General features: G+C 39.7%; 1 protein-coding gene and 3 long non-coding RNA genes across 9 annotated transcripts in view; 3 read left to right on the top strand and 1 right to left on the bottom strand.

Moving 5' to 3' along the window:
* NYAP2 (neuronal tyrosine-phosphorylated phosphoinositide-3-kinase adaptor 2) overlaps positions 1 to 111,974 on the top strand; it is a 140,004-nt gene extending 28,030 nt beyond the window's left edge. For all 3 annotated transcript variants that reach the window (XM_061453004.1, XM_061453003.1, XM_061453005.1), the window contains 5 exons: positions 36,184 to 36,482; positions 57,579 to 58,673; positions 76,002 to 76,214; positions 84,866 to 84,969; positions 111,701 to 111,974. In XM_061453004.1, the coding sequence (XP_061308988.1) occupies positions 36,184 to 36,482; positions 57,579 to 58,673; positions 76,002 to 76,214; positions 84,866 to 84,969; positions 111,701 to 111,928 (1,939 nt within the window). In that variant the 3' untranslated portion in view covers positions 111,929 to 111,974. The remainder of the gene's footprint in view (positions 1 to 36,183; positions 36,483 to 57,578; positions 58,674 to 76,001; positions 76,215 to 84,865; positions 84,970 to 111,700) is intronic.
* A 29,269-nt stretch (positions 111,975 to 141,243) lies between these two features.
* Positions 141,244 to 215,324, top strand: LOC133269024 (uncharacterized). Of its 4 annotated transcripts, none has more exons than XR_009743273.1 (3): positions 141,244 to 141,325; positions 141,501 to 141,590; positions 215,197 to 215,324. It is a non-coding gene; the product is annotated as an uncharacterized LOC133269024 (long non-coding RNA). The 4 variants fall into 4 exon arrangements; XR_009743272.1 differs by lacking the exon at positions 215,197 to 215,324 and adding an exon at positions 142,612 to 143,014; XR_009743271.1 differs by having other exon boundaries at positions 141,296 to 141,387.
* An 8,206-nt stretch (positions 215,325 to 223,530) lies between these two features.
* Positions 223,531 to 244,984, top strand: LOC133269022 (uncharacterized). The gene is made up of 4 exons (XR_009743269.1): positions 223,531 to 223,861; positions 231,365 to 231,435; positions 242,645 to 242,777; positions 243,973 to 244,984. It is a non-coding gene; the product is annotated as an uncharacterized LOC133269022 (long non-coding RNA).
* LOC133269021 (uncharacterized) lies at positions 241,684 to 269,675 on the bottom strand. Its single transcript, XR_009743268.1, has 3 exons — positions 269,582 to 269,675; positions 246,108 to 246,288; positions 241,684 to 241,811 (listed from the first exon to the last, which is right to left on the bottom strand). It is a non-coding gene; the product is annotated as an uncharacterized LOC133269021 (long non-coding RNA).
* Positions 269,676 to 288,358: the final 18,683 nt, after the last annotated feature.

Genomic DNA, 288,358 nt, shown 5'->3' with positions numbered 1-288,358 from the left:
CAGGGTGGTCAGATATAAATGTGCTGTTGGTGTTTTGCAGCCCCACAACCCACCCTTTCCGTTTCCTGGTTTGGGAATTGGAAGTCCTTTCTCCCATACTCTGTAGCATATGGAAACCTTCTGTCAGCTTTCAGCAAAGATGAGAAGTTGAGGACTCTACAAAATGACCACAGAGAGGTTACATGTAAAGATTAATTTAGGTGTATTCTTCAATGTAATCTTTCTCTAGCAAATTACAGTACTAGCCTGTGCATTGAAGAGGGCCTTTCAATTTCATCTGGAGAACATATTGAACTTTGTTTCACTTGAAACATTTACTTTTCAGTGGTTTGCCTTTTTTCCTCACTGAAGACCAAGACTGGTAATATTATGGTTGTTATTTGCATACTTGGCCGTTTATTTTTCACATTTTTTTGGTCATGTAGATCAAACCAAGAGAGCAGATGTACCACACAAAGAAAATTGAGGTGCTTGTTTGCTAATCGTAGCCATGTATAAGGTTTTTCAGTACACAGGAGTCACTTTTTGGTTTGTGAAGTTGGCTGTCTCTTGGCTTTGCAAGACACAGCTGTGCTCATGAGCAGACAGTCCTTGGATTCAGCCATTTTCAGGCTTAATTTTGCACTATATCCCAATGTAAATGCCTCCACCTATATGACCCAGGTGTTTAAAGTTGTAGCAGAAGGTGTCTGGATGAGCAGAATTGCATGAATGTTTACTGTATGGCTGTAACATACTGTTGGAATTTGCAAGTGGATGCTAGTCTCAGTGCAGTGCAGGCTTGCAGGAGCCTTTGGTTTAAAAGGTTGCAGTAGCTTTATGATAGCTAAGGTGAGCAGAACTTGTTCAGAAGGGTGAGCACGAAATGACAGCTTGAGAAAGAAATATACTGCCTGCTATTTTTCTTTCTGTCTCCATGAAGTCAAAAACATTAATCATCAGTTTGAACTAGAACAAATTTTAGGTCGTTTGCCTCCTCCGTGTTGTCTTCAATATGCAAGAATTTTCAGTTTCTTCATCGTGGTTAGGAGACCACAGGATATAAAGATACCTAATCTTGCCATTTTACCAGTGTGTTTTTTTAAACCTTGGGATATTTATCAGAACCAGTCAAGGACCTGTAGAAGCAATTTGATGAATAATTTGTTTGACAAGCAGTGGCAGAGTTCATTCAATGATTCATAGTCTCAGACTGCCTCACCTAAAGCTTTGAAGTTTCTTTGCTTTTACTGCTATGTCCTCATTTGTCTCTCTGCAATAGTTTCTCCTGAAAATGATGCTAATCACTTTTTTTCCACTCACTCTTTCTCTGCTGCATGGGAAACAGTGAAACATATTCTAATCGGAGCATTTTTGAGGCTGTGGTGGCTAAGGGTTTTAGGATAGGCACTCAGACTCCACTCTCAGCCCACTCATTGAACACAGAGGGGGAACACGAGATCAGTTGTGCATTCTTTCAAGAAAATGACTCTTGTAATCTGATGAAGCATTCAGGAGCAGATTGACATTGACCTTAAAAGTAGCCAGTTTTCTCCCACTGGAGTTTTAGAACCTCACTGTATAGATGATTAAAAATTTAGTTTTCACTTAAAGCAAATAGGTTTCTGGAGTAGAGATCTCTAGTTTCTGGCATATCTTTTTTTATGTGTGTGTGTTTTTCTGGTGCCTTAAAGCAAAGGAAGGAAAGTTGTCTACTCAACGAGGTATGATCTGTGACCATTTTTCATATGATGGAGTTTCCACTTCTTGTAACAGCTGTGTTGCTATTTATTTAGGTCCTTTATGCCTACTCATGGAGGAAACAGTTAAGACAGTTTAGTCCTTATTCTCTTCCTTGCAGACTGATGCTTTTGATATACTTTTTGTGGCTTTTTAATGTGAATGTGTGATGGCTCTGTGGTCAGGTAATACAATACCCACACTGGAAAAAAACCCTGGGTGGTCAAAAACCCTCACAACTTTGTAATTATAATGAAAGCTTATATGTCTGTTCTCCTAATAGCCTCAAGTGAACCATTTCCTGAACATGCTAATAATACATCCTATTACAATAACCGTGTTTTAACCATGTTAGAATATTTGTTGACTTAGGGTGGTAGTTGTAAACAAAGAGAATAAAGCACCTCTGCAGAATATGTTAGATTTGCTTCCACTTTGAGTTCATTATATTTGTCCAGATAAGAAGCCAGAAATCAATTCCAATTGTTTCCAAAAATCTTTAATTGATACCTTCTCCAACTTTTCCCAAACCCATAATTTGTCTTGAAGCAGTAAGGGCTAATGTCAAATGTAATACAGCTGCCTTTATTGACTGGACTAGCATTTGGGATTAACTCATTCCTGAACTTCATTTGAAATAAATCACTGGGGAAATGCTATTTTTTTTCACCTCTGTGTGGTTTATTTGTAAGCCTGGTGCATTTTGGTGCTATCAGAGTAAGAATGCTGATGTAGGGGTCCTGATTCAGCTCCTATTCATTATTCATTTGTACTTCAAATAAATAGTTCAGTACTTGCTGCTTACTATGAGCCATCAGGCTGCTGAAACTGTCAGAGACTGCAGTAAGCAAAACAAAAGGTCACGAGCACTCCAGGTCTTTTAGTAATACTGCAGCAATCCTTCCTTACAATTGCATAAGCAAGAAACAAACACAGTATAATCAAGTTGTCTATCTCATCTTAGCAGTGCGTGATCATTAGTGGTTTTCCACTCCATGTGGAGTTGTTCCACCCCAAGGGAGATGAAATCCCACCTGAGAAGTTGTTTCTTCTTAAACTGATGCATATGCCAGCTGTTTCATGTCTCCTTTCTTTGATGGCGTGACAGACTGTGAAGGAACAACCGAGGTGGCTGCTGGCATTGTGTGCAATGGCTAGCAGGCTCTCTGCATCCTAGTGTTCACTCAGCATATCCAGAGCATTAAATTAAGGCTGTAGGCCCTGCATACAATTTGACAGTAATGGTGTGTTAAACCCGCTGCTGTCTGTACATTAGAGGGTTTGCTCATAAGATCACAATGCTTTTTGAAAGGATGTTCCCTGATTCACCCTCAGCCAAGCTTTTCCTGGCTCTGTGGGGATGCTTGGGAAGAGAGAACACAGAGGAGTCTCATTCTGCCTCATGACTGCTATGAAAGGGCCAGAGATAAGCAGCACCTGAGATCTGGAGGGATTTAGTGATAGCACCTTCCATGTGCCTCTGACACCCAGGAGGAGTTGGGTCAAGAGGAGCAGCTTCCTCTTCTAATGTTCATGAACGTGATGGAGATCTTGCTTCTTATAGCAGGAGTTTTACAGCTTTGTGTGAACCTTGGGTGCCATCAAAGAGAACAGGCTAGCTGGACTTTGGGTCCAGCCCAGTGAGACAGTTTCTGTGTACCAGTGGTACCTACTATGTGGAAGTCTTTTGTATTTTGTAAAATCACTTTCAGATTCCTTGGTTACACTGGCTGTAGAGCTAAATATTCAGGAAATGTGGCTATTTTGTAAACAGTCAACTTTGAGTTAATTTCCAAAGCATTTAAAAATACTTCAGAATTAAATGTTTTAAATTTCTGGTCATGTTAATTCACTTGCTGTGGTGGTTTTGGTTATTCTTTCTCTCCCAGGCTTGCAGAAAACTCACTCAAAAATAATGACTTCTTTTAAAGGCACTGTGATTGACAGGAGTATTCCTAGTTGATAAAGTATCATGTGATAGGTAATTTCCACCCATATTCTCTTTGCAGACTTGGGATTGATAGGGTAGGTGCCAAACTGTCATGTTATAGCCTTTAGTAATTAAAATATAGGATGGCATTAGTATTGGTTCTGGATAATTACTTGGGTTTTGAGCAAAGTTTTGACAGACAATATTATGGAAGATCTCCAGGAATTTTGTTTAAAAAGCTCTTCTGCCACAGAAAGCGGAGATTATATTTTGCAGGTAGAGCTACTTGGAAACCAGTTGGTACCATTTAATGTAAGAGATGGTTGAGTGATTTGTGGAAAATAAGGTTATCTGACAAATTCAGCCCATATTTCAGTTCATAAATCATTCATAAGCTGATCGTGACTTCCACAATGCATTCATTATTCATAAGTGCTCACTGAATAATTTGTGCAAACAAATTTCAGCCTATAGAGTACCCATGAGTTGTTTTGTTTTTCTTGGTGTGTGATAATGGTGTTTGGTTTTCTTTTCTTCCTGTACAAACTTTTAAGTCAGAGGCTAGTAGATAACATTCCCAAAGCAAATGGAATACCTTTTCTGTATGAAACAAATGATATTTATGTTATGCTTTGCCATTGCTGCTTTGAACACACAAGCATTGGTGGGTCTGTAACTGCTTATATTGTCAAGCAGAAGCCCACAAAATCATGGTTCAGTTGTGTCTATTCTGCTGAAGAATTGGAAGTCCAAACTCCTAGTGTCACCCAATTCTGCACAGATTTTTCTCAGGAAATGTTTTTATGGCAAACTGGCCCTCTCCTGCTCCACCACCATCTCTCAACAGAATTTTTCTGCAGGGAAGTAGGGTACTGGGGAAGGGAGAAGAGATGAGAAGTAGGAGATAGTAACAGGGAGATAAATAATAATAAAAAAGATCTTCTGGAAATTATTATAGAATCATAGAGTGGCTTAGGGTGGAAGAGACCTTAAAAATCATCTAGTTGCAACCCCCCTGGGGCAGGGACACTTTCCACTAGACCAGGCTGCTCAAAGCCCCAACAGACCTCTCCAGGAAGAGGGCTTGAGCTGATGTAAAGGAATCCTCAGCTTCTTTTAAATAAGACAAGAGGTTAAAGTGGGGGGGATTATCCTGTTGGAGAGACTCTTGTTTGATCTCGTCTGCTGTAAGCAGCATTCTGTCAGGCAAAGCAGGGCTTTGAAAAGAAGGGTTTTCTTCTGTCTCTGCCACTGTTAAGAAATACAACCTTAAAAAAGTCATTAAACCTGTTTTCCTTTATTTCTTCCTCCTTTGCTTACTTCCCATATTCAGATTATGCACTGTTTACAGAAGGGACTAATGTCTAATTGTGGCCATGCTGTACATATCTTGGGGCCACGGTGGCATGTGAGGGATTCTGGAGTCAACAGCATTGGAATGCCCTGCCTATTTTCAGATCCTTTCAACATCTTCAGCAGTGGTGTGGTGTGTCCTCTGTACCTCCTGAGTAATGCTTCTTTAGGCTTTTTGCTTCATCTTAAACTAAAAGCTGCTGGCTCAGAGGCCATTGATCATTTTAGGAGTCTCTGTTTTCTTCCCTTTATGTCTTGCCATGCTTGTTTTTAATAATGGAAAACCTCAAAATAAAATGGAGATACCATTCCTTAATTGAGGAATCTGAGACAGACTGAAGTTCAGAAGCATTTTAATTCCATTAGCCTGTAGGAAAAAAACTGGAAAGAAGTTTTCAATTTTTCATTAGAGAAAGTATAAGACTTATAAAAAGGATTTCACAAAGTACTCCTTAAGCAGCTGTTGAGATGCAAGTTTTGCGGCAACAGACCTTTTTATCAGTAGTTTGGGTTAACAGTCTGGTATGTTTCAAAGTGAGCTGTTTTAGCTGTTTTATTGACAGAGGAAGTACAATGTGGTATAAAACTGCTAGTTACACCTGTGTGTTTAATGTGCCAGGTTTTTTGTTATTGTAGGCATTAGATGTCTTGTGCAATGTTAAGTGATAAACAAACTCCATCTTTTTTGTATATATGCATAGGTACACGTGGTAGAGTCCAGGTGTTTCTAATATACATCCTCTTTATTGAAAAAGTCACACACATCCTAATTATTCCTGTTTGGAAAGCTGTAAGGATTAATGTTGTCTGATATTTGTACAACTGCACCATCCAGAAAGGCTAAGGAAGATTAAAAACAGCCTCATACATCATACTAAAATGGCATTTCTGAAGGCCTGGACACTGAGTACAGCTTGTGAGAAAATCTGAGGTGCTGACTATTTGGGATTGTATTTGAACACTAGAATTAAATCGGAGAGAAAGGATACAGCCCAGAATTCCCATGAGATGTGTGATGTTGTTCACGTTGCATTCCTCAGCCAGTGTCTCTGCTTCTATGTAGTATTTGTAATGTTGAGAGGAGAGTCTGGGTAACTAGTTCAGGGTTATCTGACCTATGGATGCCTCTGACCTATTAGGATGGAATTTGGAGACTTTCAGCTACCCTGTGAAGGTGTAATTTTGTGATGGTAATGCCTACTTGGTGTCAAACACAGCATATTGACCTGTTATCATTGCATCAGACAGCAAGTTTTGCAGGTTTGTTTAGAAATAGTTTCCTTATTTACATGGCTCTTCACTGGGACGGAGAGTGGAAATGAGCATCCCCGTTGTCATAATTGGACATTAGCCCAGTTTCCAAATTAAAAACTTAATCCAGTATGTGAGTTTAGTCACTAAATCCTGGTGTTTGGCCTTTATTCATAATTCCCTGGATCCAGGCAGCTCTCAAAATTTGGGAAAATTTAACTGAAGATCTAGTTCTGGATTCAGATTTCACTGCCTATTAGGTGCTAGTCTCTGAACCACAGAAACAAAGCTGTTTTCCAAATATGATGCAACCAGTTGTTCTGCTGGAGTAGGGTCAGATAGTTACAAGCAAAATTTGCTCTCATCTAAAATTAAGCCTTCCAAGGTAGGAACAGAGCATGCTTGGAACAGTATGTTTACTGAGAAGAAATTTGTGTCATGCTTACAAATGAAAGAGTTGTGTTTAACCCAAACTAAATTAGCATGGCTGAAGGACTTCTGAGTTGTGAAAGAAAAGGGGAGGCAGAACTTCTTAGGCCAGATTTGCTGCACCCTCACTGTAAGATGATGAATAAGGTACTTCTGTAGTACTCATGTGTTTGAAAAAAACAAAAAAAACCCCAAACCAAGCATCTGTATTAAAAGGCTTATCGTTTACAAGCCCTTAATTCACTTTCAATACTTTAATATGTACCACTAATAGTGATTCCAGTTGAAGAGATACAATTATGCCATATGCCCTTTTATTGGTATCTAGGGAGCATTTGCAAGTACACAGAGATAAATGTAAGTTATTGCTGTTATAATCAAACCATGTGTGTCATATGGCACATAGAAATGATATACTATTTAATAAAAACTCTTGGTTTCTTTAATTAAGCAACATTTCATTTAAAAGCATGTATAGGCATTTATTTTGTATATAAAATTAAATAAATATTTAAGATATAAATGTATAGGAAGGGAGAAAAATTCTGTAAGCAGTAGCTAAAAATTACTTGATCAGATCTGGAGACCTCAAGAAAAGGTATCACTTTTTATGTCCTGTCACATATTGTGCTTTAATGATCATCTTTCCCTTCTCCCTCTGCTTTGCTGGGTACTAATCAGCTGTGTAATTTGACTGGTAACACTTTCATTGCTTTTACTCAATTTAGCCATCCTTATGTCCAAAAAATATATGAGTTTTAGAATTGAGAAATTCATAGCTGGAGATTTTTCATCCCTAATAAATAACAGAGACAATGGAATTAACTTCTTCATGTTGTTGCACTAGATTTTCTTTCTTTTCTAAAAGTTTGCTTTAAAGTTTGTAGCTTGTTTTAATGTTTTTGTTTGCCTATTCAGAATACACATTTCTACAGGATTTAATGCCATCAGTGGACTTTGCTTTCCCTGTTCAAGAAGTTATCCTTCTAAAATGTGTCCTTTTTTGTTTTGCCAGATTTGATCAGTTCGAGACACTTGCAGAATTTTCCTCCCCCCAACTACTAAGTATTTCCATAGCTGAAAAGATAATCATTCTGTAGCTAGCAGAAGGGTGTACCTACCTACCTATCCCAGGCCAGAATATCCTTTGTAAAACAAGAAATCCCTTGGGTCCTAATCCTGGAGATGGAAGAAGGAATCACCATGTGGCTAAATAGCAGATTCTAATTGTGCATAAGCTGAATAAAGTAAGAATTTGTTAATTGACACTAGAGGAAAGAATTGCAGAAAACAACCCAGGGCTAGCTCCTGCTTCATCCAGTTGACGGAAGGATTCTCACCTGCTCAGAAATAGCATCAAGCTCCAACTAACTCTAGCATTTTAGCTGCTGTTTGTTTGGGGGTTTGTGATCTTCTTTTCTTTTCTCTACTCCTGACAACCTAGCTGTCAAGAGACTAACCTGCTATTTAATCTAATGATGTGTTTACATTTATTAATCAATTTGAATATATATCCTCCTCAATGTGACATTCTTCCCCATTGTCTCCTCCCCCAGATGTAAGCTGGCAGCATTCAAAGTGATGAGTATCTTTCTTCCTTTTTCACTTGAGAAAGTGGCACAGAAGTTAAAGCACTTCAAAGAGATTGTTATCTCTCCATAGCTGTTGTATAATTAAACAACGACCTTGCCATACTGATGTACATTCTTCTTGATCTTTAAGTAGGAAAACAAAAAGAAAAGGCATCTCTTATGTTTGTCGCATCTAACAGATGAGCATTAGCTTTCCGCCTTTCTTCTGTAAACGGCCTTGGCTTTGCTGGAAAGAAACTGAATTAGGGCAAGAAGATTTTTTGCATGCTGCTGTAGGAAGCTACTAAATATAATCTCTCTACCAATTGATTAAATTGTGCAGATGTGTGATTAATGATAGCCTGGTCAAATGTGACCTTTTAAATATAGGACAGGTTGCGTGCAATGACTTGCAAGATTTAATGTGGAGTTTTAAGCTACAGACAAGGGGGATGCTTTGCTTGTCCCTTTTGCTCAGCATGTCTCAAACAGGTTTTAGCTGTAGCAAATTAGGTAGAGCTAGATGAAATGAGAGCCACCTCCAGCTGAATTATCCAACTTAAAACAGCTTTAGCATGCTATTTTTAGATTTAAATATTCCTGCTTCATGGTGGGAGATGCCAAAGTTAATCTGCTTATGAAGATTCAGACTTATAATGTTTCCACATGGGGTCTGTTCAAGAAGAAAATAGATTTTCTGTTTTACTGTTTTAAACACGTTTAACTTTGGATTTTTAATTTAGCTGGAGGAAGCAAATTGCTATCTAGGACCACATTTTGGTATGGTAGATAAATCTTTACTGAGCCAAATTTTCAAGCATGCAAACTTGCATAGTGCCACACACTTTGAAGCTACAGGATTTCTGCCATCCGCAGAGGAATTTGCTTCTCTGGAATCAGTTAGTGCGAATGGTAGGAGAGTGGACAAGATGACATTGCATCAGATACTCCTTATTTTCAGCTGTTTCTATAAAGAAAGCCTGATCAAAGGTGTTTAAAAATACCTTTCCTATTGCTGCAAATGACGGTAGACTGACAGTATAGAACTATAAAAGGCAACTCAAATGAGACAGGTTGACAGCGTTTTACTTGGTTTCAGACTCACTGCAGTATTGTTTAATGAAAGCATCTTGTAAAAGCTAGTTTATGTTTGAGCTCTAATTTATTTTTATATATAACATAATGATAACTATTAGTGTTGCTGATCTACGGTAGAGGACTGAATGTGCAAATAGCTTTTCTTCTAGTCTGGAGCTAAATGTTACTGGCCTGGCTGCAATCCCAGCTGGCTGGTTAAAGAAATGTGTCGAGGGATCACAGAAATATAGACATCAGTGGTGCATTTGGAGTTAAAACTTGCCCGCTTGATACCTTTGCTCTCCTTAAAGATTTTCAACACTGTGTAATCTGGATAACTTTTTAGCACAAAGAACCTGTCCAAGCAAGTGTCTGAAGCATGATTTTAGAGCATGAGTTTTCTCTAAGGAAAATATTTGTCTTTAAATGTTTTCAGGTCTAGTTAAAACAACGTACCTATGTTTCATGTCTGTGTGAAATGTAATTGCTCACGTTTGCAAATGAGGAGCTGCCATGGCTGCTTTTGTAAAATTGCAAGCAAGCAGAATCTGGAGGTCAGGCCCGGTCAGTTTTAATGACTGACTGAGTGGTTCTTGGGAAAAAGGATGAAGCTCTGCTGCATTTGGAGCCTGCTTCAAATAAATATGTCTTCTCTTCAGAACTGGGGCTTGCAAGCTCTACTTCCCTTCAGGGATTAGACTGCTTTGGGGCAACACTGCCAGGGGAGAAGGCTGCTGTAGGGCAGGAGAAGCTTGGGGAAAGGCTGTGCTTGAGGGAGGAACTACAGCCACAGGACAGAGGTGCCTTTCCTTCACTCCCAGCCCATGATATAGTTATCAAAAGCACAAGGCCGGGCTAGCAACTTAGGATAACAGCTACAGAAATAAGGAAGGAAGGGAAGGAGGAAAAGTAGTTGTAGCTGGCTGGGTAGTGGAGAACCAGTTCATTTCTTGGCTCCAGTCCTGCTGTGTCCCAGCCGTTCCCATTCTGCTGTTGTGCAGCAGGTAGGTGTGGGTGTGATAGAGTTGTCTTATCCCCCCTTTCCTTCTTCCCTTGAGGCAGTAGGATCTTCTTGCTAATATGCCTGTGGCAGGAAGGATGGATCTTAGCTCATTATCCTGTGGATCCAAGCACAAAGGAGAATGCTTCATTTCTTCTATTTGTGGGTTTGCTTGTTCTGGATGAATGGACTGAAATGATTCTTTCCATGGAGAATGGGTATATGGGAGGTATGTGTTTCTGTCTCCTAGCTGCCTTGCTTCTGGAGTTGTTCTTTTGGGCTGATATTTCGCCTTGTCCAGCGTAAATCAGGGCATAGTTTCAGAGATTGAATTATACTACTGAAATATTACTGATGTGTTAAACTGGTGTGAAATCAGTCTCACTACTCATATCAGCTCCCTGGGAATAAGGAAGGTGCTGAATGCTTCCATCCAACAGTATCTGTCACTGCCTGCAAATCCAGTGCTTTGAGGCTTCAGCAAGGACTTTGCTGTTCTCAGGTGGGGTACAGGGTGAGGTACATGAATCTCTGCTAGTGAGCCAAAACCACAAGTCTCTTGCATCAGGTTTTATTTACCAAGTTAAAATGGAGTTTGTTCTCTGGGGTTATTACTGTCACTCATTATTAAAGGTCTAATTAATGGTGTTGATTCTTTATTATTGATTTAGAATTAATTTCTTATTTCCCACTTCATGAATGCTAGCTATGTAAAAATAAAGGTTTTAATTAATTGACTGAGTTAACTTTTCCAATACACATCAGTCCCACTCCTTCCCACACATGTATCTGGAAGGGCAGAATAAAAGTGACATATGGTAAAAGGAAGCAGAATATCTAAGCTCAGGTCATCAAAGTGGTAATAATAAAGGCTTCACCAAATGGAAAATGCCACAAGTCTACTCCAGACTGTCTTCAGCACTCAGTTAATTTTTATGATTTATAAATAAATAATCAACACTCAATTCATTTTTATTATTTATAGCATTAATTATTTTGGGAAAAAAATCTGTATAAATCGAATTCATGGCATGGTTGATAAAGTGTAAATAACTGAAACTGCTGAAGCTTTTCCTCTAATAAAATTATAATTAGCCTTTTACAGTAACTACACTAATAAATTTTCCTTCTCCCTCCTCCTCATACTTAACAAAGCAGAGCTACTTAGTTGCCATAAGTCAGAGTCATTCATTTAGTCTTGTGAAGTTTTGCTACCTGACTCTAGCTGAGAATCTGGCTCAAAGCAAGGCTGAGCCAAGGGAAGAGAAACATTGTCTACAAGGTATGTGTATAGGATTGTCACAGGCTGAAATCAATGCTTTGTCTCTTACAGAGGAGCAAAATAGGGCATTAAAATTATTTATACTCATTGAGATGTTTTATACACAGTGATAGAAATTTGGAGTAAAAGATATGGTTCTGTTTTGCAGTTGCTGCTAGTTACATATTAAACTGATTTTTATTAACATACTGAATTCATGACAAATGTAATGCACCACTTCCCCTCAGTATGTCTTAAGTACCTGTCTGTTGCTTGTTGCTGTAACATCTCTGCACCTTCCGATCCACAGTGTAGCTGATATCAACAGCGTGGTTGTAAAATGGGGCTAAAACCTAGATTTATCCCGTTTTAGTCCCATCGCTTGAATCACCAGAGCTACGTGTTTGAACTGCCTGGGCACTTGCTGTGGGATAACAAGAGGCTCCAAAGGGAGAAGACTTTTGTAGATGATAATATAAATGATAGAGCCAGGCTGTTCAGGCATTGTGTGATGAAGCACACAGATGAATGGAGGTTTTCCAAATTTTGAATGGCCTATGACTTCATGAGCGAACTCTTCTTCGCAGCCACCTTAGACTGGATGTTCTGTTCTTATTCTTTATGCATTTCTGATAGCCTTTGTACCTATGGATCATTTCTTTCTTAAAATCACCTTGGATAAAGTAATTGTTTTGTGCACAAGACTCATAAAAGTGCTTCAGGTTTCTCTGCTTACTAATGTCAATATATTTCTGGGTTTTGGATGTGAAGCCTCTCTCTCTTGGTTAATGTATTTCCAGGTCACTTCATCTACGGATTCTGCATTAAATATTGAGGCTTGTGTGTGCAATCTTTTCAGTTTTGCATGTGTACAGATTTTATACATGACAATGCATATTTTCAAGTGCAGTGGTCCCATTTTCTTGGGTTAGTACCTGCAGATTTGGTGTATGTTTGCATTCATGCAGCAGGTATGTGATATTCTGATAGCTTTTTACCCTGCACAGGAGCGTGGCAGGAACCCTGGAGTGGAGCGCAGTCCTGGGACTTGGCTCTGGTTTTGGATGCTGGATTTTGCAATCACATAGCCGTGCACCTCCACAGGATATAGGGAAGGGCTCTCCCTCTTGCTGACAACAGCCACTCAGCCTCTGTAGTCCCTTTAAAGTCTAGAGAAAGGAAGCCACACAAGATATCACTTAATGATGCTCTTGTAGCTGCAGTCTCCCAGGTGTACACGGAGAGTCACCCCTCTTCTTACCATTGTGGGAAGGTGTAGGCACATCAGAAATTGGCCCTTCCATGTCCGATTGCAAGAAACCTGCTCTGGTGACTAATCACCCTGAGCCTGCAGGGTGGCTTGCTGATTCCCTGTAAATAGCACTTAGTCCAGTCTCAACCTGCTAAAACTTATGAAGATTAACTTTTTTTCCCCCAAGTATTTCTTTTGACAGCACTATAAACAAAAGGACTTCTCTGTATCTTTCTTTGCTGAATTATTTATTTGAATGTAGGTATGAATCATTCTTTATTGTGGAATACAGTACAGTCAGGTCCTAGTACTAAAACATCAGTGCTAATTAGTTGGAAATAAAATTGTCAAAAATCCTTGATTCTAATTAGGGTCTTCTTAATGTTTATACACTGTGGATTTGATCTTCCTCCCAGTGACTGTGTAAATCTGGGATGCTTTCATTGACTCTAGTACAGTATTCAAGCAAATAAGATGATAACTTTATGGCTTGTTCTTAATGGTTATTATATGCTATTAGCTAAATAAGAAAGCTGTTCAAACTTTAAACTGTTTGATTAAGTAAAAACAGTCCACATGTTTCCTACTGCATATCTAGAGCATAGAAATTTAGCAGCTATGGAATTCAAGAAGTATAGGTCTGAAAAATAACTACATACGCTTATCTATTTTACATACGAATGTGTAGATAATTGACTGTTTCCTCTTCATATTGGCTGGAATTGTTCAATTCATATGGCTAAAGCATTAGAGCTGATCTGCACAATGAGTGATACTGAATTGTGCCTGTTAAAAGTTATTCAGATCCTCTGAGGTTTCCCCACATAGTTCATTTTACCATCCTTTTTCCCTTTGAAATCAATTATCTGTCTGTCATTTTAAGTGAAGCTCAGCTACTTCTCTATGTAATTCCTCAGCTGTTCCCCATCCATTTTCCCAATCTCCATGTTCATCAAAACACTCAATCCTGTAATATTGCATCAGCTTTGTACTTCTGTCCCAAGAGTTTTGATGGTTAGGCCCAAATTCTACATTTAACCAGATGTGAAATGGGTTTAGATTTATTGTTTTACTCTGTGTCTTCACAACTGAGATGAAGTTTAGATTTGTATCCAATCCCCATTGAACTTTGAAATAGATCACATTTAGTGAACTTGGAGGATGACATCCTCTATAAGAAGGAACTTTTGAATCCTGAGTTGTCTCTTACTGGCTTCTGGCGATCTGACTGGGACCTCCAGAGGCACTTGTGCAATTCCCTCAGTCCAGATTTATATGCTGTAGGCTGTTCTCTCTGAGGTCCATGATCTGTGCTTTGTGAACAGAAAGACAAAAGAAGTATATATTCTTCATTTTTCTGAAATGTGTACTTCAAAAATCATAACTGCTTTTTGATAAGAGTTAAATTCAAATGGAGTTATGTCAAAACAACATGGTTGCAAGCTGTTTATTTTTGCAGCTACTCAAGAAAAAGCTAGAGTAGAAGACATTTTTACAGCAAATAATTGACTTGTTATTTTTCTCCTTTATAAATTGCTTAAGGGAGCTTATGATTTCATTCATATTTTATAAATTTGTTATAACTGGATAATTCTGTAGCTAATTCTTGAGCTGTTAAATAGTTCATAAACAATTTACTTTGAGGATTTTTTTTATGCAGATTTTGGGGTGATCAGTAGCTACTTTCCTTGGTTCATTACTAGCTCTGGGTTCTCACGTTTTCATGGTCTATAGGATGAGTGTTGGATCCCCATTTTGGGACCTTTAAAGAACAATTGCAGTGTAACAGAAATAATAGTGAGTTTAACTGGGCTGATTTAGCACTGTAGCATATTAGGTTTCTGGTATGAGCATGCCGCTTAGTATCTTGCTGTCTGGGAGTATTCTCTAATGTTTAGCTCTAAATTGGGCTGGGTCTGAACTGATCCCAAACCAGGGTGAACTACCTCAGACATTTACATAGGGATTTGCTTGCCCCAGGATCTCTTAGGTCAGGTAAGAATAGAAACTGCTTTGCTGTTTAGCTGAAGATTAAATTAGAAAGGTCTTCTGCAGAAATGGATAATTTCTTTTCCATGTAAGTCGTGAATAAATACCTAGATTAAACTGTTTTCCTGTGACGCCAGCCTCCCTTGCTGTCCTGAGGCAGCTTTATGGGGACTTAAGCCTGGTTCTGTCCTGCTGCAGCCCCATTAGCGCAATATGGAGAGGCTATCTAGGAAGTGCATAGCTGTATAGTGACACATGCATTCGTGCTTGATGAAATATGATCCAATAAATGGAGAGATTGCACTTATCACTTGTCTGAGGAGGTGGGTAGGAAACAGGGGAGATGCCTAGGAAAGGGCTGTTCAGTGTGGTTTAGGTTGTACCTTATCTTATTCCAGAAACTCCAACTCGCTCAATTCTGCTGCATTTAAGATGACCGTAATGAGGAATGTAATGTCTCTGTGAATTACCTGAAAATCTTTTAAAGACTCTCTCACTGTTCTTTCCCTTGAAATTAAAGACTAATCTGGGGTATTTGCCATCTAGGATTCTACCTAATTACCTTAGGTTACTTGCCGGTCAGTAAGAGATACTTTATGAAGGACAGGGGAATTGTTCTAGTGTTTGAAAAGTCAGTAATTAGGCACATCATTCCCCACGAGACTGGTTTGAGGAGAAGTCCTGATCTCCTAGCTGGAAACTCCTATTTCATGAGATGAGCCATCCCTTAAAGTGAGTCATCTCTCCACCCCTGGGACTTTCCCACAAAGCAGCTAGGCTGCCTGAGGATTTTAGACTGGGAGGAAGACGAGTTCAAAGCACGTATTGCTGTATCCAAGAAAAATGGTGGCTGTTCATAGATCTAAAGGTACAATACAGACTTGGGAAAGAACAGTAATCTTAATTCCTTCACACATGATATAAATTTAAATTGGATCTCTATGTGTAGTTCAGTTATAAACATGTAATAAACTACCGAACTTTTCAAAAGTCTTTTCCTGTAAGGTTATAAAATATGGAAAGTGTTTCTTCACAGTAATTTTTATCGAGTAGATCATACATTTTTAGTGAGTATTGTAAATCCTTCATTAGTGAAGAGTTATTTTGCTCCAGCAGTTAAATCAATATTTAGTCAGGTTTAAGCTACTTACAGTTTTTCCAATGCACTGGAATGGCTTTTTGTGCTTTAATCTATCAAAAAAAAAAACCCAAAAAAACACATCTAGAAAGTATCTTTAAGTACATTGAAGAAATATCATGACACTTTTTTGACAAGGTAACCAGCTAAACAACAGCATGAGGAAAAACTGAAAAGATGAGGATTACCTGACTTAGAAAAAAGAGTGAAGAACATTCTTCTAACGTATTTCCACAACTCTTCTCTGAGATGAACTGATGAATGAAAGGTTATAAGGGCTGTCGATTTTGATACTTTTTACACCATATCCTAGGACCATCAGTTCTACCAATGCCCCACGTTAATACTAAGTGCTTCTTTTTATGTTTCGTGCACAGAAGTATTTTATAAAAGGTTGGGAAAATAGACAGTTGCTGGATGGTTTCTGCTAAGTAATATTTTATATCATGCTTCTAGAAAGCAGTTTTCTCTTTAGAAGTTACTAAAACACAGCTTATCAAGCCTTAGTTCTATTTTTAAGCTATAGAAAGCTATGTTTAAAGCATGGTTGTTATCCAAAAAACTTTCCCTCTCAACATGGCAAGTATGTATAGCAAAAATGAATTGCTTTTAATACTGAATTTCCTGAGCCATCTTTCACACATTATATGAGGCACAAACACATACTAGTAGAAGCGTTGGCTTTGCAAATAATCTGTTTATACATATAGGAATCTAGAGGGTAAGATTCTTCTTTTATTACATAAGATGACCAACACAGAATTAGAGGAATTTCTTTATAGTGATTAAGCAAATTACCTGGGAGAGAATGTAGATGTTAATTTTAACATTTTGTTTAATATTTCCCTGAGCTTTCTCTATTTAAGTAAACTGGAACTTGGATTTTTGCTTGTATCACTGAAATACTCCTACTTTATATTTATTCTCAGTAGTAGTATCACACTCCTGGCCCATGTTTTTAGGGTGAAATAGAACATCCATTTCAATGATTAGACTTTTATTCCTACCACAGAAAATAATGATTTGTTTGACTTTAACCACCTTGTAAACATCCTAGTGCACAGGAATCAAGTAGACAAATGCCAAAGACATCTTTATTGATTTATACACACAATGACATTTACAGTGTGTGGTTGCCCAAAGTAGCAACATACAATTTCATCTAAGCATGGATGCAAGTTCTCAGGCTCAGCCTCAAAAACAAACAAAATGGCAAAATGGAAATTCAAGGAAATGATCATAGACTGAATCTTCTGAAGTACTTTCAACTCATTTTGCATGTTGTTCTACTTAAATAATCAGATCATCTTTCTGTGTTAGAGTGGCAGTTTTTGCTTTGGAAAGCTCCTTGCTGTAGATGAGAGTTTTTTGAGGGAATGAAAGTCACCACAAGTCATCAGTTGCATGATAAGGTATTTAATACACTGCATGATTTCCCTACTCCAAACAAAGGGAAATTTTGATATATACCATTGCTGTGCCAGCAATGCGAGCCACATTAGCAGATCTAGATCCAAACTTTGGGTCTGTTTGTGAACTCAATACTTTGATCAAGTTATGTGCAAAGGTGGGCCTGTATCAAAATGCAGTAGGTAATTATACTTGATGCTGGTGTAAATAAAATGTGTTGCATGCTCCTGTACTATCATTGGGCTTTACAAAATTCTTGTATCTGAGTTGGACCTGAGCATTATGACATCTACCCATACAGCGTCATTGGAATTTTGTTGTACTTACGTCATTTTCGTAATGCTGGAGATACACAGAAGGCAAATGCGACTTTACGCCTTTATTCAGAAGTGAAGAGTAGAAGTAGTTGCTGTCTTCAACAGATGGGTTTTATATCCAGTCCAGAGAGAGAACAAATATCCTCCTATATGGAATATTGCCAGTTTGAATCCTGATGAAAGCATTAGTGCCTTTGGATCTGGGCCCTGGAAATGGCTAATTTAATACTATATCTTTAACCATTTATCTTGGCAGCTGATGTTTTACCAGTGGCACCATGTGTTAATATACAGGGTTATCCAAAGAAAAGAGTAAATGGAATGAGAGGATGCCCATGACTTGTATAGGTCATGTTATTGTAGTAATGTATTCCCAGTGCCAAACTGGACTGCTACTTCCCCTAAAACCTGTCTGCCATCAGCTTTTATTTCTATTTCCCTGCAGTGTATTTGGACTGTGTTTTAGGCTACATATTTTGTAAGTAGTGATTGGTAATTTCAAAACCTTTTACTGTCTCCATTTCACCACGCTTTAATTCCAAGGCTGGTGTGTTATGAGAGCTGAAAGCCATATCCAGTAGCACTTCTATGGACAACGTCTTCCTCAGAGAACGTGTTGCCTTTTAAAAGACCACTTGGTTGACCTCTTAAGATTGTTATTTGTGAAAGACAGAAGAGAACTGAATATGACTGTCACGTCTCGTGGTCTGACTTTCGACAGCTCTGCTTATCTTTTCCAACCAAGGAATTACTGTTGTTTGTTTCTTTCTCAAAGAGATTCAAGTGGGCTGGAAACAGGCTGAGGATGGACATTGTATGGCTTTTCTTCACTGGCCATTATGAGGTTAAAGGTGCTCTTGTTACCTGTCTTGCTATCTCTATGTTTTAAGTCCTCCATGAATGGCACCTATAACATGTTAGGCTGCTGGGAAAATATTTCAACCAAAGTACAGTCCGAAGAGCTCCCTCTGAGTTTACCAGATAAACCATGCTAAATTTAATGAGCAACTGAAATCTTACTCATGGCTTTCACTGTAGCATATTTTCAGTTAAAGGGATCCCATTGCTGGATAGGTGTCACAGCAATACATAGGTTTTGCATCACTTTATTAGAAAGCATTGGACTGGCCCCATTTAAATATACTGTACTAAGGATGTTATTGTTAACTGTGCATTGACACAGTGTATTGTGTGAGCGATCCAAGTTTAATGGCTTTATACTCTCCATCAACATGATGTATCATAATTGCTTTTTTGGACCAGTTACAAGCTGAGCGTAAATATTTAGTATTAATGAATTCAGGTTCATTTTGTGTAAGTGTATCTGCAGTGCAGCAAATATGCATCCATTCATGAAGCATCTTAACATCCTCAGGGCAGGACTCCCCCCCCCTTTTTTATGTCTTCCTCTTTTTTTTGTGCTTATCTGCCTTCTGAAAGGCAAAATAACTTGCCTCTATTTTTCTCCAGTAGTTACTGGTCCTCTCAGCCTTGGCCCTTCACAATGTTTAGTGGACCCACTCTGGCATTTCTGCCTGTCATTTCTTTTGTTATGAGCAAATTGCTCAAATAGTCAAATCCATCCACAGGTTGCTGGCCAAGGGCTGTATCATATTGACAACATGAGGTATTCTATTCTATCCTTTTTGTATATATCTTGTATTTTACGTATCATCAGACTTTTGTTTCTCCTGCCAGTGTGCTGGAGAGCTTTGGAAACCAAGGTGGGAAAGAATGAGATGACAGCTGTAGATGAGGTAAAAGCACATTCTGTCTCTGCTTCCCAAGTCTGAAGCCACACTGGAAAGCCCTTTTTGTGCTCTCAGGCCAAGGGCTTGGCCTTCTTCTGAGAGAATGCCATTGTGGACTGTGTCAGAAGAGAGTGAGTTGGGGGATCTTTGTAGTACCAAAAGCTTCTTCTTGACCTAGTGATCCATGATGGCTTGTGATGCATTCCTCTCTGAAGGCTCTGGAGATGCCTTATGGCATACTGCACTACATTCAGACCAGTATTTGTGTGTAATTCAGAGGTGAAGTTCTAACCACATAGAGAAAAACAGAAATGTGACCCAGGGGTGGTTCTGGGTTTGAGATTGCAGCATGGGAATTATGGGACATGGATTCGTGTTTTGCTCAGCTGTATGTTCTGCATCATCTGCCAACCTTTGAAATGGAGCAGTAGCTGTTATCTCACAGAGATAGATAAATGATCACTGTAAGCCTATGAGACTATATAAAAGACAGCTATACAGACTGGACCCCACTTTCTCAGTGGATCTTCTGAAGTCCTTGCCATCCTCCTGCCATGCAGCTCGATCTATAGGCCTAGCACCATTTTGTCAAACTAAACTGATTATAGGTGCTTAGAATCAAGGATGGCCCCTGCTTTCCTCAGTGCCCCTCATGCTCTCCTTTCCTCTTGTTCCTAGATTAGATCAACTGTTGTAAAATGTCAGAACAGGCATACAGTTGTGGTGCTGCTGGACATTGGCACAGAAGTTCCCTCAGTATATAACATAGAGTGCACAGGGTGATTGATGGTCCTGCAGTACAGGGGGCATACGGAAAGGAGGAGAAAGGGCTGAAAAGATGAGGCTAAAATCAAAGGCTGAAGGAAATGAGAAAGAGAGCAGTGGATGTTTCTCTCCAGGAAGTCCTCATGAATCTTTAGGTTTCCTGCTGCCTTCCCACATTTTATAAATGGACTGAACAGACAACAGTTTATATTCCTAAACCTAACAAGATGCTGTTAGTCTTCTGTGAAACTGGTTTAATACCTAGTGATAAGCAAATGCTTAGTAGCAGTTTTCTCTCTCAAGACAGTATGAGTCCTAAATACCTGGTTTTATTTGGTGCTTTCTGTAATAAGGCAGATGATCTTCTCATTAAGGCATGACTAGGGTGGAGCCAAGCTCCCTCTGTACAGCCTTGGTGGTCTGACAAGATGCTTCTGAGCTGTTATGGCTTTTGAGGAGACAAGAACCTCCTGGGGGCCAAGGCTGACTGTGGTGGTACTGCCTGGTGGACGCCAACTCACTATTTCTGCCTCAGGAGACAGTGTAGGCAGAATAAATGCAGGAGAAGGAGGGAGTTGAGGTCACCTTGCTATGGTGGGGATAGATGGCCAGCACCTTAGTCTGCTTCTCTAAATCCTAAGACGCTGTTGGCCTGTGGCTTTAAAGTTTGGTACCCAAAGAGAACACATGGCTCTGCAACAGTGTTAATTGCTCTGTGTCTGAGATGACGTGTCCTGTGGTTAATAATATGCACATATTTCACAGAGCTGCCCAGAAAGTGGTAGGCATTTTTGAAGATCAGGATAACTACAGCTCTAATGCCAGCAATAAAATTGCCATTTATATTAAAAGCCCCAGAGTGCTTAAAATTTAATTGGAAGTCGTAGATGAGACATTGCTTAATTTTCTGCTGTTTTTAATAATAAATTGGGGAAAACATGCATGCTGTAAACCTTTTAGCTAGGATTATCTAAACTCTGAGGTTTGTTTCTTTATTATTTTTCTTTTTTTTTTTTCTCTTAAGTGTTAGTAAATAACTTTAATATGACTTTTAAAGAAAGTGGAGACAAGTAATAAGGCCTGTTTTGGATAGCTTGGAGGCCCAGCTGTTGACTGATGAAAGGCCTTACTCATGTAATCTCTTATAATTTACTTAACATTGCTATCTTATAGTAACTGCAATGGATAAGAACTCTACAATCATTCTGCAGGGAGCTCAGCCCTCAAATTGCACATAAAAACTCTTGTGTTGCTGGAGCTTGCTGTAGGTTTAACTCACTGAGCTACTCAGTAGATTTTACTAGCAATATTAACTAAGAGCACATGTAAGCCTACCCTTGGAAAATTTTAACGATGCTTTGGAGAATTCTGAAGTGGGTTTCCATTGCAAAAGAGTCGTCAGAACAAGCTTGTATTGCTAGTTGCCATATATCCCTGCTGTATGACTACAAAAGAAACTCTCTGAATTGTTTTGCCTATTGATCTGCTAGTCACTTCAAACCCCAGTGGAGACAAGCTTCTTTGAGGATCTGGAATTGCTTATTTTTTGTTCAGCTTTCCAAGTATAAAGTTGAAACTGTATAGATGAATTTCCCTTTGCCTTAATAGAACAAGATTCAGAGTCTATTGAGCACATCACTGCAAGCTCATCTTAATAATAATCTGAGTTTATAGACTCACTCAGCCTGAAAATAAATTGAAAGGTACTAGAATTAGTTTCTTGCAGAAATATTTTCTGCCACAAAAGTTCTAATGAGCAGGTAATGGACACACTTGGCAAAGAGCAGAATACTAATAAAACACATCAGAAATGGAAGCTAACAAAAAAGAAAAAAAGAAAAAAAAGAGAAAATGCAGCCAAACAAGAAGGCTCAATAGTGTAGTGGTCATTATTCCTAAAGAATACCAATGGAATTATTAAATTACATATTGGAGCGTTGTCATTGGAAAGCAGCACTCGCTAAGACTAAAGCTTTCTGCATAAGGTGCAAATTGTATGTATGGGAGGTATAAGAGTGTGTACAACTCTGTCTCTAAATAAAATTTTGGGGAGCTTGAACTTTGTTTTGTGGATGATTTAGTCCCAGTTTCATCTTGCACTTTGCAGTTAAAAGGCAGGACAGAGGAGCAGCCCTGAGGTGACCAAGTGACTGGGGAGACTGGTCTGACTCGCACTCTTCTGTTGAGCCACAACAAGCACAAGGTGCCACAGAGCCTGGACTGCTCCTCTCCAGAGATAACCTTAGCCATTTGTCCAGCCATTCGTATGCACTGTAATCACACTGAGCAACTTGGCTTGTAGGAACAAAAGTTGACATTTGTCAATTTCCATAGAAAACTGAACTATTTGTTGATACCCAGCTCTAACCCTGTAGTCCTGATAAAGCCTATAAAGGATTAGTGGGAAGGATCCAAGCCTGACTTTGACAAAGAGTGTGATGAGACTGTCTGTGATAATGGTACAGAGGGCACTGGGGAGTGTAGTCCTGCTCAGGTTTCTCAGTTTTGCAGTGGTTTTTCAAACTTGAGACATTATATTGAATTTGACCTTCTTGTTTCAAAAGCAAGATGCCACGGATTTGATCAGCTTGGATGTTTTCTTCTTCCAAGCCGGCTTTTTTGATAGCTTCATGATTTACAATCAGACTCTTCCCAGCTGAAATAGGTAATTGGTTCATATCCTGACAACCAATGTAAACCTTTTGTGAAGGTAATATTGATGTCTTTAAAATGGGATCTTTAACTGCTCTCAATGTACATCACTATTAATACAGGAATTCAGTCTTTCATTTCCTGGCTGTATTCCTATTTTGTTTAAGAAAAAATCATAGACTTTCTTTTTTCTTTTCAGTTCATCAGCCAAATTTAATGTATATGTTATACGAGTGACAAATAGAGGGAAGCAGTTGATTTCTAACTGTCATTCCTGTATTACTTGTGTGTGTGCAAGTAGAACTGTCTAGTAACAGACTTAGGGATAAGTCTGGCTCTGCTTTTTCTGGTATGCACTACTCAATTTGCTCAAAGTGAGGAGTAAAATTAGTGCTGTTCATTTTCCTATAATTTGAAGCAATCCTTTTTTCTCTTAGTCTGAAATTCAGGTTGTTTCCCAGTCCCATTGTGTTCACAATGTGAAGGAAATGTTCATCTGTTCAGTCCTAAAAAAGGAAAATTCAAATGCGGCTTTAACATGTCTCTTTGCTGATGTGGGCTTTCTCTGACGTGCACTGATTGCCTGTCATACTCTGTAAATCAAAGTTATATATCTACATGCCTCATGTTACAACTACTAAAAGGATCTAGTTGTTTATTTAGCTTGGAGGGTGATAAACACAGATTAATGAGCATATGCAGAAATAACTCATATGTATTATGAAGATTATAATTTGTATTTATTTTTATCTGCATTTCAAGAATTATGGATGCTATTGTTTATTAGACAACCCAGTTTCGTCACTTTTGTGGTAGGGACTCTCTCCCTGGTAGATATTTAATTTTGCTTGACACCATTCTTTTGTGAGCCCTCTTGAAGTGGATCTGGGTCTTGAATTAAAGCTATCCTAAAGATTTTAGTGAATATTCCTGTGAAGCATAAACTCCCTTTTAATATCTGAGGGTGGATTAAAAACTTCACCTTGGATCGCTCAGAAACATGTGCAAAACTCCACAATTTTGATTCCCCAAGTTTTTTCTCTAGTGTCTCACAATCAGTCAGCAGGATTAGAGAAGCGCCTTTCCTCTCATTTTAAGAGTGTGCTGTTACTCATGGGTATAAAGCAGAACTTGAAAGTGGGATGACAGGTAGCCATATAACTCAAAACCCTCAATGGAGAATATGCTGGTTTTACCCTTTACCTTCACATTTCTAGCAGGCACTTGTTAGAGCTGCAATAAAGTAATTGGGCTGCTTTTATCTTTTCTTACCTCTAATAATCATTTTGTTGTAAAGCAATGCATTCACTGGCTAAATAACTAGGTGCTGATAGGCTTTATTTAACAATTATTATTTTTTACTTCTTACTGAGTAAAAAATAAGATACAAGGAGATTCTAGAGACCAGAATAATGAATTAGTCATCACCAGAAATGTTAACATTTCTGCATGCTATTCTAGGGAGCCTAGAAAACCGTTTCCCAAGCGAATTCAGAGATGTGTGCGTGTGTGAAGTCCAGGATGGTTCATCCTTCACAGAACTCCATAGCCCTTTACTGCATCTAGTAAGTGAGTGACAGTGCCTATTTAAAGATAATGTTGCTGTGAGTTCTCTGTAGTACTTGAAAGCCTGCCTGATCCAGTACTATACATAATGGCCTCAAATGTTTGAGTCAAGGCTGCTCTGGTTTAAGGTTTCTATCATGAGACTATCTTGAAGGAATTTTTATTTTGGTTTAGCATTACAAAACTTGAAAGCTTGGCATAACCACTCCAAGGAGCACACAGCAGCAGGCTTCTGTGTCCTGTGTGGGCACTAGGCAGCAGGGCAGGGAAAGGAGTATTGTGTATTCTGGAGCAGAAAAAACAGTATATTAAATTTTAAAATAAAACAAACCCAAAGTTGAATAGCCCTTACTAAAGACACACAGGTATCCCTTCGTGCTGCTGAGTTTGCAAAACAGCTGATTGGGGCTGAAATCCTTGGTGCATACATGCATGCATACATACATGCAAGGTGTCTCTACTGGCTTAAGTTGTTTTAAAGTAGACTGCTGCCTGCAATGTAGCACTGGGAGATGGAAAACCAGTTCATATTATGTTAGGATTATGGTTTCTAGATAGAAGACTTTTCAAAGGGGCTTTTCCCTCTCATGGAGGGAACTGAACCAGTATGCTCCCCACTTAATTTACCTTCATACCATTGAATGCAGGTTACAGGGGTCTTTGCTCTTTGTTTCAATGTTTTGAGTCCCTAAAATAATCCTCACACAGATTTTCGCAGCTTGAAATACATACTGCTGCTTTAGCAAAATTTCATTTCTCTGCAGCTTCATAGCCTAGTAGTGATAATCCTTTGGGCAGCGTAAGTGTATGTCACTAAAGAAGCATTTAAGTACTACCTTCCTTCAGTATCAGAGCTTGTTGGATTTATTTTTCGTTCAACTATTTGGCAAAAAGCTACCCCTGCAAGAAAAATAAAAAAGAAAAATCTCAGCAGAGCAGTGATCAGTAAATAGTAATTAACTGCACATCCCCATTTTTGCAAAAGTAATTCTGAGAGTGATGAAAATCAGCATGTGCTGATTTTAGGCAGCTTTGGCAGTTTATTGGCAGCTGTTATTGCAGCCGGTTGTCTCTGATGTTAAATTTCCATATATAGAGAGAGACCTTTTAGTGGGCTGCAAGAGTTAGTGTATCTATCTGGTCCATTAGCTCTGTGCATGGGTAAGCAGGAGAAAAGAAATTCTGTGCTTTGCATTCAGACAATTCACCTCAATTTCTAAATAGAACACTTAGACGTGCACTGAATATATTGGAAGACCCTAAGGATGGAATTGATTCAGAGGCACTCTGGGTACATGCATGCATGGGGCAAGCTATATGTTTGCAGGTAGCTTCTTTTAGTGTCCTGACTGAAATCAGTAAGTCTTAACCACCTATATGCCCGTTACACTTGCTTTTCACACACTCTGACATGCAACATTAAATCAACTGTGTTTCTGAAAATATAATGTCTTTTTTTATTTATTTCTCTGAACAAATAAGAAGCTTCTGACAGCCCTGGCAAAGAAACTGACATCCATCAAGACAGGAAAGAGTTGGTTTTTATCATTATTTCTAAATTTAGGTGTGAAGCTCATTAATATTCTGATGTGGCGATAATGGTCACTTTGCTATGGATAAAAAAGTGATATAAGCAGAGATTTTCCAGGCGACTTTGTATAGATTCATAGAATGGTTAGGATTGGAAAGGACCTTTAGATCATCTAGTTCCAGCCCCCCTGCCATGGGCAGGGACACCTCACACTAAACCATCTCACCCTAGGCTTCGTCCAACCTGGTTGTGAAATACGAACTCACTCCTCTAAACAAAATAGCAAGGTTTTATTGAGGGACAAAGTCAATAAAGCAAAAGCAACAGCGCTGGGCGCATGACCGTAGCCAGAGGCGCAAGTGGTTAGCATTTGTTACAGGTTTATATATTTTCACTATTACATTAGTTACATACATATTCATAATTCCCGCATATAGGTGGGGGATAATATAAGTAGCTTCAAGAATTTATTATCATAAGTCTCCTCCTCTTGGCATCTGCACACTGCTCTGTGTTGATTGTGGGCAGGGGTCTTGAGGATGAAGTAAACAATCTTCCTCTTGTGAGTAGGGGTCTTCAAGATGAAGTAAGCAGTCTTCCTCACAGTGTACTTTTCACCTTTGGCACAGTTGGATGTCCCAATAACCACACAACCAGCTATATCTGTAATTATTCTGATAAATAGGAAAGATTTAAAACAGTGTGACCTTCCTGCAAAATTTATTGCAGGACTGGCAGACAAGGAGTATCCCAAGCTAGCAGATGTTTGAGAGGCTCTGTCTCTAAATTAACTGATGAGTAGAAGGATGGTGTGAAATAACTCATTCATGTTTAGTGGGGCCACTAAATCCTGTTATCTCACCACAGACTTAAAACACAAACATTGCTCTTTAAAACTACTTTAGAAGACTAGTGTGAAACAATTAACTCATGTTTAGTGGGGCCACTACATTCCACAGACTTACAACATAAATATTGTTCTCTTTCTACAACCTAAGTTAAGCTAAAAAGTACTTTATGTTTTCTAGACACTAGCTTTCCTTATATCAAGCTTCACCCCCCCCTTCTTTTACCTTTACAAATTCTTTTGCTGTGTGACTCCATTTTGATCAAGAGATCTGAACCTTTTTAACTTGTTGTCTAGTCTTGTGTCTTTAGTGAGCTTTGTTTCTGTTACTGTAAACTTGTACAGTTATATCCACATAACCACACCTATGATTTGCGAAAGCCAGTACATTTATGTGTTTATCACATGGTCTTGAACACTGCCAGGGATGGAGCATTCACAACCTCCCTGGGCAACCCATTCCAGTGTCTCACCACCCTAAAAGGAAAGAATTTCCTCCTTATATCCAGTCTTAGTGAACAAGCCTTTCCAGGCTTTGATGCTGAGAACTGTCGATACTGATGTACAGGATTTCATGTAGTTTTATTTACCAGATTGAGACTGTTGAGAGAAGAAGGAAAGAGAGAGACCATTGCATACATCTGTATGGAGTGATTCTCTTTCCTGTTTCTGGGTTAATCACACCTGTGAAAAATGTTTCACTTAGTTTTTTGAGTCTTTGTTCATGTTGCAAGGCACAGGCAGATATTCATGCTTTCCAGTTAAATCACCAAGCGGTGATCGATAAATGAGCTGAAACTTTCCCTTCAGAAATCGAAAAACCAGAGGTGGTAACATGGATACTTACTAGCAGAAGGCTGGTAATGCTAGCTGTAAAGTTGAGGCAATGGACTCAACCAGGGCTCTTCCAGTGCAAAAAAGGGATCCTTTCATGAAGCTTTCTATGGGTTTCAACACCTGTAACAGCAAGGTGATGTGTCCAGCAGAGTATTTATGTAGTTAGGGTGGGTAAGCTGCACTAAGTTAAACGTTTTTGTTTCCTGTGCAAAGACCAATTCAGCACACAGAGACATGGTAAATGGGGGAAAATACCCAGTTTAGCCTTGTGCTCTTCTTTAGGAAATTGTGCTTCCTGCAACTAGATGACCTTTGAAGATTCCTTCCAACACAAACTATTCTGTGACTGTGTGAGTGATTCTGTGAGTTTTGCTTTGTGCTGAGATGTCTGGAAGCAAAATTGCCCTGTATGAACATAGCAGATCTGGATGTTGAGCTGCCAAAAGACAAATCTTTGCACAACATTGTCCTGTCAGTGGAGCCTGTGTCCATATCGCATACCTACTGTGGCTGTGGTACGAAGACCTCCTCGCAGGCTCTTTACACCAGGTAGCGCCTCTCCCTTTCTTACCAACTCACATAACATTTAGAAAAGAAAACAGAGAGCCAAGCCAGGCTAGGGCCTATATTTTGAATGGAAAGTTATGAATAACAGAAGTATCCAAAGAATTATGTCAATGTCTGAAGTTTCAGGGCTAATTAAACAAAAGAAATCTGTATGTTTTGCCATGCCAAAGTGAAATTTGTAAGGAGTTTTCCTCCCAAACAAAATATTGTTCTTCCTGTTCACTGCCAGGTCAGGATCAAACTCCTTTCTAGCACTGGAGACCATAGGAAGCATTTATTTAAAACCTTAATTTCCTTATATTTGAGCTTGGATTTTAAATGAAAACTAGAGTCATGTTTGCTCAAGGGATTCAGAGGAGCATCTGTACAATCACTGTTTGAAGTAAGCCTGAATCTGGAAAGGTTAGACACTGTAATATCTCGGCAGGCTCAGTGCACTTGGTTTACAAATCACTGTTCTTAGAGTGTTGGCACATTTCATTAATTTGTCCAAGTTTAAACTTTTCCCAGCATCTGATCCACAGAAAGTTTTTTTTACTTTTTGCGTATTTTTCTTCCATTACAACTCGACTCAAAGCCAAAGAAACATTTTCTTACAAAAACCGACCAAACTGATTTTGAATGTTAATTTATTCCCATACCTCATTGAAATATTTACTTAGCCACAGTTGCTCAGGCAGAGTGGAGTCTGCGCCATGTGGCTTTCTGCTGAATGTGACAAAAACACAGCCTTGTTCTGGCTCCTCCCGTTTTTGACAGGATGCAAACCCCCACTCCATTAACACGAACATGCGTTTGCACTCAGTTTAAACTTTGCATATGGTTGATATCTAATTCTAGGTGACTCTGAACATATGAGCTTTCATCTACTGGCTTTTAGCTGTGCATCTCCCATGCAAAATTAAAAATATCTGTAGTCATATAAAACCAGGGCACTTTTCACCCCTGCCTGTTAAGCATCTTCTGTATTCACAACTCACAAACCTGTCCGTATGCATCAGTTAGCCACCAGTCATACACAGGGCTGGAGCACTGGAGACCCGCTGCCCCATATACAGTAGCAATGGCTGGTCCTCTGAGGAAAGCAACATCAGGCCATTGTGGCTGTTCAGCCCAACATGCCCATTCTTAGTCCCTGGTTAAGGAGGCAGCCTACTGAAGACAGGAGGAATGACACTGGGGATAAGAACCAGTACCATCACTTCTGTTCAGACTCATGAAATACAGCTTCGTTCAGCTCTCAGTGGATCAGAAGGTCCTTACTCCTCCATTACTCCATTACAGTTATAAAAAGAGCATACATAGTTTTTATTTATTAGTGTTTCTTATAAAGTTTCAGGTTTGGTTTGGTTTGATTTTGATATTTTCCGCCCCAAGCCTCAGCTACTGGTAGCATTTTCAATGTTTTGCATTATGAAAATTGTTTGCTGTGGAGCATCACAGATCATAATTTGAGATTAGGCTATCTGGCATCTTATGGAAAACCTGCTGAGGACAGTCTTGGTTAGTTTTGCTTTTATCATGCATTGTGTACTGCATAGGAATTACAGCTGTGTTTTTGGTTGCTCACCAGGGACTCAGTCTTACAGTGCAGCCACAGCATGTGGTGGTTCAGTTTGATCTGGAAAATCATCTGCATGCAAGATTCAATCCTTTTGTGGATGGCAGGAGCCAGACTCTTGACAGCAGCACAGTGCTGTTAGAGGTCTGTTCCACATACAGGTTGGCTCGAAGAAACGATTTCCTAGAAATAATCTAGTGTCAGACTATGTGGGCACACCCCATCAAGTGGCATTGCTTAGAAGAGAGGCACAACTGACAACCAATTTCTGCAAGGCTTCCTAGTTACTCCAGTACAACAATGCAGGTACACAAAGAGGGGGTGTCAGCTCATTGCGTGTTTGCAGGACCAAACCCTGGGCCTGCGGGTTTGACAGGGGTAGTAAAAGAATAAATATTATTTTATAGCACTGATGTTATTCTGTGTCCTGAGAGGCCTGGGCGACTTAAGCAGCACCTGATCTCCTATGTCAAAAGCAGAGGCATATTACAGACGTAAGATGTTTGATGTGCACAGGCATGTCAGTTGCTCACTTTAGATAGTCCTCCAGGTGCACAAAATAGCTATAAACTTAACCTTTGTCATGATTCATTTACAGTTGAGCCTGTAACTAAAAGGATGGTAGTATGATCCTCTGGATCTTGACGTAAGATTGTGAGACATCTGGAGTCTGTGAGAATAAGGAGAGGGACCTCTGGAGTGTAATTGAAAAAAAAGAAAAAGAAAAGGAAAAGAAAGTAATTTGGTTTTATGTTTAATTTCTATAATGAAAATGGCGTGGATTTGTGTAAAACCATACTTACAGTGCAGTTTCTGAATCCATGATTGTGATCCTGCCCTTCTTTATTCAGTATTACATTTCATGGTCTGCTGAAATCATGTTTAGGGGGATAAAAATAGTGTATCTTCTGTTTTTTGGCATCCAACCTCTAATTTACAAATATAATTTATGCTAATCTTGAAAGTGCTTCTCAAATACAAAGTAAAATGTGTCATCCTTAGTATATGTGTGTATAATTTATTCTGATGGGGAATAGACATTTCAAAGCCATTTCAGGCCTTTATACTCAGAACATTTGATATGAGCGGAAGAATGAGGTGTTCATTGCTGTATGAGTAAGGAAGTGATTAAAATATCAGTAGCTATTCTTGTAACCCAAAAAAGGTAGATGCACCAAGGGATGCACTGCTGTTTGCTCTATCAAGCCAGCTCATAGACAATCCCTGAGTGAAGTATTTTTATTCTTTTTGTATTTTTGCAGATGGTTAGTCATTTTTATGATGGACTTATAAAAATCTTCCTACAGCATCACAGTTAATTTTTTGTGACTTATCTTTGGTCTCTGACTCAGACAGCTTCCCTGATGGATTAGACGTGTGTCATGGTAGGGTAGCACTGGCTTGCAGCTCCCCAGAGGGAAGAGGCCTGGCCATCCGTGTGCATTGTTTCCCTTGTAACTCAGTTCTCCCCTGTTCTGCAGAGTAGCTTGCAGAGACTCTCAGCTCAGTTTCTGCCAGCTAACAAATCAGTATCTGACTGAGTCTTCCTCACAAGAAGAGTGAGCATCTGCTATTGAAATGGCTTCTCTTGGCTGTCTGGAGTGTCACCCCTGAGAGTACATTTGTCACCAACAGAGTATGTCCGCTTTTCTCCTGCTTAGGAGATCAAGTCTTATAATCAGGTGTAGTTCCCCTTTTGAACTTGTGGATAAAAAGTCAAAAAATCTCATGTAAAGGAAAACTGGAAGAAAAATAGAAACTACACAAAGATGAGGAGAGCTAACAAGTGGTTCTTGGTGCCTGAGGCATGAAACTAATCCGTTTTAAGTCTGAACTGATAAGAGAATATCTGGATGAATACCAAGAACCAAGGGTGGATAGATAGCTGGGAAGAAAATGTAGCTCTAGGGTATTCTGACTTTATGGGGCTTAGATATTCCTAAGAATTCTCCTACTCCTTAGAAGTACAATGAGGGATTTAATATGCCACATTGTTTGCAGTTAAAGCAGTAACACCAAGTAAAACAAAAGTTTTTACACAACTATGATTTTCTTTTTTTTCCCAGAAATTACTTCAATTTCTCCTTGGTCCAAGTAATGAAACTTCACAGAAAAAGTAAAACTGTTACTTGCAGTGCAAAGTAGTAACAGAGCAAACTAAAAAGACCACACTGATTGAGGCAGGCAGTCTCTAGATACCTTTTCTTTGCCATGTGTTCTTCAGCAGTGTGATGAGAACTTCTTGTTCTTAGTTTTCCAGCTTGACAACTCGAAAATATATTTCCAGTCAATAGGGACATTATGAGTCATGGCAAAGCAAGGTGAAAATGACCTGGCCTGTGCTTTGTCCATTTACGGTATTTTCTGAGTTCATTTCTAATGGTCCGTCTTCTCCTGGAACTTCCTTTCTTGTGGTGAGTAATAAAATGAATAATACAAAAGTTATAGTTATTGCCCTCTGTAGTTCTTCAAACACATAAACATTTCAGTTATTCCATGTTGTAGTTTGGTCAGTGCTCCAGTATCTACTTGCTAGAACAGAGCAGGCAGAGCACAATAAACTGAGCTGTAATGTGTCCAGGACCACGATGATCACAGCTTATTTGCAGGTAGTCTGATTCCACAGTATGGAACAGCAAGGTTGGAATGGTTTAGTTAGCTGAATTCTGACCTCAGAAATCTCAGCTGACAGATAATACCTATATAGGAGGTATAACAAGACTTGTCAGGTCCATCATTTGGAGCTATTCTACCTATTTTAGTAATGAAAGCTGAAATCTTCTATTACCGTTTTGAGGCAGATCCAACTGCTTTGGTATTTGCTATAATGATTCAGTTCCAGTACTGTGTGGAGGAGGGAGAGGGATGAGAACAGTGCACCCGAGAAGGGATAATGTAATCTGGCAGCACTCGATGGTCTCCATTGGACTTGTTAAGTAGGCATTGGAGAAGTCCCATAACTTGTTCTTGAAAGAAGAGCTGCTTCAGAACACTCTTCTTAAGTGTGTCTGGAGCTAGCCTTACTGCACTGCCCTTTCTGCCACCCACTGCAGCATCAGTCACTAGACCTAGGCAAATGCCAAAGTGCATTTTCAGCACAAAGTCAGGTTTGCTGTGTGTAGCGCAAGTGATTGTATGATTAATTTTGTTATTATATAATTCAAGACTCTTGTTGCAGACAAATGACTTGCCTTTTTAATGGTTATTTGAATGCTGTATATAATTCTTTGTCAGAGAAGCAGTTGAACCTGGCCAAGTTCAGATTGAAACTTCCCAGAGGAATAATCCAAATCTGAATTTCCATATATATTAATAAACTGTGTAATACTTGCAGCAACTCACATAATACAGTTTTGAAATGAGATAGAACTCATTATCAGTACAATGAGGAGCACAGGCTCTTTCCTGTCAGAAATAACGGAGTGAGAGCTACACAATTATATTCCTTCGCTGCTTCTGGAGTCATTTATGCAGCAAGGTGTGTGTAAATCTTTCTCTGCCTGTTGTAGTGTAGTGGGACATATACCAGCCCCAGACAACTCCTGTAGTTGCAAGCAGGAAGAGTTTATAAACAAATCGTTTCTGTCTAGTTTCATGGTGTAACACCAGCAGTACTGTGCATTGCAAAGTTGTGTTCCACGGGTCTCAATGGAGCATTGGCATGCTGCTGCCTGAGGGTAGGAGATGCCATGTTTGAAATCTGCCATCCAGCTTTTGTATTTGTTCTCTGGGTATGAGTCTGGAATGACTCCTTTCTCTGTGCGCCACGGTGGATTTCAGTCTCTATTACCAAGATGTGAACTTGGCACTCCACCTGATGTTATGCTTGCACTTGCTAGTCAAGCTCTGCTGGGAAACACCCGCTGCCCGACACTCAGGAATCCCTACCAGCATAAGTCCCAAACATAAGCTTTTTTGTGATCCTGACTGATGACCTCGGCCCAGTACCAAGAACGAGAGGTTAGGCTTCTTCGTCTTGGGGTTTACAGTGCTTAACTATCAGCTGAAGGTTGGCTCCTACACTCAAAGAGAAATGGACGGTCTTACACATGGCTGAAAAGAGGGAAATGGTGCCCTGCTGATTTTGTCTAGTAGCTGAGCAGAGAATATAGAAAAGCAAGACCAGATCTACTTCAGCACAAAGCAGAATAACAAGTTCTGTTCTCATGTGTACCTGCAACCTCTCTTTGACCTGGCTATAGGCTCTTTATTCTGGAGTATGCATAGGAAGCAGGTGAGATAGGTTTTCATCTGTGATGTTGAAAGGAATTCAGTAAAGAATGAAAAAAAATATGGAAAGGAAGGAAAAAGGACACAGTTCAGTTGTTTAATGAGATATGTGTGTTTAGACACTGAACTTACGTTTTGAAAGTTCTTATTTCTGGAGTACAGGATGCAGCAGTTCAGCAAAAACCCACACTTCATATAAATGCAGTTCTGTGTATTCTTAGGAAATGGGTGAAACCTATCATCTCAGTGGATTTTGTGCAAGTCCATCCATAATGGAATCTACCTTACAGTGTGTAGTTTCAACACCTTCATGCAGTAGTGAAGTAAATGCACTAATTAAATAGTATAAGTTGATGAGAACTTTCATGTCAGAGACATGGCAAACTGAAATTCTGCTTGCGAAATCTGACTTGTCCAATGGACTTAAGGAAGGAAGCAGACCCCCGCCTGCATTCTTCAGCATGTTTGGATAGTAATCTTCTCTAAATAACATGACAGGCCCTTTTTGTAGTCCAACACCAGAGGATTATATTATTTTCAGAACAATTTATGCAAGATTAGTGGAGACATAGTTAATCATTTAAATTAGCTACAGGTTTTTTATTAATCTTCAAAATAATGAGCTCTACCTTTTGATCTTTGTGTCTGAAAATCCCTCTGGAATTGATGCCAATTAGGATTCAGTAATAACTTGGTTATGAACATGGATCAGTATATGCATATGTGTGGCATGTGTGTGGGCAGGTGCGTGGTGTGTACATGTGCAGGTGGAGAGCGGCACATATTCAGTTAGACCTGTTCACTTGTTTCTGATTTGGAAAGGGGATCTCTCCAGTCATGGAAAATAAATAAAAATGCAAGGACAGTAGTAAGCAAAAAAAAGATTCTGCTTTATTCTGCAGTCGTGCGTTGCATGGTGCCAATCCGATGCTTTTAAGACAATTAGATACAGCTTGTGTATTACCTACAGTGAAGATAGGGGACAGTATCAGGGAATGAAGTGACCTTAATTTTCACATGAACCATTGAGAAATGTTCTTGTCTTTTAAAGAAGGAAATGTGTTCCAGAAGCAAATAAACTGCATGAGCCCAAGGCAACACTGAATAGGAAACTTACAGATGAGCAGACTGACCCTGCTTAGAGCTTCACTCTATGTGAAGGAGAAACAGGAGGTAATTAGGGCTTTCCAGGACTTTGCAGTTCTCATACTGACATTTCTACATGCTCACAGTGGCACATACCATTTCAAACCTCCATGCAAACAGGCCTGTGTTGACCTGTGTGTGTTGTGTAGGTTTTTCGTGTATTCAGTGAATTGCATTAATTGAACTGTGTTATGGGTTTGCAGTAAAAGCATCAGTAAAAGCTATGATTCAGAACTGATAAGCATACATGACTATAGCAGGGATAATACCTTATTCTCAGTCCTGCCATCCATGGTACAACGTAGTACTTGGTATGATAGCACTTTTTCAGCTGAGCTTTCCTTCTTCTCTGTGTTCCTGAATGATTGGAGGTTATTTTCTTCCTGGTATCCCACAGCCCATTGCCTTTGCATCTCCTCTACTTGCATCTTACTAGTCTCATACTGCTCATGTTGCAGCTTCAAGTGGATTTGATGAGACGTAAATACTCAGTTTCCTATATACAGATAATTTTTTGAGCATTTCTTTCTCTTATTCTTTAATCTGCAGGGAAATGATTGACTGGGCCCCAAGAGCCTTGTTTCCAAGGTACATGGATGTCTGTAGTTAAAGATGAGTGCAAGGGAGTGTGGATCAATACAGGATATTGCATTTCTAAAGCAGTATTATTCTTTGCCCTACTTGTGGTCTCTTGTCTTCCTGAAAACTGAGTTCTGACTTCTAATGTTTGAATTTTTTTTCTGTAGACAATTTCTAGTCATAATGCTATGAAACCTGAACAAAAGCTTTTCTCTATTTTTTCTTGTAAAACTCTGAGTGAGTGCATAGCGGTGTATGTACCTTTGAATTCTTGGCAACCTACGCTGAGTGCTTTATTCTAGTAGTCATCTTCTTCCAAGAAAAGAAAAGAGCATTGCTGGTTTCCAAATTAAAAAGTACAATCTGCTCCTCAGAAGCAGAACTGAGACTGTGATTCCAGGTACAGTTCAGGCAAAGGTGGATCATTTACTTATGTGTGTATTTTCTCTTACAGCATAGGTGGAGAAGTAGCGAGAGGAAATGAAGGAAGCTACGTGGGGAAACATTTCCGCATGGGATTTATGACAATGCCTGCTCCTCAGGACAGACTGCCACATCCTTGCTCCAGTGGCTTTACAGTGAGATCCCAGTCTCTTCATTCTGTTGGAGGAACTGACGATGAAAGTAGCAGCTCTCGTAAGCAGCCACCTCCAAAACCTAAACGAGACCCCAACACCAAACTGAGCACCTCATCTGAAACAGTCAACACTGGAACAACAAATAAAAGTGGGAAACTACCAGACAGGACCGAAGGTAAATGCTATAATTCTTTGGAAAAAAGGTTTATGGTGACACTGTTAAGATTATCCAGTTGATAATCTTGTATTTAAGGATTAACTGTAGTTTCCCTCTCTGTGTAACAATTCCAGCACAGATATCCCAGATCATTGTGCTCTACATTTTGGACCCCTGGGTAATTGCCAACCATTGACATTTCTAACAGAACAGTACCACTTTTATTTCCTGGTTATATACTGGAGAATGAGTTGAATTATTCAAAATGAAAGGCAAAAGAAATTGCTATCAGGTAGCAATGTTACCTGCACACCAGCTAAGGACCACTCACTATATCACTAGCACTGTGCAAACCACAGTCCTGGACAGGATCCTCCTCAACAAAGAAGTGAAGGACAGAAATGATAAAATACTGAAAGCTGCATGGCCCTGAATCTCTACAGCAAGGAGATATTATCCAACAGTAAAAATTATACCTGAGATGATATAATGTATTGCCTAAGCTTCTGTTTCATGTAGGTCTACATTTTCTCTTCACAGCTACATTGCAGCCCAGTTACATTCTCATTTCTCCTAGTTCCATTGCAGCCAATGCAATATTCAGAAGAAAATAAACAAAAGTGTTGAATAAGGTTAGAACTTCCTTACTCTGAACTACTAAAGAAGAACTAACACTGTAGGGATCTTCTTCTTCCTTTCTTCCATGCTGGAAGTCCATTTTGTGAAGCAGTAGGACCAGCTGTACTCCCTGCTAGGAGAGATCAGGATGACTGTGATTCACAGTGTGAACTGTAAGAAGGAACCCTTATGGACAAATGGTTTTGATCAGCGCTGGTCTTTCCTACTGCTGTGTTACATATCAGTTTTGACATCCCATGCATTATGTTGTGCTCTTAGTGTGTGTCCCTTTTGCTTCTTGTTGTGGCCAGAAATACTTGTTAGCTGCATTCATGTTACAACCCCTTTTAAGCAAATCTGATTTTGAAAAGTCATCGGTGATAATAAAGATGCAAAGCAATGTGTAATTCAACTGATGACACATATGTCTATGACTGCAAGGTCGAGCACAAACGCTGAACAAACTGTAGATATATTTGTGCTGTTGGTGGTGGTTATTTTGCATATGACATTTAGCATTACTTCCGTAGCTTGTCCTCCACCGTGACCATTACATCAACTCCATTGAACAGATTCACATGACAAATCCAAGAATTGAGTAACTGCCCTTAATAAAAGCAGTTTAGCACAATTTTACTGGACCAAAGGCTACACAGTGACCACTCAGATTTGTGCCACAGACAGATTTAAAATCTCATATCAGAAAGTTTCAAGTCCTCCATTTAATCTAGAAGGAGAATTACATGGCACAAACGTTTTGGTCTGATGTGCTCTGAGGTGAAAGATAGAAGCTTTTAAGTTTCTCAAAAGTTCTTTTGAAAAATATTATATTTCAAAATGTTTTTATAATTCTTTAATATATTAGCACTCTTTCTTCCTGAGTCTGCTCAACCAGAATTACAAAGGCTAAATGAAGTTTATCTTGCAGACAGGGCAGTAAAATAGGCTCTAACATTTTCTGACTTGTTTAATGAATATTCCTGCAAGTGTGCATTGAGTCTCAGAGTATATTTTGCTCTTTGGTATAGCCGACCTTCACATTATCTCTAGGATAATTAGGAATAAGGTCTGTTTTATATCCATCCCCCTAGCCCTTTTCCTCATTTACTGAGAAGCAAGAGTCTCTGAAAGCCTTAAAGTAGCAATAATAATAATGATAGTGATAATTGAAATACATTCAAGTATTCCACAGATCTCGCAGAAATTATGGCAGACTCCTTAAGTAGTCATGTAGTTAGGTAGAGCCATGTCCTTATGAAACTGGATTTTCTTCAGCACTATTATTATGGAAGATTGTGAAGATTTTGCTTCCTTTCCCTCATCTTCTCCTGCCATCTGAAATTTGACACTGAGGACGTAGTATGTAGTCATGTCCCTTCTGACAGACTCCAAAATTTGTAATTTATTGACATTTCTGTTTCCAAGGCCTGCTTTCTGTTTGCCTGCTTCCACTCTGTACAGGTTGAGCTCGATCTATTGCATCACAAGATGGTTACGAGTGGCATGCATGGTGCTGTAGCAGGTTCACTTTGTATAATTTCTATGACAACAGCATTACTACACCAAAGTACTAAGTATTGCAGAGCACCTCATCTTTGTTACTGTAATCAATGTCTGAATATTCATAGCAAGATCTCTGGAAAGAACTGGTTAATGGTTAATACTCCATCACTAGCATAAAAGGTAGTACCTAAGTGTTGCCTTTGAGTGTGACTAAATGCCTTCATGGAATATTGAGAATCTCTATGATACTTAATATATGCCATGTATTACATTCATTCTGCAGGTTTACATGTAGTACTGCAATGGGTACTTTTAAGCTATCATGAAAAAGTTCCTGGAGATTTTGAAGTGACATAACCCATTAACTGTTTTCATGTGTTCAGAATGCCTGCCCTGTTTGTATGTGTTTGGTTTTATATATGCCAGACTTACAGGAGTTTCACCAGAGTCTGATACACAGAAAGTAAAATCAGATTGTAGGGGGGTTAACTAAGCAGTCACATTTTAAAGTCTGAGGTATACTCAAGGTGGTGTTTGGATGAACAAACTAAAATGCTTTGCTGTCACCAGGAAAGGCTTTGTTATTGCTTTTCCCCTCCGAGGTAAGAAGTTTGTTGTGATGAAAGAGTTTTCAGCCATCATCTGGCTAGCATAGGAAAGTTTGTATAAAACCTGTGGTCATACATTGATGAGGGAATCTAAAGATGAGCAGAATCAGATGAAAGTTAATTATCTGCAGTATTTATCTGATACAAATATTAAACCAGCTTTGTCCCAGAATAGGAAATTATTACTGTTGCTTTACAGTTAATCCCAGCAAATAAAGTATCTGAAATTGTGTGTAGCTCAAAGAAACCTGTGAAGGTCTGATTCTGCAAATCTTTTTTTTTATCTGTGCAAGTGGTGAAGTTTTCCCATGTCTAGTAGTTCTCATTCTAGTAGCAGTCTTTGAATTCAAGAGGCTGTAAACCTGTATCTTGCCAATTTCAGGTAAGATAGTCCATAGGATACAATACTCATGTTCTCCTAGGAAGGTCTTTGGAATGTCAACTCCGAGAACACAGAGGCTTAACTTGGTCTTTATTGTTGATATTGTACCCAAATATTTGTATATGCATGCCTCTCATACATTTGTATGTATTTGTGGTATTTGCAGGCTGAATGGCTACTGCTTTTTCCAGGAGCTATTGGAAACAATGATAAAAACCCCTATTGTTTCTCCACCAACTATTGTGGAATCTTTACAAAGGAGTTGTCACAAAATTATTCCCAGCTCATTTTTTTTTTATGGCAATGCAGAATAATTCAGACTATGATTTCTATTGTCTGACCCTGTGGCTACTTTGAAAAGGAATTTGCTGCATTTCCTAGGCAACCAGGGACAGCCTCACCGCTCATTTTTATTAAACATGTTTACTTTTTGCTTTTTGGTAACTATCCACTTTATACAAACAAAACCAATTACTGGTGGTAATTTTCATTCTTTTTCTGATCATGGTGAAGTCCAAATATTGAATCCATCTCATCTTAGTAACCACCATTAACATTAGATTATGCTTTGAATGAAAGCCTGACTTTACTGCAGAAGTAAGTGGTGGAAGAAATTTGGTCATGAGCTTGAAAGACCTTTTCCTCCCTAAGCACAAATAGCATCAGTAGCAGCCACGGTGGTTCTTTCCCTGTACAGTCTACTTGCTTCCAAATTTGTGGGAGTGTGAGAATCTTCTTTCAAGTCACAATGACATGCATTAACCCTGTCACATTGTGCAGCAGTGTGGTAACACTTCGGTTAGTGTATTCCACGTCAGTCTACCTTGGCTTTGCCTGAAAGAGCACTCTACAGCCTGGAGAAGCTCTCCTTGAGTTTAATTTCATTGCTGTGTTTTCACACTTTCATGTGCCTTCTTAAGCTTCAGTATTCCTTTTGACTCTTCTGGCTACCTCTCATATGCACCCACTGAACACCTTCCCCCCAGTGCATTTCTCCCCAGTGACAGATTTCTAGAAAGTTGTTTTTAAAAGTGTGGTTTGTCTTTTCTGCAGAGTTTTCAAACTCTGATAGGAACAGCAAACAAATGGAGCTGTGCCCCATATCACACACTGGAAGTGAGAAGTGAACTGAAAGGGTCATTTTAAATAACATTTCAGCATGGAAGGCCTGTCTAATCTTGATCCCAAAAGGGGTCTTATTGAGAAAATGCAGGAGTTTAATCTATGTGCTTTCAGTGCCCAATCTTACAGAAAAAAGAATTACCAAAACAGTGTAACTGGTGAATGTAACCAGCCTCAAGCAGTGGGTTTTATGTGAACCCTGCTTATCCACCAGAAAGGTTTACAGATCCACTGCAGTGCAATCATAAATGAAGAGGTATCAGTGAATTGCATTGTGAAAGTTAACTTTTTGTTAAAATTCTCCTTAGTAAAATGGGTAATGACTGCATTATACAAGCATATAATACATATAGATAATGAAAATGCAAGTTTTATGTGCACGCAGGTACACGCAAATATGTGCATACAAATGCAAATTACGACTCAGAGTAGCATTTTCAAGATGTTGCACGGGGTTGTTCTGCTTCTGCTAGAGCTTACAGAAAGTTTAGGTCTAAGACATGAAAATGCTCGCAGGGATCCCCATGCCTTGAAACCCACTCAGTTTGTTCAGTGCTTTTCTTCCAAGTGCCATGTGTGGAAGAAGCTACCCTTCTTGTCTCTTTCTAAGCCCATGCAGTGGAAGCCTTTCTCTCTTGCTTAGCAGTCTCTAAAGGTGGTAAACTTGTAAGGAAAATATTCCTCTAGAGAAGAGCAATTACAGTAAGTGTAACTGGGGTTGCAGTCCAGCTGGTGTCATAAATCTATTTTTCTGTCAGCTAAACTGGAGACTCTGCATTGTAAACTTGAACTTCGATACTGTCATTGAACAGAACTTGCTGGTTTTGCATGATGCTGGTTTCCTTTTATTTTCTGCCTTACTGAATAGTGTATTTAACCTGAACTTTAAAATAGTTTCCTCTGCAGTAACTATGTCATGTCCTTCCTTGTAGCCAGATCTGATTCTCGCATCTTTTCATCCATGCCTGCTAAAGGAAGAAATATCACTAATGAGACCTATTCAGACCTTAGAAGTGTAAAGCAACAGAAAGATGAGTTATGGTGGGTATAGCTATGGGCAGTTTTAGATGCTACTGCTTCTGGGCTATCTGCTTGGCCTCCTGCCAGGCATGACAACCCAGTGCTGACGTAGAAGAATACAGTATTTTAGGAATGTCTCTTTGAGACATGGATGCTCCTGCACAACCCTACTGCTAGGCAGGAGCTGGGGCATGGGAGTGGGGCAGGGAGGTCTGGTAAGAAGTATCTTTCAGTAGATTTATTCAGAGCCCTGCACAGCAAGCACGAGACTTGGGCAGATGCTCTTGGAACATGCTCCCTCTTGGTGAGGGTCAGTCATCACTGTGGCTTGTGATGCTGTTGCAGTGCCAGGATATGGGTCTGAGGACAGGGAAGGGCAGGCTGCATGGCAGAACAGAATGTCCCCTGTATGTCACTGTGCTTGAGAGGCCTGAGTGCTTGTGTATTGTGCTCTGTATGGTTTTTAGCTCATTTTCCCTCTTTCCTGCAGTCTGCTCTGTATTTTAAACAAAACATTTTGACCCGTGAAAAGCTGCAGCTAGTGTTCATGTTAACTATGTAGGTATAATGCAAGCTGGTATTCAGCAATGCATGAAGCAGTGTCTGTTTTCATTCATATACCTTAATATGATTTATCCATTAGTTTTTGTACACTGTAATGTAACTCTTTCAGACTGCAATGCTTGAGAGGGCTTAACTTGAAACTGTGCACACTGGTAGAAGGCAGCTGGCAATGATGGAGGGAAAATTCAAAGCCAACATCAGAAAACACAGTACCCTGTTGTCAGCAGAGTGAGGTGGAATTGGCTCTTAACTACTCTTCAAAGGACCGCCCTGTGTGGCCAGGTGTCAGAGATGGATATATATGATGCTTCAGCAGCACTAGAGCACTGCAGTCTTTATTAGACACCTAGCACTTCCCTTTGTTCAGCCCTGCATCTCAGCAGTCTCCTTGCTGATAAAGTGGTTAAAAGACTGGAGGGCAGTGCTGGCCTGACTTTGCTGTGGGACTGTGCCCAGCAATGCCTCTGCTCTGTGTTTGGCCCATTTGGTTGCTGAAGCAGCTTATTTCCACTGACCTGCAGTCTAGCAGGAAGGGTATGACAAAGATTTCAATGTATTCTCTAGTATTTAGTAGCTTAGAGATTTTTCAAAGGCGCTGCTTTTTGGAGGGAAGGGGAAGTAGTTTTTCAGTGTTTTGGGGTTTTGTTTTCTTTGCTTTTGCTGAAATTTCAGTTTGCCCCTCCCTGCAGCAAGTCAATTTTCAGTTTGCAGGTCCCAGAGCTGGTTACTTTCATGTGCATATCACCTCCTTCATCTTTTCAGGTCTGTTTTCTGGTCCTTCAGATAAGGCAGGACAAGGGGGAAGGAATGAGTGAAAGGAGCAGTTCTTATAGCTGTTATAATAGCTTTCTGTGCAGAGCAATGAGCACAATGTGATTTTTGGAGGGATTTATAAACAAGTTTTGAAGTCACACAGGGAATATGCTCTTACCCTCAAGGCACATATGCATACTCATTAACGTTAATGGAAGCTGCAAGCACTGAACAGAAAATAGACCATGCAGCAGTAAAAGACATGAAGATCTAGTTACCCACATGGGAATTGTGTTGTGCCCAAGACTTGGCAGTTGGTACTTTAGCTATGTTGTGCTAGTTTATCCTGTGTACTTAGTGTCTTTTTTTCTTTCTTTTTAATTTAACAAATTTTCTTTATATATTCCTCATCTCTCTTTTCACATTACGATGTTGCTCATTTGCTGAGAGATGCTGCACCTATGTAAAAAAGCACAAAATTAAATGTGCAGCCCCCCTGCAGTACAGATACCTCTCTGCTCTCAAGGTGGTGGAATCTGGGATGTTCTTGATAATGGAAAAGCCTTAATAATGTGAGTTCAGGGACTGTTGTGCTGATTTACCAGATTGACTGCAAATACATCCAGTCCAGGAGGAGGCTGCCTGCCCTAAACTAAGGCTAGTAAACCCTGCTAAACACTTGATTCCTGCTGAGTGTGTGGGCTTTTCTGCACTGTATACCTTGGTGTTCTAGGGCTCAGGAAAATTTATAAGCGTGGTTGCAACCACAGGCCCAGACTGTGCTTGTGAATTCACACCATTCTGCCCTGGAATTAGCAAACCACCTAGGAGGTCAAAACAGTGTTGGATATAACGCAGACATGCTGAGTGGGAGGCTTTCTCCAGGCTGTTGCCACCCTGAGGTCTGCTGACTGTACAGAGTCACTGTAATCTCTGGAAACACCTACAAGGCAAGGAAATGTGAGCCACTTACTCATGCAGTGAACTGGGATCTAGGACAGAGTATTAGCACAGGTTTCACATTGTATGAAAATCATGAGGATGCTTTTATAACCAACCCAGTACTTCAGCTGTGCTCCTGAGGTGCCTGAATCCATAATCTTTACCAGAATGACCACAATGAACAGTGAGTTTCTGAAGAAAGCTATCACGAGGGTGCTTTTTGTCCACTGCATGGTTAATTTGCAGCCTAAGTAGACAACCCCTTTGTAACTGGAAGGTTATAGTGTCAATAAATCCACCCATTATCATCAAGTCACTCTATGTTAAGCCTGGAATACTGTGAGAAAAAGACTGTAAGTCATCGTATTTGTGACTATTTCATTTTTTTATTTTATTTATACCTCAGGGAATCATAATGCTCAGCCTTCTCAGCATTTCCACCTGTGAGCTGAAATACTATGAAACACTAGGTTCTTGCATTATTTTGCATCACTGAATGGCTCGGAAATCAGGGCCAGGAGAGGAGGAGAGAGAAATCTGGGCAATTCACTTGCCTCATTTTGACAGCCCTTCAGACCCTGTTAAGTAAAAGAAATGCCCATGAAACTACAAAAATATCAGTTTTAGAATACTTGTACTACACTTCTATTTTCCATACTGTCTTTGTCATTGTCTGTTGAAGACATTGCGGACAAATGAGTAAGGCCTTGAGGGATCAGACTGAAATCCTAAAGTCTCTGTTTATTCTCAGAGTTAGTATGTGATAATAGAGATGTCTGGCAAAACTAATTGGGAATTAAAGATAAAAAAAAACAAAACAAAACAGCTGCACTTTTAATTCTACAACGAATACATTGGATTTCCACCTCTTTATCTTACCTTATTTTTAACTCATGTCCTAATTCTGTTCTCACTTAAACAGCCAAATGAGCCAAATTCTCAAGGAGGGTAGCGCAACTGAGCTCTCCATGCATTTCCTGCCAAGAGGTTGATGCTGAGAGGGTGGGAGGGCAATCACCCTGCATTCACACTGGCTTTACTGGGAATGCACGGTGCTTAGCAGAATCATGTCCCAGGAGATTTAAGTCTAGCTCCAGGTGAGATGCTGTCATGGCTATCCTCTGTTTCATTGGTAATTTCTTTCTGATGACTGTTTGAATATAGTGGTCTTGGTTGGTGCACTGGTTTGCTGCTTTCATCTCTTCCACTTGGCTTAATGCTGGATGACATCAAGCAACATATGCCTGACATGCTGCAATTGTGTTTGGCACTTCACGCTTTCCAGTCCGTACGTGTTCAAACAGTGCTGTGTTGGGATAATGTGCACAGCAGTGACAGCTCAACAGAGCACAACTTCCTGCAACACTGTCAACTTGCCTGGAGGTCACAGTGTATCAGCCTGGGCTCTTCGCAGATGCACAAGGAAAAAGAAAAACCAAGCACATGCAATTTTTTGTGCTAATTTTAGTGACCATAACTTTGAACTGCTGGCATGTCAAACAAGAAGTGCAACCCCCATAGTCCAGAGTGGTTTGCAGCTGGCTGCTGGTTCAGGGGGAGGCTTTGTGGTGGGAAGTAAAAAGCTGAAGCATGGTGTACTTGACATCATCAAGAGGCACAGCTTACTATCCATTTCCAGTGCAGTAGTATAATATTTGCCAGGGGTTCTATTATTTCTCCAAGATAAAAATGAATACTCTGCCTTCAAATTCACAACCAGCTTGTATGTAACAGTTGAATAACTCTAGCTTCTCTTATGCTTAGTAGTAAAAAAGAAAAGTGGTAGTGCAAGTACAGCCCTCTCTGAGTGTAGAGGGAACAGTATAACCTTTGGGTTGGTGGCACTTCCTGGGACGGAGAAGATTCCTGGCATTTTCCTCTCCATGCATGATTGCAAGGGGAGCTGTCTCCCCTTTCCTTTTGGTAGAATACCAATGGGTGGCTATAAATCTTGCCTTAGGATCAGTGTGGGGGTGCCAAAATGTCTCCTCAATTGGGAAAGTTTTAAGGGGGGGTGTGTTTCTGCTTATGACAATGGAGATCTCTTACTACTTGGACTTTGCTGAAAGAGACAGTAAGTAGCTGTTTGATTAAACAAACAAACACAACAAGCACAAAGAAAGCAAACCTACGAATGTGCACCAAGCACAAATTTGAAGTTATGCCACCACCGTGGATTAAAAATCTTGATAATGTGTCTAGCGTGTTTTTTTTTTTACGTCTGAGATTTTGCAAACAAAAGCATGGAAGCTCCAGGTATTCTGTGGTTCTGCATTATTTGTTATTTTCTGTTAAGGATGAGGTAATTTTTACAGCTGTTGTGGATAAGTATGTGTAGAGACTGTATGTCCTAAGGTCCACATCCTGCGAGTATGTGCTTGCATGTCAGTAAATGTTATGCCAAATGGAGACTTGTGTGGTATAAATGGAGAAACAGGGCTCTTCACAGCTCTGCCACTGGCTTGAATAGCCTTGAGTATTTCACCTGGTTCTTGGAGTCCCAGATTCCTCCTCTGTAAAATAGAGATAGTGACAAAGGCTTTGTTTCGTGACACAGTTTGCAGCCAACTTGTGATCAGAGTATTTCTGCTCACAGTGAAAACTTGGGCTGATGGGACACGTGTGAGCACTTTCGTGAGCAGTGCTGTAGAAAGAGGCTTTTGAGCAGAGAAGGGAATACGTGAAAGACTGTCCCTGCTTAATGTGAAATTCCACACATCTGGCAGTGTTTCATTTGTGAGCTCAGAGCAGTCACTGTGAAAATGAGAACTTCGAACATCTTATTAACATAGGAACTGGTCAATTTCCTTTTCTCAACCTCCTGTTGGTGTCACTGATGCTGCAGTACGCAAATAAGGGTGGCAGAATCTAGACTATGGTTACGGTCCAGCTCTATGAAATGCTGAATGCCATCGGTTTACAGCACAGACTGTCCCAGGAGGTGGTAGGTAACAACCACCCATCAGAGCTTAGTCTGTTCTGTGATGCCTTCTACCAGAGGCTATGCTTCAGTATTATGGATGAATTCCTGCAAAGAGCTTTGCTTCTGAGCAACAGCAGAATGAAGCAGGCTATAAACACTGGGTTATAGCAATAGCTTCTGGTTTCGTATGGTCGTGCAACTGCTCAAAGCATGAGTGCATCCATATGCCCTAGTGACAGTAGGAGTAGATGCTAGTTCGGTCATTATGGGAAACTTCAACAGCTGCAAGATGGGATAAAAAGGAACAGTTCTTGCAGTGAAAAGTTGCTTGGCAAAGGAATTGATAAGATATGTTAGCTGAGAAAGCTGACTGGGATAACATTTTCAGCAGTCACTGTCTTTTCAGTGGCAAAACCAGCACTGGCTGCTCCCTACACCCATGCCATTCCGTTCTGCACTTAGCTGAACCATTAAGGCTGGTTTAGGAGCTGTGCTGTAAGGTTGGATGGGTCCAAATTATAAGTAAATGGGAAGGAGAAGGGAAAAATGGAAGGGAAGGAGGGGGAAGGGGAGTGCTGTGTGTGTGCTCACTGCAAACACAGTGGGGGAGACACAGGGAGAAATAATAACAAAGTTCACGCATGTAAAGAGCTTTTGGAAGGAAATGGTGGTCTTGTCTCTTTCTCCACTCATACTCAGGTGGTTGATGCCTGCTTCTTCCATTAGGTATTCGCTAAAATCTTTTAGCCTGTGATACTGTTTTTGCTTTAATTGCCTTTCATTTACCTCAGCTTTCCAAACATTTTTGCTAGAGAGCTCCACATCTTGTCATTGCTCCATCTTCTGTCTTCTGCTTCCTAGTCTTCTTTTTCCCTTTTTTTTACAGGGTGCTAATTTTTGATCAGTTCTCTTTATTGTTCCCACTAGTTCTACCTGTAGAGTTGAACTGAACAGGTTCTGCAGTCATGGGTGAGGTAGAAACATCTTCTGGCAGCAATGTCTCTGTTCATTTCTGTGCCCTATCTTTGTCTTTTCGTTCTCCATCTCATCTCCCAGTTGACTCAATAAGGTTAAGCCTGGAATTTGAAACAGGAGAGGGCTCTCCTGAAGCTTTTCTGGACCTGCATACAGCACTTTCAAAGTGGTACTGTACACTGCAGCTGTGCCAGGTGAACTTATGGTGATTAGGCACAGCTGCAGGGCTCTTATAGATCAACACCATTACAGGCTCTACTAGTTTCACTAGACCACTCTGCAAACAAATGCAAGATGCAATAATAGATGCTAGGCGCACAGAAAAGCTCTGAGTGGGAGGCAGCTGATGATGCGTGGCTTGTCTGTAATTTTGTCAACATTTTATTTAGAGTTGAGTTACAGAGAGGAGTGACCCCTATAGAGATGGTAGTAAAATGATTAGCTGTGAGGCTCTCTTCTTAAAGCCAGTTGCACCGAGTGTTTTGGCAAAGCTCAGCCTCTGACCACAGAGCTGTTACATCTCCCAGCACTGCTGCCTGTGTGTGAGCTGCTATGACAATGCTCTGTCTACTTTAGCTATCATCATAATCGCCCAAAAGCTCAGTGACAACTGTCAGGAGCTGCTTCTGCCAGGGTCACCTTCTGTCCTTACTGTAGAGGCAAGACTACCCCTTTAGATGAACTCTTGTTCATTGGGCTCATTTGCTTTCTCGATGCTCCTGCTGTGGTGACTCATTTGACCCCTTCCATCAAGCTTGTGCTTTGTTTTGAAATGTGAGCTCCATGGTGAAAGGACCATGGCAGCAAGAGGCTTTTTATACAACAGCTTCAAGGAAAAGGATTGCACAAAGCCCACAGAACTGCTGGGGGAGAGGATGTTAGTGAGATCTGTTGGTTCCTTGTCACTAGTGGGAGATGCTGAGGAAGTGCAGCAGCAGTTGTGGGGCTGCTGTGCTGGTGGGATACTTGGACACTACATTTCGTGTTGGAGTCACCAGGCGGTCAATATTCTGCACAATACCTCCTCAGTAGGTCTGCCGGCTTGATTTAATGGGCTGCAATTATTTTAGAAGCTTGCCAAACAAGTAGCTATTTATGTAGGCAAAGAATGGATTTGACCTACTTTTTGTAAGCAGATGATAGGCATTACTCTGGATCTGAAAAATGAAGAGTCTCATATCTTTGGACAAATTATTCAAGTCTTTGCATATAGTCATTCCTAGTGTTTTGGACAAGATATTCATGAACCAAAGCAACAATTAAATCAAGTGAGCAAATACAGACTATTTTTCTAGGCAAGTGAAGTAGGTGAGCTAAAGTTACGATTTCATTAAGCATTTGTTCTTTGTGTAGCTTCGTTTCCTTTGTTTCCATTTTCCCTGTAAATCATTTCAGACTCCACAGTCTGGGTGCAGATACTGGACTTAGAAATCACCCAGAGTCAGGAACTCTTGTAGAGATCAGCTTCATTCACTGTCTCTATGAGCACTGGGTCAGGAAGCCTCTGTACCATACCTTCTCCAGGAAGTTTATGAAAATCCAGTGCATGATTTCCCACATCATCTCCCTCAGCCACGATAGCTAGTAATCAGTTGTAGTGTTGTTCCTGCAAAGACAGGAATTGCATTCAGACTGGAGTATGCATTTGTGTATGTGAGTATTGCCAAAGGATACTACAGAGGTCGTCAGTGTCCTTTGGGCAGCAGATAATACATGAATAAGCAGCTCAGCCCTTAAAGACTCGTTGATATCACAGTGGTGTCCACTACATACCAAGCTCATATGATGTAGACGTCTAAGGTGTGTGTCAGTGGGACTTAGCTCTTCACACATGCCTAGAAGCATCTCTTCCTGAGCAGAAGAAAGATCATTTATTTCTGCAGGTCAACAAAAATGCTGCTGCACTTGCAATCATCATGTGGCACAGCCTGTAGAAACTGTAAGACAAAATGCAGAGCCTCACCATCTTCTGCATGATGTTTGGGTAGCCACGGAGAGGGGGCAGATAGCATAGGATGACTGCTATGGGAGAGCTGAGCTATAGTAGCTGTACCACAGGCAAGATGGGGGGTGTCGGGGGCTGATATTGTCCATTGTTCTCAGTGTGAAATGCAGTCAGTTGGTGGGCAGCTGAAAGAATAGAGCAGGAACAGTTAATTTACAGTAAAACCTGGTAAAAAGCTGGTCAGGTTTCATCTCCAGGGTGACAAACAAGATGCCATAAATGTTGCTTTAAAACTGAAGAGTTTTACTCACGTTGCTGATTTGTGGCTGTTTTTCTGTACTCTGTTGTGCCCACTTTTAACTCTTCAGTGCTTCGATTCTCTACAGGTTCTCCACTAGAGCCACCAACAAACAAGCACATATGTTTTGCAAGTTAATTTCTCTACAATCATGATTCAGTAGTTCTATTTGCACACTCTTCTTGTAATTCATCTAATGATGCTTGCAGTTGATGAATTCCTGTGCCAATTGCCTTTCTATTTCTAGAATTCCTTCAGATTCGCTATAGTTACAGAAATTTTTATTGCTGCTATTTCACTGGCTGCAAAATCTGTTGCATGTATGCAGACTGCAGGCCATCTGAAACAGAACAAACCAGTACTTCAGCAATATTGGTTGCATGTGTGGGCAGTGTGAGGATCCTTTACTCAGATTCCCACTTTCCCAGTCATCCTCCCACTTCTGCCTCCTCAGAGCCTGCCTCCACTGGATCTGCTGCAACTTACACCCATGTAATACCATAGAGCCTGGCCCCTTGGGCATATTAGTTCAAAGATTTTTTTCAAAATGGATAGTCAGAAACCATTGAAACCTAAAAGAAGTTACTGTGAGGTTTTTTGTCTGCCTCCATTTGCACCTGGTTCATCAGTTTTCCAGTAAAAGGAGGATGATTCAAATTGATTTTTCTTTTGTTACTTATCCAAAATGTTGCTTTTTCTGCCTTTCCAGGGCTCTGCCAATTGCCAATTGACAATAACTTTTAGCTTCAGTGAATAGTACAGAAAGGCTTGATTGCAAATAATTTGTAATTATTTCTCAAACAGTCTTTTTCTTGCCTATTCAATTTTATCTGGAAAAATCAGGGACATCAATTACTCATTCTTCAAAAGAACTAGGATGTGACATTCAAGCTACATGAAAGCATGAAGCTGGGCATTTGGAAGGACACTCGGTCACTTTGTAATTTTCTGGAAGCTTCTGGAGACCTTTTCACTGTGGGAGAGGATAATAAGCAGAGCTCAGTGTGTCAGGTGGATGCACAGAGAAGTGGAGGGCTGTGGAAGAGAAAACCTGGAAGTCAGTCTGCTCTGGAGTGTGGAAGTTTGGGGAGGGACTCTCTCCAGCATGCTGATACTTCAGTGTTTGAAATGCCCTGGAATCTCTGGGTCTGCCCTCATCTTGCTAATGCAAGTAAAAGGACCTGCATCCCTTGCCATGCTGGAGAGAGGCTCTGGCAGCAGGGCAGTCAGTGCAGTAAGCTGGCTTTTGTGAGGCTCAGGCAGGTATGGCTTCCTTGACATATGCATCGTGTAAGGAGCCGTGGTGTTGTGCCTGGGAATTCGGTGTTGTGGCCTATATACACAGCTCTACACAGAACTGAACTGCAGGGCCCAATTCTACTCTCTGTTATGCTGGTGTTTAAATCTGGAATATCACTACTGAAACCACTAGGTTTCCACCACTTTGAATTAAATCAGAAATCAATCATTTTAAAAGCTGAAAGAAGTTGTAAGCCAAAATAAAGGGACCTGAATACTTTTGAAGTCTCCTTAATCATAGCCTTGAGACATTCAAGTAACACAGCAGTATTATTTTATGACACTGTCTTTTAGTCCTTTCATTTTCAGTATAGTTTTGTCCTCTTTAAATGTCTAAATAATTTCCAGTAAAAGCTGATAAATCCAGGAGGGGGGAGAAATATGTACTGCATGAAATCATTGTGCTGAAACCACCTATTGCTTGCAGAGCTGTTTGAATGAATCAGATGGCTCTTTTATACCTTCCATGTTCATTCCGTCTTTGTTTTTTTTTCCTACTAGCATCTTTCAGAAAAGGAAGAGGTAGCTTGCGTCTGTGAGGACAGTGCTATTTTGGAACCCACCTTTTTTCTGTGGCAGAGATGTAACATCAGAGTTCTCTGATGTCACTTCAACATAGTAGTGATATTTCTGTAGTCATTTGCTAAGATGTATCTTTGTGTGTGTCTGTGAATTTTGTGGCTGTTCTCAGAGTAGGAACATTTGCCTTCAAAAAAATTCCTTAGGGGAGAAGCGATGCACGTTCAACATTGCATGTCTCCAAAAGATACATTTAAATTTGTTTTTTCTACTGTTGCTTTCCAGGGATGGGAGCCACTGTGTACAGATTGATAGAAACAAATAAATTAAAATAAAGTCTTGCATAAAATACATTAGAGCCTAAAATGACAAAAGGTAGATGGTGAAAAGTGGTATTAAGGGGTAAAATGACAGGTGAGGCCCTGTGGCCTGTGACAAAGATGAATTAAACTCAGGTCTCCTGAGTGATGATCTTTTGCGCCGTTCAGAGGACTGTGCCTTTTAAAATTCAGTTTCAGTAGGAATTTGCAAACTTCATCCGCAGAGATAATGAAATCCAACCCAGTATTAGCACTAGTGCACAAATGCACTTAAGATCATGTGTAACTTGGAACAAGCGGTTAATTTCATTAAAGCTAGTGGGATTACTCATAGTCTTGAATTTACACATACATATATAGGTTCTGTGCTACCCTACAGCTGGATTTTCTCTGTTGAATTATGTGATGTAAATCAGAATCTGTGCGTATCTGATTCAGTATCCAGCATGTTCAGGGTTTAATTAAAGAAATTCTATTTCCTTTCACTCCTGGAGGCTCTTTTTGATAGAGGTATCCCTCAAAATCCAGCAAGATTAATTCCTTCTGCATTTAAAGTAGAATTTCAAAAACTTTTAGGCCCCAAATCAGTTCACCATTTAGAGAGAAATGGTGTGCTATAGACTCTTGTAGAAATTGAAAGGGAGGAATTTTCCTGTTACATGTGCTTTTATTCTGTTTGTTACGGTGAACAGCACAAGAAATAGGCTTGGTCTCTGAGCTGCAAAAGCTGGTAAACACCCAGAGGACAATAGAAAATGATGAAATTAATTTTAGGATTTAGACATTTTCACTCATTCCTTATAGAGTGAGCAAATAATAAAAACCAATCTGATAACACATTTCCATATTTCAGTCTCTCCTCAAAGAGCAAGAAAATACTTCAAAAGCATAAGATGACCAGAAGCATTCTGTATTTCCAAAATTAACTACAAAAGGCGGATTATCTGGGCATGTCTGAAAGCTATGCATAACCTTTGCGCTACAAATATCTCATTTCAAAAATGTCATCTTCTGCTTATTCAGTAAGGCTTTCATAAGGCTATTTTAAGCACTGTGCTTCTTGCTTCTAGATGAGAACTGAAGTTATTGCAGCCTTCATGTTTTGTTTCACTTGCAGTTTATTAGAGCTAGGTAATTGCTTGGTAGTAAGATGCTATTAAACATGGAGAGTTCCTGCCCAAGCAGCGTAAACTCCATGAAGTTCAGTTGTGTTTGCAAGGATCATTATGCCTCCAGTTTATCAGCTGTAGTTGTTTGGGAGGTTCTTATGCAAAAAAGGAGCTACTAGCATAACACCCCAAGCTCTGGCAGCCCCTGCGAGTGCAGGCGCATATGTAGCAGTTGCTGAGCTGTCTTCCTCTGGTCACTCTGCTCAAGCTCCTCAGAGACCTGGCAGTCACTTGCATTTGTGTGTGTCTGTAATAGAAGCCCTCACAAAGCTTTGTGGTGCATTTTGACATGGCTGCTAAAGGGAACTTCCATCTGGCAGGGAGAGAAATAGTTCTCACTTTGATTTCTTCAATTTAGCTTTGGATGAGGCCCCATGTGCTCTGATGTAAGAGAGGCAGAGTCTTAGGGCAAGTTACCGGCGACAGTTGCACCAAGGACATAGTAATCCATGATGAAAAGTGCTTAATTACTCCATGTTTAGGGCAGACAGTACGGCAGTATGTGTATCACCAATATGTCAACATGGTTTGCTTTTCATAGAAGTTTATGTTCCCAGCAGGCACCAATTGCTTTTTCTGCCTTATAAATGTCAAGTACTTAAAGCAATCTTGCCTGTTCCTCTCTGGAGATTGCCAAATAATCTCCTTTCATTGGCTATGGGATCTTGCCAGAGCTTCTGCATTCATGAACATTTCTTCCTGCCAAATGTTGGTAACACAGGAACTGTACAAATACTCCCTGCTCCTTTCATTAGCTTTGCACAGCTCTGTCTGTTTGCAGGATTCCTGGGATTTTTTTTCTCTTTATTCAGGGCTGAAGCAGTAGCTCATGGTCCATATTCCATTATCAGGTGTGCCATAGAGTTCAGCCCTTGCTATGGAGCTGTGTTACAGAGTAGAAATCTGTGTTAAATAAACATGATCATATCATCATAGCCTTCTTAAAGCCAATTCAGTTTACCTCCTCAATGCCCCAGTGCAGCTGAGTGCATGTCCCAGTAGGTGTTGAGCAATTCCTCTGTTCCCAGTCACCATAAAAAGATCCCTTTGTTATTTACCTTATCTATTTACCTGTGTATTTTCTCTAGGAAGTCTTATAGGACCAAATTTTCTTGCTCTGTGTAGCATATAAAGGTACCTCTATACCTTTTAAAGGTTTTTTAAATATTTAAAGCATTTACTTTTTAATTTTAGTCTCAATAGTCTGGTTTGTCAAGGGCGAAGAAAGATCTCAGTAATGTACCACCGCCTGGAAATAAATGCTTTAATAAAATAAACTTTGGCAGAGGAAAAAATGCTCTTAATAGAAAATGGAAAGTAAATCTTTCACCTTGTCATGTTTTACCTATGTATCACACAGCTAGACTGGGTCATTTGACCTTTTTGTTGATAATGTCACCAGATATTTTAGGCTAATGCTACATATCATGCAGTAGCAGATGAGAATGCTTTCACCGTGGTACTCAATTTCAACCCATGCAAAATACTGTACAAAACTAGATGACAGAATGTCAATCATTTTTCCATTACATTTCTCATTTCCTTTTCTGTATGTAGTAACTTGTGAATGCTGTGTATGCAAACCCCAAGGGCGGCATCCGTCCACCTAAGGATGGATCTAGATCATGTGGCAGAACCTCATTAGTTGGATAAAAACTGTGAAAATGGAAGGAGGGGAGAAGAATATATGACAAATTTTAGGTATTTGTTTGAAAACACAATGCTGTTAACCACTTCTACCTATTTTTAGATAAAAAATATCAGTTAACACTAGCCTTGACTGACCTCCAGCACAAGAGCATCTTTTGATTTACTTTGTCCGTCACTAACATCTCTCCGGATGTAAGAAGGGGGATATGGCTGTGAGACAGAGCATATTTTCAATATGACATATGTAGCACAGAGATGTAGAAGACAGTGTATGAAACAGGCTTCTGAGGATGGCTGAGGAGCAGGAAACATTTGTATCTCAGGTAACCATTAATGTGCACAGGGAACTGAAGACTGAGAAGCAACTGCGTACAAAATACACAATTTTGAAATGCAGCAGAGTCTGTAATCCTTTAACCAGTGTAGAGTCCAGGTCCTGAGAAACATGTTCAGAAATGATCAAGCAGTTTGTGACAGTCTCATTGTCTCTTCATTTTAATGACACCAAGAAGATTGGTTTTGCCAGGGTTGTAAATCAGATTAACAGAGGTGTGGAGAGAGGATTGAGATCAAGTTTATGTCAGTAGAACATATATGAACATAATAAATGAATAACAGACTAAACAGAAAGAAAATAGTGATTTAGCTGGAAGCATGGCAAGAAAAGTCTGCTAGTATTTTGAAATACATCAGGAGTAATATTTTTTGCAAAGCCCAAATGATTCTGGTAGCCTACATCTCATTCCCAAAAGTCTATTCTAATACATTCAAGAAAATTAATTTGGGTTAATTAAAGGGACAAATTTAAAGTGCATTAGGATATATCCACATAGAGAAAAACTATCAAGCTACCAAACACTCTTATCTGTGGTAACTTTTGCATGTCCCTAGCCTGCTGCGAAGTGGAACACATTAATTGGAACCATTGTGAAAGCCTAATATCATTTTTTGAGGCTGGGTTTTGTTTCAAAATCTGACAAGATTTCTTTTTCGTTTTGCTTTGTTGTACCTTAGTTATATGTTAAGCTTAAACAAATGCTGTTGACAAAGAATGGTCTCATTACTTCATGTATGTGCATACATTCACAGCGCCTTATTCCTAAACAAAACTGGAATCCTGTTTAACATCTTCCTTTACTGCTATTCCTTGTAAGAAATGAAGAAAGGTTGTTTAGCAAATCAAAGCACAAGTATGACAAAGTGATAACACTAGGATTGAATCCTCCTCTGATACTGACCAAATCACATTAGTAAGATGCTGTAATGCAGGCATCTTGCAGCCCTCAGCCAGCGTCCTTGCAGACTGTCAAAAAGAGTGTCTTTCAGCTGGCAGAGCTGCTGGCTTTAGTAATATGTTTGAGCCTGTCTCTAAAAGAGAGGTTTTAACTCCATGAACACTGCCTGCTTGGTTTAACATTAGAAATCTGCTGCTGTTTTCTGATGGGTCAGCAGAAGGTGTCTGGAAATTTCTCTGAGCCCTGAGTTTGCAGTGACAGATCTGTAGCAGTGAGTTGCAAGGAGCAGCAATGTTTTGAAAGACAGGAAAGCTGACATTCTAGTTATGGATTATTTTTTTAAATTGGAAAACTTACCAATGAGGTATCAGGGGTTTCATCGCAAGGACTATTTACCCTATAGGAATATAAATTATGTTTAGTGTCTGTGGTAAATTTTGTTTCTAAGTCTGTTGAGTCTGCTTAGGATAAAAACTGACTTCACCTGAACATTTAATGAGGCATTTTCCATTAGGGCATAATTTCTAAGAAACCTTTGACCTCTCATTTCAAATGAATATCATCACAGTGTTTTGATTTATAATTTCAAAGACAAAATGGTCTGTTGTTTCTGGAAGTAACCTGCTTGGGAAGGATCTGAATCTGTGAGATACTATGTTCCCCTTTGACTTCACTGAAGTCTCATTATTTTGTAGGATAGTGTCCAGATAAATGAGTAGAATTACCCCAGCAGCAAATTCTGCAATATTTGTATGTGTGTTCCTTCTCAGCCAGTGCTGAGAGAATTGTGCTTTATGCTAGAAGTTACTATAAATAAAAAAGTCTTGATTCATCACTGTGACTCCAGCATGAATGTCCAGGATCTTAACTGTTCCCTTGCAGCCATAAGGAGTTCATTTAAATACTTAGTTTTATGTCTTTGGCAACTCTATGGGACTTCAAAATCCCACAGTGATATTTGAAAAGCCTAATATTTAAACATGGAAAGTCCCTTGTTCAAAGAGTTTGGAAGAGAACAGATGTCTCTGAAGAAGGGAAATGCTCACTAGCTACTTACTACTGGAGCATCAGAGCACTCTGGAGGAAGATGAGGAGTGTTTTGAATAGGGTGTTATTTTTATAGTGTTCTGTTGATATCATACCAGAGGAAACCGGCAACAGGCTGGTCCCATGAATCTGCTGTAGAATTATGACACTGTAATAAAGATCCTGTGGTTGACAAAGCGTGTTACATACTTCTGAAAAATTTGTATTGTGCTCTGTTTTCAGTGTCAGCCAAACCAAGACCTCACAGTGATGAATACACAAAGAAGATTCCACCTCCTAAGCCGAAACGAAATCCAAATACTCAGTTAAGCACATCTTTTGATGAAACGTATATCAAAAAGCATGGCCCTATGAAGACACTTACTAGGGATGCCTCTTTGTCGCAGGTCAGCAGTCCTGCCCCAGACACTGAGGAAGAAGAGCCTGTTTATATTGAAATGGTTGGGAATATTCTCAGAGACTTCAAAAAAGACGAGGATGACCAAAGTGAAGCAGTCTATGAGGAGATGAAATACCCTATATTTGATGATGTAGGCCAAGACTCAAAATGTCAATGTGAATATGATCATCACACTTGTTCTTCTCAGTGTGCTACTCCCACAGTGCCTGACCTAGATTTCACCAAGTCTTCAGTGCCATCCACTCCCAAGGGCTTGCTTTGTGATATACCCCCACCATTTCCAAATCTGCTTTCTCACAGACCTCCACTGCTGGTGTTCCCACCAGCACCAGTGCAGTGTTCCCCAAATTCTGACGAGTCTCCTCTAACTCCACTAGAGGTCACAAAACTTCCTGTTTTAGAAAATGTGTCTTACATCAAACAACAAGCTGGAGCTTCTCCATCTTCACTGCCATCTCATACACCGGGCCATCAAAAACTGGAGAAAGACCAGACAGTATCTCATGGAACTAGCACCCCTGGGCACACCTCCTCACCTCCTCATCCTTCTACCTTATACAGAACACAGTCACCACATGGTTATCCTAAAAGTCACTCTGCCTCACCTTCTCCTGTCAGTATGGGTAGATCTCTTACCCCCTTAAGCCTCAAAAGACCTCCACCTTATGACTCTGTACATTCAGGAAGTCTCTCAAGAAGCTCTCCATCAGTGCCTCATTCTACAGCCAGAAACACATTGCAAGAAGGAGGAAAGATGGTAAATGCCTCGGTCAGTACCTACGGGTCATCATCTCAGAGTGGTTCCCGTTCTCGGACACCCACCAGTCCTCTGGAGGAACTAACTAGCCTCTTTACCTCAGGACGAAGTCTCCTGAGGAAATCCTCCAGTGGCAGAAGATCTAAGGAACCTGCAGAAAGTAAGTTCTTGATGTAATTTTTCCTTTTTCTTCCTTGTATAATACCTTTCACTATATTTTACTAAATCAAACTCTTGCAAAAATGAAATACCTTGGAAGTCTGAATTCCTTGTATAAATTTCTTGTAACAGGAAGAAAAGTGATTATTGATAAAATTGTTTTAGTTTTATATCATTATATTTTTAAGATTTTTGAGTGTGCATACTGCACTACAGAAGTATAATTCATGGCTTCGTCTTACACAAAGAGTTAGTTTTCATTACCTTTTCCACGGTTTTAAGGGTCCTGTGTGAGTTGGGATCTTCCAACCATGTCACAGGTCCTTCCTTTCCAGATGGATGCTAAGACACAGTAATTGTCCAAGCAGCTTATAGCAAAATAACCAAACAGGAGCTGTTTTCTGGCAAAAATCCATTGATTGCCCTTAACTTGGCCACTGATCACAGTGTGTATGATGGCAACTAGAGGTACCAGCTTAAACCATTTCTCTCTTTCCCACTGCCTCCTTCCATACTGTGTCACAGAGTATTGCTTTCAGCTGTGACAGAGTAACTCCTTGGAAGGGCCATATTCTGAATTGATCTGAAAAGCAACATGACCTATAACACATTACATACACTCGGAGAAAAGCACGGCAGGAAGTTGTGCAGGAAATCCGTAAGCCAATATTGACTTTTCATATGCTGTCTCATAAAACCATTGTCCCACATGCATTCAGGTTTACACAACGTGCACCTATTTCTGAGCTAGTGAACTGTGGAAATCCCTAATGAAATCGGCAGGAGTCACAGGTGTGAGTGAAAGCAGAACCTGGCACCAGTATTTCTGTTGCAAAAACCTTCCCATTCGGTGGTGCCAAAGACAAGTCTTGCAGTGGAAGCCAGCTGTAACATCTTTTGTTAGAGCACAAAGTGGGCTCAGGACACTTTGTCTCTTACTTCAGTAAAGTAGTTTATGACTTTGAATTCTTGACACCTGCTTAGTGGAAAAGCTCTCTTTGGAGAACAGCTGAACTTACATTAGTGTAAGTGCTATATTATACCTATTTGGCAGCTGTAACATATTAAATATGAGGTGATAAACTACTGGTTTATACCTGATAAAGGAAGGAGTTCTGGCTTCCAGGCTACTGTATTGCTACAGCATGGAAGTGAATTCTGCACTGCCTTTCTGGTTGTGTTTGTTTTGCTCTATACATTGCTCATTGCAGTGTGGTCACATCACTTTGGGGCACACTTGTGGGGGCTTTTACAATAATACATATGCAATAATGCCAGATTTGTGTGCTGGATGGAATCAAGTTTATACCTAAAAGGCAAGATGATTCTTATAATTGGGAACAGTTATGAGGGATATATTGTGACATTTATAAATAATTGCAGTGAAGTGGTAGGGGGAGATTTCAGCAAAGTGCAAACATATTGAACATTATTAAACATACTTCTTATAAGTGAGCAGAGCTCTCTTGTAAACCCCACGTTACACCAGATCTACCTGGTGAGCTTCATAAATGGGACTGTTTTATGCTCACCAGTGTAGGCAGAAGTACTAAGTTTGGAATTTACAGAAATTCCTGAAGCGAATGTGGCAAATCCTGGGAAATTTCATCAAATTCGCAGCTGTCTCATACCTACCTCCGGAAAGATATTCTCTCTATTCCACTTGACTAAAATTGAATGCAGACCTTCCAAGGGACTTTTCACTGATAAATTTAAAATAAATCTTGCCCTGCAGATCTGTACCAAGAACAGCTTTCTGCTTGGCCTCTCGAGGAGCATTCTGCTGGCTCCTTAGGAGTTAGAAATGTGCTCCTCATGGGTCACAAATGATAAAATAAGAGATATGAAATAGAAACTGCGTTCATTTACTTTAAGGACAAAACATTCACGTTATAAATAGACACCAGTGGTGAAAAGACTCTGGAGTGCAGCTGTGTTGTGTAAATGAACAGACTGCCCATCTAATCCGATTGTAATTTGTCTGGTATTTACAGTATGACTTAATCCTGTGGGATTACTGCACAGAGCAAGGACCAGGTTTGTGTTCAGATATTACAGGGGAAGAAGACACTCTAAGATTACAGAAAACACAGGTCCAGCTTTTTATGTCTTGCAATTCTACGTTAAAATGATCCACCATAAAGCATCTGAATTGTGGGATTTGAATGTAGAATCTGACCAGACTGTCAGATTTACATGCTCTGATAATACACAGTGGTAGATAGTGTAGACCAGACATAATCGTACAATCTGTTAAAGAAATCTTCCTCCTGCAAATCGTGCAGGAAGCCTAAGGCACTCAAACAGTTCTTGATTATTTTTTTTTAAGCTATGGGAGAGCAAATGTTTAGCATAGGAGCAACTGGGACTGCCATGGTTTTATAGTTGTCACTTCAGGGTAATTTGCTCTCAGCATACAGAAAGATTTCCAGAATCTAGAGGATAATAACCATAAAAGAAAAAAGAAGTTATATGACTCCTACAAAATCATGCTCGGAAATTAAGAATATTGGCTTCTAGAATATAAAATCATTCTGAACACATCTCAAGCAACTTTCTCATTGAATCCTCCAAGCTGTGACTTGTCTGAAGCTCTCACTGCCATATGCTAGTAAAAAAAAAAATAGCACAATACTGCATTTTATATTCAGCTGAGTGTATTTAGAAAACATTGCAGCAGTTACAGAAAAATTTCTCTCTTGTCTTTATTGTTATTACTGCAACAGACTTTGTGAAAATTTGGCATCTGAGTCCATACTCAGAATGTATTTGCTGTCTTCTAATTTGTGGCATATTTGAATAGGTTTCTTTTTGAGTAGGGGGACTGCACAAACCTGATTTCCAGTCAACAAGCAAAGCCATACTTTGTAGCCCGCCTTTATTATTTTCTTAATTCTTGTGCCTTTTTTTTTAAAAAAAAGCAAAAAAACCTCCTCCATTTTATTCCTATAGAGTTCACTGGAATTGCATGAGTGGGAAATTAGGATATATCAGTGATACTAAGGAGACTGTCACCTCAGGGCCACGTTTTCTGAGGATATGAGTTCTGTTGAAGCCCCAGACATGTTGCTGAATGCACTCAGCATCCAGTGGCTGCAGCTGTGATGTGCATATCTGGATTTTATAAACATCTCACTTACTGTGCTGGATTCTTCTAAAAATCCTCTTGTGTGCTGTTAGCATCTTAAATATGGATTATAGCACAATTATGAAGGTGGGGAGAAAAGAACAAAGAAAACTAAATTGTAAGGCCAAGCCGGAAATTAAAATAATGGTGGAAAATGAGCACAAAGAAACAGAGAAAGATGGGGAAACTTAAGGAAAACTGAAAAAAGATGTAGAGCATGAAAAATGTGAAAGAACAGAAAAGATAGATGTTATTAATTGTCATTGCCTGTTCTTTAACACTTCCTGCTTTTGTGTGGGATAACATGGTAGTGTGCCCTAACAGTTGGCAGGCTCCTGTGAAATGCAACATCAGTCTTCAGAGGGCAGAGGAAAACTGTGTAAAGGTACCAACACAATCTGGTGTCCTTGGGCTGCTGCAGTGTGTCCTTTTCTTATACAGTTGAAAGGTGTTTAAGGATGGCCACTCAATCCAGCTGTGCTGAATGACACATTCCCTTTGCTTTTAGCATATGCACTGAGTGTCTGTGTTACCCATATCCTCCAGTAAAGAGGGAATTATGGAGGGAGAAAGAGAGGAAATGGTCTTCAGATTTTCTGGAGCTGTATTTGTTCCCTGTCTTTTCTGCACCATAGAAACGTGTTGTACTCTGTGAAAATATAGAACTGTAGTCATGTGCCAGTGGGCATACCCACATCCTAAAAAGCAAAACAGAAGCTGCTGGTGTGCATCTGAACCGCACTGACTTGAAGGCAGTACATTTTTAATGAGTGAAATGGTCCTGCAAACACTTGCCAGGACCAGCCCTTTCTGTTTGTGTGTTGGTTATTTCCATTTGTTAAGGCTTCAGTTTCTCTATAATTTCCTGGGAATTTCATGCCTGTTCTGAGCGACTACTGCAAATAGGAATCCTAATGAACTCCACATATAGTAGTTGCCCTTGCTGTGTGCTCTAGCTCTGTGCATGAGGTGTGAGATCAGGACACACCATGCACAGCAGCTCATTGCTCTTTTCCTTGGCTGCTCTGCAGGGCTTCATAGGTGCTTTGGCTTTTGCCAAAGAGAGTTTCACTCTTCCCCTTCTAGTCACATGTAGGGAGGAAATTTGTGAACGTGCTACTGTGAAAATTCACTTAAAGTGATTGGAAATTGGGATAATTATTGACATTTCCTGTTCCTGCCTGGTACCCACTGCATTAGGAATTTAAAATATGTTATTATAAGCTGTCATGTAGTGTTGGGAGGAGTGCATAAGTGGCTCGACTTGTTAAAAAGGAGCTCTTGCTGATTTCAGGCAGCTGAGACCCTCCCATGAAGAAATTGTGGAGTTAAGAATAGAATTTCTTACCTTTATTTGTAATTCTGTTGCTTTCCAGGGAGCTAGAAAGCAGCTTTTCATACCCTGTTAGATAGGACTGTATGTTGGAAAAGAGAGTTTGAGAAACAAGTCAAATGCAAGTTCACCCCACATAGGTCTGTTCAGTTGTTTAACCTCCACCTCTGTGCATTAAATGCAGAATGAGAGACACAGGGCAGGATTTCAGCTTATGTATTTCTCATGGAGCTAGAATGAAACATGCTGGCCGAAGGAAGGTGGGCTTGGTATGCCATTGAACTGTGCATACCTCCTCATTTGGATACCTGCTCAGGCTTTGGTATTCTGAAGAGAAAGGGCTTCTTGGCAAGACTACGCCAGCCATAAAAAGTATTGTGGCTACTGTCTACATACCATTGCTCAACTACTGCGTATCTGAGAGTCAGTATCAGAGACTGAAATTTGAAAGCCTATGTAATTTCTAACATCTAGGTTAGTATATTTTCTGTATTTTTATATGAAGCAATGCCAGCTTCTACTTTTCCACACCTTTTCTGCGTTGTAGCAATTGTGTGCAGTATCGCTGCTATGTTCAGTCTAATGAGACAGTTACAGTGTTACAGAAACAATACTCCATTACTGAAGTTACTCCTGAACCTTTGAGCCAGAGGTATATTGGCTTCTCTGCCACAGGTGAAGCAGCTGTTTCACTAGAAGTTAGCTTTTCTAGTCTGATGACTCATGATATGTATGAGATTAGACGAGGCGATCACAGCAGTCACATCTTGTTTGACAGACCTAAAAGTAGATCTGAAAGAAAAGACTTAGAGGAGGGAGCAGGGGGAAGTGCCAGAGGAAAAGGCATAGAATCATGGAATCATAGAGGGTAAGAGAACACCAGCTTTGAAAATAATTACACTTGTTCATTACTGGAAGGATATGGTCTTACCACAGTTAATTGCATTTTGTTAAAGCCCGAAGACTCTGCCCTTGCCTGTCAATTGCTATCCATAAAGATAGAAGCAAGCTGAGGAGTTGCAGCATCAGAAGCGCTTTCTTCAAGTGTTCCCTTCTGAGTGCATATTCAGGGCAAGAGCTGTGTACACCTGCATGCACAAAGGTCATGAGCTGTCTGGTCTGCTGGTGTCAGTTAGGGCTCTCTGCCCTTCACTAAGGGATGTGGCTGTTGGGGTGAGTGTGTGATGTTGAGAGACAGAACTGAAAATGACTGAAGTGTAAACATGGGGATGACCAGATGTGGTCAGCATCCTTAAGGAACCAAGCTTTTGGGGGAAAACAAGATTCATTTTGCAGTTGAGTGATCTTGAGAGCTGTTTCAGCCATACCTGTTGTCCTTCACCAGTAATCCTTAGATCCCCTGGTGAAAAGAGGTGGGCACTGGACTAAATATTTTGATCCAGAGCAGCTAGTCTGGCCAGATGGAGCCTCTTTCTTAAGATGACATGTGCTCCACAGTTAACTATCACAGCAAATAACTGGAAAGAAAAGTCATAACGTGGCAGTAAGGTCATACAGCTAAGCACGCGAAAGGCAGGAAACCAACATTTCACCTCCAAGTGGGAAGGGATGAGCTGAGAAGCAAAGATACAAAGAAGAAATGTGTGAAAGCACGCACAGCATCTCAGTGGCAGCTTGCACATCCCTGAGTGCTAATCCCCTGCTGTAGCTAAGCCATTGCTGCCCCATTTTGCATTGCGTGCCAGTAATAGTTCTTTCTCAGCACCAGAAATAATGCCAGGTTTGAGAACTTGTTTCAAATGGGTAAATCAGTAGGTACCTGTTCCTTATTGAAACACACACGATGTCGTTTGTTGTCTTGCTGCTTTCACACAAAAGCAAATATGTCTATTTTAAGGGCATTTAGTTGTTCAAGTTACTAATGGGTGGGATGTCCCCTCCATTTTTAAGATGAAGAAATGTCTTTGTTACATTTCTATTAAAATAGAAAACACGTGTATTGAGATGATTTGCAGTGGTTTTGCTAATTGGTACCATGACATTGTCTCCTCTTCTAATTTGGCAATTTAAGCTCATCAGAAAATCAGGTCCTCCTGGGACTGTGACTGTATACAGAAGCATTGAAGAAGACATAATTTCATAAATAATTGCTCAGGTTTTTCTGGAAACAGCTGCTGTTTCAGATTGATGTATATGGATTTATTTATTCCTTCTGTTTATATTACTTGACTGCTTGATAGAATTTCTGGTTAGTAATTTAATAAATATTTCTTTTTTTAAAGAAGAAACAAACATAATGGGTAAAAAAGAGAAATTAATAGAAAAAAAGTATTTGCTTTTTGTTAGATTTCAAGTATAAGACTGTTTCAGGTAAAGGATTGAAAAAAACGTTTTTCTCTTTAGGTTTAATGTACAGGAAGATGTGAGTTGTCTGAAAGTTGTTAAAACTAATAGGAAAAAAATGCCTTAGATTGATTTACCTATTTCAGTGTGTTGTGAATATGTAACACGTGCTGCACTTAAGGACGTGGATAATGATAATAGGTTCTAAGTGGCATTGATTTTTTTTTTCTCCCCCCAAAAGAGCTTTCTAAGCCAGAGAAATATCTTGACCTTTAGGCCAAATCCTCAGTACTTATAAATCACTGCTTTTTATTTGAAATCAGGAGAGCTACTCCAGTTTACACCATCTGTGTCTCTGGCTTCAAGAAAATAAATGTGTCCTTTGTGGCTAAAACAGCTTGTATTCAAAATGGTGTAGTCATACAGCAGGGTGGTAAATCAGAGACTTTATTGTCTTTTTGTTTCAAACGGGACCACACAATCTATGACCAATTTATGGGTGCTCAGTAATAATGGCAAGAAATGCTTAATGTGGTGACGTTTTCCATAAGCATATATTACCTTCCATGAAACTGGTAAATACAATGTCTAACAATTTCTCACTGTTTTTTAGGGAAGGTGATATCAGTGTAGGGCATCAGAGTCCTCCTTTCGTGAAAGAACTAAGGAAAAAAAAAAGATAGAGGAAAGGAATCAAACTACTTTGACTTAAAGGAATGGTGCAGTTTTATTTATGTAGCCTCTATTCAGGAAGCTGGTGCATTATTTTCATTATTTCAATAATGATTTCATAATTTTCATTATTTGGAAATTATATAGGGCCTCTTCCTTGAAGAAATGTGAGGCATCATCTTTGGTTTGTAGGACTTTTGTAGAGTATCTTTCTGAAATTGGAGAATCAGCAGTTTTAAGCAGGAATTGCATTTCAGATATGAAAGATACCCATGCATGTTAGCTTTATGAAAGGAAGTTCAGATCAAACCCGTGGCTGGGGTGCATCTTTTAGTGGGTCCCATTGGCTAGCTGCCTGAAGCAATGACTTTCAGTGTGGGACCAGGTCGTTCTCCTGCCTTTGGCTTTGGCAGTACAGGGCTCCTTTTTCAAGGCAGCCGTTAGATCTTTCTGAACTTGTTTTGATAACCAAGCACTGGACCCTGAATTGCGTTTTTTCAAAGTTAAGAATTCAGATTTCCTTTGCATTAGGATTCAAATGCATTTTTGTTAAATCCTAAAAGTAAAACTAGAGACCATTAGTGGCAATGCCTACATGTATTGTTTGTTTTTAAGGAGCACGATGTTCATAAAGCACTTTGAACCAGATTTGATATGTTCCACAGGTAGGAATATACTTAAGTCTATTTGCTTAAACTAAATCACAGGGAAGGAGGTCACAGTGTTGCTTAGGAAGAGTAACCAAAGTCCCTGAGGCCGCACCACCACAACCAAGACAAGGACTGTGCACTTTAGGAAGGTAAAATACTGTGCATGTTTCAAAGACAGCAGAACATAACAGTTTGCCCAAAATTTATGATGAGTGAAAAAGGTTTTGCAAACAAAAAATCTATTTTTTTCCCCAGAAACTGGAATATCTACATCACAGCCAGAGGAGCTGCTCAAGTCTTTTGCATGCCAGCTTATGATCTGAAACCTGGTTTTATGATCGTTTGAGTTGCTGTCATTGCATCTTTACAGAAGATGGAGTTTAATTAAATACCTTATCTGTACTTACAGTGACACAGCTCTAGCTGTAGAAGCTGTGTGATTTTAAGAGAAGATGGTGGCAATATTGCGGGAAATAAAGGAAAGAACAAGGTTTTTTCCTTCAGTTCTAAAATCCTGCAATATTTCAAACTTCTATTTCTCCTCTTAATATTTCTTAAAATGCCTTTACCTTGCTGATCTGTGTAAAAATGACTGACAATTTCTTGGGCTGAGTGGTTTATATATCCATTTTTAAGAAATATATGGTTTTTGGCATGTCTGACTTGATTCCTTGCAGAGTGAACTCAATTCTTAAACCCTGTTGTTAAAGGCCCAATCCAAAGGTCCTTGAAGTATAAGATAAGATATAGTTCAGAGGATTGAATTATAAATGATGGCAAGAGGGGTCTTCTTGTCTTAGGTTGCTGTTCCTTGCAAAACAACTCTGCAAACCAAGGCACTTAGGTATCCAGAATGTCGCTGTGAATAATATGAAGACTAAGAAAAAGTAATGGATGGATGTATAATATACTACACACTTTTGTCATTGTGTTATCTAACCTATCCGTTATACACTGACAACAAGTTTTGGATTCTTAACTCAGAAAAGGTAGATATGCTAGTCCTTAAGTTTTCTCTGGACCTTTCAGAAGTCTATCAGTAACAAGAGAAATCAAAGAAATAGCTGTATTTGTGTTATATATATAATATTGTTTCAAATATTGAACCATCAAATTGTAGGGGTGTACAAACATCCAGGTATAGGTAAGGTGAGAAGTACAGAAACATTGAAGAAATAATTGTCAGGATAATAATGCCTATTAAAAAATCAGGTTCATTTACATTCAATTTGAGGGGAAGGTTCAGGTTACTTTTACTCCTCTGAGCAGAATTATCCGTCCCTAATAATTTTTTTTTTGTTAAAACAGTAACATGCAATTAGTACTTTATCTGGCATTTAAGAATGAGTAAGGGGAACTATTGTTCTTCTAACTACTCATCTGAAAAAGAGAAGCTGCGTGTTTAATTTTGCTGGAGATGGAAATTACAGTATTTTTGTGTGTGACTTCAATTCATAACTCAAAAAGTGCCCTCTTCCAGGAAATATATAGCTATTTTACTGCTTGGGCAGTGTTTGAGTAATATATGTTCAATTTATATGTGCTGTAATGCATACAGAGACACTTGTGCCAGCCATGCTAGCTGCTCTGCATGCTTGTGAAAGCAGACTGATGTCTTACAGGCACGGGCCTCGGTCAGAGCTGTATGAGGCCATCTGCAATTCTGCTTATTTCCTCTGGATCTGAAGTCTGTGCTGTCATGGCTTAACAGTTGCTTAGCTAGCACAAGGAAAACCAGTTCACAAAATGAAACCTGTAATAAGAGAGTAGGGAAGGCCTAAAATGATTGACTCTGTTAAAAGGCATAGGAAGACAGTATGACAAACAGGTTTCATTCTGTAATCGGGAGAAACCTTTAGCATTAACTTGTCCCAGCTTGGCACAGAGTCTGCATAGAAAGGTCTGTAGGCTTGTGCCTCACTTTGTAACACTGAGAACAAAATTGAGGTAGGGCCAATGTTAAGACAATTTCAGGATTCCCTTTTACTGGTAAGGTATTGTGACAGAAGGACAGCTGTACAGATGGAACACTTGTTCTAATAATGAAAGGCACATTTTCTCATTTATTAATGGAGTCAATAAAGAGGAAAGCATTATTTAAAATGTTTTTCATAAAGGTAGTTAAAGTAGTAAAAAATTTAATTTCACGCCAACTTTGTAATGGATTTTTTAATATGAAAATAGGAAAGTGAGGGTTTCTCTCCCCAGTTTTCACAACCGGTGTCCCTTATATCTCTGCATTTTTCTGAGTAACCACATATTCTCACCTACTACTGAATCTGGATGAAGGCACACACTTAAGAAGAAATGAAAGTAGTAAAACAACGGAAAACCCCTGCATTCAAACTGCTGATATAGTTAAAAGGCTGGGTTGTTTTTTTTGACCAAAAAAAATGTTGACAAGTTTAATGTAGTCAGCCCTTCTATGAAAGATTGGTATTTTTGTAGTGAAGCTTTGAAACTTAAGGTCATGAACTTTCTACAAAAACATTTTTCTGAAAGTGTCTGTATATTTTAGCTTTTTTGCCTCACCCTTGCCTTCTGATTTCTTGCCATACTGTGCTAGGACAAGCACAATGCCCCTTAAACCATCGTTTCCTCATGCAAACATGAAGGCTGTATATTTAAGAGCCCAAATAACAGAATAATCGTGCAGTGAAATGAACAGGGTTAGGAAAGAAAGCAGTAAAGTAAGAGTGGGTACCATCATCTCTTCAAATCAGTAGTGCACAGAGGGAACACAGAGGGCTTCTACTGAAGTTTTCCTAAGTGCAAATCACCAATTTGCAACATTGCTAGCTCTGAAAGGAAAAGAAAAACATGCAGTGAATATCGGAGAATAAAGTGTTCTGCTTAATTATGTAATTGTGACTGGTCAGAGGTAAATAGCAAACCTATTAATAGAGTGCCAAAAGAACATCCCTTCCAAGAATGCTGTTTGATTTGATCATGAGAGTCCCAGGACATTGCTTTTTATTTGCTTTGGTAATACATCTGTACAATGTGTATCTTCCAGATGTGGCCTTTTCAGTCAAAGGATCAGGCTGTGAAGTGATCTGCAGCAGAATAGGCATGCTTGAAAGATCAAGCACAGGACTGGAAAAAAATCATTAAGAAGTAATGATGGCCCTGTTGGAAACAGGATGTATTATATTGTCATAACTTCTATAATATATGCCAAAATATAATTTTCTTGTATCAAATGGATCTCCTTATGTAAGACTAAAACTAGGTTTTCCTTTATGTCAATGTACAAGAGAATTTTTCCTCTTACTCTAGGTCATCAAACAATGTTAACTATGTCTTCCCATGCACAGTTTTTAAAACTTCATCTTTTAAGTGACTGATAATGTCAGCTGAAGTTTATTGAAACTTAAAGAAGTCTCCTTTAGTCTAGACTAGTCTTTTTTTCTTCCAATCAGATTATAGCACTCATAATTTTAACTGAATATCTTTATTCTAAAGCTCTGGATGATCTTTTGGTAAAAAATCTATTCCTTCTTTTGTTAGTCTTCAATTGATTGCATTGTGAACTTTTTCTTTTCCTATCTTGTTTTCCTAATCAGGATTGCTGCCTTAGCAGCTTTGAGATAGCCACAGGAAAACAACCAAATGCATTCCTTCAGCAGTCCCTCTTTTCCCTCCCTTTGCTGTCTGTAGCAGGCAATGCGATCTCCACTGAATTCCACCATATAAAGCAAAACAAACCCGACACTGCGCACCGAAACATGTGCTCAGTGAACACTGAGAAGCATTTCAGCCATGTCTCCTTAAATGTTAGATGGTTTGTGAGATTCTTTCAGGTTTTCTATTGATTTTGCATGGAACTAGGTCAGAGCTGCTCTTAATTGAACAAGCTGGCTGCTGCAACTCTCACTTAACTGTAAAAAAGGGGTATTAAAAATTGATATGCAAAGCAAACTTCTGCTTAATTAGCAAGCAGATGAACTCAGAATAGACAAACCACCATAGTTAATAAAGACGAGGAAACCGCTTTCACCAGCAGTATAATAAACTCCTATTTTCTGGGAAAAATGGGTTAAGTACTGAGCATTATCCATGTTTCTTGCATGTAGTATTAATAGACTATTAGTTTTGTTTGGGAGAGGTTGGGATAAATTTACAGCTGTGCTGATCAGACAAACCACCATACAACAAGAAAACCATTAAAAGGCAGCTCTGATTTTTGAATGTGTAATAAAGGCAAATAAAAAGCCCAGGTGTGCAGAAAGAAGAAACTGTGGGATTCCCTCAAGAGTTTTGTGTTGCTATACGTCCAATGTTCATGGAAGTGGTCAGTCTGCAACAGATGGGCGCATGCTGCTCTCACGCTGGCAGTATTATAGGGAAAACTGATGGAGCTGTGCCTGGCCCACGGTTAGACCAGGGTTTGACCCAGGTTGACCCAACCCTGGGCAGCGCTGCTGCCAGCCCCGCAGTCTGCCCCATGTAAGAGGGTAGGAGGTGAAGGCTGCCTCTGATAGCTCTGATCTTCACACACACACATGCTGGCTGCAATCTGATCCCATGTGTCCACCCTTCCTGATGGCCAAGTGTGCCATTGGGGATGCTCTATGCTCCTGCTTCTTCAGCCAGGTCCGTGGCCCTTTGCAGCCATACAAGGTGAGGTCTGACATGTCAGGACTGGAGGAGATCAGGAGTCCTGATTCACATCTATACCCCATCTCAAGTGAATTACTTTGCTTTACACCTGTATGCAGATGCTGAATTTTAGACCCTGTGAGTAGTACCGTTTAATTCTCACAGTATGCAAGTTCTGCTGAGAGTGATGTATTATTTATTTAGGTTTATTACAAACACACAGAAAAAAAGAGTAAATGAATAATGCATGGATGATTAGGTTATACATTTCAGCTCATAGCTGAGAGAGATGGCAGAGAGCGACCCTCATTTTAAGTTCCTTAAGACAATTGTTTTCCTTTCTGCCCCCAAAAACCTCAAGCTGTGTTTATCACTTTAGCATTACACTAAGAAGCCACCAGAACCTGAAATTCGTTTGTGCTTAAGAACAGAGTGGCAGACCATAGCTTTTTAGGTACAATGTTTTCCATAGCTGTATTTTTCAGTCTGCTTTTGTCCAAGTTACAGCTGCAGACTCAGTCTGCTTCCCACTTTCTTTAATATGTATGATTTTTCCCCTACCACAGTTCACGTGCCAGCCTTGCCCAGTGTGCAGCTATTAGGGGAACCTTCCATAGAGGGGAAATTGTACATGTCGATTATTTGTAAAATATGTTCAGTCTAAGAGAATTTAACCACCACCTTATTCTTGAAATGGAAAACCTGAGGTTCAGGTGAAATAAATAAGAAAAATGCATGTCTTTGAATATTGAAATACAATGACACCTGGAAGTGCTTGAAACATTTGAACGCTTTTATGGCAGTTCAATCAACTGTATCCATAAATATTTAAAGCAGTGAATTATTTCTTGAAATTTACATTTTTATGTACTGTTTTGGCTTACGAATTATTGAACAATAAAGATGTTTTCCATAATAATTTCAGCTTTCAAAATACAGCACTTGACTGTGAAAAGATTTGCCTGTGGCCATCATATGATTGAGGCTGCTCCCAGCATAACACTGAGCTTCAGTATCTCCTAACTCCAAATTAAGATTTTGAACAGCATGAGGTAACTTAGATGCCATCTGTGTTTCCACACTTCTCAAATAAAAAATAAATAAAAAAGCTGTGCAGCAGCTACTGCTACCTTTCAGCAGAATAAATATATGGCTGGTTAGAGTGCATGGATCAGTATGGGATCAGTGCGGGTAAAGCGGCCATTTAAATCCTCCTGTAGCTTTTAGAAAAGGTTACCCTGTTTAAAATATAGTGGTTTGATTTTCAGTCAATGAGGTGGTCACCACTCCATAGGTAACCATAGCTGGCAGGTACAGGGAGCATGTTCTGCTTTCTGCCAATGCCTCGTGCCTGACTGCAGGAGGAGAAATCTGGAGCAATGAACGTGCTTTGATGAGACACAATAATTGGTGCCACTGAGCTTGTTCCTTGGAGCTGCGTTTGCTGCAGGAAGTAGTTGACAGTATGAAAATATGCAAGCGACTGGGATGGTCAGCAAAAGGTCCCAGTAATGTGCTGTGACCTGGGAAAGGAGCATTCTGAATTTCTGGAGCTGTCATGGACACATTAGAACTGAGCTACTTTTTCAGTCAAGCAACAACTAGCACAGTGGTTTATTAATTAAATTCAAGTACGATTCCCATTGTCATTTATTAAGGAAACTGAAATTATTCTAAAGTCCTCCCCAAAATATTGGAGCGAAAGTGAGGCTTTTTTGTTTTTCATTTTTTATGTATTCACAATTGACCATGAAAGTAATATCACAGAAAACTATCCAGAACAGTGACATGTTGTTTTTCTGACTGTGTATCAATGTTGCTGATACTGATCACCAAATAATAATGATTCAGGCTCTGTGATGGGTTGCATGACATTGTAATCTGATCCAATCTGCTTTTCATTTTTAAGATATATTACTTTTCAGATAAACTGAGAACTGAAAATCCCCCAAGAAAGGATAGTGGAATGTAAATTTACGAAGTCTCGACGTCCAGCTGAAAACTGATTTTCTACACTTTATAAAGAAGTAGACTATAAGCCAAATCTTTATTTAGTCTGAATATTTCCATAGTTTCCAGCTGGTTGCAGAGAACTGCTGTACTTTGATTCAGCTGATAATAGAACTAAGGATGCACAAATCATTTTTATCAGCCAACAAGTACAAATGCTTCTCTGTTAAGTAAACTGAAGTGGATAAATCTTTAACTCCGTACTCAAGCAGAGCGTTTCCACTGCAGCAAAGGGCTGACTGCACGAGTGTGTGAAATTTCAACGGGTGGTGTTCAAGTAGTATCAATGAGGCACACACAGAGAAGGGTTTCACTGAGGTAATCACAGCATTTCCAGTAGCAGCTGAATGACATAGTAAATTAAATCTATTGAATGATGCATTAAGTTGGTGGGTCACTTACAGGGCCCGATTCTGACTGTTTTAAAGCATGTTCTGTGATTTTGGCTTGCTCTTGTTTTGCCAGAGAGAGAAAGCTGTGATCTAGACAGCATCCTGTATTGCTGGGAAAGAGGATTGTGTGCATTTCCAAAGAATTTTGAAACTTTGTTCATATCTTTCCCTTTCCCAGAGAAGTAGTATCTTAAAGAAGTGAATGTTACTGGTGTAAAGAAAAAAAAACAGATATATTTGTATGTAGCTGATATGGGGAAAAGTACATTATTATTTTTGATAGATCAGTGCTAAGAAAAAACATAAGGGATTTTTTGTTGATGACTAAAACAGTTCAAATGTGGTTATAATTTGGGCTCTACATCTCTATACATGTGTTATATGGGTACAAACTGTTAACTCAACCTTGGACCCTGCTGGGGTTACCAACTAGAAAAGACAGTTTGGATTTTCATTACAGTGTCTTTTTGCACACATTACAGTAGGTAAGTAACCTAGAAGTTGAAGGAAGAGGTTTGATTTTTGAAGGCCTGTGTCACATAAAATGTCACTGAATCCTGTTTACGAGATGTGCTAAACTGGGGTTGTTTCACTGTTTTCTGTGGAGTGATACTACTGTGTCTATTAAAAAAAAAAAAAATCCTGACAGGTATGATATTCTCAACATTATTTTTTACTATTAGTTGGTAGCAGTTCATGAAATACACTAATGGTTACATATTGCACTGCATATCCAGTTGGATATTTTTACATGTTTCCTGTATGATCTTTCATAAAGGAAACTTCAAGCTGCCTGTGCTGTTGCTCATGAAGTTCATCTGCAGACTGGAATGTCAAAGAACTCAACATGAGATTTTGTTACAGTTGTGCACAGGTGGGGTCTCTACCATACCATGTAGATAGATACCTAATATGGTGTCTTCCTCTGTTTGCTGTAGCAAGGGTGAACAGTGTATGGGGTTTTGAGCCACAGACAAATTAAAGTGGTTTTTATGGGACTGTATCATCTGAGGAGCAACCAATAGTCCCAGTTCCTGGCCATGGGGATAACTGGGAAAGGAAGTGGCTGCTGGAGCAAATTTTGTATTGCATCTCCAGCAGCACTTGACATCTCCTGCCTGCAAATGGTTTCCGGTGATTTTCCTTTGCTTGGCTCTCTCAAATCTTGTAGTGGCCCCTGTAGCCACAAAAAGATAGGTCCCAAGGGAAGATTGTCCATCTCTATCAAATGTGAATTCCAAGACTTTAGAGACATACAGAAATTATGTACACCAGGGGGTTAATTTATAAACCTGAATGGAAGGAACTGAGAGTATTACCTAAGGGTGTCTTTGAGCTTAAATAGGAGGCCTAAAATTCCAAACTCAGAGGGACTTTTGGGGCTTTTTTTTGCTAAAAGGAGGCAAACAGTTTAACAAGCTTTGAATAACTGACTAGCACAGTAATTAGCTGTTACAACTGAAAACAATCTAATGTTTCTTCTGTATCTACTTTTTCATGTGAATTTTTAAGAGCTACAGAAGGAAAAGATCAGGGATGAATTGTTTTTCCATGCATTGCTCAACCTGCAAGAAGAGAAGCTCAGGTCTCAAGAAAAGAACAGAAGATCACCAGCCATGAAGAAAGCAGACATCACTACTTCACTTGAAAAATCAGTCGATTGTGTTTTCAATTTCTCCTTCTTATATTGGCTCATGGTGTTGCAAGCAGAAAGTCATTTTATGACTCCAAGGATTTTCCAACCAAATGAAATTTTATTCTGCAGGTTATGGTGCTGGGCACAGCCAAAATACTGGACAGTTCTGTGGATCGTGTGCTTCTTATTAGAGCTTATGAGGAGTACAGCTATGTTGCTTGCACTGTACTGCTTTAGGAGAGAGCTTCCTTAAAAAGCGCCTGAAGAAGAACTTGTTCTGAACTGAAAAGAATTCAGTTGTTTCCATAAATTGTTAATATAAGCATAATTTGGTAGGATACCATTTTTTAAAGTGCTTTCCTGACATATAGAAGCTGTAACAGAAAAACAACATTTTATCCATTTGCTGCTTTATTTTTTTGATAACTAAAAAGTATCTTAAAACCTACATAAACTATAAGGTTTACACCTAGACAGTGAAATCGTGTTATATATTGCCTTTAAAAGATTTATAATTGGTATGTATGGAATTTTGAGCAAAAGATTGTTACATGGTGTAATTAAGACTCTCTATAACCAAATGTGCACTTGTGTATTTTGTAGAACCCCTAGATGAGCTGAAGATCAGAAGTCACAGCACTGAACCACTACCAAAGCTGGAAAACAAAGAGAGGGGAGGCCATCACGGGACAGCTTCCTCTAGGGAGCCAGGGAAAGCTCAGGAATGGGATGGAACGCCAGGCCCGCCTGTAGTGTCCAGCAGGCTTGGGAGATCCTCTGTCAGCCCAACTATGCTGGCTGGAAGCAACAGCTCAGGTAGGTCAAGTGGCAGAGCAGGGAAGATCTCATGAATCTCCTTGTGAGCTGAAGAATCTCTAGATATATACTGAAGTAGGTAAGTGTGCAAATTCCTTAGACTTCCAAGAATATCCCAGAATCTGCCCTGCCCATTGTCTGCTGCACTAATAAGTATTGTGCTGTTTGCTTGTGCTCTGACTGGAACAAGATTGGGATGGTGGCAGGTAATAAAGCTTGTTAACTTGCCGCTCATCATTTTAAAAGAAGTACGGAATTCCACTTGACGTTGAAAAGGGACTCTGTGGCAAAGACACCCACAGGATGACATCTCAGAGGGAAGTTCATAAATTCAGATATCACATACAGCAAGAAAACCGCACTGCAGAAACAAGGCTGTCTTACTGATATGCACAGTGAGAGGATACAGGCAACCTTTCATTTATGTTAGTAAACAATTTCTAGAAAAGTGACTATGGATTTCAGAAGTCTCAAATTCATACCTTCAGAAATCATATGGATTCATCCACTTTATTAATCAAATTTTATATATATAAAATAGTGAATTGCTGTATACCTGGAAAAATAATGCAGCCTTGTTTATAAATTGACTAAGACAAGCACGGACATGAATGATACAGATCAGATATGCATAGCTCTAGCATAAGTATTGTATTTTTTTTTTTGAGGTTTGACTGTTCTCTTGAAGAAGTAACTTCATTGTTTATTGTTCAGATTCTGAAAAATAGCCATTTTAGAAACAGTTGGCATACGTCGTACTGAAGCCTTATTATGGTCAATGTTCAGTAAGCGTAAGACCATGAATAAGCCTCTCAAACAAGAAATTATTCCTGCACGAGAGATCCACTGGGCAGTCAGTGGCAGAGATGAGTCTTCATAGTGCTGAGCTAGCAGACATGCTAGCTCCTCATGCAGGGGAACGCTTTCCTGTATGACAATGGGACTCATATTTTCTCTTCATTGCTGGGAATGACACCTGAAACTCAGTATATAACTTGAACAGGCTTTGCTGGTGTGATGTATCATTTGCAGTAATTGGATGGTTCAGCTTTTCTTGCTCCAAATCCCCCAGACAGTTCCTCCTGGGGCAGCAGAAGTTACTTTTCTGCAGATCTCATGACTCTAGCACAAATTATTTGGGTATTACTGCCTTTCACTTGCTTCTCTGTTCTCACAAAGTGTCCTGGTAGGTAGGAATTTTCCAGATTAGCTGATAGGTTTGTTAAAAAAAATCTGTTCCCAGTGTATTAGAGCGTCATCTGTGCTAATGCAGGTAAAAGGGTGGGTTTAAAGGTACCACATCAAAGTACGAGGATGTCTGATAATTAGACCAAAGGTGTGTACCAGTGTTTTCAGTTCTGCAAAATGTCAGTAGGGAACAGAGTAGAAGAGAATGAAAATTAAAGAGTAAGCTCTTAGCAAAATGTAGTACTTCTGTCCAACCTTCTTGCATCAGTTTTATTTCAAAGAGTTGGTTGATCTCCAAAAGCAGACAAAGCATGTTGGCCTCAATCTTCATTTGGCATCAGCAAACTGTAATAGTTGTTGAAGCATGCCTTGATTTAGTTAACTGTGACTTTGTCTTACATAGCTAGGACTGTCAAAGAAAAATCATGGAAATATTTTTTTGGCTGAATTTTGACTCCTTTTTATGATTAAAATCTGAAAGCTGATTTTGATTTCTCTTTCCCCACGGTTTTTATGACATTTCATTTGATGAATATTGCCTCTCATCTGCCATGAATATTTGTCCCCCTATGTCTCTAGCTGTTGCCTGAGCGACATGTTTTACCTTTAATCAGTGGGATGCTGCATTCAAAATTCTGTACACAGTTCCTCTCAATGAACTTGTACATGAACTTCAACAGTTCATTCTTCTCAATTAAATTAGAACTGTAACAGAATGCAAGAAGAGAAATTTAATACATCTGTATGGATACAAATGCTTTCTCGAGTCAAGGGGATGGAGTAATTCTGTGCTAGGAATTCGAACTTAGGTTTACTACAGGACTAAATAAAATCAGGGCAATCCCCAGTACAGTTGTCATTGCTGTTGCTCTCTTTCTAAAATCATCAATAAGAGGAAAAAAAAAGCCACTTTTCATGCGTGGTCCTGCCTTGAAACAGCAGTTTGCTGCCTACCTCCTAGTTCACACTGGTACAGGCATTTATTAGGGCACTGTTGGAATAATTTAAAGAAAATAGGGTTAAATTTCTGTGCTGTAAAATTGAAAGGATGTGGAATGACTTCTCATGCGTGCACAAGAGGCAGCTCTGCTGCAGCACAGATTAACTAGTAAGTGGAATGGTCTGAATGAATACCTGACTGATTTTTTGTGGGTTCTGCACCTGCTGTTAAGATCAGATGGGAAATGAGCCATCTCCAAACAGAATCTTGAGCTCTCTGGTTATTTTGTTCATATGAGCCTGGCCTGTCAGGTGCACATGGGTATCACTAATGCCTGATTGTTCTTTCATCTGTCATATGATTTGTCAAGGTCACTTTCTGTTTCCTGGCATCCTGTCATTTCTTATGGAAAGCAGTGTAAGTGGTTTGAGGGCATTCTGGCATTTAGGAAAGTCAGTGCAAGTGCAGAAAACAGGCAGACGAGATCTGTGAAACAGAAGGCTGCGATAACTTCGCTCCAGGAGCTTCGAAGAGTATTTTCTGGAATGTTGCTGTTTTCTTTCCTAGCTGCAGCCTTGAAGCATTTTGCATTGCCACCTGCTGCTAGAGACGGGCACTGCGCTGCCTTTTAAATCTTACTCTGCTCTTGTTGTGTCCTGTTTTTGAATCACCATCAGCTTGTCACTCAGCCAGCCCATTAGTATTCTAGCTGAAAACATTGTAGATAATCAGGAAGGGAGTAAATGCTCACCCTACACTGGAATTACTGGCTGGCATTATAGATTTGCAAAAGTAATGGATAGTTAAATTAAAGCTCTTTGGGGACGAAGCAATGCAAAGCCCAAGGTGCAAGAGGCATACATTGGTACAAAAAGGGAGTAGCATTTAAGTACCTGCTCTTGCTAGCTAGGGCTGCTTCACTTGAAGAAGACTGAGTACTCCTATGAACCCCTAAGTTTTCTCCTCACAGGCAATATCAGAGCATCACTGTGCTACTGAATCTTCAAGGATTCTCCAAGTGAAGGCGACTTAATGCTTGGAGATACATGTTCCTGGGCAGCCTGCCCAACAAGGTCCAGCCCAGGATGCAGTGCTTCCAGACCTTGCCTGTGTTGGTCACTCATGTTCTCTGCACACAAGCAGCTCCTGTCACCTAACATAAAATGAGTAGTACTGGTACTAGTAGTACACTAAGGGCATCAAGCCAGTGCAGTATTAGCCAAGCGTATGATCTCCAGGGTGTAGGATCACACAGTCACAGAGCCTGACTGTAGAAGTGCACACTGCTCCCTGCAGCAGTGGTGTTACAGCTAGTTGGAATAATACACAATTGTCCTATTGATCCAGAGCCCCGAGACTGACAGTAGTCCATGCCAGAACCATCAGAGAAAAACAGCAATAAATTTTAAGGAAAAAACACTGCCAGTAGGACATTGTTATTCCTTACCTCATTGCCTCAGTCATTGACATAGACCTGAGATATGACAGTTCACAACAAATCTTAATTTAAAACATACCCCAGCTAATACGGAAGTGGGTTTTTTATCACTAACTGACTTGGCTTTGAGACCTGCTAGCTTTTGACCTATGAATATCTATCAATATTGAGTTCTACAGGTTCAGTACTCCCTTTGTGGTAACAGTTCTGTTTGACATGCTCCTGTGCTATGTCATGCTCCATGGCTTCTGCAGGTGAAGTCCTAAATACTTTTAAGAGACAGACTACTATGTAGTTTATTCCACCTTAAGGTTTCAGAATTCCAAGTTACATTTCAGCTTACTCATCTCTTTTTAGGAAACCAACATGGCCAGGCCAGCATGCTGATAATAAGTGTGATTATTTTTTTCCAGTATGCATGTTTTCTTTTTCTTCTTTTTGTTTTTCCTTTCTTTTTGCATGTGATTACTCTCAGCCTGTCACATTGCCTTGTTTAATTCAAAATGTGCTTCTTGGCAGCTGTAGCAAATAAGCAATATTTCTCTTTTCATGTGCAAAGAAGAGACTGTGACAGGATAAGAAGCTTCTCCAATGTAAGTGACAGCCAGAGTATTTTTTTGAATTAAGATTAGGATAGGCAGAATGAAGGCTTCCTTGGATGAATAAAAGAACTCTTCCTGTTAAGATCCAAAAATAAAAATCATGCAGAGCTGTTGTATTTATGGAGAATATAGAAACCCCTAACACATTGATATAAAACTGATCAGAAATATTTCCATAAAATCTTGTTGCATTTCAGCACTGTGCTTTATTGAGGAAAATCCAACAACACCCCTGCCCCAAACACAACCAGCCAAGCCTGTACATCCTTAGTTACAATGACAGCTCTTGCACTTTTAGAAGACAGGGTCATTTATGTGAGTTCTTAAATACGTAATTAAGTACACAATTTTAAGGCAATCCTGTGATTGGAAAGCCTGTATTTCTGTGTTTGATAGTCTTTCCTAAAATTCTCATCCTAGTGCTTTCCTTCAGGGCTGTTTGCTTGCTTATGTCCATGTGTAATCCTGCTGGCATTGTCAGGACTCAGCTTGAACCTGGGAGTCCAGTATAGCTGGTCCCATTGCAGGTGACCACATGTGTGGGTTTACTTCATACTGAGCTGGCTGTGGCCCCAAGCACTAGCATCGTTGGGAGTGTTGTGGCTGCTGTGAGTGATATAACTGCTATCCCCTACTAATATTACACTGCGTCTGCACCTCGCTCCTGTAGGTGGTTTGGGCACTTGGTAAGGGATGAGTCATTTCAAGCTGTGCAAAGTAATAACCCCAAAGTTTCATTAGTTAGATATAGCTGTTGAATCTTATGAACATTTTTGTGCAGAACAGAACTAAATATGTTATGCAGCTTTCTAGCTACCCTGAACAGTCTGCTGTCCTAAACTACCTAAGCTACCCTAAACCTCATGCTGTCCGTTGATTGCAACAGGCATCTCTAATGGCTACTCAAGTGCACTGCATCCTCTGGCGCCAGTCCAGTAAAGCACTTAGATGTATGCCTATGAGTTCCCTTGCTTGGCAGCAGGCTGTTAGCCCTTGTCAGCATTTGAGTGGCTTATAGCAGTGTCAAAAGGCCCCTAGCTGTGGATGCAGGCAGGGCCTGTGTTTGGAGTGAAGTCTCTGGAACCCTCTTTATGCAGGTTTGATTTAGAACCAGAGGATCCACCTGCACAGTGAAGTGATGGGTTGCTGCTGTGCTGTCAGTGTGCAGCTAGATGTGTTTTAGCTTGTGTTGTCATGGGCTCTGAGCTGGTGTGTCCTCCTCAGAAGACAGATTCTACAGAGCCTCTCCTATGTGCTTGTGAGGTTGGCTGATAAAACTCAGCTCCACACCATGTATTACTGTCAGAAATGGGACTTAGCAAGAAGTCTCAAGACTGCTCATTTCAGATGTTAAGACTGAGCTGTCTCAATATCATCCACATGAGATAAACTTGAATTAAACACTAGAAACCATCCCTGAGATTTGCTGGCAGTTGTTGTTCCTCCTTCAAGATTCTCAGTGGTAAACAGGAAAACCCATTTTCATTCCAGAACCAGACCTGACATCAATATGCAGGCCTTGCAGATAAGCTGAAATGACCATTTAAAGCATGAAAATCCAGAGGTAAAGATACTGAAAATGACTGAATGGTGGACACAAAAGACCTCTTACTACTTTTTAGATAGCCCAAAGCAGAAGTTATTATTTGCAGTGATCGTTATTATTTGCAGTAATCATTATTATTTTGAAGTGATCAAAATCCAGTTAGCCTCAGTACAGTGAATACGATGTCCACAGCTGAAAAATAACATGCTGCAGAATGCACAGCAGAAAGCTGGGCATCACTTATGCAGCAGACTATTTGTGGGTATTTTTTTCCCCACAGTAGTATGCGGCATGAAGGTGTTACTGAAAGCATTAATTACAGTAGAATAGAGTATTTATTTGGTCTAAAAATATTCCCACTGAGATTAGTGGAATGGCTATTAAAAAAACAAACCAAACCAAAAAGAAAAAAACTATCTCCCTTTCACTGCATAACCCACCTTAACTTGAAAAAAGCTACATGGAGCTGTCTCTGGAGCCTCTTTTGGTGAGGATCACCATGGAAATCACAATAGTTTGCTTAATACTGTAACATAGATTACAGGGGGTTAAAGGAACTAATACTTCTTCTATGTGTGATAGGCTCTATTTCTTTGATGCCTGATGAAAGGAGTCTCTTTGGCAAGAAAATGGTAATCTCTTGTTGTTGCACATATATCCAAATTGGAAATTATGACACTTCTCTCTGTTTTCCCAAAGCAAAGAAAACAATTCAGAAGCAATGGCAAACACTGTCTTGGAGTATTTTACATGCTTGGTGTCATATTTTGCTTGTCACAGCAAAAACAGAGTCTCTATTTAGCAGTAGGGAAAAACAACCAAAAATACCCCAAATTCTTATCCTCTCTACAACCCCAACAAAATTCCAGGAAGGAACAGACATGAGGTCCAGTATTATATTACTGAAAGAAACATTCAGAGATCTGGCACACAGACAGTGTAAAATCAGAACAAAAACAGGTCTAATCAAACCTTCAGAATAACTGCCCAAGTCCAAAAAAAAAAAAAAGCAAAGCAACAGCTTATGTACAAAATGCAAGGTTATGGGGGAGATCAGTCTGCTCCTTTTTGCCTGCTTATTGCCATGTTGACTCATGGTGTGTTTACAGACTGACTAGGAATGAGTGAATTGAATAATGCATTCGTCAAACAGCATAAATATTTTTGCTGCTCAGCCAGCTGGATGTTAACCAAGCTATTAATATTTAGTTGATGAACATTCACCCATACAGATGCTTTCATTGGTCTAAGCCCTCCAGCTTAAGTGGATAGCTCTTCTCCATATCCTATTGAATTCTGAAACATCCTGGGAAAATAAACATTTAAGGTGACAATGGAAAAGGATCAGTGAGATTGGAAGAATACATTTCAGCATGTTGCTGGTAGGTGGCGTAACGTGCCAGCTGCCCTCAAGTTTCCAAGATGTGCCAAATGACCTTAAGTACGTGTTAGTGATGGACATCTTATTCCTGTCAAACAATGGCCCATGCAGTGGCTAGTGATGATACTAGAGAGCCACGTAGGAAACACAGATATTAGTATAAAACAAACACAGACTAAGTAGCAGTGTAAATGGGGCATGCAAAAACGCATTTTGGAGACACAAGCAAAAGTTACGTGAGAAAACGTGCTTCAAAAGCAAACTTACTGAATCAGGATTGCACAAGGCATAGGTCATTCCTCGCATCTTGGAAACATAAGATTGCACAGGAGGAATTCTTTAAACGCACTGCAAGGCAGCATGGTATTACTATATTTACTTGTTATTCATGGTAAAGCAGTACTACCAGTGCTAAAATTGAGAGCCTATTATTATACAAAGTATGTCGGCTGAGTGCAAACGTCCTTGCTGTCAGTGTTTGCCCACTAAATACAAAAGATTGTCAGGGTTGGGAGGCTTATAAAACATGTGGAGAATGAACACATCCACCTGAGCCAGAAGTCATGGGTTGAGACATATTCCCTTGGCCACTAACAGGAAATGTTGGGACAAATATTTTTCTTGAGCAGGAACAGGCAAACCCATTTCTCACGAAAAAGCAGTTTCTTCTAGACTAGATGTGGAGTGTTGAACAGTGGAGTAGCACACTGGTGTCAGCATGAGTCAGATACAAAAAACTTCATCCAGGACTCCTGAGCTGTATGGTCACCTTCATGTTGGTACATTAACAGCAGAAACCTGCCCTGAAGGCCTTCTGAGAAATGGGTCCATGTACAGTAGCAGAAGGAAAATGAAGTAACTGTGTAATTTCTCTCTGGAATGGATCTTTCTCTCAAGACAACCTCCACTTTTGTAATCACCTTGATTCTGAGGAACTGACTTCAGAATTTGTCGCTGTTGATGTTCTGATTTCTCTTCTTTCTCCCTACTTTATGTCTTTCAATTCACTGCCATTACCATTAGATTTCCAAGTATTTTTGAGTCTTTCCAAACCCCCAAGTGCAACGGTATCCTCACCACTTTTATACATTCCCTCCTTCATCTTCTGGCATTTCATGCTTTCCCTCAGCATAATCAGTTTTCAGGCTACCATCTCCCTCAGCTCTGTGATGGAGAGGTGAGACCAGAAGTTGCTGTAATTCCTTTAATCACTGCTTTATTTTATGAGGACTAGAAAAAGGAGGAGTGGGGGGAAAACAACAAGAAGACTTCCTTTTTATGCTTCTTCTCTGTCTGGTGCTTTATGCTTTATATTTAAGCTTCAGAGACGGTAGAAGAGAGAAAAGAGTCCAGGACATAGAATGGGTTTTGTTTTAACCCTCTTCTTTCTGATCTCAACAACTGTTCATGATTCAGCCAAATAACCAAGACTTTAACTAGGAACCAAGCCTGGAGTATCTGTTCCAAGGGGAGCCTTGGTCCACCCTGTTTCAGTTTACTGCAGCAGTAACCCACCTCCTGTTCACTGGTGTATTTTCTTTTCTCTTCCTTCGCAGAGCCGAAAGCAAGTTGCAGATTAGGTCGATCTGCATCCACATCAGGTGTACCTCCTCCATCCGTTACTCCGCTCAGGCAAGCCAGTGATCTTCAGCAGAGCCAGGTACCATCGTTAGCCAATCGTGAATGACTTCATGTGCTGCAACATGCCAAATGTTTCTCACCTCTGTGTCTGTCATTTGTTACACTAAATGATTTTTTTGGGTCTTGTCTTTGTTTTCTGTGCGTGTGCGTGCATCTGTGTGTGCGCATCTCTCACTGGCAATGAAATTCCACTGGCTGCAGCCAGTTGAAGTTTCTTTGCTCTTAATTCTCTGTATCCTTTTCTGTCTTCATTCTGTAATATAATTGTAGTAGAACTGTACTGTATGAACTGGCTGGGGTTTTAATTTTTTCATGTTTACTGTACTTTTTTACTGTCTTTAAAATTTATCAAGCTTTGATAAATTTAATCTGTTTTTATGTAAATTTCTTTTAAATGTCTAAAGCACTTGCACCATTGTTTGTCAATGACTTGTACATACCTGACTTCTGCCCAGTTGTACTTTAATATTTGTGCCAGTCTCACATTTGTTTTGAGCTTAATGCATGATTGTATTACACTGTGATTTATCACTGTCCTGAAAACTGCTCTTACAGCAAGTTATTTTGTTTAGTTAAGGCAGCTAGACTCCCTCCATCTATAGGCCATGTAATGCTTTTATAGGACTATTAAATAGTCCACTGTAGTTATATTTATTGTGTATTGTTAGGAATCAAAAACCAAATCAAAGGAGTAATGTCTCCTTGTATCTTAAACAGAGGTACTTTTTTTTCCCTCATCAAAACCAAAAATGCCACATAGACCCTTGGGAAAGAAATGAAAGTGTTTGGATTTGGCAAATTTCTCCAGTAGTAAGAAAATGGAAAAGAAATAAAGACATGGGAAACCTATACTTACCTTTATTTTATATGCTAATACTGACATTGTATCATTTTGCTGCGCAGACCTGTATTATTAGTTTGACAGAACTAACTGCTGAGAGTAGCAATTGAGAGAAGAGGTTTCACTTAAACATAATGTGAATGCCTTCTGTCAAGCTCAAAGCACTCCAGTATTGTGTCACTTCTGTGTACATGTACAAGGACGGGCCTACACATCACTGTGTATGTGTATGCACAGAGACAGATATATATGTATATATGTATGCATACATATATGTATGCATACACACAAACACCCTTATTTAGGTGGAAAATTTTCGATTGGCTTTCAGGGAATTAGATCCTAAAATCCTATTGAATTTCAGTGAGATTTGAGTGTAAAACTCCTTGAGGCTTGCTTTGCAATATTCACATACTTAAGTTGTTTGTAGCTTGGTGAGTTGCTTCTAAGAGGTCTTGACCAAAGTAGAGACCAGAAGAGTAAGGTTGATTTACTCAACCCAGACAGCCAACTGCTGTTAGGAAGGTTGTATTCGGGTAGCCTAGTCCATGCAGGTTAAAATTCTTTCACCTGCAAAACTAATGCTATTGTATTACTTCTGAGCCCTGCTGGACACAATGCCTAACAGAACAGCATATTTTACAGAAGAAAATCAAACCCATAATGGAGATTCAAAATGACAGCCTATTTAAACACCATGTCAGGTGTTCCTTTAAAGGAAGAAAGTAGGGCAATTGTACTTGGCAAAAGTTTTGAGTATCCCAATGTTCATGTGGTATATGACGCTTTGCTGGTTACTTAGTGGCAAAGGCACATAGTGTGTTTTGAAGGGATTTCAGTCTCTCAGTTCATATTAAGAACTAAACAATAAGCCTTGAAAGCAGAAGCTGATGTGATAGAAGAGATAATGAGGCTTTTAGAAGCTGCAGCCAGGGTTCACTGAAACTGTGGAGGAAAAATCCACCTCACTTCATACAGAAGAAAGGAACAAAGATAAGAGGAATTTTCAAGTGACTGTAGAGGGTGATCTTGTTAATTGAATAATGTATGGTATGGACATGGCTTCATGAAAAACAAGAAAAACTGGTAAAAGCTTTTTCTTCCTGTAAGTCTTCCCTTCAAGCTGTCAATCTCTTACTGTCCATCTATTAAGTTGTCATTTATTATGATGGCATAATTTTTTAAAGGTGTGGATTTGACCCTGATTCCAGTGAAATGACAAAAATCTTCTTATCTCCATGGCAGATACAAACATTACTTTGATTATGTTCTTTATACACCTCTTCTATCCTAATGTGCAAATAATCTATGACAGGTGAAATGTGTTTGGAAATGGCTGGGTTGCTAGCCAGTCTGAATCTGGCATACAGGGTATTTATTTCCATGTGCTGTGGCTATTGATTGTATTGATACTGGTTTCCTTAACCACATCATAATCAGCAGTTAGACTTTGCAAAATATTGAGAGGACATATCCTGTTGTCTTCCTGTTTGATGATGAGCTGGGCACAGCTAACATTCGTACAGGGGTACAAGAGCTGGGAAAAGGCAGATTACTATTAATCAGTTTCTCAAATCCTCATAGATCCCAAACTGATGTTTTCCAAAATATTTAACTTGTGGAAAAGAAATCATATTTACAACTGAGCTCTCAAGGCGCATCATTTTTTGGTACAGAATCATTCAAGGAAGTGGTGAGGATGCTTGGCATTTAAAAATAGGTCTGATCTAAGGAAATATGTATTGTAATTCCAATCAAATATCAGCTAAGTATGTATCTATTGACATTTAACTCCCCTATGCCTTATTTTCTTGTTTGTTTATTGGTGTAGGAATTGTGAGGATTAACGAGTTAATACTCACAGAACATATTAGTGGCGTGTTGGTGGTAAGCATTATAATGGTCACCTATAAATAAAAAGAAAGAGCTTACAAACAGAGGTTAATTATGTGGCTGGTCTCTAATAGAGAGCACTTTGAAGTTCTGAAGTGTAGCAGCAGCCAGCAGTTACCAACAGGCTGAGCCAGACAGAGAGCGTGCCAATTTGTGCTTAGTTCTGGTAAATGGTGAGAGCATTTTGAAAGAGCTGGTTGCAGGAAGTAACCTTGGATAAAGCTGTGAATTGACTCAATTTAAACTGAAAGGTAAACAGAAGTTTATCTTGGACCTGAAGTTATTGATTGTGTAAGTACAAAGTTTAAGAAATGAAGAAAGTAGCAGAGGAAGTCAAGTGTGGAGCTTGGAAATGTAATATAGCAGATGCATAGGATATATTTGAGCTACAGAAGTGTCATATAGCTGTATTCCCTAAATACATATCTTAATACAGATGTCCTAAAGAGAGGCGTGTAAGTAGCAGAGAAGTTTTTTAGGTATCACAGAACGTAATGCCTTGTAAAGACAGGAAGGAAGAAGGAAAGAAGGAAACTTTAAAAGGGAAGGAGCAGGCTGTCCCCATGTGCCAAAAGATGAGCAAGCAGGGAAGAAGACAGGCCTGGCTAAACAGAGACAGCTTTGGCTGGAACTCAGGGGAAAAAAGGAGAGTTTATGACCTTTGGAAGAATGGGCAGGCAGCTCAGGAGGACTACAACGATGTCATGAGCTTATGCAGGGAGAAAATTAGGACTAAAGCCCAATTAGAAGGTAATCCAGCTACTGCTGTAAAGGAGAATAAAAAATGTTTCTATAAATACATTAGCAACTAAAGGGGAGGGTTAAGGAGACTCTTCGTCCTGTATTGCATAAGGGGGGAAACACAGTGACAATGGATGAGGAAAAAGTTGATACTTACTGCCTTCTTTACTTCAGTCTTTAATGGTAAGAGCAGTTATTCTCTGGGTACCCAACCCGCTGAGCTGGATGATGGAGGCAGATTGAAGCACCCGTAATCCGAAGGGAAATGGTCAGTGGCCTGCTACACCACTACACCAGTCTATGGGGCTGGATGAGATCCACCCAAAGGTACTGAGGGAGCTGGTGGAAGGGCTCACTGAGCCACTTTCCATCATTCATTGGCAGTCCTGGCTAACCGGAGAGATCCCAGTTGACTGGAAGTTAGGAAATGTGATACCCGTCTACAGGAAGGGCCAGCAGGAGGATCTGGGAAGCTACAGATGTTAGTGCTGGGGAATGTTCTGAAGCAGATCACCTTGAGTGCTGTCATGTGTCACATACAGGACAACCAGGTGATCAGGCCCAGTCAGCATGGGTTTATGAAAGGCAGGCCCTGCTTGGCTAACCAGATATCCTTCTATGACAAGGAGACCTGCTTAGTGGCTGAGGGGAAGGCTGTGGATGTTGTCTACCTGGATTTAGTGAAGCCTTTTGCATGTTTCCCACAGCATTTTCCTGGAGAAACTGGCTTGGATGGGAATACACTGGGTAAAAAAACTGGCTGGATGGCTGAGCCCAGAGAGTGATGAGGAATGCAGTTAATTCCAGTTGGTGGCCAGTCACAAGTGGTGTTCCCCTGTCACTGTGGTGCTTGACATAGTTTGGTAGTGGAGTTGGCAGTGCTAGGTTGGACTTGATGATCTTAAGGGTCTTTTCCAATCTAAATGAGTCTATGGTTCTGTGATTCTGTAAACATTCTCCAGTATTAGCAGAGAGCTTGCAGGGAATGGAAAAATGTTCTAGAAAGTCAGAGATAAGAAATGTGTGAACAACATTAGAAATAGTGAAAGTACGGTCTGAATTTGGCCTTTATATGGAAATAGAAACAAGTACCAGTCATTTGTAGCCATCCAGGTGGACAGAGAACAGAAGAAATTAACCACCATAGGAAGTTTATAAAGTAGACTAAACATGGTCCAAGGATTGGCCCAATAAATATCTCATCACCCATGCTGCTGGAGCCTCTGTGCTGGCACCTGAGATTTCTGCAGCAGGCATTGTCAGGTGTTTCACCCTGCAGTAGTCAAGCCTCAGTCATAACAGGCGACAGGGAACAAAATTGTTCACTTACGTAAAGCAAGCAAGATTTGGAGTCACACGTATGACTGTGATCCAGTGATCTTTACTTGCATCCTGGCATTCTCCACATCTTCACCTCAGGGTAACAAAGGATTATGCTCTATCAATGGACTCAAAACCCCCTGTCGCATAAAGGGTATATGGGCACTGAGCATATCTGTCACAAAAGAAGAAAACTTATCAAGCAGCCTGCACGGTGGAAGTCCCACTGCTGGAGAGCAGAACATCTCACATCTGTGGTTTGAATGTACATAACATCACCCCTAGGTCACTGCCAGGTTTCTCCGAAACAGTCTTCAGCACACCAAAACCCCACTGGTTCTCATTTTAACATAAAGGAGCCAATATAACTACAGATTTTTTGCTGCAAATGAATTTTGCAAAGTTAACTTTGTTTTCATGAAGATGCAGGTAGCTGCTGGAAAAACACGTGTATTAAGCTGCATAGCAGCACAGCAGTGCATGTTCATAATGAAGATCCACGATCTGACAGGAAATACATGCTTTGGAAACAAAACTCCTGATAGTTACAGTGTGATATTTGAGCTTTTCTGCAAAGCAGAGACTATTTTCAATCAGATTTCTGCAAAACTGAGTACTTTATCTGCAAATGTACAGCCTCTCTTCATGCTGCCTGTTAATTACTGGCTTTTCAGTGGGAAGACAGCACTGTCCTTCACTGTTGCCTCCGTAAGGTATGCTATCTTAATTCCGAAGGTTGCATGCCTCTTAAGGTCTGGTGTCTTCTTGTGGGGAGGACCAGGCAGGAATATCTAGCTCCAATTTTAGTAATGAAAGAAGGTTTCAACTTTACAGTGATGATCAAAGTGAAATCCAGAAGCCATGCTGAGATTAGAAGGAATAACTCAGAGAAGGCAATGAAGATACACGGACGCCTATGAAATAAGGATTTTCAGCTTGCACTGAAGGAATGAAGAAGAAGCTAGAAAATACATCAGAATCGGCACTGATTGGTTTTGTGGCTTAGTTTTTTAGTTCATTACGTGCCTGGTGAGACCCCAGCAAGCTGAGATGGCATTTTAATTCTCCCATCCAACACCATCAGTGAACATGACACAGAAGGCCCAACTGTGGATGAACTATTACCTTCCAAAACTGACGATAGCTTTCATTTATTTTATGATTTATCTGAATATAAGATAGCAAAGGGGAAAGACCTCCCATTCAAGAATGGATTTGACCATGTACTTGTTTTCTTGTACCAAATGAAGCGAATGCATTTGAATGCATTTGAGTATGTACTTTGATAGGCAAGAATTTTAGATACAAGTTGGCTCTTTAAGTTTGTGTTTAGGTAGCGAAATAATGAAATGGAGTCATAGAAGGAGCAACTGTATTTTTCAGCAGAGATCTATCCTACCTACCTCTGAGATGTCTAAATCAGGGGTATAATACAGGTTCCCTGTGGGTTGTATGAAGAGAGGCGCTTGCGGAGGGGATTCACTGAGCTGAGCCCTCAGTGTCCACATACAGCTGCTGCATGTCTGTTACCTCAGATAACCCGGTAATTTATCCTCCTAATTTAACCAGCTCTGTCAGCTGTGGGAAGCTAGCAGGGGTCATTCCTGCTCTGTGCCTGCTAGAGGCTCCTGGACATTTAGCACTGAACAGATAACAGTCGTTAAAATTTCTATTGCTAGGGATAGGCATTTATAGCTTTTCAGACTTAATCCACGAGCGCTGTTAGGAAGCGGCTGTACTGATGGCATGGCTGGGTCCTCCTGACAGTTAATCTTTGAAATGACTTGCTTTTGGCATCTTGATGCCAGGCTTTGTAGTCTGACTTGTGAGCAGTGCCCAGGAGACAGCAGGCACCTGAAGTGGTGCTCAGGTGGGTGGGCTGTGCTTGTGTTTGGTGTTTGACCGCAGTAAGGGAGCTGGTTTAAGGGAATGGAAATCCAGGCTTTGCAGAGTCATAGAATCATAGAATCATCAACTGTTTTGGGTTGGAAGGGACCTTAAGGGTCATCTGGTTCCACCTCCCTTCCGCAGGTGGGAACACCTTCCACTAGACCAGGTTGCAGTCCTAAAAGCAGGAGACCAGGATTTTTCCAGCATAGTTTTCTAATGTATTAACATAGGTAAAGAAGTAGAAGACACACTTTCTACTTCAAGTATGCAGCTGGAAGGGGTTTTGTCACTGTCCAGTTGGTCTGAGATAGGTGTAATGTGCACTGGTTTGTGTTCTGCAGAAACATGAGAAAACGCCCTCTTCATTGTTTGGGTTTGTGCCGGAGAAGCCCTGGACAAAAGTGCACTTTAACAGCTGCTCACACTGAACAGTTTGGAAAGTCCGAAGCACTGGGGAAAGCTTTATTTGCCTCAGCGCTGGGAACTCGAGGCAGGGTGCCCACCCGGGGCAGCGGAGGTGGGGAAGCGGTGGGACGCTTCGGGCAGCTCGGTTCTGTGCGCGGTCTACCCCACCTCGCTGCTCCGGGCGGGCGGCTGCAGCCCTGTGTTGGGGGGATCCCGCTCCGCCCCACTCCGCTCCGTTCTGCGAGCCCGTGGCGCCGCCTGGCGGCCTCATCCCGCACTGCGCCACCCGCCGAGCCGAGCGGGAGGGCTTCCCCCGAGGAAATCCCTCGAGAAGGCAGAGAGGGCGCTGCCTCCCTGCCCGGCTTACGGGGCTCCTGCTTCGCACAGGCAGTGCCAAAGGGAAGGGCTAAGCCCCTTCAGACCCTGTAGGAACTGCACCCGATTTTTCTAGAAGGTTATTTATTTATTTATTTGTATGTATTTATTTATTTGTTTGTTTATTTATTTATTTAAGAATCACATACTCATAGAATGGTTCAGAAAGGACCTTAAAATCATCTATTTCCGACCCCCCTGCCTGTGCCGTTTGTTTTTTTTTCTTTCACTGCTGGCTGGAATCTTAAGTGTTGCATCAAATAATGGCAGGAATCGTTGTGCAGGAATCGTTGGAAGCTGGTACTCTCATGCTGCCACTCCAGCCCCACACACAGTACAGCCTGGCACCTGGCATCAGGAGGGAGGGAAGGAGGAGGCCCGCACCAGCCCTACCTGCTAAATCCCAAATCCTTCCACAGAACAGCTTAGAGAATGTTTTGTTTTAAGACTCGATATTTAGGTGCTAACTGATATTCAGTTAAAACACACATTTTATCATGGGGGAAAAAAATACCTAGAATTAAAACTGATGTGAGACCTTATTTTCAGGGCAGCTATTATTTAATTTTGTGCTCCAGCTGAAAAATCCTGAACACATTCCAATTGTCCTGTTTCGAAACGAAAGATGGAAGGGAAATACAACAAAGAAAAAGCTGAGCTATATTTAGCTGCTCTCCACGTGCATTCCTAGGGCAATGCCCTGTAGTTTATGTGCAGTGGGGAACTTATAAAACTTCAGAGGAATAATTTAGACTTGAATTTTGACTAGTACTGAGTACTCTGCAGCAATGCAGCTGAGTATTTGTCTCATTCTAAGTTCACAAATAACTCTGTTCTGGGTCAACTAAATATCCTAAGTCCAGCTCTTGGTGCCTCTAGCCTTACGTGTGTATACGAAGAATATTATAGTCCTTGTAAGATTGTGTTTGCTCTGTAATTACTGAATGCAAGAAGCGTACATTGTTACTATTGTGGCTATAATTATTTTTGAAGGCACATAGACAAAGTACTTCCCCAATGAATTAGCATCTTCATGCTTTAACTGGCAAATGTGCATCCAAAAGCATATCAGCACTATGCTACTCTGTGAGCATAAACAAAGCATTTGTGCTCTTCTGTTCTTTTCAGCTTAAAGTTGCCGTTTTCCCCAGCAATAGTGTACCAGAGTTCAAAGCAGCCAGTAAACACCCTGCAGTTGTTGGGCATCATAGCAGGGCTGGACTCCGGGTGGCTGCGTTTAATGTTCCATACCTGATCACAGCAGTCTTTTTCAAATATCCATTATATGGAAGAAACACAGCCATTGCAGGTAGATGGAGAATTCTGTAGACTGATGTACTCTTTCATCCTGTTTGAACACTAGGGAAATGGTAACAACGACAAAAAAAAGGGTGCTACTAAGAGAATCCGTATCTGCTACATGGAATAAACCTGTGTCATCGCTCAGTACTATAAATCTTTGCTAGATGCTCTGCTTAACAAATCACAACTGGAAACTAGCATCAGACTCCAGTGACTGTGCTTTTGTGGTTCCAGTAATGCAGAAGGATTTGCAATGAAAATTGCAAAATGTGCTGCTGGTTAAAAACCTCAGGGGGGATGTAGTTCCAAATTCCTATTCAAGAGGCATAGCTAATGACACTCTGGTATGACTTTCTCTGTCCCTCTTTTTTCCTCGAAAAAGTTTTGAAAGTCTATTGTGTATTTTGGATGTAGAATAGCAAAACATATGAAACAATTCATGGCTTGGTGGCAGTCGTTTTCTTCTCTCTGTGTGTAAATGTCAAGTGTTCTCCTTCAGCTGCAACGCCTCTGAGATCTCTGTGCTCCTGGAGCCAAGATTATGGTTGTTCCTTTTTGATACTTGATGTTTTTCTTCATTCAAAGTGTATGTCCACAGTGCGGGAACAGTGCCATGCTACCCCCTCTTAGTAGCTTCTAGTTCTGCCGGTAAAGCTATTCACTTACAGGGACTTAATTACTCCTTATGTTTAACCATCACCTTTAATAAGGCTTGGGATGGTCACTGGATCCGAAACCTGCTTGATGTTGGCCACTAGGATCTACTGCAATAATGTTTGTGATGGAGTCTAAGAGTTGGAGTCATGAGTAAGGTCCTGTGTTGGTAGACAATGTGTCGAAAGACTATCCTTACACCAAGGATTTGTAAGCTCAGTGTAATAGACGAGAAAGTAAGCAGTCACAGATAGTAGATTGGTAAGTATGTGACTGTCAGATATTGCTTAGGCTTTGGTTTGTGTGAAATTAGAAAGTGCAGAAACTATTTGGGGTGCAATCTACTGTATCTTTGACAGGGATTTTAGTCAGGTTTATATGCCACTACTACAGTGAAATGTATTTGAATGTCTAAAACAGGAAAGCCAGGGAAATTTTACTAGGAGCATTTTACAAATGATGTCTCTCCCAGATGGCTCTCGCGTGGAGAAGCCTTTAGTGTCTGTGTAGATGAAAACAAGTAAATGCAGACATAGACTGGATTTTGTGGTTTTGCAAATAAGCTGGGAGGAGGAAACTCCTCTGGGTCCTACCTGGGAGGAAAGGCTACGGGGTACAGAGAGAAACCCCCAGCACAATCACTTCAGTGATGAGACATGGGCCAGCATTCACCTTGAGATGATGTCTGGATTTGATGAGCATGTGGCCTGAGTGCATTTGAAAACCCATAGGATTTTGCCTTCTTGTTCAGACTGAATGCTCACGACAGTCACGGGTGAGTCATCGCACTGACCGCCACCACCGAGAAAGAGGTGCCGGGTGCGACCTGCGCCCTGAGGTGCCGCACAGCCTCCTGGGGAGTTTGCACTGCTGAAGATCTAAAATGGATTTCAAAGTACGCTTTTGTGCCTTTATGAAGTGCAGCAGAGCCCCATGCCCACGAGAGGGAGTGGTTGGATTGCTTTACACAGGGTTGTTTTTACGCAGCAAGGACAAATCTCTTGCACACGCGAAGGCAAAATTCTGCTGTCGTCAGCCCAGCTAAATATGCTGTCAACAATTTGGATGAGAGCAGCAACAAGAATTTTAATGCGTTAGGAAAGGCTCCACATTGCACTGTGTTGAGTTTCAGCTTGTATCTGGTCTTACGTAATCAGTGCATGGGTCCAGAGCAGTGCAAATTGTTGCTAAATATACAAACTGCAAATAGAGATTGCTCCTTAAAAAAGAAAGGAAGAAAAGGAAATGCAAACCTTGAAGTGGATGGAATTGCTACATCCATCATCCCTCACCTCAAAGGCACGCCTGACTGATCGGCATGAAAAGCAAATGTGTCAAAGCTGTCTTCTGTTGGCAGGCAGCCCTTCTGTTGCTGTCCCAACATCTTTTCTTCATCGTTCAGCTGGGCTGGTCATGCAGCAGAAGCAGGTCACTGCATTGCTGAGTCCTACACTGCCAGCACTCTGATTTAAGAGCATGAGAGAGTGCATGCTTGGCAGCCCTCACACCCCCAAAGTGGTCTCTGATCCATCACATGCAGAGGCGGATCTGAGCATGCACTGCTATTGTGGAAGGTCCCAAGGCCCAAGCATGGCTTTGGTGACTCTCTTTCTCCGTACTGCTCAATAGCATGGGGTTTAGGTACAAAAAAGACGTGTCAGGGAGAAGAAGTGATGGGTGAAAGCAGGTGAGCCGTAGGAAAAATAATGCTACAGAGAGGGTATCAGACATGGGAACAGAGTGACCTGTCTCTGAACACTAGATCTAGAGTCTGTCCTCATACCTTTCCTCACCCTCAAGTGCTGGGCTGGCTGCCACTATTTCAGCTGCAATGGAACAGAGTGGGAGTAAGAATATTCCATTACCTTACTCTGATCTCTTCTTGTTCTTGCACGGGTTTTGTAAGCTTGCCAGCAGAGTACAGAAAGAGACCAGTTTCCTCACAGAAGATGTTGAAACCTTTCAAATGCAGCAATATTCTGATAAAGACTGAAGTACAGCATTTATGAGGGGTTTTACTTGCCACTCAACATTTTTTTACTGTCTTTACCTAGTTGTTTCTCAGATTGTGAGTGACAATTTCTTTAGTAGGCATAGGACAAGCATGAGAAGATCTCATCTGCAGGGTCTGCGGTTGCAGCGTGTTGTTATGTTGTACCTGGTTTTGATAGCGTTGGGACAAAGTACTGAAAAAGCAGTCTTACCTCAAAAGAGAAGTTTATGGGAAAGATGCCACAGTTGATGCAGCACAATGCAGGTGGTTGCTCCCTGGAAGGTGAGGTGCCCCCACAGCCCTGGAAGTTGTTCAGAAATCGGTGGGAACTGTGTGCCTCTGGAGCCTGAGGGTTCAGATATGCGGCAACAACCAAGCTTGTCCTTTGACCCAGAACATTCTTTTGAGAGTCACGCACAGGTATGTAGGATGTAACATGGCATACACTGAAAAAAATAACTAGTATTTCCAGTGAAAAAGTTTTGCAAGTTGGTGAGCTGGGAAGGTACGTGCCTTGGAAGTCTTACGGCATCACTGAACAAGTGTTCCTAAGCTGTAATGAGCTCTTGCAGCTCATTAAACACCGAATGAGTGAGATCACTGTTCTGTCCTGTCCTACCTACAACAAGAAACTAAAAATGATATGGATGTTCTTCAACTCATTATTAGCTGCTCTTACAGCATTGACCATGTTTATACTAAAAGTCAGTAACAACTTGCAGTAATAATAAACAAACATGTAGTGTAATTTATGTGAGAAGGTTTCATTCCAAGCATCCATAAGTTTTCAGCAGAGGAATTTGATTTGGTAGCATTCCTTCCTCTTCAGGGAATCTCTCTTTAAGGTGTTTGTCATAAATTTACTTATTCTCTTCTAAAACTTGTAAATTCACTTCAAAACTTGTTCTGAGACTTTTGTGTGCAAACAGTTAGCTTAGTCACGTTAAGAAGGATGCAGTACCAGAACAATAGCGATTGCTAAGTTTATTTCAAATGGTCTTGTAACCACTATTGAAGACATTGTGCCTTGGTTAAAAAATCCTAAAAAAACCGCAACCCACAAGCATGCAATTTCCTTCCTTCCCCCCCCCCTTTTCTGTGTGTATTTGTGTTTAACTCAGGGCAAGAATTTTATAATATTTAAAGGAAAAAATAGAAATAAAAATGGCATGAATTCATGGAAGCATGGGTTTATATATAGGCATTCTCTGGAAGTAAACCAAACATTCTGTACTCTAGGTAGAACAACCTTTCTAGTCTGCTCATATGCATTTCTGTCCCCTCCATGTGCCCCCACTGTCTTACCTCTTTTGTATATGAACTGAATGTATTGTACCAGGTTTCTGTTGGAACTGTGGGTGCCTGATGCATAAAACATGGCACGGAACAGCAAGGTTTACCCCACCATCTGCATTACATTACAAACCATTCAAGCTTTGTTCTCATGGTTGTCACCATTCCACCAGACTCTTTTGGTGTTTGTATAGCCTTATACAGTATATTGCACTTACTGTACCTGTATAGTATCTCGTCTGTATACTGTATGCACATAAATATGTATATTCACCCATGTATGTATGTATAGTATGTTTATATATCTCTGTATATGTGTGTTTGTTCATAGTCTCTCACTAGAAATGTGTGGCTATTCATAAACATTATGTGTATGCCAATTATAAAAAGGTATGAATGCCAGCACCCACTTTTGATAACCTACTTTTTTTTTCCCATTTTGTCTTGTTAAACAATGAAAATAAAAATGTCATGTATTTTAAATGAGAACTTTAAAAGATTATTATTTTTACTAATGTTAAGGTTTCCAGTTCTTCAGAATGATGATTTGAACAGATCCAAAATTGCAAAGATACTTATGTTTCTCATGGCAGTTTTCTGTGTTTGAAAGGTTGAAAAATGTTTGGGAACAGTCCTCACTGTATAGTTTTGGTTCTATGTGCCTTATGCTGTTCAAGCTCCTAGGTGTAGAAATGCCCTTAACCAGATAGACTCCCATGCTGCAAATCCTGACTGTTCACATGTGGGACTTGCAATAAGTCAAGGGTGATATACATCTGTAATGTCTTGCATGTATAAATACTGGTATTAGAAGGGCCTTAGGCTGGAAAGAAAAGTTTCTCCCGTGCAGGTGAGCCTTAGGAAAGGCTGGAAATACCTTATTTATAAGTCAATTTTATGGGAACACTGTGGCCACTATTTGTCAGAACTCTTATGCTTTGCGTTCCACAGGAACATATAATTGCCAATTGATTAGGCATTTATTAAAACAGTCATTTACTAGTTCTCTGTAAAATTATTCTTAATCAGCACACAACTTGTACGTAGGCCTCGAGGCAGCAAAGCACTGGCTTATCTTAAATAGCAAAATATCCCTGTAAATCAAGGGGATGACAGATACATATTTTTCAGTTGAGCACATGTTTGTTATTCAGTGAATTGGAGCTTCAATGATAATCATGTGTGTTTCTCTATGAGACCTGTGAGTGATAAATTTGCTTCCTTTACAGTTAGTATTATCATTGTGCTAACTTGTCCAGCTGGATCGGTGTCAGTGTGTAGTAAGTTACTGCAGCAGAGTGGCAGCAGCTACTCAGGAAAATCTCAGAAGACAGATCTTCATGCAGGAAATACTAAGGAACTTGTAGGATGACAGAGGCACTGCTAGGAAGAGCCTTCACCCCAGCTAAGATCACATAATAGAAAATCCTCTTCAATGTTTAATTTAAAGATACAGGGTTAAATTCTGACCTCATGCATGTCAATGGCAAATTCCCAGTTCACTCATAAGCTATAATTGGAACGTCCAAGGAATGCTTTTCCTCAACAAAATATAGGATGGGGAAAGGACACATTCCACTAATGGGTCTTGGTGTTTATGGGCCTGATCTCAACCCTTTGCAAGTCAGTGGCAATGAGTGGACACTTGGGTTTTGTTTGCCCATCTCTTTTTCTAAAGTCTGCAAAAGCACATGTACTATCTGGGGTTTATAATCACAATTGTATAATTCACAATGGGAAAGAATAAAAATGAGAAAAGACACAGCAATATGCATTTTTTTAATTTAATATTGGTCAGATCATGGCTCTTGCCTGATTTTTGTGCCAAATGCTAAAACACAAACATAATCAAACAGTGCTCTTTTGCTGGTTGACAGTTTGTTTGCTTACATTAAGATGATGTGTGTATATAGGTTAACACAGAGCTTAACACTTTGTTCACTATGTATTGTCATTAGTTGTTCCTTTTAAGATAGGTAGTTAAATTTCCTCCTTGCTCTAGAGATCTAAGTCGAGTTTGCCCACTCACTCCCTGTGGGGGAGGCTGCAAGCAAAGCCCTGTTTCAGCAGACCTGTACTTGTGGTTTAGTGTGTTGCAGTCTTCTCAATGGGTTAATGCCAATTCAGTGTCACAGACTGTATCAGCCAATGCCATCCTTTTGGAGTTGCCTTCTAAACAGAACAGCAGGAACAAGGTGCAGGGAACCACTGCACCCAGTGAATGCCATTTTCTCAAACATGTGGATGCCAGTGTTAGTTTCTTTCCTGTATCCCAGCTATTCAGCATATCAGGAAATTCAGCGTGTCTGTATTAGATTTGGGTACTATATTGTCTAGCAATTTCTGATATAAATGAAATTGCATGATGTTGCTGTGAGGGTAGAGCAGATGTGGTATCTCATACTAAGGCAGGCTCTTACATGTTTGGATTACTTAAAAACTCTCAGTACAGTTTCTACCTCTAATAACTGTTAATTAAGATGCATTTTAATTTGGAGTTAGAAATTAATCATAAATGGAGTTCTCTGTCAATCGTGGGTTTATGCATCCTTAAAAAGAAAGTTGTGACCACCTACAATAATATGTTCATCTCTGTACATTCAGTGTTGTTTTCAGTCATGTTTTGCTAAATGTCCCCCCACATAATTAGTACAATAATTAATTAAATCTAAGAAAGTTCTCATTGAATGAATTTTACCATCAGAAAAGGAGAAATGTAAGAATATATTTCAAAATTTCTCAAAGCAACTTCATAGTCTGTACCAGAGATATTTATGTGTTTAGATCACCTAGTACAAAACAAGTGGAAACGAAGGCATTGGTCGTTTCAGTGATGAAATTGATAATTTTATCTTTTTTAATTTTAAAATTATTTTTGTGACCATTTAATTGAAAATGCTAGAGAAATATAGACTCAGGGGCTTTGCTGGCAAACTAGTGTGGTGACGTTCTTCAGCCATCCCAGCAATAAAGGTTAGTTAAATCTTGAATTCTAATACTAACTTCAATAGAAAGGGTGCTGAAGCTCATGTGTGTGTTTTTAGCTTGGGAAAAATGAGGTCCAATAAAATTGAAAAACTAAAGGAATTTGTGGTGTCCCCATATCACATTTTTGTGATTTTAGGGTTGGCCTCAATGTCCACTTTCTCACAGTTCTTAGTTCTTCCAAAGTCTTGGTTCCACTTGTTTTCATTCTTGCATATTCAGTTTCTGGGTCCTTCCTGGCCTCTGATGGGTGACCACAAACAGTATCGAGACGATGCATCCTGCTGCCCTCAGCTGCCTTGTACATGTGAGCTTTTGCAGTCTGCAGGGGCTGGATTCAGAGGAGGAAAGGATCTTGCCCACCGGCAGCTCTTAGCATTCCATGCACCTCTTAACTTAAAGGGGGACAGGCTGTTCATCTCAGTATAGGATTTCAGATCTGGCAGGTTTTCAAACCTACCATGATTTGGAGTAAAAAGCACTAATCACAGGTGTGTTGTACTGTGGATGTGGTTACTCTGTCATAGGCAGGGCCAGCTGCAGTGGTCATTGAGGTCACTGCCACAAACTATCCTGCTTTTTTAAGCCTGGTTCGTGAGCAATTAAGGCGCACAAGCAACAGAGCAAAGCCTCCAGCAAGCAGAAGAGGTGGAGAGAAAGGATTAGTAACTTCTCAAGGAAATCTAGGACATTAGAGCATTGTTCTGCAGGTGCTGTACTGCAAAATACAGTTTGCAGGAGATCTCTGCATCACTGAACTCCAGCAGAGTATTCTGTCCTTTGTCCCTCCTGTGATTGACCTAATATAATATTGAATTTTCCATTCTATTTTACAGTAAATGACAGGATGTATCATGGTGGGTTGCCTGAGTTCTGCATTTATTGCTTAACAAAGGCATAGATTAAGCTTTGATTTTTCATGAGTGATCTCACTAGGAATGCACTTTGTGATGATCCACTGTGTAAATGAGATGCATGAGACAACTTTACACCATGTCCCTAATATGAGTTACTTTACAGGCTCTTATTTCAAGTGTGCTAGCACTTACAGGACGTGTTAACTAACAGTAGGTCAAGCAAGACATTTCAGACAAGTTTGTGTTAAAAAAAGAAAAGCTTAGATGAGAAAAATACATGTTTCCAAATAAGATAATAATGCAAGGACAGGAAGATCTATAGCTAGACTGATTGCCAGTATGAAAGTGGAAATTGGGATGGTGAATTTATCATTTAAAGTTTGCATTATTGATAGCGTCAGCAATAGTCCAGGGGTTACTGGAAAACTCAGGCATAGGAGAACCAACAGGGTTGGTTCTGTATAAAGTAACTGTGACATTTAGTAATTGGAAGCAATGAATCATGAAACTACAGGTCTGGAATCAGAGGTGCTGAGGGTTTACTAACAATTTGCTAATATAATTTTAGGAGAAGTGTTAATTGCTCATAATCTTGAATCTTCGAGAATTCCTGGATTGCAAAGATTCTTGTCAGTTGTTTGTAATTGGTGGATTAGTCAGGCCACAGAGCACAAGACAATGTAGTAAGTCCTCTAGTGAGGCCTGTGTTTGAAAAAGGTGCCCAGAGTTTTCTTACAATACTGCATCATGTTATTATGTGAAGTGGTAGAGCAGCTTTTACAGGGACTCTTTTTCATTTTCCTATAGTATGTAAGAAAACATATTTCCAGAAGTTTAGAAATTTAGAATAATGTAAATCAAAACATTAAACACAGCAATTCAAATGTTACAATAGCCCTAAAATGCAACACATATACAGGTTCAGAAGCTGGAATAGCAAGTGTCAGTGAATTTTTTTAATGTTAAACATACAGGGTAAGATTACAAATTGCTCCTTCCCACTCAACTGTTTTGTCAAAATTAAGAACAACGTGCTGGAGGAATTCTTTCCTGAGTGCTTAAAGGGAAAACAAGATGTTACTCTTGTCCTTTGCAGTGAAGAATTTGTGAAAGGCCAGAAAGGGTAGTTTGTGAGCACTTAGCACCTTGCGTGTGCTTGTGATGCAAGTAAGTGAATGCACAAGATCATTCTAATGCGGTTGCTGGCACCATGGGACACCTTCTAGAGAGCACCTCAGGCACTTCTAGGGAATAATTTGCAGTTGCGTTATCCAGTTTCCCCAGGGAGCATTACCATGCACTGTGAATTGCACGGATGGTGTCTGCTTTCACAGCTCACGTTGCACATCCTGCGTGTTCCTGAACATACAGTTCCTGTTAATCACTTTTGTATTAATAATCAATTGTTGTTTTGAATTTACCAGTAACAGGAGAACGGGTTAGCAGTACAAAGCTACATGAATGACTGTCACATTTGTCGTGAGCCAAATTACGCTCCTTCATGTCAATATTATTCCAGAGTACTTCTGTCATAGAGCAAGAAACGACTGCAGATTTAGCCTGTAGTACTGCCCTCACCGACTATTGCAGCCATTGAAGGTAACAACATTCAACTGCAGTGCAATGGTTATAGCTGACGGTTAGCAAAAGAAATGTTGTCCAGCATAATTTTCCAAGTGCTCTTCTGAAGGTTTTTTAATTCGCTTGAGATTTTTTTTTTTACTGTTTGTTTGAACAAACTGTAGTCAAATTCCTGGACCCGTGAAGTCAGCCAGTGCGTTCCTGTTGGCTTCAAATGGGTGAGGATCTCACTGCTCAGATTTTGTGAAACCTCATTCTGGCTCAACTCCAGCCTTGGACAACTCCCATTTTGGGAACGTGTGCTAAAGAGGACCTCCACGTCAAGCTAAGAGTATCAGATAGCAGATCGTGAAGTAACTGTTGCTACTTAACATAGCCCTCCACTACTTGCACCCCGGCACATGACCGCCTTCTAGGAGTGGGATTTCCCACCCTCCTGAGTGGAATTACCCAGCCAGATGGCTGGGACCAATCTGCACCAGAAAAAGTGCCGTCACAAGTTTCAGTGGGAAAAAGAGTTTGGAAACTTCTGTCTGAGGCAAGAGGGAGGGAGTACCTTTTCCTCCCAGAGGATGGTAAGTGGCTTTCAGAAAGCCTTTCTTCTTCACTCGCTGTAGCCTGCCAAAACAAACCAGCATGCTTGGCTCTGCTGAATGATGTGTAGCACTGCACACAGGTTGCACTGTTTGAGATCACTTTACAGATCCAGGAGACATTTCTAATTATTTCCTCCAAATGTTGCTGATATTTTTTATTTCATTATATTCTGCGTTGATTTCAGATCACTTTGTTATAGCCTCACATCAGCTGTTAGGCTTTCAGTCTATCTGATATGCGGCTATCACAAAGAAAAGGGTATTTGTAGATAACAACCTGATCACATATGTGTGGTGTGATTTTCCCTGTCCTTCCTGTAAATGAAGAGTTAGACCCTCTGCCCATCCAGCAGAAGAGGGAGATGCTCGCAAGGGCCAGAGGAGATCATCCTCTCCCTCAGCCCATAACCTCTGCAATTTCAGCACAGTAAGCGGGAGTCTATAGTACTAGGAAAATATTATTAGGAAGCAGCACTGAATTGTGGGGCTCTCTTACAGCCCAGAGCTTCCGATTTCACCTCAAACAAATCAGCAGCCTGAAAATAGGCAAACCAAGAACTTACCAGCCGAGATGTCATGAGGAGAAAGATGTGAATGGGATATGGTGTTATTGTCTGAAGCCCTTATGTAAATCTTAGTGGAAATATTTTTTATGTCATTAAGAGTTTATACAACACAAACAACCCTCCCTCACAGAATTGTCCAGAGAATGAAACACCACGTGGTCAATTTAAATGTTAGAAAAGCTTCTTCAAAAATTAATGAAAATGAGCAGCATTTTTTAGCTTTGTGACTAATAATAGAACTACCTACAATATTTCAAATATTTCTCCTTTACAGCATTTTTATCGCCACGTATTTTCACATGCACTCGTGAAAAATTACAGTGCACCTTTCAATGTTTGGCTTCCTGTAATGCCCCTCAGCACTGGGAATTAGCATGACTTTGCCCTACCTAGGCTTCACCTGTGTGGCCTGACTTTGGAGGAACAGAATCACTCCTAGCATTTATGTTTCTCTCATCCCAGCACAGGCAGGAGCTCAGGGCACCTGCCTGCCCACTGCATGGGGTTCATGATTGAGGTTTCGCAGGGCTCAGTTTGAGACCAGGGGATATGAGTGAGACTTATGTAGCACATATATCTGACCTCATGTCCTGTCCTTTAAGAACAATTGAACTGTAGATGTTCTGCCTGTCAAACCTCTGCTCCAAGAGAGTTATGTGATCTAGGTTAGAGCATTATCTATCTGTGTATTTATGTAGATATTTATGTCACACATGAACAGGTAAAACTTATTACACCTTAAGAAAGAGGGTCCCAGGACAGCACTGAGGATTCTTCGCTCTATATTTGCAGTCCAGTCCCCAGATTTTTCTTTTCACACCCCTCATGTTTTTCATTTGAAAAGACTGTGCTATGTGGGATCATTTGGTTTGTATATAACTTACAGGTATTGCCATATGTTTTTCAGTAGCATACATGTGTTCAGTGTACAGACCTGCTTATGCACTCTAGTGATGCACTTTGCCTGGTGCTGCTATCATGAAAGTCCATTTTCTGAAGGGCCAGGAAGTTTGCCTCATATTGTGAATGTTCACCACCAAAAAGATTGTTTCCTACCCCTGGTGACCACAGCTAGCAGGTGTACAGTAGCTGTATCTGTCAGTAGCTGCTTAATGGTATTACTGGAGAGTATTTTTGTGTCTCTTTTTCCATCTGTAACTATTACTCTCTTTGCCAGACCAAACTATCTTGCTTAGTGAAGAACAGGGAAAGAACTATGTTCATTTACATTCCTTTTGCTTCCTTTAAACACCCATATTTTGAGCACTTTTGTGAATTAGCTGGTGCAGGCTGCCATGACTCCAGCGCGGATTGGAGCTGCACCAGCATTGTTCCACGGGCAGCACTGGGTGTGCCCAGGGCCAAGGCAGAGCCTGTAGAGAAGACAAAAATAATGTGCTTTGACACCAGGGGGTTTCTGGCAGCATGAGTCATTGACTGTTCCCCAAAGCCTGTTTTGAGTTTTCCTTGGGATTCTGAGTTTTTTTTCCAGTAAATTCAGATGGGTACAGTGTGTACTGACCTCTGGATCCATGTCCTGACCTCTAAAAACAGTTGAACTCTCTGTCAAACCTCTGCTCCAAGAGAATTCTGTGATCTGGCTTAGAGACATCATCTACCTGTTATCTATTTGTAAACCATCAGGATTGCTGCTTATCTTTCTGGAATAAGTCAAGTCCTGTTAGGTAAGAAGAAATTAAGGCAGGCCCACAGCTACTGGAGTCACCTACACAGAAAAATATACTGGTTGCACTTTCCAGAGAAGGGAGGTAGTTTGTCTAGTTTGTTGCTCAGATCTTCACAAAGCATTAAAGCACTCACCAGAAGTGATCTTTCTTTACTTAGAAAGGTTTTCTTAGACAAAACATTTTCCACTGTTTTTTTTCCTAGTTCTAAGATGGTTTTGTAATATTACTTCTTGTTCCACAGCACTGCAAACACAGAACCTTAGAGTATGTAACAGATCTTAAGAAAATTCACTTTTGATGTTTTCGGAATAAAAATACTAGAAAAATAAGGGCAGATAATAAAAATAAGGTAGCATTTTTGGTTTCTTCTAAGGCCTTCAAGAAAGCTGGTGATTAAAACTGTATAGGGGAATTCAGTTTAGCATAGTAGAAGAAGTTTCTTACCTCCTAAGTTTGGGTCAAGCATTTGCTTTAAAGATTAAAAAAAAAACCAAACAAGAAGTCCTACAGCGTAATGAGTAATCAAAGGGTTTATGTGTTTACCAGGACCTTGTGAGACATCCTCATTTACATTTGTGCTGAGTATCGTTCAGGTGAGAGAACTTCCAACCACTTTACGTTCCTGTACTGTTTCTACGCACCAAGTTATCACAGAGCTTTTGCTGCCTGCTTAGGAGCAAGGGTTTGAGTTTACCTCCAGCACCTCCTAGTGAATGTCCAAACTTCTGGGCCTTTGTCTGGTGTTTTCCTTCACTTTCTTGCTCTGCCTGATTTTGAAGAAAAAACAAAATTTTCCTCATGCCCCATATAATTTAATGAGTAAAAATTCCATCAAAACAAAAATTGATGTACAATCAGCAAATTTTATAATTCAGAGGAGATTATGTGACACAGTACCTGATACACATCCTGGAATCTCCAGGCGATCCCTCCATACCATCCTAATGTTAGCTGCTGGCTCTTTCTTCCCTTTCCAGAAAGAACAGGCTTTGAGCCAAGGCTCTTTGGTGAAAACCAGCTTTGCTTCTCCTGCCCTGTGTCTCCTCAGCTATTGCCTCCAGTGCTGGTGCATTTTGTGCCTGTCTGCCTACCATCCACATCTGCAGCCAAGCTCTAAAATGCTGCAGTACTGTTCCACATGTTCTGTGGGAATTTCTTTCAGGAACAGAAGAGCTATATAGCTGTATAATGTTATGAATGCTCTACTTTGTTTCCGTAAATTAAGTCATCATTTTTTGTGCCTCTCACACTGAACAAATCCCTTGTTATGATATAGCAGGGATATTAACAACCTTGTGCATGACCAGAGGAACAGGCTGAAGCCAGAAAGGAGAGAGAATATGAAAAAAAGCAATGAAACCAAGTGTGAGCACCATCAGTTTAGTCACAAGAAGGATTAGGCCTAAATCCACAGTGTTAAACACATTAGCTTTAAACACCTCGGTAGCTCTACTAATGAAGTCATTGAGGGTTACTGATGTGATTAAACAGCTGGTTGACTGCTGCCTCATGAGCCTTAGCACCTGTAATTTCTCTAGGACACACCGACAATTTAGTTAACACTTTTTTGGGATTTTGTGTTAGCAACATGGTTATTGTCATCTCTGTAGTTCATTCATCTACAAGCTGGTGATTTCCTCTTACTTATGTCTTGCACCCTCAAGAGGCGCTCACCCCCTTTCAGTGTATTTTTATGTTGTTGCACATTAACACTGGAACTGGGCAAAACCATCCATTAAAATCCTTCAACATTTGTTCTCACTTTTCAGCAAATTTTCCCCACAATCATGTGTGTTCAGTTAGTCTATTTTAGCAAATTACTTCGCACATACCAGTTCTGCACGCTCATGCTGCACCTACCATTACCTGAATGCAGTTACAGCAGAGTAGTGTACCATGTGGACAGTACACCTAAGAAGATGCTGATGTGAAAGACTTAACCAAAACCAAAAATAACAAGTGGTCTTGAAAATCATTGTCTGGGAAAGTGGAAACCCTCAAACTTTCCATAATACTTGAATCACTAGCTGCAACACAATGTGGTGGCCAGTATAAGAAAAGGCTTCTGGAGCTGCCTACACTTGGATTTATTTTAGGGGCTGTTTTACAAGGGATGGTGGAGTGTCTGTGTAACTGATACATTCTGCAACACTATTTCTATCTTTGGGACGTTGCAACTGGTATTTTGGAGTTTAGCATGTCAAAAAACCATGAGGAGATTAGCTACCAGAAGACACTGTGTTGGCAATGGCACCGAGCGTAGTACAGCGGCAAGAGTGGGGTGATGTGGACGTAACACCCTCAGGGTAACTGTCGTACGTGCTGCGTGGTGCTTGTGATGCATGGTGACTAGCACAAAGTGTACTGTAAGGATTTGCTATTGGCACATACTCTGTTTACTTACATGATTAGTTATGAAAGAGAAGGTATTTCCCAATGCCTAGAAGAGAAACCCTTACTCAAGCACCGTTGTCATCAATTCCAGCCCAGAAGCTGGTGTGCAGCTGTGTGTTGTGAATATTTTGTTAGTGAATCATGTGCGGCCTGTGTCCCTGTCCTGCCTCACATAGGAGGACCCAGCCAAAATGAAGACACTGCTGCGTAAGTACTAACCTGTCACTGATGAGTAGAGTGGAAGGGAATCTGCTTCAGGCAGAGCCTCATCCTAAGACCTGTGAAGTCAAGCCAGGGGTGGGGAGGAGTATCTCTGGCTCAGTCGGTGAGTTTTGGACCAGGCCTGGACACCCAAGGAGAGAAAGTCTTGCAGCCATGGCAGCTGACATGCCTCGTTACCTGCCTGCACCACAGTAAAAGTTAGATAGCTCCTGAAATGAAAAATAAGAGTGTGATTAGGAAGAGCAGGCACAACAGGCTTCCAGAAGACTTTTAGCTCAGGACTTCACAAGGACATGTTACCAATGCATTACCTGTGTATTTCTAAATCATAGAATTACAGAATCACAGAATCATAGAATCACAGAACGGTTGGGGTTGGAAGGGACCTTAAAGGTCATCTAGTTCCAACCCAACTGCCATAGGCAGGGACACCTTCCACTAGAGCAGGTTGCTTAAAGCCCATTCAATTCCTAAGAGTATTCAAGAACAAAATTCATATTATAGAATCATAGAATAGTGAGGGTTGGAAAGGACCTTAAGATGATCAGGTTCCAACCCTCCTGCCATGGGCAGGTGTAAGCGGCGAGGAGAAGCAGACAGGCCAACCCAATATGGGTGATAAGCAAACTTCTACTTTATTTGTGACGGAGTTCACATATATATAGGAGTGGTATTCAGCCACTCCTCCTTGGCACAACAGTATTGGTTAGCCCCACACAGCTTCCTCCACATTCTCCTCTCATGTCCGGTCTCCGGTTACCTGTGGGGGCCACCCCCTGCCTTGCTCGCACAGTCCTCCAGGGCTCTATGGTCCTGCTCTTAGAGTCATTCTGCAACAGGCAGGGACACCTCACACTAAACCACATCACCCAAGGCCTCGTCCAACCTGGTCTTGAACACTGCCAGGGATGGAGCATTCACAACCTCCCTGGGCAACCTATTCCAGTGCCTCACCACCCTAACAGGAAAGAATTTCCTCCTTATATCCAATCTAAACTTCCCCTGTTTAAGTTTTAACCCGTTACCCCTTGTCCTGCCACTACAGTCCCTAATGAAGAGTCCCTCCCCAGCATCCCTATAGGCCCCCTTCAGATACTGGAAGGCTGCTATGAGGTCTCCATGCAGCCTTCTCTTCTCCAGGCTGAACAGCCCCAACTTCCTCAGCCTGTCTTCATACGGGAGGTGCTCCAGTCCCCTGATCATCCTCGTGGCCCTCCTCTGCACTTGTTCCAACAGTTCCATGTCCTTTTTATGTTGAAGACACCAGAACTGCACACAATACTCCAGATGAGGTCTCACAAGAGCAGAGTAGAGGGGCAGGATCACCTCCTTCGACCTGCTGGTCACGCTCCTTTTGATGCAGCCCAGGATACGGTTGGCTTTCTGGGCTGTGAGTGCACACTGCTGGCTCATGTTCATTTTCTCATCAACCAACACCCCCAAGTCCTTCTCCACAGGGCTGCTCTGAATCTCTTCTCTGCCCAACCTGTAGCTGTGCCTGGGCTTGCTCTGACCCAGGCGTAGGACCTTGCACTTGGCATGGTTAAACTTCATGAGGTTGGCATCAGCTCACCTCACAAGCGTGTCGAGGTCCCTCTGGATGGCATTCCTTCCCTCCAGGGTATCAACCGAGGTTGATATTGTGGTTTAAACTTGTTTTACTCTAAGTACTAACATATAAGGTAAGATGGTTTTGCTTCAGTATAAAGAAAGTAATTCTATCTAAAATTCATTTATCTTGTGTCACCCCTTAAAATGTTTTTTACAGAGATACTTGAAAAAATATGCATATGTCTGTATTCTGTTTATTTTTCTGTTTGAGTACCTGATTTATTGTCACTTTTTCTTGCTCACGTTTATTCCTTTTGCTTTGCATCCTGCTATGAATCTGAACATGTCCTCTATTTATCAATAAATTCTAAATAAGCTTCAACCTGACCACAAAAACTACTAAAATCAATGAAGGATTCTATACTGGCTTCTAAGAAAACCAGTCCCCAGTTCTAGGAACCTGGTGTGTGTCCATGCTTGGCATTCTAAGATTTGTGAACGAAAGGCATATGCATTATTAAATGTACTCAAACACTCTTAATAAACCTACATTTCCTTCCTGAATTGCAAAATGCTGCCAAAGCATTACATGTGCATTTTCGTGACAAGATCAGTGATGTACTTGGACAGCCCCTGCGAATGTATGGCGTGCGTTTACTTACACATAAATCCTTAATTTATGACTAATGTGGAAAATAAATGTTGGGAGACTCAAGACATCACTTCAAATTTGCAAAGTAAGTGTTGAAAGGAAGTTTTATGATTTGCAGGTACACAGTGTGGCGTCCAAACACAAAGAGCCCTTTCAGGACAGTTTAGTATTAGCAATTTTGGTTCCAATTAAAAGCCTTTGAAGGCACACACATTTTCTGTCATGTGAGCTCCCCAATGAACTCAAATAAAGCCACATTCTTAGGCTTCAGCAGGGCTGTGACATGTACTTACATGTAAATACTCACGTGTACTTACAACTAAACGTATTCTAACCTCCTTTTTTGGATCAGGATCATGTTTTCAAGTATTCTAGATGCAAGAAAAGAGGGTGTTTCTAAACTCTTGGTGACTTCTAGTTAATGAAATATCACCACAGGATCAGATAGGCTAATCCATTAAATCATTTTAAAAAAATTAAACACAGAGTTATATTTAGCTTGATACTCAGAAGTGTTAACACCATACTTTTAATGTAACAGATTGGATTTAGAAAGCAATATAAAACGTGGGTCTCAGCATATAGAATTTTTTATTTCCACAACTTAAGGATGTTGTTAAGATCTATGTGCCTTTTTAAGATCTATTCCATCATTTAACACCGACCAGTGCTAGTTAGCTTTCAGTGCCCTGGAGAAGTTAAAAAAGGGACCTTTTATTGCCCATCTTTTTCATAAAGTAGAAGTTAGAAAGAAGACTGACTTTGTTTCTGTTGTTGGCATAAAGATTTTTTTGTTCATCAAACAAATTAGTGTTTTAAATAAGAGTAATGTTAACTTTGCAAAAAAGCAACATATTCAGTTTATGACCAAATAGTTATTTGTATGCTTTCTTTCTTCTCTTATTCCCCCTTATTTTCTTTCTTTCTCACACCTTCCCTCCCACCCTGTAGGTGACATGTATGCAGTGGTTGCAAGGGGACCATACAATGCTGGATATGATTGAGAAAAAACGTTGCCTCTGCAAAGAAATTAAAGCTCGGCAGAAATCAGAAAAAGGACTCTGCAAACAGGACAGCATGCCTATTTTGCCGAGTTGGAAAAAGAATACTGGGACCAAGAAATACAGCCCACCTCCTTATTCCAAACAACAAACTGTTTTCTGGGACACTGCAATTTGACAGGCGTGTGGAGGATGTGCGCTCCACTGTGTTGCACCATGCACAGGTAGCCTGCTTTCTTAATAAGGCAAAGGCTCTAACCTAAGACTTACCTGCAGGTGGTGAACTTCCTAGGAAAAGCACCCATACAGTGCTCACCTGTCAATCAAGAGAGAGAATTAAGTTTCCAACTGGATTAAGGCATACATATTTATCTGGGATTTTTTTGGATCCAGATGATATCAAAATGTAAATAATTCACCAATATATTGAACAACACAAACTGATACACTGTTTAAATATATATATATAAATTCAAAAATTTATGAAGAATTTTACTATATAATGTTACTGTTATACTGTTTTATTACCTATTTTCTATGTGGTATTCTAATGTCCTCACCCCTTCTGCCGCCACCATTTTATTTCTCTTACCTGCCTAGATTTGGCCTCTGTCTGTACAAAAGCATGTGGTTGTGGGTTTTGTTGAACAGGACAATGTACAAAACAACTTGGTGCTAGGGCTGTAGAAGTTACCTAGAGTCGTACTTGTTAGATGTCCTTAGCTTGGGGGGGGGGGGCTGGACAAAGGAGAGAGTTTTGGTGAGAAACAGCAAAACTGCACACAATGCAAATAAAAGTGCTTAATGTGGATGCCCAAGTTGCATTTAAAATACTAATTATTCTGCATCAGTTTTTCCATAAAGTTAATCCAATAAATTGCCCCTGGCTTTATGTGAATCAGTTACTAAAATTATTTGGCCAAGAAATGAAATTTTCTGCAGAAAAGCCTGCAACATAAACTCTTCCTTTGTTGTATTCAGAGACCATGGTTCACTGTGACTAAGCATCGTACAGCCCGTGACGGAGAGACCCAGTCGCTTGGCAGGTTAAGGCAGTGGCACTGCAGCCACGGTTCTTGTGCACATTTGTCTTTGGTCCAGAAAATAAAGGCGACAATATCTGTTTACATATGTATTATTTTCAAATCCAGCAACACATCCTTACTTTAAGCTGTGTCAGATTTCCTTATTTATAAAGGCTGGAATTCAGACCCCTTGAAAGCCAGTAGGGAAATCCCTCTTGATTTCATGTGGTTTTGAAGCAGAGGCCCATGTAACACGTTCTCCCGGTTATGCCATTTCTTCTTCCTGGCTGCTTCTGTAATTGGCTTGCAATCCTGTATTATGTTACACCCATTTTAACAGAATATTATGTCATGACCAAAGAATTACGACCTCCTGGTTTTAACGGGAGAAAGAGATGGCTTATACTGATTATGAGGGTGAAATCCATGTGGTGAAATATCTTCCAAAAGGATTTGTTGAGAATGAGGAAAACTTGAACTTCTGTGGAGTAGGAGAAAACAAATCTATGGCATATATTTTGTATATTTAAATTTTTATCTATGTGTCTGAAGTTTGGTAGCACAAAAGTCCCTCTTTAAAACAATCATATTAGTACTATATTCGCCGAGAAGAAAAGGTGTGTTGTTTGAAACTTCTTGTTATATTGGCTTTTCTTTGAAATCATATTGACAGCATTGCCACAGCTGTAATTGCTGATCAAAAAAACCAAAAATAACAAATTTTAGAAGGTTTTTGTAATCTATATTGCTAAAGTTTGAGTTTGAGTAATGTGTTATCAGTAGTAGTTTCTTTTCAGACTCTGAAATAAATTTTTTAAATATTTTATAAGTAATTAACTAATGTATATTTTGATGTCCAAACTGAGATTTCTGTAAAAGATAGAGTGTGTGTTTATATGTGTGTATGTATATTAGCATTATTGTATATATATATATATGCATATGTGTACACACATATATATATGCATGTATCTGTCTATATATACTCATAGATGTGTGCATACGTATATACCCACATACATTAAATATTGGTGTGTGTTATGAGCATACAGTGGCTGGAATGGGTATGCAATTGAAATGCAGATTTAAAGGGCCCTTCACAGCCAGAATGACAGAAGACATGAAAAACCCAGAGGCTGTGAAGGAATCTTTGAATACATGTTACATCCAAAAGACACCAACTGTATATTCTGCTTATTCTCTTTTTTCCATAAAGAAAGAAAATGGCAGAAGAAAAACTCCAGAGATCTCGCAAAGTTCCAGAATCTACTGGAAAGAAGACGACTTGTTGGTTGTGAGAAATCTCTTGAGATAACAGGTTCATTATCCAGAAAGTGTTTATGCTTTTGTCTTCCTTGTTATGTGGCAAGGGAAGAATTTTTCATAACTGTGTGTGAAGTACTTAGCTCAGCCCTTTCCCCCAGCTGCACTATGTCTCTGGTGACAAAATGAAAGCCAGTGTTCAGTCAGTCTTGATGCTCCTTCTCTGCACTGGTCTCTTCCCGGAGCAGTTACCGTAGAAACCCTACTACCGAAGCATTGATTTTGCAGTGCAGACCCGTGGATACACATGGGTTCTGCAGTGCCAGGCCCTTTGGGGGAAGGCAAAGGTTAGTGTAAACCGTTACATGTTTTAGAGTGTTTGTTCATATTGTGTCCTTCCCATAACAATAGATAATAGGAATAATGATCAGGGAATTGAAGCATTCTTGTCCTAAGCAGACTTGGTTGTACACTTTGCCCACCATGAAACCACTCCTTGTTTTGCTTTTAGCGCTCAAAACTGTTTATGTAGTCCTCCCTAAATAACTGCCCGTGTGCTTCCAGGCCTCCATTGTATCCCATGGAAACAATGGCTTTTTGTTTTAAAGTGCGACAATACGTGAAAAAAATAAAAGAAAACTCAGCACTTACCTTCAAAGCACTTTAGAAATGTGAACTAAACTTCACGCTTGCGAGAATCATTTTACAGAGGAGGGAAGTGAGGCTCAGGTGGGGTAGTTTCCAAAGGTCACGGACAGATCCATGCCACCCTCCTGTCCCCTGACTGCTGGCCCACCCCCATTGTTCGAGTAAAAGGTGCATCCTACTGCCGAGAGCATGCCATCAAAACGCTGTTAAACGTTTTCTACATTACCTATTGTCTCAGCAGTTTCTGTGTCACAGGGTGAATGACAGTGCTTAGTTGCGGTCATTAAAGCTGTAGTCTGTATAAATATGCAATCTGTATATACATACAGATCACATATATACACACACTTACGAAGACTGTATATATGAAATTGTTTGGTATGCACTTATTTTGCTTTAAACTCCTGAAGTTAAACATTATAGTGTAGCAATTTGTGTAAAGTGCACTGTGATTTCGAGAAAGCACAGTAAAGTCACAGGTCTTGTTATTCTTGCACTAAAAATGTGTTTACGTATATTAGCCAATGTATGTCTACTTTACTGCTCCTTTTGACAAATTAAAGCAAATGGTATAAAATGGTATGGGGTTTTTTGGTTTGGGTTGTTTATTTTTAAGTGGACAATGGCACTATGTTTTTAAATGACAGGGTTTTTAAATAAAATGAAATCATTCTGTGTTCATTCCAATGTAATACATTTACCAATATCTTGAAATTGAATGTCATGTTGCTTTTTTTCATATTTCATTAGAAATTGTCAGGTATGTGCCTGAGATTGTGTAGGAGTAAGGAGTAGCTAGAGGCTAACTGTAATCATATATTATTAGCCGTTTCTATATACACAGTATAAATACATATTAATTTTCTTTTCATTTTTGTACTTGATTTTTTTAGGTAAGATGTAATTAAATGTACTTTGATACTTCTGAAGTAATAAGATGTTGTTTGAAGATCAATTCTGCTTTCTTTAGTGCATTGACAATATTTTACAATAATTTAGTGCTTATTTATTTGTGCTCCAGTGTAATTATAATAAAAAAGCAATAGTTTAAAATATGTGACTGTTCCTTTTCATTTAATGGTTTCGGTTTAGTCGAGTCATAGATGTATATTTATGACATTCCCTAGGCACATTTTTAATCGCATCATTTGTGGGAGGAAACGAATTAATTCCTTTAGTAGGTTAGTATTTGCAAGCCATGGCTGGCTGTATCTAATGCCATGAGTGCAATCCTCAACTAAATCCTTAGGATAAGATTTCTTTAAAGAGCAGACAGAAATTTTTCTGTAAGTACCTTTCACAGTCTGGGACGAAAGATGCTCACTTTGAAGACCTCCCTGCAGAGACCTCTGTTTGCAGAACAACAAACAGGAAAGGGACCCTCTAAAAACCGTTGCTTGAAAGTCAGCATAATCCTCCTCTTTCCTGGTGGAAGCTTTACTCCCATTGGGTTGTCAGACCCAGTCCTTGCAGAGGAATTCCACACTAGGAGGAGGGGACAAGACAGGGGCTGTTGGGGAAGAAAAGCAAGCGTACAACCTTACAAATGATGCTGATCTTCCCATGCTCAGTTTTTAAACTCACTGTGATTTTTGTTGAAGTTCTGTAGCCTGGACTTTGTGACTGAGATCCTCCCTCTGATTTTTTTAAGAAGACATTTTGTAACTTAGGAAGGTTTCCAAGAGCAGGTAAGCAAGTAGATGATAGAAAACCCAGTATGAAGCAGATGTGTTCTTGTTATAGTACTCAAGCCAAATTTCTCTCCCTTCATGGAAAAAGCTGCCTCCAATAAGCAAAATGGTACTACCCATGTTTGTATAGATCTGTGTGCAGAAGTGAACCACTGGAAATCTTTTGGTTGTCTCCTTCAGGAGGTAGTCTGAATCAGGCCGCAGATGACCCAAAAAGTGCTTTCCAAGTGCTTTCCTGCCCCTGTGCTTTCCTCAAGGCACAGTTTCTCTCTCCTCATCAGCAACCCCATTGCCAGGTCCCATGTATCAGCTGAAAAGCTTCTCCACCTCTTTATGCTCCCCTTCTTCCCTTCCAGCCCCTGGTATGGATGTTCAGAGTGACTTGTTCTCCGAGGCAGACTCCTGCCTTTCCTCCCAGGCTCCACGTTCCACAGGAAAATTCTGTGGGGATGACTACAAATTAACTGAACAAGGTTTTACAGGGATTTCTCCAGGCCTTAAAGAGGAAAAGAGAAGCTGTCAGATTAAGAGTCAGAGTGTTGTCTGTACTCTTCTGTGGGACAGTTCATGAAGTCCTGTGTCCTAGCACATTTCCAGGATGACTTCCAGCACCCACCTCACTCACCATGCCATGCCTAACCGCTGCTGGAGACAGCGGCACCTGAACCAAAGAAGGAATGAAAGGGAGGATTGCCAAATGCAGCAGGGAGCATAAACTTGGGGTAAGTTTGGATTTCTCCCTATTTGAAATGTGTATTTGCTTTCTTTGCCACTGCAGAAACACTAAGTTCCATTGTTCCATTCCAGAAGAGGTTTAAATTAAAAGAAGACAAGACCATAAAAAGCAATGGTTGAGTTTTACACTTGTGTTTGCTCTAACTTTATTTGAAAGTGGAAAGGTGCCTGCAGTGCTCTTTCTTGACTCTCTGCTCCTTTTGCATTTTAAAAGCCATCACAATAACGCTGGCTGGAGTTACTGCTGGTTCTCTGCCGCAGTCACTCAGAGTGACCTTAGCTGGTGCCAGAGTGGCTGCAGAGCAATTAAAGCTCACAAGGGCCTGTCTTGCTTGGGAACAAGTAACTAGCCTTGAGCAAAGCGGAGAGGTCGAGCAGCCATTAGAGGAGAGGTGGGCCAACATCCCTCAGATCTACGGCCAGTGCTGACAGAGCTGGCAAGGGAAATGCAGGAAACCATACAAAATCTACAGAGACAAAAAACAACCGAAAAGAAACACTGCTCGAAAGCAAAGCTGAGCACATTTGGGATTTATTTCCTCACCCTGCCAACATCTCTTTTACGGTGCAGTTTTGCCTTTAAAACAAAATTACACACCTGTCACCTTTTAATTGAGATTTCTGGCACTGGGGTGGGTGGTGGTTTTAGCATTCTCCCTACCTGTGGCATATTTTCATTTTCCTTTTTCCCCTTCTCTCTTTCTGTCTCAATCTCTTCTTCCATGTTGTGTTTTGGGAAAATATGTTTGTAGGTACAATGGGAGTTCTCCTGCTGTCTTTTGTTCTTGTTAATGTTGTGCTCTCCCTATCCTGTTCTCAGCTGGCTCTCACCGTCGCCAAAGAGAGCAGGCACCACCATGGATTTAATTTTAACTGATAGCATTTATCAATGCTGTTCTCTGTGTATGCATCAGTTTCATGGAGAGATGCCGAACAAAGAAATGACACAGGATGAGGAGTTTGTCAGTGAATGCCAGGCTTTGGTCTCCAGTACAAGGGAACCCCTGAGGCAGCAAGGCCAGGCTGCGGTGCCCTGCAGTGGGCTGGGTGGTTTCCATGTTCTCCAGGTGGGGTCTGTGTTCCAGTCAAGGCACGGCAGCAGCTTGGCCACTCTGGCCCCTGCTCACTCTTGGGCTTTCCCACCACTTTTGCAGTCAGCTCCTCCCTCAGTATCTGGCTGTATCTGAGGGAGCTGTACCTGGCAAGTCATGGCTGCGCTGCCCAGCCATCACAGGCAGCCCCCCTCAGCGTTCCGCATCTGAGAGGCCTCACCATTCCTTTGGAGAGTGTCCTGGCATGGTAAAAGTGGGCAGAAAGTGGCAGAGCTCGCTGAGGTGAGGCAGCAGATCTCTGGTCTCCAGCTGGTGAGACCAGCACTTCACCAGGTCACAGCCTGGCCAGTCCAGTGCTTGGCACGGGCTGAGCTCTGGGCCCTGCTCCAGTGCCACCTCTTGCTCAGGTGAACCTTTGAGCTGGCAGGCTCCATGCTGGGTTAGTCACACCTACTGTGACCTCCATCCCATGCTCTCAGTTCAGAGGAGCACAGCAACATGGTGGTGCCCCATGGCTGGCCAGGGTAGCATCAGGCAGCACACCGCAGATCATCTCAAGAGGACATCATGGGGACCCAGCTCTGCAGCACATGACACCCACTGTAAGGTAATCTCTGAACAGTGTTGTGGTAACCAGCGTGCCCCCATGGGAAGGCTTCTCTTTGGGGAGGCAGTGGGAAGCTGAGGGAGAGGAGCCTGCACTTCCTCAGCAATCACTCTAAATTGAATGTCTCTGGGCCTCCTCTCTATGACCTTATACTTTGTTTAGACATTAACACCTCTGCAAAGTGGGTGTTAAATGGTGCTGTTAGTGTCTGTAACTTTTTTACATCCACTTGAGGAGTGTAAATGATTCTACAAGGTGAAGGGCAGTGGAAAATCAGCTTTCCCCCTGGCTCCAGCTGGCTGGGGAAACTCAAAATAACTCCTGTGGAATCCAGTTCCCACCAAAGAGCTCTTTTCTTTCTCAGGTTCTTCAGGGTTTAGGTTTTGTTTGGTTTTTTTTTTCACCCTGTTCTTGTAAACACAGCAACTGAATCTCTAGCGTATTTACTTTCTGGTTTAAAGAGGCTGAGATGTCCCTGGCTGAGCAGGCAGAGGCATTCACTTTCTGCCTGGCTTTTAGGTCCATTACTGTTTGAAAGTTTTGTCACAATTTCTGCTAAAGTGTGTGTCCCATCCAAGAAGTCTGAAACCAGCACTTTCTTTTCCTGGCTGTTACCCTGTGCATGAGGTGTTGTAACACAAGTTGTACATGGAATAAGCTGACAGGAAGAGTTATTCTCTGTGGTATGTATTTGACTGGCCAGACACTGCCTGGTTTGCTGTGTAGTAGGGCAGTGAGCTCCAGGAGGGATGGTGGCACTCCAGTGTCCACTGCAGGTGGCTGTGCTGATATGGAGTGTTTTGGTACATGCTGTCTCATTGGGAACAAAGGGACTGGGGAGTGCAGCCATGATCACCTCTCCATGCAAAACTGTGTTGCAATTAATTCGTGGTTGGCTACTAGGCTGTGTCTTCAGGTCTGTGCCTCCATCCCCTGGATGCTGGTTTCTCAGGTAAGCAGGAGTTTATGCTGTTCTAGACTGACATGAAGATCAAGAGGTTTCAGAACAGTATAGACCCAAGTCCTCTCTTGTGTGTCTTCCAAACACTTTAAGCAATTCAAGCAGGAACAAAAACTACAGACTGACTCAGAAGTATGAGTGCACCAGAGGAAAAATATTTGGTCCTCCCAGGGTACAGTGTTACTGTGCTCTTATAACCACATAAATATGGAAATGTTGCTTCATCCTCTGAACTGTTTCAATTGCAATGTCCACACTTGCCATCAGTAAGACTTCCCTGCTGTGCTTTGTCCATCTCTCTCCCTGACCATGCTGACAGAACATCTGGCCTAACTTCTTAAAATCTGGTCGTAACACAGAATAAGAGAGGAAGTTTCCAAACTGAGATCCCACCTGTTCAGGGTACACGAGGTTGCAAGTGATGCCATCAGTCTTGGCAAAAGCTAGGCTTGGGCAGCAGCAGTTAGCAGTGAAAAACCTGCAGTACTGTGCACAGGGGCAAAGGATTAAAAATCAGCACCAGAAGGAAAATTTAAGCTCTTGAAAACCACATGCAGAGCATCTTGCAGCACTTTTTTGGGTTTGCAGCACTACTGTGAGGAGTGAAAAAGTAGGCTTCTTTGGGGGAAACCCCAGCCTAGCATCTGAACTGAACTCTAGGTCAGGGACTGCCCTACCACTCTGTATGCACTTCTGTGAGCATGTGTGTGCCTTTATGTGACCAGGGTATCACTGTAAGTCCTTCAGAAACAGGTACTGCATGGAGTTACCACAGCCAATGCTAGAATGATCTTGCTGACAGTTGTGGCAGGAATTTAGTACTATGAACTGAGAGGGGACTGTGAATTTGACCAGTTATCATGTGTCTTTCCTTGTTCTTTTGCTTGCATTTCATTTATCCTAGGAAGCTCCCCTCTGTTTCATCACTTAAGTCTATTTTTGTAGACACAAACAGAAGTACAAATCTCCAGTACACTGTCGGAATTAATACGCCAAATGTAAGTCTGAGAAATGCTGAAAACCCTTCACAGTAACAAAAACCCTTCATAGTAACATTTTTTGAAACAAATTAAGTAATACTTCACATTGGGTTTTTTTTTTTGTTTTTTTGTTTGTTTTTCAGAAAGTTTCAGTTTCCCTTACTTTCCATCTGGTCCAGGAATTCAACCACGCATGGTATTTTGAGACTTGGTACCAAAAAGAAAATTCAAATTTTGACAAGCTTTAATCCAAATAAGCATAATCTAACCATAATCTACTATTCAGGAACACAGAAAAGCAAATTTGAGCTCAGGCTTTCTGTACTGCCGCAAGAAAGCTTTCTTACTGCCATTTTCATTTCCACAGAGATGCTATTGCTCATGTTAACAGACTTCTCCTCCATATAAATCACTTTTCAGTCCTGTCTCTGAGAAAGAATGAATATGTAGTGATTTTTGCTCAGGTTTTTCTTTCTCTGTATGTCCAAAAGATAAATGAATGCTCTGTCAAGTGAGGTTAGTGGGTGTAGGTTAGGGAACAATTGTTTAGTGTCTTGGTATGGTGAAATATGGCACTTAATGCACCTAGCCTGCTAGTTCAAGGCATGTCTTAGGAAAGTTTTATACTGTTTCCATGACAAACTAATAGAAAATCAGACAAAATGCTGACTTGGGATTTTTGCTTGTGACAAAAGGTCCTCTCTGTCCTTCAAACTGCATCTCCACTGAAGAGCACTAGATAACACAACTGAGAAGAATAATTAGTGGTACGTTTGCTGCTGTGCTAGCACAGAGAAACACCCTTTTATATTTACTCTGGATTGAGAACATTTTATACACCTTTGGTTTATCTTTGGCTAGAATTATTGGCTGCCTGATATTGTCAAAGGTAAATCAGAGCCTTAACGAAGGCCTAGTGTCAACCTGTCCCACTCTATTTCAGGAAACATTTTAAACTTTGGAGACCTTAGCCTTGAGTACTCTGTTACCTCTTCTCCCTCTTTTTAAATCTAGTCCCAGTTTCTACAATGTGCACCTTATAGATGCTTTCTAAGTTCCTGCTGGTTTGGAAAAAGCTAATTGGCTTCCACAAACAGAGATAGTTTGCTCTGCTGTGAGTTTTATTATTTTGTTTGTTTGTTTTTTTGTTTGTTTTGTGGATTTAAGTCTTGTGATGTTTCTGGTTTGACACCCTCCTGTTACTCTTTGAAATAAGGAATAAATTAGTTGCCATGACAAGGAATAGACATACCATATATATATTAATCTATAAATGTACATCTTAAAAACAAAATGGATACCCGATTCCAAGTGCTTCTGAACAATAAAATGCAGTCATTTGCCTTTTTGGCGCTCAGGCCTTTTACATTATCAGGTCTCATGTGTTGCGACAACACCGCCTTGGAATCCTGATTTGAAGATGTCATTTACTTCACCATAGATTTAGGCACTTATTTACGTAGGCACGTGAGTAGCTTTCCTCAGGAGAGTACAACATTACCTTCAGAGGAGGAAAGAAAAGTTATTACATGCTCTCGCAGAATCCAGACAGCAGTATATACTTTAGTTTAACAAATTATAATTGTTTTAAAAGAAAATAATTTTCAGTGTCACATTTATCATGAGCTATTTGATTGATGTGATTCTGTAATGGAATGTGAAACTTTAAGATATAGCCTTCTTTTAAAAACTCTTGTGAGGGGCATTAAGCTCTAGTGTGTCTAATTAATGCTTTAAATATTCTTTGCTATCAGTTTAATCTTTATCTATCTCTGTGCTGCCTTGTTACCTAATATTAACTGCTCATTGAAATTGATTGTTTTTAGTCTTTTCAACCGTTGATTGTTCTTTCATGGCTGAACATTTTAAAATAACACTATTGATTTTTCTTACATTATAGCCGTCCTCATAACTCTTAACTAAGAGTGTCATTGTGGCCTAAGAACATGTGGAGACACTTACCAGTGCTGAATTTACAATAAGTAAAAAAATCTATGTTTAGTGCAAAATTCATGCAAGTATCAGGACCTTAAAGCAGTCAGTTCTACTATTCTATCTTAAACAGTGCTTTGGTTTATTTTCTTTAAAAAATGGCAAAAATATTACTCACAAATACGGAATAGTGTGACACAGAGCCTAGAATTTGCTAACTGGAATATAGTGGGTTTCCACAAGCCTCTCATTTACTGATTTTCCACAGTTCCATGGGATCAGAGTAGGACTAGAGAATAATTTCTGTTCTCCCTTCTACTTCAAAAAAGCCCTCATACTCACAGGACTTACCTCTGTTGGTAAGTGTGCCTCATGTGCCTCCTTCATGCTGTCCATCATCTCTTTTGGCTTTTCCATGGTCATCTGATCACCTTTTATGACAAAATAAGCTGCTCAGTTGATAAAGGGCGAGTCATAGACATTGTCTACCTGGATTTCTCCAAGGTTTCCCACAGCCTCCTCCTAGAGAAAATGATGTGTTACAATCTAGACAAGTGGTCTGTGTGCTGGCTGGGAAGTGGCTGAATGGCTGCACCCAGAGGGTGATGGTGAATAACTCCTTTCAAACTGACACCCTGTCACTAGTGGGATCCTCAGGGATCGATACTGGGCCCAGTGCTGTTTATTGTCTTCATAAGTGATCTAGAAATGGGATCAAGTGTGCCCAGATGAAGTTTGCCAATGATACCAAACTGGGTGGAGAAGCGGACATTTTGGAGGGAAGAGCCATCTTGCAGGAAGACCTGGACATGCTGCAGGAGTGGGCTAAGAAGAACCTTATGAAATTCAACAAGGACAACAATCCAAGAACGCAGCACAGGTTGGGATCTATCCAGCTGTTGAAAGCTCTGTTGAAAGCTCTGTTGAAAGGGACCTGGAGGTCCTAGTAGACAACAAGCTCGATATGAGTGAACAGTGTGCAGCTGCAGCAAAGAAAGCGAAGAGGGTGCTGGGCTACACCAAGAAGGGCATCCCCAGAACAGATAAAAGTGTCATTATCCCACTCTTCTCAGCGCTTGTCAGGCCACATCTGGAATACTGTGTTCAGTTTCAGTCCCCACTATATCTACAAAAATTACGTGGACAGGCTGGCGAAGGTCCAGAGAAGGGCCACAAATGTGATCAAAGGACTGGGAAGCCATATGAGGAAAGGCTGAGAGAACTGGGTTTGTTCAGCCTTGAGAAAAGAATGCTTAGGGGAGACCTTATCATCATGTTCCAGTATGTAAAGGGTGACTACATAAAAGATGGAGATTCCCTTTTTACAAGGAGTCGCATGGGAAAGATTAGGGGTAATTGGTACGAGTTACTCCTGGGGAGATTCCGACTGGGCACAACAGGAAATTTTTTCACAATGAGGACAATCAGCCATTGGAATAATCTCCCAGAAAAGCCATGTATTCCTCAGTGTCGGACACTGTAAAGATTCAGCTGGACAGGATGTTGGGCCATCTTGCCTAGACTTACGATTTGCCAAGAAAGGTTGGACCAGATGATCCTTGAGGTCCTTTTCAACCTAGTATTCTATGCTCTATGTCTGAAACAAGAAGCTTTGCAATCATCACAGCCTGCCATTATAAAAAATGCCTTGTGACCATAAAAAAAATTATTATATCTCTGTCATTAGCACTTCATAAAGCAAGAAGTATTTCATGTCTTCCTAGCCTTGTAGCTTACACAGTGAAACGGACACTTCATAGCTATTTAATAGACTCATAGAATCATAGAAGAGTTAGGGTTGGAAAGGACCTTAAGATCATCTAGTTCCAACTCCCCTGCCATGGGCAGGGACACCTCACACTAAACCACATCACCCAAGGCCTCGTCCAACCTGGTCTTGAACACTGCCAGGGATGGAGCATTCACAACCTCCCTGGGCAACCCATTCCAGTGCCTCACCACCCTAACAGGAAAGAATTTCCTTCTTATATCCAATCTAAACTTCACCTGTTTAACTTTTAATCCGTTACCCCCTGTCCTATCATTACAGTCCCTAATGAAGAGTCCCTCCCCAGCATCCCTATAGGCCCCCTTCAGATACTGGAAGGCTGCTATGAGGTCTCCACGCAGCCTTCTCTTCTTCAGGCTGAACAGCCACAACTTTCTCAGCCTGTCTTCATACAGGAGGTGCTCCAGTCCCCTGATCATCCTCGTGGCCCTCCTCTGGACTTGTTCCAACAGTTCCATGTCCTTTTTATGTTGAGGACACCAGAACTGCACACAATACTCCAGGTGAGGTCTCATGAGAGCAGAGTAGAGGGGCAGGATCACCTCCTTCGACCTGCTGGTCACGCTCCTTTTGATGCAGCCCAGGATACGGTTCACTTTCTGGGCTGCAAATGCACACTGCCAGCTCATGTTCATTTTCTCATTGACCAACACTCACAAGTCCTTCTCCGCAGGGCTGCTCTGAATCTCTTCTCTGCCCAACCTGTAGCTGTGCCTGGGATTGTCCTGACCCAGATGTAGGACCTTGCACTTGTCATGGTTAAACTTCATGAGGTTGACATCAGCCCACTTCACAAGCGTGTTGAGGTCCATCTGGATGGCATTCCTTCCCTCCAGGGTATCAACCGAACCACACAGCTTGGTGTCGTCGGCAAACTTGCTGAGGGCGCACTCAATCCCACTGTCCATGTCACAGTCAAAGATGTTGAACAAGACCGGTCCCAACACCGATCCCTGAGGGACACCACTCATTACTGGTCTCCAGCTGGACATTGAGCCATTGACTACAACTTTTTTGCGTGTGGCCATCTGTCCAGTTCCTTATCCACCGAGTGGTCCATCCATCAAATTGATGTCTCTCCAATTTAGAGACAAGGATGTTGTGTGGGACAGTGTCAAACATTTTGCACAAGTCCAGGTAGATGACATCAACTGCTCTACCCCTGTCCATCAGTTCTGTAGCCCCATCATAGAAGGCCACCACATTGGTCAGGCAGGATTTCCCCTTAGTGAAGCCATGCTGGCTGTCAGCAAGCACCTCATTGTTTTTCATGTGCTTTAGCATGATAGGAAAATAATGATAAAATTCTTTGTTTGTTTAAATATGAAGCAATTCTCGAAATCTAATGTGTCCTGTGATTTATTTTGCAAGTGGAATCTTTTTTCCATTTGGAAATGCATTTTTAACATTATGTAGGTTTTATATATTCATAAAAAATCAACGATTTTGTATTGTTCACCAAGTTTAGGGCTTGGGAGTAGGCAAGACTAGAAACCTTGTTCCTTTTGGAATCAAGTTTCAAAATGACTGTATGTTCTGCTAAGCAAAAAATCTGACAGGAATTAGGGGTGGCAAAGCATGACATACTAACACATAAACACTAGGTCAGTGGCCACAGTGTTGTCTTTCAGAAGAGCTGTCTGTGGGCTTAGTGTCAGTGGATAACATGAATATTAAGAAAACTCTAAAACTAGCCCTCAGAATCATGAAAAGCAGTTGTCTCTGCAAGCACACAAAATGTTAGGACTCTAGAAACCAATACAAAAACAAAAACTATGCTTCATGGCCTGTTCTGTAAGATAGAAAGTCTTTTTATGCAAGAGAGAAAGCTGGTTTCAGTTAGCTCTTTGTGTTGTATTATTTCTACCTTTCAGCTCAGGATGTGTTTCTGGCTCTAATCTTATGGTCTCTAGAAGACAGATGATTAATACAGACACATGACTTATCCAGATATCATGCTGTGGTGAAGAGTTTGATTAAAGTCTCTGCCCATATAGTAACTGAGATCTCTGAAGATTAGACACTGCACTGAAAAGAAATCTATACACAAATATTTGCATGTATTAGAAAGGTTGAAAATATTTGCATGAAAAGAAGAAGGTTTTTCCTTATATGTCAAAAATATTGAGAGTTTTTTGTTGGTTTCATTCTGGAGAAGATTCTCTCAACTACGCAGAGAGGAATCACCTAAGTGAGCACACTACTTTAAAAGCCATACATCTGTAGACCACATGGCTGTCATTTCCTAAACAGCTGTTATTGCATCCCAGTTGGCAATGGCCCTTGACTACTATTCCTGGCCTAATGCCATGTCCGTGGTTATGTCTGTGCATGTTGTCAGAGCCCTGTGGGCATGTTTTCTTTATTGGCCCTGATCAGACTTCCCCGGGGCCTGCACCCCTGCCCCACACACCTGCCCATGGGCCCAGGAGCCCCATTTAAGCTCAGCTCAGGGGCGCTGATCCCTTCCTGAGCAGTATAATAGCAGTCATCTTCAGCTCTTCAACAGCTTTGTCCTGCTGATCTGGATCCCAGCCCTGAGGCTGATGTCCTACCTGGCCTGGCCTTGGACTTGCCTTGCACCTGCAGAAATGCCTGGTGACCTGAGGTGTTGGCTGCCCCCCAGCCTGCCCTGCTTTCACTCCTCTCATCATTGGGAATTTTATTTTTCAGGAATATATAGAAAAAGACAAAATTAGGTAGAAGAAAAGTTAATGCAGCAATTTGAATGACTGTAGAAGACAGAAGATAAGGCATTGAAAAATTTTTATCCTGACCCAAAAAAATGTGAAGAATACGTTATTGAAGAATAGACTGAATATGCTCTAGTGGAAGAAATGAAATTAAAAGGGAGAAACCAAACATTTACCAGTGTCATAATTAATGCAGTTAAATCACACCAGGAAACCAGCCAAAGATACTGTTAAATTTTAAAGCTGACACAAAGGAACTTGGCATAATTAGTAAAAAACCAAACCCCTCAGGAATTAACTGAGTAAATGGGGTAGGATTTTCAGTGTTTTGAGCACCTGCATCACCTATATTGACGCCTGGCTCTTATGAAACAGCTCTCAAGATTATGATGAATGAAGTCATCAAGGTATGTTGTGGATACAAATATTTTTACTCTGAAAACAGTATACAGTTTGAGGATAATTCTTTATGTTTTTGAAAACTTTGTCCAGTATTGCCCATGTTTGGTTTGGTACAGAAGATGATTAGACTGGCTCATGTCCCATGCTGTTAGCACCTTGAACGAGATATGAGCCCAGGATCTTTTCCCCTTAAGATGTTCTTCACTAGCTTCAGAAAGTTGGAAATCATCCTGGGAGTTGTTGGGGTTTGTATCAACCGTTAAAATCAAAATGTTGCTGTAAGGTTGTCCTGTAGTATATGCGCTGCTCTGGTTTATCTATTGTTTGCAAGGCATTGTCGAGCACTTCCCTTGGGTGCACACATCAGAGAGAAACATTAGAAGTAGCGGTCATCTCATGAGGTGATGTATGGCTCATCAGTCCATAGACTAAGTGTAAGCAGTAAACACCACAGAGAAAATACTGTCATGAAATCTTATCTCTGTGGAAATTACTCTTTGTATTGCAGTGAAGACTGCATAGCATCATCTGAGCGAGTTGACTTTAAACCTTTTTCCATACAGTTGTTGTTCAAACTAACAAAGTATCATGGAAGACAAATACCAGCTACACAAAAAGCCTCCTGAGCTTGGTCTGTGTTCTCTCCTTCTATTTTTCTCCTGGCTGGGTGAACTTCTGGCCCTTCTCTGTGAAGAATTGAATATTCAGCTTTATTTCAACAGCATGCAGTGCAGTTTTGATTATGAACAGGGCTCCTGGTCAGATCAACTTAGGGCAGGTTACTGAAGCAGGCTTGGAAACAACTGTTGTCCCTGGGCTACTAACGTCAAATCATATTCCTGCATACTTGTGACAGCAATGGGAGGAGAGGAATTGAACTCTAGATGAAGTTGCAGGCATCAAGCCAGAGGATGCATGTGTACAACGAGGCTAGATCAACTGTGAGGTGCTTTGCTGATAGTGGGTGGATGCTCACGAAGCCTTCCATAGTAATCTTTGAAATACCCTGGGTTTAATTTTGGTGTCAGGCTGCTTGTTTCTGCTGAGAACAGTTTACGGCAGTCGTGTGTTTACAGAGAACTGTTAGGCTGCCCTTTAAAGTGTTTAAATAATATTGTATCAACATGGTGCAGACTGATATGTATCTTAGCAACTGTGTCAAGTTCACCATGGGCTAAAAATCCAAATGGGAATCAAACAATCTGGAGCTTTAAAGCTTAGAAAGCTGAGAATAAGGAGAAAATTACAAGGTTATTCTGGGCTTAACCGATGCTCTCCTTCAGCTTCACACTCTGCTAATTGTAGGTTAACAAGTACCTTGAAACTATAATTAAAACGAAAGATACATACAATATCTCCACAAATTAATTCCATAAAAATGGTGTTTCAAGGCAAGAAAGAAATTGAAATCACAGAAGTGCAATTCAAGTTTGAAAGGTGGTAAAATCTATAATGAATAGTCATCAGTCAGTTCTTAAGTCTGGAAAACTCTGAATACAAAGTTGAATGACATATGTTTACTCCAAGTGCTATGTGAGCAAGAATAGAGGTGCAGCTCCCGCTGTAAGCCTAAGCAAATATACATCAGCTATGGTGCTGTTACAAAAAGACATGTAGCTCTGAGCTGTGCAGAAACCAGCACCATAAGAGTTTGCAGGCCTCCTGCTCACAGGTTAAATAGGCCATAAATTGTCCCAGAGCTAGCAACAGTCACTTGGCATCACATTTTGATGATCTACATTCACAGTCACCCTATTTATTATGTGACTATTTTGGATCGTTCTTGAGCACACTGTGTGAACAATTCTTTTTGACTTCAAGAAGCTGAATTCGTACAGTCCACAGTACCTTGTACAGGTCTGCAATGTCACTTACATATAGGGAATGAAGGTTCCTCTATAAAGCACTTTACAGCTTTCAAAATGTGTCGTGCAGGAGTTGTTCAAATTTCCCAGGTACTCATTTATACAAAGATCTATCACTCAATTAATGGTTTGTATTAAGCTGATATTTAATGGCGTTATTAGTTAAGCCTGTTAAGTACCCTGGGAATAATTATAGGTCTGAGAGTTTCTAGCTATCAGAACTTTAACTCTGTCTCTGCCAGATTTCTTATAAGGCAGGATTGTGCTTCCTTTGTTCATCTTTTTCTCTCACAAGAGCAGCTTTTAGTAGTTTTCATTGATTCCTACAGGAATGGCAAAACTTTCCTACAAGGGATAGTGTGTACAATGGTCGCAAAAGATCACAGATCTGTAAAATATCTTAGTAAACAGGTGATGCCGTATCTCAGCTTCAGACTAATTCATAAGGCCATCTGCACTTTTACAAAGCTTCCTAGTTTAGGGTACACTTTCTAGAGGTGTTTATGACACAACACAATCATAGTTTCTAAGCAAAGCACATAGTAAATGGTGTTCAGAGTAGATGATTACATAGTAACTATACTGTGGCTTTAAGGAAACTAAGATATTTTGCATTTTTGTGCTCATCACCTAGAAAGAGATGACCCATAATGCAGTGCTTGCAACTAATCACAAATATCGTTCTGACTGAATCTTTAAAAGTACATTTGCCTACAGAAGTGAAGCTGATATGTTTTTATGTCATGGATTTTATGAAACATTTTCAATATAGCTCCTAAAAAAATCTGCATTTCAGTGTATGATGTTAAGGACTTCTTGAAGATCTGAATTACTCTAGATGAGCAACTGGAATACTGGAGTATTGGAAAAAGCAGCTAAATGGGAATGATCAGTAACTCAAACAGTCAGAAAGGAAGCTTATATTTAAGAGTTCTTGCTCTGGAAGAGGTTCATTTTTATTAAAAATGTAAAGTATGAAGAGCTAAATAGAAAGGCAGTGATTTTGAAGGATGATAATCTGTTCCTAGCAAATATTACAATAAATATTTACTGTGAAATCAATTTTATTGGATGATGAAATCACACGGGTTTCCTCCATCATGCCAATTCTCAGGAATGAAATGCTTTTTTTGCGAAATAACCATTTTTTTTTTTTCCCATGGGAAAACTATATCTTTACAGGAAAGAAAATATTTTCCCCTTGGGAAAACTTTGCCTGAAGACAGAAAAATGTAGCTGAGAAGCTTTTTTACTCTGAATATCATACTGGGAAATGAAGATGCTGAGTACCCCACAGCCTCACTGCCCCTTCAGCAGCCAGCCAAGGGAGGCAATATATCTCTGTGAGCATAGCTTCTCTCTGTTAGCTTAGGCTGTTCATGTCAATTTTATTCCAGCGAAATTACCAAGGTCTTTTCCAGCAGGCAGGAGGAAGAGAAAATTCATGATGGTTCTTCCAAAACAGTTCTATTTCCTAGAATTTGCTATGAGGACTGTAATCTCCAGTGGAGCTTCACAAACAGTATTAGAATCTGAGAACTGTCTAGTGAAATTCCTTTTGCTAGCTGATCCTTGTTGGTTTTGTTTGGTTGGTTTTGTTTTTTTTCCATCTATTCTTCCCTTCTTTTCTTTTCCTCTGGGTTTATCTTCCCTTTCTTTCTGTCACCTTTCTCATTACATATCACCCCCTACTTTTCTTTCCGTAGGAATTTCCTTCTTGGGGGGAGGAACAAGAAGTTTGTTGTATTCAATCCCATTTCTTCCTGATAAAAGTATTTTTAAACGTCATGATATCTATATATATAGATATCTATATATAGATATATAGATATCTATATATATAGATACCATGAAGATATAACAGAAGAAAAGAACTAGACAATGACACCAGTATTCCTTCTGGCATGGTAAAAAAAAAATTAAATGAAATGGCACAGCCTGAGTGTTTACACTAAGGTTAATTATAACACCACTGCACATTGTCTTAATACTAATGTTCTCCTTTCCCTGAATGGCAAGGCAGTAATATGAACACAATTTCATGAAAGGTGTATTTTTTCTTTACCTCAAATATTGTAGTTTCATGTCCTTGTTGCTTTTTTTGTTCTTGTTAACTTGCTCCCTATTCTGGAATTAATGGTGTTGATTCCTTTGAATTTATATTTACCTAATACTTTCCAAATGACTAGCAAGTTCTTGGGCCTTAAATGAGACCAGATCACACTTTGCTTGAGAAACTCAGGAAGAATTATAGCACACATATATTTGTCAAATCCTGCCTGCACTCCTGCTCAGCAGGTATATATTTGCTCTAAGCCTGTCTGCAATTTTAAATGGAAAATTTTTGTTATTGATGTTAAAATAATGATTTCATGAGTATATTCCTGTTTCAGCAGAATTTCTCTGTATTTTGTAAGAGAAACTTTTCTCATAAGAATAAATTAACTGCATCTATTTCCAACAAGGCTGTGTGAGAGAAAAATCTAAATTAATGTAGCTGGTAATCCTTTCTTCTGCTCTTAGATATGTCTAAAAGTTGCAATTTTTTGTAACCCATGGTGCACTAAAATGACTTTAAGGGCTTCAAAGAAATACTGATTCTCATTTCAACATTTGTGTTTGAGCATAGAGCACAATTCTGAAAGCTTTTGTATCTTGCCCTTCAGTTACACTTTTGACACTTCAGCTACTGCATAGAACTAAGTTATTCTATTACAGAAGAATGTGTTTATTTATCTTTTCTAATTAGTCTTCTTAAACAAAATAGCTTTTTGTGTCCATTTATATATACTTTTTTAGACTAATGGTACTTTATATATATTTTTTTAGACTAATGGTACTTTATATGACTGTTCTTTTCCCAGATGTTGTTTAACATTTAGCTTCTATCTTTTGATTGGAATCATGTTGCAATGTTCTCATTTGTTTTGAGATTAGCTATGGTTACAATATTTGGCTTCAGCTTTTTGAACACTTTGGAGTTAAATGGCACTTAAATCCAAGATTAATCATGTCATTAGAGAAAGAGTTCCATCTGCTGAATTTAAAATGACTTTGGATTGAGTAATTTCAAATATTAACAGCAAGGCATTTAAGCTTGAGCTTGCTTAAAGTCTATTGTTTGAATCAAACATCTTCTACTTCCTTTATACGTTTTGTCAAATCACAATGTAATATTTAGAAGATTGTTTTGTCCAATTCCATTACTTACAATGATATAACAAAATGACATTCTACTTTTTCATTCAGCACCTGGAAACCTTTCATTTAAATCTGCCAAAATATATAATTTGTCATTCTTTTGCATGCAGGCAAACATGCAACACAGTTCTGTTCTCTTGTTGGTTACTACTTTGTCCATGCCTGGTTACTGCACAGCCTGTGGTTCGGTTATAGGAAGTAAGTAAACCTCTAAGTAAAACTAGCAACACTTGGTTTGGTGCTTCAAAACAGAAATTACAATAGGAACACTCCCTGATTTCATGGAGACCAAGATGTGACTAAATATTGTTCCTATCTCTATCACTCATCTTTAGGTTGTGGACAAAAATCACTGAGCTCTTCAGCCTGAGAAGCACTACAAGCACATAAGAAGCTATGCTGGAGCTGGTGAGCCTCTAGAGGCAAGGATTAGCTGTCATGATTAATGATCAAACAAGCTAGTTCTTATTTATTTACTTTATAGGGGCTTATGAGAAAATAACCCTCTTGATTTTAGTTGTTGAGTGGAAGTTGGAGTTGAAGGTTCCTGCCAAGCAGTTATTTTACAGTGCATTTTGTATAAAGTTTCTCTGAAAATGGTAAAATCTTCCTGAAGTAAATTTCTATAAGCCTTGGTTATGTATTCATTGGGAAAGATTTCCAAGTGTTCTTGCAGAAACTGAAAAACTTCACCTTTCATTAAGTCCATGACCAATCAGTGTCTTCTCTGAAAGTATTTGCTGAAGGAAGAATTTCAGGAAAGAGAAAATACGTGGTACAATACCACTACCTTTTCCTCCTCAACATCAACTTCTCTTCATGTTTTTCTCTCATTCAGTTAGGAAGTTTTAAGTCCCTGCAGTGAGAAATGTCCACGACTAGAAGCTTCCCTGTATTTTTTGTGTTTCCCTCAGCATGATATTTTGTCCTTTATATCCTAGTTTCAGGCTTGTTATTTCTCCTTTTCTTTCTCTCCCACATACTAAAGAATTAAAAAAGGAGGGGTAGTAGCTGAATTCCTGAGAGTAGAGATTTCACGAGTGTGTTTGATTCTTATAGTGCAGAGTACTTTCATCTCCAATTAAAAGGAATAATGAATGAAAGTGTTTTAAACACAAGTTCAGTCACCAAATGATTTAATTTTACCTATGCAACTGTAGTTTAAAATTTTCATACAGCACTGGATCTAATGGAAATTCTCATCTGAATGACAAGGAACTGGGTCTTAAAATGCTGAAGCTTAAAAATAAAAAAATGCAAACTACGGCATGGTTTTTAGATTTTCTCCTTCTTTTTCAAGATAGTTATTTAAGAAAAAAGAGAAGGAAACTTCACGACCGCATAATAACTCTTTCTGTATCTGTAACATAATTCTAGCATCTAATATACAAACAGGCATTAAAATATTACATTACTCAGGTCAAGTTCAACAATCAATCAAAATAAATGTGTTCTCTTTGTGGACTTTGAACAACACAAATATATGTATTCTTTTTCCTCTGCAACAGAGCAAATGCCAGGTCATGTGTGGGCTTAAACCAAGGCAAGCTGGATGAATTATGTGCATCTTCAGAAAAAAGATTAAAAGTTTAACAGTGTAATTAAAAAAAAAAACCAAACTCTTAATTCCTTTCGTACATAAGGAAGTAGTTACAACCGTGGTTTTATACCAAAGGTATTATATATCAGCACCAAAAAAATTAAGGTTACAAGATCTAAGGTTGCTCAACAAAGAAGCATTTTAAGAAAAATGTATAGCTATATAATGATTTTAAAATTAGTAATCAGTTTTGTCTGCCTTCTCAAAGTGGATAGGTAGTCTTCCGTGAGTTTCATCAACATCAGAAAACAGCTTATATCACCTTTGTTTTCTAAAAGCAAGTTTTTGCTCATGCTTGCAGTCCCATCAAAGTCCTGCCACTTCTGCAGCTCATAATCTATGACTGAAAAGGTGTGATTGCACCTTTTTTATCCCCTCCAACCTTAAGGAGAAAATACATATCAGCCCACTAGAGTATGCTCTTTGTTTTTGTGTTTCTGTCATTCCCAGCTGTCCCAGGTTTCATGGGTGAAGGCTGTTGATGTGTTAAGAACATTTGTAAATAAGTATGGATTACAACAAGTTTTGGCAGATTTGCTATCGTTCATGCACATCCCTTGTTTTGATGATTGCTGTTGTGTTTTGATTTTCATTTTTAATGAGGGAGTAGGAAATATGTTGGATGTGTGCACACCTGCTACATGCCACAGGCATGTGTGGGACAGTTAGCATGTGTGGAAATGCCTTCCTGGCATGGGAGTAACAAGCAGAATTTCCAGTTTTAGGCTGACTACTGAAAAACTTGAGTTAGGTCTGGCTAAGGAGCCTTTCCTCTAGGAGAGTAGAAGCTCAAGGAAAGGAATCACCAGAGGCAATAAGCCTCATTCCAAAGATTTAATCATCCTGTTTCTGGAGATTTCAGCTTGTTTGTCAGAAGCAAACATGGGCATTTGGGTGATTTAGAGTAAAGGGGCAATTATTAGCAATTGATTGGATTATATTTACTTCTTGATTTAAAAAAAAAGTGACAAAATAATGGTTTTGAGAAATCTTTTATTTTTTTCTAAATCATTTCCAGAAACCTCAATATTAAAATCGAATTCTGCTAGTTCAAATGTGCTCAAAATCTCTATCAGCAAGCATGTAACTGTTGCTAGTTCACAAGACCATGTTTTGTCAAAGCAATGTACAGTAGTTAACTTACTGCCAGCCCCAGTTTCTGGAATGGAAACACAAGAGAATATTCATAAATAAATTACCCTTAACCTCCATTAAGCATTTAGTAAATTAAGTCTCAGGTTTATAGGGGTATTTAAAGACAGAACTTGCCCAGTTTTCTGAGGGAAACAAATGGGAGTTATGTGGCTATTGAGAAGTTCTGGATCTGGGCCTAGATGAAAAAGGCTTAGCTTAATTTCCCTGAGAGCTCTGCTTTTCCCTATCCCATACCAATAGCAAGATTATATTTTTAGTGATTGTATGTGGAAATTTGGCACCATGCCGTTGTTTATTACTGAAGTTTAGCACTGAGTAGTGAAAGGAAATGCAAGTCGTGTTGCCATTGGGACTATGTTTATAGAGTGTAAAGCTAAATTTTAAATTCTGGTTTGGTTTTGCTCAGGCTTGATCATGCAAGGTGCTTGGTGGGTCATAGGAGAATTTGCTTCCTTGGAATCTTCCAGATCAATGTAAATCTAATGCCCATTAAAATGGGATATAGCCAGGAATATAAAAAATACAAATGGGAGTTGAAAGTGAGATAGGTGTCATTTCTTTTTGATAACAATGCTAATGAAATTTAGTTGTGGTTAACAAAAACTAGGGGATATTTTCTTATCGTTGTTTCAGTCTTTGGCAACAGATAGCCTGACTCACAGGATTTAACTTAGCTGCCAAAAAAGAACCAGCGTCTTGACCCCAGTAATCCAAGGATGACTGAAAAATTGCCTTAGGAGGGCAGGGAAATGTTGCCTGATCTGGAAATTTTTCCAGGCAGACTAAAACTGGTGTGATCCCTTCCATGCTACACTTCACATTGCTATTTATGGATGGCTAGGTTACAACTACTACCACCAGCAGCAAAATTACTTTCTTTAGAGGCTGAAGGGTTCTTAACTGATCCCAGACTAAGATGTATAGTTATTTGTGTATATATATGTGATTGTGATAGGTATGTGTTTGTATAAAGACTGTGAAGAACAACCTTTGTTTACCCTTCCTCTTAGCAGTTTTGTTAAACATGCTCTACAAAAGTGTAACTACAAAGTCAGTATCTAAATTTCTTGGAAATGGTGGCATTGTAGATGTTTGCTTCAGATTTTGGATTAACTCATTTTAGATAGATTAAATATTAGGATATACTTGATTTTATAAAATTTCATAGAAGCTGGGTAAAGATGGTGGATACAGTACTGAAATATAGTCAAAGTAAGCTTTCTAGCAGCTGAGGTCTGCATTGGATGCCTAACAGTTTTCTTCTTATTGTATTAGAACTGATTGCTCCCAGAGCATAGATGTAATCCTGAGCTCTAGAGGTTAGTTGCATACCAATATTATGCTGGCATCATATCAGGAAAATAATTAACACTTCTTTCTATTATTTTTTTTTTTAGTAATCTTTTTCCTGGGTTTGAAATGATCCATCTGCTATAGCTTTGAATTCTATTGCTTTGTTATTTGTCTGAAAAAAAAATATGATTTTTGCATTTTTATGTACCTCTTGGCTCACAGGAATGAAATTCAGTATGACCCACAAGAAAGAAAATATATAGTTAGGTTTTCCTCTGACAAATCTTTACTGTAATATGATTTGGTTCCTTAGGGACTGAGTGAATGTTTCTTCTTGTGCTATGCTTACCTTTAACGAAGTTTGGGTTCTTATTATAAACTACTATCCTTACATGTGCTGTTAATGGATTGTTTTGAATGATACTGGAGGGAAGAGAGAAAGGTGGGTCCTAATATTACTTTTTTTCCCTAGGTACACCTAAATATTTCTAAATTTATAGAAATTAAAGCATTGGCAATTTTAGGTTTTGAATGATTTCACATTCACAGAATCCTCAGGATTAAAAAGATGCTAACTAAAAATGCTGCAATAAGAGAACTACATTGTTATACACTCAAAAATTACAAAATGGTAGCATTAAGGTTTTGTGCCTAACCTTAAATGTGTTGCCTTTGTATTTTCATGATTCATAGATTCTACTAATAAACTGTATTTAGTACTGCTATAATATCTTACAAGTCCATATCTGGCAGCATAAAACCCACATCTAAACTAGAAAACATTCATTCTATTCTGGTTTTGTTGGGGTTTTATTGTTGTTGGGTTGTTGTTTGTTTTTTTTTGGGGGGGGGGATATGTTTTTTTGTTTGTTTGTTTTTTATAATATGACATTTTCCTGTTTCATCTTGAATTGTTAAGATTCTTTAAAATCCTAGGGAAAATCCTGAGAGTGACAGTGGTGCCCTTCTCTGACAACGCTGGTTATCCGGAAGTGAGGACATCCCCTGGTTCTTACCTCAGCTGTTGATCAATGCATACATCATGGACAGGGAAAGATGCTGTGTTTAAATTATATTTTAACCCTGACCATTAAATTACATTTTAACCCTGTCTTCCAGCACAGGGTCATGGGCTTGCTTCCTTTTCTGTGGCCACATGTGTTAGCTGCCAGGAATCCCTTGGAAAGCACTTAAATCCACCTGCTTAGAGCAGCTTTACTTAACCACAGAATGTCTACCCATATTTGCTGTAAGATCTCACTCTGCAGTGAGAACAAGCTAAGCTATAAAATAAATAAACCTGGCTTGATCTTTTACACAGACTGTATCTAACTCCTTTTTTTACTGAGCACAGATCAGAAGGAAGTCACTTAAAATCAGTGAAAACAAGACTCCCAAGTGAAATGAAATAGAATTGGGATACATCCTGCACAGTACAAAATACACTTTTTACAATGCATCCTTGGGGGAATGCAGTAAATATGTTAAATTTAATGTGGAGCGTTGTTTTTTTTTTATGAGCTGAGAGCATGATCTGCTGGATTTTTTTGTCTCTGATCATTTAAGACTGTATTGTATCTGAACTTCCACTTTCAATGATATCAACTATTATTACTTCAGGGGTATGAGAGCCAAAGAACAATTTTTATCATAAGGTTGTTTTAAATAAATATTTATTTTGATGTAGTTGTTTTCTTTTGGCTGACTAATCTCACCAACTGTTTAGTATGTTCTCAGATGATAAACCAGTTGATGCCATATAGTTAAGGAGGGGGATGCTGAGGTCTGGGACAGGGCGCATTCAGTGACTGCTAAAGATTTTATTGCTGGGGAGGGAGAAATCATTATTCATGAGAGAAAATCGGTCTTAATTCATGGGTGGCACATGCAGAGAAAATCTGGCAAGTTTACAGGGGCATACTTGCTACATCCCTCATGCTCAGAGCTGGCATATTTATAGCATGTGGTGCCAAAAGCAAGAGGAGTAACAGGCCTAACGGTTTGGCAATCCAGCATGGGATGTCCATGCAGCATTGATGAGCAGAAATGAAAGATAATGAAAAGTGATCTTGTTATAGTGAGTTTATTTGGTAGACTTTCTCCCTCTCTACCTTTTTCCAACGCATTTCAGACTGTCCTTCAACGTTGTCTTAATCTCTCATTTCTCCCAGTCCTGAGTGTCTCGCATCTGTTCTTTCTTCCATTATGAATAATCAGTCTGTCAAATGGATAATCTGCTGTAGACAGATCATAATCTCTCAATGAAGTGGGAAACTGAGATGTGTGAGAGCAGCCTATTGTCCAGAATACCCTCTGGTCAAAATGTGAAAGAGTCTAACAACTGCTGAAATATACTTTGTTGCATTTGCTGTTACACTCCTTCTTGCATGCATTTTCTTGGCTAGTCCCTAGCTTCCAAGGAACTTCCTGTATGGATTTGAGCTGCGGGGATATATACACAGCCTCCTTCCATGGGACAGCTCTGCAGAAGCCGAAGCATCTCCAATCACTCTCCAAACAATGTGGTGGGAGCAGGCTTTCTGAAGGGTAAGTCAACTGTGTCAAAGTAGAATGACTCAGCCATAGTTTTAACCACTAAGGATTGTGTAGCAACATTCTTTTCAGACAAGAAAAATGGTAGAGAGTAAATCAGATGAGTTTTTAAACCACATGGCAGAATGAAAGTGGTGGTTATGATACAAGCTGTTTCATCATCCTAGCAATTTTCCAGTGGTCTCAACTATAATTTTAGTAAATCCAGCTGTGGTGTTTAGTAAAAAAAAGAGGTTTGGGGTTGGTTTGGGGTTTTTGGTTTGGCTTTTTTAGTTTTTGACTGAGTTTTCACATACTGTAAAAGGTCAGGGATGAATGGGAAAGGTTGATTCATTTCTCTCAGAGCTCTACCTGCCTCTTTAAAAGCTATATTTTGTTGCTACTTTGCCCTGAAGTTGGCAATTTATCTGTAACAATCTGTGTCTTGTGGTCTAAATCAGCCTTATTTCAACATACGGAGGTAGGATTGGCATCTTTGAACTAGAGACATAAAAAGTAGCAAGGTTGTTCTTTTATAATCCCAAAACATAGCTCTTACAAGTCTTCTAATTGTGGTGAACATAATGGCCATCCTCCCTTCAAAGTACTCTTTTAGGGAGCACATCTTTTTATTTCTGGCTGGGAAATGAGAGGGGTGGCCTGGCAGGGAGCAGCATTGCTGGAACTCACCCATCCCTGCCAGCAGTGGCTCCCAGATATTTGTAAGATCATTTGTGAAGCCATGATAGTCTAAGAGTATAAAGGAGGCAAGATCTGTAGACAGAGTTAATAATTTTTATTAGACTGATATTCTTGGATAAAAGACAAGCTTTCAGACACTCAGCCTGTCTTCATGTCTGAAATTGTGTTCTGCACAGCTTGCCATGGGCTGATGAGCTCAGTGCCTGCAAGATACTCTGTTTTTTCCCAGTGTTTTTTCTGTTCTTTTAATCAAGGTTATTACTTCTTCCTAAAATGCTCACTTGACTATCAGAAAATTGTGAACCTTCAGCAGGTGTCAGGAGATAAACTAGTCTGGATTACTTCATCACAAACATAGGTGGAACAAGTCATGTAAGTTCAGTAAGGTGGGCCATAACGAAATGGATGTGTATGCGTGTTTGTATTGCTATCCACCTGAGTATGTCCAGGATTTATTTCTCACTGTATGCTCTGCCTATGGCAATGGCCCTCCAGGGTGACAGAAATGGAAAGTCAAAAAACGAGGTCATTAGGCAATATGGACCTAGAGAGGTTTGCTAACATAATCCTTAGCTGCCTGAATACTTTTTATGCATTCTTTCCCCTAGTTTTACACTGGACATAGTTTTACAGTAGGTCCCTTACTCAATAACTTGTGCGATTATACTGTAGCTGAACAATTATGAAGTGTTACATGAATAATGACTTGAGCATCCTTCTCTTAAAGCTCCTAATAGTTTAATCAACACCTATTAGAAACAACAGTATAGATATTGCCATGACTTCTTAACTTCTGCATACGAATATATGAATATCAAATCCATAGTATACTTGACAAGTGCAGATGACATTATTTTTGTTTCCTGTTCTTATGCTAAACTTTTTTCCCATATGATGTTTTTTCTGACCAACAAAATATAATGAAATTAACTTGAATTGCTAATGTCTCTAATTTGGCTTTGCAGCAAACTTGTATTGGCAATCACCAATATGGCATGGTCAGCCTACTTCAGCCACCCCTCACTCTGGTATATAACCCTTGCAAAGTGAGAATGAAGTTTCTTGGAAGGTATTAGTTTCCTGGGTTCTTGTTTGTGCTTGTTAAAAGACCTCACACTAATTATCAAATGAGTCATGCAATCCTGTTGAATTACAGTATATGCACCTGTAAAATGTTCTGCCAGATAAAACAGATTCTGTCAAGCATAACTAAATGTATCAATGTCAGTCAGCTTTGTCTGTGATAGAGTGGAAATCTTTACAGCATGTACAACATTTATTTAAGTGCATCCACAGCTTGTCACTAAATTAACCACACCCAGGCATAATAAAAGTGCCAGTCTCAGCACCTGTCTCTCCCTTGAAACTTGGATCTGGTCTTACTAAGGGTAATGAGGTTCAGCTGTTCTGGCAGTGTTACCTTCACCCAGTCACGTGCTCAGAAGCTTTGTGAGTGCATGTGGTTGCTTTTGGCTTAGTGTGAGAGTGCAGCCCACGTGGATGCTTTGGAGGTGAGGAGGTCTGTGAAAGGACCCTAGAAAAGGGTTGCAGAAGTGCTTCTTTCTAATGTGGTAAATTAAAAATTTCCTTCTGCTTTGCTAAGACAGCTTCTTTTCCCTTTTAGGCAAAGCAGCAGAAGTGGACTGAGAACCAGCTCGTTTTTTCCAGAGTAAGAGGGACTTGCCACAGAGTACCTGCAACACTGAGAGTGAAGGTAAGTCTGAGATCCTTTAAAGTGGTTTATTTCAGACACTCAAGATTGCTATCTAGAAAGCCAGTGTTATGTATAAATGTACTTTGGACTTAGTGTTCACTGGGGGACATATGCTATCATCCTCTTGATGTCTTTCTCTTAGAATACCAGTAATATATGAAGCCTTGTAGGGAAAGAGGTTTTATCCTTGTTGCCTGCAGTTCTCAGAAGTGCCCAGACTATTTTTATTTTTTCTTTCTGGTTGTTTCTGCTTTACTTGGTTTAAGTCATTTGGTACTTGGTTCTGGATGCTAAGGACTCTGAAGCCGTATGTTTTCAGTTGTGTCCATTTAACAATACATATCACAAATTTAACAGATAATTCAGGAAATTCCTGTGCTTGAAAGAAAGGAGGGGGGCAGTTGTTGTTAAAAGTAAACTATTTCTATGGAATATTCTGGTAGTCCTTCAACAATAAGAGTATCTCTAAAACCTTAAACTTATGTGTCCATTTAACAATACATATCACAAATTTAACAGAAGATTCAGAAAATGCCTGTGTTTGGAAGAAGTGGGGTTAAGTAGTGGTAAAAAAGCCCTTGTTTTATTGAATATTCTCACAGTCTTTCAAAAATAAGATCATCTCTAAAGCCTTAAACTTATGTGTTATTAACAGTAATAAGACCTGAAAAGTAAAATCTATAATTGAACCAGGCTCATCTGGGGCAATGTTTGAAGGATGGTGTGCTAGTGAGGTCTTTCAGTCTGCCACCTTAGTGAAAGTAGGGGAACGAAGATCTGTGTAGCAGCAAAGATGTGAGGGTTATTGATGTGTTTAAAAATTCTAGAAGCACCTGAGAATAGTCTCATGAGAATTAGGGCTTCTCCCTCAGAAAATGTGGCAGGATCAATAGCTGATGAGTGCAGTCCACTTCCAGTCACAAGAACAAGATTGTACACTACATGTTTGGCCCTTTTATTTTAAAACGTGTATGGAGATTGCCAAATATTGGGGTTGACATAAACACATTCCTTTTTTTAGTGGCTGAATGAAGAATAGGAAATGTGAACGTTAAGCCAAGCTTGGAACTACAGCAGAGAAATGAACCATATAACAAAGATAATACAAATGAGATCTCTAAGTCATTGGCTGATAAACACAGCTCCTAGTGCTATGCTGACCTCCACATTAACTTTCTGCTCATGTTTCTTTACCTGTAACAGAGAGGGCCAGAACAGAGGAAGAAGACTAAGTCTCTTTTTTACCAATCCATTACAGTTTCACCTGTATGTCTAATGGGCTGCCAATAGCACTGTTGAAATGGTATTTCAGAAAGGCAGAGGCACCTGCTAGAGCAAGGATTTGACCTGTGTATTTTCCAGTCCCCTGTACACAAGAATAATCTTTAAGAGACAGCCAAATTTTGATGAGTTGTGCAATGCATTAAATATGAAGAAAAGCTTTGCCAACTCTGATGCCTAAGGCATGGGTTACATTAAACATATCATCTTCACAATGTGTTTAACTTCTAATTGTTAATGCTAATAATTAAGTCACCCCAATTTTTAGTAAGAGCCTTGAACTTAGTTTCCCTGGATTGTGATCTAGTATTGTTTCAGTCTTAGAACTGAAATGCCCTAGCCCCATTAGCTCTGGTATTTGTCTTATCACTAAAAGAAGCAACCATCCTGGGTGGCCATGAATCTGGATTTTGATACTATTTTAAGCCCATAAAGTAGAAAATAAGAAAACATCACTCAATGCATATTAGGAGTTTGGATAGCCAAAGCATGAAGAAAAAATATGTTGCGTCTCTGTCAATACAAATTTGATTTGTCCTCAGAGATTCTTTAGTTCTCTTTGTTTGGTTTTTTTTTCGAATGAAATACAGTCACCTTGGATCCTGAAGTTGAAGTTACAAAATATAAAGAAGAGCCCAGTGTCAAACAGTTGTTAATCAGACAGCAGGAAACTTTTGTAAACTTTGAGTTGAATTTTTCTCTCTGCTTGTGTGAGACACCTCCTGTGTCCATGAGGGACAAGTACAACTAATTTTTCAGCTGAGCATCATACTCTTTAGCAGGTATAGTAGTTGGCTTGGCCTATGTAAAGAGCTGGTACACAGCCCAGACGAAGCTTTCTGCACATTCAGTCCTCTCCATAAAAAAATGATAGCTATTTCAGCTGGCATAAATAGACACACATGTATGTGTGTACATAAATAAGTGCATGTATATGTATGTGCACTGCACAATCAGTTAAAGAGAAATCATTAAGCTACCCAACAGAACCAGAGGGAAGAAAAAAATGGAAAGTAGAGTACCCAAATCTGTGGGGAGTTCAGAAGTGACTGCTTGCTTCAGTTTCCTGGGAGACATCTTGACAAAGAAACAGAAAAAATCCTGGCTCAAGCTGAGGAATGGATTAGCGGGTGCTGTTTGGAGTGCTTTTTCCCACACATAAACTTTCAGAAGTTTGGGGCTTATTTAACTGTCCAACACTTCTGAATAACATCAAGTAGAACTAATTACTTGTTTATATTTACTCATTTTCTAACAATACAGGCTTCACTGGGAAACAGCTTCTTTCCTCTCAAAACTGACTGTGGGTAAAAATGTCAGAAGTTTGTGGTTTTGTTGTTAGGGGGATTTTTTTAGGGTTCTGGGAACTGAAATGCAGCCTAAAGCTAAAAATGACACACCCATATATGAAGTTTAGATAAAATCAGGCATTCTAAAAATACTTGAAGTTGGCCTTACTTCTGGTAAGGTTAGTTACAAACAGTCCTTGTATTTGATAACAAACTGAATCCCATCTTCAGTTGTGTCCAGTATTAGACTTGGTGTCAGTATCATATAATCCTTATATAGTCAAAGTGCAATAAACTTTACTGAGTTGTGAAATAAATGAAGACAATTATATTGATACTGAAAAAAATAAGGCTTCACCATAGATGAAGGCAGTAGGCTAAGCAGTAGCTATTAATGCTGGATGATTTCAAATCCAGGATCAGGTGTTTTTCTTCCTATCAGTGGGAATTACATACCAAGATATCTATACACATCTTTAATTGCTTCTCTGTTTTTAATTGCTGTTCTAAAGCTATTCTACTGAAATAATTTCTCCTAGTTTTATGAGAACACAAGGTTGTGATGTTTTGTTCACTAAGCATGAGTGTCTGTGTAGTAAGTAAGAAACAGTTGTCTTAGTGGTATAGAATTGATGTGGCCCCTTTGGGTGTGAAATTTCAGAAAGAATATATTAAAAATAAGTGCAGAGAATTACAAAATTAATTAGAGTACAAGGACATGCTGTGTGTTCAAAGGTGTCTACTTGGTCTATTAACTTCTTCACGTGAAGGTTAAGATGTGACTTGTAGTCAAGTGTCTTTGTAGGGAAAAATAACAGATACCTTTTCCAGCTGAATGTAAAAACTTAAAGAAATTCAATGGCAAAAAGCGATGCTATGTAAATTCACAGTAGAGATAAGGCAGTCTCTTATCAGTAAGGGTTATTCATCACTGGAACAACTTACTAGACATGTAATGGTTTAACCTCCACTTAGAGTATTTAAGGTACGACTGAAGATCTTTCTAAAAGAGATGCTATAACTCCAACACAAATTATGGTCTTGAAGCATAAATTATTAGGTGAGCTTCACTGGCCTGTGTTATGCAGGAGGTCAGACTATACTATCATAATGGTCCCTTTTGGCCTTACTGCCTATGACTAAGTAGCTCCCTGCAGGATTATGTGGAGGTATAAATCTGTCTTGGATGAATATCCCTATTGAGCTTGATGAATTGTGTATATATGCTTTATGGATCAGGCTAACAAAATAGCATCCATGAGCACTTGCCCAGCACTGTGTATAGAAAAAAAGGAGACTTGTGGATTTTTCTAAAGGCCTCCTGTAGTCAATCACAACTCCTTAGAAAGGCAATGGTTGGTAAATATCTGCTATTATCAGCCTAGTTGTTAAATTCACTGAGCTATCTAGTGAAATCCTATTGAGGCAGCTGGCATGTTTACAGCTGTCTACTAAACTACTGAGAGATGATGGAATATGAAAGACAACTTATGATATCAGTAAAAATGCCAGATGTTATATGTTGGCAAATGTAATGAATTAACTGACATTGGTTACAATTGGCTGTTAGTGTAAGAGACCAGATTTGCAGATATTTTAATAAATACCCTGGGCTAATGCATAAATCAACTGGGCTATTCTTATTGTCTAGTAACTTCCAGGAGCCTTGTTTCCTATGCTATCTAAATAACTAAAAGACCTGATCTTACATAAGCTTCTACAGATTTACATCCCTGTGCTGTATGCTTAACAGCCTATCTCTTCAGAGTCCCTACACTTGTACACAAAAATTTCCAGTACAAGTGGTGATACTTCTGAAATCAGAGCTCAGTTGCATCTGTATTTCAATGTAAATAAGGAGTACAAGGACTACTGCCTCTTGATGCATGATAGATTTCACCAGCTGAAGTCATAGAGGTTTCTTAAGTGAAAGAAGTGTTGGCTTTGACTGTGACTACTTTATTTGAAAAGGATCTCAAAGGACATCATGTTCTCCTTGAGGTCATACTGACCCAAGAAGTCTAGATGAGTTGCAGAAAAAACTATTGTGCTCTCTGTAAAGACTTTTTAAAGGAGCATGCCAGGTTTGACATCATGGAATTCAAAACAAAATCTGACTCATATTAACTGTAATTAAAGTGTTATTTGTGTCAGCTAAGTACATAATGCCCTTAAAGATCATTATCCTGAGATAGGTCAAGGTTGAACTGTCTCTATAGCAAAATCTGAGGGCGTATTTTAAAACTTATAAGATCCCACTGAAAATGCATTAAATCCTAGTATCCAACATATCCTGATTGTCAAATTCCACTTAAAATAAGTATTTATCAAAAAATATTATAGTCGATCCAGCAGGAATGGTATGCTCTGGTTGTATTTGACAGCTACATGTAGGATGGTCATACAGCCTGCAGAGAACAGTCTTAGTTTAGAGTGTTCCTCTAAGGGTGGATTTAAATAAACTTCCCAAGAAAGCTGGTGTGGCTTCAGCAGTCACTCTGCAGCAGGGTGACATTAGCGAGTGCTGTGCACCCCGTAGGATTTGGTCCTTTGTGGTGCCTGCAAGATGGAACCCATTGTTGGGCAGTGGAGGGGGCAGGTTATCTGTGAAAGCGGGGACAGCAGCAGTTGCTGTTCCTAAGGGCATGCTGTGAGTATTTCTCTGTATTATTCTGCTGTATTATTCATGTAGCAGGTACAGTCTTTGGTACCTGAGGGCATGGCTGGGGACAACCAAGGTTCAGAGGTAGGCAGGGTTTGTTTTGTGGCTTGAGGATTGCCTTGGTTGCTGGATATGTGCACTGCCTGGATGAGTTCCTGCCAATGCTCGCATTGTGCTCAGCATTTCACTGACCATTGCATCATACCTGTGGGTACTCAAGGGTGTGTTTGAGCCATTCTTGTCTTGACTTTTGCAGGTGTGAATAGCCCCTAACATGGTTCCCATTGTTACCTAGCTTGGTTTTATAAACAAAGGTATTATTTCGTTCTGGTTCTTCGGGTTCATCTGTAATCCTGAGCTCATATCAATCAAAGCTGAGATCAATTTATATCACAATTCTGAGCGTATTCCTAGCACACTTTTCTTTATTTTCCTCCAAGAAATGCCATGAAATTTTCTGTAACTAATTTTAAAGCAATAGTTGCGTTGCTAGATGGTGTTCAAATGTTCTTGAAAAGCTTAGGAAGAGAGACCAATTCCTGCAGCAGTATAAGAACATTGGCCAGGGCTTTTTATTGAAAAACACAAAGTGTATTCTTGGGCTGGACTGTCACAGGTTCATTTGTTTCATGATGGAATGTGGCATTTGAGAATGGAGACCAGTGCTGCAAAAACTAAGAGAGGGGAGGCTCAGGCTGGACATGAGGTAAAAATTCTTTACAATGAGGGTGCTAAAATACTGGCATAAGCTGCCCAGAGAACTGGTGGATGCACCATCCCTGGCTGGATGTGGGTCTGGGCAACCTGATTGTGTTGAAGATGTCTCTGCTTACTGCAGGGGGTTGGAAAAGACCATTGAAGGTCCCTTCCAACCCAAACCATTCTATGATTCTATGAATGTATAGGCGGCTGTATGTTCTTATAATACTTTTGGCACTCAAATTTTTCAGTGCCAACTTAAATAATGCATAGTCTCTTTCCTATTTTCTTTAAAAATCCTGGTTAAGCATTGCAAGAATTGTAACAACTTAAAGAATTGAAATTGTATTTGAAAAGATGGCTAATGTGGTTTTAATATCTTTTCATGTAACTAAATAGTTACCTGCAGATAGTGACAAGTGTTCAGAAATGCAAACCAGACTGAGGCAAACAAAGCAGCATTGTGGAATTTGAGGTAATAGAATGACATTTGGCATGAATGAGCTATTTCTAGAAAAAGCAATTATTCAACCTCTCTTTTTCTAATAACTTTTTATTAAACTCATGGAGAAAATCTTTGCACAGTATATAATCATTCTCAGAAGAGATTATATCACAAGTGATTTAATAATGTTTATTGTTGCATTATGCATTTGGAGGACAAATGGTAGTTTGTAACGAGTTTCCACAACACCTAGTGCAGCAAGACAGGGCAGGTTTGCGATGATGAAGTAAATGAAGATGAAAGACATTATTAAAGAAAAAATTACTTGATCAGTGAGTATATGATTCTTTGTACCACACTTAATTATGTTCATCATCACTTCCTTACATGTTTTATAGAGGGATGTGGCGGGGAGGAGGAACAGTTACATTTTCTCTTCCAAAATGTATTTTGAGTGGGTAATCATACTACCTCTCATCACTGTCAAACTGCTGCTGTAGAGGGGCTCAGTGCTCACTTTAAAGAAGCAAAGCCAAATGCATGGATTGGTTTAGCATCTTTGAAGATAAAGTTCCTGACAAACTAAGGACTGAAACGTAGTGTGATCTAGTTTAAGAAACGATCCGCAGAAACACAGACTTACAGCCACTGAAGCCAAGAGCAGCATATCAGTTTAATCTCTGCAGAAGGAAGATCAGGCAGCTAGTCTTTAGATGTAGAAGGTTAATTTTACATTACTGTGGTTATGTAGAAATTTGGTGAGAATAAGATAAAGGTTTGAGCTGCCAATTTAAACAGAGCAGATATCCAAAAGATGTCATTGTTGCTCTAAATTATTTACTACTTCTTAAAAATAGTTCAACGCTATTTGCTTGATGACCGAGAAGGAATGTTCTCACTCAGCATCCATACCCATGTGTGCAATTCATTTCTAGATTAATGCTTGGAGAAATAAATCTTCTCATTTGAAATCTTCAGTTTAAATTAAGCTCAAGTCATTATTAAAAATTTCATATTTGCAAATATTTTTGTTGATGTTGAGTCAGTGTTGCATAACTGGGCAGTAGAAAAAAAAAATGCTGCCCGCATCTACTTGTTTTCATCTCAAACTTTTTTTGAAGTGTGAAACTTGTGGCATTCCTTTACACCTGGATAATTGGGCTGCATTGTGCCATAAGAAGATTGTTTGGATAGTTACTTCTTATAAAGCTTTTAGGGGGGTGGTAATGACAAATAAACTCTTTGTAAAGAACTTCACCAGACTGCAGGTTCATGCTGAAGGCATGATAAATGCAGGCATCATGGTCTTTCTCTTAAATATATATTTATGTACTTCTTCAAATGTATATTTTTTTCTGTATATAAGTGATAATTTTGTTTCTTTTTCTAAGCTCCGCTATGTAATCTGATTAGACACTTTTTCAGAAGCTAGATATGTTCATCTTTATACTTCAGAATACCAAAGCCTTGCTTGGATGATTTGGTTTCCTTGGTTTTTCTCTTCAAAATGCTAAAGTCCTGTTTGAAAATAGGATACAGATATAATGACTGGAATTATCTGCAAATTCTACTTGTGACACTTAAAAGACAAAGGGTTTTTTTATTTATTTATTTGTGTAATCAGTGTTTTTAAAGCTAAGTTTCTTAACAGCTGGGGAGTGTTGGCCTCTTTCTTTGTCCAGACAGAACATTGTATGTCTGTATGTCCCATAAATTGTGTTTTCCAGCTCTGATATCCCCCTATTTAATAGTTGGCAATTTTGATTTCTACTAGAACATCTCCTGGCAATTTCTTAGTCTCCTAATTATTCTTTAGATGAATTTGAGGCTTGTATGAGTATACACTCTAAGTAGAAAAGCTATTGCTATGGAAAGCTCTAAGGAAAAGAGGTGAAGGGGGTAACGGATGTAATTTCCAAGGAAAACTTTTGACTATGTAGGATGTGGTGTAAATCTTGCCTGAAAACCAGGAACTGATCATCTGGGAGGTGCCATATGACCTTCTCAAGTTCCCATTTCTGAGTTTACTATGATGTGGGAGGCAATTTCCCTGCAAAATGGAGGCAAATGGTATCTATCCATAACCAGATGACACTGCAACCACTTAAAGATAATTTTGAAATCTTTGGATGAAATCTGAATACTGTCAATGTGTACAAACGGTGAAGTGCAGGTTTGTTTCATGGAAAAAGAAAATAAAAAAGGCAAGCAGTTTTCCATTAAAAATTATTTGTTTTGCTGAACAGAAGAAAATTGTAGTGCAAACCACTATTAAAAAAACTATACACACTTTATCAGGTTTAAATAGCAGCTTTTATCTTCCATTGCATGCTTATCTATTGAAGATTAATTTTATAGCTTTTGTGTCTAATTAATTGAAATTTTCTAATGTGATAGTATTTACTATGAAATTACCTGCTCTGGTAGAATCATTAAAACAGTCCATGCCAAATTTTCTCACCACTTTATAACCACTTCCCTGGACTGGGAAGAGCTTATGTTCTTTACTTTCTGAAGCAGCTCACAAAGCAACAGCTGAAATGCTTTGTATAATTAGACCAAACAGAAGTCAACATGGGGAGAGAACTTTCTCATGGCATGTCACTGTTTGTAATCTTGGTGATCAATAACTTGTAGCTAAACATGCTGCTGTTTTCGGGCCAGTAATGAGCAATTGCACAGAGTAATTTACTGCGAGGTGAAGTAGAAAACATAAGGAATTGGGGTTCAAGCAGCAGAGGAATGAAATTCTTCAAAAGAGTTAGAGAGAAAATATCAATAGTATGTACCCAAGATCTAATTTTCACAGCAGCAGCAGATATGTAAGAGGACTAGAATTAAATACTGACATTCTCTATAGAACATGTGTTTACTGATCTGCAATATTCACTCTCCATTCCCAAGGTGGTATCAGTTGTGTTTTCATTATTTCTGCCTGTGTTATTTTGCTGTAAAACCTTTCAGGGAATGTCACTTCAGTCCCCGCTGTCTTCCCACTTCTGAACTCTGCCTTTGGCCAGCTTTTCCTCAGATTCTTTGGTGTCATTTCTATCAGCTGAAGCCTTTTAGCCCTTAAACCTATCCACTATGAGAATGAAAATACTTCCTTTCTTGCAACAGTTCACCATATCTGCCCTTCAGCATTTTTTTTGTAAGGTTAAATAATTCTAAATGAAGAATTCCACTCATTCTTTCCTCATATGCTGAGTTTTCCAGGCCTTGATTATTTCTCATTGTTTTCCTCTGCTCTTTGTAATTGGCCTAGATAATTCCTATTAACCAGACTTGGTGGGTACAGTGAAGTTAGTCCTTCCCCTGTGGCACCTGTATGATCAATAGAGCAAAAGGACTTTTCTGTGTAATTCATGCTTATAACCTGATGTAACTCCCTGGTTCTTTTCTATAGATTTGCTACTTGTACAGTTGCTATCCTTTAATGATTAAGACTTTAATCCTATATCGTTACTTGGTTTTGCTTAAGAAGAATACTTAGTCTTGTTCACCTTAGTTGAACAAGAATTTGTTGCATTTGTCACTTATTGACTACATCTATGATTTTACATCTTTGCTTGTTAAAAATTCAAATTAAATTTGACTATCCAGCTTCCAATACAGTGAGTAGTACCAGAGCCAGTGTAGACTCCTGCAGATTTCTGCTTTGATATACACTTCTTTCCTGACAGTGAGTGACTGACAGCTGTTCTCTGGATATGATTTTCCAACCACCTTCAAAATCGTTACTAAATTCAGGGTATGACACCTACTGCTTCTTCTCTGTCCACAGCACCTGTTATCTAATACAAATCATGTCAAACCAATCCAGTTTGCCCCCTTCCGTTACAAGGTTATATCCGATGTGGATGTGTCAAGTGTCATATATTATCTTCTAAGTTTTTCTAAAAGGTCCAAGTTTTGCTGAATGTTGAAGCTAAGCAAGCTGGTATATTTTCTTTCAGAATCCTGTCTTTGTTAAAACATCTGTTGATATGAATACAGCTGCAACAGCATTCATTTTAGAAAGCATCTAGAATTTTTACAGCTAATGATATGAATCCTTATTGAGAGTGGAGGAAGTTTTTGACAGCAGCATTCATTTACTATGACTGTCTTACTGTAAGTCCTTACTGTAAGGACAAAGTGGTCCTCTCAGCCCCTTCCCATGTATAACTTTATGCAAAGGTCTAAACTTGCTGGCACCAGTAGGAGAGTTCAACCTTTCTCTGAAGCAGCAGGTGTTAGCTGCAACTAGGAGGTGTGAAGCAAAGCCTAAGGAATAGTTTAATGTGAGTCAGTAAAAGTAGTTTACAACATGGTAGGTTTTGATAATGCTTACAACAAATCTTTAGTTGCACAAATAAATCGTGCCCTCTCAGACTTTGTTTAGGGCTTTCTTCTTCCCTGCCTCTTAGTTTAGTAAAAATAGTCCAGAATGCTAAAACACAAATTAAAACCCTATCAATTTTCTGGATGAGTTACTGTTAGTTTCTAAAATAAAGAGCAAATCAATGACAAGAATTGAAATTAGAGTATAAATGTTGTCTTCCCTGTCAAAGTAAAAATCCTTTATTAGATTCAAAATACTGAATACCACAAACAGCTGTAGCATATGTTGTATACAGACAGGCTGAGTGTGAATGCTTGTCTAAAAGATTTTGATGTGTTTATATAGAGGGAGGTGATAGAAGTCCCTGGAAATATATTACAGAGCTGTAAGAGGAGAATCTAATAACATCATCTAAATGCCCCTACACTTGGCAAACAGGTATTGTATTATAGATTAAATTTGCTAGAAAGCTTATGTAAATCATGTAATTTTCTTCTTAATTGAAGTGATTTTTAAAAACTGTACTGATGTGTGAGAACAGCTGGATTCTGTTCAGGTACTGAGAGTATTGTATTAAATAATCTGTTTCATGCTAAGTTTAAAAACATCAAGTCTAGGTAATAAAGCAGTAAAGGTGCTGCTAGTTATATACATAAGCCTGTTAAAAACTGCCTCAGTAAAATGGCTTAGATCATTTAAGAGAAATGAAATGGATGTTGTCCAAAAAAAACCAAAGATATGACAGCCTGTGGGTGAACAGCTACAGCCAATTCCACTACTTGGATATGCTTGTGACTTCCGATCATGCACATTAGGGAGAAGAATTTGGGCCAAATTCTAAGTATTTGACTAGAAAACCGGATATATAGAGGTATGAAAATAACAAAAGAACAGCTGGCAAACACATGCTGTAAAATATATTGAGAATGAAGACAGCACACTTGAACCAAACCCCTGAATTCTGCATTCATTTCCAAGGCTGTTTTTTTAAAGGACATCTGAGCACAAAGGAAAAATAACATACCTTTAGGGGGAGGATGATGTCATCACTGCAATTCAGCTTCAATATAGCTGATTCAAATAACAAGCTTCCAGGATGTATGCACTGTGAGAACAGGCCTACAGGACAGGAAGAAGTCAGGAAGAAACTGGAAATGGAAACCAAAAGTCTGATATGTAAATGGATTGCATAGACTACTTACTGTAATAGAAGGCAGTCACCGCTTAACTATAGTAAAATACAGTAGGATTATTACAAATTATTATAGATCTTGAGGGTATAGGATGAAAAGGAAGTTGGTTGAAAGTGATATATCAACAATGATTGTAGGAGAGGTCAATTACCCTGACAATACTAAAAAGGGAAGAAAAGCCAAGGAGTGAAAAGAGTTAGTGAGAAGATGCCCTGTTTTTGTCAACTTATGAGGCTACATAAATCATTTATTTTTGGTCACTTTCATAGAGAATTTAGTAGTCAGTGCTTTAGGGCAAAATGGAAGATTGTTACTTATGATTGGCCTCCTTGCATTCAAAAACCTGAAAATCAGAATGGATCCATGTTTTGATAGTTCTTTCCATGCTTTTAACCAAGAAGGCCGATTCAGTACAAAGTAAGGTTTGTGAAGAGCAGTAGCATCTCTTATGAGACCAAACTATTCAGTGTACAGGGATGTCCTATTCTAAGCTATCTGCAAAGTGAGGTTATTCTGTTGGTCCACTGCACCTGCATCCAATGAACTTGAACATGTCACAATGAATCTTCCCTAAAGATTAGCAGCAACTTTTTAAGTGAAAGGAAATTCCACTTGCCTGACTTTTTGCACTTTTCCACTTTATTTTCCTGCTTTGGCACACAGTGCTAGAGATACAGCCTCACAGATAGCTTGTCTTGGTGTCCACTTGTCTTACGCAAGAGGTTAAGTGTGTCCAAAAAATGTCTAGACAGCACCTGATCATGTCAGCCTTCTGCTGACAGTCATTGACTACTTGGGAATAAAATATGCTATTGTGTTTGTGTATAGGACAGGTCCTGTATTTGTAATTTGGTTTTGGAAAACCAGTGCTAGATACCTGTAAAAACCATTCCTTGTCCTAGTAGCATTTAGCCCTTCGCTATCTTCAAAGTCAATTCCTTGGGAAAGTAGTGCACTAGTATTTCTTTCTGACACATTCCACTACCTTGCAGCTTAACCACGAGATGGGTTTGTGCATCATGAAGGATGTGTGGCGTTCACTGAATTCCTTGCTATTGGTAAGCAAAGAGGATTAATGTTGCATGTATCCTCTGGCTGTTCTAGGGGAGAAAAATCACATATGTGCTTAGGAACACTCCAAGTGGACAGCTGAATTGGATTTCTCCTGTCACAGAGAGGCACATAACAGAACTTTTTTGTGCTCCCCCCGCCAAGAACCTGGCTTTTTTAGATTCTTGAAAGAAACTTGATATTATTCACAAAGCTGCTCTTTTGCAAGCAGTTTTCTTACAATTTTCTTAAAGCTATTAAGTTATGTATTTTCTGAAATCATTATTTGAAGGTGATGTGGTAGTTTTTATTTTTAATATGCAACAGTTGGACGATTTCATGGAGGAAAGGTGCATAACCATTAAAATGACTAGATCAAAGAAAGAGAAATTAATATGCAGTGAGGATAGTAGTAGTGGTGGTACGGTTTTTAAATACAGTATGATAATTTTTTCATTATGGGCCACAGACTTTTGAAGGTTTTCTATAATGTGACAGTGTAATTGAATAGGTTAAGGGGACTTGCCTGAATAAGGAGGGAATTCACGTTACTGAATGTTAAAAACAAGAGAAATATTCCATGAATCTGCTTTATTGAGTAATTTTAAACTAAGTGTGGATGTTCAAAACTTATAACACCTACTTTGTATGTCCTTTTGACCTGGCTGAATACAGAACAGCCCTACTGGATTAGGTTAATGGTCCCTCTGAACTAATATGTTGCCTTTGACAGCAGCCAGCAGCACATATTGAGGCAAGGAATATAAAATAGGGCAAACACATAATGATCCTTGGTGTAGACTACTGCAATTGGTTGGCAATCTGTAGCCTTAAGACTAAGGCTTCATTTGCACCAATGTTTTCAATAGCCTTTAGAGATTTTTTTCTATGAGCTTGTATAAATGATGTAGAAGGTAATGCTCATTTGTTTGTCTCTTGGTATTAAATGCTACCAATGTTATTGTTTTGCAGCTTTAGCTTCATTTCGTAAAACAGGTGCTTCCTTTTTTTTTTTCCCTCTGAGTTTACCACTCAGTATTTTCATGGCTAACTCCTGGTAGATGGGAGCAAACCTTATCCACCCCTTCAATATTTGAGTCCCACTACATCCATGGCACTCTTACTGTTGTTCCACCAGAGTCCTAAATTGTTTAATCTCTCTTGACATGGAAACTGTTACAGATTTCTCAGATAATCCTCATTGTTTTTTTCTAATCTTTTCCCCACTTCTAAGGTCGGGTGACAGTAACTACACAAAGTATGAAGTGACTGAACCACAGATTTGCATAGCAATGCAAAAGCATTTTCTGTTTAGGTTCATTACACTTCTAATCGTGCTTTCACATACTTTTGCCTTCTTGAGCGCTGCTGAGCATCAGGCTGCATTTTCCACACAACTATCTGCATAAAATTCAATGTAATTTTCATGTTATAGCTAATTAAGCAATGATGAATTATAATGCATTTAGGGTTATTTTCCTCGCATATGCAATTCTGTTTTGAATTTCACTTGCAACTTTATTGCTTATTTGAGATAATGAAATTCTTCTGCATTTTTTCAGTTATTTTGTAGAGTAACTTTTCTCACTATTGAACATTCTTCTTCAAGATTAGGGCTTCTGTTCTGGGTCATGTCTGGAGCTTTCCTGAAAAGTGATGTCCCACTTGCCTCTGGATTTAAGTGACCGGTGAGAACCAACAGGGTGTTGATGGTGTACCATCAGTATTAAGTATTGAATTGTACATCAGTAATTTAATTCAGCATAAAGGAAATAAGCACTTAAGCTTCTTTTGCAAGGTAGAATGCAATGGAGGAAAATTACAAGTATGTGGGATTTCCAGCCTTCTTACCTTATTTGTGTTAACCCTTTCCATTCACTGGTGGGCTTTGCTACAGATTTTTGCATGTTGGTATTCATACAAGCTGAAGTGCAGAACATTGAAGACCTCCTCAAAGCCGTACAGGATGATGTTGGCTGTCTGAGAACCAGTATGTTGTGCAGACAATAGAGGCAAGCAGTGGATCAGCAAGCCTTGATGTTCAGAGTAGGAACAAACTGGAAGAATGGAGATGTGGAGTCTAGTAAAAGCTTTATTGCTATGAGAATAGTTTTTTTTTTTAAATTCACCTGAATAGGTGAATTTCTGAAATACATGCTTTCAGACAGCACATGTATTTTAGTTTCTTGCTTATAGAACTTAAAACATAGGTCTTAAAATATAGAACTTGCTTATAGAACTTAAAACATGAGGGTTTTTTTAAATCTCAGGAACATGATTTATCTCATCCTTGGATTTTTTAGCATTTTCACATTCAAAGTTGCTCATGCTCACCCTTCAAGTAACCCTTCCTGTGGTTCACTAAGAAATCTCTGCTTTATTTCCTTCTTGACACAAGTTTTCAAATGTTGAAGTCTTACAGACAAACTCAGATGTCACTTCAAAGCACTGTAAAAAGGATCACTAAAATGATCACTACATTTTACCACTCTGTTAAATGTTCAGTAGCAGAATAATACTTCCCCTGTGAGCGCCTGGAATTTAAATTGTTGCTCTTAGGATGTAAGTGAATTTTTGGCACATGGAGCTCCATTTTATGTTTGTTACCTCCATGAAAAGTGAAATTAGAAAGTCACCACCTTCATTAAGCTACAATTTCTTTAATTTGCCTGTCAGCACATATACCTGCATTGTATTAACCAATGCCAATTTTTCATGGTTTCTACAGACAGTTTAACCAGTTAAATTAATTGGCAAATAATGTCTCACCTGTGTTAGTGTTTTCTTGTAGCTATCATGTATCTTATACCATTTGGTAGCACAAAGTTAATGAGACTCCTAATGAAAGTCATCTTAATATGACTTGTGAAAGTGGAAACTTAGCAGCATCTGCTTTTTTCATCCTAGATTTTGCAGTGGGAAAAAATTGTTTTGAGAGCTATGGCTTTTTGGCAAGGCAGGACGCCTCCCTAATACAGATGTAACTCAATCTGAACTCGGGGAGGGGGGGGGCACGGAATTTGCATTTGCAAATTCAGGTTAGGTGATGGCTTTTTGCTGTCAAGCTGGCACAGGAGTGTTGTAGGACTGGCTGCAGTCAGCAGCTCCTGACATGCACGGGACAAACAGTCCCTCCCTTCTTTGCTGCTCTCTGTTTTCTGAGCCACTAACACTTGCCAGGAGGTTGAAGGCTGGGGGCATGCAGTTACCTCAGTCACAGTAAGAGTGGTGGAGCAACCAGCCTTTCCAAAGACTGAGCCACAACAGTGCCCTGGGCACGTACTGGTCTTCTCATGAGAAAGTTTTTGCGTAGAGCAGGAAACGTTGCTTGTGGAGTAACCCATCTCTGGGTTTGGGATGTCCCTACAACCTTACCCCCCCCCCCCCCCCCCCGGCAGTTAAATTCTCCCCTCTCAGGTTAAGATCTGTGCACTGTAAAACTTAAAAGGCCGTGGCACTGAATGTCTAGTCAGAGTCCATGGTATAGAGTGGAAGTCTGGCTATTGGGTTTCTGTGGAAAACCCACTTAGAGATGTCAAAAAGTAGAAAGAAATTTCTAGGAGGGGGAATATTTTTTTTCTTGTTCTACTAAATCTGATTCTGTGATTAAAAACATTTGTAGTTGAGAAATGGAGGGGGAGATACCTTCCCCTGCTTTGTTTTTGGTTTTGGTTTCTTTTTGTTGTTTTTTTTTTTCCTATTAGATTAACTCTGTTGGAAGTGAAAGTCTATGTGCCAGGAGACTTTTTGCCTATTGCTTTAAGGCAGTAAGTTGATCTGCTTGAATTTGGCCATCAAAATGGCTGCAAGTGTCTTGAGATTTAGGAAAAAGGAGGGTGGGGAAAAAAGGCTTAATAAAGAGCAGAGCTGTGACATACATCAAGCTTTTCTTGAGAAGTGATGCTGAATGGTGGATCTAAGCTTCCAGAAAAGCTGAAAAACACCTTATGTTAACTTTAGTTCCCAGGTGCCCAACTTTAAAGGTGCTGAGACATGCACTGCCTGTAGCTTAGTTACCTGTCAAGTCTGTTTCACTGCAACCTCTGTGGGTGTTCATTGTATTGCACCAGGTTCTTCAGCAAGATACTTACCCTAGTAACAAAGATTTATTGTTTTATATGTACAGCCATGCAAATACTAGAAAACTGCTTGCAACAGCTCTTGCTGACTGGTAGTAGTGATGCTGCTTTTCTCCGAAGTTTTGAGTAATCCAAAGCAGGAGCAGAAACAATGTAGTAGTATGTATTCAGCACACTTATATAAACAAAGGTATAGGTAACAGATGGGTTTTGTTTGCAAACTACTTGAGGAGCTGTAAACAGGAAGCACACAAAAAATGAGCCTCTCTAGAAGAGATTAAAATAATGAAAGAAATCGTTGAAAGACAATGTGATATGCTTGGATAGTTAATAGTAAAAGATAGTATGGTATCTCCAATATATGTCGTGGTTTAAACCCAGGTAATTCGTTTGCTCACTTCCCCCCCTTTCTTGCCCTCCCCCTGGTCTCGGAGGGACGGAGAGGAGAATCAAAAGAATGCAACTCCCACGGGTTGAGATAAGAACAGTTTAGTAACTAAGGTATAACACAAATCACTACTGCTACCACCAATGATAATAATGATAAAGGAAATAACAAGGGAAGAGAATACAACACCTCAGCACCAGCTGACCGATAACTCGCCCCCCAAGCCCGACCAAGCTCCGACCGATACCTCCTCCAACCCTGCAGTCTCCCAGCCCTTCTGGCTAACTCCCAGTTACATCCTGGGCATGACGTGCTGTGGTATGGAATACCTCTTTGGTCAGTTTGGGTCAGGTGTCCTGTCTCTGCTTCCTCCTGGCTTCCACTCCCCCCTGGCAGAGCATGAGGCTCACAAAGTCCTTGGCCAAACCAAAACATCCTTGTTATCAGCTCTGTTCCCGAGCTGAAAGTCAAAACACTGCACTACACCAGCCACCAAGAAGGAGAAAAATGACTGCTACTGCTGAACCCAGGACAAAGGTACAAGTTGAAATCTGCCTTGTAAGGTTGATATTTGGGAACTAAATAATTTTCAGTTAAAAGGAAGTTTGAGCTAGCTTTATCTCAGTTGAGGTCTACTGTTAAGCATTCAACTGGAGAGAAGGTACACAGAGCCCTTTTCTTCCTCTTCCATCCTCAGACTGTAAAAGACTAAAATAATCTCCCCTATGGAAATGTGTAGAGAACAGGAAGCTATCATTTTTTTCCTTACTTCCCCTTCTTGAGGTCCCAGGGGAAAGCATGCTCTTTACAGAAATAAGATTCTTCAGTTCTGGCAGATCCCCCTCCTGCCTCTCTCCTGAACACTTAAGCTCCTGTGGGCCGTATTTGGTCCCATAATGAATTCAAAGGTAAAATCAAAGTACATCTGGCATAATGTTTCCTTTAATGTACTTAGAAACACCTACTTCATGTAATGTAACCAGCATCCCTACTCTTGCTTTATGCTTCTGTAAGTCAGAATTGTGCATTTCAAATTTAAAAAAAATTAGTTTTACCTAAGCTGTAAAAGTTAAGATGATGATAAATGAAAATTCCTTCCTGCCTGGGATTCTGGGAAACCCAAAGTGCTCTTCAGTATGCAGATTGTTGAGTAACTATTATAGTACTTTCGTTTATATATCTGTGTATATCAGTATATATATATACATTTATCAGTATTTCAGAGAAAGCCCTATAGTTAATCAGCAGCGATATTTCCAGTTGCATAATCCTTTTTTTCTTTTGGTCATATTACTGTCATTTGGCTAGCAAACAGTCTACATTTAAAAATTGGTTCTAGTTCAGCCCATGTGTGCATATGTACAGCTCTCAGTCAGCAGTTGGTTGTGACTTACTCAAGTTCAAAGAGAGTTTAGATGTTAAGATGGAAATCCTGCCTGTAAAATAGAAGAATTAACCTCTGCCACCTAGGTCATTACTTTCTATGTCTGTTCATTTTGAAAAAAATATTTTGTAGCATTGTCTTAGTCTTAGTGCTTTTTTTGTACTGCTTAATATACACTTTGTATAAAAATTATTTGGGTTAAAAACAGTTTCTTATTGGTGTCAACCTAAGCTGCTACTTGGACTGTCTAGAACCTAGAAACACTCCCTTTTGACTTAATTGGGTGCAGCTGAACCTACAACTTGATCCAGTGATGGGCATGCTGAAGATGTGCAATGTCACACAAATGAAAGTTTATGTACACACAGATATAAGGTACTTCCATATTGTTTGTACTTAATGCTATGCCCTGATTTTCTGAATGAAGTCCCCAGCTTTATGTAGACATCAGCTATAAATTCAAAGCAGCAGTGATTGCTTTGAAAGTAGCATTTGGCATATGAAAACTTTATGCTATGTCTGCTCTTGAATGTTACCAACTTTCAGGCCACCACCTGAAGGAAATAGTATGAGCTTAAGAGAGTGGACAAGCTATCCTAGAGTATGTGGGCAGAAACCATATTGTGGTGAAAGATTAACCTTCTTTACAGTGGCTGTATTTGTCATCAGAAGGGGAGAAAACTGAACAGTGGTAAGTGAAAGATTTTACTTCAGTCTGAATCACACTTCTACATACATTATCCTGTGCTACCTGGATGATACTTAGGTCCTTACAAATAATTGCATGATTGAAGCCTAATTTTATACTAAAAAAATCCCAAGTTTTCTGGGAGCCCCCCATAAACGTAATGACCGGAAATATAATTTCATAAGTAAATTAACTGCTATCTAGAATTCAGATTCGTTTTACCTGTAGCATGATATGCCAAGAAAATGCTGAATTAAAGAAAACATAGCCTGGAGTGATGTAAAAGATCTTGTCCCCACTTGCATAGGTCAGACAGCAAGACCCTGGTTAAACAGTGTTTTAACTGCACAAGTACAAATCCCATGTATTTCAACAGGAAAAGCAGAACTTAGTTTTGTGTTCTTCAGTGAAGATGGGGAGTCCAAACCTACTGTGAGAGAAGGCCAAAACAATAGTTTTTTGTGTTTGGATGTTTGTTTTGTTGCTGTTTTTTGATGTGTTTTATTTTTTTGTTTGTTGGTGGGCAGAGGAGTTACTTGGAATAATGCCACCTCAAATGCCCAGAAGTATGGCCATCTATTTCTGTGTAAAATGCTTTCACCACACAATAATGGTAAAGGTCTGAAAATTCATAAAAAATAACTTGATAATAAAATAAAAAAGGCATCTCACAACCACAATTTGTTCATTGCCAAATTGTCCTGGGGCACATGATGCAAAAATCATACGTGAGTCTGTTGGGAGGAGCTTAGAGACTTCTGCATTCATAAGTAGTGCAATACAGTTCCATGGCAAAATTTATCTTTGGATTTTTAGCTTATTAGCATTCAGCATTTATATGTGTGAGACCATAGTGTTCAATCCTACCAATGGTAGAGAGGTCAAGGTGTCCTAAGAAAGGAGCTGTGTTTAAAGCAGACTAAACCTATGGCTAACACAAGAAACAAAGCAGAGCTGAAGACCCATTAGATACCTGTATCTGAGGGTGGGAAATGAGGAGGCAGCTGGACCAGTTTCAGAAATGTAATGGCACCTTCTTCCTGCAAAATATCCTGCTTCACGGCTGGCTGATAAATGTCTGAAATAATATTATTATTGGCTAATGAAGTCAAACGCTCATCTTGAGCCAATTTCAGTCTCTTTCGAACACAAGCATGTATAACATCACAGCTCCACAGAGGCCTTTTTCTTTGGGCAAGGGAGCAGAATCCATCTCCCTTTTGTACCACAGCTTCTGTCAGCTTGTCACATTCCCCTGGGACAGGGCCTGTGGTGAGATCAAATCAGGCAAAAGAATAATAAGTAAAGAGGATAAACCTTTCTCCTAACCTGCAGCCCTGGGATGCCCCACCCTCCCCTTGTGCAAAGAATTTAATACTTGGATGCTTCTTAGAGTTGGTACAGTGAAGTCTTCAAGTGTCATGCCTGATTGTTAGCTGTCATATACTTCTGTAATAAAGCAAGCAACCACAATTACTAAGCATTTAAGCTAAGAAAAATCTAATTTGAAAACAGAAAAGCACAAAAGCTGGTTTTGGCAGGTTACTTAGGTATGTGTTAGATCCAAAAGATTTGCTTTTGCAGAACTTTTCTTCAAATGATAATATTTGTGGCATATGAAGTTTGACTGTTCAAGGCAACAAGGGTCCATTCTGCCTATCTATGTCAGCCTCTTACATAAGGCACAGCATGGCTTTGCAAAAATCACTGCAACTTCTCTCGCCTGCAGTTGAGACTGCACATTTAGAGTAATAGACAGTGTGGAACCCTGGCCCCACTGAAATCTTTAGAAATAACATTTTATAGTCTTTCTCTTCGTAAAGGCAGAGCTTTTTTTGGAGAGGTTTAGGGAACTCAACAGAAGTTAAGGCATTGAAGGCTCCTGGCTCTTTGAAATTTTATCTTCCAGTCTCACATGTGGGATACACATGATTGTTATTCATTTAATGGTTCCTGTAATAATTTCCCTGAAGAAAAATTATCTTATTTTCCAATAGAAAAAAATCAAGCTGCATTTTGTGTTTTTATAAGCTCTTGTTGGAGCCTTCAACTGTCAGGTGCTTTCACTGACTGTAAGGCATTGGAAGTACTGACCAAGCTGCTTTACAAAGCTTGGGTCATCCTCTCAGAAATCACAGTACCAAGGAAACATGCAAGACAGCTGCAACTTTTCTCATGCTTTCCTAAGAAAAGCTGTTTATTGCTTCTGTTCTATATGATACAAAGCCCTAGTACAGTCCAAACCAAGTAGTAATTGAATGGTTCATAAAACAAGCGAGAATGAAGAACCATCAGGTTATAAGGCAAAAAAGAAGTAAAGATATGCAAGAAACTTGGTTGTATCTAATAATTTAAGGTTCTGGAGTTCACTGAAACTGAAGTAAATTTGCTATAGTGTACTCATGGGTCCCCATTAGTATGTTATGATAGATATAAAAACCCCAAGTATCATCTCTCTGTACCCATGAGTACTGCATGTCTCCTTGATCAACTAATGTAGTTCCATTAAAACATTTTAACTTCACTGGTGGGGAATCTTGATTGCATGGTGTCTTTCTACAGCTATCAAATCACTAAGATCTGTTTCAAGGTTATAATACCTCACAGTGAACATGCAAAGTGTTTAAGTACTGATAGTTGCGATAAGCATAAATTGAGTCTGAGAAAAAGTGGTGATCTTCTGGTAAAACTCTGAGTTGTTATATAGAATTTTCCTAATAAGTCTGGGTGCTCATGTCATGGTATCAGCAGCATCTCACTTGAAGGCAGATAATAACATTATTAAAATAATATGATTTACAATTACTCTCCAATTGCTGTGATCAGTTTCTTACTTCTTACCACAGTAAGAAACTCTAATTTTAAATCTTTTTATGGTAAACTTTTATATTTATAAATATTTTTATACTTGCTTTTCCTGGCATCTGTTCAGAAATAGCTGTTCCACTTCATAAAGTAATATTGCTTCAAAGTACCAGTTTATTGTATATAATCTGCTAAGAAAACCAGTTATTTTACATTAACATCTACCCTTTTATCATATAGGGAAAACACTTTTATATTTATTAAGGATATGATTTTTGTTGAGACTGGCAGCTGCTTTGTTTGTCAGAAGTAGGGGAAAGAAGAGATGTGACATCATGATGCAACTGGAGATAATGCAAAAATAACCTGACTGCAATGCAGACTTCAAGGTTATGTGGGGGTGTATGTGTGTACATGCAAACATGCATGTGCAAAGTTGTTAATTTATGTATACAATAAGCTGAAGTCAGTAGAAGTTGTCAACACCAGGCAGTGTCCTCAAGAAACTGTGCCATGGTAAATAAAAAAAAAAGTGAAATTATTTTGTTTTACTAAAGATTTTAGTTCTTGCCACTGAGCTCTCAATGTATATTTCTCATTTTTATTGACTTGTGCCCAGTAAGACAGGATGATTCTGAGAATGCAGATGTACTAGAAGTACAGTATACTCTAAAAAAAATTGCCAACAAATTGACACAAATGTCTGTGAAAGCTCAACTATTCATTCATCTGTAGAATGTAGTCTAATCAGAAAAATGTGAGTTGTAGTTTTCCAGTATAAAATAGGCTTTTTAGTGACCTATTAGTTTCTATTAGTTTAAATGGCCACTTCTACAACTGTGTTTTTCTAATAAAATTATAAGTATAACCTAAAAGAGGCTATTTGTCTGAACACAGGTTATTGGCTCTTTAAGTGTGAGGAATGCATAGCAGAAAATAACTGACAGACTTTTCTGCTGTAGGGTAGTTGTAATTGATGTGGATCTTATACAGTTCTACTCTATCTAAAAATGAATAAGCTAAAATTTTTCTGGGCATTGAATTAATAAATTACGGGGGTTCTCTAGCACAGTGAGTTTGGCCCAAGGAGAATGACAACCACATACTTACCTTGGTGATAGCCTAATGCAAAACCTACAGAAAATCGTGGCTATAAATTGCAAATACTCCCCTAAGACAATCTTCTTTATTACTGGGGCACAGCTGATAACTGGCTACTGTGTTTATATAAAAAGCATCCAAAAAATAACATTTAGAAACAAAATTCTGGATTTACCATGGAAAGACTGAGATGCAAATGTGAGAATATTTTAATATAGTACATCACTGACTGTCCAAGAATCAGTTACAAGGAAGAGAGGATCAGTAGTTGCAGTACCTTACTAGTCAAGGTGTTTTCCAAATTGCCTTCCAGTTATTCCTGCAGGTAGGATATTTGAGGACCTGGTAGTGTAACAGAAGGACTGGTGTTGGACCACTGCTTGCATTTGTTGAGGCAACTCCTCTTCTCACTTGTGCAGCTATTGGCATGCTCTATCTTCTAGTTAAAAAACAAAACCAAAACCCAAACAAAACCCCTAAAACACCCATAAAAACCCCAAAACCATGAAACAAACAAACAAAGCCCAAATTAAACCCAAAAAAACCTTAACAACTAAAACAAGCAACCCCCTCAAAACACCCACCTGAAAAAAAAACCAACAAAAAAACAACAAAAAAATAAAACACCACCCCAAAAACAAAAAAAAAAAACCCACCCAAACATGAATGATGTAAATCTTGAATCTTAAGTGTAGAATGGCAAAACAGCAGCAAAACTCAGCTGCTCCATATGTTGCAGGACTAAAGAAATCTGGTGTCCTACATCTGTTTCCTGCATGAATTATTGATGCATGATAGGGAGTGAACTCAGCTACCTCAAAGCTGAATTAATTTCTTTTGTGAAATCAGTGCCTTTTCTTAGGCCCACAAAGACAGTATTAGAGATGCTCAGACAGACCTGAATTTTCCACTGCTGGCTTACAACATGGGCCACAATATATAGCAGAAGAAGGATCCTCAAGGAGTAAGAGGGGACCTGCGTTTAGATGTAGTTGGTGGCTCTATCATAGAACACTTTAGGTTGGAAGGGACCTTCAAAGGTCATATAGTCCAACCCCCCTTTCAAAGAGCAAGACAAGATTGCCCAGAACCACATCCCGCCTGGCTTTGAATGTCTCCAGGAATGGCACATCTACCACCTCTCTGGGCAACCCGTGTTAGTATTTTAGCACCTTCATTGAAAAAAAATTTTCTTTCCTCTCATCCAACCTATTCAGGACAAGTATTTTGAACTGTGCAATGCTAAATAAGAAGCTGTGCTGCATAGTGATGTATATTGTGGCTTAGAAATTAAAAATAGTGGAAGCTGCAGCAGTATTGATTTAGGTACTTTGAACAAAGGAAAACAGCCAGCATAGTCTAGGACATTTGGCTATCAAGAATGCAGGTTGGAGAGGATATGCAATGGAGGACCTTAGGCAGACTTGCAACTTTCTTTAACAGCAGTGTGGAGGCCAGGCAGGCTACTCTGGGACCTAGCTGGCAATGGATGGTGGTTGTCAGACAAACTGGTAACCACTAGTGATTCTTACTTTTGCATACAGAGGTCTGAATAATATATTTGCAGCTCTCTTCACTCCCTTTGCTCATAGCCAATTCAAGAGTAAAGGAAAGAATTTACAGCATATAAGAGAAATGCAAAGACAACATTGTGATATATTATTTTAATTTGCCCAGGAGTTATAGCCCTCTTTTATTCAGACAAAAGCTTGGAACAAATAAAATTTACTCTCTCTTATTGTATCTGGAAAGGAAAAGGTCTTCTCTCTTGAAACAGAACTGGAATGAGAATCAAGAGCTCTCCTTTTTTATCTGAAATTTGAATATTGAGACAGTCTGAATTTAAGCATTTTAATTGAGGGATATTGATAGCTTACTCGGCTTTGAGTGCCATTTCTGTGTTTGAAACTCTGAGCTCAATCTGTTTATCCCCCATAGAAAAACAAATGGGGTGTCCTGCTCCTCCATTCACTTCAGTTAAAGTGCCTCCCAAAAAACTTGTGGGAAGATTGTGGCAAGCTTGAAGGGTCACTGAAAGGCAGTGATGAATACCCCTCACACTCAACGGCTTTACATAGAAACTTGCAGAATTAGTCCTATAGTTGACTTTAATGAAAGTAGAACCAGTTCCTCCAGGATGTAGCTGTTGACTGTCAGCAGGCTTAGCATTAGTAGAAACCTTGGCAATGCTTTACTCCAGTTATGAGTGCAAAGCCTCCCTTTTTATGCTTGGACTGTCTCAAATGGAGAGTAAGAGAGAATGAATGACACATAGCTGATACACAGCATTAAGACATAGTGAACATGTATCAAGGCAAAGAGGAAGGAAACTCTCAGAGCCTGAAAAACTCTTCCAGTTCTGAAAAACATTAGGGTAGTGAGGATAGCAAGTCCCAGCAGTGGTTTTTAGCTGGCTGTTGAGTTCATGTTTCAGTGTGGTTGTCCTTCTGGGGCTCTGTGTCTCTACCACAACTGCCGAGTCTCAGCCACCCTGTAATTCTCCTGCAGGTCAGATCTCATGCATGCCATGGGGTGCTGGGTACTTTCATCAGTGGCTTTCCAGAGCCTGCCAGTTCCATTGTGGGTATTTATCACAGTGCTGCTGCAGGCAGCATGCACCATGTTAGCTTTGGCTTTGCTTGTGTCTTGGGTACGAAATACAGTCGTCATGTCTAGGAGGTCTGCTTGCATTTCTCTCATGGCCTTTTGAGCTGTGGCACTTTTGCCAGAGTCCTTTCCTTTGACTCAGCCTCAAGTCAAGCTTTAGTCAGCCTTTTGCCCTTCTGCTCTAGCAGTTCCCTGAAAGCATCTATGTTGTGGCATATCTTACTATGGTGAGGCTGAGTATGTGTCTTTGGCAAGCATAGTCATATCTAAGAACTGTGCATAGATTCATGAAGAAACCCAGATACATGTGTCTAAGAGCAGCTGTATAAACTTGTTACGTTGATGTCTGTAGGGCTATTGATAATCAAGCAGAAAGCGCATCTAGCCAAGGATGCCTCAACACAGTAGAGACAGAAATATCAAAGCAACTTAGTACAGAGTGAGTTACTAAGAAAAGCAGTGGCAGCAGAGCAGCTTGGACCACATAAACTCTGTAGGGAATGGGCTTCCCACACAATGGATTCATGTCTGCTATAAGGAGGGATGCTTAATGTAGCCTGATGTACACTCAGGCTTAGTGTAGCCTGATGTAGCCTCACGTTGAACACCAGTGTGATGTACGCACCAGCTATGTTAATTCAAGCTAACCACAGTTAAAGTGTTTCAACAACCCAATGTAGACATGGCCTAAAGAAGTGTAATAAAATTCCCTTCTTTTCCAGCCCATTTGGGGTTGTGTTGGCAGGTAATATAATCCTGGAGGTGGAAAAATTACTGTATTACCAACAGAAATTGGGAGGGGAAATCAATTGACAATATTGCTAGCACTTCTACTGCAGAATCACCAATTACTACACAATTCTCTGATTCTGGAAAAATCAAAACACAAGGCCTCAATCCCAAGAATATGCCATCCCTAAGAGTAAAGAATTTCTTTTTATTAACATGTGAGACTTTTTCACATCATCTGTTTCGCAAAGGGTTATTCAGACCTACAGAGTGAAGCCTGTGTCCCTTGTTTCTCACTATATACCTTCTTTTCCAACATATTTCAGCACTATCTACATTTGGGGAAAATAACAATATATTTCAGCACTATGTATTTATAGGTTCACTTCTAAGTGGAACTTTAGTAACTTATTTTATGGTATCAGTTTCACAAAGCCTTCTGCAGGATTGCATTTTTAATTACTTGTGCAGTTTCCTGTTGTTTGATATCAGGGCTGCTTGTCATTATAATGAACCAATTAAATGATTGCTATTAATGTTTATACAGTGCAAGGGGAAAAACATTTCTCATCCTGGGCCATAAGAGTACTAGGGATGTAGATTGTTCTCGTGTGACAGCTGAAGACTCCCTGTCTTGCCAAGATGGAGCAAACACATTCTCCTCTACTCCAAACAGTAAGGGGAATCACTAGTTTTTGGTAACCTTACAGGGTGTATACTCTCCTCACTAAGAACTCCCAGATAGTTGTGAATATCATTAAAATGAAGATTTTGGCCTAGGACAAATAATACATGTCCTACAGACTTGTGATTTATCATTGCTAGGCAAACACTTAGTTTCACACTTTAATCTTAAAATGAGGGTACCACAGTTGATACTTTCACGTGAGTGTAATAACCATGTCTTACCTGTATAATCTTCCATGTTATCAACCAACTATGTCTAGCAGACTCCAGTGTTTGTTCATAAATTTTCATTTTATCAAGTTCAGTTATCTTTGAAAGCCTGCACACTAGGAAGTCAAGGAGAATACCTGCTCTGACATGGCTCCTGAAGCATTGATCTACCTCAGTGCATTGAGTTATCCATGCCAAAAAGGCTCTGGTCTAATGCACCTCTAATGCAACTTCTGTGAAAATGGAGCCAGAGAACAGTCTCTCATAAAGATACACAAAATGTTGACATTGGACGTGTAGCATGTAAGTTCCAGTAGCTTTCTTTAGAGGCTTGAAATCCTAGTCCAGCAGAATAGTTCACTGTCCTTTCAAAAAACTAAGGGCAATTTGGACCATGCAACTGGTCATTTAAATGAAATTTAACTTTGGTTTCTTAAAAGTGAGATTTTTAAATCAAGGAAGAGGAGGAAAGGAGCAAAGAACAACCACAGTCACCTGAAGTGGTATGTATGGACTGCCATTCCTACAAAGTTAAAGTGCATGCTGGGGTCAGATATGAGGGCACAGGTTTTTTTCAGCTGTACAGTAGGAAATTACAAGCCTTTCTGTATATGTGACAAGAACCAACTGTTGCTTCAGTCAGGAAATACTGTAAAAATTAGCATCATAATAATAATCCCAACACAAACCCAAAAATTGAGCTGATGGCTGTCTAGCAGTTACACCACTTCCATTGATTCATCGCTATAAAACTTTCTGTGATCACATAAGCTCATCTGCTGTTCACATTTGCCACCTGAAGTGTTTCTTATTAAGTGGTTTCCATGATTTAAAAAAAAAAACAAACAGTCATTGAATTGATTTCTTAAAAGTCTGGGGAAAAAAACCATTGATAGTTACAGTATTTGAGGTTACTTACCTGGGGCTTGCTTCCTTTCAAATGGTATAAAGTTAGTACCCTCTAAGTATGTGCATAAATAATGCAGCTGGTGAACTTAGGCTAAACTCCTTTCTTCCTTATTTATATTTGCTATTCACTGTCAGATTCATATAAGAAGCAGGTCCTCTAGGCTAGAAGAGAGACAAAAGGAAATGATTGAAACAATTAACAAGCACCCCAAAGCAAGAGGACAAGAGTCCTGCCAGGTTCAAAGAATTGATGGAGAGGAATCGTAGAATCGTAGAATCAATCATAGAATCGTTAGGGTTGGAAAGGACCTTAAGATCATCTAGTTCTAACCCCTCTGCCATGGGCAGGGACACCTCACACTAAACCTTGCCACCCAAGGCTTCATCCAACCTGGCCTTGAACACCACCTGGGATGGAGCATTCACAACCTCCCTGGGCAACCTATTCCAGTGCCTCACCACCCTAACAGGAAAGAATTTCTTCCTTATATCCAGTATAAACTTCCCCTGTTTAAGTTTTAACCCATTACCCCTTGTCCTGTCACTACAGTCCCTAATGATGGATAAGCCTTAATCCTTTGTATGCTGTCCTTTAGACTCTGCACTAAGCACAATGTGGTAATACATCCTGACATAGTAAACACAGTAGTGTCTATAATATGGGGAAAATCAACTTCTGCCAATGGTCTGTGTTAGTTAAAGGGAGAAGTTGCTTCAAGCTGCCTTATGACCTTTCCCTTGGCTCTTTGGGACAGTAGTGAACTGTTTTAGTTTTGGGTATTATTACAAAAAACGGGAACTCCCAGTATGAATCCTGAGGTAGGAGCAGTCTGCTAGAAGTTGGAAGCAGTTGGTGGCGCTTCAGTACAACTTAATTACAGGTGTGGGAGAAATAAGGTTGATGGAAAATATAAGCCAAATTATGGATATATTTTATTTTATACTGTGCAAGTTGTACGCCACTTGTATTACAGAATTAAGTGGGTGTATGTAAGTCTACTGATGACTGAGGCCTTACCTCCGTCCTAAAGCTTAGCTGTAGTACAGTTTTTTTGCACGTTTACCTGTATGCTAAAATAAATTAGATAAGGAAGTTCATCAGGCAGTATTTATAGATTATTCTCCTGAAGTTCACCATCAGCATGGCATTGAGTCTGACCCCTCAGAGCTTTCTTGCTGGTTTTTAAATTCATTTCTGTATTTTCACATTCAGACCATCCGGTCTTAGTGATTCACTGGTTTAGCAATTCTGCAGGTTGCTCTTGAATCCTTTTTATAAGACTATCCACCAGGAAGAAGCATCCAAGCAAAATTGCAGTTGGAGGCAGTTTCCCACGTGAAACAGTCAACCTGCAGATTAGCTGCACTCACCTGGTACACTGCAGCTTACTGTTCGCATTAGATGTTCTCTGTGATAAAGGATATTGCCTTCAGGAAAGAGACATTTCTAGCCAGAGTAACTTAGGCGCCCTTGCATCTGAATTGCCAGAGCCACAGGTGCCAGCTAGTTATGTCAAAAGAGAAAACAGTGTACTTCTGTGATTTGGATGCTCAGCTTGGCCCTGTATCACTTCTCTGTTACCCAGGGGAAAGTTAAACCAGCTGGGCTGCAAAATTCTGGACCTGCCATGCTTACTAAGGAGCTTCACCCCAGGAGATTGTTGTTCCTAGCTAGGTGATATATGAATAACATCAGGATTTTACTGCCTGCTGTATTCACAGGACCTTAAGTAGTGCACAGTTTTAAAGAAAGGTTATGACTTGCAGCCAAAGAAATGATGTGAACCTATTCTTACTTTTATGTAGGTGATCAAATTTTAAAATAGGTACATTCAGGCTGACTGCAGCAGCTAAATTTTTTCTTGCTTGATAAATGTGTGTGGCTTTGAAATGAGATCTCTGAATTTCAATGTCAAAGGGTGCTTGCTGTTTAGTTTAATTGTTCCTTCTGATCAGCAGAGTAATGGGAGAACTAAGGGCTGATTTGGTTTTGTCTTTTTTGTGGGGTGTTTTTTGGTTTTTTCCTCCACTCATCTAAAGATGTTCTGGTTGAAGTTCAGGTGAAGACTTTTTTCCTTGACTTACTGGGAGCTGTACATGAATAATTGCTGTCACTTGTCCTGTTTGCTGATGAACAGCAAGAAGGCAGAATAAGCAATTTTCAGAGTTGTCTGCTTCCTGTTTCAACTCAACAAGATGGAAGCTTGTTTCCCTGCAGACTGAGCATTTGCACTTGAAAGTGAAACAGGCCAGAAGCTTTGAACCCATATTACCAAAATTTTACTCTGTTTCACAGCTGCAGGGTTGAATGTAGCTGTGGGTGATCTGATTTTAGCTACATTTACATAGTCACTCCTTCACAGCTCATCCGCTGAAATCAACAGACTTTACTATAATTTAAATTCAAATCAGTGCTAAAGAGATCAGACTCGGGCACTGTGATTTCTACATACCTCTACAGAGTCTGTGTCTGAGCCCTTTTTTGCACAGACTTTCACCTCATAACTTGCTACAGGACCACACAAATGTAACTTAGTGAAAAGCTGGCACCATGTTTCCCGAAATTCAGTCTGTGCACTCGGTTTCTGGGTGGATAGGCACATATTCAAATTCCTTGTCTAAAAATTGCATGTAATTCATCAAGAAAATGGAAGACCTCTCTTTTTTCCTAGTGGTGTTTATGATCCTCTGACCATTCTACATGGAATATGAGTTTCCCTTGATGTCAATACTGAAAAACTTTCCTTTCCCACACTAGTATGCGCATTTTGCATCTTTTATAAAAAAAATAGCTAGATGTATTAGCACAAATGAAAAAAGCATTCTTTCTTTTTCTTTTTTTTTACTGGATTTGCTATGTTGGTTGATTCTTCATAGTATTTGATTCTCACTTAAGAGATGAAAACTGGATCACTCCAGTTGTACTGATGACCAAATACATTTGCATTTCCATGGCCCTATGGCTAACAAAAGTTTAGTTAAATATTTATTTATCAGGCTTTTATCATTAGAGTGACACATTTGTAGTGATTCTAACACAAAAAAAATGTTGCTCCATAAGGCAAAAAGAGCGTTGCACAGCTCTGCACAGTAAAACAAATACATTTATTTCAACCAGCATAATATGTATTTGGAAGCAGTTATTACGGTGTCACAAACAAACATTACTAAGCAGCTGATTACTTGCATATTATTATTTCCACAGATTAAATGAGAGTATACCCAGCATAATGTATTTGTTTCCCCTAATTTTACTAGGTGAATGCAAGGTACTAACAGAATTTTTGCACTGTGGGAAACCAAATAATTTTGCTTTTGTCTACCAACATACATTTTCCTCAACTGCTCTCCCTTTGTTGTTGTTGCAGGTGCAAAGTTGCACCTGCCTATTTCCCTGCCAAAGATTATGGTGTTTTGTTTTCCTCTAACTTGTTAGTGTGACAGCAGAGCCCTTTGCACTAAATGTTGCCCTTCTCGGTGGGGGCAAGAAGGGAATGTTCAGTGGCAGGATCTCCCTTTAAACCTGAGGAAAGCAGGCACTGCTGCTGGCTCCCCAGGCTGGCAGTCAACACACAAATCCAGGAACTGTTCCAGTGTGGTAAAGGTGCCCAGGCTGCTCTGGGTGGCAAAAAGCAACCCACAAGGAAAAGGGCCATCAGCAAGTGTAATTAATCCAATGGGGACACAAATTTGTAAAAAGCGGTGATGTCCCACAAAGACAGATGCTGAAGTTTGCTGAAAGCAAACTAAAAAAAAAACCCAAAACAACAACAACAAAAAACCAACCAACCAAAAAAACAAAACAAAACTGAGATAGTCACATCCCCTGATGTGTATAGGATTGAAAAAAATAGACAAGCAAATTTGGTAGTCTGTGTCATGGGCAAAATAAGGTGGAACCAGGGCTTCACAGGATCTGATTGCACTTTCCTGCAGCATGTCTGCATTGTGGGTGCAGACAGTTTCACTAAGGAAAAAGTCTGTTTACACCTTGCTGATGCAAAGTGGTGCCATCTGCTGCGACCTTCCAGCTTATTAACAATAGGGAGCCCTTGCATTTCCTACAGAGTCCAGAAATTTTGCTAGATTTCACATTGAGGCATACAACCACAGTTTTTGGTGACTGGTCTCTGCAGCTTTCCAGCGGTTTGGGCACTGGCAGAAATCCAAATGTAGGCAAGGTTGTTCTGTGTGGCTTATAGAACTGATATATTGTAGAAGTGTTGGGATCATGTTTTGGCTATATGAGAAAAGATGCATATTTTCCAGTTGTATATTTCGCTCTTGAAACATTTTTGTCATATTTATAGCCCCACAAAACGAGAAGTTTGGAGACAGAAAGAAATGCTGCAGTTTTGTTGTTTTGACTCTTTAAGCTGCATGCAGTCTGTTTCTGTGGTCCTGGTTCAGTTACCTAGGAAACAGCTGTAGGATGGAATTTATTTACTCTGTCTGAATAAGTGTCTGAGATATATACAAGAGGATTATCTTGCTTGTATCTGTGAAAAATCAGTGAATGCTTATATTAGGCTAATATCGGGTATCTTCAACTATGCGACGGTAATTACTGGCACAATTTAAACAGTTAACAAAAATCCTCTGCAGTTCCCAAAAAAAGAAGAGTGAAAGAAAAACTGCACGAATATATTATCAAGAATTTATGTTCTTAGGTCAGGGAGGGAAGCCACAGGAGACCACAGCTGTCTGAAGCAAGTGGGGACAGGAGTCCAACTGGCCTCTTCCACAGAAGATAGTGGTGTGCATCTGGAGCATGCTGCAAGCCAGGTGGAGGGCTGCCCACGGCTCACCAAAGCCAGATGTACAGAGAAGAACAGACATGGGGTCAGATCTCCTTTTCCAAATCACACCCCAGTAGCCAAGATAGTGAGTTTGTAAACTTGGTCAGCCCTGTCTCTGGGAGCCCCTGTAAAACACCAGCTCTTGCAGGAGATGTTCAGGCAGAAATCTGTGTTCTTGCATTCTGACTTTATCTGTTAGTAGCACAGGGTAATGACCCACTCATGGGCTGATGTGCAGGCAGCTGCCCATCTTTCACCTTTGCCCGTGAATCCTTAACACCCAGCATTTTGTCATGCCACATGAAAAGCCTGTGTTTCCAGGCTAGGAGACACTGATTCCTTCTGCTCCCAGTGGGACCCATCGCCTTGTTGGCCCCTTGCCCTTATCTGTTTAATTTATTTTTTTTGACAAGAACACAATGTTTTCCCAGAGTGGCTATCCCAACATGCCCTGCAAACCTGAGGAAGGGTGAGAAGATCACCAGCCTGTTCCTCATCCCCATCCTTTCTTGCTTTCCCAAAACTCCCAACCACGACAATCTCCGTGTGGATAATCTCCACCCTCAGCATTACACAACAGTACTCATGTGCAGTGTGTGTCCAGCCTGACATGCTGATGTAGGTTTCACGATTCATACTACATAGAAAAGCAAAATGGTAGACAGGTTACAGCTGAGGCTTTGCACAGATTTTTTTAAATGGCCATTCAGGCCTTGTTGGTAACCCAGGAAGGGCTCTTGAAGCACTTCTTCTAAGTGTGTTTGTAGCAGAGATATCCACATGTGGGCTCAGAATAATGCCACTAAGTGAAGTTTTTCACTTCTGTTTCCCATTGCAATCACTGTAATTGGTATGAAGGCAGAGCGTTTGTGTCTACTTTTAGAAGCTGGGGTAGCTATGGCTGCACTGGACACCAGCAATTTCTAAATCAGGGTAGTCTCGGCTGGATTTGGGACTCTTGAGTCCCTGGGGCTGAAGCTACATCTTCCACTTCAGAGCCTTGGCAGGCCTGCTGTCATTGTACTCTGTAATCAGCTGCAAGTACTGGGCCTGCAGAAGAGGTCAGGTTTTTGGCTGCATTACTTTAGCCAGCATGTTGAGAAAAAAGTCTGGTATTTCAGTAGGGTTCAGCTAGACATCACAGTGAAATTTTGTATAAATAGAAATATTTTCAAAGTCATTTAGCAATTTGAATAGTATATAAGCCTTTGGTGACTACCCACTCTAAACTCTGCCACAGGGTGTACCAGATGCACTGTTACTCTAAGATCACCCCAGCTGTGTTTCAGAGTGGTGACTTTTATCCTCCTCTCATAAGCTGCGCTGTGATGCTGCTACTGCTAAGTGCAAAGAAGACTGTTTGCTCCACTCTGATTTATGTACTGTGTAGTTCTGATTTTTTAATAGGATAAAGCAAGAAGGAAGTAAAGGCAAAATGTGGCCATTCATAGAATTTACTGTGTGTGTATCTTTATTGTAGTGCTTTGGTATTTCATCCAAAGTTCATAAAGTGCTTTATGAAGACAGTAAAATTATGAGCCATATTTTATGGGTGGTAAAGCTAATTCTGGCTAGGAGAATTTCTCAGTGTTGCACAGACTCAAGAGCAGGAAGAGATCCCCAGGTTTTTTAACTCTACATTCTCTCTTTTAATTAGTATATTATTTATTTTAATTAACATGGGCTTTTCTTGATACTACATTAGCATAAAGCAATCCAAACAACTCTTAGAAATCATTTTAGAAGCAGAGGAAGCTGTTAAACTCATAGTGTGAGCATACAGGAAATTAAAGCATGTAAGAAGTTTATGAATTTAACAGATGGCACTCTCTCAGCTCTTCGTACATATGATGATATGAATTTTTTAGGATCTTTATTTGAGAGGAATTCATTACACCACTAGTGTGGAGTATTCTTACGAAAATCTTGGTTTTGCCTCTAGATGGCTCACCTGGAACTGCAATCGCAAAAATGTTATCCAAAAAGGAATTCCTACAGGATATTCTCATGCTATACTGGCTTGCTTTTCCAGCCGCAATGGAGAGTCTACCATGTAAATGTATTATATATGTGTAAAAAACATTCTGCCAAATTGTTTTGCCTTTTTTAGGAGCAAGACTAACAGATGGATTAGGGACAGACCAGACTTATGAGTAAACTAACTTCCTATCAGCCATTATCATGAGTCACATCCTAAAATATCTTAGAGAGGGCTGTCTTTCTGGTTATAATAAACACTTTCCAGGTGCAATCCTTGCCGTGGTGTAGGCGATCTGTTAGGTAGTGATCACGTTGTAATCTGTTTACTATATTTCAGTCCTGTAAATAAGAAATGGTGTTTTTCTTGGGGAATTAGGATGTAGATTACCGTGTGTAGTCCTAAAACTTCAAGTTATGTAAAAATAATCATGAATAATCTGTAGCAAGTAGAAAATACGAAAGCATTTTGGGAAAGAGCTAACAAGTTTTACTTCTCTTACTAAGCATATGGTTCATATAGATTTGTAAAAGTCTGATTTAAAGTATATATTTCTTATTATGTACATAATAACTCACAGAGAAATGAAAAAGGGCAGCTGGTGGCTGAGAACACAGTAGAGCCCACCCAGGTTCCATAAACAGAATTCAGAAAGGGCTGTGTGCTGAAGCTCACAAGTTTTGTGTTGTGAGTGTTTAGGGGAGTCCCATCATAGCCTGCAGATACTGTGAATTTGATTTAGAGAGCTCGGGAGACACAAACCAATACAAGCAACACAGAAATGAGCATCCTTTCCTTGGGGTTTTCACTGGAGTGTGAAAAAGCTTCTCAATATTTTCATTTCATAGACTATGCATTTGGGTTTGGGTTTTGGTTTTTTTTTAATGGTTTATTTAGGGTGAGATAAAAATCATCAGGAAAACTGCTTGCTTCACACCATTTTTGACTGTAATAGAGACTGTATTTATCCTTCATCTGACCAACAGGAGCAGCCCCCTTTATTTTCAGTGGCGCCCCACGCCATTCCCACTTGCGCATTCCACCTTTGTTCTGCGGGAGGAACTCCCCTTGACATCAATATGTTTTCCACACACCAGGTGAGTGCAGAGCCTGCAATTGACAGCTTCTGTGCTGCAGCTTGGGGAGAGTATTTCTCCAGATCGCTTCTTGCATTTTAATAGTCCTGAGAATGTAGAAATCTCTTTTCTGAAATGGAGGGAGTAAATAAAGGAATAAAGGAAGTGTCAGGTACTGAAATAAGGATTAAGCTAATTTTTTTTTTTTAAATTCTACTATTTAGTCACACCAGCATCTTAGAGGTACATTAAACATTAAGAATGTGGCCTCAGATTGCACAGATGAGATGGAAAGTTTTGCCAGTGAAAAACTGGGGCATACAAAGATGCCCAGACTTATAGTGAGCTGGGAACAAGACTGAAATATATTGAAGTGTCTCTCTTGCATCTCTGGTGCATGATTTTGGGGGGGAATTTTATTAATATCTAGTCAAACAAACAAAAAAATGAATTTGAAATTCAGTAGAACAATATTCCTCACCGAAACCTAGCTCTATCTCAGCCAAATTGATTATTTGTTGTAAGGTAGTACTAAAAAAGTCATCTCCAAAACTAAGTGTTAAGAAGTTGTGCCTGAATAGCTACTACAAACTTTGGTAGAAACAACATGAATTTCTCAGGGTGGTCCTCATGACTGTGTGCTTGTGTTGTACCTCCTGGTCAGAAATCTTCCTCTGCCTATGCAGAAATCTCACTTTCTCTTCTCAGATTCTGACTGCCAAGTTCCTCTACATGTTGACATTCACCTCAAAAAAAACTTCCTCAACAAAGGGACATTACATGGTTTTCCTCCCATGCACACATTTCAATCAGTCCATGATAGGAAAGACAGTAGATTTTTTTTTTGTACTTCCCAAATAAGATGCTCAGAAACACCACCCAGAAGGGGCTCTGCTGTTGTGTTTTGGGGTTTTTTCTTTTCTGGTGGCCATTCCACTAAGATGTGAACTTCAGAGCCTACTTAGTCTTTGTGGTCTCTTCTAGGTGCTCAAGTCTGTAAATTATAGTGAGACTGAGGTAGACTCTGACTAGAAGAGCAATATGTTTAGCAGAGGTCATTATCAGAAGAAATCCTATCTGTTCACCCATTTTTCCAGCACACATTAAATCCGAAATCAATCCAACCCTGCTGCTCCTTGAAGAATTTGTCACAGGTCCAGCACTACTAGCAAACCCAGCTCAAGGAAAGACCAGAGCTACATTAACACAGAAACCAAGTATGTGGTGTTGGGTTGTTGTGTGGAAGGGAAGGTTCCTTTAGGTCAAGGGCAAAAGCGACAGCTGAGCAGAGATGTGGCTGCCTGCACTATCACTACTGTGCCCTTTGTATGTACATAAAACTTTGGTTTCCAGGGGTTCGCAGTCACAAACGTTCCTCTGACACCCAAACAAATAATCAGAAATAAATAACTTGTAAAGCTGTTGATAATAAAACCAGAGAATGGTCATTCATAGAAATATGCACTACATCACTCCTCCTGACTGCCTGGTGATTCTCTTGCCTTTTATTCTTTTGATTATTTTTGCTCAGGGATCCCTTAAACACTTTCCACCTAATTTTAGATATGTTTTTGTTTGAAATGATAGATCTTGGAAAAAGCCCTTTTGAATAGGAGTGTTTCCTATAAGTAGGTCAGCAGCCTTTGCTGACAAGATACTTTGCTTTCTAAAGCACTTAATGCTGCTTCACAAAAAAGAAAGGAAGAAAAAAGAAAGATACCCATTTGTTGACCTTTGTCTGGTGCTGGGCAAAGCGTCTTTCTGACCAGCTCAAGAGACATTAAACCAGTGATGTATAGAACTATATTTATACTCTGAATAAATAGACTAAAAATATCCTTTCAAATAGGGTAAGCTGTAATTTTAAATTGTAGCACTTCTAAAGAGCTTTCACTGATATCAGACACTCCCAGGCTCCAAGCAGTATGGCACTGCATTTTAATCAAATAACTGTGAAACCACTGCCACAAAATTACAACCAAAATGTTTGTGTAATGTTATGTAGCTACGGAAACAAACTTGGGCTGCTAGAATTACCTTATTAACTAGTTCACAGCAATGGGTTCATTGCTGGGTTTTGGCAGAGTTGTCTGTTAGGCTGTGCAATTTCTCCCCTCACCCTAAAGAGGAGTAAACTCCACGTAGATTCAAGACTGGGCAGGCACAAAGTGATATTGGGGCCTTATCAAATTTAGATTGGTTAAGGACAGAGCAAGTTCTTACTTTACTAATAACAGCTGGGAATGGTAAATCAACAGTTCTTGAATGCATGCAAATGCCACATGGTGTTTATAGTGGTATTTCCCAATTATTTTATTGTATAAACTTTGTTTTCAGACACACTTCATTTCAGTTCTAGCTATTCCGGGTGTTAGTAAAGATGCAACTTTTTGGTCACTATGTATTGTGCACAACAGAAAGCATGACACTGAAGTTACTAGACTTTTAAAAAATATATATTTACATTAAAAATCTATTTAGAGAGCCTTACTAGTATCCTTCCCTACTAAGCTCCATTCAGGCTTTGTCAGGAACTACTGATATCTAGGAGTGATCTGGGATCAGGAGGTCTCTCCACACTTCTCCTTCTCCTCCACCCCCTCAAATTTTTGGTGACAAAACACCAAAAATATTTGTGTGGACTGCACTCTCCTGCCTTACAGTCTCCCTAAAACAGGACAGTTTAGTACAGAGTATTCATTTGCTCTGTGGAAAAAAAACAGCAAATATTAAATGCTATTAATTTTCTGCTGGGGATAACCCAGGGCTGCATATTAGATTTTTATGTATCAATAAGCAGTTATCAAAACATAAATATTCTATAATTCATGCTGGAGACAAGTTTCAATATTATTATTTTTTTCTCTTTTTCAAACATAAAATGTCATCAGTATCTATTGAAATCTTCCTGTATGGAGGTGAAAGGCAGAAGAAAATTGCATGTTAGCGAGAGAATGATTTTGCTGTGTTTATTTAATGAATCTGTATTTGGGATGAAAAATATCCAGGTTCTAGAGTGGTGGCTGTGCTCCCATGGGCACGCAGGGAGGGACAGCAAGGTCCCAGCTCTGCCTGGCTGGCTCCCAGCACGGCTTGTCTTGACCCACAGCTGGAAGGACCTGGCAGCTTTAAATGATCAGGGGCTGCTTCTTGTTACTAAGCTTCCAAGAGGAGCACCAAGCATGGGTAACCTTCTGGTCACAGAACAAGCTATGAAACACAAAGCACAATCCTCAGGTTTATTTTTGATCTTCTGTTTACATTGTCTTTTGGAGGCTGTCTCTTACTTGCACAGGTCATGGACGTAGCTGATTGAACTCTCTTTATGACCAACTCGCTTTGTGATACAGCCTAAGTCATCTGCTCTCAGCAGACAGAGGTAGTAACATGCAGACTTGCTATCAGAGACAGTTATTCAGGTAAATGAGGTACCTGAGGGTCAGCATGCTCCACTCATCACTCCTGTCTTCAGAGGTCTGTGTTCATGTCATCTCTTCTCTGTAGCCTTAAGAAAATGTCACAGAAAAAGTGCTTGGTTATACTATATTTCCTGTCTGAAGAGAGTAGGGTGTAGTACAGAAACTTTGTCTCTCTCGCAGCAGCACGAACAGCAAACATCAGAGAAAGCCTCTGGAAAGCAGGGCACAGCTGGGGAGCTCTGTGGAAAGCAAGCTCCTGTAGAAGCTCTGCAGATGGAAAGGCATGAGAAACCTTTTGCATAGCATCACAAAGTGATTCCTACAAACTATTAGATGCAGCCCTAACAATTGCACTATGAACTCACATTGTGGTTATTGGACAGATACTGTGGTACTAGTTCCTTTACACCTGCCAATTCTGCCATGGAAGGCAGACTTAGGAAGAAGTATGAGTGAATCCAACACAGGCTATCAAGGCAAGCCTGGTCTGAGATAGGGGCTCATGACATGCAGTCCATGCCCAGCTCTTGGCCCACTTAGCCAGGCCAGAGACCTGTCAGGAAGTTGGGTGTACTGCAAGGATGTTGCCATCTGTCCACAGACAGCTGGGAACCACATAGTGACAGCTGAAAGCACAAGTCAAGGCAGCAACTTCAACAAGACCTAAGATGATCATTGCCTAGCAAGGTATCTCCATACTCTCCTTTCTAAATCTGTTTTTCTCATTTCTGCCAGCAGTAAGAATTAACCACAGTTAAATCTGGAAAAAAACTAAATGTTAGCTCTCGGGAGGGAGTCAGTAAAGCACAAAATGCACATTGCTCTGAATCCAGTATAAGGGCTTTCACCAGAGAGCACTGTGCTGAGAGCTTTACTGATACCAAAGTCCAGCAGTGCTGATAAAGGCCCATCAGCTTCAGCATACTTTGAACATGAATGTGTTCTAAATATAAATGTTTGTCTCCTTCATTTTAGACATGGAAATCCAAGAAGTGGGTCACAATACAGAAAGAGTATGAGAAAAAGGAGTTGTTCATGATAGAAAGGACTTGTGTTTAAGGTCTTCATAATCTAGTATTGACCAGTCATAAAACTACACAAAAATGTATAAGACTGCCAAATTTGTATGGAAAACATGAACACTTAGACATTAATGTGACTGTTTTGCAAAACTGAAGTTAAGCATTAATGCCAAATCAAAGCGTTCAAATTCTGAGTCAGGTTTCCAAAAACTAGGAGGTTGGCTTACATTCTTCTTTCTCTATTTCTTTCTTTTCTTTTTCATTTCTTTGTTAACATAAAGATTGTAGAGGTTCTTGTCTTCTGATTATGAAGTCTAAAATTCAGATTTGCAAGCTTTCTCTGCAGCCACGAGAACCAGAAGCTTACCTTTTCAAATGTGTAATCCGAGATTCTCATAATAAATCCAGGATTTTAGACCTTAAAGAAAACATGAAATATTGTCAGGTTTATGATAAAATCACAGGAGCTGGCAGTGCTGTGTAAGCCTGTGTTTTCTCAGCTTTCATATGAACACGAATTACAGGATATTCCTAAGGTTTTCCTGGAAAGGAGATCTGTGCCAGGAGTATGCTGTGCCATTTACAATGGTAATACTCAGACTGGTTGTTAGCTTCAAATTTGGTTGTTTGTCTCAAATAAAATACTTTGATTTTTTTTTTTTTGGAAGATTTGAACATCCACAATTGCCATTGACTTTAGACAGGGTTTTGATCATTGGTGCCACTAAAAATCACACTCAGACCAACTTTTTGTTTTAATAACAACTTTAGAATAACTGTACTGAACCAGACCAAAAGTTTTTAGCCCATTTTGTGTTTCTGACAGCAGTCAATAACCTTACTGAGACCGAGCAGTGCAGACACACTTCACAGATGCATTCTTCCAGCCTCAAGAAACAAGCAGATCAGGAGCTTCCTGAGCCACAAGTATCACCAAGGCATTTTACAGCCCCTAATGGATTGTTCTTATACCAGAATTCTTGTAAACCTCAAGTGTCTTGTATTACACACCGGGACTGAGTAGGCAAAAAGATGACCTGTCTTTATCACAGAAGGCATGTCAAGATTCACAGGTTCCTCTGTTAACTCTCCTGGAGCTGTGTGGTGGAGATCACATAAGCAGATACTAATTTTTCACGCATGGGTTGGGTCCCCTGTAGACCAGAAGATGATTAGAGTTGTGACATCTTCTGCACGGTTTTTAAAATCACATCTGTATCTTCAGCAGTCACACTGATCTTTCTTCCCACGTGTGCTCTCTATTATACTGGCATCTCAAAATGCTTACCAGATGCAATCGCAGTATGTACCAAGAAAGAAAAGAATTACCTAGCAAATTCGGAAGAGAAACAAATTCAATTCTCTCTTGGACTTACCCACCCCAGAATTCTGAAAGCAGGTGTCATAAAGTAGAGCTAGGTCACTTTTTTCTTCCGAAGAGTTGAGTTGTTGGTGTTGTCATCTATTTCACCAATTAGAAAAAACTCAGAAATTTGAGATAAGCAGCAGCTACCTCTCCCTAGAACTGTTTGCATATCGTTTGCCAGTTTGATGAACCTTTTTCTCAAGAGTCTCTGTGAATATCCACCATTTCTGTGAGAAACTTGACTTCCAGTTTTCATCAGTGTCTGTGAACATAAGGGAGGGTCCTGAGTATTTAAGAGTCTGGTAGCATTTTATTCATGACGGAAGGTAAGGGTGTGTAATATAGACACATCATAACTCCTAATGTAGTCACTCTGGGGTATTTGATCATGTTATTCCCAGTGTGCCTTTATCACTTTGTTGTAGAGGTTGGACTTCTTTTATGTGGAGGTGACAGAAATGGTTGTGTGCCATGAAAGCTGGATTGCTTAGGACTAGACCCCAGGGAGGTCATGAATTTGCATGATAAAGATGCAAACTTGCAGCTTCTTTTGGCATTTCTTTACAGTAGGATTGCTCTTTCTCTTCCTAGGTTGTTGAAACTACAAAGTTAGCTAAGCTATCACCCTCCCTTTACATCTGCCACACGATGGTTATCTCTCTTGAAAGATTTGTATAAAGAAAATCATCAAATGACATTACGCATAAATACTTTTTGTTCTGGGCTTCAGGAAACATCCTGCAGCTTCTTTCTGAGACCGATCTATTTTTAGTATCATGTGCCGTTTTCAGCAGCCACCACCACCACACTTCACCTAGCAAAATGTAATTACCTAATCTGTGAGTCCTGTATAGGATAGCAATCAGACACTGTGAAGACACTGTCATTTCTTGTATTGCACAGTTTCCAAGTTTCAAGTACAAACAGAAAATATCACCAGAGAAGATGTGTGTCTAGTGTCCCAGCTATCTACATAGGTTACACGAGATTATTTTGGATTCTCTCTTGCATTTATGCACCCATGCTACCTCCTTTGGAGTGAAACATTAATCTTGGCTGTGATTCTTAGCCTCAAATTATAGAGTTTATATTCTTAAAATCTGGAAAGCACATTGAATGTATGGTTACAGGCAAGCTGCTGGTTGTTAATTCCAAGTAAACCTACACCAGAGAGCACCCCTGTGGGTCAGTATCTATGATTCATACCCACAAGTCCTGGATTGCATTGCTGAACAGCTGTAAATTGGAAGTTGTTTAAACTGTTCATGACATCTGAGGTAAAATGTTCAGCCCAAGAGGCATGGAATGGGGGAACCTTCGTTATTCTCTCATGGATGAGGTACAGTACTACATAGTGATGTACATCAGCTTTGAGGACTTGTAGTGATTCTGGAGTTCATGGTTTATTAAGGTTTGCCAAAGAAAATGCCTCAGGTGTTGTTTATCTGCTGTAAATTATTTCAAATGCTTCTACTACTGTTGTATTAATGTTTAATGTAATACTTTTATATAAATATTACACTTATTACTGGTAGCTTAAATAGAAAAAATACATTCAAAAATTCTGTAACTCTTACAAAGGTAGATTTCTTTCAGGAATCTATTTAATTGTTTAAAGTGTTAGCTATAGGTATATTCAAGTATGACTTAGATGTTTCTAGACGGATAACAAAGATTTAGTATCAAAGTCTGCTACTAAAATTATGCTATGCAGTGGCCAGTAACAAATTTTTATAACATTTGTTCCTCCCCAACAGGCCTCTGTGAAAAAAAGAAACAAAACACAGCGGAAGAAATACCCAGTTCCAGTGGTTTCACAGAAAAAGTGAAATAAACAACAACAGAAGAACATTGAATAATTTATTAAAAATAAAATTGAATTTTCAGTTCCTGCAGTTTCCAGGAGATAAGATAGAAAATGGTATCATTCTCAAAAGAAAAAGAAGCTGATGTCTATTAGCAACCAGCTTTTTTCTTTCAATATTGACTCCAACCTTTAGGCACAGATCCTCTAAACACTTACTGTGATTTTAACTTCAAGCATAAAACCTGTCACAAAATCTCTCTAATGGGATTATTCACATGCTTACAGTTAGGAACACAAATATATCTCCAGGCCCAGGCACCTTCTGAAAAAGAGAATTCTAGGTCTTAAATCAAGATTATATTTCCTCTTGTACAGCTGAGGTAATTAGTGGTAGACTGCTGTTCTGGGGAAGCCATTCGAGTTTTTTCCAGCATCATTCAAATTTGCTTGTTCTGTAGTCCTTCGTGAATATTGCTGTGTGATAAGACTGGTGCACATGAATGTCAGTAAGAAAAAGGCATGGCCATAAAAATTAGCTTTGGTGGTAGCTCTGTACTGCACAAAAAGCACATCCATCTCAGTGCATAAGAAATCAGTAACTTAGACATTGTCCAAAAGCATTTCTAAATACTATTTTGAGTTTGTGTCTATTAGGTGGTTAATAGTCTGAGAGGTGTAAATCAGCACAAATGTCACTTCCAGCGAGAAATACTTAGACAGTTCCTTGGTCATGACTGCTTTGATGCTACCCACTAGTGAGTTGCAACCATTGACAAGTTAAAAACAGGCTGAATTAAAAAGGGAAACTTTACTTTTCATGTGAGAGCCAGTCATTTGGGAAGTTTGGGAGCAATATAGATATTGGGGTTCCAACGACAACATCCCAAAGCTTAGTTTTAAGGTCTCCAGGCACCATCGTACATGAAGAGGTTCTTAACATTTCCACAGTTCCTGAGTTTCTGCACACTGTGTAGTGTCTTCCAGCACAATTCCTGCTTTTGAAGGGCAAAAAGTTAAGATACCTTAGCAGCTAATGTTGTCAATAAAAACCAGGCACAATCTTCCCTCATGGGTGAGAGGAACTCACAATACTGTCTGTTGGCTTACCTTTTATGTTAAGTTGCAAAAGTTAGAAAGTTACAGAGTGACAGTGACATCAGGACACCAGTATGATCTAAGGAATATTTTTGTCAGTCACAGCTTGCTGTGAGAAATCACCATCAAAGAAGGGAAAGCAGAAATTGCCACCGCTTTTTAGTGGAGAGCACTGGCCTGTAAACTTGTACATGAAAGGCATCTATATTGCTTCCTTGTGGTTGTGCAAAGCAGACTCCTGCCTGGCAACCTGCATCCTGTCGGAGATGCCTCCACTCCCATGCTTGCTGTGGGGAGCCTGGTTGTCAGGCATAGGGTCTAGTTCCTTTGGGGTGGAGGGAACCTGAAGAGCTCTTTGGTGATGGTGTCCACATATTTTGCTGAGGCCCTTTACATATACGTGGTTTCTTTGTTTTGTTTTTTTTTTATTATTATTATTTCCTTGTTCTTACATGCCTTAAGCACATTAAAAAATGTGTGTTCCGGGAAAAAATTCTACAGGACTGAAAGAGCTCTCATTATATTGGAGCCAGAATGAAATTTCTTAGCTCTTGCCCATTTCAAATGGGTCAAAGGTCTCTGAGTATTTTACTTTCAGTCATAGCAATACAAATGTTATTTCTCAGATCATTAATCTAACCAGAATAGTAGTTTTGATCACTTTTTGCCATTTATCACATAACATTTGATTGTTCATTACCTGTAACTGCATTTGGGACAAAAACATTATTGCACATATTATACACACCCACTGGGATTTGACACAACATGTACAGAATAATATTTAATATTCTATAATGGGACTAGTCAGTCTGTTTAAGAAAGAACAGAGAACAACAAACTGAGTGGATATTTTCCTATTGATTCCGTGGAAGTTTCTATTTAAGCACTAGATTTCCCTCCTTTGGTATTTCTTCTAAATTATTCTCCAAATCAAAAGCTTCATTACTCTGATAAGTGTGTTTTTCCACCTGAGGAAGATTTTTCCTCTTTCAGTCTGTGTTTTATGTGGTTGTTTGTCATGGAGACCTACACAATGACTTTAATCAATACAAAGTACCCTCTAGGAAATGAGAGACCACAAGGAGGTGCAGCATTATTAAACTGAATTACGGACAAGCGGTAAAGGAGACAAATAAGTATTTTGCTATTATAAAGCTTCACTTTTTATAGCTATGATGATTGAAAATGTTTACAAAGTATGCATGGTAGAGTAGTGGCAGAGAAAGAAGGCTGAGGAAAGTCCTAGTGCTCTGAATGGCAACAAACTTCTGCTGCACATTGAAAAATGGGTTGGAAGCCGAAAACCAGAGCTGCTGTCCTAGTGTGTCTAGAAAGCCACTCGCAGACAGCTGGCTTGCAGGGATCCCCTGACAAGCAGCCCCTGCTTGGGGTTGAGGAGGAAGCAGCCATTCAAACACTGAGCAAGGAATGCAGTTCCCCTCTGGTGTGAAGATGTTAGGGTAAACTCACAGAGAAATTGAATGTTGGTCACTAAGGAGAAGTGCACAGGTCCCCAGGGACACCTTACAGATAGATAAGTAACTTCTACTTTAAATACACAATTGCTTCCTATCTATTTATTTTTAAAGAGCTCTTACTTAGCTATTGAATATTAATAGCTGTGATGATTTCTATTGAAGTAATTTGAAAAAGTCATCAACCTTTCTGTAAGAAGTTGCTTGTCTGATTCCCAACATCCTCCTAATCAAGTTTTCCTTTCCTGTTACTTAAAAAATCTGGATAAATCATGAAGTTCATCCAAAATTCCCATGACAGAGCACACATGTATCATCCTTCCTCATCTGTCTGTCTTTCTGCCAGGATTGTATATGAACACTTTACTTATAAATTTGAGGGGCAGCAGTGAAATCCTGACTTCGGTTGACGTAGTCTTTGGCTCATGCGCCTTTGTGGGAGATTAGCCTTCTGTTTAGGTTTGGGCCATATATTTAACCTTTATGGTTTGCAGCTAGCATAATCATTTACAGCAACAAAATACTGAGTAATTTTCAAGATAATCTTTAAAAAAGCACAAAGCTTTTCTGTGAACTAGACCCTACTTTCATCTTTAAGGTTGCATAGCTCAAGAAGAAAGATATCTTTCAAAAAAATGTCATGTAACAACAAAAAAAGTTTTATTTCAGCCCTCTTCCCCTCTGCAAAAATGTGGGCAATGGTCTATATATGTGCTGAGCATACACTTGAATTCTTCATGCAAAGAAATCAAATGCCTGTTTGTAAAAGGATCAGGGATGTGTGCATTTTGCTAAATGCATGTAAACCATCTGTCCCGTTTGTGCAAAGTTCAATTGCATGTTGGAACTGTGTATCTACATTGCTTATGAATTTATACAGGCAGATCCTTAATGGGAATTGAATGGCTGGATAAGATTTTTTGGGTGAGTTTTTCGAAACTGTTTAACATTGGCTTAACTTTGCTTCAGTTGACAGAAATCCAGGAATTCATTATTGACTTACAGGAGACCAAATTAGGCTTGTGATGAATGCTTTGGAAAACACTTTTTTTTCCTTGCTCATCAACATATTCAAATTGTGACCCAAAGCCAGCTAGGAGCCTAAAGTGTGTTGAATGATGTGCCTGTGTGCATGGATCTGGTCTGGACCCTCCTCTTCACTTGTGTGGATTAAACTGCATGATTAGCTACACAGTCTTTTCTTCTCATCTGTTAATGACCCTACTCCCAGTTCCTTCCAAGCTCACTTGCTGGTGAAGGAGCAATCACTGGTATGAAGTCTAGGCAAACCTACAAAAGCATGAATTCATTAGTGGAGGAGTGGAGCTAAATGGTTTTTTTTTGCCTCATTAGCACTGGTGTAATACCTACTTCTGGAAAAAACCCTCTGCACATCTATTTACTGTCACCCAAGATCTAGAGCCTAGGCAGGGAGCATGCAGGAGATTTCTGAGTTGCAGAAATCTTCCACACGCTTTGTAAAGAGCTGCAGAAAGCAAATCTTCCTGCTGCCTGCATAGCTGCCTTAGCCCTGGAATTTGCAGGTCCCTATCTAAATGATTACAAAGCTCTGGCCATAATTGAACACTGGCTTACACCCACAGCCATATAGACATATAAGACATACACCTAAGTACTATTTTGATTATAAGAAGCTTGATATAAATAGTAGTTGCTGTAGTACTGGTAGTTAACCAACAGTGAGGAGAAGCAATCTGTGTTGGTCACCTATGACACAGGAGGTGGCCCATAAAACAAACTGTTAAGATACAATTCTTGTGAAAACGTTTGGGTGCTCTCTGACTAGAGAATGAAGCACAAGAAGGAATGAAAAGCACTTTGTGTTTAAATGCAAACATAATTGTCACTACCTATCAGCCTCGCAAGTTATGGCATCTGTCTTTTTCAGCTTAATTTGTAAAAGAGAGTTGTCTTAGCAGTTTGATCTGAAGGACCTACAATGTATCAGGGCTGTCAACATTGCTAAATATCAGAATTAGAATGAAATAACTTAGTTTCCTTAAATTAGTGAAGCCCCAAGCGGGATTTGTTATTAAAAAAGTCCTCCTATTTATCTGAATTTTGGTTTTCTATTCTGGTGTTGCTGCTTTAAAAAGGGTGAAGAAAGAGGTGAAAAAAAAGAGCAGGACAGGTCCCATTCAAGTAGGTGCTCTGTTGGCCAATGTAAACTGGAATTAGTGTCAAGGTCATGGGAAAGGTCATTGACCTAATTTGTTTTCCTGCTCTCAGGAGAGCACTTCCTGTGCTCCAGAAAAAGCAGAGAAAAAAGTTCAGCTCCTATGGGCACTGCCCTAGCACTATGAATGAATTGCACAGTGTCATCTGCCAAATCAATGTGCAGAAAGTCTCTCCTTTTCTACAACCATGAATATAACAAGCCCTCAAATCTCACTGCAGCCATTACCATTAATCCCTCACAAGCAATATGATGCACAGAAAGATTATAGTTCCATAATGAAGCTTGGTACAACAAAATGCCTGTTTATCAACTTACTTTCTCAGTACATAATTCATATCTGGATATGACTTAATCTAGGTAAAGTGGGTGTACTCAAACAGGGCAACTCTATGAAAACATCAATTAATTCTAGAGGAATTTGCTGGCATTAGGACTGAGGAAGAGAGGATCTCCTAAAATTCTCTAGAATTTGTACATGTGCCTATTGTAAATCTAGCCTGAGATAAACAAAAGTGTCTCAGTCTAGAACTTGGTATTTATTCACATTTAAGTTCTGTTGCATGCAGCAGCTTGAAAGAAAGCTTAGTACTGGCAGCCTGTCAGATACGAGGCCACACTGCATTGACTTACTACACTCCCATGCTTGAACAGCATTAGAGTGAGGTAAAACGTAAGAAAATGCCCAAATCTTCCTGTACTCAGGTTGTAGTCAACACTGCTGCCTGTTTCTGAAATAGGCTTATCGTTTTCCCAGCACATTCTTCCCCAGGAAGGAGTTTGGATTTAGTGCCATCCTGCATCTGTATATCCCCTGACACATGCGAAGATGGGAGAATGATAGATCACTTAAAGCATAAAGCCACCTTTCCGTGCTTTAGAGAAGATTCTGGCAACTTTTTAGTGCTGATTGGCTAGGCTGTGATTTTCCTTCCCAGTTCAAGGACTGAACCTACCACTAGAAAGCCAGTGGGAGCTATGAGATGCTGCTCCTCAGTGGGTTTGCAACACTCACTGCTGCATAAGGAGGGAGCTGCGCACCCACGCCCGCTCTGCATCCCCATCTGGAGATGCCCAGCTCCCATCCTTGCCGCATGCCACCTGTGACAGGTATTGCTGACCTCTTTGCCAGAGCCCTCAGCTCTCAGGGCATATGCCTTTCCTCCTTGCCCTTGCACAGCAGCAGCACCTAATCTCAGTCCCAGGGAGATAGCTTCAGAAGGAGGATTTGCCCTGGGAGGCACAGAAGGTTTAGTTTAAATATACAATGAAAGAAAACCTAGCAGCATTTTTTTCTAGTGTCTGGTCTTCAGAAAAAAAAAGTTTTGTTGTCTGCTGACACACTGGCCTGTCTCAATTCTGGGTTTTGGGGTTTTGGGTTTTGTTTGGGGTTTTTTTTTTGTTTTTTTGTTTTGTTTGTTTGTTGGGTTGGTTGTTTTTTGTTTTTGGTTTGATGGGTTTGTTTTCTTTTGTTTTCTGTAATCTACATGATATTTGTTCTTCTTAATCTGTTTGTTAAATCAGACTTAACAAAGAAATTTAGCAAGGGTTTGGCCAAAAAAGCAACGCTTTCAGTTCAATAAAGTCTTGAGTACACTGGTGCAACAAGCTTAGCTGTACATTTCTGTATGCTCAAGCATTTCAAGATCTTTCTTTTTCCGTTTTGGCTGGTGTTTCTTCCTCCAGTTAGATATATCTTTACAGATTTATTGTCTTAGGACCATCAATCATAGCACTGTATAGAAGTTTGATTTAAACATCTTTAAATAAACCTGCATAGAAGCATCGTTTTTTAAACTTGGTCGTTTCCTTAGATATCAGAAAGTTGACTGAGAAACCATTATAGAATAGAATCATAGAATAGTTAGGGTTGGAAAGGACCTTAAGATCATCTAGTTACAGCCCCCCTGCCATGGGCAGGGACACCTCACACTCTACCATCTCACCCAAGGCTCTGTCCAACCTGGCCTTGAACACTGCCAGGGATGGAGCATTCACAACCTCCCTGGGTAACCCATTCCAGTGCCTCACCACCCTAACAAGAAAGAATTTCCTCCTTATATCCAATCTAAACTTCCCCTGTTTAAGTTTTAACCCATTACCCCTTGTCCTATCACTACAGTCCCTAATGAAGAGTCCCTTCCCAGCATCCCTATAGGCCCCCTTCAGATACTGGAAGGCTGCTATGAGGTCTCCACGCAGCCTTCTCTTCTTCAGGCTGAACAGCCCCAACTTCCTCAGCCTGTCTTCAGGCTTAGGAGTGACAGCTCTGAAAGGGAGACGGCTGGGTAACTTTTGGAAATGCCTATGCTGGGGAAGGTCCTCCTTGTTCACCAGGCTGATCCCTTGGCAGGGATTGCTTGTTAGCCCATACAGAAAAGCACACAGGGTGCATAGAAGGAACAGCACCTTCCACCACAGAGTGGGTCACAGACCTGGGAATATTAGCTAGCAGTTAAAGGCAGTTCTTTGGCACCTCAGGCTAGTTAGAAATGTGGTGTACCGACTTTGCTGTTAGACACCCCAGTTTTTGCTATTTTAAGGACATGCCTTTTTTCTAGTATCAGTATTGCTCGCACTCTGTTTCTCAAATCTGGGGTTGTTTGCTATCTGTGAGGTTATTTACGTAGATAGATTAAATAGCCCACTGACACACTGCATCCATTTCTATTGTGCTAGTTTATAAATTCACATGGTTACAGCATTCTCTAATTCAGTGTTAAAAATAACATCTTTAGACACAGACATTAGTAATGTTAACTCCCGCCTCCCCAAGTGTGGCAAGCAACTATTAGTAGCATTAGTATTCTATTAGCAGACATTTCGCAGAGATTGAAATTCACTTATATTAGAGCTGACTGAAAAAGGTAATACATGCATTAAATATTAATATGATTCTCTCATGAAAATATTCAGAGGACACATCAGAATTGTCATTTAGCTTTTCCTTCTGTTTGTGGACTATCTGTGATCATAATTTTCTTCCATTCATTCCTTATTTAATGAATTGATTATGAATATTTGAAAGTCAAGCTGTGCTGCTCAGTTGTTATTCATCAGAGAAGTCACACAGTCCTTCTTACATATTCAAGCATTTAGGAAGCAAATCCTCATATAAGCCAGTTTAAAATTTTGTTTCTACAAATTCTGTGCTGCAGCTTTGCGCCTTCTGTTTTAAAAACAGCTGAACACAAATGACTTCTTAAAGTGATAGGCATTGTGCATTTCGATGTGAATTCAGCAACACAGATTCTACCAGATGCAAATGTCCATGTGCAGTAAGACAGTAACAACAATGCATATCTTTCCAAAGTGGCTGCTTGTGTTTTAAAGTTGAATTATACTCTTGCTTTTTAGCAAATTTAGGGAGAGTTTTATCTTAGGTAACTGTAGCACCTCCAAAGGTCTATTCATTGCAATGTCTCTTGGACATCTCTGGATGTATTGGTCTCTTTGCAGTGAGTGTTGAGGCAGTACAGACAACCAGCTTAGATGTTCCATTTCTGCTGGCTGATGCTGGGTGAAATGAATGGAGCTGAGCAGTGTAAGTCAGATGTTGCGCTGGTTGGTTGTTGCATCCCTTGGAACCCATAAGTGAAGCCAGTTATGAAAAGTACTGCTTGACATAATTATCAGCACCTGCTTCTATGGTTTTGTGTTTTGTTTGGCTGGTTGGTTTTCTGTAATTGGAGCTCTTGGTTTATTTTTATATTTATTAACTGAGGTTTTCAAGTTCAAATGAATCCATTTCTGTGTACTCTCTAATTTAGTTCTGTGTGGTACTAAACACCGCTTATTGCAGTTGTTCAGACTGTTCCAGGCTCATTATTTAAAAGTATTGGAATGACTTGCAAAATTTGAACCCATGGAAAAAACAGTGTGCTGCTTTTTTTTTTTTGCCTTTAAAAAAAAATCTGAATTTGCTCTATATTCAAACTGAGCAACAGGGCTTTTGCCTTGACTAAGCATCTTCAAATTCAAGATATTTTAAAGTCTTGTAGAGCCTCTCATGAACACTGGAAGGAGTAAAAAATAATATTTAATCAATGCTGAAAGAGATATAATATGATGGAAGCTCTACAACATCTCAGAATATTATTGCATGAGGTTGTCAAGCACTATTATCTTCAGGAGCGCTGGAAATATTCATGTGTTTAGGCAATTGATAATTCTGGAGTGCCTCCCAAAATAATACTGGATTTTTCATTTAAGGCTTTTCAAAGCAGCACAGAGCACTTGCTCCCAGGACATCCAACATCTGTAAGTCAATTTACGCTAACAACCCAAAAATGGGGGCACCACTAGCCGATAATAAAAATGTAGATCTTAGCTACATTGCAAAGAATCTGATGAATTGTAACACAGTGCACACCAAGATGCCAAGCACTGATCTTTTTTTTTAGAACAGATGTAGCCTCATGCTGTTGAATCTTCATATTTAAATAAACGTATGAGAAATGCGTAGCATTTAGCACACTCCTTCAGCAGTAACTCCAAGGGCAAGTTAAAATAACTAACATTATTTCTCTGAATGTTATCAAAAATAAATTCATACTGCATATCTTTGTCCATCTCTCAGTACAGCACAACACATTTATAGGGCCTCCCCGCTTGTTTTGTTCAGGGAATACCCAGTAAAATGCATTAATTTGCACTGTGGGCAATTGCAATGACTGTCCACCTGCAGATCAGGGATTCTCTATGCTGTACAAACAAGGCACAAGGGCATGCTGTCTAAATGAGAAGAAGCAGATAAACACTGTGTTTGAGCTTCACAGTACTGTTCCTTTGAATAAGTATTTCATTTTCTGTACAGCATTGGAATCTGCAACTTTGCTCTAACAGTAACACCAAGCTGAAAATGTGACAAGGACTTTACAGACATCAGCAGGATGTATCCTAGGTCCTGAAGGGCTTTCGGCTTCACTAGCTGATATAGCAGCCTCAGGATAAGCATTGAAAGAAAGGCAGCCAGCCTGTCATCTATCCTGATCACCACCCTGATTTGTTGAACTCTGTTTTCTGATTTATTCCTTTTGTATTTAATTTGGGAAATTCTACTAATGTTCATTTTCATTTTCTTCACTGATTTTGATGCCTTCTTTTAAAGACAAGCCAATACTGAAGGGCTGGCCAGCTAGTGAACTAGGTGATAACTTCTTCAGAAATAATGATTTCATGAGTTGCAAAAACAGCATGAAAATTCTTTTCAGAAATATGAAAGTGTTTAAAAAGGACCATCTTTCAGTTTTTTCTGTTTAAAAAAAAAAAAAGGCCTCTAGCTTTCAGCATTAGACAGCCAAACTGTAACGTTTAATCTGATAAATTCCAGTCTGTTTTTTGCAGAGCTAGGAGAGACACTGGCTTTTGCAGAATTTATCAACTATTCACAAGTGTTAATGTTTACAAAGTTGCTAGGTTGGGCTATGCATCTGCACAGCTATTTGGAGAGAGATAAAGGCAACTTTAAAAAATATGCCCTATCTCTCTGTTATTATTAGATGCTCTATGGGTGGGTTCTCACTTGTCTAAGGCTATTCCATTCCAAAGATCTTATGTGTTGTTCTTAAGATACTACTGTCCTTGGAATAAGGAGATGACAGCAGACCATTGTTTTCCTGAATTAAACATATAGTAATGTATTTCAGCTCCCTGTAATCCTCTTTTCCTTTACAGCTCTGATTTATGAGGGCATTTTTTGTAATTTAAGCCTGCTTAATAAAATTAGCCAGAGAATAACAGTTTCATTCTATGATAACTTTAAAGGTCTCAAATTTCTTTTGTTCTACCCTGGAACATGCAAAATACAGTCTTTGGAAAATATCACGGAATGGAACTGTTGCGTTTGTCTATTTTAAATGGCGAAAAAAGTTCAAATTTTTTGAGTTGCTTTTTTTTTCCCTTTTCTCTCTCTCTGGTTGGAAGTGATCTGTGCCACGGGAATATTCACATTTATAACTTGTTGAATCTGTACTACTTTAGAAATTTTTATGCTTTGGCAATACAGACTAATCCATAGAAATATATTTAAGTCAGAAATTTCTAGCCATGTCTTTTGTATCAGTATTGAGCAAGGTCTGGGTATGGAGAAGGACTGCTGATGTTTGGTGATCTGTCTGCCGAGTGTGGTATCTCTCTCTCTCTCCCGCTCTCTCTCTTTCTCTCTGATTTATTCATCAATTTTTACTGCAAAGTCATCGTACCTTGGGTGATTATATTGCCACTTAGATCACTTAAGGCAGCCTAGGAATTGTCAGGAAGAGCCTTTTCCTTGAAGTTAACTGGGAAAGTGTTAGCCTATTTATTTGTATACCATCCTGGTATATGCAAGGGCATATATATATGCATATATACATACACACACACACATATATATATATATAAAATTCTCACCAGAATAGAAATAAGAAATTTCTCAGAACCCACTATATTCTGTGATTTCTCTCCTGTTTCCTGCCTGAATGTGGGTTCTCCAGGCCACATATTTGGTTGTCTCACTTGTGCAGACTCCTGGGTCTGGGAGGAGGTGGGGGGGAGTGGGTAATGTGCACTCCCAGAGGGCACCTGGCTGCTGCTGGCTTTGTGATACCACCAGAGCTGCTAGAGTAGGTGTCCTCCTCCAGCTCTTTCAGCCACCGGGTTTTCTGCTCCAAAACCTGAGCACCTCTTGCCCCTTCCACTTCATCAGATGCCTCCCAGCCATCCCTCAGCAGCATAAATGGCTAACCAGACCCTTGTCAGCTTGCAGAAGAGATACGTACTGCTCCTGTCTGCCATTCCCACCCCAAGCAGCAGTCCCAGCACTCAGACTGACAGGGGAGCCAAAGGGTCGACATATTAGCACAGTTGTTCTCTGTGATCAGATATGACCCTGCCATCCCCTTTGCCAGCATCTTCATTCTGACCTTTCTATTGCTGGCACATCTTGTGGGCCAAAAGCAGCTCCCTGGACAGGTGGTTTAAATGCTACTAACAACTTGTTTCTCCACGTGTGGTTGTGAGGCTTTTGTTTGCATGTTTGCCTAGAGCTAATATTAGAAGAGGTTGGAAAGGCAACTTCTAAAATAAATCTGAGTGTATTTACTAGGCATGGCAAATTTACATACATCTATATGAGGAGGTGCTGGAGTTTTGCAGCGCTTCCCTAGGACATGTAAGCTCTGCCTTAAAATGGTGACATGTATAAATAAATGTGTACTCATAAAACTGCATTGAAGCTTATTGATACACCAAAGATTTACATGGCAGCTTACTGTGTGTCTGTCCTGGTGGCTGGAATTCTTGCATAATTTCTGCCAGTCACCTGACCTCAGTGTTCTAGTCTTGCTTGAAAAGGGGTGGGGACTTGGTCTCATTGACGTCAATTCTAAAACCTCCTTTAAGTTCACCAAGAGATTTTCTTGTCCCTTTTATGTAGCTCTAAATGAGGGGTTTGTATATGTGCCTTCAGCAAAACAGGCTTTTGTATCTCTAAAGAGAGCTGTGTTGCAAAGGCTGCACAATGAGAGATGCTACCCACTGTAAATTATATAAAGGGATTAAAAGCGATAGCACAGAGGCTTCTCAAGAGAGGCAAAGGGTGAGGGCTGTTGTGCTGAAATTTGTAGCATGTTATGGGGTTCAGCCCAGGGCCCGACCACACAGCTTTCTCTCTGCTTGTGTGAATGATGTTCACCAGCAGCAGGAGTGTCTCATCAGGTCTTTGCTAAGGTCACTGATTTTGGATAATGTAGTTAATGCAACTCTGATGGCTTCCTGAGGGATCCTAGATGGCATATTTATTGATCGATATTAATTGTGCAACTTCACAAACCCAGTAAACAAATGCACAGAGAATAATGCAGCTGGAAGCCACCTCTCTGGTTCAGGGTCTTCAGATGCAACAAATGTGTCTTTTGTTTTCAACTGCAAACGCTGCTCTTCCCACTAGGCCCTGTTGCTGCTTGTAGGGTAGCATGTTTTAGGCAAGATAAGGGATTAGGAAAATCCACCTGTGGTAAACAGGTCTGTAACTGAGGACCCTACCTTGGAGACTTGAGAAGAAGGTAACAAATGAGAGTTGCAGAAAGCATGAGAACAAGTAACTAACACCTTTCTTATTTATCACTGGGCTATTCCTACATGGTGTCAATAGGAAGTAGTCTAAATTACCTAGAAAGTGCAAGAGATGAAGAATTTACTGTGCATTCATTAGCAAAAAAGAAAAGATGGCACTGAACTATCTGGTGAGAGAAAAAATGATGTCTGTGATTCCTCCTTACAAGAAATGGCTTTGCACTGTGATATATTGCAGGAGGGTATTTACCTTTGTCCTGTGTTCCAATTTAGATTACAAAGAGAGAAATAATAGCAAACGTTCAAGCACAGATGATGTCTTGGTGGCAGAACCCAGTCCTATAGAAATACTGGGAACATGTGACCAAGTTAGAAATGTTTATTCCTGCACTTCATGTTACTGGAGTTTCTCCAATATCGCTAGGAGAATCTGAAAGTAGGTGACTAGTATGGTTTAATATGTAGACTATGCTGTTAATGCAGAGATGTATTTTCCTTAGATATGTTATTTAACGAAGTGGGCAAGCAACTTCATTATGAAAACACTGTGATCGAATTGCTGTGGATACTCACTGTGTTCACTGCTTTGTCTTCAGATTTCTATGTGCAATTTAGCTTCAAGACCTTTTAATCTTGACAGAATAAAAGCCATTACTTGGAGGCACTGCCAAAGGGAACTGTGGAGTCCTAAAATTTTGTAATAACGGAATTCAGCTCAGAGACAAATATGTGTGGAAGTGCACATGCTTTGTAGTTTGCACCAGGCCCTGTCTGAGGAGGTTTACTGCAAGAGACAACAAAGTTCATAGCAGCAGGATGTCAAGGATGTCTCTCACAAACAAATTTGTCACAGGCAAATGACCACTGATTTTCTTTTTATGCCTTTAATATTAGCTACAACACAAGCAGTCATGAAACAGTCTTAAATAGATCCTGCTGAGGGATTTCCCTAATGCAGAGTCCATGCCCCATGCACACACTTTGTCAGTGCAGCCAGTATTTGCAAAAGTCCTGGTCTGACTCCAAAGGAGAGACCTTTGCAGGGAAGAGCTGGAGAAGCACTAGGGGCTCAGGGCCTGTCTACATAGCCATAGCCAGAAGCAGCTCAGGATTCACTGCCTAGTCTTGAGTGCCTGGAGAGCATCAGGTCAGAGGGTGTTCTTCAGTTAATCTTACAGTAAGTCTTACATCTTGCAGGGTGTCTAGTGGTTTCCTTAAGAGAACTGCTGCTGAAGGGCCAAATTTTTTTTTCAGCTAGGGATTTTTGTCCCAATCTTGACAGATAAAAACTCATGGTTAAGGGCTTACTAGCTGTCTGTTTTAAAAGAGCTTCTGGGAACTTTTAATGGATGTCATTGTTCTCCACAACTGTTAAAACCAACTCTGAAGACTACAAAACAGTTCTGCATTGCCTAAGGCTTGAGGTAGTCACCACAGGTATGTACTTGAGACAGCTGGGAGAAGAAACACAGTTCACAGAAGCAGTCAATGCTATAAAGGATTGCCTGATACTTAACAGAATATAAATAGCTAAATTTTAGCTATCAGTAGTATGTGAGGATGATTGCTCAACTGATTATGAAATGCCATAACCTCTTAACCTCATGAATTGCTTCATAAAGACTCAATGTGGCATTGGTGGGGGAATGCTGTTTTCAGAAAATCTTTTTGCCGAGTATTTTTGTAGAGTGTGTGTTAAAAACCAAAATATTGACAAGTGTCACTGGAGTGAGGCAGAGTACCAAAAACCAATGCAGGAAATAAATACTTGGAAGATGATGGGAAATCTATTTGGGCCAATTTGCTTTTTATTTATGTTAGTAAATTTAGGGGTTAACTCCTATCAATGCTGCTATTAGAATTATAAAGACAGAAAACTAATGGGAGAGAAATGAACTGATTAAAGCTGTTATGACTGCTTTTCCTGATGCAGGAAGGTAAAAAACCAACAAGTTTTCCGGAACAAAAATAGAAATATGAAATTATGATATAAATTAAAATCCAGAGAAGACTGGCCAGAAAAATGCTAGGCTTAAATGAGCATTAAAAGAGCACCAGCTTGTTCCTGGAGCTCTCGTGCTATTTATTGCATGGTTTTTCTAATGAAAGGTGCCAGACTCGCTCTTCTTACTGTATAACAACGCACCAAGGGGTTCTGGATGGAATACAGGATGATACTAGGGCGTCTCAGAAGCAGAGGCAAAGCCAAATAATGCCATCTGGTAGCCAGGTTTTAGTGAGTAAATGCAAAAGCTGGTGGAAGGTTACGACAAGCACACCAAAGCTTAATAATGCAGGGACATTAATCCTTTCTCCCCTGCCTGATTACCCCAGCAGAAAGTCTGCACCAGCCTGTGCTCTGTAAATGATTCAATTTTCTTTTTTTTTTTCTTTTTTTTTTTTTTGCTGGCATGCTTGTGCAGCATTTTGCATGTTTTCAGCATTACTCAAATAATAAATTAACAACAAAATAGAAAAAAAATAAATCTGTTACTTCAAACTCTGTCTTCCCAAGGTACAATCTGCCTACAATTATTTTTATGCTGGCAAGCTGAACTCTGAAGCAAAAAAAAAAGGCATCTTCTCTGGGAAGGCACAGGTGTATAACCAGGTATAGATGGTATAAACACGTGTGGTTTTCCTCATGGTCACTTGGAGCTGCTCACTCCTCATGTCTACAGGATTATCAAAAAGTTCTACTGTCTTTGAACTCTAATATATTTGAAAGCCAGTGGAAAGGGATTCATACTTGCACATCCATGTTCCCAGGAAATGCTAACCAAGTAGTTTGAATTCCAGGATCCCTTATCATGCCCTTTTCTGGGTCACTCCCATCACCAAAGGTTCATCACAGCTTCAAGATCAGGGTGAAGATAGTTTGTGCAGATGCTCATCCTATTTTAAGGGCATTGTCTTGTACTTGACATAAAGGGTCAGGACAGGGTTTCCTTCCAAAGACACTGCAAAAGAACAAGATCTGTTTGACTCTGGTGCAAATAATACAGAATATTGTCTGTGATAAAGGATTGCTCCAAGCCATCCAAACCACCCAGGGTTGACCCTGAGCATATGGTACCTGTACTGCTATAGAAAGCCTGCTGTCCCTGCATTCAAGCCCATCTTGCTTCGTATGCACTGGCCACATGCCACTTGCCAAGCTGCCCCTCTGCTCTCAGCTGCCACTTGGCTGACAAATGCTGTCTCAGAGCTGCCCAAAGTGCACAGCACGTCAGGCAGAGACTAACCTGAGCTGAAAGGCAGGTGAGCTGGTCTGTGATTTGGGAAGAGTAAAAGCCGGTTTTAATTTGTACTGGGAATGAAAAAAAAACAAAACAAAACCAACAAAATCCATGCTGTGGGTTGAAGATCTGTTTTGGCCTCTCTTAATTAGCAGATAAAATGCAGATGGAAATCTAAATCCATAGTGGTTGGCTTTGAAACTGGCTGTGACCCATGCCAGGGAGAACTCTGCCAAGGGAGACGCCTGCATGTTGTTCTCCATCAAAGGCTGCTAGACCATCTTCATTAACGGCTGCTGGAGAAAGAGACTAAGCCCACAGGGGAACAACTACATTCCCAAGATTTACCCCTCTGGAGCATGAACCCAGCATGCACAAGAAATGCAGATCCCTAGCAGAGACATGACCTCGCTTTTTAAAAGGATCAAACTGTCCTTGCCCTAATGAACTCTTTGGTAGCTGTGGAGACATGAATGCTGGTGGACGGCTTGTGAGATCATGTAAGAGAGAACTGGGAAACAGGTCATGAACTGGTCAGTGTACATAGCTAGTGCCTATCTATAGCAAGCTTATTACCCTCACCTCTGCAGCCTGTAGAGCCTGTTATTTATATTAAATAAATATAAGTAACTCCCAGTATCCACAGAGCAACGGATATAGGCAATGGAGTAGTGATGTGCATACTAGGGTAGCCATATGTCCTTTAAATGTCCCTTCTGGCTTGCTGGGTAATGCCCTTATGAATACTTGTAATTAATGGTAAGAACTGAGGTGAATACTTCCTAGTGACTTTGGGTTTTGTTGGTTTTTTTTTGGTTTTTTTTTTTTTTGAGCTAGAACTTGTTTTCTAAAAAAGGAAAGGTGGATGTACCTGCCTGGAATACATGTGCTTGACTTGGGAATATGCAGCAGGCACAGCAAGCCAGGCAGTGCCCATCCCAAGGGCTTGGGGTCTGATTTTGGCATGTGGCTGTAAGCTGGCCCTTGCTTTGGCCACTCACCCTGAGGGTTCAGAGGGTTTGGCAGGGTTCAGGACTTGTGCTACTCTGCTCACAGGGTTCATGCATGGCATGTTGGGAAGTTTACCACCCAGGGCTAAAATTCTGCATACGAAGGCAAGACACTGGGAAAAGGGAACTCTGGAATATGAAACTCTAGCAATTTTGAACAAAGTATGCCCTTTCAGCCAGCAGCAAACTGAGCCAATGTCCATGGCCCAGTGCTTGTTAATTCAGTCCTCTGGGTTCAGCGAGCACAAAATAACTTTTTTTCTGCATCAGTCTGCCAACTTTATTTAAAGCAACCAGTACCCTTCCAGCTTCTTGCAAGTCATGGGTGTTGTTGGTTTAGAAGTCACTGGAAATGAGAACATCTTCAGCGTTCTTTATTGTAGGAGAAATTTTACAGAGAAGTGCCCAAGCAAGGCCAGGTTTGGACCTTGCAACTAACAGCTAGAATTGATCCATCTTTAGGGTAGCTACACCAGCTGCCATTAAAGGGCCAAGGGAAGTAAGATTGAAAACTCAGTTTGTTCACATGGAGCAGTGAGCTGAAGGCTGAATACAAGCTCAGATGTTGAACGCTGAGAAGCCTAAAGCAAGCTTTGGTTTAAAAAACCTTATGTCAGATTTCAGGAGGTGATACCATAGTGTTAGACTTGGAAATCATTGAACACTGACCAGAAACAGAGCAGTAACCTCTCTCAGAAAACATACATCATCAAATATTTCTGGCATTTTTATTGATAACCTGTAAATACAAATAAGCTTATTCTGGAGTGTCTGAAGGTACTTAGTAGGTGTTGACTTAGTTGTGCTCTAGAGGAACTGGCTGATGTAACTATCGCTCTCATAATGGAAAAATATTGTGATATTTTCAACCAACCTACATATTTCCATATCTGGGCACAGTTGCTGGAAATGCAATATCAAGCTATGAAAAGCCTCTCGTTTTCTGCCGGGATAGTGGAGTGACTCCTGCATGCATAAATTTCCTTAGCACATATTTTTTAATCCATGTAGCACAATATATGCAAATCTGCACAGCGAGGATGTCCTTCCTCCTATCTATACCTATATACTCGCCACACTAACTAATGTTCAAACCAGGAGTGCTCCTGCAGTGGCCTCTTTGTCAGTAGCTCTGCAGTGTAATACCCTGCAGATTCACAAAGATAAGTACAGCTTTCACCCTCTGTTATCCCTTTGGGCCTCTATCCAGCTTGCCGTGTCCTTTTGTTGACTGTTTCATCTGACTGTCTTAAACAAGTGTGACAGAGATTCCTGATGTTATTGCCCAGTGCCCTGGTCATATGTTGCTTTGAAAACACTGAAGCGAAAATTGGGTGGCTGAGATGCCTTTAGCTCAGCACAAACTCTGGAGCCCTCCAGTAAAATATTGCAGTGAATCTGAGGTGATGGGTGGAAAAAGGCAGCAAGGCTGGTGAGGGAAAAAATACACTATTTGTCATTTTAAACACGTCTTGGTTCATAATGGGAATTTGGATGGGAAGCACAGCTGGGAGGACAGAGAGAGAGAGAGAGATTTTTATTATGAAAATATGTGCTAATTGTGGCTCTAAGCAGGGGATGGAGGCTGGGACAGTATGTGATGGAGAAGTCACCTGCAGTGGAGGTGGGGAAGGAAGAGAAAAAGGGCAAAAGGATACTATATTTTTCATATATATTAATTGAAAATGTACCTATTTCTTCTCTAGTGACTGACCACCACCTAACCAGGCAACCTCAGATCACTGAGTAACTAAGATTCAGCACTGTTTCTGTTTCTGGCAGTAGCTTTTATGGATTGGTTCTAGCACCTGTTATTTAGACTTGTGTGAACAATTGTTTTCAGATAGAATGAAATGTTTCAGTTGACCCAAAACTGACATTTGGTTTCACTCAGTCCTCTAATAAACATATTCTTTCCCTTTCAGGCATCAATTTGTATTATGTTTGTGTTTGTTTAAAGCCAAGTAGTGGAAATGCAGAGCCATGATTGATACATACAAGAAATAAGAAAAAGTTTTCTTTCTTAGAAATGAAAAATTCAGGAATGTCCACATCACTCTCCCATGTTGTAAGAGAATTCTCTGAGCCTTTTACTTTCAGAGAAACTTTTAACTCCCAGGCTATGGTTGATTCTGAGCAGCAGGGTATCTGGCCATTTGTATTAAATGCCTGGCTATGTATTGGTATTGATGCTGATCAGGCACCCAGTTACTCCACAAGTTAGGTAAATGTCCAAATGCTTTTTCTCAATGGTTACAGTATAGCTCCTTCCCAGACAGAATAGCTTCATCAGGACAGCACCATAGCATGGTGTTAATTAATCTCAAACTATTTGGCAGACAGTTCAGGCAGCAACTCAGAGAGCATTATTTGAAATAATACACTAACTGAAGCTGGTCTGAGGGTTTTTGAGCCTTAATTGGTTTTTGTTAATACCATAAATGTGGGTCACTAACACAATGTTATCTGGGGGCCTCAGATGTGATCTTGTTGAGACGTACTGAAGGGCTTCTACCTCAAGTGCCAGGAGATAAATTTTGTTCTGCAGTAAACCGTATAAACTCTAATGGGCTCAGTACTTCTTCTGAAATAGTTAAGAGAAGCTCCACTGCTTCCAATTGCTGTTCCAGCTCCCTCTTAACCTAAACGGTTCAGCCCTGCTCCTCTGGAAATGGCTCTTGGGCCAGTGACCCTCAAGAGGAAATACAGCAGGATTGATTTTTTCATTTTGTTTCTTTTAAGTCTTGTGGACATCTAAAAAAGCAGAAGGGCTCATAATTCCCGTTCTGCTTTCACCTTTGAAAATCCTGCTGTGAGCCTAACTGGATTGCTTAGGTGTTATCTACTCCTAAAGCAATTATTTATGCAGCAAAGTGCCGAATGAGGAAAAGGCACATTAAAGAGCAGCTGAAAAGTAAAATTTGGGTTGCTACTCTCAGTTCCAAGAACCAAGAAGGAATTTTGGTGAGGTAGGGAAGGAAAAAAGTTACAGATATACAGACAGATTCTGAGCCCAAGTTTTCCTGACTCTCCTACTCAAAGAAGTTCTCATTTTCTGGTGCTTTATGTGAATTATCAGTAACCACAACTTGACTGTTCTATTCTGCTTACCCAGTAAGCCTACTTTAAGAGCCTCTGATGAGACTGGTAACACTACATATAAATCAAACTCTTCTCCAGCTCTTCTGACAATGTATGTCATGAAAACACAGCCAAAACATTTTTCCTAGGCACCACAAAAAATTCTGCTAATTTTCTTGTTCTTCACACCCAAAAGTTGGCCAGGAAGTGCTCTTGATAAGACCTAAACAGTGAGCTTCATTGAGCTCTGCAGTGAAAAAAAAGTTCCTAAGGGACCATGCATGAAGCAATATAGAGGGTGAGTCAATTAGAAAATCATCTGTGTCATGTGATGCAGGAAATTCTGTGGCTGGTATATATACTACAGTTTTCCCATAAATAGAAGTGAGGGAATTGTTGTTCTAAAACTTGAATGTGTAGCTAATTTGAGAGTGATCTCACAGAGGGCTGTTGCGGAGTTCCTATTTGTTATTATTTGGTGATTAAGCATAGCTTGTACGTCTGAAACTCTTTGTCTATTCATTCCACTTTTAGACTTGCAGCACCAGATGCCATACCAATTCGCAACAGATGATTCAAGCAGAGAATTCTGTCTATTTTGGGGATTTGTTAAGGCTTCCTCAGCCTTCATAATTCTGCTCGTTAATTCCTTAACTGCTGTCATAAATCTTGTATTTTGATAACTCACTCATTAGCCCAGACAAGTGACATGCATCCTTTGGTAGATCTCGGGACCCATCTTCTAAATAACAGACAGAAAGCAACAAAATATCTGGCTTCTTTCCTGGAAATTTAAGTCTAATACATCCCTACTTTGCTTTTCACTGCCCAGAACAACAACAAGAAAATTTTGATGTCTGGATCTCCTAGGCTTAGTTCTTTTTTTTCCTTTCATTTCACTTAATGAGAGTTACTGTTTTTCCAGTGAATACAGAATCATTAATCATACATTGTATCTTCAAACAAAATCCACAGATGCTTTTCTTATTCTAAAGGAAGCCCCTCCCTCCTCCTCTGAAGTCCCGTGTTTCACAAAAGGTTTCCCATTACTTGGAGACTAACTCGTGACTGGAAATCTGTGTCTTCAAAGGCCATGGATTCAACAAAATAAATAATGAGACTTCCACCAGCTGTTTAAGTTAAAAGTGATGTAACTATTGAGATTTGTGCTTCCATACACACAAACAAGATAGCAATGGTCAGGAAGGAATTTTTCTTAAGTACCAAATTATTTGACGTGCTTAAATAAGAATTTTTAGTCAAGAAAAGACATACAAAAAATATTTTCCAGCATCATTAAATGTTAAAAGTTTGATTTTTGGTGTATAATCTGTAGCAGATATTCAGAAACTGGTAGGAATTTATGAGGTTATTTAATTTTGAATTGTAATACGTGTATGATGAGAATATGATTAACTGGGAATAGCATCAGTAAAGGCCAGCTCTTTTAAAGTATTGGAAAGCAAGTGCTAACCTATTTGTCTACTACCTTGCAATCAGAATTTCAGCAGCAAAACTGACAAAACTTTTTGTGGAATTTTGGTATTACAATGAGCTTATTTTTCTGATATCTCTTTGGAGAGTAAACAAACATAGGATTCCATAAGTCCTTACATCCTGAAAATCTTCCAAAATCTCAAAGTCATTGTGCAAAAGGGCTGATTTAAAAGGGGCAGACAATGAGCAAGGCCTTCATTGTCAGGCTGCGAGTGAACAAGTTATTTGTGCGCTGTCAGTTATATGCTACTGTCAGATTTTTCGTTCAGTGTGAAAAGAGCGTGATTTGATTTGGACAGCCGGACTAGGCTGCAGCCATATTGTTTTTTCCACTGATGTTAATGTATGTAGCTAAATGATTGCTATAGCACAGAAATTTCTGATTATGACAAGGCTTAGAATGAAATTATATGAGATATTCCCCAAAAAGTGCTGAGGGTGCCTTTTGAGGGCTTACAAAGCAGGTATCAAGTGCTGTAGATGTACGCACATCACAGTGATCCACTTGGAAATCCAAGTCTTGATAATAAAAGTCCATCGTTTACACTTTTAGGTCAAGTGGAAGTACTGCTGACCAAAATGGGGAACAGTCTGTTTTCTCAATAGAAATTATATGACCCTCCTGCCTTTTTAAGTCTTCTATGTCTCAGATTGTATGATTGACAAAATAATGGCAGCTGCATCTTTTCTAATTTCTTATCGGAATGCAGCTAAAGCTATACAGAAGGACAAACAGCCAGGGTTGAGGGGAGCTGGGAAGAGAGAGAGTTTGCATGGGTCAGGGAAACAAGCAGTGCAAAAGCTTCCTGGAAACATCTAACTAAAATATAATTACTAAAACAGCTTTGAAAAGAGGGAGTTAAATTACTGAGTGTGGCTATGATCATTTTCCTACTTTAAATTATTCCAGCATAAATGAAATGAAATAGGTCCTGGACTCCGGTAATTAACTACCCTACTCATGGGTGATCACAATATGTGCCATGTAAGATCCCTGCAAAAGCAGAGTTTATACACCTACAAATGACATGTGTGCATATTAAAACCATTTTTGCAGTTTACAAGAGTAGCGAAGTCCTTTGATAGCTAACCAAGAAAATTATAGTGGGGGGTGGGGGCGTGGGGGAGGAAATTCTGCATTCGCTTAGAAGTAATGAATTAGACAACATTTCCCTTGAATTAGCTCATTTTAAAAGAGAACAAACGGTTTGTCCTGCTGGGTAGCTTTCAGCAGGGATGCCCTGCCTGCCTTACTTCAGATCTGCAATATTATGTGCTTTCAATTAGTGGTAGCACTTGCAAAACTAGTAACACAGAAATTTTGGCATGAAATCTGACTCCAAGGCGGTGAAGGGTACTTAAGACCTACTTGGGGATGGGTGGGGGAATGCAGCATATTTGAAACAGTGTTGATCATTTGTCATAATGGTATCACTTCTAAAAACCTCACTGCATTTTCATACACTTGGCTTTTAATTTCTTCTTTGCTTCCTTGTTTAGAATTTACTTTCCATTTACCTAGGGTCCCTATTTCCTATCTCTTTTGTCACCTGGCTACTTATTAAACCTACAGTTAAGTTTTCTTCAGGCTTTTAGGGAAGCCAAGTGTCCTAGCTAAACATGCTCAAAATACTGCAGTATTAAAATGCTTAACATTTAGTCCTCTTCATCTTCGAAGTCCTTTGCAAACACTAGTTACAACAGAACAATCCAGCATTGTCGGGGACTGAATTGTTCAGTCCATTGTCCCATTAAAGTTATGAAGCAATTATTAAAACACCCTTTTAAGGCAAATGTTAGTTCTTTTAACTTTGCAGTCAGCAAAAGCTGACTTCTGTTGCTATTCCACATCAATGTAAGTGCCTCTTGTAATACGTCTGCTGGCAGAAAAAAGCCTGTGCATGTTTCAATGAAGTTCCCCAGTCCTACTTATCCTAGATATCTTGATAGGCAGGTGACATTTTGATGAGCGAAATAACAAATGTCACTGCTGTGGTGACAGACATATACAATATTCCAAATATCCACTGAAAAAAGAAGTGTTTAATATAGGAATGAAAGAGGCAACTGCTTGACGGGATTTGAACATGCATAACTATAATATTTTTAGCAATGAAGTCAATAATTTGTCTCGCTATCACATCTATCATGGTGCTATAGTAATTTTTACCAAGACTTTCCTATATGCTGTTCTAGTATGTTGATTGTCAACAGTGCTATTGAAAGGATACTACAGCAGATATGAGAACTTTTTTTTTCCCCAAGAGTTGCATTCCTCATCTCAGCTAAAGGACTTAGATTGGTTTGGGTGGTGCTGAAGGTTGGAAAGCAGAAAGGACATTGCACATTGCCACCATGTTTTTTTAGCCTATTGCTGGTAATGAGACCTTATAAAAAAATCTTGCTTTAAAATCCCCACAAATTTGACAATGTTTTGATAATTTTGGGTGTTCTCCAGCTGAAACAAAATCTAGGGATTGCAAATGGAAGTGGAGTGAAAGTGTGGAAAATGTTGCTCATGTCGAATCCTGCAGTATTCATCTGCTGAGTTATTCATGTGTCTGATCAACAGCATTTGTTTTTATCAGTGCCTAACTCAACCTTGCTTGCACTGCCACTTAGTCTCATTTTCACTTGCTCTAGAAGCAGCGACCTGATCTAAGGAGCTGAGAAGGGAGCAAAAGCATGGGATGTGGTTAGATGTTCTCTTTCTGATCACTTAAAAAAATGAGCATATGAAGAAGCAGTTAGGCCACTGCGATCAAACTCATATGCAGTGTAGTTCAGTGATTTTGAGCTAGAATACCAAGTTTCCCATACACTTCTTCAAAGTCTCTGCAATGGGTGCGTCTTATTTAGGTAACAGACTGTCTTTTTGCATGACAGGTAACCTACAATGCTCCACAACCATACAAGCAGGCTTTTCCCAATTTCATTCAGACTGCTTAAAAGCTTTATTGCAATTCTGGAGATAAAGATGATCACATTTCACTGACTTAAGAGAGTAGGTTTAATGCACTGTGTCATTTTCCTCCATCCTGATGGGCCTTTTTCATGTGTGTGATTAATACGTGTATTAATGCTAATAAAACACGGAGTTTCCCAGATGTCGACGTGGCCCCTTAATCCTTCCCTGTTCTGCTGGGGATAATCATTTTTACAACATGAGATCACTTGCACCAGTAAAGTGCATTTTAACACCTTTTGCTGTTATCTATATGAACTGATGATCCTAACAGAATCCCAGCAGCGCATTTAAACTTTTATTTCTTAGGTTAATCAGGCTAAAAGACAGTCAACAAAGTTTTCCAAAGGGGCTTTCTTTGCATTAAAAAGAAAAAATAAATAAATAGATGCTACTAGGATTGTTCGTCACCAGAAATTTTACCCATTGAGAAAAGAAAGGCAGCAACACTATAAAAAGAAAGGGTGTTTTTGTCTAGGGGACAGCATGGCATACAAGGGGAAAAAAAAAGAAAGAAATATTTTCTGAACAAAGTAGTCAGGCCAGTCCCCCTATTTTTTTGATCTTTAATCCCTTCTCTCCCAAGTAGAATGGCAAAGGAGCCCTTCTCTCTTTCTAATAAATAGCTAGCAAAGGAAGGCATTCAATGCTGTGTCCCTTTGATCAGCACAAATCTGTCAGCTCCTGCAGCTTTTTTTTCTAGCTGCTCTTGTTCCTGGTTAAAAGTGGAAGTAATAACCCCTGAAAGAAATACCCTAGGTGTCCTGCAAATCATCAATCCTATTTTTTTCCTTGTTTTTCAGTGGCCCACCCTCCTGGCCTGAGCAGCCTCCTTACTAACACCCCTCTTCCTCTTTCCACCCTTTTTCCAGAATACCAGTTTCATTTGATACGCAGTTCAGTGTGCCAGTCTGACCTACTGGGACCTTGCTGTCTGAGACTCTACCACTCTGCAGACAGGGGAAACCTTCCTTCTAGCAGCAAACAATGTTTACTCCCATACATTTGTCTTCCTGTAACAGAATTAAAAAATACTTCATAGACACAGGAAACGGATTTTAGGAAGTTACCTTTTAATAATTTATAATGCAGCCCTTACTTTAAAAGCAGCACAATGCAAACAACAAATAAAATATGGGTTGTGCTTGACCAAGTGCCTGAGAGCCTGTTTTGCTCCAGTCTTCAGGCTGCTGCAGTTTAGACAACATCATTGCATCTCCACAATAAACAGTTTGCAAATATTGCTGCTTTCAGTCAGGTCACTCCATGCATTTTAAAGCAGGCTCCTTGTTTACTGCTCGGGTTATCTGCAATCTGCATTTCTTCTCCTCACAGTGTCAGCACCTGATCCACAGTTTGCAAATATTATGCAGTGGAAATAATTCACAAAGGCAAACAATTACAATCGAGTGTAGAACATGAGCCTGACTGGTAATGGGAGAGCAGGGCAGAGGCTGTGGTGTCTGCGTGTGTGTGTGTGTATAAAGGGTTGGAGGGGGGAGGAATGGGAGAGTGAGGAAAAGCGACTGTATAAAAGATTATTATTCCTAGACAATGTCATATCCTTAGTGATGTGTAATGATATTTAAATACCTTTCCATTTCCCCCTGGTGATGGCTGCGCTGGGTGCGTTCTGTGTGCCTACAGGGGTATGTTTTTCACAAATCGGGATGGAGTGAATGCCGTTCGTTGTTCTGGCTGCAAAATGTCAAACTGCAGTGGAAAGAAATACAGCATTGCAGTGGTGGTGCACTGAGGCCCCCGGTAGGAAAGCAGGAGCTATTAAGTGGAAAATTCCTGCAGAGGACGTGTTTCCATTTCTAATGCGAAGAAAGAGGGTGTTGTTTAGGCTGGCAGGTCTGCGGAAAATACAGAAAACACAGGGAAGATGAGAAAATGACCTCATTGAACTCTGAGAACTTAAGCAAACAAACAGCTTCAGCCAACACACTACATTCTTGCAGTGCTTCTGCCCAAACAACAAATTGACCTGTAAGTTATATAATCACCCACAAGCCCCCTGCCCCATGTATGTGTGAGGAGGGAGAAGGGGTCTTTCCCTGCAGGAAAAGCTGAGGAGGAGGGGGATAAACAGTAAAACCTACAGCATTAGGAAGGACTATATGGGGGTGAGCTGCCTGTCCCCCTACCCCACAGCCTTCCCACCCCAAATGCAGTACTCACATGAGGTTCAGGTTTAATCGTGCTCTGAATACCAGCAGAATGATGGCACTAGTTGTTTGTTACAGTATGAACTATTTCAGTACAGCATAAATTTTCCATTTCAAAGGATCCTGAATGCCTGCAGGGAAGGTACTAGGTTTTGTGAGCAGAGGGTGGCCTCTGTAAAAGTTGGTGGGGGTTTCAGTTTAGGGATGGTTAAAACTCCATTCTTTGACCCTAGCTGGGGGGGGGGGGACGGGACGACTAAGGGGAGCATGTTTAGGGTCTTGATTTCCCCTTATAGAGGCCTCCTGCTGTGTTGACTTGGACAGCCTGAGTTACCATTTTATATCAACTGAACAAATCCTAGTTTAAAAATGCAGGGGCTAACCAAAGACCGTGGGTTCTGTGGCTGCTGTTGTTCTGCCAGCTATGGCCTGGCAGAAAAGGAAAATGTATGCCAGCAACCCCAGGCTCTGCCTGTGCTGAAAGGTTTGATACTTTTGAGGAATGCTTGCCTCAGTGTATTTCCAATAACTAATTAATTGAGCATGGTAGACAGAAAGCTATTAATTGGCAGAACAGCAGATAAACGATAATTCGTAGTTCACAATGATATTACTTACAAATAAGAAAAGGGTTTTTCTGCTAACTTATAGTGTATTTGTTGTGGGAGCCTGTTCTCTGCTACCCTGTGATTCCAATGTGAGCTTTTAACAGATAGGGCTTTCTTTTTTTTCTTGTTTACACTGTTAATATCCTGTTGTCTCCCAGTTGCAGATGATTTATGCACAACCAAAACCTGCTTTAGCATCCAGTGTTCTGCATGGACTTTGCCTGTGATAGGCATGTTAGTTTTGACAGGTCATTGCAACTTTTAAGACTGATTTGTGCTTTAAGAAGAGGTATAACTGTAAGCAGATAAAGTGATTTGAATGTAAGTCTTTGAAGCACATGCATAGGAATGGACAAGGTTCACATAGTCACAAACTGCAGACGTTCAGGTTTTATGTAAGCTGCTGTTTATATGTAGTGGTTTGATCCACTCTGAATTAGGGACCACTAGGCATGAATGCCTTGAGGTATAATTCAGAAAACCCCAGCAGCCGTAAGGAGTTGACTAGGTTCAGTGCTCAGCTGCCCTAGCCAAAACATTTTAGAGCAAGATAAAGTGAACTAAAGATGGGTGCTGAGGAGAAAATAAGACTATCCCAAACTCGATCCAAAAATGCAAACCTTGCTCCTTGCAGGGTTTGCAAATGGTGATTAAATTACTTTTTTGTTTGTTTTTTTTCCAGTTTGAGATTTTCCTGAATATCTGGAACACAAGGCAAAAAAAGACAGAAGTACACAGAATTACACACGACAAAAAACTACATGCAAGACTTTCAGCATTATTGTGTAGGTATAGTTTACATTATTTGGACAAAGATTGAGAAAGGTAGCTAAAGATTGGGTCTTGTGGGTAAATCAAACTGAAATTCTCTCATAGCTGTTAAGTATTGCTTTTCAAGACTCCACTTGCCACTGATTTCAGATATGGAGGAGATATTTTTGTAGTAATACAAAGAGGAAATAAATCTGATCTGTGTAGCTAAGATCTGAAAACCAATCTGGCCAGAATCCAGCGCCATTTCAGTTTAACGCTAAATGCCTGCACCCTCTGCAGGACAATGCCAAAAGACATTCAAGAGCTCCACAGCGTTGTGTTATTCCCTTTCTGGGAATGTTTAACCAGGGCAAACTATATAGTGCAGCATTTCTGCATGATGCCATGGATTCTGTTTCTCTTTTCCTTGTGCTGTGTAACTGAGGGGCACTGTAAGGGGCGCATAACTTACAGACGAGAACAGCTTTCTTCTCCACACTCTGACAGGAAATAAAAGGCTCCCAAAAATCTCAAGAGAAAAACAAACTTTGAGAATGACAAAAAGAAGCACTGCCAAAACAAAAGTTTCCAGCACCTAATAAAAGGAAAAAGGGAGATTTTTTTGCTCATCTTTACCTTGTGGCTGGGAATGGCAAGAAAAAGAAAGACCTAAGGAGTGCCTTCTTTATCATTAGGGCTCTGGAGTTTAGCACCCATTGCAGGATTAACTCTTCTGAGGATCGCAGGCCTTTGGTTACACTTGCCCTCTGCTTTTTGTAGGCTCTTTGTCTTTTCACAGTGGACTTGGGTCATATCAGAGATTCTGGTTTGCATTTAGTTTAGAAGACTTTAGATATCTGAAGAGACTTCTGAGAGACTATTTTAAATAAAAACTTAGATAAATTTGCATGATGAAATACAAACCTGAGCCAAGGAAACTGCAGGCAAGCCACGTTCAGCTCCTGTCAATGCACCTCAGTCCAGCCCTGCCTTACACATTCAGAAGTGTGCAGAAATGTCTGGAGGAGTGCAGGAGTTTCATGAAGCACAAAAATAGGTAATAGAATAAATCAATAAATTAATGCTTTGAGAATTGCTCTTCTTTGTATCACAGCATCAAAAGACATATAGTAAAAGAGCCACAGAAATCATTGATCAAGATTTGTCTTTTATTTCTTTGTTATTTTATTTTAAATAATCACATTAACCACAGTTGGGAAATGTGAGCTCTCAGTATGCCCAAGCTAGATTCAGCACTGCCCTCTTGTTCTGACCGTAATGGAAATAGGATACTTGGCCTCTGATTACTGATGGAAGCACTGAATGCCAAGGATTGTACTATCACTGGTCATATGGGTCTGGTATCCTACCTTCTATGAGTCTAAGGTCTTGAAAGAAGTTTTGAAATCATTGCCTGTAGGAAACCTGAGTGTGAATCAGTCTCCCTCCTTGTTTGGCAGGTCAGATGCCTCCCAGTTTGGACAACTGGAGGATGAGGACCCCAGGACATGCTGAAGAGTAAGTAAGTTTGCTGTTTTATCGGGATGCAGAAAGCAAGCCTGTAGGTCAGTATTTTCATACTGAGGCAGGAACAAAAAAGAAAACTTCACAGTAGAGTGTATTTATAAGGCTTTCATGGATAACATGTATAATCTACCCTAGCACTGACAAGATGGAGACCTTTTCTATTTATCTGTCTTGGGAGCCATAGATGTAGGTCCTGCCTAGAAGCCACAGAAGGCAACATAAATCATCAGGTGTTTAGAAACCATGTCTTGGGAAAGCACTGGGCTTTCAAGTGCTTGAGGGGCATCTGCGAAGATGATCTGTGTTTTCCATGTCCACCGGAACAAGAATTGGCTCAAATGTCGTTAAGACAGAATTATCTTGGACTGTATTAAAAACATTATGTTGAGTGATGGGAGGAGGTGCAAGTACAAAATGGAAAGCATTCCCCTGAATGCAGATCCTTCCACATGCCAGAAGAAATATATAAATCAGTCAAAGTGTGATTCAGTTTATACTTGGATAAAAGTTTGACTCAGCATGGTGTTGAGTGCTGCTTGGGTGGTTTTGACTCAACTGGGTACTGGCAGCTGCTCATGAAAAAAGCATGGTGATAGAATAGGTGCGGTGTTTGAGAATGATAGCATAATGGAAGGCTTTGAGAGGGTTTGGATCTTCTTGTTGTTCCCAGCTTCTTGAAAGATCTGTCGCAATTGGCTTCTACAGGTATATATAGATATGTATTTTCCTTATATCAATTGATCCAGCAACGAGGAGCACTTGATTAGACTTTCTGCAGGCTGATCTGTTTGCAGTGCAAGAGCATAGCCATTAAAATGAAAACAAGGCTAAAATCTGCCTTCTCTGTTGAAAGTTTCAACAGCGCTTTCTCCAGTTTTACACCTGTGAAGCTCAGTTAAATCGCACATGAGGCAAGACAATACAGATGCTAAAAAAATCTGAGGCAGGATCAATCAACCTGATGATTTCTCATACCTAAGTATCAAGGAGAAGTCCTTGGAGATCATTAATTTCTATAATGTTCATTACTAAAAGAAGTCTATGGGGTTTAGGGAGAAGCTATAAGGGAGTATTTTAATATACTCCTTTTTCTGCCTTTGGTTGTGATTCACGTAAGTAATGAGTTGTCCTGAGTTCAGCAGTAGCAGTCATTTTTCTGTCTTGGTGGCTGGTGCAGTGCTGTGGTTTTGACTTTCAGCATGGGAGCAATGCTGATAACACCGATGTTTTTAATCGTCGCTAAGTAACATTTACTTTGAAAAAGGACTTTGTGAACCTCATGCTCTGCCAGGGAGGAGGGAAGCCGGGAGGAAGCAGAAACAGGACACCTGACCCAAACTAGCCAAAGAGGTATTCCATACCACAGCACGTCATGGCCAGCATATAAACTGTGGGCAATTACCCGGAAGGGTTAGATCACTGCTCACTTTGTGCTGTGTATTGGTCAGTGGGTGGTGAGCGGTTGTATTCTCTTCCCATGTTATTTCTCTTATCATTATTATTATTGGTGGCAGCAGTAGTGATTTGTGTTGAAGCTTTGTTATTGGACTGTTCTTATCTCAACCCATGGGATTTATATTCTTTCGATTCTCCTCCCCATCCCTCTGGGAGTGTGGGGAAGAAGGAGGGGGGAAGTGAGTGAGTGGCTGCATGGTTCTGGGTTGCTGGCTGGGCTTAAACCGTGACATGAGTATGATGCTAAACTTGCTCTATCCAGCATGGTGGGAATGTTACCTAGTGTCACTAACAAGTATTTAGTCTGATTCAGTGCCATAAGCCCCCCACCACATAGAAGCTAATTGTGAGGATTAGGGCGCACCAAGGCACTCAAGCTCCAGTCCCGTGGGTCTGGGGAGAAACAACACATTTAAACATTCCAGCTATAGTTCCCTTGGCAACGTACATAACAACAACTCAGTGAAACTATGGGTTTCTCTTTTCTTAACCCTTCAGGATATTGACTGAATGAATACTTCCTTGAGGAAACAGTTCAGTCAACCAGATACACTCAAACACTCTTTAATCCAGCAGGCCTTTCTCCTTACAAAAACAACAGCAGTTGAATTCCATGTCAAACTGGTCTCCTCCCCTAGCATTAAAGGGTTTAATTTGAATACACACATATACCATTAGCAAATACTTCATAGAAGCCTGTATGAAAAAAAAAAAAAAGACAGTAAAAAAACAATCCCAAAATGTCAATATTTCTTCTTATTATAAAGTTCCTGTAGACAGAGGACATAGAGAAAAATACACAAGAAATTATATAAAGCACATAAGTACTCATAAGAAACAAAACAATACTGTGTTTGTGTGGATTATAGAACACAATATTGTTCCTGCCAGTTATAGCAATAATAATGTCTATAGCAACTTTATAATGATTCCTATGGGAATTTAAAATAATTCATTAGTATTAATACTTTGAAATAGTAAGATTTATACTGTCTTTGTGAAATACATGAGATCTGCCTCTGGGTTTATTCCACTGCCCAATGAACTTCTTGTGACGCTACACACATCTGCTCTTAGCAGTGGCTGTTCCTATCACACAGAAGTTTGGAAGAGGAACTTCGAGCTGAATGCATGTGCAGGTTGGTGTAAGTCACCAGATCTCACCTGCACCTCACAACTGGTGTACGTTTCAGGTTGTCATTGCTAGATAGGATTAATGAACATGCTGACAAGGCCTCAGTTTATAGCTGCAACACCAATGATATTTTGTAGTTTTAATACAGTGGTCTGTCCCCTATTGTATTAATCAAAAGTTTAAGTTTGTGAAAGCAGGGAAAACCTTTACCCTAGGGACTTTAACCTAAGGGTGGGATCATAAGCGATGCATAGTGAGAGAACTTACCTTGCTTCCTCAGCATGCAAGAAGTGAGTGATCTAGCTTTTTAGAAAAGCAAGAGAAACCATCAATATCTGTGATAAACCTAGAACTATTCCTTGGCTACAGAACACTGATGCACACTTACTTATACAACGGAAGAGACTGAAGCTACAGACCTAAATCAAGGATCAAACAGATGTGGGTGCATTCTACAGCAATTACAGTTCATAACCCAGCTTTATCCCCTTTTCTCTCTGTAAATTTTAATTTTTGTTATTTTCAAAAGGAGCCTTCATGACTTTTGCTTAGATCTTCCGTCCCACGATGGTGAGGCACCTTGTCACACTTTGTAGCTTCAAGCACATACAAGGAAGAATAAGTACACCTGCAGAATTGTTGGCTCTTTAGCCTTGAGTATCTATCACTCTAGCATTGCACTCCATTGTCATTTTCTTCTCTGCAGCAGCTCCTATGTAAATCTGTGGGAAGCAAAAGCCCCCTCCCCCAGCCTTAGCTCACAACAGGCTGTTAAAGGTTATGCAGCGTCCTCTCTAACACATGGTTGCCAGAGTATCCTTGTTCCCTAGCCAACTACTATACTGAGGCTTTACTGGCAGCCATCCAGCTGTGCTTTATTTGGGAACCTCTGCAGAAGTAAAGGATGTGTTTTCCCAATTTACTGGAGAAATAAGTCAATTTGTTGCTAGTCTGCTGAAGATCCTAAGCATTTGGGGAAGCAGTAACTTTTCACAGAGGACTGTAAGACAGACAGCCTCTCTTTTCCATATTCTCTACAAACCGGAATTTAAATCTTACTGCAGAGAGCTTGGATTTTGCACTAACCCACCTAGTGTGGATGCTAGAAACAAACATCAGTGTAGCACTGTGCCCAGACCAGCACAGGCACAGAGCCACACATGGTGATACTTCCTGCAACTGGGCTGGTAACTCTTAGGTTTTTACTGTGTGATGTGGTGGTACCGTCATGCTTGGGAGGCAAGAGGGTGTCTTGGCACGTGCTGCTGCTTCTACATATTCCATTTAATCATTTTACAGCACCGCAACAACACAAATCCCAGCTAACATTGCTTTTAATGTCAAGTTTCCTTGGGCCAATTGCATTTAAGGTGGAAGGAGTATGATGACCCCAGATACCTATGAAAGGGCCTTGCTTGCCATTTACAGTTAGTGTTGGTGACACCCAAAGGTGTAGCAGTGCTATGGCTGATCCCAGGCTGGACTTCAGCCCAGCAGCTTGAATGGGCTTTGGTTACAGAAGCTGATGGCAGGATACATGGTGGCAGCAGCAGGTACAAACTGTTGCCATTGCAGTAGTACATGTCCTGGAGGAGCCCAGGGCCGGTAACCCAGCTCAATGAAAAACCAGAGGGAGGGTCATGCCAAGAGGGCAGCTTGACAGGTTTTTACTGCTCATGCCGTGATTCTTCTGTCCTGTAAAGTCTCCAGGGCGTCACTGTTCTTGAATTTCTCATTGGTAGAACAATTAATGAAGTGCATTTGTGCTCTTAGTGTCGTCTTGTTGTAACTTTATAGTAGCATTTATGAACTAAGTGCCAGATAAAGAAAGGAGGGGGGCATCATGGTGGAGATAAGATTTACTGAGTTGTATATTTCTGCTGTCCCCAAAGCAGAACAGAGTTCCACACACTAAGGAAAGGATAATTTATACTGAAAAGATCAATAGAAGGTAAACACTGCCATCACTTCACCTGTCACTCATACACCTAACAACTGCTGCCTATATGTCTGAGAATTAATCCAACCCAAACAACACATACCCTGTAATAGGCAAGTTGAACAGGCAAGGAAATTTTCTTTTCAGTGTCTTTATTTTGAAAAGTAAAGAAATAATACAGCCTTATGTTTAAGACCAGGTAAGCTGCATAGATTCAAGTTTTGGAGGTCTCTCTATAACTTTAGACAATTTGTTATAATAGCATCTGTACAAGCTTGCTAATTTGGGGAGCAGTTTACCATCAGATATTGGCATCCTCTTTCATCCATACTACTTACCTGTTAACTTACACTCTGCTTTTAGCCTGGGAGAAGCCAACCAGGTTCTCTAAACAGAGGAGGTCAAAATAAGTTAAACACCAGATCACATTTAAGGTTTCTCCCTGAAGGGTAGGTAAGTCTCACTTAAATCACTGTTCTAAGACTGTAAGCACAGCTATTGAGGACAGGCCAAATGCAAGCCGGGTGTAGTTCCCTGAGCCTAGAGTGGATTAAAAGGTATGATTGCAGATCACTAGGGAAACTTTAAGACAGCATGTAACAGATGAGCTAAGAATGATGTGTATTATTAGTACCTAAGTACAGATTTTTTGCAATCTAAGGCACATTATTGCTTAAATGTGCTAATTAATAAAGGTGGCCAATCCCAAAGGCATATCTCAGACTAGTTAACGGACAAAGGCACATTGTCAGTGGACTGTGTTTTATATATATAAATATAAAAAAAACCCCGCCATAACATACATATATATGCAGTGCCTCTGTTTCATAGTACCTGAACTATTTATGCTGTAGTATTGCTAGAGGAAAGGACACTGTATTTGCAATTCATTAGATCTCCAAAGAAACAGTAAACACTTTATTGGTGCTATTAAGTAAATGTGTGAGAGGCCAGAAAAGCAATGTAATAACAAAAGAAAAGATGGCAGATGAATTATAGAGCTACATCAAGCATTACCCTGATACCACCCAAGAAGGCCTGATCATCAGTATTCAGCCTTCAGTACTGCACCTATAGCTTTAGCATTTCAAGCCTGAAAAAAAAAAGCAAGAATTTGGCTTTTGTTCACTGTGTGAAAGGGGAGTGTGTAGCTCCTCACAGTCCCACCGGACATGCAGAATTCAGTGACTTGCTCTCTACAACCTTTCACTGGAGGAATATAAAGGCAGGAAATGTATTTGTGATACTAATTAAGATTAGAAAATCCTCATTTAGGAAAATGCCCCTTGGCAGGGTATTAAGAAAAAAAAAAAAAAAAGAAAACAAAACAGAAAAAATACCAAACAAAAATACATCCAAACCCCAAAGAAACAACTAAACATATTTCTGTTCAAAGTGATGGAAAGAGCTGTAAGAGAAAAGGGAATTAAAAAAGCACCCTGGTTGAGGTGAAATGGGTTATAAAAATGAGACATAAAGCATTTTACTTCAGTGCTGTCAAAGGGTCCAAACTAAAGAACGGTCCTTTAGTCTAAGGACTGAAAGATGACAGACATCTAGTTAAAGTCCAATTTAATATAATGAGCTATTTGAAAAACTGGTAGTCCTTTTCCTAAAATAAAGTAATGAGAAAATGTCACTCTTTTTGTCACAATGTAAAAAAAACCAGAAGCTGTTCTAACCAATATTACAGCTCAGTGGAACACAGTCCGTAGTTACAGCACCAAATTTTACCAAAAGAAAGACTTTGAGAACTGAGACAATGTTTTGAGACCATATTGTACCCAAACCTAAAACTTGGAACATTTTAATCAATCATGTTTTATAGACCTGTCAGAGTAACAAAAAAAATCAAAGGTAAATTAATATCTGGAAAGACCTGCATAATGTACAGTTTTGCTAATTAAAAGTAATGCACAGAGCATGAACTGGTATTAATAAAAGTACAAAATAATGTGTTATCCCTCACGGTATATATAAATGTTGGCTTCACTTATGTGTTTTTGGAAGTACTGTTGTCATGGTTACCATTCAGCTGTCTTTAGGTTTTAATATGCCCCATTTTGTAAGGTTGAGGTTCAGTTCAAGTTCATATTAAGCAAATCCACTGAAGTTTTCAGATATGGTCTCTAATTTAACACGCATTATTTTCTGAGAGGCCAACTTGAAATACTTTTGGCATGATTTTAAGAGATGTCAACCACCTTCAGATGCAGCAGAAGTCAATGACCTGTATACAGTGACCGAGTCATGAATAATCTGCCAAATGGCATAGGCCATAACAATCTTAATGTAAAAACATATAAACCTGCTTCACTTGGTATAGGGAATGTTTCTGTACTCCTGCAGGCTGAACTTATCACCATTATACACTAAATGAACAATGTGTCATTCTCTCAAGCATTTATATATTTGTCTGAAACTATAGGAATGCTTGACTGTAATATTATAAAACATAATCTTAATTCCTATGTGAAATATCAATCATCCAATACTTTAGGTGTATTCCAACAAAAAACTTCATTTCCCCTTTAGCCAATTTCCTCATGTTCAAATATGGCGGGGGGGGGGGGGGGAAGGGTAGTTTTGTGTGAGTGAAAGGCTTTGTCTTTGTTAGTTTGTTAAAAAGCTTGAGGTTCAAACCAAGATACTCAGCAATAACCATAAAACCAGGGTAACTGAGAATTAACTCAGGTAACTGTGTGGGCTTTGCGTTGTCCTCTGCAGGTGTACCTGAGTCAAACTTATGTGTAAATGTCCTTTTTTGCTTCTCTATAAAAACAGATGGACCTGCTCTTCAAAGTAGCTTCTTTGCATTATTAGCCATAAAAAGTCCTTATCACCACCTTCAGCAAGCCACCTGAACCACAGAAGACTGTAGGAATGGCTCTTTCCTTGCCTTCCCTTTTCTCTATTTAGCTTTAGCTGAGCAATGTGGCACAGAGGTGTTGATCTTTTTTGTAGTGCTGTGCATAGAAGTGAAGCTTGTTCACAGGGAAAAGGAAGTATTGTGCTAAAGCTCTGGTGTAGTCAACTTCCCTTTGAGCATATTACAACCAATTTAGGACTAATTTTAATAGTGCCTACTTTTCTCTTTGGTACAAAAATGGGAAAGGAAAAATAAGGGGAGAAAGAAAGTTCTAGATCAGTGTCTCTTTATTCCAGGTTCATCTCTTCCATAGTCTTTCAGCTTTTTGTATTTCTGTTTTTTGACTTCTGTTCCCTCAAGCGTAGGCATAGACAAACTAGCTGCACTCACTGTGCTCCCCATGGCAGGTCTTCCTCTGGCTTCAGTACTCATATTTTCCTAGAATTATTCAAAGACTTGGTTTCTTTTCCTTTTTGACTGCTGGGCTGTTAGTTTCTTTGATTTGCTTTGTTTCCTTAATGACTTGGTCCTTGTGGACATCTGCAGTGGAGTGTCCCAGAAGCATCTCTTTTCAGACTGTCTCTGCATAGTCATATGTCTCACAAGTGTGTAGGGTGCAATAGTTAAAAAATTCTTGCCCTTTGCAATAGCTCCAGAAGATTTCTGAGTCACTAATTTAGTTTAAAAGGAAAATTGAAAGTGTAGGATGCAAAATGCAGCATAAACTATAAAGACGACCAGGTCAGCATTCGTATTGTATGAACACATGCATAATCACCCATGTGCCTATATGTATATATACAGTTGTGTGGACTTTAGAAATCGCACTTCTGCTGCATACTTAGACATTATTGATTCAATTTATTTGTTCAATCATTGATTGATTCATGTATCTTTTGGGGAGCCATGCAGACATATAAGTAGGGTTGCTACATCTCTGTGTAGGTGTGTGCATTTGTAATTGGAGACGATAATAGGGTTTTTTATCAGACATCTCAACATTATTTCATTATTTGATTTCACAGTGTACATTCTTCATGGTTCTTCACCTATTTTGGTACTAAATGGGCCAGTAAATTATAAGCTTTATCTCCTAAACCCTGGAGTTAAGCAGCGTCAGATACCTGAAGATGACTTGTATGCAAATTGGATTGAAGGAGGACTTTTTGGCCTCTGTTTCCAATTCCAGTATATGTTCAGGTGAGTGGAAAATGTTTGCTGCTAATCTCAGTGCTGAGCTGCCAGTTTATTGCACAAGTGATACACTTCCATACACTTAGTGATGTGGTCTGTGATCTATGGAACGAGGAAGAGAGCACTGAGATGGACTCCAGATGCACCTACTTGTTATGCTGTGGGCTCTGGAGGCCAGGAACCATGCAAAATAGCATTTCAAAAGTCACTTGTAGGTCATTGCATGCGACAGTAGCAATAGCATCTCTGAACAGGCTGCTTTTGCTGTGAAAGTGTCACCTGCTTTTGCACCATGTGAAACACTGAACTGATCAAGAGACTGTCTTCCACTGCAAACTTCTTCTCTGGTAAGTAAGTTTACAGTACAGATATGTGGGAATATTTATATCACAAACCCATGATTTTAACAGGTTATTAGCAAAGCACCAGCAGGGGGCCCGAAATACAAAGACTACTCTGGGATTTGTTCAGGAAACTCAAATAATTATTCAGAGCTTAATTGATCAAACTTCGTACTTAAAAAAACCTCCACCCCAAAGTCCTCATTCTACCGGCTTGATATTAAATGGTAAAACAGTACAGAAGTGAAAATATCCTGGAGCCCTGTATCATCTTCATTATCTTCACTGGTGAAGCGACTGAGTGAGTGGAGAGGTGTGAAATTCCAGCAGAGAGGAACATGCTGTTTTAAGAGGAAGTGCTGACATGCAGGCTACAATTAGACAAAAAATGACTGCTGACATTTAAAAATCATTACAGAGAGGAAATTGTGAGTGTAATTATGTCATCATTGACACTGCTCAAGTGTGCTGATGCATTTTTGCTGATCAAAATCAAGTGTTTATATTTGTAAACAGAATGCACTTAGCAACTCTATCAATGGAAATGTTCTAGACAAGAACTAAGGAAAATAAAGCCGAGGCACTTTGATGAAATATTCTTTTTCCCCTTCTTCAGTAGTCTATCTTCCCTTTTTTCAGTATTTTGATTTCAGGATCATTTCTTGTTAACAAATTTGTTTCACAGTATTTTGGAATGACAGTTTCACTGGCTTTTGTTTCGACTTCCCACCCACCCCCCACCCCCCCAAGAATGATAGGCATGGCCATTCTGAAGGATACCAAAAGTCCATTATTGCCAAGACTTGATGCCTACAGAAGGCTATGAGAGAACAATAAACATATAATTAATATAAGTAATTAGGAATATAGTGGACTGAATATAGTGGGCTAGCATGTAGTAGAATATAGCAGAGCACACCAGAATATACTAGAATTTAGCAGAAGACAGCAGAACAAACTAGAATGTAGCAGAACATAATAGAATACAGCAGAACATACTAGAATACAGCAGAACACACCAAAATATACTAGAACATAGCAGAACACACCAGAATACACTAGAATATAGCAGAGCACACCAGAATATACTAGAATACAGCAGAAGACTTAGTAAGGTTCCATGGAATATAGCCGTAGAGGGCAGGGGGGCCAAGACCATTGGTTGATATTCAAGGATCACCTGCTACAACCTCAGGAGTCTTGCATCCCAACTAGAAGGAAGTGCAGCAGGAGGGCCAGGAGACCTCCTTGGGTGGATAAGGAGCTGCTGAGGAAACTTTGGGGGCTAAAAAGAGGCTTATAACAGGTGGTAGCAAGGACAGGCGGCCTGGGATGAATACAGGGATGTTGTCTGGGAAGCTAGGGACCAGGTTAGGAAAGATAAGGCCCAGTTAGAATTAAACTTGGCTAGGGATATTAAGGGTAACAGGAAGGGATTCTACAGGTACCTAGCGAATAAAAAACAGACTAGGGACAATATAAGCCCCCTCCAGAAGCTCTCGGGAGAACTGGCTACACAGGATTTGGAGAAGGCTGAGGTTCTGAATGACTTCTTTCCCTTGGTCTTCACTGGCAAAGGCTTTGTCTGCACCACCCAAGTCTTGGAAGGCAGATGCAGGGACTGTGAGAATGAAGACCTTGCGCCCACTGTAGGAGAGGATCAGGTTCGAGACCATCTTAAAAACCTGAACATGCACAAGTCCATGGGTCCTGATGAAATCCATCTGCGGGTCCTGAAGGAGCTGGCGAATGAAGTTGCTAAACCACTGGCCATCATATTTGAGAAATCATGGCAGTCAGGTGAAGTTCCTGATGACTGGAAAAAGGGAAATATAACCCCCATTTTCAAGAAGGGGAAAATGGATGACCCGGGGAATTACAGACCAGTCAGTCTCACCTCTGTGCCTGGCAAAATCTTGGAGCAGATTCTCCTGGAAGGCATGCTAAGGCACATGAAAATCAACAAGGTGCTTGGTGACAGCCAGCATGGCTTCACTAAGGGGAAATCCTGCCTGACCAATGTGGTGGCCTTCTATGATGGGGCTACAGAACTCATGGACAGGGGCAGAGCAGTTGATGTCATCTACCTGGACTTGTGCAAAGCGTTCGACACTGACCCACATGACATCCTTGTCTCTAAATTGGAGAGACATCAATTTGATGGATGGACCACTTGGTGGATAAAGAACTGGCTGGATGGCCACACACAAAGAGTTGTGGTCAATGGCTCAATGTCCGGCTGGAGACCAGTAACGAGTGGTGTCCCTCAGGGATTGGTGTTGGGACCGGTCTTGTTTAACATCTTCGTCACTGACATGGACAGTGGGATTGAGTGCGCCCTCAGCAAGTTTGCCGATGACACCAAGCTGTGAGGTTCGGTTGATACCCTGGAGGGAAGGAATGCCATCCAGAGGGACCTTGACACGCTTGTGAGGTGGGCTGATGTCAACCTCATGCAGTTTAACCATGCCAAGTGCAAGGTCCTACACCTGGGTCGAAGCAATCCCAGGCACAGCTACAGGTTGGGCAGAGAAGAGATTCAGAGCAGCCCTGCGGAGAAGGACTTGGGGGTGCTGGTTGATGAGAAAATGAGCATGAGCCAGCAGTGTGCGCTTGCAGCTCAGATAGCCAACTGTATCCTGGGCTGCATCAAAAGGAGCATGACCAGCAGGTCGAAGGAGGTGATCCTGCCCCTCTACTCTGCTCTCTTGAGACCTCACCTGGAGCATTGTGCACAGTTCTGGTGTCCTCAACATCAAAAGGACATGGAACTGTTGGAACAAGTCCAGAGGAGGGCCACGAGGATGATCAGGGGACTGGAGCACCTCCCATATGCAGACAGGCTGAGGAAGTTGGGGCTGTTCAGCCTGGAGAAGAGAAGGCTGCGTGGAGACCTCATAGCATCTGAAGGGGGCCTATAGGGATGCTGGGGAGGGACTCTTCGTTAGGGACTGCAGTGACAGGACAAGGGGTAACGGGTTCAAACTTAAACAGGGGAAGTTTAGATTAGATATAAGGAGGAAATTCTTTCCTGTTAGGGTGATGAGGCACTGGAATAGGTTGCCCAGGGAGGCTGTGAATGCTCCATCCCTGGCAGTGCTCAAGGCCAGGTTGGACGAGGCCTTGGGTGACATGGTTTAGTGTAAGGTGTCCCTGCCCATGGCAGGGGGGTTGGAACCAGATGATTTTAAGGTCCTTTCCAACCCTAACGATTCTATGATTATATATGCTATAACATACTATAATAGCAGAACACAGTGGAATATACTGGAATATAGAAGAACACACTAGAATATATCAGAGTATAGTGAAATATAGTAGAAGATAGCAGAACACACTAGAATATACTAGAATGTAGCAGAACACACTGGAACACAGCGGGCTGGGCTAGGCTGGGCTAAAAAAAAAAAAGAATTACCTGATGGAACATACTAGAACTCACCTAAATATAGCTAAATATAGCTGACTACAATACAGTAGCATTATACTAGACTTTAATAAATTACATTACAAAACATAATGTCATATAAAATATAATATATTATTAAAGTGTAATATGTTGTACTGCAATAGAATATCTTGTAGTATAACAGTATGTGATACAACCTAATGTAATATTGCAGAATTGATGAAAATATAGTAGCACATACTAGAATATAACATATAATATAGTATGATATAATACTAATATAACATGCCCTGATCCAATATCTACTCTAACAAGATAATATCATGTAAGTTAATATAACACAACATTACCTTCTAAGTTCTGCTGCTCAGGAACTTCAAAGACTGCTTAAAAACATAAGAATATTTAAGTCTTTCTGAGGGGCTTTAGAAATAGTCTAATACTGGATTTGGGGCAAAGGGAGCCATGATGTCAGCAGGTGGAAAATATGTAAATGTCACCATTTACCTCGAGGACCTTGTTACCTCTGCTCATACCAAATTCTTGGCACTTAATTACTTAACACAGTCCTTCCTTAAGCTCTATCAAAAGTCCCGTACCTATGATATATTATCACTCAATGACAGGAAAATGACCAATGTGTGATACATACAAATGCTCGGTTTGGAATAGACAAAATATATGAAAGGGTATGGCTCTGTCTGATTCCAAACCCAGATTTCTTTTATCTTGGAGATACAGGATAACCATATATAAACACAGTTCCAAAACATGAAAGCGTAAGTGTTTACAAAGGCTGTTGAGTGAAGAAGGTCTTGTTTTCTGCAGTGAAATGTCCATAAAAAGAAAAATGTCTACAAATGCTAGTTCCCCTGAGGACGCCATCTTGTTCACAGTATTCTGGAGCATGCTTATGGTAGAAATTAAGAAAAAGACTCAAAGTGTTAAAATGAAGGATACTTAATAATGAGGTACACTACATTATCAATACAGTTATTGTCAACTGTGGCAGAAACAGAAATATGAATATTGAATGTCAACTTTTCAGGTTGAAACTTACGACTTCTCAGCTGATGTCTACTGAGCTCTGAAATTCCTCTCAGTATCAAAATTTGTTTTTTTAAGAAATAAAAAAATTGGTTTGTGTTTGCCTTTTCATTCTTCTCCCCCTCCTCCTCTCCCGCTTTATTAATTTTGACCCTTGGGAAAGGGTTTTTTTTTCCAGTTCACCTATTAATTCCCTAGGTGTCCTCCTGAAGCCAGTTTTTCTTTTGGCACTGAGTCCATCACTGTCCCCATTTCCTGGATGTCAAAATGTATATCCAGTCAAATTGTGTTACCAGAATAACATCAAGCAACTCTAAAGGCTCCACATCAGCAAAAGAGCTGCTTTCATAATATCATTTTATGATTGGATGAATACTGTAATTCCTTTTTAGAGTGATAAGGATTTCCATGTCAAAACACAGAATACTTTGTGCCATTAAAATAGTAGAAATCAGTAGTTAGGAAACAGCCCACATTGGGTGACTTGGGAGAGGCCAGTCCTACAGGTGTTTCTAATGACTATTTATTGCATCAGAGAATACTAAAGAATCCATGAAAATGTGGGCCACAGAAGTAGGTAATAAGGCTTTACTAGTGTATGAAAATATGATACAAAGAATAGTATTATGTTACTGTGTTTTATAGTATAACGCTTTTAAGGCTACTTTCATTTTTATGTCCCTTTTCACTAATTCATACCTTTCTGGATTTATTTTCTCTTTGGAATTAGAGCTTTATGTCTGTTATCTTGGTGGAAAGCTTCCTTAATTACTGCTTGTAACAAGCTAAATAAAAACCATTTTCCTGTTCTCTGCTCATGTTTGAAAGTTGAAAAAAATAATCTTTCTCTGCATAGTAAACTGGTGCCACACACTCTTTTTAAACACATCATTACAGAACAGCTGAACTTTGAAACTTGGCGATGTCTAATATTTTTTGTAATCTATCTCTAAGTATACTTAAAAGGTATTACTTTGTCTGAAACTTTAATGAACACAAGATTTACAGAGTATTGCTGAGTACCAGGACTGTCAAGTAGTTAAAACCTTATCCTGTCAAAGGGTGGTAAACAGAAATCAGTACTAATAGACAGCCCCATATAGTCCACCCAAATGTGAGAAATTCAGCAGCAGTTCAAGATCTGACCCCAACAGCAGAACTGGAAGGGGCTATGAGAGGTCCTCTGGCACATCCTCAATGAAAAGTCAAATCTACATGATTTTGTTTCATTAATTTTTTTAATTTTTATTTTTTTTGTTAAGACCAAGAGGGGTATTTCCCAGCTTCCCTGATAAAATGTATCCATCTTCACACGTGGAGACCTTTACCTAAAGTCTATCCTGGATCTTCCTAAATGTTACCTCTTTGAATACCTACCATGCAGTTCTTTTTGCAGGATGACTCTTCCAGTCTTTGAGGTGTTAGCCTCTAAGAAAGCTTCTAGCCTCTGGAACACAGCAGTGTGCAGTTTCTTTACTTCACTTGACAAGCACAAGTGGTGTTGGTCTTGGAGTATTGCTGGGTGCTCTGTTCGAGGGAGAAGGGAAAAAAACACTTCCCAAATGAAACACTGCATTAGCACTGAAATGATAAAAAATATTGTAAGCAATAACAAAAATGCAAGTCCTTGGAGACTGGCGGGTGTCTCCCTGTGCTGTCTGCATTCTACAATATTCTGTATAGTTTATGCTTTCATGGCAAAACAATTTGTCAGTCTCTCATTTGCTAAGATGTTGTCAATGTAACATAATGCGAAGTCCTGAGCTGCTGCTCTGATAGCCCAATCCTGTGAGCTGTTTCCATTTAAGCATAAAGATCTCTTTCAACAACAAAAAATGAAAAAGAAAAAAAAATTGCTATTTTTCAAGGTTTTCCTCAGACCACTTACTACAGTGACATATGACCTTCAGAAGTTACATGACAATGAGTAAATACTAACATAGAAAGACATCAGCAGTATTGTGTTCTTGTGTAATGTATTATTAACAAAGCCAGTGCAAATGAGTGTAGTAACCATGTTCAGAAGAGTCCTACTGAAGACTTTGGGTAGGATAGCAGTTGGAGAGACTACGTAGTAATTACAGTAATCAATGCAATTTCATATTGGTTTGTTTTGATGACATGGAATGATCTACCCTGTCAGCTTTCAGATAGGGATCAAATTTTAAGCCCTTTAATCTCCATTGTGAATAATTATCTATTCAGGTTGTCTTTTCCCATCACCATACCAAGCTAGAGGATTTACTGATACACCTAAACAAGACAGTATAATCATTAAAACAGCAGAGCTCTATTTCTTGGTACTACTGCTATATAAATGTTAAGTAATAGTGACAGAAAAGGGTGTTGGCTGATTATGTTTTTCTGATTATGGCATACTGTAATAATTATTCCTTGATCTCTTTTAGTTTGAAAGGCTTCAGCTGAGCCTGCAAGTAAGTTGCACTGTCATAAATGAGACTGTAGAAATCAGTCTTTACAACCGATAAATCTTGCAATTAAATTTTAGTCTTGCAATTCCATGAATATAACATGCTTTTTCTGTTGCACAAGAAGTTAAATGAATATATAACCAAGACGTAGATAAAAACATGCAGAAGCAAGTCTGAGGACCACCCTGGATCAAATAAGAACAATTTAAAATGGAATAATATGATATATCAACTAAAGATTTTCAGCTATAAAAAACCCCCTCAGTCTCTTCCCCCACAGTCAAGTACAGCCTAAAAGAAGACCAGGAAATCTGAAAATGCGGGAGTGGAATAACAATCCATCAAAGAATGGTAAGAAAAAGATAAGATACTATCTAAATTTGATTGTTGAAACATTTTTACTTCTGAAAATACTGCTAATTAGCACTATTTACTCAGGTTTCATTAATTAAAATTCAATTGTTATACATGTGAAATAAATTATGCAACTTGTAAATCTTAATTACATTGTAATTTGGGATAACTTTATGATTCTTTCGTGATGCCTCAAATCAGTGGAATGTGGTTTCCTATTTTAGAGTTGATCAGAGCTGGTAACACTGAATATAATGCACTGCTGGTACTTTTAGGGAGAATTGAAGCAATTAATTATAGTATTTTGATTACTGAGTTTTAAACACTAGTATCCATAAACCAAAAAATACAGCAGTATTTGGATGTAATATGATTTTAATACTTCATGCAGCAATTGCTTCTGGTTAGACACTTAGTATTAATTATGCAAGCATGAATCATTCATATGCCAGTGGTTTATTTCCATCAGAACAGTGAAGCAGGTTTAGGTTTAGGCACAGATGCAGTTGGCAGAAGCAGCACTTGAAGTGAAACAGATCAGGAAGCTTGGATGTTCTAATGCCAAGGCATTTGTAAACCTGGTAGGTTCACCATGCTCAGATAATGTAAGTCAGTATTGTTTACGGACATTAAAACATTGCATCAGTTTATGCCAGCTGAATTTCTGGCTTCTCTTGGCATCAGTTCATTCTCTTTGCTTTTAATTAACTGTTGAAAGCAGACATTGGCATCCCTGGTGAAAGCAGTCCTACCAGAGGGACTGAAAGACACATAAATCAGCCATATGACAAGGTACTGGGCACTGGTAAAGCTTCAGCTTAACTGTCGGGTCCAGCAATGACCAGACAACTTCCAGAAAGTTAAATGACAGAAGAGAAGATATAAGAGCTCTGAGAGGAAACAAATCTAGAAAATACAACTTGGATTTAATAACTGGAGAAGAATTGTGCAGAAGAGATAGCTGGGATAAGGGAGTGTACACAGAGTAAAGGCTGGTGTGAAAATCATGAAATGTGCTTAGCAGATAGGAAGACAAGTGAGATCAACGTAACAGGTAGCAGGAAAGGCTAATACTGGACATTGGGAAAAGTTTTCTAATGCTAAGAAGCAACTCAGACACAGCTTCCTTTCTGAGGAGCTATGGAGGTGTTCTTTCACAGAGGTTTTAAGAACAGGCTGGATGAATGTCAATTGGAAATGAAACCGAGGCAGCAGGGTCTGTGCTGGAGCAGTCCTTAAATGACCTCAGCAACTTAAGCTTTCTAGGATGCAGGACGTGCTCCAAACTCCTGCTAATCTAGAAGTTCTTGCAAGAACTGGCTTTCACTAATCCTCTGCTGCTCTGCACCTGAGGAAGAGGTGGTATTTCTATTGGGACAATACACAGCTGCCTAGCGAGTACACTGAATTGAGGCACTTCCCTAGTCAGCGTGCTATTGCCATTGATCTGATACCTATGCCCAGCGTACAGGTCTGGATTATATTATTAAGCGAGGCTGTAGTACTGAACTTTTAGATACCTGAATCCTAATTATTCTTAGACCTTATCCATGATACATGAGCCAGAATTTGTAAATGCCAAGTTAGTTTTCTGTTGGCTTCAGGGATCTTTTCAACAAAAATTGAAATATATCCCAACTGAGGTGTGAGAAAGTTGGATTGCCTGCTTTTCACAGAAAGATAACTCACAAGAGATTCCACACAAAGGTGTGCAGTCTTAGACCCAAGCAAACCTGTTTTATGGTCTTCACTAGAACATATTTGCTGCTGTAAAAGGGTGGGACACTGCAGATCTTTTGCAGCCCTGGTTCTGGTTATCTTGAAAGTTTTCACTGTGCTGTTCAGGTATGCCACTCCACAAATCAAAGCTCACATTGTGCTTCAGTGTGATGCTGGAAGCTGATTTCAGGTACTCTGCCCTGTGTCTATTTTAAGACCACGCTCTTCCCTAGCCTGCCTTACAAAACATCAAGCCAAATTCCCTTCAGAGCTACATTGAAATGGTGCTATCTCTTGGGCTACTGGAGCTAGTAAATAAGTGAAATTAAAAGAGAAAGAAATAAGGCAGCCTCAAAAATCTCTGGTTTTAGTTTTGGTTTTTTTTCCATCTGCATTTAATTCAGTATTTCAAGAAGAAAAATGAAGATTTAAGGAACAAATTTAATCAGTGGTATAAACAATTCCCTGGAATCTCTATTATTTTTTTTCATTAAGAGAATGCCTGCTCAGTAGAACAACTCTACAGCTTACCACAGGAGAGATCCACCAACCTACTCCTGTTACTGGTTGCATGACACAGTGCTTTATTTCACTGTGGCTGAAAATCTCTGGCAGCCTGTTTTGAGCAGTCACTTTGTACATTAGATTTTAGAAAAGCTTTTCGATTTCGTTGTAGAATAAGTAGGAATATGCCATGAGTGTACTTGCAGGTAAAATTAAGGCATGCTCTGGTTTGATTCTGGAAGGTCAGCTACAAGCCCTGCAGCTGAAGTTTTCGAAATAAAAAGTCCTCACCAAAGCATCCTGAAAGAGTAAACAGCAAAAGCAGCTTTGAACTTCGCTTTGTGCTTCTCTTGTAATAGTTATCTATCTGACCCAGCATCACACTCCCCACCCTCTAACTCTGTAAGAGGTCACCATAGCATAGTGTTACACGCTATAACCTTTCCCAGCCATTCGTGCTTACTGTGGTCACAGCCTGATTCCTTATGGTGTGCTGTGACTCCTGGCCAAATTTCATTGCTACCAGGGGAAAAGGTAAGCTTGACAAAATGAACATTTCCAGTGCAATCAAAAGAAGACAAGAGTTGCTTTTTACTCCAAATCTATACACATACAAACACATATGTCTGTATATATATAAAAACATATATATATATGTGTATAATTTCTTTCTAGGTGAAGGATTCTTTATGTTGCACTTAAGACTTACAGTGTTCTGAGAGAAAAGCAACTATTCCCCTTGTCAAAGCCACAACTCAGGCAGTCAGTTCAGTATGAGAATGTTAAGTGAGCCATTTGAGATGTGATATTTCAGCTGCACAGCATCCAATTCATCGTATGCTTCAGAAATGTATTATGTACAGCTGGATAAAAACAGAAGCTGCAAAGGCAAGAGAAATCAATTAGCAGGGAAGCCCATGTATGAGGAAAGGCCTGCACAAAATCACCATGTTTTATTTTGAACTTCCTAAAGTTATCTCCCTCTTTTTGGGTGATCTTGAAACACAACCTCTATATTTGGATAAGAGGATAGGCATATTCTAGTACTCCTAATTAGGCACTGATAATTTAACAGAACACTGCAGGACTTAAAGTTACACAGTAGCACTAAGCACAAAGTTGGCTTTATGTCCTTTTCTCCACACCCTAGCCCCACCAAAAATTTCAGTTATGGCAAGCCTCAATGTTAGGAAAGAGACTGTTATAGTTTGCAAATAGTTTCCATCCTGGAAGAAGGCGCACCCAACAGAATTTAAACAATGCAGGCTGCAATCTCAGTTACAGTGGCATAAATTAGGATCAATTCCATTGAGGTCAGGACAGTTATATCAGTGTGACACACATGAGGACTGAGCCTGATTAACTGCAGAAGAGTTAATTCTCATCTACTCTCCTGTAAGTCAGAGCTGAATCTGGCCCCTATCTTCCAGTTGGACTCTATCCAGACAGTGGGTCAAATCCGGCTTTGAATTTCAAGAGAATAAATGTGGAGATGCTGATTTTATAGGAGCTATTCCCAATTACAGTAGTGCAAATTTTGGCCCAGAGACTATAAAGAATCTCAGCAGCAGCTAGCAGTTGAGGTCCCAACATACTTTGGCCAAGGTGGACATTCTGTGTGCAGAGTCTAAAAGCAGTTCTGTATGATTTGGGGTAACTAACTGTTCGATCACAGTTATCTCTCATATGGATGAAGGCAGCAATTCCAAAAATAAAGTGGACATGCGGGACACACTTATCTACCTAGTTCCTCTCCCACCCCCAGGAATATTTTTTGACTTGTTAACTACTGGAACCCAATCCTCATGTAATACAGGAAATATGTAACAGTGATACCAATGACCTTAGTAGAGTGCAAGCTGTGAATAGCCCTGGTGAAGCTGAGCAGCCAGAAAAGACAAAAATGTTGGTATGCCAGCTGTTTATTTCTAATGCAGGTGAATGGCTTTTAGAAGTATTTAAACCAGTTGGAGTACACTCAACCCAATCTTCATTAATGGGGAAAAAGGAAAGAAAGAAAGAAGACAATAAAACATGCAATGACAGCATATACTAATGTGAACAGCAAAGATGCTTCCTTCAGTGGTAGGTGCAGTGATATAGGCAGTAGCAGAAAGGCAGAGCTTAGCAAAAGGCTGAGAAGCCTTTGAGAAGGCTGCGTGGAGACCTCATAGCAGCCTTCCAGTATCTGAAGGGGGCCTATAGGGATGCTGGGGAGGGACTCTTCATTAGGGACTGTAGTGATAGGACAAGGGGTAACGGGTTAAAACTTAAACAGGGGAAGTTTAGGTTGGATATAAGAAGGAAATTCTTTCCTGTTAGGGTGGTGAGGCACTGGAATGGGCTGCCCAGGGAGGTTGTGAATGCTCCATCCCTGGCAGTGTTCAAGACCAGGTTGGACAAGGCTTTGGGTGATATGATTTAGCGTAAGGTGTCCCTGCCTATGGCAGGGGGTTGGAACTAGATGATCTTAAGGTCCTTTCCAACCCTAACGATTCTATGATTCTATGATTACATGAAAAGGCTACAGAAACAGTTGTGCAAGCTAGAAGATTTAAATGCGCACTCAAGGAGTAGGAATACTGTCCTGCTTGATGGAGAAAAAGAAGCAGCACCAGCTCAGGGTGCTGGGCTCTGTCTGCCACCTCTTCTCCCAGATGGGTAAAGGCTGCCTATTTCCTGCAGTGGCTCAGCGCAGCTGAGTGCTCTCCATTTAGGGTAGTAATTATAAGGTGAGTGAGAATTGTAACTGTATACAATCAAGTCCCTATTAAGCATTCTCTCCCATTATTTAAGGTTGAACTACTGTAGAGCTTAATGAATCACTGCTTTCTGGCAAATAATAAGTGTACCACACAAATGAATTTCAGAGGAAGTGAGATTCTTCCTGAATTCAAATAGAATTTAGGAAATTGTCCCAGATGAAACAATGCAGAGAAACAAAATGTCAAAACACTTCATTTTAGTATTTTCAAAATGGAGTCTTTCATTCTAGAATTGCCAAAACACTTCCCAAAACTTTCAAAACAAAGCTTTTTATCTCTCCATTTTAAAATTAGCCTAAATTTAAAAAGAAAAAAAAAGCTTTTCAATGTGTGAAACAGCACAAGACCAAAAAATTAAGCCACTCCTTTGAAGCTGAACTAAATAGCTTGGGTTGAACACAAATGACAGTTTTCCTAATTTTTTTTTACTTTGCCAACATTTCTTAAAATCTCAATTTGACCAAAGCTAAAATACAAATCTGAAAAAAAAATTCTGAAAAAGAAAAAATGCATTACCAAGCTTCAGTTCTACATAACCTTCTGCCCAGTTAATGTCTCTTCAAGTTTATCGGAGCAGAGTCAGGCCCCTTACTTTCCAAAAACTGTTTGAGCTTACCAATTTGTTTTTTAATTGGAAAAGCTGAAGAGATTTCTTTCTATACTGGTGAAATAATAAAGGTTCCATCTGAAAACTCACAGTCAGAAACACTTTAGCCATGCAAACACTAGATTTGGGTGCTTGAAGACATCGTTGTTCTCTGTGGAGCTGTATCAGAATCGGCATCCTGCTTAGTTTGATCCTGGAGTTCATCTTCAGCCCCAGCTCCCTTGGGATCCCCACTGCCCTGGCTTGCTTTCAGTCAGGCCCTAGCCCTGCAAGAGGAGTGGAGGGAGAAATTAACTCACATCCAAATTGTGCTTCACAGGCATGATGACTGTCACGTGCTGCAGCCATTTGGCTGCACGAGCTTCTGTCCCTGCTTGAGCTCAGCCATGTAAGGCAGTAAAGATGTGGCATTTGTGAGTCTCCTCACAAAGAGCGTGGAAGTGAAGCACCGAACTGCCATCCTCCTGAGAGGTGCAGCAACAGCACTCCAAATCAATACTTTCAGCCAGAAATATTTGGCTTGCAGGTGTTTGGCTTTCTGATGAATAGCTCTGATTTTCTACAGAGAGCAGATACTTTTTTTGTGGAAAAAAAAATTCTCACAAAATCCAATTTTCCCTTTAAGGAACAGATGGAGATGGAAAAATTTTAACCTATAAGATGGATTAACATGTGCAGGTTTTTTTCCCCAGCCACTCTTTTCTGCATATCCATTGACTTGCCTTGCTACAGAGAATTTCACTAAATGTCACTGGCTCTGTTGCCCGCTTTCCCAAGCTCTATCAATGGATTTTTTAAAGATGTTTCCATGCGTGGACTTTGCTTTTTCCTCATATACCAATCCCAGTGGAGGCAGAACATCATACTATGCTATTGCATGTCAATCGATATGATGATCATGTTCCTGTGTCAGCCAAAGGAAAAAAAAAGGGTGCTTGTAAGGCCCTGTAGGCATTAAAAAAAATGCAGAACGTGTTCACCAGCAAAGGGGAGTCAGGTTTATAGCTATCCTAAAGGTATAAAATATTTTATTACCAATACACATGTGCAGACATTCTAGAATTTACTTGATTCCAAAATAAAAAGTTACAGCATATTATCATAATAGCAAAAGAAATTAACTATGATTCAATCAGCAAAAGAAAGGAAATCCGGGATCAGAGATCACCCCCTCCCCACTGTCTGTCACAACAGGTTACCATGCTTAATTTTACCCAACTATGTCATATTGTGACCAAGCATCGGAGGCTTGATCCTTAACTTTGAAGTTTTTCTCTTTTGTGAAAGTAAGCCAGAACCACAAAATTTTTGAAATTGCAGTGCTTGACTGAATTGAATGTAGTTTTTCTCTGTGAAAGTAAAATCAAACAGAAAGCTCTCCCCCTTCCAGGGGATGGTTTTTAAATCGTCTTTGACCCTGCTCTTCATATTTGCATCGGCTCTGGTTATTTGATTAAAACTGTAGAAAATGTAATTCAAACTATTCTTTTTAAAAGACAAAAAGGGAAAGTGATTCCCCCCACCCCCCCCAAATATCTCTTGCCTTTTTTTATAAATGCCTTCCAGATTTGGCTTGGCATTCTTACGTATTTCAGGATTATCTGAAAAATAATTCAACTAATACTTTATCTTGACCCTACTTTAGTATTTTGATGTATCAGTATTAACTGATTTGAAGTGTTAAATCAGTTTTTAGGAATATTTGATACAAAATAGGGGGTTTGGAAATCAAAATCAAATAAGTATATACACACACGTGTATGTATGTATATACTTACAAATGCGAATGTAGCCCACTGAAATTAATCCTAAAAACGTAATGTCTTCAACTAGCCACATACAGTAAACACGTCAGTCATTACTTTAAAATTCTATTGACCTTAGTGATAACTTTTCCTGAATAAAGGATATTGACTCTAGCCACACTGAAACTTAGTGAGTTTAACAAAGTATTTTAATATAGCAATGGCTAAATTCAAGAGAGCTTCACAGAGGGAGGTTTCAGTGGCTAATATGAAGGGAGGAAGTTTTCATATCAATAAATATGGTGGCATCTGACAGGTAAAATGTTGTAATAGTCCTTGGGGTGCTACTTCCCTCCCACTAATGTGTTGGACAGTTTAGATAAACACCATATGCCTGTCCGTAGAAGGAGTTGGAAACCAATGTAAATAGAGAGAGAGAGTTTCCTTGTTTTCCCTATATTCCCTCTATCCCTGGGCTAAGGGTTAGTGGTATGTACAGAGTAATGGAAGAAGGAAAGAGCCCCAGGGAAAAGGTGGAAGCAAAGAGTCAAAAAACTGAAGTGAGGAAGAAAGGAAAGGTAGAGAAAGTGTTGTGAAGAAATTATGTGAAATAGGGGGCAGATTAAATAGACTAGGGAATTGTCCAGTGATGCTGACGAGATGGTGGTGTTCAAAAGTGATAGCAATAAGAAAGAGGAACAACTCTTATGGAGATGTGGTAAAGCAAACTGTAAAGATGAATTATCTACACGTCTAGAGATACACAGGTAATGACAACAGCACAGGAAGGAGATCTGGAGCGAAAGGAAAAGAATCAGGCTATCATGCGTTATTACTCAGAGTTAGCCAGAATTAGGACCTACATGCCACCCTGCTCCTATTGCTGTGCCACTATGTGAGGCACAGTAAGGGAAAAGAAGGGAAGTAAACAACTTCGCTTTTAAGTCTACATGTCATCTTTAATCCAAGCTTCAGTCCAGTTCTTCAGCTCCTTCTTAGCTCTAACTGGACAGTCTAGCTTAGCTGGTCATGGTGCAGATAAGCCTGCAACCTCTTCAGAGAACAGCAGGTATATTTAGGTAAGCTGCTGCAGTTGCTTTCTGATGAATTGAGGCTTTTATTCTCCCCCATATCCTCTTCAAGTTCTCTTCTGAACTCACCTTGCTTTCCCCTTATGTGGGGATTGTGCTCCTGATGCTGAGCCAGACTGCCCACACTTCACCCTGTCCACAGCGTTTCTCTAGTGTGGGCGCTAACAGCAGTCCATGGCAATGATTTATTTTAAACTAGGTTTATAAACTGGCGTTCTCTTTTCCCTTGGGAAATATTTGCAGATAGAGATTGTTATGTAGCATCTGTAGTTTCCAAGTATCCATATGTAGGATGAATTAGTCAAAATTTATTCTGTGACTCTGAGTTTACACTTGGCAGAAAAGATTGTTTACTTATTTGTAGCACTATAGCAAGACCTTTACCCTATTGTTTGCAAGCTTTAGCCAGCAGATGAGAAATAGAAACGACTTCAAATTAATACTTGAACCAAGCTCATTTATGACTGAATTAAATTACAGCTTCAGAAGTAAATGTCAGAATTTGCTTCCACTGTGCTTCATTGTCACTGCTGTATTAAAATTTATGGTATTAAAGGCTATCCATTTAGACACACATAGCTCTCTGTCAGCAGACAGTAACTGAGTTACACGGACACGTCCTGAGATTCAGATGGAACTCCAGAAAATCAGCTCCAAACAGTTTTTATGAATTGGTTTCTTTAGATACAGGGCAGTGATGAGTGCTCCATTATACCAGAGGCAAAGATGTTTCTGTGGGAAAAAAAAAAAAGAAATATAAACACAAATGGATAGCCCGTTTTCTACATGGGCAGAAGTACAAAGTTTGCTTATACTGTTTTTCAGGAAAAGTCCTGGGCTAGTCTGTCATTTGTGAAAATGGTTCTATCTTTATTCCTTATGGGTTTTGTATTTAAGAACCTAGGACTAACACCAATATTCTTTTTCAGCCTTTAATGAAGAAACATGTTCCTACCAAAGGAGAACGCTGGAGTAAATAGAACCAAAGTAAACAAATATTTGCAAGTCACCATGTTGGTTCTGTTATTAAAGAAAATACGGCCCAGAAGCATTCCAGACAGATTCATCGCAGTCCATGTCTGGTAAAATAATGACAAAATACTCCTAGTTACTCAGTTAATAATGCCAGAATTAAAACTAAACATTACTCAACAAATAGCTAGCTGAATCTATGGTGTGTCAGTGACAGCTATAGTAAAAATTAGAAATACTATGGGTTTTGGTGGTTGGATGGTTGGTTTTTTCCCGTTTCAGAGAATTCCCAATGTGTGTTTAATTAGAGGGAATCCAGTTTTCAAAAATCATGGGACAGTTCTGTGTAATCAGTCTGTTGCTGCCTGGTCCTCTGGTGCCAGCAGGAGGTAAGCATTAAAGCTGGGTCTGTATCCCAGGGCCTCAAACCCTCACGCAGGGGACAGCTTCAAATCCAACATTGCAGGTTTTCCTGGAGAAAAGGTATCTTCAAAATAAAAAATGTTTAGTAGACTGTAAATGAGAAAGTCCAAATAATGGTCAAAAATGCTGAACTGCACGGCTTATGTGAAAAGAATTGTAAGAACTGTAAGATTGTCCTGGAGGGATTCAATATTTTATCTTAATCCTTGCTTAGATAAAATGGGCTTCCAAGAGTTTGGCTTCAGTTCTAAACTAGCAGTGAAACAGACAGAAAGAAGAGAGGAGAAGGGAAGTGCTTTCTAGCAAATTTCCATAAAGCTGCCTTACGAAACTGTGCAGTGACATAGCAAGCCACATTATCAAGTTAAGCACCTGGGTCAGCTTCGTGTCTGCAAGGTTTCCATCTGAAGGCAACTTGCTCTTATTTTGATTTCTGTGTTTCTGAAGCTAGTGGGACCGTTTCTTAGACAGTGCATAGAGTAAGGGAAACTGCATGAACTCTGTAGCTGTTCTGCTCGTGAAAGTTTCACAGAGCATGGAGGCTTGCCTGAAAACACAAATAGCAGTTATGAAAATTATTCACATTCAAACAATGAATATTTCAGGAAATGCTAAGAGATTTGCATCATAATCATACATAAATTAATTTGGAATAGGTAAAAACAAAAGAGGCTCCATTCTAAATTTCAATCCATTTTACTTGTTTTACTCTTGTTTAAATTATTCTTGCTCTACAGCCACAAGTCTTCAATGCCTATGTAGAAACCAAGGGAAAAAACATTAGACTGCAGACAGGTATAGGACTCCAGGCCGGAGGTTCTCAAGCAAAGTAAATACCAATATCAAATCAGAGTTGATATCTCTTTGTTTAGTATATGCATAGATAATGTTTCCAAGTGAGAATTTATATCCCGCAGTCTGAAACAATGATTTTGATCCCAGTGACTGTTAGGCTATGACACAGTTTGTCCACCAAATAATGTTATTTTGTTAAAGATTAACAGATATACACCCATACAGAAAGCAAAGAAACTGTACTTAATAGATCATTTCAATAATAAAAGAATTAAAGAATATAACCAAGATCTTTTTTATAGGAGTGGTCCAATTTATATCAATGGAATAATTTGCTATGATAAGAGTTTAGAGGATCAAGTCTGTATAACAGCCATCTGTGCTCCTTAGGTGTTATCCTCAGATGACATTATTTTCTAGCAACAGAGAGATAATGCCACGTTGACAGGTAACCCAACCTGTTTCCAAACAGCATGCCAAGTCACTGGTTGCTTGGGTATGATATTTGACTGCAGTTGCTTTCACACTTTGATTTATTCTGCTACTCTCACCAGTGCCCTATTTCCCCTGTGCAAATTCCTGCAGACACATTAGCATGGAGACAGTCACATTGCTTGTCCACTTGTCACAGCTGAACTCTAAGCTATTCAGCCAACACCCTGAGACTGACCCCAACAAGGTGGTGGCTCTACATGCTACCTCCTGCATTGAAAACATGGTAAGAAGACCCTTACTGTTGTAACAGTTACTACAGCAGACACCACAAAATTGCTAATTGTTACTGTGAAACTGTATCCTATTAAGACACCAAATGTTGAGCCTTCTGCAAATGTTTAAAAGATATGCAAAATAACCTTCACTGCAGTATATTACTGCTATTCTTATACTTAATAAATTAATCAATTTTACAGATTTTCCCTAACAAATGTTCAAAGGGAGTCTAAGACCAGACTGCAGGATTTGGCATTTCCGGAAGCCACAAGTAACACTGTCTTTTTTTAGGCAGTATTCAAAATCTATAACCTGTTTCTGATCAAATTACAATGCAGTTAAGGATTTTTTTTTTTTGCCAGACACAATGTGTCAAGCTTTATTTTAGTTGTATTTTTTAATAGTTGAACTTGCAATTCAGAGAGGCTTTTTCTTAAAACTACATTTTCTTACAACCCCTCCCTTTCAAAATGACAGCATAGGGAGAAGGTAAGAAAGCTTAACAGCAACATTTGTAAAAACATATTTGGAATCAGCATCATAGAATCTGACTTGTTGGATGTCTTTGCTAAAGACAGGTTTCCCCAAGAACCTGGGCAGGGAATTAGATTTCTAGAAAAGGGTACCATAGGGAATAGATAAGAAATGAGATGCCAACAGATGGAGAAGGGCTCAGGCACTTGTGTATTTCTTTCCCCAAGGGCTTCTCAGATGTGAACTTTCTCATGAAGTTGCACAGTGATGTGATGGGAGGGGATTTCAAAATAATCAACAGATTCATTTCAGTCAGAGCAAGATGTTACTTCCCAGCTGAGTACCCCAGGCACCTGGTAACTGGCTGTCCTGGACTGAGGCAGGCTGTTTTCCTTCTAGGACATTTCAACCTCATCTGAACAGCAGGTGGCACTGAATCAGATAAAGAAGCATCACCGACCTATTTGGTAAGCATCAAGACACTCCCTGGTGTCTGGGAAACTGAGATTCAAATTTCTGTTCCAGAGTGGAGTGGAGAATGTACAGCACACAGAAAATGAGAGAGGTAAACAGTGAGGAGCCAACTCCAGCCACTCAGGAGCTGCAGCTTGAGTCAGGGTACCTAGAAGTTAACTGATGATCAGCTTTAAAGCCTGGGGACCACAAGTTAAAAAACAGATGTACAGGCTTATCTGTGTAGATGTACCGTGAACCCTCATCTCTTGCAGGAAGATTCCTGCTGGTTCCCAAAGTGTCTTAAAGGAAAAGGTTCATCAAGGACTGGAAGCAACCAAGGTGAGTCTAGAGGAAAAAGACTTCACCTGGTGCAAATCTGTTCAGTCAACTCTAGCCAACGTGCCTACCAAATTGCAAGACAAATATAGGGAGAAATATGGTGAATAGTTTCTGGATTATGTGTAGTGGCACTATAATATCATAATGGTATTTCAAGTAGTTTCTGAATAACATAAAGTTATCACATAAAACTGTTGCTTTAAATCGTCACAATTTAGCATTTTAACATTCTTTCTATTGCCTCCCATGAATGATGTGATGCAGAACAGGACCTGCTGTTGGAAGGAGATAACTCAAATGCTGTGCATGCACATTGAAACTGATCTTTCACTGTCACATCTCTGTGGTACACAAGAAGGAAATAAACCACCAGGAAACAGTAACACTGACTTTCAAAAGACAAAATGCAGCACGAAGCCATAAGGCTTTTGCTAGGATTGGATAAGCTTGGATCTAGAGCTGTGTGAAGCTCACAGCTTTAGTTTACCTATGCTTCAGCAAATTTTGCCAGTAGGCTGTTTTGCTTTGCTTGATTTCCCACCAATAAATTTCAGACTTATGTGTGCTGGAAAATCAGAGCTGGTGCTGAACTTAGGCAAATTTCGCTTTTCCCTCGCACATTACCAACACACAGTTAATCTCCTGCTGTCTCTGACAGCGTAGGGGAATAGTAGTATCACATATGCTCAGAATCATCACACAAAATGTTTCAAGAGCAAACAAGGAAAAAGACCTAGCGCTAACTTAATATGACCTACTGCCACCTGCAAGGTCATTTACCTGTGCTGAGAGAGAGCATACAAGTTTTTTTCTGGATGAAGGACTTGCACGGCTGGTGGGATCTTGAAAGCTGCAGATCCATGCCTGGCAGCCATGAGCTTTGCTTTGTAAATACATTCCTCCCACCTACCAAACAGCAGGCCATGTTATTGTTTCAGGTTGGGTCACCTGTAGGCAGAGCTGTCCCAGAGTAACAAAAGGTGCAATAATGTGTGTTTAGTTAAATCAGGTAATCATTTAAACCAGCACATTGGAGCTGGATCAGGTTAAGATTGCAATCAATGCCCACTCACTCCATTGCACCAACAGAACTCTTTCAGATTCACTCCTTGCAGCTTCTATACATAGAGTACCTTTTCTCAGAAACTCTTCTTCTGGCCCTGAAGTCCAGAAATGTGACCTGAGACTGTCACAAGTGAGACGTGGTGGCTGGTGTATCACAGTGTTCTGACATGAGTGTTAGGCAAATTCAACATGTCTGCTGGAATGATTTAGCACTCCAGGTGCAGTGATTAGCACACCTGTAGCCTGAAGTTGAGTCTTCTGCTTTCCCAATGTAGACTTTGTTCCACCTATTCTTCATGTCCCACACTCACAGCCCAAGGCAGTGGTTTTGAAAGAACCTTCTGTCTCCCAGCATTGCTCATGAATAAGTATTGTGGTTACGAGCCTGCTAGAGCAGATTTGGTAACTAATGGCATTTCAAATCATCTTGCTATTTTTTGTCAAATGACTATATGGTGCATTTGGCTTGTGCAAAAAGTACTGTTCAGTGAGAGCTGTAACCACTGGAAGGAATATTTTTGAAAGAAAGTTTATATTTCCTAAGAACCACAAAAAGGAGATGACATTTTCCTGTATCTATGAACAACACAATTTGAATAATATATTGTGCCAATAAAGATGTCAAAATCTTGTTGAAAAATGAATATGAAATCTCTGCTTTATGTAATCATTCATATTCCAGGTTTTCTGAGGGACCCAGCCTAGGCTTTAAGATGTATTCTTTGTGGAAGAGAGAATAATTATTATTCATCTCTCTCTCTGAAAATTTAAATCCAAAATACATGCACTGGTAAACAAATTTTCCTGTATCTTTGCTACAGGGACTGAATCCATTGATTATATTAAATGTGAATTGTTTTCCTGACCACTCTCCCACAGTGTGGAGAGCAATTCAAATCATGCTTCCTTGAACATTTAGCAGCTGGCAATTGCTGGTTGCAGACTACCTGCCAAGAAGACACTTGCATACAAACAAAATATACAGTATTATACACCTACTTACACATACGGAACAGAAGACACGTTTATCCCTTCATTAATAAGTACATCAGCTTTCACGGTGGTGGAATGAAGTATCTTCACTAGGGAATTGCTTCAGCAGTAAGTTTACCGCTATTACTGACTTTGCAGGATCCATTTCTTGGAGAATGGACAGCAGCTTCCAGTATCTTTGTCTACTGTGACTGCAACAATAAAAAGAATTGGTCAGATGAGTATTGAAAATGCAGTCCAAATGTAGTACAAGTTTCTACTTTGACCATTCTAGCAATATAGACAGGATACATGTATGCTGTCTGTCTAATCGTCCTAAAGATATGGATTTTCTACAGGCATTAGTCTGCTGGGTGCAAGGAGTAATTGCAATCACATTTATTCTGCAACGGTAGTTTTTTTGCTTATTGCTCCTTTTTATGTCACATTGAGAATACAGCTTGAAAGACCATAGCAAAGCAATACTGTAGCACTACAGTAGGCATTAAAAGGCCATGTAAGTATACAGGCAATTATCGTGTAGTACAGTGAATAGGAAAATAAAACAGCTACGAGTCGGAAGATGGCTAGGAAGGAAAGAGTTTGCCATGAAGAAATCTAAAACTTACTTCTGGAGCTTCTGTACCCCTTCTGAGGCAATACCAAGTCCCTCCTTTGACGGGGGGCCACAGTGATGGAGATATCTCCTTGACAGTACTAACATCAGGGCTTCACCAGTGGTGAAGGTAACCCAGCCCACAATCACATATTGCCAAATTATTTCTTAGTGTTCAGCAACATTCTTTAATATATAGCGGAATTCATTGCACCTGAGTAACTGACTATCCTGGTTACTGCTCCCAGAGGTTCCAGGGTAAGTGTATATAATTGTTAACTTTTACTTTGCCTTTAGCAAAAGTAGCTTGCGTATATGCACAGCACTGCAGTTCCCTGGTCTCTCCCTTGCCCAATTCATCAGCTAGCACAGCTGGTAGCGACAGGATCCAGCCGGCTGCAGGACTGTGATCCTTTGATAGGGAAATATAAACAAAATGCTGTGTCTCCTTGGTACTTTCCCCACCACCTTGACATACACGAGCTAGGGAAGCCACAATTTGGATGTGGGCTGGTACATAACACTGCAACAATCTACTGTCAATAATAATTTAAAAATGGGTTAATTAAATGCACGGTATGAATAGGAAATAAGATTAGAGGTGACACTCAGACCCAGAGGCCTTTTTCAGGCTGTGGAAAAAAATAGAACACAGTAATTTTTCCCACAGCCTGGAGAAGGCCTCATGTCCTAAATGTCATCTCTAATCTTGTTTTCTATTTCTAGTGTATATTACACTGCAGTGCTAGTGCCACTACAGTTAAAGCGATGTCAGTGTTTCCATTATAAACCCCTATATTCAGAGGTTTGCAACTCAACCATAATAATTTTTCTCTGGGCTGAAACTTGGCAAACAAGTTTCAGCCAAACATATTTCATTTTTAATTCCTAAATTTCAAAAAATATTTATATTTTCAAACACAAATTTTGCAAGCCATGAGGCTATACGGCAAACACAAACACATGGAGAGTCTGAAATTCCTCCAAAAGGATTGTTAGCAGCTTAGTGGGATAATTTTAAGTCTTTTTTTTTTTTTTAATTCCAAATACAGATATACTACAGTGGCATTTTCTTTTTAAAGAATTAATAGTTATGCAATCAGGTCAGATAATTTGGTTTTCTTAAAATGTGAGTAAATAGTTATAGGACTGGTCAATAATCTGCATTTTATAAAGGCTCCTAAGTACATGTTTACATGATAAAATGTAACAACACTGCATCGCAGATAAATGAGTCAACAATGTGCTTGAAAAAACTTCGTAAATATGGTTACATGGGCCAAAAATATGCAAGGTTTTTTCACATGAAAAGGGCTTCTGTTTAGCTAAGAGAACCTTATTCATGCAGAAATAATCAGATGTGGTTCATCAGTCTTTCCTTTTCCACGCATTGTCATAATAAAAAAGTTGTATATCTAGTTTGGGTAAGACAGGAAAGATGTGATAGCGACTGAGGTTTGAAGAGCACACTGTAAGACTGTGGAAGAATTACTTAAAGTGAGACTAAGGGGTTCTGGCCAGGATTGTAGTAATATCACAAAATTACGACTACTGGAAAATAACCAGGAGGAAATCCTGCCAGATGACGGAGTAGCTGACAAACACAGGACAGCCCCATGACTAGGAATGTGAGAACTAACACTGAAGCAAGTAATAGAAAAATATATTTGAGAGGGATGGACTTAATGCTTGCATGCAGTTTTGACTTAATTTCTGTGCTGAAAGACACCACCATTTCTGTAAACCAAGACTTTGATTTTGCAATCCAATCTTCACCAAGGAATCCTTTTGGAAAGTTTTCCAGAGAGGAATATCTGATTCAGAATGTACAGATGAAGAGAAAGAGACTGCAGTCATTTTCTTCACCTCATTTTCTTCACCGAGGTCTAAATAAAACTTCTGAATGGTAATCACACTGGGAGCATTGCAAAATTAGCTCAAGGGACAATCCAGAAGTGCTAATAAAATCAGATAACAAATTTGTCTTCATCCCAAACTAGATAGACATCTTTGGTTTAACGCATGTTTGTAATTATCTATTTATTCTGTTGACCTCTATCACATAGATGATTATACTACAATGTAATAAGAAGGAAGACAATTAGCATTACTCTTTTTCATAGCCTAGCTTGAATTTTGTTGTAAATACTGGCATTAGCCCTGCTTCAGGTATTCTCCCTAATTTATTTATTATAGATAACAGCTTTGTAATAATACTACTGTAGCTTCAGTTCAGTTCATGCATTTAGTTTTATGCTTTTGCAATCCCTAGAACAAGGACTGTTAGTTTCACCAAGAATCACTTGAAACCTGGTCCAAATCCTGCTGAGGTGAGTGGCTGTCTTGCAGTTAATTAATTGGGAATGATTTTTTACTCCTCCTAAAACTCCAATAAAATATCCATTAATATTTATGGGGATTGTAAGCACCCATTCCCTTTAATTAAATGGCTAAACCATCTTTCATATCTTATAATTTAAAATAAAGATTCCTGATATATGTATATATAGTATATAAAGTGTTTTCGGCATATATATAAAGCGTATTCAGCATAAACATATTCCAGTGTCTGGGTACTGACAGGAAGCATCTAAACATTACTCCTGTGTCCAAACTACACTCCACAAAGTGTTCCATTAATTTCAGTGAAACTCCTGGAGTCAGGTACAAGATGGACATTAAAAAAAACAAGGCGGGGGGGGGGGATTATTCTTGTATCCATCTACTAAGGGAATACTTACTGAATGTCAGCTACATTCCTGACTCTTACAGGAAATGTTATATCTCTTCATAATTGACCCGGGTTATTAAGTTATAACTGGGTAGCTACTGAAAGACCACAGAAGCTATTTTGGAAAATGTGACTGAAAGCTTTTTTTCTTTGAGAAAAGAAAAATGGAAGACTCTAATCCTAATACGGTACAGAGTGAAAGACATACCTAGGAGATTTCACTCATTTAATATGCTTTAACACAGAAAAGTACACACACAGTGGCCTAAATTCCATTCACCCTTCTAATGCAGCAAACATCACTGGGTTTAAAGGGACCACATTTTTTGATCCTTTCATCTTTTTTTTAATATCTTATTCATAGTTGCAGTCTCAGCACTACGCCGCTCTCAGTTTAATCACTGCAGCTTTCAGGAGGAACCTGAAATGTCTTTCAACATTTAAACATTTAGTTGTCTAAATTTATGATTGTTGCTTTGCCAAGAGATAGGAGAACAAATCTGGGCTCAGTAAGATGGATACCTCCAAACACGCAGTAAACATTCAGTGAATGAAAAGGTGCCTAACACCACATTTTGTTAAGGAATTTACAGCAAGTGGCCTGCCTCTTTCTCACAGTGGCAGCAATTGTATTATTCATTTCACGTAATGAATTGGGAGGTTATGCTAATCTGAAGAGGGAAGCTATCAATTGTATATGTCCAGACCATCTCTCTCATTGATTTTGTAATTAATGATGAATGTACATTTTGGGAGGGAGAGATTGCTGAGGAGGAAACTTCATGTGCAGAATAAAAATGTTACAGTAGCCTAATCAATTAGGTACTGTTGACAAATGGGCTCAGGATAAGCACTACAAAGTATTGTGCTTTGGTAGTGGTCAAAGAGTCAGAGAGAAGGTGTTACATGATATCTATATTAATATTTCCACAGGTTAAATGTGATCCACTGCAGCAGCAGGACCATGGGAAAACTGGTATCTCAAAATCATGCATCTCCGATGCTAACATGAAACCTATTTGCTTTGTTCACCAGTAAAAAATACCACAATAATGCACTAGATGCTGAGAGTATTGGTTTGTCATTTTAAACCTGGTAACAGGATTGAAAGCCATCTAGAATATAATTTTAGGTAACAAATAGCATGCTTTGGATGTAGACAACCAATCTTAAGCATCAGAAGAAGGTGTGCCTTTGAAAGCAGATGCTATATTGTCTCTTTGGATGCTGCCTGTACAGAGGTTCATCTTTCCATGCCCGTGACAGGCCTTTCAGCCTCTCATTGTAGCAACAGTTGCCACAGGTTGAAGCGACAATACATATAACCAACTTAAATATTCAGCTTCAGCTACATGGTGACGCTCGGATTGACAATGTACACAGCAAGTTGTAATATTTCTTCCCAAACAAATCTAGAAGCCTGCTGGAAAAATGCAGCACTTAATTGCTCAAGCTTGACTCATGAAAATGACCGCTCTCTACACATAGCTCTCCACTGACTTGACTGTATTTTTTCATAAGAATGACAGCAGCTGGTGTAACAGGGTCATTCCTACAACAACATTTCTGCAGCGCACCATACCACACAGCAAAGAACACCTTCAGGAAGGTTCTCTTTGCTTCTGGGGGGTGGGCTGAAGGGCTTACGTATTTGTGTGTGGGGATGCTTATAGATGTATAACATGTACAACTTTATTTCCCTCTTTTAACCTCTTTGGAAATGCAAAGCTAAACAAGACTTTTGGAGCGACTAAGAAACATGTAGGTGAGAGATCTGTCAGTTCTTAACTGAAGGATGGCAAGTGCTAAGTTCTTACAAAAAGCATTTGTTTTCCTGTAACAGTTCAGCAAAATTAGTTGTGTGACAGAAGCTCAAAAGCAAAGATATGCATTCTCATCTAGGCAAGACTGACTTGCTGAAGGGACTTTTGCCTCAGTACAAATTAAAATCAAACTCAGTACACTGCCAAGATGAGAAATCACTTATTTCAGTATAAATCGAGATTAACTTGCCTGATATCTAAATATTCTAAAAAAGATCCATTCTCATGTAATTCACAGAGCCCTGTAGAGAATTTGAAATCCTAAATTAAAACTGAAGGAGCAGCATAAAACTCTTCTACGACCACACTGTTCACCTTTGTATACCAGAAACACACAAGAAAAAACATGTCTGGGGGTATTGGTGTGGGCTATTTGGGAGAGGGGTGGAGGGATGGTGTGTGTTTGTGAGAGTCACAGGCCAGCCACCTGTACCATGGCTCTGCCACGCATGGAAGACAAAGCAATTACATGTGTATATCTACAATCTGAGCTTTGCAAACCATATAGACATGCTTGTCAGTGAGTTCCTGCAGGGAAACCCCAAACACTGGAAAAACTTTAAGGCAGGAGATCAGACCTGTAAAAACCCCAGAAAACAGTAATCTTTCTCCAGCTGTCGTGCTTTGTTTTACATGTTTTTCAGGTGTGCGCCGAGATGATGACTACTTTTAAGATACGGTTTACTCTTACTTTGGACAAAAGAGCTCTGTACAATATAAAGAATATATAAAGAAAGAATACAGTCAGTTGAAGGCACAATACAGAAATCCAAATTTCATTAACTGGAAACATCTTCTAAAAAGAACTGGTGCTCCTTAACAGTTCCTTGTCACTTTAACACAGATCAAAAGTAACACATCTCAGGATCATGCAGTTGCACTGATTAACAACTAGCATTAAAATGTACTAAAAGGGAGCTACGTGGCTCCATCATGTTTTAGTTTTCTGTGTGCCCCATGACTATGTCATAGCTTCAGTTCAGCACAAAGCAACATGTAATTTTTATGCTTCTTATCTGCAGCTGGGGACCAGTAATCTTTAATTATAGGCAGGAAGATTCCTGAAAAGGTATTTCTACCAGAACATACAAACTTTATCAGTGATTCTTACCAGTGAAAGTGGTCAGAAATGTTATTTATTTCAGTATTTAAGAATAGGTAAAATACTAACTGAGCTTTCTTACGTATAAAAGGCTAAGAAAATAAGCTTTATTCACTTGATGACTTGCATTAAGCTGTGTGTATGTGGACTGGAGCTGAATGGGAACCGAACTGAAATGTTTTCTGGTTTCCACAGCCCTAATTCTGTAATACATCACTGGTTTCACTGAGCACAGGTAGGCTGGGGTTTTCTTAGTTTGAAATGTCTTTCTCAAAGTACTTTTTTAGCTTACTGATATCCCTATTTCCTAGCACATGTTGCAGGCTTAGTATAATGAGTATTAGAGAAGGGAAAGAAAAATAAATTTGGTGTCATACTGGAATTCCTGGAAGGCAGGAAAAGGACCATTATAGGATCACACTCTAATAAAATCCGTACCTATTATTCAAAAGTACACAGCAAAGAAATTTAAGATGGATACTTCTCCTATGCACAGATATTTGTCCTATGAGGTGGTATAACAACAGCTACATAAAACAGACTAATATCCAAATTAAACTTTATACGGGAAGAAACAGGAAAACAGACGATACCATCGGAAGAAAAGGAACTGTAATTATTGGTGCTTCTTTTCACAGTGGAATTTGGGTATGGGTGGAAAGAGTTTGCTATTTATTTTTAAGTTCTACCCCTTCAGCCATTTTATAAACAAACTCACCTAAGATTATAGTGCAGCCTTAGTCCTGTCTCTATGGAGAAAGTCTGCAAACCTTTGTTTAAGAGTTTCATAAGAGCTCTATGCTATTTAGGTTTCCTTTACAACATGTTTATTAAGTTAGATAAATCCATTCTTGACTTCTGAATTAAACAAAGTAGTGAAGTGTGCGGGAGTCTCAACTTTCACTACAGCTTGTTTCAAGCTTGTGATGTAGTGTCTGAGGTTAATTCTCCAGTGGGTCCCTGGACTTAAGAAAAGGAAATGAGCACATTTCAGAGAAGGGGTAAAAGGGCTAATGCAACTACTTCGGGTAATACTACACAGGCTGGGAGGGGGGGGGGAAACAACTCCTTGGGAAGGTGGTAGTATGTTCCCTGCACTTTGAATGACACTTTACTGCCATCAACTATAGCCAACTGATACCACCATTTGAAAAACACAGTAACAATGGATTGGGCCTTTTAAAAGATCTTTTAGCCTCTCCTTGACATTTCAAATATAAGTGTCAAATATTGTCCAGACATTCTGTTTTGTTTTGTTGGTGTTTTGTCTCACTCTTCATTTTCAAGACTGGGCATTTTTCCAAGAGCTGCACTCCAGCTTGTGGCTTGAATAATTTTGTGAATTGCTGTAGCCCATTTTATTCATAGGGTCAGAGCAGATGATTATAGTCATCTCTTCTGGTCTTAAAAGCTAAACAACCCTGTGCTAGCCAAGAAATCATAATGTTTCAAGTGGTAGAATGCTTTTTAATGAAACATCTCAGTAGTCTGTAATTTTCCTAACATGTCAATGACAGTCAAAACTTAATGGAAGTTGCCTCTGTCTCTTCTTAAAGAACACCCCCCTCTAATCATTTATTTTGTATCAAGGCAGACGTGTTTTCCCACAGGACAGAGAAATTCCAACTGGGGTGCCATGCATAATATTGCTTTTCTTCAGTTTAATTTAATTATTTTAGAGGATTATTCTTTTTCTTCAATTGGGCGAGGTTTTGACACATTTTCATTTCCATGACCAAGACGGAAGGAATCACACTTAGGAATTCAAATCAATTCATTCTGTCAGCTGACTGTGGGGTTTTTTATGATTCAAGTGTCCATTTTTTCCAAACCATTTTTTAACTCGCCACATGAAAAGCACCTCTTCCCATACACCTTTACTTTTCTCTATCCGTAGACGTTCTCTAAAATTAATGATGTAGAGATTTTAAACCACTAAAAATGCAGAATTTAAACGTTAATTTTGTACTACCTGTTCAAACCCAAATCTTCTGAAGTGATGTAATGATAGAATGGAATTGAACATAATAGCATAGAATGAGCTACAGTTTTTCATGTTATTTCACACCAACCAATTAACATTCTGGATTCTAAAATATCAATTAAAAAGGCAAAAATTCTCATTTTTCATCTCCTTGAAACATACAAGAAGAATATCTGTATATACAGTAAGATAAGATATGAAATGTTTTAATTCTGCTCAATCTAAATCCTCAGTCTGTGAGCAATTTTGAAGCTAAAGGGGTTAATTAAAGAGCAATTCCTCCATGGCAAATGAAAATGCATTTCCTTTTTCTTCAGGTGAAATGAAGTAGTTTTCATTGGCTACAGTATTTCTAGAGCTAAAATATAGAATACAAAAGCTGTTTCCACAAAGACTGGACAGTCATGTATATGAATAAGTACACCTATATAAATGCACCATACAAGAAAAGAGATGGGAAAAGAGAAGCCAAGAAAAAGTACAAAGCTGTCTGCTATCTAACAGCTCAAATATAGCTGGCAAAATTCCTGCATTTCTTTTCCAGGGAAAAATGACAACATTTTTAAATTTCCTTTCTTTCTAAATCAGAATTGAACCACAAATTTCAAAATGCCCTTCAGCACAGACACTTAAAAAAATCATGTTAAGTAAAACCAGAATGAGTTTTGAAATTAATACAGTATAATTAATAAAAGAGAATAAAGAGAATGCATTAGCATTGAGTCTATTGACGTGAAAACTCTAGATTTTTTTGTATTTGTTGTATCAGTACATTACAGTGAAATCTTTCTAGGCTGATATAAAGTTATTTAATATAAATATAACCATCATATTTTTGCACATATAATTGGAAGTCCTTCTAGCAAATTTCAAAATTCACTCAAAGGCACACATTAGATCTCACAAAATAATCCTCTTTTACTGGGACAGTGACGTAACTAAAGCTACAATCCAAAATCTTAGGAGTATATAAGAACCTGAGGACCTGGGGACACAAGCTTTGGCAGTATAAACATCCTGTACCATCCAGACATGGGGAACTTCAGAGCAAGTCGAAGTATCTGCTCTGACATTTTCTCTCTGCAGCAATGGGAAGGACTCACAAAAGGGTGGAAGAGAGAGAAACTCTGATCATAAAACACCACTCAGGCACTCACTAGGGCAAGGGAGCTTATGTGTCCAAGCAGCTGAGCTAGCAATAATGAGTTTTAATTTGCTGCTAATGTACAGCTGCAGTGGGAGAAACAGGAGTGATATCTGGGCAATTTTTTCTGAGCTACAACAGCAGCGTTGCTCCCATCACAGCCAACACATTCCCTAGACTAGCAGTACAGTTTACACACTATTCTTCATTTACATTTGTGCTCTAAAGTACAAGCTTGCATTTATTACACCAGTTTTCATTCTGCAACAGCAGTATATTGCTGTAAATTAGGAAGCCACCTGTGAGCGATCAGATCTGATTTTCCTACAGCCTTTTGTAACTTATTTTGTAACATCATTTACACAGAAGCCAGATTCCTAGTCTTCTTTTGTCTATCTAGCAGCTACTAGAAATAAATTCACAATGGAGGAATTCCTGATACCTTTTCCTACAAAAGATGCTTTTTGGGGGGTGGTGGAGGGAGAATATGTAAGACTACTGGTCTCACAAGTCTGTCAGCTGTTACAGTTGCTGGCTGCAGGTTTCCCCAATACTGCAGAGGTGTCTCATTTTTAGACCATGGTTTAAAACTATGCTTTGCCTAGCAAGGCAGGTTTGGTCAGTTAAGGACTGGGTGATCATCTGTTGATTAATAAACAGGTAAGTATCATAGCATCCAAGAATGGGAAAGAAAGAAAAGTTTCTCACTCCCACAGAAATTAGTACACAGCCCAAATCTCTCCTTCCACCACCGAGGCACAAGACCAGAGTGTTGCTAGAATGTAGAGTGTGCCATAGCAGATCACACTAAATGTTCACTGAGCCCAGGATTTGTCTCTAGCAGGATTACAAAGGAGCTGAGCATGGAAAAGCATTCCTACTATGGAAGTCCTTCCACCCTTCTCGTACTTTCACGAATACCTCCCAGTTATGCTACATCTTATTTGAGATGAAAGGATTCGAACTGGGTGCACTGTTCAGTGCATGGGTGAACATCATATAGTTATTCTCTAGTCTTTTTTTCTCACTTAATGCTTGGTTAACTTTTTGGCTGCTACTGAGCACTGAGACAATGTTTTCATGGAACTAACTATTAAAATCCCAAGGTGCAATCCTGAATCACAACGGCCAGCTCAAAGCCTATAATTTTGTATGTGAATTTAGGATTGCTTATCCCCTCATGCATCAGTTTAGATTTATACATATTACATTTCATTTGTCTGCACAATCTCCTGAGATACTTCTGTGTTTCCTTAGGGGTGGTCTTCATGTTTACTACCCTGAATAACTGATATCCTGTCATCTCCAGGCTTTCTCACCTCTCTCTTCATCTGCTTGTCCCAATAGTTTATGGTATGCTTACCAGGACACACCCCAGAAGAGATTCATCAGAACTCCATTAATGACATCCCTTGTGTATTTTCTTGGGTTTCCTTAAAAGTCTTTGGCACAAGACTTCATCAAAACCCTTTCAGAAATACAAGTATAGCAACTAGTTCACCCTTATTCACACTTCCTTATTGACCTGTTCAAAGACCTCCAACAGATTTGTAAAGCATGGTGCGTGTCTCATCAGAGTCAGCAATGGTATGAATAGTTACCTTTCAAAATTTCCTTTTAAGTTTTAGTCAACATAATCAGACAACTGTCAATGGATTACAAGCAGCTGAAATGTAAGCAGAAGCATCTCTGCTTATTTAACAGATTGTGCTCATTTCAGTCAAAACAAGACTGGGCCGTTGAAGTACCAGGTGCTTGTGGGTCTTTGCTAAATCCAGTTTACTCACTAGGACTCTGTAGGCATGGCCATAAGGAACCTGAGAGCTTTAGCCTACTAAGTAGCTATCATTGAAAAATGAAAGTTAGGGTGCTGAAAACGGCCTAAAGAGGGCTAACAGCTCATTAGCAACCCCAAATTTCCTAAGCTTTCCTAGCAATCTCAACCAGATTAGCTATAGATAGGAAATACTAAATTGGGATCACACTGACTTGAAGGACTGAGGAAATGCTAGATTTCCTACATCCATCATGTCCTTGCTTCAGAGAGATGTCACATCCTGCTGCTCACAAGCACACCAGCAAGGGAATAAATGTTAGAACAACCCATATTTCTGTTATTCAAGGAATATTTGCCACTGTCCTCTCTCCATGTTCCATAAACATCCAGCCATGTCAGGGAAGAAGAAAAAGTAATCTACCGTCTTCACAGCAGAGAGAGCTTTCAGTCACAATTGGGAATTTCTGTATATCCCCTTCCCTATTGTGAAAGAATAAATAAATGCCAGACAAAAAAAAAGATTAGCTTTTTCTAGCCCTCCCCTGCCACCATGCAATGATCTATATGTTAATTTATAATAACACAGAAGAAAATGGATGCAATGGTTTAAGTAGAAGAGACAGGAGAACAGATCTTGTGGAACAGGAGCTTAGTGAACAGGAATGCAATACCTGTAATTCACTATTCTGAGAACATGAACATTAGATGGAAAAAGTACTTCTAGGAATAAGTCAGAGGCTGTGCTGCTATCAGTCATGCTCCCTCGCTGTGGAATACAGGTACAATGCAACAAGCACTGCACAGAGCAGTAAACAGATGGGCTTCCACTCCACTGCAAATTTTACCGAGTATTTGTACATTTGTTTTATCAGAAAGGAGAAAATAAAAGGCTTTTTGCTCTGTTTTTACAATATAAATACCTTTTATAGAATATGGGTTTATCTGTCTTTGACATTCTTTTTTACAGGGGAAAAATGAATTACAAGTTATGAAAAGCATTAAACAAAAAGAAGTATGAAAGCAAATGTGGCTCAGTACTCTGATTTTCTAAAATGTTATTGTCAGTAAATAGCTCCTTTTTAATAGTAGCCCTAATAGGCTATTAACAACAGTAGCTAACAATTTCAAGGCAATTAATAATATTTTAAAATAATTAGATGGCTAATATATTACATTAGAGCATACAGCAAGCAGAAGTCTTGCTGATTATATATATTATTCTCCCTACTTGGCTTAATGAAGGTGTCTGGCTTTCAGATTAATTCATTCTTGCTCTATTTTTATTTTTTTAATCAGTGTAACTAACCCTCCCACACACTATTGTGGCATTAAAGCAGAAAGATGTGGATGAAGCAGTGAAAGAAACACAAAAAAGAACAGTAAAATGAAGATTTAGTTCCAAGTTTCAGAAACAGTTGTGCAAAGTAAAGAATTAAGATGTGGGAAATTAAAGAGAAAAGGCAGAAGCCTGAGTCAACATTTATTTAATACCTTCTGCTTAATGCTGAAAACATAAATCTCTACAAGGAGGTAATCACACCCAGATCATTCTGATTTTCAGAACAAAGCAATTCTTCTGACAAAAATATTACCAACTCCACAGCTTAAATGATTGTTTTTCCTGTTTCTTCAAAAAAAAAAAAAACAGAGAGAGAAGAGGGCCTTGGATAAAGGGAGATTTGTTCCAAATTGGGAGCTAATCTTTCAGGAAAGAATAGCAATGAATAAATTGTTTACAGTCAAAATCTTCTTATTCGTATTAGCCTAAAACTACATTTCACTTTCAAATATTTGAACATGTCTGTGTGCTCAGCAACTGTCTGCTGCTGTGACTGCACAAGTGAATTACCTTCACTGAAAGCCAGAATATACAAGTGCTCCTGCCCTGTGTACCAGAAACATACCATCTCTTGCTTTTTACCCCAGGCTCACAAAACAATTCCAAAAATTCCACGGGGAAATGATCCCTGTTTTGGAGACATGGAGGTGGAGCAATCACTTCCTTTGAGTTTCCCTGTGTCCCAGGCTCAGCCCTACACAGTTGCGCACCTGATGCACACACACACACAGAGCAAACATCCCTCATGCTCCAGGCCTCTGCTCCAACTTGGAGGAAATCCTCCTGTTTCTCAGTGAAGTCTCAGCAGTACTGACTGGCTAAAATGCTGTAATAGCAGAAGGAAATGTCAGGTCAACCTATCCACTTAATGAATTACCCTACTGCATCTTCTACTGCTCTCCTACCTACATGTAATCCTTGTCAGGATGCAGCAGGAGCTGGTAAATATCACAAAAAACAACTGTTTAGTAAACAGGACAAAAATCACAAAACAAATTCTTTCAGCATGGAAAATCTATCCCAGATATCAGACCAAGGTAATATTTTAAATGTGAGTTTTCTATTAAGTTCTGTACAAATGGTCTCACTCAAAGGCTCCCGTATGAAGACAGGCTGAGAAAGTTGGGGCTGTTCAGCCTGGAGAACAGATGGCCGCATGGAGACCTCATAGCAGCCTTCCAGTATCTGAAGGGGGCCTATAGGGATGCTGGGAAGGGACTCTTTATCAGGAACTGTAGTATTAGGACAAGGGAGAATGGGTTCAAACTCAAACAGGGGAAGTTTAGATTGGATATAAGGAAGAAGTTCTTTCCTGTTAGGGTGGTGAAGCACTGGAACAGGCTGCCCAAAGAAGTGGTGAATGCTCAATCTCTGGCAGCTTTTAAAGCCAGGTTGGACAGAGCCTTGGGTGACATGGTTTAGTGTGAGGTGTCCCTGCCCATGGCAGGGGGGTTGGAACTAGATGATCTTAAGGTCTTTTCCAACCCAAACCATTCTGTGATTCTATTCTGTGAATGGTATGGTGATAAAAGTTGCCTGTACTATGAAATATAAAATAAAGCCTTTCCACCAGCAATGCCTTATTAGATTTGTGCCTCCAAGACAATAAAACTACAGTAAATGACCATGCCTGCAAAATTAGTATATTAATTTGCAAACATTCAGAAGACATGCATGCTCATCCCAAACCCAGCATGGCCCTTAATTAAGCATACAGCAGCAAGTATGGATTCCCAGACAAGCAGTGACATGCACACTTACAGCTTACCACTTCTACTTTTGCCTTAGATCATGCCAATCACACAGAGCATCTTTTTTGCCCTACATTTGCACCATGTTTACAAGGAAGTAGTCTTTTTCCAAGACTGAGACTTCTCAAAGTACTGTTTTGCAGCTTTCGTTTTTCATATTGTAACCATGATAACAGATGTTGTTATCAGGCAGGGCCATATGAGACAGGTTAATAATAAATGAATACCTGAATGCATCTTGACTCCCTGAACATTACTCTGTTTTATTACTGTAGTGACCAGTGAACATACAGATGCAATACACTGAGATTCTCCCACTTCCTGAAGAATCTTTGCACTCAGGTTTTGAGTTGTTCAAAGCATTTTTTCAAGTAGTGCTATGTGGCAGATGACTGATTCCTTTTCTCATCAGAAACCCAAGGGACAGTCAATAATACTGTATCTAAATAGATATCTAAAAGTAAAATTTACTGGAAAATTCCCTTCCAACCTCTGTAGTAGTTTCTCTTGGCTATGTTGATTTGTGTATGACTTTCTCGTTACTTTTTCAATCACGGGGGAATGCAAAATGAGACATTTAACACACACATGCACTTATCAAAAAATAAACATATTACCAGTTTGTTGGAACATGTTGCAGTGTGTACCCTACAGCAGAGATAAGGACAAACCTTGGCCCACAGATCACAGGATAGCTCAACAACTGTTACTTTGTACCTTATCTGCCTTTGGTACCCACACATAGTCCCTCAGCTTCAAGCCAGCTGCCCAACTTTTCAACCATTACGGAACACTACAGGCTTGAGCAGCAGCTCCCTCCGGTCAACGCCTCCCCCCTCCCCCCCAACCCCTCTTTAATAGTCAGTCTAATTACAGTTCTTTGAGGGCTGATGTGACAATAGGAGAGGAGATACAAGAGTTTAGATGTCTATTTACATATGTATTATATACACACACTTGTGCATAGGATATCAGTCTATATCCTACTCAAAAAATGGGCAGAATCCAGTGAAGATGATAAAAGATGGAAAAAAATGTCCTTTCTGGTGCATCCTATCACTTGGAAAACTATGATTATTGAGCTGCCAGCAGAGAACAGAGACCTCATCCCCACACCAACCTCAAGGGCTGACAAGGGGCAGTGACAAGTGCTACCAGCTTTCCTTTAAACAAAATCTGAGAGAAGCATTTTATGCTTCCATCCTCTAAGAAAAAGGCACGAGGGCAGGAACAGAGACTCTTCTTCAGGCACAGAAGCCTCTTTTTGAAACACGCAGAGGAGACGCCAGGTTCAGGGTTGCCAAGTACCTGATTTCAGGGTTCATTCTGTTACTGCATATAAATTTCTCTGGTGTGTGTTTGGCACAACATGTTATCCTAGACTGATCATATGTTCACAGATTGTGGAGAGTGTGTGAAAGCCTTTTTTGCTGTAGTTATTGGGCGAAGTCACGTCTGTTACCTGGTACTCATGCAGAGAAATCTGTAATCTGGGAGCAGATGGTCTGACTGAGTGAGTGAGAGAAAGAGAGAGGGAGAGACGCTGTCTGGAAGACTGCAGAGTTTTTTGCTCAGAGGAGATGAAAGAGGAATGAACAAACCCACCACAGCATGACAAAAACATGAAAATATAGGAGAATGTCAGTCCTGAAGGTCAATCCTTTAAAATTCACCAGCTGTCTATGCACCATATGTGCATATCAACACACCAAAAGAGCCCACCATCCTGTTGCACAGAGCGGGAGGTAACTTAGGCAGCCAAAAATTGCGGGATTGTAGACTTACCATTTAGAAAAATGACACACTCCATAGCCTAAGCACACCGTCTGAAAAGAATCTGAACAAATACATTGCAACTTCTGCTCTGGATTCTTAACATTTGATAGCAATAACCTGGAACAGAAAAATTCACATCCTGGTCTTCAAGCACTGCCTTTGTGGGATATGCCGAGTCCTCAAACTGGTGACATCTTCCATCAGGACAAGCCCATCCTTCCCAATTACGTGAAACTGGCTACCACTACCAAATTGCAAGCATTGCGTTATTCCAAAATAAAATGAATTGGATCTAACCTACCATAAAGTCTTAATCAGCCTTCTTGACAGTGGGAATTTTGGTAATCAGCAGCCTAACCAAAACTACGGGGTGCTGCCCTGCTCACATGAGCACCCACCTTACTGGTAGGAGCTCACAGGAGCACACCCAGCTAACACAGGCATGGATCGCATTGTAGCTGTGACAAAGTTGTTAACATCCAAAAAGCCCAGCTGAGGATCCAATAGAGTCCGAAGATAGCAGTCGCAGTAATCCCTTTATGGCCTTCAATACACCCCTGTCGTCATCCATGCCAGTTTAGTACATCTTTGCTCTGTCCCCACAGCTGCTGCTCTATCTCTGGTCACAGAGGAGGCATGCCTGAAAAATGAACATGCCTCTTGCGTTCAAGTGAAAACTAATGATCATCCCAAGCCTCATGTTCCCAAACAGAACCCTACATGAGAAAGCAGCATCACAGCAACAGCAAGAGGTCTGGTGTGAGGTGCTGGTGCTGCCTGATGCAGCCACAGGCCCCTGACATGGCAGGGCTATGCAGAGCAGATGGGGCTGGAGGAGCAGAGGTACCATCCAATCAGTGCTTGGTTCCCAGAACCAAAGTGCCTATGTGTGACAGGTATTTAGGGAAAGCTGGACCTAGTAACAAAACCCCTCCAGCCCTGTGAATTACACACTGCAGGGACTCTCAGCATGAACCTTCCTAAAAGCTTCTCACATAAAGCCTACCTGCAGGAGCAGGAAAAAGAGGAGAATCAAGAAATTTCCCTCGTGTCCATCGCTGGATGAAATCAGTGGTATTGCCCTCATAGAAAACTGATTTGAAAAGATAATCAAGCCCTCATTGAAGAGGACGATTTCACCAGAAAGCTGAGGGGTTGCAATCTCACCAAATTATTGTCTGAATGAGACTGAATTTTCAGCCTTTTCAGCCTGCGGTTGAAAATTCTACTTGTAACACATCAGATGAAGCTGATTTTAAGAACACTTCAGTTTTTAGCCAGCACAAGATTTTACATTTGGGTGCTATCCAGTACTCCAGTTTTTCACAAGAAAGCCACATTGTCAGATACAGAGAAGCAACGCTGTATTTTACTATTTATTCTTCCAGCAATGTGTCAGTCAATCTGCAGAGTTAATTTCCAAATAGGACCAAACAGGTTTTTTACCTCTCAATAGAACTGAGTGACTTCACCGGAACATTAAAAGGCAAAATTCCTTTTCCCTCTGCTCTTTCTGTCCTGATGAATGGCAGGAGAGGCAGGGCATAGTAACAAGACCCAGGATTAAACATGCTGCCAATGGAGTGAAAAAATCCATTCTTTGACAGTAACAAAATGATCTATCATCCCTCGTGCCTAAGCTACTGAAGAAGGCAACGTCCTTTTGGTCATTTTCAGTTATTAAAAGTAATTGCTTGGAGCCAAAGCTAGCTAAGACACTCTGGAAAATTATGACGTTATCTTACAGGAGAAATTAAATACAATATCTCATTGTGCAATACAAAACAAAGGCTTCAACTACAGTTCTGTGTCTTTGCCAAGTCAATTATATATACGGTGACCCTGCAAACATGCAAAAAGAGCAAATATCAACTTAAAAGGCCAGACAAGCATCTCTGCTCTCCCTCCAACTTGTGTATTTTTACCCCTTTCTGAGAAAGGATGAATTACAAAAGCTGTGATGCCCTTCTTTTCTTCCTCCATAGCTGTAAGAAGAGGGCTCTTGTCTTTATAGAACAAGTTTCCCAGTCTCCAAAAGTCTCGTTAGGATGCAGGGAAGGTTTTGTTACGCACAACCAGGTGGAACTGGACACAAGCAAGACACCTCTCTTGCAAGAACCTTTAAACTCCACACACCATCACTGAACACAGCACACAACAGAGTAAAAGCAACATTGACTGTCTAACTGGGTAAACAGAGCTTCTGAAGCTTCACAGGAGCTGCAGCTTTCAGAAGATGGGAAAATGACTATGAGTTTACACCTTGAGGGTATGCACATACCTCTCTAATGGCTCCTACCATCCTCTAGACTCTTTAGGCCCTTAATTCAGAAAATTGGATGATGCTCACCTTCTACCTGCAAATGGTGGGTGTCAGCAAAGAGAAGCCACTCAGATTACAGAACTGTGTAGAGAAACAGTTGATTCAGAAGCACTGTAATGTTCTTGGTAATTTGCTGTTAATTAGGCAGTGGGATTACAGACATCTGCATATTGCATGCTGCACACAAATGAAACATAAAAAAAGCCCTGGTTTTAAACAAAAAGATCAAAGAAGTAGAAAAGCCATCTTCAGCTAAAGCTGAACCGTGAGTCTCAATACCTGGTAAGAGAGGAGCACATAACTGGGATCTAGGAAGACACTCAGAGAGGAAGAACAAAAGGACCCCAAATTAACTCTGAGTACACTATCACATTTTGACAGACACTAGCCCTCCAGCCCAGGCTAAAGTTATGAACTGGACAGGAGGGTGCCACTCAGGATGTGGCAAGAGTCCTTAAAGACTTTGCAGGACAGTGAGGAAGAACAGCCCTTCGGGTGTGTGTTTGGACTGCAGGCACAAACACAAGCATAGGCCAGGAAAAGGCCAGACTAGGAATGGAGTCACTTGAAAAGCTTGTACTTGCCAGCAGAGCAGGCACAAACATAGGGCCAGTAGACAGCTCTGCTACAGAAGACGAATGTGCTATAAGCATGAAAGCAGATGGCACATGTACTACTTTTAAGCTGGATACTGGTGCAAAAGCCAGCAGGTTTCAATTACAAGAATGAAAAAGCACTAAGAGTAAACAAGTAAAATACACTTGTTTTATACAGTATATCTAAGGTGTATCCTCCATCAGAAAGGAAAGCTAAAAGCATCTCATACCATGTTGTAATGCAGGTGAAACTTATTTTGGAAATAGCTATGGGATTGAAAAAGGCATAGGAAGTCTGCCGTAGGAACACAGAAGTTTAGTGAAAGTACAAGATTCAGTTGAAGGAGCCCAAGCCAAAGCAGGGGGCTGCAAGATCTTATTTCTCTGGAAATCATAGTGAGAACAATAAAATTAATGTCTTGCCCAGATTGCGATAGGGAAAAGAGACAAAATTCTTGGTTGCTACAAAAAACAAGGACAAAGGGGTTAAATTAAGAGGTAATAAAATATCATCTTCCATTACCCAAAGCAAACAGATCAGAGACACCAAGTATTTCTCTACGTTTCTCATACTCGGTAGGTCAGCAAGCATCTGGCCCTAGGAGAACTGCAGAAGCAAGGTTTCGGGAAAGACTGGAAGTTTCATCACCCTCCTGTGGGAGCTCTGCTGGAGTGGGGAATGAAGAAACCCAGTTTCATAAAAAAGGGAAAGAGCAAAAAGTTTATGACGGTCTGTGTCCGAAAGCAACAAAAGCTAATGGGACCTATTACCCATAAACCGTGCTATATGAAAAGCTGTATCAAAACTACTGCATAATTTTCACATGAGACTGAAAGGACAGAAGAGGCTTATTTTCTGTCACACCTCGCAACAGTTTCTCCTGGCACAAATACAGTGGAAGTAAACCTGAGAGAGGCTGGAAGAGGAAGAAGTTAGAGGCCCTGGTATTCTGACTGCCCTAATATCCCTTTTCTGCAATGAAGCTAACTCTTTCTTACCATTGCGTCCTCAAGTGTTGGAACCAGACAATGCATGATGCATCTGAACTTGCTTTAATTAAACTTATACCGAGTGCCTAGCCTTTCACTCCTGCCACTGCCATAGTACCCAAATTACTCCTATAGAAATGCAGCAAAGCCTGAGGTTCTTAGAAAACCATAATTCTCCTCACATTCAAATTTTCTGATGTGCAAGCAACAGGAACATGATTCTTCTGAGGGTACACAGTATCACTGCAAAACATGGTGCACATGCAGAGGATGAAAGAATACAATAACCATCACTTTCCTAGTACTTTCACAACCTTTAAGCTATAAAACAAAATAATTCCAGGTCTCTTTAATATGTTAACAGATCACACTGGGTAACCTCTATGGTGCTGTATGTTTTTATATGCAAGTGCAATTTTGGCAGCAATTCCATAGATATAATTGTGAATGTAACAGCAGACCCTAAAGCTCTTCAATGCTGGTGCCAGATAGGCACACACACAAACACCCTGCAAGAACGTGCACGCTTGTTGAGCTCAATACTCGTTCATAAGAAGTTACTTGGCTCAGAATATAATGCCAGCTCTTGGCAAGGTTCTGGTGAGCCTGGAATCTGTAGAGGTTTCATTTATTGGTGCTGATGATAGGGATGAGTTAAATTACAGAAACTGGAATTGCTTTAACATTATTCAAGGGGAATGTTTCCAAAGAGCCGACTGTTGCAAAAGCCGACAATGTCTCTTCCAAAACGTTTGCTATTTCAGAGAACTCCAAGCTGCCAATGTCTAAAGTGCAACAGTTTCATTAAAAGAACCTGTGTTTGGTATTGAGCAACCTCTGCAGATCCTAAATGTGCTCAGCAATTTGCACTGCAAGCCCTGAACAGTCTGTCCTGGCACATTTGGAAATTAACAGAACCAAATTTCTGCCCAAGTCTCATTAGCGTATGTTTTCATTGAAGACCATGCTAAATCAACCAACAAAGCAATCTTTTCTTTCCTCCACCCTCTTTATTTATATGCTAGGAGCTCCTTAGAGATCCAGTCAGGAAACAATTATTCTAGGTGCTGTACAAACATAGAACACAGAGACGATCCCATCCCAAAGAACTATTGTGGATGTATCTCCAAGAAGAGTCAAAACGGAGAACATCATAAGCAAGCAGGTAATCATAGACTCTGGTCATCAGCAGTTACACACAGGTGAGTTAATGAGAAAGCCTTATGACTAGCTGCTGGATTTCATGGTGTGCTTCAAGGTGTTTCAGACCTTTATGGAACAAGTTGAAGTCTACATTCTTTAGCTGAATTCATTCCATTTAAGTCAATATAATCCAAAAGAGATTTAATTCTCCATGTCACTGTGGAACATCTTCAAGTATAAATACATGTTTCAGTGGCAGGAATTGCCTCATACTTCGCAAAAGTTGCCATTTGTAAAAGTGTGAAAGACTTAGCATTATCTTAGACTTGCTGATTTTACATATTCCTAAGAGGTGCCCTGAAGAATCTGTTATTCAGGTAAAAATCCGTGACTCCCCATATTACAACTGTTCTTATCAAAAGTGCACAGTAACTGTTTTATGAAACATGCCAAGCTGATCATTATAATTCATTTAATATGTAGGATCTGAGCTCCTCAAGAAGGTAGAGCAATCATGAACCCTCATTTAATTTTGTGGGATGACACATCAACAACAAATGCAAAATTAAGACCTGAGGTGAAATCTTTGATTGCAATACTGAAGGAAAAATACGACTTACTTAAAAATAAAATTATAGTCATATGGAAAAGAGTGATTAAGGACAAATTATTCAATAGAGTAAGTGTGAATGTGCTCCTAACAGACAGGACAGTACATTTTCCTCAGCTCACGGACAGTCATTAGGAAAATGCTGTAGTACTTGTGGCCAGCAGGAACAGGCAGTGAAAACTCAGTTCTTGCTATGAACTCACAGCATGTTCCAGTGCTCAGCACTCCCTCTTCGTTCTCTGCCCCTGTCACAGAGGATACGTGCTTCAGCATTTGCTTTCATCAAGTCCTTCCCAGGGTCCATACACGAATCAACAGAACGGAAAAGAAGAGATTTTGCTGTCTTGCAAGTCATACATTTGAACTCACTCCACTCAGAGGGAGACACAGAGGTTTGGTTTTTCGTTTTGTGTTGGTTTCTTCTTTTTCTTGAATACTGGGAGACAACAAAGCTTTGTGTCTTTTAGGATACTACTCTAAGTGTGAGCCAGTGCAGGGCAGCCAGGGAGAACAAGATGATACCTTACCTCTGCAGTCTTCAAAGTCAAACCCCCTACTGATGCGAGCATGGTCAGTATTTTGTGTTACTATAAAGCTCCCTCCTCCTGATCAGATGTGGCACATTCTCCCTATGCAGATAACAAATTATTTCTAGCAGGAACAAACTGCAAAGCATCGTACTTAGAATCAGAGTATAGTTAGGGTTGGAAAGGACCTTAAGATCATCTAGTTACAACTGCCCTGCCATGAGCAGGGACACCTTACATTAAACCATGTCATTCAAGGCTCTGTCCAACCTGGCCTTGAACACCGCCAGGGATGGAGCATTCACAAGTTCCCTGGGCAGCCCATTCCAGTGCCTCACCACTCTCACAGCAAAGAATTTCTTCCTTACATCAAATCTAGACTTCCCCTGTTTAAGATTTGAGCCATGAACTTGCTCCTTCTTTTTCAAGCTGATCAAGTACAATTCCACTAACTCTTCTCACCTCTTCAAAACCTTTGGTGTCTGTAATTTTCCCAGCCTTTCCATAGAGGTGGCTCATTTAAACCACCCACAACTGCACTGACAAATCAGAGGGTTGGCACTGATAGGAGATTATGGAGCTATTGCATGTAAAGGATGTTTAATATGTCGTACAGTTAAAAGAACAAGCCATACAGAACACCTTTTGCTCAACAACCTTTTAAGGACTAGGACCTATGTACACACATTAGAGGCACATGTATTCTCACCAAACTTGTCCAAGCCAGAACATGTCCTGAAAAAGAGACTATTGCACCTGTTGTAGCTGAGCATGGAGGAGTCATTTGAACTTGCTGTTAGTTTTCTTTACTCTTGTTTCATTAACTTATCTTGAGCATTTAGAGTACTGTACTTCTAACACTTTACCAGGATTCTTATATCACAAAAAGCCAGTTTTGGAAGAGCACTTTTCCCTGCATGGAGACAATTAAAGTGAACTCTGCAGTGGTGTCGGGATTCACATATTGAGATTGGATGCAAGAAACATTAAGTTCAAGTCCCAGCTCTGCTAGTATCTAAGGACAAGCCATTAACAACATTTCTTCGGCTAGTGGGACTATGCATTCTTCAGCATGGGTGAAACAGAACTATGTGTTTGCACAGCTCCTGATCCTCATATTTATAACGGTGCTGATTAACCTAAGCAAGCAGCAGGCATGCAAAAGGAGAACAGAATTTTTGCTACAAGCATGATTTCACTTGACTCTTCAAGAACAAAGCTTAGCTTTCCTTCAAGGGAATCAAATCTTCTGAAATCAGGTGGTTTTTCTTACCTGCTGAACTGCTCCCTGCAGTCCTGTTCCTATTGCAGGAGCGTTGAGAAATTGTTTCTTCTACAGCCAGCATTGCTCACCACTCACCCTGTTAAAAAGTGCATCATGGACATTGCTTCAATCTCTAAAGCCACTCCTTACAATCTCCTACTACTGAGCAGCCCTAGCTTTTCCTGATCTAAGGTTGCGGGGTTTTTTTTCCTTTTTATTTTTTTTTCCTTTTATTTATTCATAATTTATTGGTTTATTATTCCTGTCCCCTTTCTGAAAGCTCTCAAAGGTGCACTTTAAAATACAATATTGGTGAATAGTTCTGCCTCTCCATGGCTCAGGACATAGAACAACACCTCCTGATCACAGCCGAAAAAGATTGTCTCATGCTCAGTTGCCACCCTGGGTAGCAGCAGTACAAGTGACTCCCAGCAGGGCTGATTTCACAGGGCCTCTGAAAGGAGCCATATGTACAGCAACACGTACAACAAAGTTGAGAGGCATATTGAAAAAGTTAATTTAAAATCCAATTAAATACATTAGAATCATATTATTTCCAGGAATATTTATATGACTTTTTTTTTGTATTCAGAAAATTGTCTGGAGTGTTTCTGATGCTAAAAAAGCCTTGTCAGACTACTCGATCAGCTACAGATACGTAGTTCATGTCTACACCCTTTACATTCCCACCAAAAGGTAGTGGGAATCCACTCCTGCTCAGAGGGGAGCTGGGAAAGACACTGGGTAATTCAGTCTCTAAGCACATACAGCCCGTGACATCTCTGCAGAGCATGCCAGCGAGCATAGCAGTTGTGAAAAGAGGTGTTTAACCCAAGTGATGTAACCTGCTACAGTTACTTGGTGTCTTGCAGAGACTGTGGCTTCCATTCAAAGCATTACAATCTCTATCCCAAATCCAATTCAGCCCAAAGAAAGAGTTGTTACAACAACTCAAATGGTGCCAGTATTTCTCAGAAGGCTCCAACACATTCTTTGTTACGGTTATTTTTATTTCTATAGCTCAACAATGCCCGCTGCAGGAATAGATGGGGACCCACTCTGATTTCATCCACACTACTAAGAGTCAATGAAGCAAACTGTCACTGCAGTATAAATTGGAATAATTGATAACTGTACTAACATGATAATAATTTCATACCCAGGTAGCACCTCAAAGCTGCAGCCAAGACTGAAGCCCTGCTGGCTTGGCATTATACAGACACCACGAGGGACAATCCTTGTCCAGGCATGCTTACAAGCAGACAAGACAGGCTACATGTAATAGGGAAAACAAAACCACAAAGGAATTAAACGTCTGGCTGAGGGTTACACCAGCCAGTCAGTAGCAAAGCCAAAACTAGGATCCAAGTTACTTAGTCTACTAGATATGGCAATGGGAACTATGTGGCCTGATTAGTCCAGAGTCTCTGGCAAGACCTGCTTAAAGTCCTTGGCTAATATTTAGGGACATTATTTGTACTCTGCTCTACTTTGTTTGCTGCCTTCTCTCAGAATGGTAACTTCTGTGACAGAAACTGGAATGAGCTCCTTCACATGAATGGTGGCAGTGATGACTGCTATGGGATGAAGCAGATGAATAAGTAACTCCACCAAATCAATAAAAATAATTCCTTTTACTGCAAAGTAATCTTCCTCTCAATGTTCATAATGATAGCTGTTTATTATCTATGCTAGGATGGAAGTTACTCTATTTTTTATTGTATACTGAAAACATATATTGCTAAATGAAGGGTATTATAGCTTCAAACATGAGATTTTATGTAAGTCAATATAGAGTTTTGAAAATAAGAGCCCATATTTAGACCCAAAATTTCTTTTTGGGGTACTTGGTATTTCTTTTTTGAGTACTTTTTTGGGTACTGCAGCAGATGGCTGAGCTGTGGGACGCTGTCAATAGGCTGCGAGATGTCAGGGAAGCTGGACTGCTTGCTCCAGGCCCAAACTGTTAAGAGGCCTCAAGCGTCCCCTGTAGCTCATAGAGGAAAGAAGGAGGCTGTTAACCCAAGCAGTCAGGTGAAGTTCCTGATGACTGGAAAAAGGGAAATATAACCCCATTTTCAAGAAGGGGAAAATGGATGACCCGGGGAATTACAGACCAGTCAGTCTCACTAAGGGGAAATCCTGCCTGAGCAATTTGGTGGCCTTCTATGATGGGGCTACAGAACTGATGGACAAGGGTAGAGCAGTTGATGTCGTCTACCTGGACTTGTGCAAAGCGCTTGACACTGTCCCACACAACATCCTTGTCTCTAAATTGGAGAGACATCAATTTGATGGATGGACCACTCGGTGGATAGAGAACTGGCTGGATGGCCGCACACAAAGAGTTGTGGTCAATGGCTAAATGTCCAGCTGGAGACCTGTAATGGGTGGTGTCCCTCAGGGATCGGTGTTGGGACTGGTCTTGTTTAACATCTTCGTCGCTGACATGGACAGTGGGATCGACTGCACCCTGAGGACGTTTGCCGATGACACCAAGCTGTGTGGTTCGGTTGATACGCTGTAGGGCAGGAATGCCATCCAGAGGGACCTTGACACGCTTGTGAGGTGAGCTGATGCCAACCTCATGAGGTTTAACCATGCCAATGCAAGGTCCTACACCTGGGTAGGAGCAATCCCAGGCACAGCTACAGGTTGGGCAGAGAAGAGATTCAAAGCAGCCCTGGCGAGAAGGACTTGGGGGTGCTGGTTGATGAGAAAATGAACATGAGCTGGCTTCACTGTGCACTCACAGGCCAGAAAGCCAACCATATCCTGGGCTGCATCAAAAGCAGCATGACCAGCAGGTCAAAGGAGGTGATCCTGCCCCTCTACTCTGCTCTTGTGAGGCCTCACCTGGAGCATTGTGTGCAGTTCTGGTGTCGCCAACATATAAAGGACATGGAACTGTTGGAACAAGTCCAGAGGAGACCACGAGGATGATCAGGGGACTGGAGCACCTCCTGTATGAAGACAGGCTGAGGAAGTTGGGGCTGTTCAGCCTGGAGAAGAGAAGGCTGTGTGGAGACCTCATAGCAGCCTTCCAGTATCTGACGGGGGCCCTATAAGGATGCTGGGAAGGGACTCTTCATTAGGGACTGTAGTGATAGGACAACCGGTAACGGGTTCAAACTTAAACAGGGGGAGCTTAGACTGAATATAAGGAGGAAATTATTTCCTGTTAGGGTGGTGAGGCACTGGAATGGGTTGCCCAGGGAGGTTGTGAATGCTCCATCCCTGGTGGTGTTCAAGGCCATGTTAAACAGAGCTTTGGGTGACATGGTTTAGTGGGAGGTGTCCCTGCCCATGGAAGGGAGGTTGAAACTAAATGATCTGAGGGTCCTTTTCAACCCTAACTATTCTATGATTCTATGAGTTTATTTATGGTTAATTTCTTGAATAAGCCTGCATATATTACATTGGAATTGGAAAATCAGCCCCCTTCCCCCTATGTTGTATTAAGTGTGTGAAAAAAAGCTTATACATCATCTGGTTGCCAGTCATTTACGGTAAATGAGATTTGAATTCCAGACTTTGGAGTGCAGCCATTTAGGATATGCAGCTTTGCAAAGTATTTTCCACAATGAACTCTCCAGTGATTTCAAGGTACCTTACATTAACCTAAAGCAATTTGTTAGTGCAAAACTCTCTAAATTACTGACATATCTGGTCAAAGAAAAACATGATAAATCCAATGCTGGGATTATAGTCATTGTACTGTGGCAAGAACAGGATTTTTGAGAAGCTCGCCTGTTTGGATCAATCAGCATAGTTCCTCACAGTCCAAAAATGAAATTAAAATGCTTTCAAGAGAAATAGGTGCCAGCTCGATGCACAGCTTTTATGCAGTACAGGATTGATTTCGAGTAACATTAGTTGTTTATGTGGAATAAGCCTACAAGCAATGTCAGGGAGCCTACACAGTAAGAGGCCTAACAGAAGCTGATTTGCAGATTTGGGCCCTTTTAATCAGAAAGTATGAGTGTTATTTCTACAGCTGCATTTTTATAAACCAAAGCCACCATGTACCACATGTATTACAAGTCTACCTTTTCTAGACAGGGGCCCAGATACAGTTAGTCTGTGAAAATTCCACTGAGATTTCTGCAACCAAAATCTTGCTCCTTCCCAAAACAAAAGCTTACACGTGTTCAGATGATGCAAGGAATTAAAGTCACTGCAAATCAGCTGAACTATGGTAACTGTCTGGATGAATTCACAGGCCCACTACAAGTTTAATTCAATTGAATTTAGCCTGCTATTAAAGAGGGCTATCCAACATGAGTTACATTACCATACAGAAATAAATATCATAACTTGGATGATGCACAGTATCTTGTGCAGCTGCATTACCTAAATGCATTTTTTTAGTTCAATTTCTGATCTTGTGTTTATATGTAGGTGTCACACATTTACAAGATGATAGAAGCCTGTAGACACAAACTCTCTGGAATTTTTTTTTAAATTCAAATCCAGAAATGCAAACAGATTCTATTGTGGCTTCCTCTCATATCTGATGTTTAGTATCTCGTACTTCTCACTAAGCTGAAGGCGAATCCCTTTTTAGTTGCGAGATCTTAAATATATTTCCTTTTCTCATAAGCTGTCTATTTTCTGTTGTTATTTCTAATAGCACTCCCTTTGCTGACTAATGCACTCTGTGATGGTACTTTAGAGAAAATCACTTATTCTACTCCTTTTAGGGGTTTCACTCACAGGAAAACATCCTTGTGTCTTTCAAAGTGTTTATAATTTACCTGTCAATGCCTGCATAACAAAAAGGGGTCTAGTGTGCAGAACTCAAGACTGCAGTATAGTATGCACTTAGAACGTGTGAATCTACAGGCCTCAATGCACATGTTCACCATGCACAAGTTCTCATGCTATCAGAGACCCAAAAGAAGGCAGTAGCTGAAAACTGAGCCTTAAGATTGGCATTGCTAGCAATTCTCAACACAGCAGGGCAGGAGGTTCATAGGGTTTGTTGTATTAATAGAGAGCATGGACACACATGCTTGAAATTTTATAGTGCTTTCCATATCTTGCCTAAGTCACTAGCTATGGAACAATTTTCTTCCTTTCTGGCATATCTGCTTACATAGGTCTTTGCCAGTCTAATCAAGGCTGCACAGGCTTATTCTATAGCTGAGTGTGCTCTTTGATGTATTCCTACTGAGGGGAAGGGTGAAGACATTATTAGAATATGTTTCAAAAGTTTCATGCTCTCTCACTGTCTGTTCTTCAGGAAAGGATGTTCTACATGTTAAGAGCCTTTCTCGTGTCTCTCAGAGACTGATTCTCCATGCAACTGGGAAATGAAACATCACTGAAATCAATAGCATAGCAACATAAATGAGAGTCAAAATTAAATCTTGATATACAAGAACACATTCCTGCACATTAAGCATGAGTTGAACAGCTGTTTGGGCTTGGAGGTAATATAACCCTACTGTGGGCCAGCTTCCACACATGGTCATATAGAGGAGGTATGACTTATTTCTTGCTAGTACAGTCGCTGGGACCCTCACCTCAATGTCAGCATCAACACCACCAAAAACCTTCCAGCCTCTGAATCAAAATATTAAATCCTGAGACCTCAAGCACTAGCTGTGGCTAAAACCTCAATCCTTGACTTGAACACAAAACAAAGCACTGTACATTCATGCATTTTCTGTATGCAGTTAACATAACCCAACATAATGAGGTTAGCGCCAAATTCTGCAGTCCTTCAGCTCAACAAATTATTTCTGAAACCAAAAGGAATTATTGTTTAGTAGCTATCCACTTAGCCCTGGTATATGAGGGTGAAAGAGAGCAGGGTTTCCTCAGGACAGAAAACAAATGTAAGAAAATTACAGTAGATCATCTGAGGAACATCTGATCTTTAGATAGATGTTAAAAAATACTAGGAAGTATTACAGTGAGAATACTAGAAGTAAGAATACCTCACTTGTCGTCACTAGATTTGCTCTTTCCCTGATATCTGCAGACCACTATAAGCAGGGGAGAAAATAATTACTCCTCTCTACCTATCAGGCTTCTCCTGATAAGACAAATATTTTGTGTGATGTGCTATTGCAGAACTCAACCGTGCTATAATTAGCGGCTGTGAAGAATCAGTTCCACAGCTGTCAGCACATCCATCTCTATCTTCCAAAGGGTTCTGTGATATGACTTGGAAAAATACAGACACATAGGAATTCCAAGTAAGTTATTTCAACTTAAAGGGAAATATTCATCTGATAAGAATACCACAGTTGAGACCTTTGGAAAACTACGCCAGCAGTAGTATTTGCAAATAGTACTTCAATGACCTCTCAAGGCAAAGAATTTCCTCACTAGTGAAACCTGTTACTGGCTGGCTCATGTAAAAGCAGAGACTCAGGAAGCTCTGGACCCTTCTTATACTAAGATAGTACAATAGCTGGTACAGAAATAGGGGGCATTGAACCAGGGCTTGGGTTCCCCAGCAGTCTCTGCAGGGAATAAGCTACAAGCCTGGCAGGTGAACAGGCAGAAGGCAGTTCCAGGAGGTTCCAGAAACCCTTAGCCTTTGGTCCAGTTATATAGATAAACCCATACAATTTTTGCAACACAGCTCAGTCTTGCAGGCTCAGCAAATAATATGTGCTTTAAAATTTTGTAACTAATCCTGCATTATATTTTTCTTAGAGGCAATTTACAGTGTGTGTTAAATTCATCAGATTTAATCACACATCCCCAGACCTGGAAATAATTTGAACCTGCATTCAAATTTCATAAAGCCTCTAAGAATGGTGGAAACAAACTATCTGAAAAGCAAATCTAATCAAAGCTTTGGAAAGTGACTTTAGATCCAAATTAGAGATTTGAGCCAACTGTTATCTATCATATATTGTCCCCTCTGGATATTTGTTATGTTTCTAGATCAAGTGAAATAGCTTTTTTAAGGAGCAGCATGTCTCACATGTAGATTATTCTTGCATTTAACCCACTGCTAAACTAATGCAATTGAACAACAGCATGCAAAATTTATATATATACACACACATAAATATATAAAACATAAAAATAAGTTAAATGCCATAAGAAAAAGTGATCAGAATGACTTGAGGTATTGAAAGAAGCCATAAGATAGTAGTGGTAAAGGTGCAGTACTTTTGACTGAAGAGTCTAATTCCACCAGAAGTGTCAGTACAGTTTTTCCTTGCCAGCGCAGTTTTCTCCTTGTCAGCATACAAGAGCTTATTAGCTGTCATATAATCTAAATATAGCTATCTATAATACCCTGTAACATTTTCTGAAATATGAAAAAACATGTTCATTTTAATAACATTCACTCCCTTCACAACACAATCATAATCAAATACCCACATTTTCACAACTCGGATTTAGGATCTGATTTTTCCATGACTTCAGTATCAAGCTGTCATTTTGCCTAGGCAATGTGGATGCAAAACATTCTCATGGGAAAGATTTCTAAACTTTGCCCAAGCAGAGATGGCTATGGAAACAGAAAAGTAGTGGTCTAGATTTAAAGCAAGGGTTGAACTGAAAGTACAGAGTACTACAGTTCTACTGTCGTGTCTCATTGCAGCTTGGTTTGTGTTGTCCAAGGAAATTCAGCTATACCACATGAAGAGACCAGATTAAAAGGAGGAAACACAATCAAGATTTTGTTGCAAGGTCACTACTTCCCTGTGAAGAGCACTTCTAGTAAATATGATCTATAAGACTATACTATATTACACATTACCAAAGATAAATAACCTTGAAAGACTTAAAGAAATAGTTCTGTCCCACAATATCTTGACTGAAGTTCTCAGAAATGTAAGTTTGTCAGTCACTGACCTCAGCAGGAGTAATCTGCATGTGATATATTTTGCCTTCAGCAACATAGGCTCCAGATGCAATTCTGTTTTAAAAGCAAATAGTATGAAACATCTAAAGCAACTGTCAACAATAACTATTGCACTTTCTTCCATTGACGTTAGCAAGAGTTCTACCATTGACTAAAATCTACAGTTTTATACAGTTTTAGGCAAAAATGATGCATAATATTTTTCTAAATCAAGGACAACGTTGTGGTCAGGGTCAGCAGAAATATCAGGGCATGATGGCCACAACAACATTATCACTATACATGTCCAGCAAATGAGACATCCTGATGCAGTTTGGTAGGCACAGGTATTTGCTTTAAATAGCTTGAATAAGATTTCACTCAAATCTGTTCAATTGTAAAGTAAAATCCCAGTGAGCATCACCTAAGACAGACAAAGGAAAAAGGAATAAAATCTATCCCTGTCAGCACTTCTACATGTTCTAATTCACCTTAATTTTTAAAACTTAATAAAAATCACTAGTAAACATTCATGAGGTTGCCTAAATCTGTTAGAACAGAGGAAGATTATTATGAATTGGAGAGTCTTACTAGTAGATGAATGAAATTATTGTTCCATCAACAGTGTTAATTTTTCAGATTTTATAGCTCAATTAATTTGATTAAGCTATGAAAAGCAGAAAAGTGGACACAAAGTCCACAAAGTGTTTATTATGTTAACCAAACTAATTGAAACATTAAATCAATCACTAAACTGACATTTAACTGAAGCTATGGATAAACTGGACCAGTTCTGATGCTCTCCAATTTGCTAATGCATTTTAAAAAACCTTTGGCCTGAGTCACAGTAAGGTTTTCAAAATGGCTGCATAGCTTTTCCACCATGTGCTGACCATCAGCACTAACTACTAACAGACAGTAATGTAAGCTGCTGTAGCACATAATAAGACCAAGCTGCACTGTTATAACCACTGCAAAAATTAACAAAATCTTTTTCCAAGGGCCTCAGTATTAGTTTTCCCCACAATAATTTCAAGGTGATAGTGAGACATGGAAGTTGTAACACCAGATATAGGTTGAGTGGTTGAGAGAGGCCTCTAAGCTTGACACAGACTGGTGAATCTTTCCCAGATTCATGTTAATTGGTGGATAGACTATTACTAAATTGAGCCATTATCACTGGCTAGAAAGGAAGTTAAAGCTCTGGGTTGGTTTAAGTTTCAGGTTTGGTTGGGGCTTTTTTTGTTTTTTTTTCTTTCTGTTAGATAATTTGCCTTCCTTCAATAAATAATCCACTCCTAAAATGTATTATCCTATGTTATCTGTAAGAACACCACAGATGTACATGACATTGTACATGAGAAAGTGATCATGGCAGAGAAGGTTATGGTTTAAATTAGAAATTAAACAGAATACTGAAAGCATGTAATAGTAATGGAAGCAGGAAAAAGAGATGCATTTCACCAATAATGGGTCAAGAAATTAGACTGAGTTTTGGACTGGGTCTCATTGCACTTTTTTCTCAGGCCTTACTTATTCTTCTTCCAGATCAATGAACACAACAGAAATAGTGTCTGATTCACATAGCTCCGTGACTGCAGTGGGTTAGATCCAACATACAGACAACATGTATGTGAAACAGATACAAGTGAGACGGGTGCAGTGGTAGCTCTCACATGCTTTTACATGTAGTCACTTGTGTGCAGTTCTTTTATGACACGGAAACAGAGCATGAGTGTGCCATATCCAAACCTTGGTGCTTCTGCAGCATCTGCAGTACGGTGTTGTCAGTGCTAAGTGGCCCAGATGGGTAAACACTCAATGCCTGTGATGTCTGCAGTTATTCTTATGAGCTGGATTTCCAGTTTGGCTGAGTCATTTGGAGAACAAATGAAAATGTGGAAACAAACCATTAAGAACATTCGACTTCAGATTAAAATCGCCAGCTCCACACCATCTGAACTGGAGCTTTTTCCAAGTTTAATCATTCATTTCAATCAGGACTTGACATTATGTTAGGTAAGTTAAAAGACCGACTAAAAGGAGAAGTAAAAAAGAAAAGGAGAATAACACCTGTCTCTGCAGCTGGTCAACAGGCAGACCTTCAATGTACTGCCTGCTGGGAAACAGGGATGGTCTCATGTTTCACTGAGCCGCCAGCAAAGGATGGAGTTTGCAGAAAGGAATCCTGCAACTAGAAGATGTGAGGCTTGGGCTTCAGCCAAAACCAGTGGAGAACAGCATTAAATGAAAAGTTCCATAAGTCCAAATGCATTCAATCACTGAACAGCACACAGCTTTGTGGGTTGAAAGAATTTAAGAAAGCAATTTAAATCATCACTGCAGAGCTACCAGTTGTTTCTCATTTTGAAGAACAATCACCATTTTACCCTTAACTACCACCAAATGCTTCTCAAAGTGACCATAGTCACCCATAAACAGACCAAATATCTTCATTTAGGAAGAACAGACCAAACCTGATAAAAGCTGACATGCTACCCTGAAAACTGCTTTACTGCCTGAAGCAGAATTTCATCTTTCAGACTAAACTCACCCCAGTAAGTGGCACTAGTTTTGCTTTAGGTTGCATCCTTAGAAGCTCATTGACTGCAATTGAAAAGTCATTAAAGAAAAGTGATACCAAAAGGTTAGTAGAGAAATATACATAATGATATTACAGTAGACATTGAGAGAGTATAATCTTAAAAACAGCAAAGAAAGATTGCAGCAGAAAGAAATAGAATAAAATAAAAAATAAAAGTTGAGTTGAAAATCCTAAAACAGTGAAACCTGCATAGTTGTACCTCAGAACTGAAACAGTGGAACGGATGGAACTGCAGAATATCTCGCAGTTACGAGATGGAACTGCAGAATATCTCGCAAAACTAATGAAAGCACTACATAACCAGGGAATAAAATCACATATAAGAAGCCAAAATGCCTTTTTTTTCATAGCCTCAATAATACTGACTGCTACAAAGGGATAAAGGTATGTACAGGTGAATAAGGAGCATATTCATCACGACCTGTATTTTCAACAGTGACCTCTAAGTTTGGTTTCACAGGGTGAAACAAAGAAAAATCTCTTTTATGAGGTAATCTGAAACATCCTAAACTCTCCCCAGTCTTGGCAGGAAATGGGACGAGAGTAACCTTTCCTCATGAGGAAGTGAGTGGGGGACATATCACCCCAAAACATTGTTGAGAAGTGAACTGTTGTAATGACAACAATTTCAGGAATCTGACAAGACATTAGGGATTTAAGAAAGAGTTATTTTAAACCCTACAGTATTTAAAAGGGGACTCACTGGATGGAGTTTTATGTGCTAAAAAAATAAAAATAAAAATCCATAAATTGTATTTCAGCTCTTTGTTTTGAGGTTCATTGCTAGAGATTTAATGACCTAAAATTCCTTTAATCTCTCATTTTATGATTCTATTAAACAAATGATAAATAAAAATTTCCTCTAGGCACACAGAGGGAGAAAAAGCACCAAAATATTGGAAAAGGATGCAGGTTTTCAGTCAGTTGAAACCTCCCTAATTGGCTGGCATGTTTTTCTGCACTTATTACAGTGAATGCTGCCATCTGTTTCTTACTTCAAAAGAAATAGTAAAAATGATAAACAAGCTAACAGAGAAGGAAGTATCATGCATATAGAATATTTTAAAAAAGAGTGGTATCCTCTAGCTCCCTGCGGATAGAATATATCCAGTCTCGATGTGATAATTACAGGTAGAAAAAGTGTGACTGGCAAATATTCAACCAGCTTCCATTTGTGATAATGGGGCACATACAGATGATATGGATTTTGACTTCAGATTTTCCGTTACTCACTTCAGGTTCTACCTTTTAAGCATCACAGTAAGGATGCTTCTTTATGTTAAGCTAGGCTGTGCACTGTCCCATCCACTAGATCACAGATTGCTGACTGAAGATACTGAAAGGTTTTTCAATGTAAAACATCACTTTTAATAACCCAAAGGAAAATCTACTAAGCAACAAGAGAAAGAGCATGAAAGACACAATATTAGGATAAAGAAAAAGACACATAAGTGTCACTTCTACTAAACAGCTAATGTATCATCAACAGTGCCACTATCACAACTGATCAAATATGCACCGCACTGGCTTTTTTCCTAATTGTTAAGGATCATAATAAAGTGCTGATATTTTAGCATTTAATTCCATCAACTTCTGCTTAGCCTGAGGACTGCAAAATTGGTGCTTGGAAAAACAGTAGCTCCAAAGACCCCTTGCTTATATATTAATGGGGGACATTCACTTCCTTGAGTGCTTGCAGACTGCTCAGTGGAACACAGCCCAGATGGGCATACAGTAAGGCAAAATCTGTGCCAATGTGTAGAGGAACAGCCACAATCTGAAAAGTCATGGAAAAAACCTATAGCACACAGGATGAACAACAAACCATGGTAGCTACTACAGTCAGGAAGTGACAGCAACATAAGTATGAAATACAGGAGAGGATTTCACTCATGTGGAGCCTATTATGTGTCTTCTACTGTAGTAGGGTAGTGGAGAGTAATGAGATTCACAGCTTTTCTCCATCCTGTTCTTTTCCCATCTGACCATAGGAATAGATCTTTATGAGACTAGGAGAAATAAGAGCTTTCTGCTCTCTGCATCTCATGGCAGGAAAAGACAGACCCCATTGCTACAGGGAACAAAAATAATTTGCAACAAAACTGGGTTTTTATCATTCCAGTTCTTTGTTTTGTTTCACGAAAGACTAATTAATTCACCTTCATGCCTTGCTTTTTCTTCAGTATTTCCTGGTTTTACAGCAGCCCAAATGACAGAAGCATGAGAAATGAGAGCCAGGGCTGAGAGTACCCACCAGTAATTCCTTTAGTTTTTATCTGTAGGCCACATAAACAGGCAATTTTAGAAGGAAGAGAATGCCAATATATATTTTTACCACAGGATATGTGGACTGTAGGGCCACCTGCTCAGGGATAAATACAGCAAGGGGGGAGAAAAAGAACAGAAAACAACATGGGAGGGAGGAGGCAGGAAGATGGCAAAGGGTAAAAACAAACCCCACAAAGTCCAAGAGGTGACTATAACAGGTCACCATGACAATTTGCTATCAGAGCCTGTGGACCACAAAAGGTAAAGAACGTACAAGTCTCATGTCTTGACAATGTCACAGCCCAGCTTATAAAGGCGGCTGATAACTACAGTGTGTTTCTCATCCACTTTCTCAAAAAAGGAAGGTATACACACACAGGCAGAGTGTGGGAACAGGAGAATGGCCATCAGCTATCACATCAATTCTTGGCTCTTGCTGCTACCTTAAAAGGGAAACCTGAGAAAGTGCAAGAACAGCAGCACTTAAATCACACAGGCAAGAGAGGTGTCTGTGCTATGGCACTGGAGGACACTACTGCAGCAAAGGATTAAGCACAGTTCTGAGGCAGATGGGCCTTTGGAAAAGCAGATAAAAACAGAGGAGCTTTTTTAACCTGTAAACGGCACATAAAAAAGCATGCAAATTCAGTCAACTCCTCTGTGAGCTTTGGTGACTACTACAAAAGTTTGATCCATCTTAGAGAACTGTGCACTAGGATGCCCAACACAAATAGATCTTGCCCTAAATAAAGAAAAAAACACAACAAAACAAACAAACAAAAAAAAAAACAAAAAAAAACCAATATAGTTTGAACATATCCTTTGTTTCTAAAAGTGTCATCCTCCTCCTGCCAAGACAGAATACTTAGCATCTCCTATTATTTACAGGCAAACCTTAAGCTGGTCAAAGCTGCCTAACTCTGCTTGTCACAACTATGTCTACTGTGCTACCAAAACTGTTTTTTGATAAAGTAATAAGAAAACAGCCTATTTATCTTGGATAGTAAAGAGCAAGTGCTGGAGGGATTTAACAAGCAATGGATGTGTGTCACAGAGTGCTATGCCCACAGCATGACAGCAACTGTGGTAACTAGTTGGACTTTGCAATTTCTCATAGGAGGGAAGAAACGTCATTTAAGGTAACGTGCACAACTGGTCAAATCAGTGCTGAGAAATACATTTGTTGATAACTTCAGCCCATTTTCCAATTACCAACTGTTTGCAAACAGACTACTGTTGTGTTTGTTATTGTAATTGTAGAACAGACAGTTGAAGCAGCTGAGCCAAAGCTCCAAATGCTCATCAACTTCACTAGGTTATGGGAAAGGGTTATAGATCAACACACTTTACGCAAAGAACTTGTGAAATTTTCACTTGGACTCTTTCCTGCTACTTATTTATGATGTGTAACAGGTCATACTTCATGAAGATTTTTTTTTTCTTCCAGACTAAATATATTAAATCTTTTAATTAATAGTTTAATAGCAAATATTTTTTACATATGAATGTATAACCATATTCCCATTAGACTAAAATGATGTGGAGAACAGCTATCATCCAGATGTTTTTAACAGTACAAACATCCATGAGGGGTTGATACCAAAATGTTGCAATAAGTCTGAGATGTTCAGAACCCAAGACACTGTTTGCAAGTATAGTTTCATTCCATTCAAGAAGATACTGCATGGATCATTAGACTGAAGCATCAGTCTCAGAACAGACTGCATTGCAAGCTGATACACTGAATGTTGAAATCATCAATTAATCTGTCCTTCCCATGAATAGAGAGAAAATAAAACACTGGGATTAAACATGCAACTGCTTCATTTTTCGGAATCTGGAATTATATTGTCTGCCTCTAACATGCAGAAGTAGTCGACTATATAATTCAGTCCTACTATAATCTGTTATAGTTAACAATAGTGATAATATCTGCTCCAAAGCACTCTAGGAACAATCCTTCAGAGGATTTACTATTTAATAGTGAGATTATGATACACTTACCTTTGCAGAATAACATCCTCTTTTCCTAATCCAACTGACTTTTAATAGATTTGTTGAGGACTCATGGGACATGCCAGCTACAAAAGGATATCATAATCTGAAACTTAGCTTCTTCTAAATGTCTTAAGCAGTATTGATCCTACTTGTGCCACATTCAAACATACCAGAAAGTTTCTCCTTGGTATTCAGACTTTAATAAATAAATAAATAAATAAATAAAATTCCCTATCTCTCCTGTTTACGGAGTAATTTTTCTCCACCTTGGCCTTCATTCATTAAATAGTGGGTATTAAGACAAAATTCCCATAACCCAGCTGTTATGGAGCAATAAAATTTATTTAATGGGGCACTGTACAGAACAATATAAACTACAGTATGCATGCTGCTGAATTACCACATACCAATGCTACATATATGTAGAAATTTTCGACTATTTTTCTTTTTAACCCTGAAATTCCTTCTCATGAAATATACTTAAAGCAGATCAGATATTCTGATTATTTCTACATTGTCTTGAATTGAAGTTTCTTTGCAGAAAAAACACCCCACTCAAAGGCACTTTAATGACGCAGAAATTTGTGAGCAATGGGTTGAAGCTCTGAGCAGCCACAAGACACCTTGTGGCATATCAAAAAGCTGTTTTCTGTCTCTTGTGATGTTTATTTTCCAAATATCAAATTATAACATTTACTACAAGGAGTAGACAGACACAATAAAACCAGTTGTCTGTTTAATATAATAAATAAGCTTGAGCTATAGATGTGCTATTTAATTTACATTAATTTGTTCCTTCTTGATACTATCTCAATAGCAGCAAGTAATGAATGTGAAGAAAATAACACTGAGTGTTCAGTGTGATACACAGAAACATTTTTATAAACTACCCCAAAAGCTCAAGCAAAAGGGAACTGGCAAATAACACAGGGTATGATGAGCTGAGCCAAGAATGTTATTTTGGACTGTTTCCATTGCGGTTTTCACTTCAGAGTAATTTGTATGATTTGGAAAGCTAGCAATATAACTCTGTGTAGGGATGGGTTATTCAAGGTAACCTCTATGTTTAAAGGATGGGGTATTTTTATAGCCATAGACCAAAAACGAGGTCAAATGCTACAGCTACCTAGAGCTAGGAAGACAGAGAATCTACTGGTTCTAATTTCTCACATTATCTTGTACCATACAGTGACATGTATTTTACTGCTCTTAGAATACATAGCTATTAATATGCTAATGGCATGACAAGCAACACAGCAAAGCCTAAAAAAATTTCCCACTAGCAGATATACTAACTTTTCGTGTTCTTTAAGGCTAGTGTTCACATTGAATTCCTCAAGAAATGCAGCGAAATAGAAGCATAAGAGCATAATATTTGGAACTTTTAAAATACATTGGATGTTAATGCATTCCTAGTTCATGTGGCAGCCCAGCCTATTTAGTGCTAGATTTTCTCTGCGATAAATCTTGAGCTAATTTCTAGAAATTAGCTAGAAACTTTATAGCTGCTTAAAGTTAAAAGTTATGGTTTGTACACAAAACACAGCAACAGTGGGCTCAGCACAAGATATAAAGATAGGACTACCATCATTTAACGTATTTGGATGTAAACAAGATTTTCTCCAGCACAGAACAAGTAAAGATGAAAAATGTCAAATTCCACACAGAATTCTGAAATCAACCACTAATGAAAGTTTTACAGTGTGATCTTTTAAAGACTTAGGGCCAGATCCTCACGTATAGTGAAATTTCAATGAAGGAAGTGGAAATTCCTAATTTACATCAATAAAATATTGGACTTATAAGGTCAAGATAATAGAAACAAACATTAAATTCTAATTTTACTCCCCACTGCTTGCAAAGAGTAAAACACTTCCAAGATTTCTATAGGACCAGTCTAACACCAGTTCTGGAAATCATCTACACTTACAGGATGATTTAGAGATACTCTTACAGAGGTAAGGTCTTTAGACATGTGAATGTTCTTGGCTAGAAGCCAGGTGAACAAAAAGTTAAAAATTACGTAGCATTGTAATGGAAGATTAAAGCAATGATTAAACAGTACTAACTAACTAAAAATAAGAGTAAACAAACAAACAAACAAAAAAAACAAACCCAAAACCTGGCACTTAACAAACAAAAGATGTCATTTCCCCTCCATTTTTCAGAAATGTTCAACTGGGATTTTTGATTGCTGTTTCAAAGTAATCTTTCAATTTACTGACATGATCTAAGTGAACCGCACAAGAAAGAAACCTCTAGCATAGATGTTAGGCTATTTGCCCACCCCTACTCCTAACAAGCCTATACATCAAAGAAGTCCTGGGTAGGAGAAGCAGCACACTGGGGGCTGGTGGGACACTGCACTATGTCAGCAAGAAAATATGGGATAGTGCTGTAAACTTAGGATTGCCCCAGGCTGCTATACTGCAGATCCCAGGGCTAACTGGGATAATGTAAGAAGTAAATCAGAAAAAGAATGAGTTCAGGATTAGTGCATGCATGCACACACACAACTTGGAGTCACCCAGTCATCTCTCTATGTCTAGTAAAGAGATGTCAACCTTGGACTGTGCCTCTGGTCAAGTACAGGCCTGAATCTTACCATGACATCCCAAACATGTGATACTGCTGTAGAAGCAGTGGCTGCTTTGGCTCAAGCTAGATAATCGAGCTGCATTGCATGGATATCCTCCCCAGTGCATGTGTCTTTGTACCATTTAACTCCAAAGCTGTTTTTAGATACTGCTGACCATCAGGCAATTTCCTCTTAAGTTTCCCTTTGTTTCTCATACAAGTACTATTAATTAATACTTTTTTCATTTCAAACTTTCTTTACTAATGTTAAGTTCTGTAAATTCCTAGATATATTTGCTCATGTTCTCCACAGATGCTCAGTTATCTTTCATGCACTGCATTAAATCTCCAAGATTGCCTCTCCTGTTTCTCATCCCTACCTGATAAGAATGGAATTCTGGTCTGGTCGAGGACATGTAGTTACAGTGCCAGGACACTTTCATTATCAGATACTTACTATGTATATTAAAGATTTTATAGCAAGAAGAAAGTCTGATTTTTGCATGAGGTAAGCTAAAGTCTACTGGCGATAACGGGGTTTGTGTTGTTCAGGGTCATGTTTAATGCAATTGCCTTATCCTTTGCTAGATGAAGATTTTACCATGTACTTGATCTGGGATTGCTTAACTGGTACTTAAAATCATTGGGTTTCCTCTAGAAAATAACTTTAGTTTCCTTCTAGATAAGGGACTGAAATTGCTTTTTATAGTGAAAAAGAGTTCAGCTAACACACAAGTCAGCTGAAAAAAATTTTATGCCCATGGGGCATTATCTAATTACATCAGCACTGTTAGACAGATAGGCCAGAGCATGTGCTGTGCCAGGCACAACAGCTTCCTTTATCCCTCTTGCCATGCAGCAATGCCACCTGGTCAGGACTCAGCACAGAAGACAGACCAAAGTCCTTGTAATCCTTTTAGAAGGCTCTTGATATTGTCTGAGACAAGGGAAAATGAGATTTGTGGATAATCTCAGCTCATCTTAGCTCCAAATGCTCACAAGAAAAACATGACTGTAACCTGCCACATTTATGCACACATTGTCTTTTGCTCTTTTCTGGAATTGTGTAGCTCAGGCAAGTGGAAATACAGTGGTGGTTTCTAGTCCACAGGACTTTTTACAACTGTGAGAGTACAAATAAATCCAGTTTTCCCTCTGACTGGCCCCACTAGTGGGCTGCGCTAATAAACCAGAAAAAAAAACAACACAGTTCTGTTGTGATTAGAAACCTTTTGTGTGTCAAAACATAGCAACATATCTGCAGTCTGGCTGCTTGCCCTAGGAGTTTACACCAGGCCTTAGTTTCCAAAGCCTTTAGTTTCCAAAGCTGGCACTGCAGCACCAGAGCATAAACCAAACTGTCCAGAAACTGTCCACAGCTTGCAACCTGTGAAGCAGTGCAGCACTGAGAGGAGGTGATGCTGCCTTCTCTTAATTTTTTACCCTGGAGTCAACAAATAACAAGAAGAAAAAGCACAGACTGTCAAACCTGAATGGAAGAGCCGATTCGGTAGTCAAG

Source organism: Pezoporus flaviventris, unplaced genomic scaffold (genome assembly GCF_033815535.1).
Source record: "Pezoporus flaviventris isolate CSIRO_AGI_PZ_B2104156 unplaced genomic scaffold, CSIRO_AGI_Pfla_v1 ptg000013l, whole genome shotgun sequence".
Classification (NCBI taxonomy): Eukaryota; Metazoa; Chordata; class Aves; order Psittaciformes; family Psittacidae; genus Pezoporus; species Pezoporus flaviventris.
This window is presented reverse-complemented; position numbering and strand designations above follow the sequence as displayed.